The sequence below is a fragment of the Phoxinus phoxinus genome (genome assembly GCF_949152265.1).
Source record: "Phoxinus phoxinus genome assembly, chromosome: 8".
NCBI classification, from domain to species: domain Eukaryota; kingdom Metazoa; phylum Chordata; class Actinopteri; order Cypriniformes; family Leuciscidae; genus Phoxinus; species Phoxinus phoxinus.
In genome coordinates, this window is record NC_136883.1 from 19541959 (window position 1) to 19830316 (window position 288358).

Sequence of the window (288358 nt, forward strand, 5' to 3'; positions counted from 1 at the left end):
TCATAAAATGTATTGTGGGTAACTTTAGGCCCCGTTTACACGATGGGAAAACGCAGATATTTCTCTGCGTTTTGGCCTGTCATTTACACGAAAACGCCGTTTTTATCCCAGAAAACGATCATTTCTAAAAACTCCGGCCAAAGTGGAGATTTCTGAAAACGCCGGTTATATGTTGCCGTGTCAACTGGGAGAAACGGGGTTTTAGGTTCTCTCTTGTCGATTCTGAGGATTCTGATTGGCTTGCATTGCTTTATCCTTCTCCCTACACTGCCGCCCATAGGTTTAGCATAGTTATAAAGGCGCTCGACGGCGTATTTATGCGGGTTGTGTGCACGATGTTATTATTGAAAACGGAGGGGGAGAAATATTCGTTTCTCTAAATACCCGGCTATGTGTAAATGTGGCCTTAAACAGGCTGACTGTGAGCATGTGACAGTGAAGGCATTAAGATTATTTTAACTGAATTAAAATGGAAAAACAATGAGTAATTAACAAGCTTTCAGAATGAACATGCTACAGTTTATTGTGCTGTCAATAAGTCAACAGGCTTATCATGCAACAGTTCCGTTAAATGAACATGCTAACACTTCATTTTACAGCATTAGAGGCTAATATGGCTATATGCATTCAAGACTATTTCGCAAATCACCATCACATTGGCTACGTTAACTTTCCAATGAAATGCATCACAAATGCATCACAATTTTTAAGTTAAACAAATAAAAATTGATTCACATTTGATACTCACACTCTGATTGTTATCCATTTTCGCTGGTCCTCTAATTCGGTAGGTCACTAAAAACCTATGGTCCTAGAAATGCGGTCCTAAAACTGCGGTCCTGAAAATGCAGCCTCCGGTTTTGCAAGCAGATGCTACTCTGTCCACCGCATGATGCAGCGAGAGCCTTCTCTGGAATTTCTGGAGATTTGAACTAATTTGCGGGCAATGGGGAGCCGCTGTCAATATGCGGGAGATTCCCGGAACTGGTTGATCTATAGATAAACTCATCTTTCATTAGACCGACCGGGGTGCGTTTCCCAAAACCATAGTTGCTAACTAAGTTAAATTAATTTCAAGGGTTTTTAAGCTAAGAATGTAATAAATAATAGCTAATAATCCATAACAAATTTCATGTGCATATGTTTTCCTCACATTGGAATATGAAGTAATAAAAATAGGATCCGGTCCGAAATGTAAAATGTAGGCGTATTTAAGTTATGGTAGGCATATTGGATAATTTCACAGAAGATTTGGCTTTTATTTAAATTTTTTTACTGAATCAGCGATCAGGTAAGCTTCCATGTACTTCGGTAACGTTAGTTTGTTTTTAATTTGTCTGCATTGTTACTAGAGCACATGCTATATCTAGCTGAAGTGTATGCTAACCGATTTCGTCTCAAAGAAATGGAGCATTGTTTGCGACTTAAGTTTTAAAAAGCTGCAGAAACGACGTCTCTCTGCTGCGCCAATTGTAGCGAACTCTAGAAACCACAAAAGTGATGAAGAGTGTGAGGAGCATGGGCGTAGGTTTAGGGGGGGACGCTAGGTACTAGTCCGAATCAATATTTTAAAATGACAAAATTGTCCCCACCAATATTTGTGAGAGAATTACGAGGCAGCCGCCTCCGTCAAATTAGGTGCCGCCTTCTGCTCTCGACAAAACTTGGATAGACAGTCACATGCTCAGATACACTTTTTCCACCGTGACGGTTCTGTTGGGTTCCTCCTGTGTCCATCAAACATATTACATGTGCTTCTTGAGGCACACGCGCGCGGACTCTTGCTCTCTCTGCCGTGAGTGCACTACTCGGTTTGGAACACAGTCTCTGTCTCGCGGGCACGCTCGCGATTCCAGGAGACAAAACAGTAGACAGTTAAAAAAATACCTAAATATTGTCTTATCTTAGTAGCTCAGACCAATTCTTACACTTTTCCAGACAGCATGAACGGCAACCATGGTCCAACTATGCCTCAGAAGCATGGCAGGAAGAGCTTTGCATTTCAGTCAAAGTACTCGCTAAACCAAGGTAGAAGCATTCAGGGGGAAAAGATATAGAAAAAATATTTTGTCAGATCATTACACTTAAAACAATAACAGCACTCAATGATAATATTGTGTATGATACAAAATAAAAAATAAAAAGCCAGTATGCACCGGTTGCATTGCCAGGCAACATTGGAGCACTATTTTCACAACACAAAATATGTTTGCTTCTGCAAGTATGAGCTACCGAAGCAATACAATTTTCTTGGTTTTGCATTTTATTTATTAATGGTTAATCGATTATTATTCAATTCAATTCAAGTTTATTTGTATAGCGCTTTTCACAATACATATTGTTTCAAAGCAGCTTTACAGAAAATGCATTTCAAAAATATACATACAAAAATACAGTTAGTTAATCATAAAATTTAGGGCATAACATATCGCCGGCGTTGGGTCGTCTCTTCACAGGCGTCGAGTCGTCTCATCACAGGCGTTGGGGCATCTGAAGTCTCCATGAGAGGCTGGATACATAACTGGAGCTGACGAACTCTATTTGAGTTATCAACAACAACAACAACAAAAAAAGAAAAAAAAAAGGCAGATGGGAAATAATTAGCGTAGCTGCTGTTCATAATATGAATGCATTTGATCTGATTTAACTGTAGTATAAAAGGTATGAGATGCATCATGTGAATGCTTGGCTAAAGAGATGCGTCTTTAATCTAGTTTTAAACTGGGAGAGCGAGTCTGAACCTCGGACAATATCAGGAAGGCTATTCCAGAGTTTAGGAGCTAGATGTGAAAATGCCCTCCCTCCTTTAGTGGACTTAGTTATCCTAGGTACGACCAGAAGCCTCGAATTTAGCGATCTTAAAGAGCGCGATGGATTATATGGCGATAGAAGATCTCTTAAATACACAGGAGCTAAACCATTTAGGGCTTTATAAGTCAGTAACAATACTTTGTAATTGATACGGAACTTAATAGGTAACCAGTGTAGAGATGATAAAATTGGTGTTATATGATCATATTTTCTTGACCTAGTAAGAACTCTAGCGGCTGCATTTTGGACTAACTGTAGCTTGTTTACGGAGGATGCAGGACAACCAGCTAATAAAGCATTACAGTAATCTAGTCTCGAGGTCATGAATGCATGAACTAACTTTTCTGCATCAGAAACTGATAGCATATTACGTAGCTTAGCAATGTTTCTAAGGTGGAAAAAGGCTGTTCTTGTGACATTTGAAATATGATTTTCAAAAGACAAGTTGCGGTCTAGTATAACACCCAGGTCTTTTACTGTAGAGGATAAAGTAACAGGACGTCCATCTAGATTAAGGTTGTATTGTAAGAGGTTTTGTGGGCAGTTTTTTGGACCAATCAGTAATACCTCCGTTTTATCTGAATTTAATAGAAGAAAATTACACGTCATCCAATATTTTATATCTTTAACACACTCTGTCATTTTAGATAATTTAGTGTTATCATCTGGTCTTGATGAAATATATAATTGAGTGTCATCAGCATAACAGTGGAAACTTATTCCATGTTTTTTTATAATATTACCAAGTGGCAGCATATAAATTGAGAATAGCAGGGGGCCTAATACAGATCCCTGCGGCACTCCATAATTTACTGACGTTATCTTTGATTTTTCCCCATTTAAGTGAACAAAATGGTAACGGTCTGATAGGTACGATCTAAACCAGCTTAATGCCTGTCCCTGAACACCAGTGTAATTTTGAAGTCGATCTAAGAGTATTTTATGATCTATAGTGTCAAACGCAGCACTAAGATCGAGTAAAACTAGTATTGAGATACAGCCTTGGTCAGAAGCTAAAAGTAAATCATTTATAATTTTAACCAGCGCAGTTTCTGTGCTATGATGTGGCCTGAATCCAGACTGAAACTTTTCATAGATATCGTTTTCTTGCAAGAAAGAGCACAGTTGAGCGGACACAACTTTTTCTAGTATTTTAGACATAAATGGAAGATTTGAAATGGGTCTGTAATTTTCTAGGTTATTTGGATCTAATTGTGGTTTTGTCACATTGTTAATGTGTTTTCTGTTGTTTCCATGGACTTTTAGGTTGTTTTTCTCATTCAGTGTTTTTCTTCATCTCTGTCGTCATTTTCATTAGTTCATTTTCGTCACCTGTTTAGTTAATTAGTCATTGTTAATCATCATCATCATCACCTGTCGTCACTCGTTGTCATCTGTGTATTTAAGTTCCTGTCTTTCACCCTTCAGTTGTCGGTCAATGCTTATGCTTATGTTTGTGTTTGTTTATGTTACGTTGTATGGAGAGTGTTACCCTTGCCTGTACCAGTTTTGTTTAAGTTTTATTATAGTAAAAGTTTGATTTGGAGAATTCTGCCTTTGCCATTCTTCACCCGCACCTGACCCGTGACAGATTGACCGACCAAAAAGTAATGGAGGAGGACGGTATGGAGGCATTTCTGTTTAATCAGAATGGGAGTTCTTTGGAGGAGTTTGTGGAAGTTTACCTTCATCTTCATCAGGATGTTTACTGGGAGGAGGAGTTTTTGAAGCAACGGTTCTGGAGAGGACTTGATGATCCACTAGCCCAGATATTGCTGCTCAGGGACTTAGATAGACCTTTTATTGAGTTTATGGACAGAGCACTTTGGGTGTGTGGTTCCTCACTCACTGTGGGAGACATCCAGCCAGATCTTCGCGTCCAGCCAGATCTTCGCGTCCAGCCAGATCTTGAGCCCGCTGACCCTGCGCCAGAGCCCTCGTCGCTGCCCAGCACAGAGCCCTCATCGCTGCCCAGCACAGAGCCCTCATCGCTGCCCAGCACAGAGCTTCCTGCACCGCTGGTCCCGTCCAGCCCAGAGCTTCCTGCACCGCTGGTCCCGTCCAGCCCAGAGCTTCCTGCACCGCTGGTCCCGTCCAGCCCAGAGCTTCCTGCACCGCTGGTCCCGTCCAGCCCAGAGCTTCCTGCACCGCTGGTCCCGTCCAGCCCAGAGCTTCCTGCACCGCTGGTCCCGTCCAGCCCAGAGCTTCCTGCACCGCTGGTCCCGTCCAGCCCAGAGCTTCCTGCACCGCTGGTCCCGTCCAGCCCTGAGCTTCCTGCACCGCTGGTCCCGTCCAGCCCAGAGCTTCCTGCACCGCTGGTCCCGTCCAGCCCAGAGCTTCCTGCACCGCTGGTCCCGTCCAGTCCAGAGCTTCCTGCACCGCTGGTTCCGTCCAGTCCAGAGCTTCCTGTACCGCTGGTCCCGTCCAGCCCAGAGCTTCCTGCACCGCTGGTCCCGTCCAGCCCAGAGCTTCCTGCACCGCTGGTCCCGTCCAGCCCTGAGCTTCCTGCACCGCTGGTCCCGTCCAGCCCAGAGCTTCCTGCACCACTGGTCCCGTCCAGCCCAGAGCTTCCTGCACCGCTGGTCCCGTCCAGCCCAGAGCTTCCTGCACCGCTGGTCCCGTCCAGCCCAGGGCCTTCGCCACTGGTCCCGTTCAGCCCAGAGCCTTCGCCGCTGGTCCCGTCCAGCCCAGGACCGCCTTCGCCGCTGGTCCCGGTCAGCTCAGAGTCCTCTTCGCCGCGGGTCCAGTCCAGTGCTGATCTCCCCAAGAAAATTTTGGGGGGGGGCAATAAGTCCTCTGAGGGGATCGTGGAGGCCCTGCCGACACGGTCGCCATGGCCGCCCGAAGGGTCCTCACCGCCATGGCCGCCCGAAGGGTCCTCACCGCCATGGCCGCCCGAAGGGTCCTCACCGCCATGGCCGCCCGAAGGGTCCTCACCGCCATGGCCGCCCGAAGGGTCCTCACCGCCATGGCCGCCCGAAGGGTCCTCACCGCCATGGCCGCCCGAAGGGTCCTCACCGCCATGGCCGCCCGAAGGGTCCTCACCGCCATGGCCGCCCGAAGGGTCCTCACCGCCGTGGCCGCCCGAAGGGTCCTCACCACCATGGACGCCTGAGGGTCCGTCTGCTCCGCCATGGCCACGCCCTCATCCTGCTCCGCCCTGGCCACCTGCACGTCCTGCTCCGCCCTGGAGGCTTCCTGCTCCAGATCGGCCACCTGTTCATCAGCCTCCAGGGCGCCCACCCTCCCACCCCTTTGGATGTTTTACGGCGCGAGGACACGCCTGGGGGGAGGGGGGGGTTCTGTCACATTGTTAATGTGTTTTCTGTTGTTTCCATGGACTTTTAGGTTGTTTTTCTCATTCAGTGTTTTTCTTCATCTCTGTCGTCATTTTCATTAGTTCATTTTCGTCACCTGTTTAGTTAATTAGTCATTGTTAATCATCATCATCATCACCTGTCGTCACTCGTTGTCATCTGTGTATTTAAGTTCCTGTCTTTCACCCTTCAGTTGTCGGTCAATGCTTATGCTTATGTTTGTGTTTGTTTATGTTACGTTGTATGGAGAGTGTTACCCTTGCCTGTACCAGTTTTGTTTAAGTTTTATTATAGTAAAAGTTTGATTTGGAGAATTCTGCCTTTGCCATTCTTCACCCGCACCTGACCCGTGACAGGTTTCTTAATAAGAGGTTTTATAACTGCCAGCTTGAATGTTTTTGGAACATGTCCTAAAGATAGAGACGAGTTAATAATATTGAGAAGAGGCTCTTCCACTACAGGTAACACTTCTTTCAGTAGTTTAGTGGGTATTGGATCTAATAAACATGTTGTTGGTTTAGATGCAGTGATAAGTTTATTTAGCTCTTCCTGTCCTATAGTTGTAAAGCGCTGTAGTTGTTCTTGAGGGGCGATAATTGAGGCTGAATCATAAGACGCTGTCAAAGATTGTACATTTACAATTGTGTTTCTGATGCTTTCTATTTTCTCAGTGAAGAAATTCATGAAATCATTACTATTAAAATGTAACGGAATATTTTTTTCAGGTGATGTCTGTTTATTTGTTAATCTAGCCACAGTGTTAAATAAAAACCTTGGATTGTTTTGGTTATTTTCTATTAGTTTGCGGAGATGCTCAGCCCTGGCTGCTTTTAGAGCCTTTTTATAACGTGACATACTGTCTTTCCACGCAATTCTAAAGACCTCTAAATTTGTTTGTTTCCATTTGCGCTCTAAGTTACGAGTTTCTCTCTTGATAACATGCGTAGCACTGTTGTACCATGGTGCTTTAGTTTTCTCTCTAAACTTTTTTAATCTAATTGGTGCAACAATTTCTAATGTACTAGAGAAAATGGTGCTCATACTGCTAGTCATTTCCTCTAGCTCATCTGTTCTCAGTTTGTTTGGGTTCACTGAGAAGCTGAGATAGATCAGGTAAGCTATTCAAGAATCTATCTATAGTAGTTTATCAGTTAATGGCATTGGCTGCTGAGTTTAAATATCAACTAGCCTACATTTCCATAGGTTTGATGACTGGACAATGACATCCTGTGAGAATTGCAGCAGAAGCTGCACATTTCAGTTTGCAGAATGAACACATTTAGTTAATAGGACAGTTTACAGGTAATTAGTGACAAATGTGTAATATGCTGTAGTGGACATTACCATATTCTGAGATGGCTTTCCAAGTCACAGATGGGAATGTCCTTCTCACACCTCAAACATCTCTCCATTACAGCTGATTTCTGACATTCAAGATATGACATTGAATATATCATAGTAATTAATAATATTTAAAACAAATAAATGGAACATTGGCTTACCTCCTCCACAGGCAGACAAAGACTAAGTGCCCGCTGTAATGGGATTATATACAGAGGTGCCCTCTTGATGTCCACAAATCGTCGTAGGTACTCTATACTGTATCCTGATGCCGGAATAGGGACCTTATTGAGCCTCTTGGCTCGGTCACTCTTTGCAAGTGTGTAACCACCAGCTTCACTGAGTGGTGGGTAAGTTTTGTATAAATGTTCTGTGAGATAGGCGTGATCACCCATGTTGCTCAGAAAGATTATTATCTTCTTTCCTATACCACACTGTTCAAAAACACGAGCCTCCTCAGGATTTGGCACATTATCAGGCTCTGGAAGGCACACAAATACATGTGTCCAGGGTACCTCCCTTTTTGTCTTACGGGATATGCCTCTCCATCCTCCAAAAGGTAAATTGTTTGGTCTGAAAAGGCGAGTAAGTTTGGGTTGAATCTCATCATCTCTGTTGGTGTTTAGCGAAAGCCAAGCAGAGGAGGATGGCCTGGATGCAGAGGGCGGGCCAGAGGACGATGAGTGGTATGGAAGCAATGGCACAGAGGAGGATGGCCTGGATGTAGAGGGCGGGCCAGAGGATGATGAGTGGTATGGGAGCAATGGCACAGAGGAGGATGGCCTGGATGCAGAGGGCGGGCCAGAGGACGATGAGTGGTATGGGAGCAATGGCACAGAGGAGGATGGCCTGGATGCAGAGGGCGGGCCAGAGGATGGTGAGTGGTATGGAAGCAATGGCCATGTAAACTGAAATGCCTACAGGCATAGCAAAAGGTAGAGTCTTCACTTATGGAGTATTCTAACCAGGGGTGGACTGCATATCACTGCATGCACTCTGCATACCAAGCTCCTGTTTCGGTCTCCTTGGAGTGTCTTGGGGAAATTGAGTTGAGGTTACGCTGGAGCTTCACCCCTGGACATGGAAATGTCTGTAAAACACCAAAGAATTCCATTAGTATCAGCTTTTAACATAAATGCTACCCACTTCCAACGACATTTTGTTCTTTTGCTGTTAATGACAGTCTAAACATGCTGTCATTAACATTTTACAGATTTAATAATAATCTAAAAAATCTATAAAAAAATTATAAAATAAAAAAATAATATATATATATATATATATATATTTTTTATATGACCAGCCTTAAAATTATTTTTGTTTGCCATAACCTGACCAACCCTGTCCCATTCTTCAGCTACTGATAACCACATACCTGGAGGCAGTGTTGCCAGATTGGGCGGTTTTGAATTTGATTGTGCGGGTAAAAAAGGGTTTGGGCGGGTGGACAAAATTTGGGCTGGTTTGGGGTCAGTTCGGCGGTTTTCAAACATCTACATTTTAAAGTATAATTGGTTAAAAAACTAAACTAAAATGTGCATGTAGTGCATAAAATCGGTCATCATGACATTACAACACACACACACGCTGCGCAGAGTCAGCTGGCGTTGGTGTTGACGTCACCGGCGAGCACGCACTTTCAGCCAATCAACGAGGGATCAGCAGGAAGACGCGATTTAGCGCGATAACTTGTAGCTGAGCTGTATATTCAAGTGATCGCTAATGCCAAAGTGACATGCAGTAAATTGCATCTACAGTAAAAATTTAGATAGTGAGCAAGTCTATAAACGTACACATGTGGGGGTTGATGACTTGATGGTGAATAACTGAGAGGAGAGCAGTTTAATTACTTGAATTGAAACTGAATATGGGACGACTCAAGAGTCATTTCCATGGTCATGTCATGTGCACACTAGCCTAACCAGTCATCTGACATTTTTACACCGTCCAGACTGCATGCACTCTTGTCCCTGAAAGCTGCTGAAAAAGGTTTGAATCAACGATGAATCAGTTTTGACTGCTAAATTCTGCGTTATGTTCTGCAATGTGTTCTTCCGAGGGCTAAAGTCATTGTTCATTTCTTGATTGCCATTTTGACAGTGTCCACCTGGACATTTAAAGTCATATTTGCTTATTCTCCTTAATTATTGCCCTGGTTTGATGCGTTTTCCTTGGAAATTTGTTTATTTTTAATTTTTAATTTAATTTACCATCGTTATTTTGTTTTAAGGAGATACAAATTGTGCTTATCAACCTTGAATGACATGGCCATACAATTATATCACATTATTTTGGTAGTAAAATTTTGGGCGGTTTTTTCTTGGAGTGGGCGGGTTTTGGTGAGCTGTTGGGCTGGAAATCACCGTCCCAATCTGGCAACACTGCCTGGAGGGCAGACTTGTTTATCATGCTTGCCTGCTGCTTCATTCAGTTTTATTTGTTCTCTTCTCCCAGAATCACTCTCCTTCTCCTGCTCTGTCTCCGACAACTCATCATCTGCTGAACATTCACTGGCTCCTTCCCTTTCTGCACCTGCTCTGCTTTCTCCACTAGCTCCTTCTGTTTCCCTGACATCTCTTTCTAGGACATTCTCTGTCATGCTTGTTGCTGCTTGCGGATCTCTGGTGCATGTGCTGGCAAAAAAGCATGGATTTTCCTGTCTCCCCCTGAGGCACTTATCCTTTTCATTGTCATCTTTAAAGAAAAGTTTTACATAACATTAACTATAGACTGCTTTTATTTCAATTTTAAGTGTAAACTAACAACAGTCTGTTATCTATGACTTAGGGCTAAGCTACACCAGGCACGTAACTGAAGTGTCCTGTTCGCTTTGCGTCTGCTGCAACAATTAGCTTCCACTATAATCAATGGAAGTAGCTAGGATACACCAGATGTGATAGCGGTGCGTACATTCGGAAAAAATAGACCATTCGTCTAAAATGGATTTCACGCGTCGCGAACGGAACACTTCAGTTACGTGCCTGGTGTAGCTTACCCCTAAGTGACACATTGGAATTGACTTAAGCTAACTAGCTAGCGCTAGCTCTCTAGCCAGAGATAATCATACAAGTTTGCAAAAATAACATCAGTAGGCCCAATAATGATCTTATCATTTCAATTATGCTTTCAGTTTCAAGTATCACCAACTTACGCACCTGTTAGTTACAGTGGCATCCATGGTTAGCTGCTAGTCTCCATTAAGAGCTGTCAGAATGCAGCCACGTTATGCAGGCACGTAATGTCTTGCACTGTTGATGGGGGCGTGACCCAACATGTTGCTAATATGGGGCTTGTAGCGTAAGTGACAAATGACTTGATAAAAAAATAATAATGCATACATTTCAGCTTCCTTTAGAACGTTTCTGTTCAGGAGTTTTTTTTTTATTAAATTTATTTTCCCCTCAGACTGGGGGGGCGGCAGAGGGGCCGAGCCTTGACCAGTGGTGGCAGTGGCCCCCCCTGGCCACCACATAGCTCCGCCCCTGCATGTAACGCAAAACCAGCAACAACAAAGACCAATAACCTATGCCATACATATAATTCAAAACCAGCAACAACACACAAAGACCAATAAGCCATACATATAACGCAAAACCCGCAACAACAAAGACCAATAGCCTATGTCATACATATAACGCAAAACCAGCAACAACACACAAAGACCAATAAGCCATAAGCCTACATATAACGCAAATAGTGTGCAACGCGAGTGTGCCCAAAATGTCAACAATATTAAAGTTTATGCAGGAAGCATTAAGCATTCATGACAGCACTTTTCCAAATAATCACATTTCAGCTCCTCAAATTACCACTTTCTTATGTGCGTAAAACACAAACAAATGAAATATCCGCAAGCACATTATATCATCAGCAGGTTTAAACAACGACTAAAGAGCAAATAAAGCTTAACTTACCTTTCAGAAGCTCGCACGGCGGACCTTCATCGCAGCAAAGGTCTTAAATCGTCTCGGTTACTAACGTAACCTCGGTTCCCTGAGATGAGGGAACGAGTGTTGCGTAAGCCAGCTTACGCAACACGAGAGTACTCTCGAAAGGGAACGTCTCGGTTACTAACGTAACCTCGGTTCCCTGAGATGAGGGAACGAGTGTTAGGTAAGCCAGCTTACGCAACACGAGAGTATTCTCGAAAGGGAACTGCATCCTTTATTTCGATTCTCTGTGCCAGTTCATGTTCTATGGAGATTGTCGCCAGTCCATTAAGTCTGTCGTGTTTCATTGTACTACGAAGGTATTTTTTATTAGTTTCAACTTTGAGAAACTGCGTTCTCCTGAAGCCACTGTAACAGGAAGGGTGAGAAGCACTCGTAATGCCACAAAAGCATTGGAAAAAACTGATTCCATCCTGTTATCACATGTGAACTTGAGGGCGTCTAAGGGTTTAGTTCCAGTTGGTAGACGTCTGCTCAAAGCAGTCAACTCCGCAAAAAGCTCTTGTCCATCAACATCTCTGGAGTCGCCGTGTGTCAGGGCTTTTTTCAGCGCTGTACATTAAACCAAAAGTTATAAACCTCCTGGATAGTTGAAAAGAAGTCGACTGCCTGCAGAACGTCAGTAGCGTTTTTCTCCTTGATGGATGCAATGTCATACAACACCCCAAATATGTTCCCGTGCTGCTGGAGTAGAGAAAAACGCTCTTCAAAATTGAAGAAAAACACTTTGTAATCCTGTTGTGGATCCATCACTGCCTTATCCTCTCCTTCATAGGGAAAAAATGTTTCCTCTTTCGTGGACGCACTGCACTTTGTGGAGGAAAGCAGGCCTCTTTTTCCAAATCCTCCGCCAATACTCTTGCATTGGACAGCACTCTCTCAAAACTGCTGTCTGTGCGATAGGAAGCACCAGGAATCGTTTTGTCAAGTTCAGCTGTGCCACTGCACAAGGTACATCAAGACTCTTTGTCTGTAGTATTTGGCTGGTCACATTTATCTCATATAAAATGACATGTGCCGGTTAGACTTTCATCTTCTGCCACTGACAGCAGCGCATCATATACATCCCCCAACTGGTGTCGGATGGGTTTGAGTCCATCAACCTGTCTTTCCCATCTCGTGTCACTTAAAGGCTTGACTGTGAGGCCACGCTCACCTATGTGCTGTTTTAACACGTCCCAGCGAGAGGTGGAAGCAGAGAAAAAGTTATAAACCTCCTGGATAGTTGAAAAGAAGTCAATTGCCTGCAGACAACATGCGGCTGCATCATTAACTACCAAGTTAAGAGAGTAGGCGCTGCAAGGCACATAAAATTCCCTTGGGTTTATGTCTAGCACTCTTTTTTGCACACCACTATGCTTACCTCTCATGTTTGATCCATTATCGTAGCCTTGACCTCTCATGTCCATAATAAGTCCAATATGTCCAATATCCGGCTAAGTTTCTTAATAAGGACCTCAGTCATGCCGGCTCCTGTACAATCAGTTATCGCCGTGAATTCCAAGAAATGTTCTCTGATATCCACACTTCCTCCTTGTGTTGTAACAAAACGTACAATCACGGTCATCTGTTCTCTTCAGCTTACATCGGGAGTACAGTCTAAAATGATAGAAAAGTATTTAGCTTACCTCAGCATCGTGATAATTGCCAGCTGAATCTGGGATGCTAGCATTGCTATGATTTCATTTTGAATATCTTTGCCTAAATAGTGAACGTGTGTTTCTTTTGAAGTCTCTCCTAATGTGTTCAGCCATAACGCTGTCAAAAAGACCTACGTATCTTCTCCACTAGTTTCAGGAAAGTGCCATTGTTATGCTTAAATAATCTATCTGTGCTACCACAGAATGGTAGGTTTTGCATAGCCATTACTCTGATGAGACTAATAAACCGCTTTAACACATTTTGCCAGTGTATTGTCTCGGCAGCACGTTTCTGCTGATTTTGTGCATCTATGGTGTTTTGTGAGACCAATCTTATGTCCAACTCTTTCCATTTATGAAACCTTTCAATATTTTCAGTTGATTTTTCATGGTTGCTAAGGATGCTTGACAAATTCTTCCAGTCTTTAACACCATCTCTTCCAAGAGCTGATTCTCTTACGAGAGTACTCTCGTGTTGCGTAAGATAGCTTACCCTACGGGAAAATCCCTTTTCTCGAGAATACTAAAGCCAAAAATTATCCTTAATTTTGTATTATTTTAAAATGCATATTGCTGCAGCGAGCAGACCTAGGCGAGGCAGCTCGCACGCCTATTGGCTGCTCTGCAGCAACTTACTGCAACCTATCGGCACTGGTGCCCTCAGTTGTCACGGCCCGCCAGAATGGGCGTGGCTTATGCTTTTATAAGCCAGATCACGATAGGATGCACTTTGATTTTTCATCTCTTCAGCGAAGTGTTCACTTCACATTGCTGGATCTCTGGAATAAGCCTGCGCCGTTGAAAAGGCACTGCAGCGGGACGAGCCATCTACATCGCAGAGCCAAGTGTCTGAGAAAGCCGGGCGTCTTCTCGCCCGCCTTTAGTCGCCATTCCTGCTGCGCTATCTGGTGCCCATAACCTTTAAACTCTGGTGACAGACTGGTTTCAGTCTGGCATGAGTTTGGGGAGTGGTATCGAGGAGGAAAGTGATCTCGACAACTTGGGTTGGGGGGCCCTTTACGAGGGCAGGCCCGTCTCTGGCCTTTGGTCAAGCCCAGAGAGGTGCCTACACATAAACTGTCTGGAGATGAGAGCTGTCGCCCTAGCTCTTAGAGCTTTTCTCCCATACCTAAAGGGCCACCATGTCCTGGTCCGTACGGACAACATGGCAGTGGTGTCCTACATAAAAAGTCCTACAAGGCGGCCTCAGGTCTTACAACCTACACGCCATGGCCAGGAGCCTCATTCTGTGGGCTCAGCACAACCTGCGCTCGCTGAGAGCGGTACACGTGCCAGGCATCCTGAACCGGGTGCAGACATGCTGTCCAGAGACAATGTTCCCCCAAGGGAATGGTCTCTTCACCCACACACGATTCAGTTGATATGGAGTACCTTCGGCAGAGGTCGACCTCTTCGCCTCTTCTGATTGGTTCCTGCGCCTGAGCCGCCTTGCCATAGGTTTGGACAGTTGCCGCAGCACAGCCAATGACCGCGCCCGCGCTCATATGTGTCTGCTGTGCAGCTACACTGCGTTTTGAAAAAATTGCTTCAGTATTCTTGAGAAAAGGAGTTTTCCCATAGCGTATGCTACGCAATACTAGTAACCGAGTAGTTTCTTTTTCTTGAACCTTAATTAGCAGATAATTAATAGTAGTTCTTCAGGAGGTATGGCAGAATTAATTAGTTATCAATTAACTAACTGTTACTTAACACAATCATAAAATTATATTACATACTGATTAGTTAACACATCTTCCTTAGTAGTTAACAGTGGTGAAGAAGTAGTTAATGAAGAATTACCTAATAGATCTTCAATAATTCCTTATTAGTTATGCAGTAAGTAAGATACAGTATTCTAAAGTGTTACTATAAATTCTTTATACCTTAGCATTAGCATTTGTCACTGAATGATTTTGTTGAGGCAGTCTTCTTTTTTCTTTTTCACTTTTTTTGCTCAGCAAAAGTCAAATGCAAGACTGACATCTAGAGGACATTCTAAGGAAACACACGGTCAAGGAAACATGGACAAGTAGATATAATATCATGTATATTATATTCCTAAGCTATAAAACACTTTTTGTCACCTCAGCATATCTAAATAATCATTCACAACCTTCCTGGGTAGCAAATCACTGTGAATGCATAAAGTATTCACTATTCCATAAGTACTGTTTTATTGTCCCCTGCCCCACCCCTGTTAAAGAACTGGTTCTATCATAAAAAAGTCCCAAAGTTGTAATTACTTCATATAGATTAGGAAAAAACAGTGATAGGAGGGTAATATCATGATTTCCAGAGACACCCACTTAACATCGCCTGATCTTTTAAAGCAACACCCACACAAGCTTCATCATAAATTAGTGAGCTGAGTGGTTGAATGGCTCAGAAATTGAGATGAGTTTCACTCTGTACATCTGCCTGTATCTGTCCTTTAACTTTACTTTGTCAGCTTCAATATTTAAATCAGGCACATGTCAGCTTCAAGGGCACTTCAGGTTGAATGGAATGTTCAAGGATGGAGATGTTATATTTGGAGGCCTGTTCGAGGTTGACTTCCTCACAGTGTTCCCGGAGCTGAGCTTCAGAACAGAGCCAGAACCACCTTACTGTGAGCAGTGAGTCTAGAGTGGATAAGGACAGCAATACAAGGCTGGAAAAAAAGAGAACAATTTATTAAAACAAGAAAAATATACTTCAATGTTTATTTATTTATTTTTGCAAAACATCTTGAATACAATGTTAATTTCCATTGTGAATTTGATAATTGATTTATTGTTATTTGTACTGCTAATACCCTTCCAGGATAGTTAAATATCAACATTCTCTTGCTTTTCATAGATTTGATATGGAAAGCTTCCAGCAGGCACAGACCATGGCTTTTGCAATAGATGAGGTCAATAAAAATCCAAACTTGCTTCCTAACATCACTCTTGGTTACCATGTTTATGACAACTGTGTGATGCTAGGAATGGCGTTCCGGGCTGCCATATCCCTGGCTAGTGGGACAGAGGAGTCCTTCTCAAATCTAAACTGCACTGGCCCACCACCAGTGATTGGAATCGTGGGGGATTCAAGTTCAACTGCTTCCATTGCAATTTCCAGTATCCTTGGGCTGTTTCGAGTACCTATAGTAAGATTGAATTAAAAAAAAAAAATCTTGTCTGTTTTTGTATGAGACATTTTTTTTTTTCGTAAGTACTGATAATTTTTTGTTAATTGTCACTATTTTTCTGTTTTATCTTCTTCTGTCTTTCTCTCTAATTAGGTTAGTCACTACGCCACCTGCTCCTGTTTGAGTGACAGGAAAAAGTACCCCTCTTTCTTCAGAACTATTCCCAGTGATGCCTTCCAGGTGCGGGCTATGGTTCAGATTTTAAAATATTTTGGATGGACCTGGGTTGGTCTCGTCTACAGTGATGATGACTATGGCATATATGCTGCTCAGTTCTTCCAGCAGGAAATGCAGCGGTTTGGTGGCTGTATTGCTTTTTCTGAAATCCTTCCCCATGATAACAACCTCAGAGATATTCAGCATATAACAACAGTGATTCAGGCATCTACAGCTAGAGTGGTGGTAGTTTTTTCCACTCCATCCTTTTTGATACCTTTGTTGGATGATGTGGTGTCGCAGAACATAACAGGCAGACAGTGGATTGCAAGTGAAGCTTGGGCCACCTCTCTTGTACACCACTCTCCACGTTTACTACCCTTTCTAAGAGGAACTCTGGGGATCGCCATCAGGCGTGGAGAGATCCAGGGACTTCATGAATTTCTGCTACGTCTCCATCCCAGCAATGATCCAAAAAATAATATGTTGAGGATCTTCTGGGAGAAAATGTTCAGGTGTACTTTTGAAACTGGGAGTAAAGAGAGAGATGGAGAGCAGGTGAAAAAGGTCTGTACAGGACAGGAGGATCTAAGCACCACAAACACACCATACACAGATGTTTCAGAGCTGAGGGCCACTTATAATGTTTATAAGGCAGTTTATGCCCTGGCACATGCGCTTCATGACCTGATGCAGTGTGAGGAGGGTAGAGGACCATTCAGTGGGAACAGATGTGCTGACAAAACAAACCTGAAACCCTGGCAGGTACGACGTACATGTATAGTGCAGATTATCTCCAGGAATATACAAGAGCTGATGTGGAAAAGCAAAATATATGTGCTAAATTAATAATAAATTCAAATAAACATATAACACCTGTTCTGTCTACAAACTGTACAGCTGGTTCACTACCTACAGAAAGTGAATTACACTACAGGCTTTGGGGATCATGTGTCATTTGAGAAGAATGGAGATGCTCTGGCTATCTATGATGTGTTGAACTGGCAGCCAAGCTTTGATGGGTCAATAAGGGTAAAAGCTGTTGGTGTGGTAAATGAAGGGGCAGCAACAGGGATGGTGCTCAAACTGGATGAAGATGCATTATATTGGAACTTTGAGCCAAAAAAGGTAACTAACATTGCAATGTTAATGTCACCCCTTTTGCAGATACAGTATATAACCTATAAATAGTCTAAGGTTTTAAAAGACAAATAAGAATGAAGTAATGGAAAGGTCAAGCTTGTCATTATGTAAAAGAGATGCCAGACAAACACATGACTAACAACAGATGATGTCTCTTTCAGACCCCAAGGTCTGTGTGCAGTGAGAGCTGCCCCCCAGGAACCAGACGAGCCACGAGGAAGGGCTTTCCTGTTTGCTGTTTTGATTGCCTTCCATGCAGAGATGGAGAGATTTCTAATACAACAGGTGAGGTGATTATATTTGGCAATTTTTTTAATAATTTAAAAGTTACTCTAAAATCCCTCACCTTCTGTCTTTTTCTTAAATCACAGATGCAAATGAGTGCACAGTATGTCCAGATGAGTTCTGGTCCAATACAGATAAGGATCAGTGTGTCCCCAAAGAAGTTGAGTTTCTGTCTTACGAGGAACCTCTGGGCATCTCTCTGACCACTGCTTCCCTGATTGGAACCTGCTTCTGCGCTCTTGTGATGGTCATCTTTGCTAATCACCGTAACACTCCAATAGTACGCGCCAACAATTCAGAGCTCAGCTTCCTGCTGCTGTTGTCACTCAAACTGTGTTTCCTGTGCGCACTACTGTTCATTGGTCAGCCGCAGTTATGGACATGTCTGTTAAGACATGCTGTGTTTGGCATAAGCTTTGTCCTGTGCATCTCCAGCATCCTGGTCAAGACTATGGTGGTCATAGCTGTGTTTAATTCCTCTCGACCAGAGGGCCAAGACACGTTAAAATGGTTTGGAGTAGCTCAACAAAGATGCACAGTTCTGGTCTTAACTGCCATCCAGGTTGTGATATGTGCAGTCTGGCTATCAACTGCCTCTCCAACACCCCATAAAAACAACCAGTATATCCACTCTAAAATAGTATATGAATGTGCTATAGGCTCCGTGGCTGGTTTTTCTATGTTGTTGGCATATATTGGACTGTTGGCAGCGGTAAGCTTTCTTCTAGCCTTCCTGGCGAGAAATCTTCCCGATAATTTTAATGAAGCAAAGTTCATCACTTTCAGCATGTTGATCTTCTGTGCTGTGTGGGTTGCATTTGTTCCAGCATATGTGAGCTCACCAGGGAAATATGCAGTAGCTGTGGAGATATTTGCCATTTTAGCTTCTAGTTTTGGACTACTGGTGGCCATATTTGCCCCAAAGTGCTACATCATCCTTTTACATCCAGAGAGAAACACTAAAAAAGCCATCATGGGAAGAGATTTACAAAAGAATTAATTTTTTATTAACCCCCAAGCCGTATTCTTACAGCCCTTAATTCCGTGTTCGTGGACAAATCTGGGCACAGAGGTCTCAGGTGTGATCCAAAAAATGTTTTTTAATACATGTTATATCACCGTCTTCGATAAAATAAAATCTATCAATTTATGGTGGGGGTTTTTTAGGAGTATTTTTGAATTAATTTACCTCTAAAAGTACCACCTTTCTATGTAAAGTATGCTTATTTTTATTATGTATTTAATATTTCTTTAACTTCAGTAAAATAAATCATTCCAGTAAGTTCAGACAGCCAAAACCTAAAAATGTGGCGATATCTGGTGTCTAATTTTGGTATTAAATTAACAAAAAAAGCCATAATATCAATAGCCACTAGATGGCTGTACTACTCCATGGCTGCATATAGGCTGAATCAGAGCCATAGAGAGAAAGAGTTGCGACACTCCCATAGACCTCCGTTGTAAAAAATGGCGGCGCTTTTAACTGCCTACTTCCGGGATTTGAAGATCGGATTAGTTCCAAACACTGTCATTTGGGCGTTGAACCCCATTCACTTACATTGCTGCGCTAAGTTGTTCCAGAGGTAACTTGCTGAAATATCGACCTCTTTTGAATTGTCAACTGTCTATATTGTTTCAGAGGCCCTTTGCGATGCTTATACTGGTCTTCATTTGTACATGCACAGTCTAATATTTTATATTTTATCTTGGTTGTTTCAACCTATTTTCTAGCATTGCCTGCTTGCTAGTTAGCGCGACTTCGCCAGCTGTGAAGGTAGCATCTAATTAGTTCGGTAATCAATCGCTACCACCTTTATAGCAACTATTATTTAATTGAATTTTTGGGATATACTAACTTTTCATTTGTTGTCTTGAGTGAAGCGGCTTGTGAGAACAATGCTGGACCTCTAGGATTGTTATGGCCATCACCAGTCATGTCTGTTTCATGGATCACCTGCCCCTGGTTTTTGTTTTTCCTGTTCACACACACTCACACAAGCACACATTTTTGTTGTCTGTCATTGTTTAATAAAAAATATTTTATTTGAAAATCTTCATTTGTATCAGCCATGCTTAATTGATGTCTCAATAGCTGTAACAGAAGTTACAAGTGTTTTGTTAGTTAAGGTAGGCTAATGGCTGAATCGGAATTTATAAGCAAAATCACGGGAATCAATAGCCTAATACAGCCCAGTTGTGCTAAAATAAATATCATGAGACGTCCATCATCAGATGAATGATATGGAAAAGTTAAGTTAGAGCCGCTAAAGCCAGTGCTACTACTACCCATGCGAACATGAACACCAAGCTTTTCCCTCCAAAAATATAGCCTAAAACTTAACTAAGTAATATACAGTACCTCGTTGCCTCTCCAAATGCAAAACTGACATTAACAAAATGCAATAACAGCTGAAAAAGTACTTGGGTGTGTGTTTTATTTTATATTTTCCGTTCAATAATGCAATCGCTGCTGTCTGTCCCATAGAAGAACATGACAGCCAGCGTATGTTTTGGAACTATTGGGGCTTACATGAACCATGTGACAGCCATAGCGGCGACATCAAAGAGTGTCGCAACTCTTTCTCTCTATGGCTCTGGGCTGAACTGTATAAACAACTGTTAAAATGAATTTAACCTCTTAAGTTTTTGAAATGTATATAAAGAAACATCTGTGTTAGGTGAGACTATACAAAGATGCCAAAATATGTATTATATTAATATATATATAATTAATCAGTAGTAGGCCTAGATGATTTATTATTTATTTCAAACAAAAAGCATCAAATTTCAATAACTCAAAAAAAACGAATGGGTATCAAACAGGTAAGAATAAACAACAATAAAGTAAAAAATAAAAAAGTAAGTGTTAGGTAAGAATAAACCGGTAAGAACAAACAATAATCATAGTTATAATGTGTACATGCACTTGTGTGTCTGTGTGTGCGCGTGCACAGGTGGTTGATTGGAACATTAAAAAAAAAGGTCAGTCATTGGCTCATTCAGTTATTTGTTTTTGTATGTGTGAGTGACTTTTTTTTTTTTTTAAGCATGTGTTTGTGTGTGTGTGTGTGTGTGTGTGTGTGTGAGTGAGTGAGAGAGAGAGAGAGAGAGAGAGAGAGAGAGAGAGAGAGAGAGAGAGAGAGAGAGAGGGAGGAGGTAGATCCATGTTAAGCCGCGTTTCCACCGAAATTACCCGGAACAATTTGTCCCAGGAACTTTTTTCCCAGGAACTTTTTTTGCCCCAGACCGGTTGCTTTCTGCGTTTACACTGCGGTCTAAAGTACCGGGAAGATTATAAACTGCGCGCGTCTGCTCCTCCCAGTCTGCGACGGACAGTAATCAGTTTTGAGCGCCACAGACATTTTTAATAAGTATGGAGGAGATTCAAACTGTGCTGCAGTTGTGTGTGATGTATTGCGGACATTGAATGAGATGGCTAGGACGAACGCGCAGAAAATTTCCTGTTACAATACGCTTAATAAAGCCTGAACCTCGTTGTCGGTCCAGTCCAGCTGTGTTTTTTTTTTATTATTATTAAATTCCATATTTGCAGACAGACAACTCTTAATGCATGAAGCCACGAACCGCAATAGATTTTTTACAATCCCGGTTAAAATAGAATGCTGCGTGGAGTCCTCCAGTCAAAATGCGGCGTAAACACAACCAATCAGCATGTTCAGCACACAAGTCCCACCCCCGAAAGTTCCTGAACTTTTAAAAAGTACTACCTCGCCAGCAGGGACTTTCGGAGGGGGAAATATTTACCCGGAACTTCATTTAGACCCTGGTTCCTGCGGTGTAAACACACCGACTACCACCCCAAAGTTCCTAGTTCCTGGGGAAAGTTCCCGTGGTGGAAACGCGGCTATAGTCATTTTACATAATTGTCTTTTTGTTTGTTTGCTTATTTGTTATTCTTGAGAAATATCTGAGAGTGTCAGTGTGAGCAGTTGAGAGCAGATATGTCTAAATGTCAATAAATAACAAGATTTCTAAATAGAACAGACATGTAATAACATTGCAATACTCATGTCCCAAAATAAACTCTACAGTAGGTAGGCCAGAAAAACAAGATAAAAAAGAGTGTTTGGCACATTTAGAAAGTTGTACAGGATCACCCCTTCATTTGTGTGTATCCATGATATGCATTGTGTTGGATCTATTTATTTTTATTTAAAAACAAACAAAAACAAAACAGCTGTTATAGGCTCTCTCTCTCTCTCTCTCTCTCTCTCTCTCTCTCTCTCTCTCTCTCTCTCTCTCTCTGTGTGTGTGTGTGTGTGTGTTTGCCACATTGAGAATGTTGTACAGAGGCCTGTACCATGAAGGCGGTTTAGGTGGCTAGCCAGCTATGTTTCAGCTTAGTTTCCGCCAACCCTGGGTTTTAGGTACTATGAAAGTAGCTCGGCTTTAATCGGTGTTCGTTGCCATGGTATCTTACGCTGCACGGCTAACCTGCTCCGGGGCAGGTTAAGTTCTGGATTCGCGATCTCAGACTGAAGTTTGACCAATCAGCTGTGAGCAAAGAAACATATAGGTGACGTAACTAATTCCCAGTGTTTGTTATAATGGCTTTACATTTTCTTCCAAATCCTGTGGACATCTCAGTGCAAATCTAGTGTTGGGTCCGAGTCCACCTTTGTCGAGTCCGAGTCGAGTCCAAGTCCTTAACAACCGAGTACAAGTCCAAGTCCGAGTCCAAAGAGGGTCGAGTCGGACTTGAGTCCGAGTCCTTAACATCCGAGTCCGAGTCGAGTCCGGCCGAGTCCACAAAGATTTAAATGATTTGAAATTGACCTTTCACAAAGACCCGCCCCTCTTGGTTACTGTTGCTACGTCCGACAAGCCATTCCTCTCTCACTCCACATGTTCTCGGTCGGAGCAAAGAGGACACTAACAATGTGCCAACAGACAAGACAGAGCAGGGTACTTTTGGTTTGAAATAAAGTCTCAGCTTTCAATTCTTTTAATTTTTATGAAATTCAAAGATAAATACTGTTTTGTGGTGCTTTAATGTGTAGGCCTCAGTTCAAGCAGCACGTGAACTGATAATCTCTTCTAGTTATATCACAAATTAAACATAAATGAACATCAGAACTGCAAAAAGAAATCAATACACACTATTTTTCAAGTTCAAGTCCACTGCCTTTAATCTACTAACTGATTTGGTTTGTTTGTCGAACAAAAATGGCGTGTATCTGCATTATAATTGGTCAGATCACCTGTCAATCAAATCCCGGCGAAAGGTCTCAACACTGAGCTCTTAAATTAATATTTTAAACCTTACAAAATGATTGCAATGTATAGTTACAGTCATACGTTTACCTATTGTACATCTTTTAGAATCTGCAAGGTAATGCTTAATAATGCAACACGATGCATTAAGAGCCAGGGGTAAACTTTTGAGCAAGATGATGATGTTTACATTTTTCTTATTGTGTTGTACATGCTAATATCTTATTTAGCCTCTGAAGGGTTGGACTAAATTAATGAATGCATTTTTAAACAAATAAGACCAATTTACACCAATGATCCAGTTCAAAAGTTTACACCTCTTGGCTCTTAACGGATGCTTCCTTCTTGTGCATCACTAAATGTTTGCAGGGTTTGTAATAGTTGTGTATGAGTCCCTCAGTTGTCACCAGTGTGGAAATATGGATCTTACAATCATAGTCACTGCTAGTAAGGAGTCAAATATGCAGAAGATGCTGGAAAAGCAAAGAATGTGCAGGAGCTGGATGATTTTTCCTCAACCATTAAAAAAAAAGAAGAAAAAGTTCTGGATCATTCAGGTAATGACACAATATTAAAATCGAGCCTATGTAATTTGTCTTTATTTTGTGTTTGTATTTTATTTAGGCTATTAAACATCTGTTATGTGAAAAAGCTTTTTCAGGGCAGTACTAAATAGAAACAATGTGTATGATCCGTCTTATTAAAAAACATATAAAAATAACATTTTGGAGATTCTGCAAGGTGTAAACTTATGACTAAAGTATAAATGCAACAAAAATGATAACATTATTAGACGCCAAAATGTTGCTATGGTTATCACGTTCTTATGTTGCTATGTGTCAAATCATCGCAATTTCATGACTCAAAGGACAAAAATTAAGTGGATTCAATCCCACATTTAAATGCAGTTATAACTCTTTATAATTTACAGTGTGAACGTAACCACTGGTCCTCTAGAAGTATGAAAAACAAAACTATTTAGATTGTCAACAGCGCTCCCTTTAAGCCATCACTTACCGCGTTCGGCACTCTCCCTAAAACTCTCGTCATAAACACTGACTGAAGTTGTCCGCACTGCACAGTGAATATCTTATTTATATTGCGTCTAGAGAGACTTTGTTGTTTATGAGGGGATTTGCGAAAGGATAAAGCTTGTGCTGATTCTAAACATACATTTTGAGCGAATTATTCGCATGCGGACTCTAAAACGCCTCTGATTTGCCACTGTGTTTATGCACTTAACTGTGATTGGCTACAATGCTCAACGCTGAAACAACGTTGTTTCGTTTCGTTTTTGAATAAAAAAAATTCACAAAATTTCGTTTTGTGTCATCCAGTGCCCGGACTCGACTGGACTCGGACATTTTTCCGAGTCTAAAATGTCCCGAGTCCGTGTCAAGTCCGAGTACAAATTCATTCGAGTGCGTGACAAGTCCGAGTCCATTCAAAATTGGACTCGAGACCGGACTCGAGTCCGAGTCCGAGTTCGAGTACCCCAACTCAGCACACCGTAGAGAAAGTTTTTTTAGCCGGACAAAATCCCTTTGCCTTTCCTGATAGTTACTTGTATGAAAGATGCAAATTTTCTGTGGAAGGAATATCTTATCTTTGCAAACTTCTTGAGCCGCACATAAAGATTTTAACACGTCGAATTAATTACTGTACCGCAAATGGTATTGTGTTTTTTGTAAGTGGTACATACTTGCACGATCGGTGATGCACAGAATCTAGGGGTTTGTCGAACTATTCGCAAGGTGGTCCTCGCTCTGCAGGAGTAATAGTTTCATTAATAATGTTCCCGGGACATATATCGACCATGTCCATAAAAGAGAGCTTTTATAAAATTGCCGCTACGATATATTGATAGGGTGACATCATAGGGTGACAAAGAGAGCAAGATAAAGTTGCATTAATAAATATTCATGCTAAAGTGTTACTTGGTTAAATAAGTTCACATACTGAGATCAGTTTAATCCAGCTGTTTGATCTCCAATTAAAAATTGTTTTAATTTGGAGCCTCCTCAGCTCACAGTCCTGCTCTTTTAGTGTGCAGTCTAGCTCTATAGGCTCCTTTAGTGTGCAGTACAGTAGCTCTATAGGCTCATTTAGTGTGTAGTCTAGCTCTATGGGCTCCTTTAGTGTGCAGTACAGTAGCTCTATAGGCTCATTTAGTGTGTAGTCTAGCTCTATGGGCTCCTTTAGTGTGCAGTACAGTAGCTCTATAGGCTCATTTAGTGTGTAGTCTAGCTCTATGGGCTCCTTTAGTGTGCAGTACAGTAGCTCTATAGGCTCCTTTTGTAAAGGGCCCTGACTGAGTCTGTTTCCACTTGAAACATATTTCCACCACAAACATGATCATTACTAGTTTTCTGGAGGCTAATCAACTCACTAAAAGTTCCTTGACAAACACCTGTAATTTATGTAAAGGGTTTTAAATCCTTACCTTGTTCACATTTCTTCTGAAGCCTGTTGAGGTAGAGGCTTCAGTTTCTGGGGCAGGTTGTGAAAAATCCTACAATAAAAGAGATGTGTCTTCATCATTTCCTCCACCCTAATAACTAAAATAGGCCAATATAAAGCATAACTGTTATAAAGCAGGTTATGTTTCTGGTGTTCTGTCTGCTGCATACTGACCTCTGTGTGGGAGACTGTGTGTGTGTGTGTGTGCTGGCTTCAACAGGGACACTGCATTTCCCTCGACTGCAGAACATACAGTCAGCCATATTTAAAAATTAAAATAGTAATGTATCGCACACGTACCCAGTGTTACTTGCTTAGAGGAGCCAGCACCAGGGTCAGATTGTACAGCACCTGTAATCCCATCCATAATCGGCCGTCACTTATTCCTATCAGAGCCAACTCAGTGTATTCTGGAGGAGTGGCCTCCACCGGTTTTCTGAATTTCACTCTTTTTTTCTAGAACTAGAAGTGTTTGTGATCAAATGTTTACAAAAATAATAATAGGTTGTGTGTAATACTACTTTGAATTATATTTTTATATTTTGTCTTTATCTGCTGCCAAGAACGATTGGAGTTGCATCTAAAAATCAATGAATATTAATCTTTATTAGTAGCTATATAGCCTACATGCACATTTTTATATATTATAAAAATATAGGCTATATTTCACACACACGCACGCACGCACGCACACACACACACACACACACACACACACACACACACACACACACACACACACACACACACACACACACACACACACACACATTCATAGCCTACATATATACATAATTAAAAATCAATTAATATTAAAGTCCCTGTAAAGGCAATTCTAAAAAAAATCCTAAACACATTATAAATGTTAGAAATGTATTGCTAAAACATATTCAGAGGTGTCAAAAGTATTCACATTCATTACTCAAGTAGAAGTACAGATACTAGGGTTTAAAATGACTTCTGTAGAAGTTAAAGTATCAACTCAAGCTTTTTACTCAAGTAAAAGTGTAAAAGTACATGGTTTCAAAACTACTTAAAGTATAAAAGTAAAAGTAATGCAAGGCAAAAAATGCCATTAAGGACATAAGCTTAGACCGCGCCAAAGGGGCCTATAGTGCACCCCACCTCCTCAAAAAAAAAAAAAAAAAAAAACCTCTAAGGCCATAATGACTATAATGTTATATATATATTAAAATGTAAATGTTGAAAAACTTGTGAGGCACTAGGCTATAGCTGTATAACTGTCACGGTTCCCCGGGTTTCCCCTGTTCCTCACCTGCACACACTCTCACTAATTATGATTAATTCACAGCACCTGCATCTCATCACCTTACTCTACACACCAGCACAGGATATAAGCCTCACTCTGTCTGTACTCTGTGTCCGGTCTCGTCTTTCGACGTCTGTGACTCCGTGGCTATACACATCTAATCTGGTTCCAAGTTATCTCGGATCGCGCAGCAAGTATCCAGTGATTGTTTCTGTTCCTTCGTTGATTCAAAGACTCTAATTACCCTAATTTCAACAAGAGCTGTTCCTGAAGCCTCCCAGTATCCCGGTGTTGCATCAGTGTATAAATAAAGCCTGTTAAACGTTCTCTTTGTGTCCTCGTCCATCAGTGTCTGTGACAGACGTCCATCAGTGGATGTGACAGAAGACCGGACCACACACGATGCAAGCACCCACGGCTTCTGAGATCTCTTCATTGCCTATCGCCGCACTGCCACCTGCATAATCTGCTTCCCTTCACCCACGGACGGGTATTTTCACGCCATCACTGAATCCCTTCCAAGTACTCAGTGAGTATCGTTTCTAAGGATAGTCAGGATCTTCCCGCCATTCCAGTAAACTCATCTATGTCATTACAAGCGGAGTGTATCTCCACGTCGACAGAGTGCCTACTGTTCTATTGTGGATTATATTCTGAACCTCTGGATTATCTTTCTACGGAACCCCTGTGTTTTACTAAAGGACTTCAAGTGTTTTATTATTGTTGTTCAGAGTTCCCCGCTGCACAAACATCTCACTTCTGATCCTACAGGATGTGCTGGGAACAAATTGCTAAGATGGCCCAGGAGAGCCGCGATCTTTATGATTTCAGTCTCCGGTTCTGTTTCCTGGCCAAAGACTTAAATCTAGGAGACGAAACCCTTAAAGCCTGCTATCGCATCGGAGCGGAGTACATCGACCCTCGACCGTTACCGAACTGCACAGGTCTGAGCTGGAGAGCTGCAGTCGCCGCATGCGTGGATAGTTTAGTCCCCAAAGAGACGGTTCCCAAACAGGAACCCTGTGTTCGCCCCAGACCAACCCCTGAGATCTCCTTCCCCAGAGCACGCAAGCTGATTTCGATGAGTGCCGATCTGACTGCCAAACTGATGGATCCTCCACTTATGACCGTCCGAGGGGCTTTGGAAAAAACCTTTCCTCATCAGGCTTCATCCCGCAAGTCTGCTCTTCAGATCGTCTGCCCAGCCGAGCCAGCGCGCATCGTCTGCCCAGCCGAGCCAGCGCGCATCGTCTGCCCAGCCGAGCCAGCGCGCATCGTCTGCCCAGCCGAGCCAGCGCGCATCGTCTGCCCAGCCGAGCCAGCGCGCATCGTCTGCCCAGCCGAGCCAGCGCGCATCGTCTGCCCAGCCGAGCCAGCGCGCATCGTCTGCCCAGCCGAGCCAGCGCGCATCGTCTGCCCAGCCGAGCCAGCGCGCATCGTCTGCCCTGCCGAGCCAGCGCGCATCGTCTGCCCTGCCGAGCCAGCGCGCATCGTCTGCCGAGCCAGCGCGCATCGTCTGCCGAGCCAGCGCGCATCGTCTGCCCTGCCGAGCCAGCGCGCATCGTCTGCCGAGCCAGCGCGCGTCACGCCAGTCCAGCCGAGCCTGCACGTCACGCCAGTCCAGCCGAGCCTGCACGTCACGCCAGTCCAGCCGAGCCTGCACGTCACGCCAGTCCAGCCGAGCCTGCACGTCACGCCAGTCCAGCCGAGCCTGCACGTCACGCCAGTCCAGCCGAGCCTGCACGTCACGCCAGTCCAGCCGAGCCTGAGATTGAGAGCGTCATGCCCGCCGAGCCTGAGATTGAGAGCGTCATGCCCGCCGAGCCTGAGACGGAGAGCGTCATGCCCGCCGAGCCTGAGACTGAGAGTGTCTGGTCTGCCGAGCCAGAGCTTCACGTCAGTACTGTCCAGACCGTGACTCGCACCAGACCCAACATGCCCGCACGTATTGCTAATCCTGTCAAGGCCGCAACCCACGTGAGAATAGATGAGCCTGTGCTTAACTTAGCACCCGTCGAAGCAGAAACCGTGGTGTTAATGGCCGCCTTGCCAGCGACCGTGAAGGTTTTGCCCGCGGTCTCAGGAACTGAGATTATAGTGACCACTCAGTCAGGGGCTGTGAGCACCGAGTCCGTCAAGTCAAGCACTATACGTCCTGAGTTCACCAAACCGCAGGTTCTGCTCAGCCCAGAGTCTTCCCAGCTGCTGGTCCAGTCCAGTTCAGAGTCTTCCAAGCCGCTGGTCCAGCCCAGCTTAGAGTCTTCTCAGTCGCTGGCCCTGCCCAGCACAGAGTTTCCCAAGCCGCTGGTCCAATCCAGCTCAGAGTCGCCCAAGTCGCTGGTTAGGTCCAGTTCAGAGTTTCCCAGACCACTAGCTCATTCCAGTGCAGAGCTTCCCAGAACGCTGGCTCCGCCCAGCCTCAAATTCCCCAGGACGCTGACTCCGTTCAGTCCAGAACATCCCAGTCCTTTAGCTTCTGCCAGCCCTAAGTACCCCAGACCACCAGCTCCATCCAACCCAGAGCGTGTCTCGTCGCTTGTCTTGTCCAGCCCTGAACTCCAATCACTACTGGCCCTGCTTGGTCGAGAGACAGCTCCGTGGACGATCATCCAACCTGTACCACCATGGTCAACCACCCAGCCTGCTCCCCCGTGGTCGACCATTCGGCCGGCACCGCCCTGGTATCCTCTGGTCCTTCAGCATCCTAGAGTCCCTGGTCCATGGTCCCTGGTTCCCTATCCCCCCGGGTAGGACTTCAGGACTCCCACCATCCCTCCCCTCGGATGTTATCAGGCGCGAGGACGCGCCTTTCGGGAGGGAAGAGTAATGTCACGGTTCCCCGGGTTTCCCCTGTTCCTCACCTGCACACACTCTCACTAATTATGATTAATTCACAGCACCTGCATCTCATCACCTTACTCTACACACCAGCACAGGATATAAGCCTCACTCTGTCTGTACTCTGTGTCCGGTCTCGTCTTTCGACGTCTGTGACTCCGTGGCTATACACATCTAATCTGGTTCCAAGTTATCTCGGATCGCGCAGCAAGTATCCAGTGATTGTTTCTGTTCCTTCGTTGATTCAAAGACTCTAATTACCCTAATTTCAACAAGAGCTGTTCCTGAAGCCTCCCAGTATCCCGGTGTTGCATCAGTGTATAAATAAAGCCTGTTAAATGTTCTCTTTGTGTCCTCGTCCATCAGTGTCTGTGACAGACGTCCATCAGTGGATGTGACAATAACAGGTATACCTGTTTCAGCCGTATATAAGGATTTTGGATATTGCCATCTTTGTGGGGATATTTTGACACTATAATGGTTGCGCGCACACACACTCTCTCTCTCTCCCACACACACGCACGCACTCTCTCTCTCTCTCTCTCTCTCTCTCTCTCTCTCTCTCACACACACACAGTGGCGCCTCCAGGATTTTTTTCATGGGGTGGCCGAAAGGGGCCAGCAAAAATGTTAGGGTGGCACAATACTGTTGCATGCCTAAATCTAATGACAGACAAAAAGTTTGGCGTTTTCATTACTTTTGAAGCATATAACATTATAGGCTTCAAAACTTCAGTAGCCTACTACTATTCATAGAGCAAGAAAAAAAAAAATGTTGCTGTGCAATTTACCTGGAGGTAGCCTGTTTATTTCGAGTACTCATTCATTTCAACAGAGAATAAAAGTAAACAAGAAAGCGTAGATTAACTCATCACTTTATTAAAACAATTGTTACACTGCTGCAAATGTAATGCAATGTAAAAAGTTGAAAGAATCGCTAACCGTAGACATTTTACAGTTAACAAAGAAACTTTAAGAAAGTTATATTGCATATTATTCTTAGTCACATATTTATACTACAATTACTAATTACAAAATAATATTTTAGAATATTATTTAAGAATATAAAAGCAGAGTAAGAAGATATACTAATTCATATTGAGTTGTGTGCATAGGGTGTAAGAAGGCATAGGTTATGTCAATGCATTTTATATATGCAACAACCTAATAAAATAATAAAGCCCTAACAGCCCTAACCATAACAGCACATTAGCTACTTTGTCTATTAATCATTTCCTTTGTCTGTAGTCACAGTTGTCTTTGCCTGTAGTCGCTCAAAATCAAAACAGCTTTATTCTCCTGTTTCCATGTCTTCTTGCAAATAGATCAACAAAATCTTCCAGGTTAATGGCCCGAGCTCTTTCTGATTCTACACTCAGAATTCCTAAATTACTCAGTCTTTCATCACTCATGGTGCTTCTTAGGTAGGTCTTAGTTCGCTTAAGTACAGAAAAACTACGCTCACAAGCTGCTGTGCTGACAGGCAATGCAAGTGCAATTTTACAGAGTTTGAAAAACTCATTAAACACCTCTTTAAAAGGCTCAATAAACACTGTCATTTCCTGTAGATTTTCTGGTGTTTTTAATCCATTTTTCTTCTTTCTCATAATTAGTCTTTTTATCTGAGGAACTTCATATTTCAGGTCATCAACGCTGCAGTTGTATTTCGAAGCAAACACAGAAATAGCATCTTGATCACAGAATGTTGGGCTGGAAGGGTTTACAGCCTCTATTCCAATCAGCGTGTCACAGTTGTCTTTAGAAAATCTTCTCTTTAATTCACAGAGCAGAACATCAAGGACAGGTATAAATGTGGATGTATGAAAGGTGTCTTTGTCCATTTCCATTTGTCTTTTTACTATTGGAGAGGTAACCCAATGTCCATCTAGTCTGGAGCTGACTTTTACTTCACGCTTTGGAGTTAAAGGTGAAATGTTGCACTGTTGGGCAAGATTCATACTATTGTCCCAGATCTGCTCAAAGTGTGATCTCTCTCTGTAGTCAGTAAAAGTCTCCATAAGAGAACCAACAAGGGCAATGGCAGTGCTAAGGTTAAGTTGTGGGGACTGTAAAACATCAGACAAGTGTTTTGCATCTCCAAAAACTTGAGTGAAGATTACGAGCAGTCCAACAAATTTCAAATCAATTTGAGCTAATATACCACGTGCCTCAACAGCCCTCTCTCCATTGGATTCCTGTGAAATTTCTTCAAGGACTTTGATGATAGCCGGTAGTCTGTCTTTCACAGTTTTACAGGCTAAATATCTACAAGCCCATCGAGTGTCTGATAGTCGTTGCATTTCACGAGGTGGCCCCTCATACATTTGCTTCTGAACATCTAACCACTTTTGGTGGACGTAAGACCCTGATATAAAGACATACAGCTTTTGAAGCAGTGAAAAGAAACAATGCGCATCAGGGACTGTTTTAACAGTGTCCACAAGTACAAGATTTAGGCAGTGCGCATTGCAGTGCACATAGAATGCCAAAGGAGCTTCCTTTTTAATCCGTGCTTGTACCCCAGAGTTTTTCCCACTCATTACTGAGGCACCGTCGTATGCTTGGCCTACTAAATTATGTTTGTAATCAAGGCCATAAAGCTGAAGCTTTTGAATGATTTTGTCTGTTAGAGCCGCAGCATCCAAGTGTTGCGCAGCCTCAAAATGTAGTAAGCTTTCATGTACTGTGCCGCTGTAAGTAATATCTTAAGACCATCGACATTTGCTCTTTCTTACTCACGTCTTTTGTCTCATCAACCATTACACTAAAGCATTCACTCTCTTTAACCTCCCTTATTATAGATGAACGGACCATTTCAGCAAGACAATCCAAAATTTCATTTTGTGTCCCGTGACCTGTGTAAGTTGCATTGTGTTGTTTTGACATCTTTCTTTTAACCGTTTCATCATGTTTAGCGATCATTTCCATTATAGCAAGGAAATTACCCTTATTACCATCCGTATCTCTGTGGCCTCGCTGAGCTATATTCTGTGTTGCTGTAAGTAGCAATACCTCAGCAACTGTCTTTATATATTCACGATTTGCCTTGACCAGTTTATCGTATTCATTACTTAAAGAGTTCAGCAGAGAAGAGCTGGTTGTAGCTGATCTTTTATACTCTGTCCATGCTAGCATTGCATTGACATGAGATTCAGATTTTGTGTGCGCTGCAAACCCTCCGTCTTTGTAAGTGGCCTTTTTCCAGTTTCGAAAACCCTCAACAGATGTGAAGACTGAATCACCAGATTTTGGAAGACAGAAGTGTCTGCAGGCGTAGCAGTAAGCAGAGTCCTTACTTTGAGAGTATTCAAGCCATGTGTGAGTCTTAAACCATTCTGCTTTAAAACAGCGTCTTCTATCCCCCTGGGCAGTTCTTGGAAAGAGCTTTAGATGGGGCTGTTTAGGATCCTCATCTCTTGATTTTGATATATCTATAATGAAGCAAAAAGCAGCATTAATATTGCAATTCGTTAAGTATATGATCATTCATTATATGATTTATTTAATGCTTATGTTAGACAGATACATCTCCCCAGTTTACTTAAAGGCCATGTTGCAGGTTTTTTTAAATATTATTATTAATATATAACCTTGTATGAAAATACCATATGAAAAGTTAATGCAGGATTTTAAATTGTTTTTCAAAACATACAGGCACAAATTTAGTAGAAATCTTGACCGTGTTGAAAAAGCACCATCGCGTCATATTACGTCACGTGAGGGAGTCGTTTTCTATATATTGGCTCACTGGGTACTCTAACTGGGTACTCTAACCTGCAACATGGCCTTTACAATATTTACAAATGATATGAACAATTTTAAAGTCTAAATAAAGTAGTGCTTACCAATCTTTTTAAATTCAAGGCCCAATTACAATTTCTACTCAAAATGTCATAAAAAGCCAAATGCTAACAAATATCCTTATTTTTACTTGTTTTAATTCATTTGAAAAAAATATATGAAAAAAATGTTTAAGACCCCCTTGGACATTTGTTAAGGTCCCCTGAGAAAGCCTAAACACCTTCAGGAATATTTGCTAAGTGTGCTGTTAGTGAGTGCAGCACAGCAGTCCATACCTGATGGGTCACAGTCCGTCTCTTCCTGCTGCTGTCTGTCCGTCTCTTGTCTGTCCGTCTCTTCCAGCTGCTGTCTGTCCGTCTCTTCCTGCTGCTGTCTGTCCGTCTCTTCCTGCTGCTGTCTGTCCATCTCTTGTCTGTCCGTCTCTTCCAGCTGCTGTCTGTCCGTCTCTTGTCTGTCCATCTCTTCCAGCTGCTGTCTGTTGCATTCTGTACTCTCTTGGACTTGGTCCTTCATCCTAACTGCCTCATTACCTTTCTCAGAATGCACAGACCTTTTGCTGAAGAAGGTGGATATGTTGACTGCCTTCCTCTTCATTTTTATTAATCTTCATAAACCCTATATTTGTGTGAAAATATCCAGTCAGAGTTTAAATTGCATATTTTCTGTTTCTGTTGTTTAGACATACATTAATAAAATAGTACTTGTCACAATAGTCTAATAAATTAATGGGAAACACTGACTAACTGTTCTACATTTGTAACTTTAGAGCAAATGACAGTGCATTACATGTTACCCAAATCTGCAATAATTTATAGACAAATTGATGCAGTAATATTAAGGGTTAATTAACCCAAAAATGAAAAATCAGTCAATAAATATTCATCCTCATGTTGTTCCAAACCCTTAAGACTTTCGTTTATCATTGGAACACAAATTACGATATTTTTTATGAAATCCGAGGGCCATAGACAGCAATTGATCATTAAAACTGACATCTTGTTTGGTTTAGCTACTTACATCTGACCATTAACTGAAGCGTCGCGCTGGAATTCGCGCTCGACTCGCACCTTCTGTGAACAGTTTTTCCGTAAGCGGGAATGGAAAACCCGGAGTGGATTCCGGCGGCGTGATAACAGAACGCAGTGAGTGCAGAGAGGAACGTGCTTTCGCTCCACTCCAGGTTTTGATCACATTCCCCTCAGAAGGGTGAATACACCTCGTCCTTCCTTAATTTAAGACCCATTCAAACTAAAATGAAGACATTTATTACACTATTTGATAAATGTGAGCAAATTTACGGCCTTAAAATTATGAAAAGTGGATTTAAGACACAAGGACAGGGGGGAACTCTGATATTGACGGAAATCCGTCATGGACTCTCTGCAATTAACGAGTCGGTCACCACACATGCAAGTCACGCAGACAGAGATGAAAATGTGGAATAAAGCTGTCATTTTTGTTTTATTTGAGCAAGTACTCGTAGCTTCGTAAAATTACAGTTTAACCACTGATGACACACTACTTTTTCGATCATCGGATCTAGGAACTTACTGGGCCTTGAACGTCATACTCCGCTGTATTAATTTGCATTCTGAAGATGAACGGAGGTCTTACACGTTTAGAAATGACACGAGTGTGAGCAATTAATGACATAATTTTTATATGACATACGAAAACCAAGTTTTACTTACATTATAAGTTTCCTCTCCTGCGTTGCTTGATCCTCCTGAACTTGAACGAACCAAACGCTGCTGCTGCATGCTTCGAGTTCGCGGTATTGCGGCTGCACGTGTTTGCGCGAAGTTGCCGCAATGCACGTAAAGAGGGGGAGGGGTTGAGAGCGTATTATACAGTTCATACAAGTTTATTATTTTATTTTTTAAATATAGTGTTTCATTAATGTCTATGTTAATTTATAAAATAAAATCACTATACTAAAAACTCCACTCTTTCTGGTTGGGGGGGCCAATGGGGTGGCCAGTGTCATTTTGGGGGTGGCCGTGGCCGTGGCCCCCCCTGGCCCCCCCCTGGAGGCGCCACTGCACACACACACACACACGCACGCACTCTCTCTCTCTCTCTCTCACACACACACACTCTCTCTCTTCTCTCTCACACACACTCTCTCTCTCTCACACACACTCTCTCTCTTCTCTCTCACACACACACTCTCTCCCCTCTCTCTCTCTCTCTCTCTCTCACACACACACACACACACACTCACTCTCTCTCTCTCTCTCTCCCTCTCACACACACTCGCTCTCTCACACACAGGCACACACTCTCTCTCACCTCTCTCTCACACACACACGCGCGCACGCACACACACACACTAACGATTATGTTTGCCACTTATCCCGCGATTGTCATACAGTAGGCAATATTGTAAAAACGGCTGTCCCCAAAGCAATATTTGACGCGATTTGCCCCGTATTCTTGAGCACAAAACTGTTGATTTCTCCCTCGCTTACCGCATCTACAGTAGGTTTCCTTCGGAGGAGTTTTGCCGCTTCGCACAAACCAAATGTAACTACAGTGCGCCGCGCGGACAGCCTCTCACAAGTTAGAAAGAAAACACAAAGCCAATCAGTTTAGCGATGTGTGTTCAGGAGGCGGGACTCAGATCTATTGTAGTATAATTGGCCATTTTTTGAACGACGACAAGCCAGAATGAAAACAAGCGGGAATGAAAACAAGCAGAAATGAAATAGGAGTAACGAGGCTATTTTTAAAATGTAAGGAGTAGAAAGTACAGATAATTGCGTGAAAATGTAAGGAGTAGAAGTAAAAAGTCGGCTGAAAAATAATTACTCAAGTAAAGTATAGATACCCAAAATTTCTACTTAAGTAATGTAACGAAGTATTTGTACTTCGTTACTTGACACCTCTGAACATATTACAAAGACTCTGAACTGTGAAGTACTGAATTGTGGAGTTAGACCGTTAAACAGTTTTTCACCATTGCAATTTTCCGGATTTTTTTGGCGGGGCTAAAACGGGGGCTCGATGACGCACTGGAGCCCCTGAGCTCCTGGACACGCCCCTACTTGATGACGCACTGGAGCCCCTGAGCTCCTGGACACGCCCCTACTTGATGACGCACTGGAGCCCCTGAGCTCCTGGACACGCCCCTACTTGATGACGCGCTTTTTTATCATTCAAATTTGGCTGGGTGGCTAATAACACATTTTTCTGTGATATGACAAACTCAGAACACATACTTAATTTTGACTTTACAGGGACTTTAATCTTTATTAGTAGCTATATACATGCACATTTTTATATATTATAAAGGCTATATTTATATAGGCTATATTTCACACACACATACATTCATAGCCTACTTATACATAATTTTACATTAATATAAAACGTATTTGTTTAGCGTACACATTAACGCAATCAGCAATCTTTCTCCAACAGTCTTCTCTTGCTTTGGCAGCAGAGACCGTATTGTTTCGAGCTTATAATACATATTTAAATTCATCGAAATTCTGAATGATTATCTCTTGTTTCTCTGCGGAAAAAAAATATCGCTCTCGCTCTATCCATATCGAACGCGATTGGTTGCTCGGTGCCAACATCACTTTGGTATGTGCACGCGCTCGTGGATTAATCATAACTTAAGATCAAAGCCTGAGTTGACAGAGAAAGTTGATGAGCTGCGTCATGGTACCAATAAAGCCTGATTGCATCGGTTTGGTTTTGTCAACTCAAAACTAATCCTGTAACCCCGAGTTTGTTCAGCTACCTTCATGGTACAGGCCCCAGGTTCACCCCTTCATTTGTGTGTACGTATGATATGCATTGTGTTGGATCTATTTTTCACCCACTTACCATTGTAGAATCTAGTCAATTTTATTTATTTTTATGTGTGTGTGTGTTCAGGTGGAAAACTTAAAAAAGTAGCCAAGTCTTGTATTGCTCAGATTAAGGAAAGATAAAAAAAAAAGATAAAAAAAAAAAAAAGATTTTGCCCACATTTGTCCTGAATACGGTTTGAGGGTATCAAGGTTTATCACTTTCAGCATGTTGATCTTCTGTGCTGTGTGGGTTGCATTTGTTCCAGCATATGTGAGCTCACCAGGGAAATATGCAGTAGCTGTGGAGACATTTGCCATTTTAGCTTCCAGTTTTGGACTACTGGTGGCCATATTTGCCCCAAAGTGCTACATCATCCTTTTACACCCAGAGAGAAACACTAAAAAAAGCCATCATGGGAAGAGATTCACAAAATAAATAATGTTTTATTAACAAAGTTCAGGAGGAGCACGTTCAGATAATCTACCCAATCAAAGCGAGAAGAGGCATGTATACAGAGCCGACTTACCTCTGTTCTACAACAGTTTTCCCAGCATCCATCCTCCACCCCAACTCCTCACTCTAAATAGCCCCTTTTACACGGAGATTCCGGAAAATACACGGATAATGTGACCCGGGTTTTTTTCCCGGGAACGTTTGATTTTGGTTCATTCACACTGCCAGTGATTTTCCGGGATCTGTGAGTGCGTTCACACACATCCTGGTAAGATCACGTAAAAACACGTGACGTCAGGATGAGACGTGTAACGTACGCGTCGAAAACATGTACACTAACGCATCGCCTACCGTTCTACAAAGCTGGCGAACGATCTCAGCTTCAGTGCGGATAGTAAGGCGCTCCCTGGTCTCTGCTTCGTTCCAGTTTGTAGACATTTTTTCATTCTTGATGAAACTTTCAACTTGTTTTTCCATTATTTATTTCCTGAACTAAAATGAAAAAACGAATAATGACGGGTTTTCTGATTTTCTGATTGTGTGCTCAGATCAAAAATAGAAAAAATTAATTACTGGATTAGACTTTCACAAACTTTCACGCGATGGCACGTGCATCATCACGTGCAGTTACTAGGTCCCTAACGTGTTTGCGTTCACACAAAAGGCACTCTGACAAATTTCCCGGCAATTTCCTGGGATCAACGCGCTGTGTGAAAGGGGCTAATTATTCCTATCCGTTATCACAGTAAAGTGTATTAAATATTCAACCAAAGTCTGGTCATTTCAAACACCAAACGAGGACATCACATTGGCGACGAGGATAAACAACAAAGGCTATTGCGCTAGACAAAATCTGAAGAGAACGAGTTGTAAAAAAAAAAAAAATGTCACTTGGAAATACCGTCGCTCTGCCAGCTTTTGATACCGAAACGGATCCGAGCTCAGTAGGACCACGCTGGACAAAATGGATACAAAGGTTTAAGAACTATATTACAGCATTGGATATTACCGGAGATGCTAGGCAGAAAGCATTACTACTGCATTTGGCAGGAGAGCGTGTGCACGATATCTATGACACGTTAACAGCGGAGCAAGATAAGTTTGCAGACATTAAGCAGAAGCTAGGCACGTATTTTGCACCTAAAAAGAACGTCCAGTATGAAATATATATGTTCCGAAAGGCAGTGCGACAGCCGGGCGAAAACCTAGACACATACTGTACCCGACTACGCATGTTAGCAAAGAACTGTGAATTTACAGATGTAAGCCACAAAATTAAAGCACAGCTGATTCAAAGCTGCAGTTCAACCAGGCTGCATAGAAGAGCGCTCAGAGAGCCCGACAACAGCCTGGATGACTTTCTCGAATACGGGAGAACGTTAGAACTGTCCGAGCAACAAGCAGCCGGAATGGAACTGGGTGTGGCTGCATCAGTAAATGCGGTGCATCAGAACGGGCGAACAGCTACCAGCCGACGCGCCGGGGGAGCCAAGCCCAACATTCAGTGCAGGAATTGCGGAGGAAAGTATCCACACGACGGAGACTGCCCAGCAAAAGGAAAAGACTGTAAAGCATGCGGGAAGCTAAACCACTTCGCCAGGCAGTGCAGGTCAAAGCAAAGAACACCTGGAAAGGACTATGAAGTAAAACACAGAGACAACAGTAAGCCAGTCCCTCCAGGATTTCGCGGGCCTTTTTTGTGATTGTTGCGGCCTAAAATGCCTGATGTTGCGGCCGCTTTTCTTAAAAGTTACTTTCCTTTATTGTGTTATATATCTTTTTGTGTGTGTGGCATAATGATCTGAAAGCTCATTTGTCCGCATTCTTTGTTGCGTGACGTCATTCACCGGCGCTTGCATTTAGGCTCGAGGCGCGCGTCTTCTGAACGCTCGCCTGTTTGTTTCATGCTGCACGCTGCTGTTACCGCTCCCTGCGCGTCTCTTTTTGGGAACTCTCGCCTGCTGGCTTCATGTTGCTGTCTTGGTGAACTCTCGCCTTATTTGCTGCACGCGGCTGTGACCGTTCCGGACGGACAACCACTTTGCATTTTGTGCTTCATTATCAACGTGGTTATTGCTTCACTTGGATGGCTGTTGTGCGGGCGTCTGTGGACTTCAGGTGCGGGTACGACAGGTTTTAATCTATTGTTGTCTCCGTATTAACGTGTAGAAACTGTTTAGGTGGCAACTCTCCTGCATTTGTTTTGTTAGTTCGGTTGTTGGTGCGTGAATGACGACTGCATTACAAATTGAGGGGATATCCTTTTGAGTGCCTGGTCCCGCGGCTACGGTAGGCAGGGCCGGATTAAGAGTTCAGAGGCCCCTGGGCACAATGACTTGTAGGACCCCCTCCCCTTACCCTTATTATACAAATGAAATAAACAGTGCTTTATTTTTTCAGCTACAGTATGTATTTAACAGCATTGAAGAAAGTCATTAATTGATATGAAATATTTTGTTGTTGTATTAACAGGGATAGTTCTCCAAAAATGTTTTAATTGTCATCATTTAGCCTACTCCCTCAAGCTGTTTCAAACCCGAATAAGTCTCCCTCTTCTGTTGAAAATAAAAGTTATTTGGAAGAATGTGGGTAACCAAACAGTTGATGTACCCCAGAGACTTCCATAATAGTTTTTTCCTACTATAGTCAATGGGGACCAGCAACTGCCCGGTTAGCCACACTCCTCAAGTGTGTTCAGCACAAGAAAGAAATGAATACATGTATGGAACAACATTAGAGTGAGTGTGTAAATAATGACATCATTTTTATTTTTGGGTAACTATCCCTTTAAAGGGATAGTTCACTTTAAAATAAAAATTCTGTCATCATTTACTCACCCTCAAGTTGTTTCAACCCTGTATTAATTTATTTCTTCTGCTGAACACAAAGAAAGATATTTTGAAGAATGTCAGTAACCAAACAGTAGTCTGTACCCATTGACTTCCATAGTATTTTTTTTTCCTACTATGGAAGTCAATGGGTACAGACTACTGTTTGGTTACTGACATTCTTCAAAATATCTTTCTTTGTGTTCAGCAGAAGAAATAAATTAATACAGGTTTGAAACAACTTGAGGGTGAGTAAATGATGACAGAATTTTAATTTTAAAGTGAACTATCCCTTTAAGGACAAGCGGCTGCATGTTTACTATTAGGGCTACTGTCCCTTTAAGATCTGCCCGCGACGAGTCTTATACACACATTTGACAATCAGATTGTTTTCTTAATTTGTTCTACTGTTCTTTCACTTTAGACATAACCAACTTTGTTTATGTAAACCTTGTGTGTATTTGACAGTATTAGAGCAATAAGACTCGAAAGATAACTTAGTCCAGTAACAGGCGCTGTTAGACAGGCTTTAGTGCATGTGCGCGTAACGTTATTGCGCTCAGAAAAGCGCCCGTTAGAACAGCGCATCAGCAGCGAATGACATGTTTAAGGCTTTAAAGCACATGCAAATAATTATTTTTTATAAACTACAGTGTCCCGTTCCTCTGCATTTGATGTGAATATACGTCGCGCTGTACAGTATGTTGAGACGGAGGCGCCAGAACTGCAAACTGATAGAATGCACGATACTACGATATTTCTTCAAAAGCAGATCGAGACATTTTACTCGTCCACGATCAAAAATCGTGATATCGCACACCCCTAATCTAACATAATATTTGACGGTGCCCTGGGCCCCTTAGATGTCCTGGGCCCCTGGGCAACTGCCCAGTTGCCCTAATGGTTAATCCGGCCCTGACGGTAGGTCACATCCAAATTATTTTTTAAAATGTATAGGTGCATATATAGTCTTAATCAATGGTGTGAATTTCAGATGAACTACAATTCCTGCAGCGTCACCGCTGTTTTGTCACAGGCCAGTTTTATACTGCTGCTGCAATGAACTGATACTGTATTGAGTTTCATCATAGTCTCATATCCTCTGCTTACATGTGTCTTAAATGAAGATTTTGCCCATCTTATTATAATACATCTACTTATTGTTATTTTGTTTTTTTGCTTTGCTATTTTGCTTTGCAGAAAGAGTCATTGGTGGTTTTCATTTTGTTTATTTTCTTTTGTATATTTTTTTATGTTTTGATTTGTTTTCTTGGTGAATATTAATATTTGTGAATTGATTTATATTTTTCATTATATTGATTTTGAAGTGTTGATTTATGTGAAAAAAACATAAATATTACTTTGGGTTTTGTTGATTTTGGTAAAAGACTATTGAAATTGTTTTCTTTAAAATTGTTTTCGTTATTGGATTAGGCTTGAGGATGGATGACTGTTTGCCATCCACCTTCTAGCTTGTAACCTTGTCTTCAATCTCTTCTCTTAAGTTCTGTGTGTGTATGTGTGGCGTGGAGAGTGTTTTCTTTGTAGGAGCTGTGGCCCTTTGCCTTTGGGAAATTGTTTCCCCCTTCTCTTTGGTGGTGGTAACCATAACGTGTGCCGTGACTAATCATTTCACTGGGGTTCTTAGTGTTTTGAGTGTGCAGTGGTGTGTGTGTAAGTGTGGGAGGAGAAACGTATATCCTTTTTGCAAGGCCGCAGCTTTCTCCCTTGTGAACATTGTAGTTGTATTTTTGACTGATGAGGCTTTTCCCATATTTCTGTGTATGTGCTTTTATTATAAATTATAATAAAACCCTTTTGTAATTTTCTATAAATACCTGTGTCTCCATACTTCTTTTCTGTCATTAGTGGGGAACCTGTGCGGTTAACATTCTCTGGGTGAGAATGGTTGCCACATATTTGGCGTATAGTCGGCAGGACTTACTTATTATTTTGACAGGGTTTTGGAGACATAGGTATTCGTTTGTTTGTGTTTTTGTGTGATTGTTTGCATTTTGACAAAACAGCGGTGTCATTAACTGTTTCTATCTAACATCCCTACATTTTTGTTGGGTTTATGCAGTTGATTCTTAATCCTTTTTTTCAATTGAGAATTGTTAAAAATGGATGTTGAGTTGCAGGAGCTGCGGGACCTGGTGGCCTTATTGAGGGCCGAGAACGAAAGGCTACAGGGACAGCAACCTTCAGTAAGTACCATAAGTGATGCACACGGTAGTAATGTAGCGACACCTAGGCCTTCAGAGGCCGGTGCTGGCACTGAAGCTGTTGATAGGTTTGTTTTTGTCCCCAGGGACAGGAAGTGCCCAAAGTTTAGCGGTAAATCAGGAGTAAGTATTAATGAGTGGGTTGAGGAAGCACAGGCCTGTATGCGGGTTCGTTGTCTGTCCACGGCCGACAAAGCTTTTTTTCTCTTTGATCATTTAGAGGGGGAAGCTCGAGAGGAGATTAGGCATCGTCCTGATGCAGAAAAGGGAGACCCTGATAAAATTATTGCGGCACTTCGTGACCTGTATGGTTGTTCTTTATCATATGTTGCACTACAGGAAGCGTTCTTCTCTCGTAGGCAACAGGAGGGGGAGACCTTGTTGGAGTTCTCCCTCGCCTTAATGGGCCTCCAGGAGAAGGTAAAACGACAGTCACCGGCCGCGATGCCAAATGCAGGGGTTTTGCTACGTGACCAGTTTGTCGAATTTGTTTTAGATCCAGCATTACGCCGTGAGCTTAAACAATTGGTTCGTCGTGAGCCGTCCTGTAACTTTTTATATGTGCGTAGGGAAGCAATAAGGTGGGAGAGGGAGGGGATCTTGGGAGCTGCAAGAGCTCGGAGTCAGTCCCTCCCGTTAACATATGGTGTCCAATATGGAATGCAAGGGCGTCCAGGGTTGGAGAGTGGTGGCTTGGTGGCCAGATCGGAATTTGATGAGTTAAAAGAAATGTTAAAACTTCAACAGGAACAGTTGGGCCAGCTTACTCAAGGCCTTGCCCAGTTACAGGGTTCATCCTTTCAAAAGCCCTCCCCTCGCAGGGGTCCTGTAATATGTAGACTTTGTCAACGTGCTGGTCACTTTGCTAGAGAATGTGATAATGACCGAGTTTCTCCTCGCCCTTGGCCTCCCTCTGCAGTAGTACCCGTATCTGAGGGAAGACAGCCTCGCCCAGCACAACAGTCGGAAAACTAGTTCGGTTGGGGTGTCAATGGGCTCTGTTTTGAATCACGTTGAAAACATGCCTCTACTGATTTCGTCCTGTCCACATCTTGTTGTCGTCTTTGGTGGGGTTTCAGTTCCCTGTCTGGTGGACACTGGTTCGATGGTGTCCACCATTACAGAGAGCTGTTTCCGTAGAGATATTGCACCAAGAGAACGGGACGAGCTTAAAATGTGTCATTGGTTGCAGCTGCGTGTGGCAAATGGGCTTGAGATTCCATATATTGGCTATGTAGAGTTAGATATCGAGCTTTGTGGGAGTTTGGTGCCTAAGTGTGGTGTTCTCGTGGTCCGAGATCCTCCTGGTGGCATGGGTGACAAGGTTCCCGGTGTATTGGGGATGAATGTCTTGCGCCGATGTTACCAGGAACTTTTTGGTCAGCATGGCCCTGCAATGTTTAGTGTGCCGTTTGTTACTCAGGCCCCGAGCGTTATGCTTCAGGCACTTCAGTATTGCTGTAGCGTTAATACTGAACCAGTTGAGGGTCGTGCTGGTAAGCTCAGAGTTCGTGGCCACCGGGCTTGCTGTATACCCGGTGGCACCGTGAAATTTGTTGCTGCCACATGCTCTGAGCATTACTCTGACTCTCCTGTGCTTTTTGAGCCACTCGAGCAGGGGTTACCTGCTGGATTATTGGCGTCTCCTGCATTAATTCAGGTCATTCGGGGCACTGCATATGTGCCCATTGTGAACGTCGGGACTTCCGATGTCATGCTTTATCCCCGTAGCCCTTTGGGCACGTTGGATCAGATACTTGTGGTCAGCTTGCCTCCAGATGTGGCCGAAACTCCATCTGTTGTCGCCACTGTCCAGACTCAGGTTTCCCAGGTCGTTCTCACTGTGGAGGAACAGATTGATGTTCTAGAGTTGCCAGGATTATCGGTGAAGGAGGTAAGTCAAGTTGCTTCATAGATACCAGTCGGTAGTTTCGACCCATGAGGGAGATTTGGGATGCACTGGTTTGTTAGCTCATGATATTCCCCTCATGGACGACATTCCAGTTCGGCAGCGTTATCGCCGGATCCCGCCCTCTGAGTATGAGGTGGTTAAAGCACATATCAATCAATTGCTTGAGGCACGAGTGATTAGAGAGAGCTGTAGTCCTTACGCTTCGCCGATAGTCCTGGTAAAGAAAAAGGACGTTACTTTACGCATGTGCGTAGATTACCGTCAACTAAATGCCAAAACCCGGAAAGACGCATTTCCGTTACCTCGCATAGAGGAATCTTTAGATGCCCTATCAGGGGCCTGCTGGTTCTCAACCATGGACTTGGCTAATGGATACAACCAAGTCCCGGTGGCTGAGGGGGATCGGCCGAAGACCGCCTTTTGCACCCCATTTGGCCTATTTGAGTATAAACATTGTAGTGTTTTCATCACCAGTGGCACAACACTTGATGCGTCTAGAGGTGGTCTTACATCGTTTGGAGATTGAAAGGTTAAAGGCTAGGTTAAGTGTTCCTTTTTCCAGAAGGAGGTAAAATATCTAGGACATGTCATTTCGGCCGAGGGAGTGTCCACCGACCCCAGTAAAGTTGAGGCAGTGGCCCAGTGGCACCGCCCAGAGACGGTCAAGGATTTGCGCTCATTTTTGGGTTTTGCAAGTTATTATCGTCGCTTTGTCGAGGGCTTTGCTCAATTGGCTGCCCCTCTACATCGGTTAGTGGCAGAATTTGCAGGGTCCAAATCAAGGAAGTCTACAGTTGAACGCTTTGGAATGGCATGGTCTGAGGAGTGTCAAAAAAGCTTTGATGGTTTGCGAGGTAAGCTTACGTCATCTCCGGTCCTAGCCTATGCTGATTTCTCTCGACCTTTCATTCTCGAAGTAGATGCCAGCCATAGAGGATTGGGAGCGGGACTCTCTCAGGAGCAGGGAGGCAGGGTGCGACCCATTGCTTATGCGAGTCGTAGTCTACGGCCCACTGAGCGCAACATGTCAAATTACAGCTCCATGAAGCTGGAGTTTGTAGCGCTCAAGTGGGCCATGACAGAAAAATTCAGAGAATATTTGTTGGGACAGAAATGTGTAGTTTACACTGACAACAATCCCCTGAGCCATCTGAATACTGCAAAGCTTGGTGCTACGGAGCAACGGTGGGCCGCACAACTTGCCTCCTTTGACTTTGAGATAAAGTATAGGTCCGGCCGAAGTAATCGTAATGCTGATGCTCTCTCGAGACAGGGTCCGCCTGGCTGTCATGGGTTAGAATATGCGCTTCCTGGGACTAGTGTACCAGGGGAGATGCGTTTTGTGAGGCAGGGAGAAGTAGGTCCCCATGTTTTCCAAGCAGCAATGTCCGCCCTACCCAGCCACTCTACCGAAGAAGTTAGAGCCCAGCAGCGTGCTGACAGAGTCCTTAGTGAGGTCTTACAGTTTTGGGATGGTAAGATCTTTCCCACTGGGGAGGAGCGCAGAGGGCTCTCTAACTCGGCACGAATCTGACTCCATCAGTGGAATAGGTTGGTAGATCGGGAAGGTATAGTGTACCGCCGGCTTTTCCGTTCTGATGGAGGAGAGGAGATTCTTCAAATCCTTCTCCCTTCTTCTTTGCGCAGTGAAGTGTTGACACTGTTGCACCAGGAACATGGGCATCAGGGGATAGAGCGCACTCTCGAACTGGTGAGGCAGCGCTGCTATTGGCCGAATATGGCAGCAGAAGTGGCCCAGTGGTGTCGAGAGTGTGAGCGGTGCCAGGTTGCTAAAGATACGCAACCAGCTGCTCGTAGTCACATGGGCCATCTGTTGGAATCTCGACCTAATGAGATTCTAGCAATTGATTTCACTGTTTTGGAAGCATCTCAGACAGGGATAGAGAATGTTTTGGTGATGACCGATGTTTTTACTAAATATACATTGGCTGTCCCAACTCGAGACCAGCGTGCTAAAACGGTTGCTAGGGTGTTAGTGGGGGAATGGTTTTATCGGTTGGGAGTCCCCGGTCGAATTCATTCCGACCAGGGGCGCAACTTTGAGTCCATCCTGGTGCAACAGTTATGCAGATTGTACAACATCACAAAGTCCCGCACGACTCCATATCATCCGGCGGGTAACGGCCAATGCGAGCGATTTAATCGCACATTGCACAATCTGTTGCGCACGCTTCCCCCCTCACGAAAGAGGGATTGGGCATCTTGTCTCCCTCAAGGGGTGTATTACTATAACACCACTCCCCACCAGGCCACCGGTGAGTCTCCATATTTCCTTATGTTTGGGCAGGAGCCACGGCTCCCAGTGGATTTCCTGTTGGGAGGGGTCCAGGATGTCGCTCCTGGCAACGTGCACGAGTGGATTACAGAACATCAAGCAAGGCTACAGGCTGCTTTTGAGGGGGCCAGTGCACGGTTAAAGCTTGCAGCGGATCGTCGAAAGGCGAACCATGACCAGCATGTTCGGGATGTCCCATTGGCTGTTGGCCAGCTGGTGTATTTGAAGGAGTGCGGTAGACGAGGACGCCATAAAATCCAGGATTTCTGGAGTCCCGTAGCCTATTATGTAGTGAAAGCACCAGAGGGTAACGGTGCTGTGTATTCTATTGCATCACGGGAAGAACCCAATCAGGTTAAACATGTCCATCGTTCCCTGTTGAAGGGACGAGGTCAGGTGGTCACTTTGGAGTTGAGTCCTAGTGATGTGCCTTCAACACTGTTGGAGACAGTGTATGAGGAGGTAGATGAGGTGGATTGCTGGCATGTGGTCCCAAGGGAGCATCAGGGGGCCGGGGTGCCGGTCTTAGACGGTCATGTTTTGGTTGAGGCATCCATCACTGACGCAATGCCTTTAGTGGCCCCAGGCGAGCTGGATTCTCTTCATGTAGATGGGGTGACAGTTTGGTCTCCATCTCGTCAGGGGTTATACCCCCCCCCTGAGTCAGACAATGGTCAGGTGAGGCCAAGACGAATGACTGCAGGACAACACTCTAACCCTCATCATCTTCCTAGGGCATTGGGAGGTTATGGGTCTACTATACGATCAGTGGCCAACTCTAGTTCAGTTTCTGTCTTTAGACCCTGGAGTTGAGTTCATCGTCGGGGCGACGTCGCAAAAAGGTGGGGTAGATTGTGGCATAATGATCTGAAAGCTCATTTGTCCGCATTCTGCGTTGCGTGACGTCATTCACCGGCGCTTGCATTTAGGCTCGAGGCGCGCGTCTTCTGAACGCTCGCCTGTTTGTTTCATGCTGCACGCTGCTGTTACCGCTCCCAGCGCGTCTCTTTTGGGAACTCTCGCCTGCTGGCTTCATGTTGCTGTCTTGGTGAACTCTCGCCTTATTTGCTGCACGCGGCTGTGACCGTTCCGGACGGACAACCACTTTGCATTTTGTGCTTCATTATCAACGTGGTTATTGCTTCACTTGGATGGCTGTTGTGCGGGTGTCTGTGGACTTCAGGTGCGGGTACAACAGGTTTTAATCTATTGTTGTCTCCGTATTAACGTGTAGAAACTGTTTAGGTGGCAACTCTCCTGCATTTGTTTTGTTAGTTCGGTTGTTGGTGCGTGAATGACGACTGCATTAAAAATTGAGGGGATATCCTTTTAAGTGCCTGGTCCCGCGGCTACGGTAGGTCACATCCAAATTATTTTTTAAAATGTATAGGTGCATATATAGTCTTAATCAATGGTGTGAATTTCAGATGAACTACAATTCCTGCAGCGTCACCGCTGTTTTGTCACAGGCCAGTTTGATACTGCTGCTGCAATGAACTGATACTGTATTGAGTTTCATCATAGTCTCATATCCTCTGCTTACATGTGTCTTAAATGAAGATTTTGCCCATCTTATTATAATACATCTACTTATTGTTATTTTGTTTTTTTGCTTTGCTATTTTGCTTTGCAGAAAGAGTCATTGGTGGTTTTCATTTTGTTTATTTTCTTTTGTATATTTTTTTATGTTTTGATTTGTTTTCTTGGTGAATATTAATATTTGTGAATTGATTTATATTTTTCATTATATTGATTTTGAAGTGTTGATTTATGTGAAAAAACATAAATATTACTTTGGGTTTTGTTGATTTTGGTAAAAGACCATTGAAATTGTTTTCTTTAAAATTGTTTTCGTTATTGGATTAGGCTTGAGGATGGATGACTGTTTGCCATCCACCTTCTAGCTTGTAACCTTGTCTTCAATCTCTTCTCTTAAGTTCTGTGTGTGTATGTGTGGCGTGGAGAGTGTTTTCTTTGTAGGAGCTGTGGCCCTTTGCCTTTGGGAAATTGTTTCCCCCTTCTCTTTGGTGGTGGTAACCATAACGTGTGCCGTGACTAATCATTTCACTGGGGTTCTTAGTGTTGAGAGTGTGCAGTGGTGTGTGTGTAAGTGTGGGAGGAGAAACGTATATCCTTTTTGCAAGGCCGCAGCTTTCTCCCTTGTGAACATTGTAGTTGTATTTTTGACTAATGAGGCTTTTCCCATATTTCTATGTATGTGCTTTTATTATAAATTATAATAAAACCCTTTTGTAATTTTCTATAAATACCTGTGTCTCCATACTTCTTTTCTGTCATTAGTGGGGAACCTGTGCGGTTAACATTCTCTGGGTGAAACTCCCAGGGTGGCGTAGTCGAAATTCTAACATATGACATAATCCTTTTCCCCCGTGGTTGCCACATGTGCATGTTATAGGTTTACAAAGCGAAAAAGCCCAAAGTGCACCCCAAAGGGACTTACCATGTCCCGCAGAAAACACTGTTCACCATCTGCTCTATTGTAGTCCAGGCTTTACTTCAGAGACAAACGTGCTCACTTTGTAACACACGTTATAATGCTCGCCTAGCTGCTAGTGAGTTGACTTGACTTGACTTGACTCATTAGTTGAATCATTAAATCATTACAAATTAAAAAGGATATTGATCTAATGTGAATAAAACTAACCTTTAGTAACCTTATAAAAAGGCAAAACAAACGATTTAAAGACACAGCAAAATAGAACAAACTAAGCTTTATTTTTAAACAAGATCTGCACCTGCAAAAATGTACAGTAAATGTGCAGAACCTCACAAACATTGAGCAGCATTTATGTTTAAAGGTGCCAATACTTATAAAGTGCAACATGCAGTTTTCTTAGGAATACCCACAAAAGTTAAATAGTGGAAAGATAAAAAGTTTAAGTGCAAAGCCCTTTACAGTAAACACAGTACAGGCCATTTCATAACTTTGATACTTTCATCCAACTAATCAAAAATAATCTTTGCTTTAATGAAACATAATAATTTAATTTATTTCTGCAGATATGGATAACAAAATAATGCTGAAGCCTGCATTCTTCTGAGTAACATAACACTGATACCACTATGGATCAACAAATATGCAGGGCAAAACTGTATTTGTATCAGTATGCAGTAAATGTAAAGAAAACAAAAAACTGGCCCTGTTCAAAAACTAAAGTACATAGATAACTTCACAGCATTTATGTTTCAATATGCCAATACCAAAACAATACAAAACCAAGTTTTGTAACCACACAGTACCTGAATGCATAACATTTCAAGTTAAATGCTATACATATATAAATACAAATAAAGTAATACACAAGCCTGTGTAATGAATCCACTTTGCTTGATCTTAAGCTAGACTTATCAAAATACTCTGAATCAAGGGTAAAGTGCATCTGTCTAGTCTGACATCTAGTTTTCTGAGAGCTGACTAATCCTCAATATCCTCCATGTCCTCCTCAAAATCTTCCTACACTTCAACCATTTCAAAAGCTCCACTGGTTTCAAAAGTCTCTGGTTGTGGTATAAGAAGACCAAGGCTTTTAAGTTGTTGTTTCACACTGATCTACTTCGGCTGCACAAAACCAGCTTGTAGATGCTGTTGCTGCGTTCAGCATCTGCTGAGTTTACAATGACATCTTTGTATCGTTTGGCCAGGACACTCAGTACGGGCATCCTTTCCTGCAACCCATCCCAGAAAACATCCAAATACACCACTCCACGCGCTGAAGCTCTGAGTGCAGCTGGACCTAGGTGGATGAAGTAGGCATCCAATTCATCTGTAGGAACAGCACTGAAGCAAGGAATGTATTTGTAGCTGACCACACTCTCATCCATAAATGCAGTGTGACGAGGATCAAAGACCCTGACTTCTTTCAGGAAATTAATGGCAGGTTGTCCATCTGACATGTACGTACTGAGTTTGTCCTCTGCATTGTTGTAAGCCTGTTCCACTTTGTTGAGGATGTGGTTCTTGATAGCCAAAGTCAGGTCAAGTTCCTCAAAGTACTGGGTACCTGCTTCATACTGTAGTTGTGCATTTGCCACAATGTGCGTGTGCAGATCCTCAAGGTAGTCAAAAACCTTGGTGGTTACGGGACGTCTGCTCTGGAAGATGTCCAGAAGTTGAATTACTCTTCTGCACTTCTTTGAAATGATGCTGGTCTCAACCTGCAGACTTTGAGCCATATCTGGATTTTGTAGCATTTCATGGAGTCTCTCCACACTCTGAGGTGCGCTTCTGCCACAAGTCTATGAAAAAGAAAAGTAAAAAAAAAAATGTGTTAATGCAATCAACCACAAAAGTTGATTTTGTGTGTGTGTGTTTGTTTGTTTGTTTGTTTGTTTGTTTGTGTGTGTGTGTGTGTGTGTGTGTGTGAAATACAAAGTGAAATGTGTTTTTAACTAAGACTTTCAACAATAAGCAAGTAGCTTACTTACATCCACTTCCATCTCAATGAACTCCTTGTAGACTCCGAAATGTTCTGAATGGTACTGGACTGCAGTGAACCACGAGTTCCAGCGCGTAGCACATGGATTTGGAGCCATCTTTGCTTTCCTTCCTGTTGGTAGTTTTTTTGTCATGTATTGAAGATATCTTCTTTTCCGGGAGCCAGCTTGATAGAACATTTGTGAGAAACACAGCATGAATGCATTCAGTTGGTCAAAAGGTCTCCGGAAGGCACCACCTATCAGGTTTATTATATGAGCCAAGCATGTCACATGTATCGAGTTTGGGAATAAGGACTGCAACGCAGCTTTGTAGGCCTTTTTCATATAGGCTGCGTTGTCAGTGTTGAACACCACACGAGCTCCACGTCAGCCCTGCCGAGCCTGAGCTCCACGTCAGCCCTGCCGAGCCTGAGCTCCACGTCAGCCCTGCCGAGCCTGAGCTTCACGTCAGTCCTGCCGAGCCAGAGCCAGAGCTTCACGTCAGTCCTGCCGAGCCAGAGCCAGAGCTTCACGTCAGTCCTGCCGAGCCAGAGCCAGACCTTCACGCCACGTCCGCCGAGCCTGAGAGCGTCATGCCCGCCGAGCCTGAGACTGAGAACGCCAGTCCAGCCGAGCCTGCACTTCACGTCAGTCCTGCCGAGCCAGAGCCAGAGCTTCACGTCAGTCCTGCCGAGCCAGAGCCAGAGCTTCACGTCAGTCCTGCAGAGCCAGAGCTTCACGTCAGTCCTGCAGAGCCAGAGCTTCACGCCACGTCCGCCCAGCCAGAGACGGTGCACGCCACGTCCGCCCCTGTTCCTGAGCTGGTGTCTGTCGCTTTTCCTGAGGCGGTTGCTGTCGCTGAGCCGGGTTCTGTTCCTGTGCCGTGGTCACCCGAGTGGTCGTCTCCGCCATGGCCGCCCGAAGGACCTGCCCCGTTCCGCCCGCCTGCACGGTCTTCACCGCCGTGGCCGCCCGAGGGGTCTTCACCGCCGTGGCCGCCCGAGGGGTCTTCACCGCCGTGGCCGCCCGAGGGTCCTGCTCCGCCCTGGCCTCAAGCTCCGCCCTGGCCACTTGCACAGCCTGCTCCGCTCTGGCCGTCTGTCCAGCCTCAATCTCTAGGTCCTCTTCCGCTCCACGGGCCTGGCCCTCCATCCCTCCCCCGAGTCCGCCTCCGCTTCACCGCCCACCTGAACGTTCATGTTTTGTTTTTTGTCTTTGTTTTTTGTCCCTTATGGGCTTCAGGAGCCGCCCATAGGGGAGGGGCTATGTCACGATGTGGGTTTTGTTCCTTGTTGTGTGTCATGTGATTCCCTGTTTGCCATGTGTCTTGTTAATTGTCTGATCATTGTTCCCATGTGTTTCTGATTTGCCACACCCCCTTGTTATCTTGTTTAGCTTGTTTGTCTGTGTATTTATACCTCTGTGTTTCAGTTGTTGGTTGTCGGTCGTTGTTTGCTGTAGCTGTTTCTTGTTCCTGTCCTGTTCTGTTCTGAGTTAAATAAAGTAGTGCGTGCATGTGGATTCGCTCTCCGCTTCGTCCTTGCCGAATCGTAACAATAGTACACATCTGCCCTCTATGTCTGGCGTTTCATCGAATATGACGGCAACAGGCTTTTTGGCTAAATGTGTCTTAAGTTGTTCCTTTTCTTTCAGGTACACTGCCCCCAGCTAATGTTCCTGAAGCTGGTTAAATCCACAGTACAGAAAACCTCCCAAAACAAGAAACTGTATAATTTATTTTTAGTTCACTTTTGTATCTCCGTGTCCTATGCCTCACCAGAGGCATCGCAATACCCAGGTAATTGCCTGGGGCCCTGCATTTTAAGGGGGCCCCCGAGGGCTGATAATTTAAACCATCAGAAATGTTCATATAAAATACACAGCAACCTCTCGGCATCGCCCTCAGTGGGGCCCCTCTCTCGTTGCGCTGGCTTTACCGTCTTGCCTCAGCAGCCTTTTTCAAACTGGCGTAGTGCTTACTCTCGATATAAAAAACCCCAGAAAAGGCATGATTTGATTTGTTAAACAAAACACGAAAAAGACGTATCTTATTGCTCTAACTCAGGGGTCGGCAAGTAACTTTGGTCGCGGGCCAATATTTTTTTTAGCCATTATATGGCGGGCCACCTACACGGAGTAGGCCTATGGATACAAATTAAATACACATAATTAACTCTGGGTCAGTGTATCATTTGTTCAATAGTTTTTTCAAATTAAAACCAAAAATGAAAAACAACTTGTTTTTCCATTATTTATTTCCTGAACTAAAATGAAAAAAACTAATAACAACGGGTTTTCTGATTTTCTGATTGTGTGCTCAGATCAAAAATAGAAAAAAATTAATTACTGGATTAGACAAATTTTAATTTTGATTTTTAATTTAACACCTTTAGGCATATATCAATGAAATCATTTTAAACAGATCAAGTACTATTGTGGTAACAGATTACAGCCATTTTAAGTCAGAGTCTAACTTTAACCTAGATAAATGTTCGCTATTATTAGGAGCGCGCTCACTGCATGACATGGAGGCGCCGACGCGATTAGCCTGGCATTTTCCTATCAACAGTCTGTAGTGAAGTACCGTTGGTTGGTTGTGTCCTTTCTGCGTTTGTTGACTCCGCCCTAGATACACGCAGTTAATCAGCATCTCATTCCCACGACGGTATATGAAGGTGGCTGTTTTGCCACCGGGCATGGCATCAATGTGCGACCGCCTTTCTAGCGCGTCATTTTGCCGTCTGTCTGGTGCTCTGGCTGGAGGTGAGTGTGGCGGCCGTTTGTGATTGTGCTCAAGCCGATCGGATTTTAAACTTTTAACCGTGTTATTTTCGTCAGGTGTTGAGCTGGTTGCGGAGGAGCACACGATGTGCTGAGGGTTTGTAGCCATTGGCAATACGCGCCGTTTGCTGGATACCAACGCCCGTTATCTATATTGCACTAAGCGTCACCGGTGTATTGCTGCTTGACTTCCTGGTAGGTCTCTTTCTGGCTCTTGTAGCCTTTATTTATTTTATGGCGCTTTTCCACTGCATGGTACGGCTCGGTTCGGCTCGGTACGGTTCGACTCGGCGCGGAACGGTTCGGCTCGCTTCGCTTTTACACTGCGTGGTACGACTCTACTCGGTACGGCACGGTTCGGTTCGCTTTAGCTCGGTTGCTTTTCCACTGCAGTTAGTACCGCTTCAAAGTGGGTGGGACTGATCGTTAATAGTTGCCGCCTCTACTGGCTCGGTAGTCACTTTTTAGTTTTTTTTATTTTCTCTACACTGTAGGTCCGGTCAGAGGTGTAGTGGTAAAAAAAGAGGTGGGTAAACTATAAATTCTGGTGGTAAGGTGGGCCACTGCCTACGGTGTATTTATATCCTGATGACATCGCTATATAGGCTATCATTTGATGGTACTAAGGTTATCACTGGTTGTTCCCTCATCAATAGTCACACAATCACTATTCAATTCATACATTAATCTAAGTTCTTGTTAAAAAGACTCAAGAAGGAATAATATGGTTGAAATCTATAAAGTTTACAAAATGACAAAACAGAGAGAACAAAAATATTTTTAACCCGTAATTACAAAACGAAAACGGTTGTTGTATTTTTAAAAGGCAAAGTTGAACACCAAAATTTTAATTTGAACTGTAGCCTAGGCTACACCAAATGCTGCACAAAAAAATAAATATTGACAAATTTTTGTTTATTACTTTTTGCAACTTAATTAAACATTTAAAATATTCACAAATTAATATGGATTTTGTTGTTGTTGATTTATTTTTCTAAAACAAAATTAGAACCTGGAAATTATATTATTCCCGCAGTGCTGAATGAGAAGAGCCATATGTCTCTGGAACCACAGCCTACAGAAAGGTGATTTATAGGCTAATGATAATAAATGTGTCTGAAAAAAATAACGAGGCATTTTAATTGTTTATTAATAAACTATTGTTTTCTAAATCAGTGTCGGTTAAAAACATATCTCCATCTCCGCTGTTAAGCGGATGCGCCTTTAGAGAGAAATGCACCTTTCATACGCATTACATAATCAGAAGGTATTAGCTTTCGATTCTAATTTGTTAGTTTTAAAGTGGACATTTCGAGCTTTAGTTTAGTTTTACTTTAATTAGGGTAAATTTAGTTTCAGTTCTCGCGCTCCAGTTCACGGAGATCATGAAAGCGCGGCTGATTGTTTTATTTGATTTGACAGCACAACGTTTTCTTGTTATTGCGACTTTACACAAATAAAAGTAGTTGTGAATAATGTATTATTAGTTTCTGTATGACCAGAAATGATAGAGTATTTTTAATTGTTTCACTGTTGATAGGGAAATGCAAGTGTTCGCGTCCGTGCCATGCAGTGCGCGCTCACACTCCGCTCCACAAACGCTTGGATATGCGTCAAAATCTTGTGTTTATTTGTGATAATCTTAGGCTAGCCCTGTATTATTATGGTCTAACCCGTGCGACTACTGACAGTAATGCAGAGCAATAGGCTATAAGACTTCGTCTTAGGTTTAACAACCTCTGAAACTAATAATGAACAATATGAAACGTCTCCGGTTACTTTCGTAACCTCGGTTCCCTGAAAGGCAAGGAACGAGACATTACGGATGTCGTATATGGGAACTCCTCTCCTCCTTCACTTCCGCTGAAATCTTATAGGCTGACGCCAGCAAGCTGGCCAATTGACGCAAATATGCAAATACTGAAACACCGTTGCAGATATAATGCAAGTGCAGCGTCAATTACATCAGAATCGAACAAATGCTAAAATCAATAGCGAACACGGCGGCGAGCGTAATGTCTCGTTCCTTGCCTTTCAGGGAACCGAGGTTACGAAAGTAACCGGAGACGTTCCCTATCAAGGCTACGGAACTTCGACATTATGGATGTCGTACATGGGAACTGTATAAAATCCCGCCGTGGTAGCACAGCGACCACTACAACAGAACAACAGAACCCAATACAAAGACCGCCCCCCAGTATGCGAGCATCTGATAGGCCGAGATTGACCAATAGCGAATCTCAAACCTCTGATTGGTCCAAAGAGACCAATCACAAGCTCACAAAACACTGCCGGAATTTGCATATCCCGAGCAATTTAAACTAGGGGAAGTTTGCACTGTCGAGCAACAGGGCAACAACAGTAATAGAGATCAACGCATAGCGGTGACAACTGCAAAACATACACAATAGCACATAGAACAACTCATGAGCAAAAACGCAGAGCAGCTCATCCAATGCTATAAAAAATCAACTCACTGAAAGCACCCGAGACGCTATGGAGGGCAAATCCAACTTGTAAAACCTGGCAAACGTGTTCTGAGAAGACCAGCCAGCTGCAAGGCATAAATCCTGGATAGACATACCCTTAGTCCATGCCCATGAGGAAAGTCCACGCCCTGGTAGAATGGGCTTTCACGTTAAGGGGGCATTCCTGCCCCAGGCAATCATAAGCCAAAATAATAGCGTCCACAATCCAGTGAGCAAGCCTCTGCTTAGAGACCCCCTGTCCTTTGTTGCACCCACCAAAGCACACAAACAGCTGGTCGGATTGTCGAAAAGCGGCCGAGCGAGAAATGTATTCCCGGAGCGCTCTGACTGGGCAAATGGAACCTTGAGCATCCGATCCCTGAGAGGATGAAGGCTCCGCGGACAGGGCAGGCAGTGAAACGATCTGCGCTCTGAACGGGGTATTGAGCGACTTAGGAACGTAACCCGGCCTCGGTCTGAGAGTTACATTACAGTTTCCCGGTCCAAAGCGAATACAATCTTCACTTACAGAGAAAGCCTGTAAATCCCCAACCGAAGCGAGAGCGAGAAGCAGTGCCGTTTTTACCGATAGCTCTTTAATGGCAATCGAAGCTAAGGGCTCGAAAGGCGGTCGTGACAAAGCCTCCAAGACCAAAGCTAAATCCCACGGCGGCACCGAAGGCGGCCGTGCAGGGCATAATCTCCTAGCTCCCTTGAGGAACCGTGTCACCGACGTATGTCTACCGATAGACTGTCCGTCAACAGGGGGGTGAAACGCGGCAATAGCGGCCACATATACCTTCAGAGTGGATGGTAGGCTCCCTTCATCCATCCTGTACTGAAGGAAGCGTAGAATATCCGACACAGAACAGTTCGCTGGGTCTATTCCGATATCCTGACACCATTTTGAGAACACACCCCACTTCAGAGCATACAGGCGCCTGGTGGACGGAGCTCGTGCCTCCGCGATGGTATTCAAAACTCGCGAGTGCAGCGCGTCCCGCCCGCTCAGCGACCCTGCAGCGGCCACACATGGAGGCTCCACAGCCCGGGGCTGGGATGCCAGATCGTTCCGCTCGCCTGAGACAGAAGGTCCTTCCTGAGCGGGATCTCCCATGGCTGTCCTGCTAGTAACTCTACCAAATCCGCGAACCAGGGCTGATTCGGCCAGTTCGGGGCTACCAGAGTCACCGCCGCCTTCTCCTCCCTGATTTTGCACAACACCCTGGGCAAAATTTCTACTGGAGGAAAAGCATAGAGACAGAGTCTCGGCCATCGTGCAGTCAGCGCGTCCATCTCCCGGGGTGAACGGGACAGCGAGAAGAACAACAGACAATGTGCGTTCTCGCTCGTCGCAAAGAGGTCTACCTCCGCTCTGCCGAAATGTTTCCATATCAGCTGAACCGTCCCGGGGTGAAGTCTCCATTCCCCCTGAGGAATCCCGCTCCTCGAGAGCATATCCGCTCCACGATTTAGAACACCGGGGATGTGAGCTGCTCTCACCGAGAGGAAAAACCGGTCCGCCCACAGCAGAAGGGATTCCGCCTGCTTGAATAGGGCTCTAGAATGTACACCGCCTTGGCGATTTATGTACGAAACTACGGAAGTGTTGTCCGATTTATGTGCCACTCCATCTGCTTCTCTGACCACTGGCCCGAGGCGGGCTTGCCCAAGCAGACCGCTCCCCATCCGGTGGACGACGCGTCTGTCAGGACCTCCACTCGCCGCGTCACTATGCCCATAGGGACACCTGAGCTGAAGAGATTCAGGTTCTTCCACGGGGCCAGGGCGCGGGCGCATCCGTGGGTGACCATAATGCGCTTGTGGCCGGAATACCACGCACTCGGGGGGACGCGCACTTTCAGCCAGTGTTGAAGCGGTCTCATGTGTAGCAGCCCCAGATGACACACTGAAGAAGCCGCTGCCATCCGTCCCAACAGCCTCTGAAACTCTTTCAGTGGGACGAGACTGCCAGGTCTGAAGAGACCGAGAGAAGAACTCAGAGCCTCCGCTCGCTCGGGGGAGAGGCGCGCTCTCATTCTCACCGAATCCAAACACACTCCCAGGAATGTGGTAGTCTGGCTCGGTGTGAGCACACTTTTCTGAACGTTCACCCTCAAACCGAGCATCTCTAAGTGTCGCAGGAGGGTTTCCACATGGCTGACTAGCGTTTCTCTCGACTGAGCGAGAATCAGCCAGTCGTCCAGATAGTTCAAGACGCGCATCCCGTTCGACCTGAGGGGTGAAAGTGCCGCGTCTACACATTTTTAAAATGTCCGGGGAGCGAGAGCTAGTCCAAACGGAAGCACCGTGTATTGGTACACCGAGTTCTCGAACGCAAACCTCAGGAATCGCCTGTGACGCTTTACTATCTGGATGTGAAAGTACGCGTCCTTTAAATCCACTGAAGCAAACCAATCCCCGGGGCGAATTTGCGCCAGGATTTGCTTCAGAGTAGTCATCCTGAAGGCGCGCTTGTGAAGCGCTCTGTTGACAGGTCTCAGATCCAGTATGGGGCGGATACCTCCTCCCTTCTTCGGCACTACAAAATAGCGACTGTAGAAACCGCTCTCCCGCTCGCTCGGAGGAACCGGTTCTATCGCCCTCTTCTCGAGCAAGTTGCACACTTCCTGCCTTAGCACATGAACATTCTGAGGCAAAGTTAAAGACTGGATTACGCCGCGGAAGCGGGGTGTTCTGCGTTTGAACTGAAGTGTGTACCCGTGCCGAATTATATTTAACACCCACGGCGAAATGCCCGGAATAGCTTCCCACGCTGCCTGAAAAGGACTCAGTGTGGGCTGATCTAAACCTGCGGTCATCGCCGCTGTATGAGGGCTGGGAAAAGACACCTCACACTCCCCACGAGGTGCCTTTATAGTTATTGACTGTGACTCTGCGCTGCCCGAAGGCGGGGCGGGTAACACAGTGTGTGGTGCAAGAGGGGAAAAAAAGCACTGTTTGTGAAGTGGTAGTTTGTTTTATTGAACAAATTTCTGGCCGTCAAACAAATCTCTCATCCCTGGCCGTCCGGTGGTAGCCGTGTGCGGCTAAGAGCTGTGCTACTTCTTGGAACACTTTTTCATTCCGTATTGCCGCGTTGGCTGTTGTCTGGCTATTTAAATCTAGAGGATTTAGTCGTGTCTCGCAAATACAATGACGCTGAAGTGACGATTCTGTCTGACCAATCAGTGATCTGCAAGGTTTTCACGTCACATTTAGTATCGGTACGGTACGCTTGGAACCTCAACAGAAGTGGTACCATTTAAAGCGAGCCGAAGCGAGCCGTGCCGTACCGTACCATGCAGTGGAAATGCGCCATAAGTGAGCCGTACCGAACCGAGCCGTACCGTACCATGCAGTGGAAGAAAACGCGCCAAAGCGTGGCGTGCCGTACCGAACCGTACCATGCAGTGGAAAAGCGCCATTATGTTGTGGTATAGAGTGACGGGGTTTATCTGTGCATTCCAGCTCGTCTTTGTGAACCTTGTTTATCTGTGGGCTGCCGGACGAATGACGCGATCTCCGTATGTGGGTATGTGCAATCATTTTACAACTATGAGGAATTAATACGTATTATCTTAGCTTACTGTTGGGTTTTTGCAGGTAAATTAATCTGCCTCTAGAAGGGCATTTGAAGACTGTGCTGCTTTGCTTTGGACTTTCATCGCTGCTGTTTTGTTCCTACTATTTTAACATTTTGTTTTTTTATTGTTTGTTAAGTTACATCAACATGCTTTGGTGCAGTTGCTCCTATGTGAGCACACTTCAGCATTATTGATGTTTGTTTTTGTTTAATTTCTTATTTTTCTTCATTTTTGCTTGCTCCGCGTGCTTTAATTTATTTGTTCTTTTTTTGGGTGCTGTCTTTGCATTTTGTGTTATGAATAATATTTTCTTTTGTTACTTATTACTGTGAGTGATACTCTGCCTTTCCAGGGAAAGAGGGGTTGTGAGTAGCAACCGGCTTGGCCCGGTGGGTGGCAGTGGTCTATTCACAATTACTGGAATCAATGAGGGCAGGTTTGAGTGGATTGTCTTTCTTCCTGTTGGTTATTTTGTCTTTTTTTGTATAGCTATTGTGTTTTGTAAACTGAGTACCCATAGGTACTAACAATTATTTTCTTTTGTAATTTGTATTTCTTATGTTTCAGGCACTGTGAGTCCGGAGCAGGAGAGCTAGTTGTCCTATTTTGGTGGTGGGTCTTGATGAGGCACAGTGTGTCTGTGGTCTACAACCCCTAGAGAGTGATCTTGGTTGACGTGAGTGTGCGTGTGAAGTGTAGTGCACGTGTGGGTGCTCCTTGACCAACGCTGACATTAGCGAAGTCCGGCACTAGCTCGTCCTGCTTCCGGTAATCACGAGCCCGGGGCTCTGTTTATTTTTTATTGTGTTGTGGTTATGATTGAGCCTAATTGACTTGCACTCCAATATTTTATCTGTCCAATAAAGAATATTTTTGTACTTTGTCATATCCGTCTCAGAGTCTCTGTGTAGAGGGAAAAATCGAACCTGTGTCCTTACTAGGATACTTCCCTGGCTTAGTGACCAGGGTGGCGTAGTCGACTCTCTTCCTCCTTTGCTCTTTCTCTCTTCTTGCTTTGTTTTTCTCTCATTTCCAAGTTCTTTCTATTACCATCAAAACGTACCGCTCGCCACAAGTGGAAACAACTTAAAATAGGCAGCTTTCGAAAACAGTTTAGACATTACTTCCACACACACACTCACACACACACAGTTCAATGTCATGCAAACAAGACAGTAATGTTAACTTCGGCGATGCTAGTCACTCGGTGAAAAACTACAGTACATTAACGTTACCTCTAAGTCACCATGCATTGTATTCAAACAAACTTACCTCGATTTTTTCAGAGCTTGCAATTGATCGGGAGGCAACATCCTGTGTCACGGTGATTTGTCTCATCTTACTACAGCCTCCATGCGTTTCTGTCATTCTCCGCACGTTTAGCGGTGGCAAAGTGTTTGTCAATTGTCTATTTCCTTTTATGTTCGACAACAATATTGTACATCTTGCAAAACAGTTTACCGCTTTCGTAAAGAACAACAATATAATGCCGGACCTGAAGGAATCTATAAAAATCGTCCTTATCTAAGGCAAATTTCCTCTTCAGATTTTGAAAGTTATTCATGGTTCCCTTTTGCAGAAATGTGCAGTATGCTGTTAAACCTTGCGAAGTCCATCTCTTAAATCTTGCGTCCCATCTATTAGACAAAAAATTGGTATCAAATGCACACCATCTCAGGACCTTTACCCCCTCCTTCAGGTTACTTTGAGCTATTACCTTGCTCCATATCTTAAGTGACAAACCTATCCATGGGTTTCCTAATTCTTTTAAATTGTACAACAAGTCCTTATCCCCAATTGCAGCCTGAATTGGAAATTCATCTGACATAGCACTTTCAATCTCCTTCCATCTAGCACAGTAATCTGGGTTGCACCAGCATACTAATGGCCTCAATTGAGCAGCGGTATAGTAGTCTTTTAAGCATGGGAGAGCGACTCCGCCCTTGATTTTTGTCAATTGTAAACTCTGATATCTAATTCTTGGCCTTCGTCCCTGCCAAATGAACCTTGAAATATGTTTGTCCCACTCTTGAAATTGTTGATCAGGTATATCTAGTGGAAGAGATTGAAAGAGATACAGCAATTTCGGCAAAATAACCATTTTGACAGATTCCACGCGTGATCCGAAGTTAAGAAAAGGTAAAAGATCCCATCTCCTTATGTCTTCCCTAATCTTTTTGTTCAGGGGGTGGTAGTTAAGTGAGAACAAATTTGTCAAGTCTATTGGAATGTTTACCCCCAAATATTTAATTGAAACCGAGTCCCATTTCAAATTATGCTTATTTTTCATATTTACCGAAGGGCTGTAGTTAAAACAGAGAATTTGTGTTTTTGGAACATTCAGCTTGTATCCAGAGAAGGATCCATATTGCTCCAATAATTCCAATAGACGTGCCAAAGATCGCTCAGGGTCAGTTAAATACACCAGTACATCATCAGCGAACAACGAAATAATTTGTTCTCTCCCATACATAGCGATTCCTTTAATATTATTGTCCTGAATGATCCATTGGCTCAGGGGCTCAATAAAGATTGCAAACAGGAGGGGGCTAATTGGGCAGCCCTGTCTTGTTCCTCTTTCTAATGAAAAGGGGCTAGAGACCGCCCCGTTTATTTTAATTCTTGCCCTTGGGCTATCGTAGAGAGCTCGTAATGTTTTAATAAAGGAACTATGAAAACCAAATTTGTCCAAAACTTTATATAAAAAAGACCAATTTACACAGTCAAAAGCTTTTTCTGCGTCCAGCCCCACTAGTACTGCATCTAAATTATATTCTGTTATATGATTAATTACATGTAAAGTCCTTCTGATACTATCTTGAGTTTGTCTTCCGCGAATAAAGCCCGTCTGGTCAAGACTAATAATTAATGGTAGCAGTCCCTCTATTCGTTTGGTTAGTATATGGGTAAATATTTTATAATCCTGGTTCAACACGCTGACTGGTCTAAAATTGCCGCATTCAGACTTGTCCTTCCCCTCCTTCGGAATTAAAGATATTACCGCCTCCCTCCAGGAGGGAGGTATACTGTTCTCTTTAAGAACCCAGTTAAAGGTAGACTGCAGCATATAGATCAAAGAACCCTCCATGACTCTGTACCATTCAGAAGGGAACCCATCCGGACCTGGAGCCTTATTTCGTTTAAGATGCGATATGGCTGAGCGAATTTCTTTCTCTGTTATTTCTGCTACCAGATTCCTACTTTGTTCACTATTCAATTTAGGCAGATTAATTTTCTGAAAGAAATCTTCCATTTTCTCTCCATCTATTTGAGGCTGTGAATATAGTTTTTTATAATGATTTTCAAAACAATCTTGTATTTCGTTTAATTTGTAATGTATAGAATTAGTAATAGGATTTTTTATTTTATGAATTGAATTCTCTGCTTGTTGTTTTTTCAGCCTATAAGCTAATAATTTGCTGGCTTTCCCGCCCCCTTCATAATATTTCTGTTTTGTAAAAATTAACTTTTTTTGTATATCCTTTGTATAAATCTCATTTATTTCGTTCTTTTTTTTCCTAATTAGCTCTCTATTTTTATTATCATTTGTGTCTTTGTGGCGTTGTTCCAATTGTTTCAATTCTACTTCCAACTGAATTAGCTCTTTTTGTCTTACTCTCTTTAGGCGAGCACTGTATCCAATTATCTTGCCTCGAAGCACAGCTTTACACGCATCCCATAATATTGGGGGGGGAAACTTCCCCATTGTCATTCTGTTCTAAGTATTCAGCAATATCCTTCTTAATTTGTTCCTTCATCTGAATCAGTACCAATGTGTTTAACCTCCATAAAGTGTCTTTCCGGTATTGTTCAAGATTTAATTTTAAATAAATGGGGCTATGGTCTGAAAGGTCCATGCTCCCCACATCGCAGCCAACTACCCTGTTTAGATCTTGAGCAAAAGTAAGAAAATAATCAATTCTCGAATACGCCAAATGTGGATTTGAAAAAAAAGTGTAATCTCTCTTTGAAGGGTTTAATTCTCTCCAGATGTCAATTAACCCAATTTCTTTCATAGCCAGATTGATCTTTTTACTTATCAAATTGGGCTGGACTGGGTGTATATTTGAGGTGTCCAATTTGGGATTTAGTCTAATATTGAGATCCCCCCCACAGATTAGGACCCCCTGGGTCTCTGCTGCTATTAAATCGAATATCTGTTTGAAAAACTTCCAGTCAGAGTTAGGAGGAGCATAGATGTTAAATAGAGTAACCAATGAGCCCCCTAAATTTCCCCTCACGAGTATAAATCTTCCCTCTGTGTCCTTTTTTTCAAAAATGGGTTCGAAACTAGTCTTGTTGGATATCAATACTGCCACCCCCCTCCTGTGTCCCGCCTTATACGATGATGAGTACTGATGTTTAAAGCCCAATCGTTTTAATTTAGCGTGTTCTGTATCCGAAAGATGTGTTTCCTGTAAAAACGCCACCTCAACTCTTTCTCTTTTTAGTTTAGTTAATATCTTACTTCTCTTGATGGGATTAACAAGGCCATTCACATTATAAGTTGCTATTTTAACTGGTTGCATTCAGTGTATACTAAGAGAAAAAATCAGAAATGAAATAAACAATATTAAATATATAGGTTATACCCCACAAACTACAAAGAACAGCAGCAATAACTGCTGCAACACACAGAACACAATAAGAACAATAAAGACAGAAAAAAAAAAGACTTCCAACTGTGGGGTCTTAGTAATGACCCTGATGCAGCCCTGATGGAAAAAGGGCTCTGAGGTAACGCCTCCCCCCTCACAGGTGGGGGAGGGCCTTCATGCAGATATCGTCTCTGTCTTGGCAACATATAAAAGAAATCTCACCGACGTTTACATTATACTTAGTTATGCAGCCCGTTCCATGCTTCGTTAATAAGCAGAACGTGTTAAAATACTTAATTCCTCTCTCTACTGGGAGTCCCGAGTGAAAAAAACTAAAAAGCGAAACTATCGACTTAACGGACTCACCCGTTATAATTCCAGCAAACTCGCACACAGCAGTTTTCCGTTCACTAACAGTCATCCTGAATCCTGATGTCTAAAGGCCTGTAATTTTTCCTTATAGTCCAAAGCCCTGCTAGCTCTGTGCCGGATCCCTGGTCTCTTGACGGTATGCCACGTGAACCGCTGGATCCGCTCCAAAAGCGAGTCCGGGTGTTTGATTACCGTGACCGGGAACCCCCTCTTCGCCATATCCTCCGTAGCATCCTCCGCCGAATCGTACATCACAACTCCCTCCTGGTAGAAAACTCTGAACCTGGCGGGAAACGGCGTCTGAAATCGGATTTTCTTCTCCTTTAATACCGCTTTTGCTTCGGCATATTCCCTTCGTTTTTTCAAGACATCCGGCGCATAATCGTGGTCGAGATTGACTCTTTTCCCAAGATGTTGAAATCCTCGCTTTTGCCAGGCCATTCTCAATAGCTCGTCTTTCATCCTGTAGCTTGACATCTTGACAACGATGGACCTCGGCGAGGCTTCCCCAGGTGGCCTCAGCATCAAGGTGCGATGAGCTCTTTCCACTCGAAGTTCAAATGTAGCCGGAAGCTCCAATCCCTCCCGCAGCAATCGCTCCACATACACCACCATCGATGGGGAATTTTCCTCCGCTCCCTCTTTAACGCCGTGAATTCTGATATTTTCTCGTCTGGAGCGGCCCTCTAAATCCGTCAGCTTAGCGTCTAGATGTATCTGAAGATGTAGCAGCTCCTGCACGGTATCCTCCGCCACTTGTAACCGTGTTTCAGTCGCGTCAATCCTCCTCTCCGCCTCTTCGATCCTAGTATTGGATTTATTGATTTCTTCCCGAATCGCATTCAGCTGCTGACTGCTGTCTTTTCTGAACTCTCTCAGCTCTTTGAGTATGAGGCCAAAGTCCCCAGTCTCGCTTTGACCCGCTCTGAGTTGCGTATGTGTATCATCATCGTCCTCCATTACGCTGCTAAGCGATGAAGTTTGGCTAGCTCTGTCGACGTCGAGTAACTCCGTCTGCTTTGACTTTTTATTTTTCCCTCTGGGCATTCTCGAGACCCACTGTCTTAAATCACACTGAAAACTAAGTTTGTTTTAAAATATTCGGGTTGTAGTGGGTAACTATGTCCGAAATTGTCGGGAGCACGTTCACTAAGCTGCCATCTCCTGGTTCGACAAACCGGAAGTCCCCAGGTCTATAATTTTCTAAGAGTGATGTGTTTAATGTCGGTTTCTTAAGCAGTGGAGTTACCCGAGCCTGCTTGAATGCTGTAGGAAAAGTGGCAGTGTGGAGGGATGAGTTGATGATGTGTGTGAGTGCTGGTAGAAGTGTGGGAGATATGGCTTGTAGAAGGTTTGAAGGGATGGGATCTAGAGGGCAGGTGGTAGGGTGACTGGAGAGGAGAAGTTTAGATACTTCTTCCTCGGTTAGTGGAGAGAAGGAGGAGAGAAGGTTTTTGGGAGTGGGAGGGGTTGGACTGGGTTCATGTGTGTGTGGAGCTGAGAACTGACTGCTGATAGTTGTTGTTTTGTTGGTAAAGAAGTTAGCAAAATCATCAGCAGTTAAAGAGGAGGTGGGTGGTGGTGGAGGTGGACAGAGGAGAGAGTTGAAAGTCTTGAAAAGTGTTTGTGTGTTAGCGGTGCTGTTGATCTTGTTGTGGAAATAAGAAGATTTTGCAGCATGAACATCAACAAGGAAGAGAGCAGAGATTGATACATACTAAGGTCAGTTGTGTCTTTTGATTTGTGCCATTTCCTCTCTGTTGCCCTGAGTTTGGTCCGGTGTTCACGAAGAACCTCAGATAACCAGGGGTTAGAGGGAGTAGTGCGTGCTGGCCTGGAGGAAATAGGGCAGATATTGTCTAAAGAAGAAGTTAAAGTGGAGCATAATGTTTCTGTTGCGGTATTAACATCCAGAGATGAGAATTGTGAGGGTGAGGGGAGAGAAGATGATACAGCAGAGGAAAGATGGGAGGGAGAGAGTGAGCGCAGGTTTCGTCTGAAAGTAACTGGTAGGGGGGTTGGTGGAGCATGGGTAGAGAGTTGTAGATTGAAAGTAATGAGGAAATGATCAGAAACATGGAGAGGTTTCACCAAAATGTTATCCGTGATGCAGTTGCGTGTGTATACCAGGTCCAGTTGGTTGCCTAATTTGTGAGTACCTATGGTGATGAGCCGTTTGAGATCGAATGATGCTAGGAGAGAGATGAAGTCTGTTGCATTCGGCTTCTCTAGATGAATGTTGAAATCACCAAAGACTACAAGTGGGGTGCCATCCTCAGGGAAGGAAGACAGCAGCACATCCAGCTCTTCTATAAAGCTTCCCAGTTGACCTGGGGGGCGATATATGACTACAATATGGATCTTAATGGGAGTTGTAAGTGTAATAGCATGATATTCAAACGAGTAGTTATTGCATAGAGAGGAGAGGGTTGAGTATTTCAAATTGTTAGAAATGAGAAGACCTGTACCTCCCAGACTGGCGAGGAGTGTGAGAGAAAGATAAGTTGTTATAGAGAGCAGCAGGGGTTGCCGAGTCTTCTGGACGAATCCAGGTCTCAGTCAAGCCTAAAATATTAAGAGTAGAATGAGATGCAAAGGCTGGAATGAAGTCAGTTTTGTTGACTGCTGACTGACAATTCCATAGACCCACAGAAATAGAGAGAGGTGTGTGTGAGGATGAGAGAATGTGACGCAGATTAGCAGTATTGCGCTGCCTTCTGTGCGTGATGGGAGATCGTCGTCGAGAGACAACAGAAATGTATTGAAAGCACATATTGAGTAAGGGAAATACTATACCAGTGTGAAAGGAAGAGGGAGAAGAGGATACTTAAGTGCCTTTTAGGTGTCCTTTTAGGTGTCCTTGCGCAGGTAGAGTCGATGGTCTTTACCCGAGTCGGTCTTCACACGAGAAGAGCTGAACGCTACCACTACAGAAATATAGTGCTTTCAAACACCTGAGTGAGGACAGCTGTCTCTCCAAGCAATTAACACAGGCAAAGCAAATAATCCGAAAATGGGAGAAATAGATATGTGATATAGATGTAAACACAAAACCAGCGAACGGGAAGTTAGTCGGTTATATCAGTATTCTACGGCTGTACATGCAAGACCTGCCTGAACCTGTTATCACAGTAAAGTGTATTAAATATTCAACCAACGTCTGGTAATTTCAAACACCAAACGAGGACATCACAGGGCTAAAGGTGCATTTGACTTTATTCTCATTTAAAAGTGCTCTGTTGTGCACAGCTGGCACAAAAATTCAGCTCAGCACTTTTCTTAACATCCGTTTTTGATGATGCAACGTGCAGTGGCTGATCCATGACGCGATCGCAATGCAAAGTTGATTCTGCCCTCTTTTGATCTAGCTAAAGCTACAGGGATGCTAATTAACGGTTAACCATTAACCATTGTAAGAATTGTAACCAATTAATAGCATAATATTGTTTGCTGTATGCTTAAAAAATACACTAAAAATATTCCACAACAAATCCTTTACATTTAAAAAGTGAAAGTAAGCGGCGTTGGGCTCACGTAACTTTCTCATTGGAATAATTGTTTTTCCATATTTGCGATTTATGGACATGTCCCCCCTGTCCCCATAGGAAATTACGCCCGTGGGCTTCTTTGTTCACGTTCCAATATCGATCCCTCTTCAAAAAATCACCCTCTTCACATGCGCAAAAATGTGCTTGGAAATATCACAGTGGACCGGTGCTTACGCTGAATGGCAAGAGTTGTAGGCTACTACTGACTATTTAAACAGAGCAGTGTGATTTTGATATGTTAGGTTGACTATTTTATTTTGATAATGAACCGGCTGCGATGTCAAGATTGCAATGCTGGAATATGTTGTGTGTGTATGTGGGGTGCCGACGGGATGGAATCATAAAAATATACTCCGTTATTTTGTTCATACAGGACACAAATCTAAACTGCAAAGTATTTATATATATTTGTGAACACTACCAATAAAACACAACATTGTGCTTTTGTAAAATAAAGAAAACAAACAAACTGCCGTCTCGGTTTCCTTTCCGCCAATTTGTTTGTGAGGCGCCGTGCCTCACAGAAATGAAACAAACTCAGCAGCTGTCAGTTTTATTAATCTAATAATGGTTTAAATAGCCATATTTCACGTGTTTCTTTTTTATATGCCTATAGACTATGATTTTATGAAAAATAAAATGTTTTTTAATTTCATTATATTTTCCTTAAATCATCCTGGCGACCCATTTTTTTAAGTCTTGCGACCCACCCGAGGGTTCGGACCCAGGGTTTGAAAACCGCTGCTCTATGGGATTAAGATCCGGGGAGTTGCCTGGCCACAAATCCAAAATTTCAATGTAATGATCTCCAAGCCACTTCATTATCACTCTTGCCTTGTCACATGGGTGAATGTGATTTTACCAAGTACAACATGTTCCTGGATCCACATCTTTCTTGACCAATCACATTTGAGGGGACAAGTTTATTTTATGTCAAGTTTACATTTTGATGTAAATTGTTTGTTGCTTTTTTTATAGACACTATAACATATGCATGGTTTGATGTACAGTATAGTATACTTACCTTAGTATTCTGTTTTTATTACTTAGCAAAAGTTAAATGCATGCCTGACATCTAGAGGACATTCGGAGAAAAATCTGTGTAAGGTAGAAGGCAATAAATCCAGCTCAGCTCAACAGCTCTAAATAAACTGAGAAGTAATTCTCTTATAAAGTCAATTCCTTCTTTCCTGGGGGCTGTTCCATAAACCAAGATTAGAGTATAAGCCAGACTTATTTTGGTTAGTCAGACTTATTGTTGGTTGATTCTGTTTCATAAAGCAAACTTAAAATAGTTCAAACTCAGTTACCCTGGCAACTTATGCTGGGAAACTAGCCTGGTCCAGGGCAGGCTAACTGTCAGGCTAAGCCTCAGTTGTTGCACAGATCCTCTAACACTGACCAATAGGAACACAATTACTGACAATCTCTCATTCCATTATTTGACTTTATTAACCACTATAAGTCCAAAAATAAATATACAGTAAAGAAAATCAACTTAAGGCTACAATGATAAATTAGACAATATAGACCTAAAAACATATATATGTCGGGGTTTATACATATATATATCCTACAGGTTTTCTTTTCTTCCTGGCTGAATGTTTTGTGATTTAATTAGATAGTTTAAAAAATTTATGAAACACAACATTTAAAAGAAATAATTACAAAAGCACAGTATACATTTAAACTGGTAAGATGAATCTGAGCTTAGTAATTGTATTAACATACACTTGATTTACCCCATTACAACAGTCCCTTTACAGTTATTATCCTAAAAATACACTAAATTGTAGGTTTAAAATTCTAAATAAGGCACATCTAATGTCCAACAACCAATATTTTAGCATATATATATATATTTTTTTTTATGTACTTTATTATGTATTTCAATTCAAATACATTTAACACAATTATACAAATGGACAGTTCCTTTAAAGACATAATATTTTCCCCCAATAAATCTTATTTTTCCTTCTACTTTTTTCTTTTGTGATAATACAACACAAAAACAATTAGAACAACAACCATTAAGTACATAGTTAGACACTTTTACATTTGAAAAAAATGGAAAAAATCAAACATTCACATATTTATATCAAACTCTTATAATGACACATAATTCATAATAAGTTATTAAAGTAATATTATTTAAATATCAAATATTAAATAAGTAAATAAATAAAATAACAAATAACTAGAATTAAGGGAGGGAAGGTTATTTAGTTATAGGCTAATGTATTCCTTTATTTTATGGAATATTCTTTGATTGCACATATCTTTTCAAAATGTATACTTTTGCTCTTAATTTCATGTTATCCTCTCCATAATGCACTGTATAAACTAAATCTAACCAAACATTCTTGCTTTCTCCAAAAAAAAAAAGATTGCTTTAAAAGCTGTAATTCTCAGCATTCTAATTAAATAAGTATACAGTAAGTCATCTTTTTTAAGTAGCTTAGGTCCTAAACTCAAAACTATATTTTGTATCTTTATTATATTTGGTTTCTTAAAAATTTCTTCCCTGAATTAGGCCTAGGCCTACTTCTGTTCAATTGTTTTATTATAAGTATAAAATATATGAGTTTAATGAGATATAAGTTCACTGCAACTGATCCAACATCCTAAAGATAAATTATTATAATCAGAAGATATTTCTGGTGTTATAAAATATCGCATAGCCTATTCATTTTCCAAGCAAAATGTATATTAGTCATAATTATTGCGCTCCGATTTGGCGCGCATGCGCGCATCAGCGCTCGTTCAATGTGAAGTTTACAGCAAAATGGAACTATTTGCACGACTTTCTAAGATTTTCAGATGGAGAATATTCCTGTGAAATGTAAGTTTAGCAAAAACCATGTCTCAAACGCATAAAACAGCACAAAATATATGCAGTTTGATGGTGGATCGATTTGATCTATGATCGACCTCCAGGGCTGCTTAAGAAACGCGTGCACACGCAGTTATCTAGACTAGATAAACCTGGATCAAATTAGTGGGATTGCGTGAACTTGAATTACCTTTTATGAAACCGCTTTAGCCCCAACTTATTTGTTAGGTTTATTCAAGTCGGGTTTTGGACTTTAATCCCCGCTTTTCTAAGCGGCGTTTATGGAACAGCCCCCTGGTTTTCTCTCCCAGTTTAAGGATTGATTTAACAAATAAGCACATCAATTCTATTCTGGCAGCGAAGTAAATAGCAAAGAAAATGCCATAGATCATCTGAACTTGGATTTTCGGCCATTCCTAGATTTCGGTTGTCCACTGTAGGTTGAAGGTAATTTTGTGTTACTGCTCCTAAACTTTGTAACTTACTACACCTTACTCTCTGTAACATTTCTTTACTGTCTACTTTCAAGATCCAGCTAAAAATGTATCTGTTTGAAATGTATTTTCGGTAATGTGGCTTCATGTGGCCTCATGTGTTTCCAGTGTGTGTGTTCAAATGTATTTGAAATGTACTATGTAAAGCGACCTTGGGCTATGGAAAGGCACTATATAAATAAAAGATCTTCTTTTTTTCTTTACAGTTGTAGTTTCATAACCTTGTTTAGAAAAGGAAATCCATGATGAGATCAGATGGTGACGTCGTGATTTCCATGGATGGTACCACCCGCTCTTTTAAAGTAACACCCCTTCAACCACAACCTTCATCATAAATCAGTTAGCTGAGTGGGTGAAGAAGGGTAAGCGATGTGGATCACACTGTGTATTTCTTTATACCTGTCATTTAACTATATCTCTGTAGCATCAATCGTCAGATCAGGTACATGTCAGCTCCAGGGACGCTTCAAATTGAATGGAATGTACCAGGATGGAGATGTTATACTTGGAGGCCTGTTTCAGGTTCATTTTTTCACAGTGTTCCCAGATCTTAACTTCAAAACGGAACCAGAACCACCACACTGTGAAAAGTGAGTCTGGAGCTAGACTGATTGCATAACTATAAAAGAGGAGAGAGACATATTTTTTAAATAAATAAATTATAAGAACAAATATGAATGTTTCTCTTGCCCTCTTGTATCATATTTTTTCGACAGCAGTAATGCTGCCTTGACAAAAAAAAAAAAAAAAAAATTTGAATTGAAACTACGTGTGTTTGACAAGTCTGTAAGTGATGTTTGAACTCAGGTGTATTTGAAATGTATTAATGGTTCTATTAATTTGAATTATTATTTTCTTTTAGTAACACTAAATGTCATCATTTAACATTTATTTTTTCCAAGATTTGATATGGAAAGCTTCCAGCAGGCACAGACCATGGCGTTTGCAATAAATGAGATCAATAAGAATCCCAATCTGTTGCCTAATGTCACTCTTGGTTACCATCTTTATGACAACTGTGTGAGGCTTGGAATGGCGTTCCGGGCTGCCTTATCCCTGGCTAGTGGAACGGAGGAGTCCTTCTCCAGCCTAAACTGCACTGGCCCTCCTCCGGTGATTGGGATTGTGGGGGATCCAAGTTCAACTCCTTCCATTGCGATTTCCAACGTTCTGGGACTGTTTCGAGTACCTATAGTAAGATGGAATGAAAAAAAGTCAAAATACACTGTATGCATATGTTTGCACTATTAAGTTAAATTTGATGTCCTTTTCAGCCGTATGTATATATTATGTTTCTTCTCATCTAAGAACTTATCATCTGTTTGTGTATTTAAAAAATTATAAAAGCACTAATAATTTTTTGTTGTTTGTCAAACTATTTTTCTGGCTCATGTCTTCTCTTCTCCCTCCACCTCCACTAATTAGGTTAGTCACTATGCCACCTGCTCTTGTTTGAGTGACAGGAAAAAGTACCCTTCTTTCTTCAGAACAATCCCCAGTGATGCCTTCCAGGTGCGGGCTATGGTTCAGATCTTGAGGCATTTTGGATGGACCTGGGTTGGTCTTGTCTACAGTGATGACGACTATGGCATCTACGCTGCTCAGTCCTTTCAGCAGGAAATGCAGCGGTTTGGACATTGTGTTGCTTTTTATGAAATCCTGCCCCATGATAACAACCACAGAGATATTCAGCGTATAACGGGAGTGATTCAGGCCTCTACAGCTAGAGTGGTGGTAGTTTTTTCCACGTCATCCTTTCTGTTGCCTTTAATGGATGAGGTTGTGTTGCAGAACTTAACAGGAAGGCAGTGGATTGCAAGTGAAGCTTGGGCCACCTCTCCTGTATACCACACTCCACGTTTCATGCCCTTCCTCAGGGGCACACTGGGCATTGCTGTTAGGCGTGGAAAAATTCAGGGGCTTCATGACTTTCTGCTACGTCTTTGTCCCAGCAATGATCCAAGAAATAATATGTTGAGGATCTTCTGGGAGAACATGTTTGGCTGCAGTTTTGAAACAGGGGATAAAGATGGAGAGCAAGTGAAAAAGGCCTGTACAGGACAGGAGGATCTGAACACCACGGACACACCATACACTGATGTTTCAGGTTTGAGGGCAGCGTATAATGTCTATAAGGCAGTTTATGCCCTGGCACATGCGCTTCATGATCTGATGCAGTGTGAAGAGGGGAGAGGACCATTTAGTGGGAACAGATGTGCCAACATAATCAACCTAAAACCCTGGCAGGTAAGACCCACGGGTATAGTGCAGATTCCATCCAGGCATATACTGTAGACCAGCTAAATGTGGAAAAGCAAAATATGTGCTCTACATTAATTCAAATTTCAGATAAACACATAATACCTGTCCTGTCTACAAACTGTACAGCTGGTTCACTATCTACAGAAAGTGAACTTCACCACAGGCTTTGGGGATCATGTGTCATTTGATAAGAATGGAGATGCTCTGGCTATCTATGATGTGTTGAACTGGCAGCCGACCTCTGATGGGTCAATAAGTATCTATACGGTTGGTGTAGTAAATGAAGGGGCGGCAACAGGGATGGTGTTCACACTGGATGAAGAAGCAATTTACTGGAACTTTGAGACAAAAAAGGTAACTAACATTTCATGTTAATGACATAATTTTTGTATATATATAGTCTAAATAGTCAATTCTGTGATAAAAAAACAAACAAATAAATGAATAGAGAGGCCATGCTTATCATTATGTAAAAGAGATAAACACATGAATGATGATGATGTCTGTTTTAGCCCCCACGGTCTGTGTGCAGCGAGAGCTGCCCTCCAGGAACCAGACAAGCCACAAAGAAGGGCCTTCCTGTCTGCTGTTTTGACTGCCTGCCATGCGGAGATGGAGAAATTTCTAATACATCAAGTGTTTATTCCATTGAGTAGTTTACTGTTGGCAAACAGTATTTGACTATAATTTGAAAATTATCCCAGTTTCCTCCTAAATTCTTGCCTTCTCTCTTTTTCTTAATCACAGATGCTATTGAGTGCACAATGTGTCCAGATGAGTTCTGGTCTAATACAGATAAAGATCAGTGTGTCCCTAAAGATGTAGAGTTTCTATCCTATAAAGAACCTCTGGGCATCTCTCTGACCACTGCATCTCTGCTTGGCACCTGCTTCTGCGCTCTTGTGATGGTCATCTTTGCTCTTCACCATAACACTCCCATAGTACGCGCCAACAATTCAGAGCTCAGCTTCCTGCTGCTGTTGTCACTTAAACTGTGTTTTCTATGTGTGCTTCTGTTCATTGGTCAGCCGCAGTTGTGGACATGTCAGTTAAGACATGCTGTGTTTGGCATAAGCTTTGTCCTGTGTATCTCCAGCATCCTGGTCAAGACTATGGTGGTCATAGCTGTGTTCAAGTCATCTCGGCCAGAGGGCAAAGGAGCGATGAAATGGTTTGGAGTAGTTCAACAAAGATGCACAGTTCTAGTACTAACAGCCCTTCAGGTTGTGATATGTACAGTCTGGCTATCAACTGCCTCTCCAACACCCCATAAAAACAACCAGTATATTCGCTCTAAAATAGTATTTGAATGTGCTATTGGCTCAGTGGCTGGTTTTTCTATTCTGCTGGCATACATTGGACTATTGGCAGCAGTAAGTTTCTTGTTAGCCTTCCTGGCGAGAAATCTTCCAGATAATTTTAATGAAGCAAAGTTCATCACTTTCAGCATGTTGATCTTCTGTGCTGTGTGGATTGCGTTTGTTCCAGCATATGTGAGCTCACCTGGGAAATATGCAGTGGCTGTTGAGATATTTGCCATTTTAGCTTCCAGTTTTGGATTACTGGTGGCCATATTTGCCCCAAAGTGCTACATTATCCTTTTACATCCAGAGAGAAACACTAGACATGCCATAATGGGAAGAGAAACACAAATGAAATAGTTTTACATGCTGTCTGCATATCTCTGGTGTATGCATTTTTGACCAATCAATATCCTGCTTGTAGACATACAGTATGTAATAAATGTTCCTAATGCATGTAATTTAAAAACGTATAGTACATGCAGATGACTCGGATACAATGCCTATTTTGCATATTTTATTGAAACATGATAAAATCACTAAAGTTGTTGATTTACAAAAAAAAAAAAAAAAAATACGCTAAAATAACAATAAACGGGGGAAAAATATGCATTTATGCTTTTTCTAGTTTTTAATTGCTGGGTATTTCTGATGAAGGCCTATTGTGTGTTCCATATTTTTAGTCAGCCCTATTAACACTAAAAAGTAAATATGTATCGGATATGAATATGGAAAAGATATGGATTTTTCTAAAACAGCCCAGAAGATCAGCATATCTCTGGTGAAATATGCAGGACTTGGCCATTTCTGGCCAAACAATGCCCACCACTTCTTCCAATTGATACATTTCTTTTCTTTTTTTCTTTTAACTTCTATGAAATCTCTTCAAATAACAAACAGGCATTATCACTGTTAAACACAGCTTCAATAAATCCAAGCAGCAAATTAAAAATAAATATATTAGAAAATAAATTCAAAAATATATAAGCAAATTATATCAAATTAAATTAAACTTTAAGTTAAGGGGTTTAATTAAAATCTTTTTCAATTGCTTTAAGGATTGAACTTACATTTTTAAATGCCACAAAACTTGGAGAAACCTTAACAAATCTACATTTGTATAAATAAAACTTATCCATAATTAAAATATTATTACACAAAAACCAATATCTTTGTTTTGTATAAAAACACCAAACACCAACAATGTGATATTCAAAAGTTACATCACTTCAAAATCAATTACATTCTTTGTAATTTATGTCTCGGTTTACATATGTAACCCTGGTTTCCTGATAAGGGAACGAAACGCTGCATCAGTTGCTAATGCTATTGGGGCGCGTCCCACGGAACAGGTGTCTCAAGCTCGTGTGAAATCACACTAATCTTATAGACAGATGGCAGTCTGATGACGTCACATGGAGTGCCCTAGTGTATAAAATGGTGCCCCATTACACATCATCAGATTTGGATTGTCTGAAGGAAGATTCGCAGACATGCCCGAAGCATGTCAATGTGACACAGCATCTCATTCTCTTCAAAGAGAACCGGGTTACATACATAATTTTAGTCATTCCCTTTGGTAGGGAACTCAATGCTGCATTAGTTGCTGACGCTATGGGGTTGTTAATGCCCATCACGCCATGCTGACCAATGCCTGCTTGTGTGCTGTGAAGGTCAAGCTTAATCACACAAGGACTCGATGAGAATCAGCCCAGAGTAAATGTGTTAGCAGCAACCAAATAGGATGCATCCTGTGACACTGCAATCTTGCTAGTGTTATAGGCACTAGAAAAAGAGCCCCGAAGCTTCCATGCTCAACCATTCCTGACACAGATACTTTTGTACCAGTCTGAGCCAGAGCTACAGGACAACCCAGAGCCCCAAAGAACAGAGCTATCAGGGGAGTATACAGACATACACTCGGCTTAGGTTCATAGCACTACATCCAGTTGTCGAACCAGGCGCTCGCAGCAACTCTACTAGGGCTGCAACTAATGATTATTTTGATTAATAGAATGAAAAATCTATTATTATACATTTAAAGTATAAAATGTAGTTTTAAAAGTATTTTATTAGCTGAAATCAATGTTTTTATTCATAAATATGTCCTCAATGGTGTACAATTACCTCTCCCAATGATCCGACTTATCCTCGTACGCAAAGAATTTCTTATCTTTATTTACATGGGACAGGTAAGTCCACGGAGGCTTCCATGTCGTTCCCTATCTTGAAAAACTATAATAGCAGAGAGGGACAAAAAGTAGTAGTCAACCTCAACGCGTTTCCACAACGCGTTTTTGTTCAGAGCCAGCGTAACATGACTGAAACCAGCTGAGACGGACAAGGAGAGAGGCGTAATGCGTGTCACTGCCCCGGTACATTTGAAAGGCTGCACTGCACGGTACTTCATAATTCAGGATTATACTTTGTGCAAGCCACAGGAGAAATGCCTAAATTTTACTTAAAGGAAACGTGACCGGCGAACAGTGGTGGTTCTACATTGAATTACACCCTGGGGGAGACCCACTTCGAGCGCCCCCCAACACAAAACAAACCCACAATAAAAACACAGTTAACCCTCTGGGGTCGGCAATCACTTAAATATCACTTAAAAAATATTTTTTTTTCACATAGCAGCTGAATATGGTCATACAGACTTAATAAATATGAAAAAAGAATCTGAGATGTCTACTTTTGTATGTGTCCACTTACAATCAAAACAAAACGTGCTTTTGTAAAATAAAGAAATTAAACAGGGTGTACTTTCTGCCTCTCCGTCTCGTGAACTTTTTTTTCTTGAGCAGGTCTCTAAACATAAACAAAACTCAGCTAATACTTGTCACACATTTATGAGTTCTATATCTTTATAAACATTTAAGTGTGTAGTTTTAAATTATCTGATTCAAAACGAAAAAACAAATATTCTCTGTTTAAGTAATTTGTATAAAACCAACAAGATATCCAGTTTCTCTAACGCTTGCTCATTAGTTTTAATGTAACCACACCCACACGCGCAAAAGATATTGACATGCAAATCATTCACGCGCCACGCAAACACGCTCATTACCTCAAAAACAAAGCGGCAAACTTCATCAGTCCTCTGCTGTCGTCGAGTTTGGAAGACACACTGTGAGCTTACATTGGATTTACATCAGAAGAAGAAGAACGCGATTTGAAGACAAGAAAGATTTTAAGGTAAGAAATAATTCTGAATTATATTAGTTAGTGTTATTGTTGCATAAACTTCACATTGCAGTCGAACTGTTGCTCGATGCTTCAGTGAATGTTCTCTGCACGCGTTGTGAGTTTGAGTCAGTTGCGCGATGTGTGTTTGAAAAGCAAAACGCACCAAACATTATCAAGTTTTTTACTCCAATCTCATTTCATAACGTCATATCGATTGTAAACATTTGAAGTAACATATGATAATCAATATATTTTTCTCTAGTGTTGTGTTACTGAAGTGTTTCTTTTTTAACGATGCCTGCTATACTGTTGTTATTATTATTTTATTCAGCCCTGCACGTATATGCCTACAAGGCACAACAAACCTGGTGTTCATTATATATATATATATATATATATATACGTATATATATATGTATGGTGTGTGTGTGTGTGTGTGCGTATTTTGTAATTTTTAAAAAGCAATTTTAACCAGAACAAATCAGAAAACCCCTCAGACCCCAGAGGGTTAAGAGAATACAGTTATTTAACTATTGCTATATTAATCTAACTTTCAGGGAGGAACCATTAGCTCATTGGTTACTGCTTCAAATTCTATGCATGTGTCACAGGTCGAGGTGGGCCAAGCCAGACTGCACCCACCCCTAGACCAGGATCACCCTGAGGAGCGTGTCAAAGGAGGAGGCAGGAGACAGGAATAAAAAGAATGACAGGCTTTATTAAATATAAAAACAATTTGAAAATCCTAATCTAAAATTCCTCTTCCTTCCTCTTCCGAGGAATCCAAGGCAAGTGGGGGGTCAGGCTCACTTCCTTCTGGCGCTGGTGCCAACTCGCAGTGGTAGGTACTGCATGGGTGGGTATCGCAGATAAGTAAAGGAGTCAGGCTTACTTCCTTCTGGCGCTGGTGCCAACTCACTGAACAGGTGAGTATCACAGGTGAGTATCGCAGGTGAGTAGGTGGATCAGGGCTCACAGGAGTTGTAAAGGGCGGGCACTTCGCACCATACAGGTGGGTTTCAGGGCTACAGCAGACTCAAGTCGCAAGCGGAGCGGGGCTTTGGCTGGCCCAGACAGAATCAACGCTTCAAATAGAGGTGAATAGCTCTCACATGGGTGGCAGGAGACAGAGTCAATAGCTGAACAGGGCTTTCGCTGGGACAGACAGCATTCAAACTTCAAGCAGAGGTAAACAGTTCTCACGTGTGTTGCAGGGGACAAAGTCACAAGCTGAGCGGGCGTTCACTGGAACAGACGGAGTCAACACTTCAAATAGAGGTGAACAGCTCTCACGTTGGTGGCAGGAGACAGAGTCATAAGCTGAGCAGGGCTTTCACTGGGGCAGACAGCACACAGACTTCAAGCAGAGGTAAACAGTTCTCACAAGGGTGGCAGGAGACAGAGTCATAAGCTGAGCCGGGCTCTCACTGGGACAGGCAGCATAAACTTCAAACAGAGGTAAGCAGTTCTCACGTGTGTGGCAGGGGACAAAGTCACAAGCTGAGCGACATTCGCTGGAACAGACGGAATCAACACTTCAAATAGAGGTGAACAGCTCTCACATGGGTGGCAGGAGACAAAGTCATAAGCGGAGCAGGGTTCTCACTGGGACAGACAGCATAAACTTCAAGCAGAGGAAAACAGTTCTCACGTGTAGTGTGCGCACGGGGGCTTTTCCTTCTGACATCCAACAGGTGACTGCAATCGATCTTACTAGACTCTTATGATGGACGGTAGACCAGCATAACACATGGGGAGTGCACGGCGATAAAAGGTAAATCTTCCACACACACACGACAGTCCAATTCCAAACATGCAACGTGATGGGAAACGTCAATTTCAGCACTACAAATTATTATTATTATATTATTATACATTTTATTTATAGGCGCCTTTCTTGACACTCAAGGTCACCTTACATCATCATCAACAACAATAACAAAATTTAAAAAACAATGAGATACAATACAATTAAAATATAGTGCAGTTGTGGTCAAAGGGAATAAGCTATTCTAAACAGATGAGTTTTGAGTTTGGATTTGAAAAGTGAGAGAGAATCAATATTACGGAGGTCCGGTGGAAGCGAATTCCAGAGCTGAGGAGCAGAGAAACTGAAAGCTCTACTCCCCATAGTAACAAGGCGGACACGGGGAACGGTGAAATGAATAAAAGAAGAGGATCTAAGAGTACGCGTGTGTGTGGGTATATGGAGGAGATCAAAAAGATATGAAGGGGCCAGATTATGAATGACTTTAAAAGTAAGGATAAGTATTTTGTAGTTGATACGATAAATAATAGGGAGCCAATGCAGCTGTTGTAAGATAGGAGTGATGTGATGAATAGAAGGGGTGCGAGTAATGATACGAGCAGCTGAGTTTTGGACCAGTTGAAGTTTATGAAGAGTTTTGTGTGGGAGGCCAAACAAAAGGGAATTACAATAATCTAAACGGGAGGTGACTAAGCTGTGAACAAGAATGGCAGTGGAGTGAGGCGTGAGGCAAGGACGCAAACGGTTGATATTACGAAGATGGTAGTAAGCAGACCGGGTAACATTGTTAACATGAGATGTAAAAGACAGGGTGCTATCAAAGATGACACCCAAACTCTTAACCTGAGGGGAGGGGGAAATGAAGGAGTTATCAATGAAAATGGAAAAATTATGGAGTTTGTTTAATGTTGATTTTGTACCTAAAAGAAGCAATTCCGTTTTATTGCTATTTAATTTAAGGAAATTTGATGTGAACCAGGATTTTATGTCAAGAAGGCAGTTAGTAAGGGAAGATGGTGGAAGTGTGGAATTAGGTTTAGTTGAAAGATAGAGCTGGGTGTCATCTGCGTAGCAATGAAAATTTATCTGATGTTTACGGAAGATGTAACCAAGGGGAAGAAGATAAATAATAAACAGTAAGGGCCCCAGAACAGAGCCCTGGGGCACACCTGTTGTGACAGGGACAGAATGAGATGTGAATGATTTTAACTGAATAAACTGAGTGCGGCCTGAAAGATATGAATGAAACCAGTTAAGAGGTGTGCTAGTAATTCCAATAGAGGAGAGTCTGTCCAAAAGGATGGTGTGTGAAATAGTATCGAAGGCCGCACTCAAATCAAGCAGAAGAAGAATGGATAGTAAGCCAGAGTCAGACGCTCAAGAAGGTTGTTAGTGATTTCAAGTAATGCTGTTTCCGTGCTATGATAAGGACGGAAACCAGACTGGAATTGTTCATATAGATTATTGCAAGAAAGATGAGTATGGAGTTGAGCAGCAACTATTTTTTCCAAAATTTTGGAGATGAATGGAAGATTTGAAATAGGCCGGAAATTATTGTAGTCGTTGGGATCTAAACCAGGTTTTTTAAGAATGGGAGTTACAGAAGCTGTTTTAAGAGAAGAAGGAACAATTCCAGTGGTAAGTGAAGAGTGAATAATGTTAGTAATTAGGGGGGACAGAAAAGAAACAGTAGCTTTCACAAGCACAGTTGGAAGGGGATCTAATCTGCAGGTTGAAATTTTGGATTTTAGAATGAGTTCATTAATTTCATTTACTGAAGGTAGGGTAAATGCTGAGAGTAAACAGGTGGGAGCAAAGGAAACTGGGGCAAATGAGTTCGGACCAGAAGTAGACATAAGGTGCTGGTGAATATGTTCAATTTTGAAAGAAAAAAATGATAATATGGAATTACAAAAATCAGACGAATACAAATGAGGAGGAAGTGGATCCCGAGGTTTTATGAAGTTGGAAATGAGTGAAAAAAGTGCCTTTGAATTTCCTTCGCTTGAACTGATTAAACCAGAATAATAGGTGGTTTTAGCTTTAGAAATCGAATCTTTGTAAAAAAGAATGTGATTTAAATACATGTCCTTGTGCACAGTGAGATTCGTTTTCCTGTAGAGTCTTTCAAGTTGTCTTCCTTTTGTTTTTAACTTTCTAAGAGTAGGATTAAACCAAGGTGCAGAGAGAGTAAATGAAACAGTCCTGGTTTTGAGTGGAGCAAGGTTATTAAAGAGGTTATGAAGATTGTAGTTGTAGTGAGAGAGCAGTTCATCCGGAGTAGAAAAACTGTCAATACTGGGAAAACTGGTGATGCTAGATGATAAAATGTCCAAGTTGATATCCTTAATATTTCGGAATGATATAGTACGTGGGAGAACAGATTTGGAGAGTGAGAGATCAACAGTGAACGAGAGCAACATGTGATCAGAAAAAGGGAAAGAATCAGCTTTACAGTTGACAGGTGTAACACCTGAACAGCAGATTAAATCCAAAATATGTCCTTTGTTATGTGTGGGAAAGTTTATGTATTGCTGAAGTCCAAAACTATCCAAACAGGATGTAAAGTCTTTGGTAAGCGTATTGTCAACATTATCCATATGTATATTAAAATCCCCCAGGAGTAGTATATTTGATGAAAGTGTGGATAGATGAGTCAGAAAGGCAGCAAGGTCATCAGTAAAATCCTTATTAGGCTTTGGTGGGCGGTACAAAATAGCAATAATGGTGGGAATAGGTCCAGAAAGCTGACAAACAGTAGCCTCAAATGAGTGACAGATAGGAGCATTGACAGGCGCTATCCTCCACTTCTCACGATAGATTATCGCGAGACCTCCCCCACGGCCAGAATCACGCGATTGAGAGATGTAAACAAATCCCGGAGGAGAGGCATCGTTGAGTGAAATAAAGTCATTTGGCTGCTGCCACGTTTCTGTTAAACACAAAAAGTCAAACTTACAGTCAACGAGGAGATCCTTCACAAGATGCTCCTTACTCGTAAGTGAGCGGATGTTAAGAAGACCAAAGTTGACAGAAGTGTTACTGATTTTGACAGCCGTGTTAGCCGACCTAGCTAGGCGGGCCAACACACTATGGTCAGCACGGCGACCAGTATTCCTCGATGGACGTCGAGTAGTGGACCAGAAGGATGTTATGGAGTTGGATTTATCATACTGAAAGTTCCGACGAGAGCCACGGTGGATGTATTTCCGACGAGGCAGGTATATAATGTCCGGGTGTGAAGACAGAGCTGGTGGTATTGGATCGTCATGTAGATAAAAGCGGAACCTCAGAAGCTCAGCAGTAGAATACTGGAACAGTGCAGTCGATGAATGAGAGACCAAGGACAGAACAGTCCAGGCGAGCACAAGCCACACATAGTTAATCCACATAGTTGAAGGAGAACCGGAGAGCAGCGGCAGCAGAGACGCGCCAGCGTTCACTCAACCTGTCACTATGAATTGGTCACTCAACCAAATCCACTCTTCAAGTGCAAAGTAAGGCCAACACTCACCCAGAGGTCTCGATCTGAAGAGCCGATAATAGTCAGAGTTGGGACAGATGCGGTGAATAATTTCCTCACCACTACAAGCGGCTTCACTTCGCTGGTTTCAATGGCCGAGGGGGAGGCTAGAGATCGACAAGGAATCAGTATATTTCACTGTATACAGTGCGATGTATACAACGTGATCCAAGCACTTCAAACCAGTATCCAATTTAGTGTAGAAAACATGCGTTTATGAGATTCAATTTGTCAATCACTCATCTCACTCTTTCCCAGTCCAGACGACGAATTCCACTCTTCACAACTGCCCTCGGATCCCACAAGCAACACTCCTCTTCTTTCACGATGGTCCTTCAGCTGCAACGCTCCACAAACATTTCCCAACGGGAGAGAACCACACCAGATCGCCGGGGGAAGACAAAGAAACAACCACACAACGCGGAGAGAGAACACACAGCCTTCTCTTTCTCTTGTGTTTTATCCTCTCCAAACACTGGTGCCACCTCAATCAGGTAATCAAAGTGAAGTCCCTGCACCTGTTGTCAATCTGCCGTTTAGTTGTCATGACAACAGACACACACACCGGCCCGGGGACAGTGTTACACTAAAAGTGTCACGGCGGGAACACTTCTCTGATGGGATTAGTTCCGGGGATTATTTGTCACCCCGTGACACATGCACACTTTTAGTTATGACTTGTTAAAATATACTTTGTCACGAAATAGAGTTTTTAAAAGTGAAAGTGGCCGAGAGCTACTCATGAGTCATGTAACACAATAGGCTACTTAAATTTTTTAAATAATGTCTCATAACTCTCATATTAACAACTATCCTAAAATAGTTTTTGTAGGCCTATGTCACCCTTAAATGTCAGAGAAAAGAACAGAATCAGAGATTTTCTTTGCATATTATAGGCTACTGTAAAAACACATAATTGATGGTGATTTTAGTTGATCATAACTAGAGATAAAATGGCATGAAATTTTAATTTCAGGATTATAGTGACCAAAATGATCACGGTTATCACAGAATCTTGTTCAAAAAGTTATAATACTACACAATGAAATCAATTCAAGTTTTATGTAGAAAACCAGCAAATAACATATAAAATTAGCATCAATATGCACTTTTTGTTTACATAAACATTCAAATAATAACATTAAAGATGATGGCCAGATTTTAAAGGAGTGTATTTTATGTTATCTACTAACATGTAGGCTAAGTTACACGTTCAAATAAAGACAAAAAAGGTTTTATACAAATATAAACCTCACATATTTCAGCGTTTAAATACTTTTTATAAAAAGAATGAGTCCAAAAAGATTAATTACTGACATTTACAATGCACATTAGCTTATCTTTTATTATTAATAGTAAAATTCGGTCCGAATCTTCCCATCGGGAAATGTGACATTAAAAAATGCCGCCCCGGGCGACTGCCCGGTTCGCCCGTGCCAAAAACCGAGGGTAAATAACGGGATAGCTTTACCCAGATGGAAAGAGCTAATGAAGGAGAAAGACTTTGAAAGGGACGCTGAAGTTGCCTGCTTTCTTCTCGACGGGTAATGCCTAGTTCACACTACAGGATTTTGAGCCCGATTTAAGCCCGATTTGCACATCGTTGAGCTCGCCGACAGGTCGGGGTGTTATCGCGTGCAAATCGGGGGGGATTAGCGGCCGATGAACGCTCGCCAATCTGTTAGTATGAAAGAGCCAACAACGCATCAAAGACACTCGCAGACGCCTCGCAGACACGTCGCCGAGCCCAGAAAAATATCTAGCATGCTAGATATCCAGAGCTGTCGCACGACTCAACCACATGTGATGTCATGAGCTACAGCCAATCAGAGCAAGGCATGGGTTGAGGTCACCGGGAAAATACACGTTTTTTTTTTTCCAGAGCAAATCATCGCGCAAACAGTTTGCAGCACTAATTTCTGTCTGACGTCCATATTCAAGACTCGTGTGTTGTGTACTTGTGTTCTTCTTCGCTGGGTAGTGGCGCGCGTGCTGTATTGCGTCATTTCCGGTTTGTTTTATCGCGTGATGTTTCGTGACAAAACGTGGTTTGTAGACAAGATATAATCGTTGGGTGACAGAGTTGTTGTCAACTCGTGTAGTGAGTTACCTCCTGTTGCGGATCAATCACGTTGTGTCGTGTGGTGTGAACAGCTCAACAACTTGAACACTCCTGATTTCACAGAGAGCAAGTCATGTAGTGTGAACTGCACAGTTCAGCCCGACGTTTTAAAATCCTGTAATGTGAACTTGCCTTTAGTCAATGTTACGGTCTAAATTACAAGCTTTTTTCCATTGCTTGGTTGTGTAATTCCTTATATAGCCAGCATAACAGGAGAACATGTATAGTTAAACTCAACGAAGGGCTATTGTTGTCATAGCTTCTTGGTACTTAACGGCTACTATAATTGCAACACGCATTTGAAAAAGCGAGGAGCTAGAGAGCACTATTCGTTTGAATGCAAAATACAATTTCACCGCTAGATAAGAAAACAAAAATAGCGAATGTATCTATGTCGGCTATTATAAGCAAAAAAGGGTTCAAATACAAAAATGACATTCTAAACGTAAAAAAAAAAATTATTGCTTACTATTTTAATCCAGCAACAACTAAATTAAAAATAATAATAAACAAAAAACAAAAGGACAAAATGTGAACTTGAACGAGGTATGAAGAACACGATCACTCATCTGAACTTAGTAATTATATTCCATTAATGGGCTATTCCAACAAAAGTGCCTTTACTGTTACTGCTCTCATGATTACTTGTCTTACATGTAACATTTTAAAGGGGTCATGACATGGGTTTTTTTATTTTATTATTATGTTCCCTTAGGTGCAAATATAGTATTACTATAGTTTTTTTTTACAAAAAACTTTTAAAATGTAGTGATTTATGACCCTTTCCCACCCTGTTTCTCATCCTCTGATTCAAACAGTCTGTTTTGGGGGTGTTTCCCCTTTAAGAGTTCAGTGTTAACGCCCACTGTTATGATTGGCTAACGTCAGTGCCTATGCATCAATTATTAACGCCCCCAGCCAGAACCTGTGCGGATTCAGCGTATTTAAAAAGTAGTTTAAAGTTTTAAACACATTACTTACAGTTTGCGTAGTCGTTGTTGAGCCCAGAATAGTCGGCAAGGACTTATCTTTGAGCAACAGTTTTCTGGCAAAGCCAGCATCATTTTGGGATTTGTTCTCAAAACAGTCATCCTTCAAATGAACAAACGCTTAAACTAACACTGCCGTGACTGAGACGTCCGCAAAAAATAAAGTGCATCCATTTTCCCCTGACGACTGGATCTTTCGCAGCGTATTCAAAGATGTTGTTTGTCCACAGCCAGGAACAGCACATCTGCGTGGCATCGTAATTTCCCTGTACACAGACCCACTCGCTGTCCGTCGACTGAACACTTGTGAGGCACGCAGCGCGCGGGCGCGACAACGATACGAAATGAGCGTAGTTGTCTTGCGCTTTAAGCGTAGTTGTCTTGTGCCTGGAGGCGGTCATATGCAAAAGCTGGTACGTCACTTCGTACCGTGACGTCACTTCTTACCATGAATCCAGAACGAGCTGTATTTAGAGCTTGATTAAATAAATGATTCGTTTATAATGGGGAGGAAGTCTTAAGCTATGAAACTTGCAGGACGTTTTAATGGTACAAAGACCTCTTATATACTAAAAGATCAAGGCAAATTTGGTTTCTCATGTCATGACCCCTTTAAAACTACACTTAATTTCTAATAAAACATTTTTATAATGTATTTTAGTCAGAACTATTGCGCTTTATTCTACTGCGCTTCGTCTGTTTGACGCGCATGCATGCACCGGCGCTCGTTTATTGAAATCATTGAAGTTTAGCAAGACGTTTGTTGTCAGAATGAGCTAAATGGAAATACCTGTGGGACTTTCTAACATGTACAGATAAGGATATAACCATATAATGTAAGTTATGTGCTGAGGAAAACACGTGTCATTGTGTCAGTGGCTTTAAATTGCACACATGTCAAGGCACGACATGGCAAGACACAGTAAAGCTTATGCTTTAGTTTGAAGCGCTTATAAATATATATTCTCATGTCTTGGATCATGTGGATCATAACTTGGATCATGTACCTTTCCTGCAGCAGCTCACTCTGTAGCCTCCTCTGTTTTCCACATGTGTTTTTTCCATAGAAATGGGTTATTCACCATAGTTAATGACTGGCTGATGTTTCCGAGCATAGCGTGCATATGCTGTTATAATATAATAAAATAATAATTATAATTATATATAATAATTAGTGCTGGGCAAGTTAACGCGTTATTATCGCGTTAACGCATTAATTAATTAACGCCGACAAATATTTTATCGCGCATTAACGTAGTTATTTATTATTATAGCCTACTGAAAGCCCGTTGCTCACTGCCTCTGAATACACATACAGACAAACCATGTCGTCACAGGAGTGGGATGTTGATCAGTACTGGCTTGGGATGGGCGTCATCACGCGTCTCAACCAATCAGAGCATTTGCGGTGAGCCGCAGCGCGAAACAGAAAATATCTGGTGCGGACAGAAAAATGGAAAAAGGTACCGAACTCTTAAATGGACATTTTCATTTTAAATCTCTTCCACACGGCGGAGATGATAGAACTAAAGTTATTTGTAACCACTGCAAAGGCGAATTTTCTTATCACCGGAGTACTTCGAGTCTGAAGTATCACTTAAATGCAATGCACACCGTCGATGCCAGCAAATCACTCACCCAAACAAACAGTGGAGGGAGGCTTCGGCAGACTACGTTGGATGCAGCGTGTGGGAGAACTATAGATAAGCAAAAGAAAGACAAGCTAACAAATGCCATAGCGAAGTGGGTAGCTACAAACTGCAGGCCAATTAGTATTGTGGAAGATGTCGGTCTGAAGAACGTTCTCAGGATCGCCACGAATGACGGCACGTATGAGCCTCCTCCAAGACGCACCATCACAAGAAGAATACATGAATTGTATGAAAAGGAGAGGACTATAAAGGCGACGGCGTTACAACGTGCACCAACTGTTGCCCTCACCGGAGACTACTGGACATCGCTGGGCAACCATAATTACCTCGGAGTTACAGTGCATTATATTGATGAACAGTGGGAACTGCATTCACATGCTCTGACTGTAATGAAAACACAATAGAGACATTTTGCTGAAACGTGCGCTGAACATTTTATTCATGTTGCACAGCAGTGGAACGTTTCAAATAAAGTCAGCACACTTAGCACAGATAGTGCAAGAAATATGATCGCTGCTGCGAGACATCTGCCTTTTGAACACGTCCCCTGCGTCGCGCACAGTCTCCAGCGTTCTGTCACAGTATCTCTGCACAACAGTGCGTTTGACAATGTCCTGGCCAAATGCAGAAAAGTAGTGGGCCATTTTAAACACAGTCCAGCGAGTGCTGCAGAATTAGAACAAAAACAAATTGAACATGGACAAAAGAAGGAGTCGCTTATACAAGACATTCCAACCAGATGGAATTCGACTCTGGACATGATAAAAAGTGTCCGCAGAAACGAACAGCCACTGAGCGATGTCCTCACCACACATAACACCAAGATCACCATGCCAACTACAGCTGAAATGGACAAACTGCAGCGGTTGGAAGTGCTACTGGAGCCCTGCAGGTATGTTTTGCGTCATATATTTATTTTGTCTGAGTGCACGTGAGAGAGAAATAGTGTGTCTGTATGTGTGTGTGTAAATATAGCCTTAACATTTTTTTTGTGTGTGTATAAGTGAATGCAAAACATTTGAGTGAAATGGGTTTGATTTTTTTTTTTGCAGGTATGTGACTGAACTTCTGGGAGGAGAAAAGTATGTTTCATGCTCTGTGGTTCTGCCTGCTTTATGCCATCTCTTTCGGGTGATGGAGAGCTCAGATGATGACCCTGCTTATGTGGTCAAATTCAAGTCTACATTCAGAACAGACCTGGAGACACGCCAGGAAAATGCCAACATTGCATATCTGAAGATTGCTACCGCATTGGACCCGAGATTCAAGGACCTCAAGTGCATACCCAGAGCTGAGAGAGTTGAGGTGTGGGCCTCAGTATCTAACTTACTCAAGGAACAGAGGGTTGTTGCAGAAAAACCTGTGGAAGCAACAACATCAAAGCCACCAAAGAGAAAGTTTGCCCTATTGGCTGCTTCATCAGAGTCTGATTCTGAACATGAGGAAGACGAGGAAGAAGTTGAGAACAGTGTGCGTCGATACAGAGCAGAGCCCACCATCAGTACAGAGGCCTGTCCGTTACAATGGTGGTCCAAACACACAGGCTCACACAGCAAGCTGGCCTCCATTGCACAGAAGTACTTGGCCATACCTGCAACATCCGTACCCTGTGAAAGGTTGTTTTCTCTTGCTGGTCATATTGTACAGAAGAAGAGAGTTTCTTTATCATCTGAAAATGTGAATAACCTTGTGTGTCTTAGCAACTGGCTTGGTGCCGATGAGTAAGTAAATATAAAGTTGGAGGAATCGATAAATGCAGTAAATTTTGTCATTGTATAACTACTCAATCTGTATCACTGAAAGGGTTTACATTTTTTTTTTTTGACAGATTCTCCAAAGGAGAAAGCTGCTCCCTGATAAAAGAAAAATGTTTCTGCTGGTACCGGTTCAGAAAAAAAAAAGAAAAAAAAAGATTTATGCTGTTGCTTGGAAGGGGCCTGTTTTAATGTTATGATTGAGGCTCTAGACATAACTTGTTTTTTGATACCAAACCAAACAAAACGTTAATGCAGTGGCAAATAGTTTTGGTTTTATATTAATTTAATTTGATTACATTAATGTTTAAGTTGATTTTTACAAGAAATATTGTAACTGTTACTGTTTTAACTGCTGTAAAAAAGCACCTTATTTGTTTAAAGTGTTTGCAAAGCATATGTTATTGCACTTTTGTTCATATAGCAGCACTTTTCAAATAAAAGTATGTAATACACTACTTTTGTATTCATTATTGAATTTTGCGCATTCTGCGATTAATCACAGAAAATCATGCGATTAATCGCGATTAAATATTTTAATCGTTGCCCAGCACTAATAATAATAATATAGCTGTAATTATAATGAAAATAATTTGATTATCGATTAGCAGCCATAAATTCTACATTATCATACCACCAAACACAAGCCTAAAGGGAGCAGCATACCAAAGGAAGCATGCAAAGGAAGAATTTCTTACCTTCCATTAATTATTTCCAATCTACAAGTAAAACAGAACAAATTCAGCAGCACACACAGCTCTACTATCAAAGGATATATGTCAGGGAGAACCATTTTGCTTTAAGCCCCAGTCAATTAACTTGGGGAGGGCGACAGGTGAGAGGGTGGACTACTACAATTCCACCAATCTGGAAACGTGACCGCTCTACAACCTTAAGTTGTAAAGCCCATCCAACGGGGAGTGTATATACGAACCCAAAGAAACGGCACATATTCGCCCCCCTCGCCACAACGCCTAACTCAGGCATGGGAGCCATCCGGCCTGCACCCTGCCTCCCTCCCCCCTCCTGGAGAGGAAGTCAGCGGTGGAGCCACTGCAGTGGTGCTTGGTCCGGACTGAGGGTGAATTCCCGCCCCAGGAGGAAATGGCAGTGAGTGCTTCCACCTGAGGTCAGTGGGGTAGGCAGTGGGGTATTTTGGGCAGGCCAGTGAAAAAGTGAGTGGGCCTATAGTTTATCCTAGAAAAAATGACTTAAATAATATTTAAACCTTAGAGAGTAGAAAAAAAGAATAGACAAACTGAAAAACAGTTACACCTTTATTTTGCAATATTCGCGGCAAAGGCAGTAACAAAACACTGTCTAATCATCATGTTCAACTAAGAGCTCAATAAAGGCTGGACAAACCAGCATAGACAATAACCTGTCTATTTTATTCAGGCTATTCAGCAGTGCAAAGACAGTTCACCTGAAAATAAAGTAGGCTAAAAGTAAAAGAAATTCAAATAATGAAAACTCTCAGCAGAGCACGGTTTGAAATAAACAACACACTCCCTAATTTCTGTTAAATCAACCATATGTAACCGTTCGAGGGTATCACTTCACTAATAAGACTAGAAATGTTCAAGCCCCCTCCATAACAAGCTTTCAAATAAATGAACAGGACAAGCAGAGACAATACCACAGTCTACAATTTTATTTATCAATTAATCACTAAAACAGCTGAGCTCAACATTAATAATAAGACACTTTAATAAGTCAGCCCAAAGGGGGGCCCCCGTTCTGATCAATTTGTATGGGGGGGGGGGGGGGGGGGCATACACTGGTCAAGCACTCAAAACAAGAAAACACATTGGATAAGGTTGTTTCTTTCCTTGCTAAAACATTTTGTTGCTCAAATCAACCAAAATAAATCACAAGCACTTCAAACCAACCAAACCAAAAATCAAATAATTAGTTAACCCCACTCAGCACCAATCAAATAAACCAAGTCAATCAGCTCTGTATTAGAGCAGCATTAATGTAGAGCAAGACAAAGAAATAATGCAACCAACCAAAAGAAACCAAATTTAACAGATCTGCATTCAAGCAGTATCAATATAGAACAAAATAAAACTGATACATACAACCAAAATAAACAAATTAAATATGTGGGGTAATAACCAAAACCTAACACAAAAATCATAACAATAATACAATAAAGAAATGAAGCACACCAAAAGGAACAACAATTTCAACGAAACATTGCACACATTTACACAGAATACACAGACAATACATTAATACAACTCACTGTACTTTCACCAGCGGAAACCAGGTGGCGCCAGAAACAAGGCCACGGAGTTACAGCGTGTTACAACGTGAGCGTTGTGCAGACGAGGATCTTCAATGCGATCGCGAGAGTTTTAAGAGTTTGGGACCAAACTGGACACGCTATTTAAGCAGCAGCAAAGCAGCAGCTGGAAACTTCTGCAAGACAAATAGACATTTTTGTTTGGGCTTTCTCTCTCCCCACTCCTCACATTTAAATCACACAAATAGGGTAAGGGAAAAATAAAATTACCTTTCCTGTGTATGACACTCACATGCTCACTAGCCATGCCTGGACACACCCGGCTAATCTACAAGTATACCGAACAAGCAAATTAATCAAAGTGAACTAAATTAAATCCCCACAAACACCCATATTCTAATTTCATGATTCCCTCCCATCTTTGATCCTTCAAGTTAACAAAACATACCTTTCCTGAGGAGTGAAGGAGATACAAGACCTACACCGGCAAGCCACATCATCACATGGTCATGAAGGACCCAGATCTCACCTGTGTTTATATAGCCACCTGATTACCTAACCTAATCTGGGCACTATTTTTAAAGGGGCCACGCAATTATCCTTAGAGGGGCAATCCCACTACAATCTACCCCAGGACTTTCAATCATTGTCCCAATGATTCAACCTACAGCCAAGGGCGGAAAGGACAATCCCTTTCTTGACCCAAGAAAGAGTTTTCCGTCGGTAGTAACACACTAGAAGATACATCACCAATTAGGGTCCTAGGCAAATGATAACGATTCAGATGTTTCCCAGCGGTTGTCCTAGTTGATCTCCGCATGCCCTGTGCCTCCACAACAGAAGCCTCACTTGACGGTGCCCTTAAAACAGAGACTAAATGGAGGGTACATTCAGATGTCACACTTGGATCAATTTCTGCAGAGGTGTCATTTACAGGGGTAGGTGGTAAAGGCTCAATAACCACCATCACAGAGTCGCCATCACTCAAACATTCCTGCCTATCATGTCCCGGTAAGCCCAAATCAACATGATAAGCATGTTGTACCGTTTCATGAGCCAGCTTCAACAAATACCTATGCACATGTTTTACCCGAGAGGGCCCATCCAATAAACTTAACTATACACCTGACCACCTTCCCGAGGAGCTCTTACTATTTTCAGTGCAGTTGATCAATGATTCTGAATCTTATTCCGGCCTCAAACACCACAGTTACGCAGATGTACTAACTGACCCTCGATTAGTGGTTGACCTCTTACTGTCTGATCATACAAGTTCTTCCTATGTTCTGCAGCTGCTTCAAGACGGGCCTTTACTCGTCCATAGGTTATTCTTAACCCCTCCTGGTGCCTAGCCACCCAATCTTCCACCCTACCCCCGACTGGATCCTCCACTCCTGCCAGCAGAAAATCCACGGGCAACCGCGGAGATTGTCCAAACATCAGGAAATGAGGAGACTCGCCGGTAGTATGATGGCAAGTTGTGTTATACGTAAAGACCACATGTGCCAAGTGCAGAGTCCAGGAACGTTTCTGTTCGGGTGGAAGGGAACGAAGAAGATCGTGCAGTGTACGATTGAACCTCTCACACTGCCCGTTCCCCTGAGGATGGTACGGGTCGTGTGAGTTTTCTGAATCCCATAAAGATGACACAATTGGGCGATCACTGCACTCAAAGTTCCGACCCTGATCGGAATGAATTCTAGCCGGCACACCCAACTTATAGAACCATTCCTGGACCAGAATGTTGGCTACAGTAGTTGCCCTCTAATCTCTAGTTGGGACTGCCAAGGTGTATTTGGAAAATACGTCTGTCATAATTAAGACACTTTCACGTCCATCACTTGCTGGTTCTAAGGAGGTGAAATCAACGGCCAATATTTGGTTGGGCTTAGATGCCAACAGATGGCCCATGGGAGCACGAGCTACTTGATGACTAGACTTTGAAATAGTACACTCCCTGCAGTTCTGACAATGCTCTTGAACATAGGCACTCATGTTTGGCCAATCGCATCTCCTACGAATTAACTCATAGGTCCGTTCTCTGCCTTGATGGCCATGCCCATTGTGCAACTGCCTAAATACCTCATCCCATAGAACCTCTGGTAATACCAATTGGTCTACCTCCTCCCCACCATCAGGAAATTGGAGGTGGCGGTACAGCAATCCCTCCTTAACAAACAATCGGCCCCATTGTCGCAAGAGTTCAAGCGCAGATTTAGACATTGACTGCCGCTCTACCTTAGATGGATACTTATTATTGGAAAAAAATGCCAAAAATTGCCTCAATGTTGGGTCCTCCAACTGCATCTGCTGGAGCTCTTCCTTAGAACGGAATGGGAAGGCGACAATAGCATGCTGCTCTGCGCCTACCAACTCACCTTCCACCCCCTGGTGGATGTCCACTCTGCAGAGTGTCTTGGGCAATGATGTACCAAGGGACTGTGGCGGCATGCGAGAGGAATACTGCCTTGACAATGAGTCGGCATTACCATTAACCCGACCGGGGCGATACTTGATTTCAAAATGAAAAATTGCCAACTGAGACACCCACCTCTGCTCAGTTGCGCCAAGCTTAGCTGAGTTCAGGTTGCTCAGTGGGTTGTTATCTGTGTAGAAAGTACACTGATGGCCCAGGAGATAATCTTTAAACTTTTCCGCCATCGCCCATTTAAGGGCGAGGAGTTCCAACTTCATGGAACTGTAATTCTCCATATTCGTCTCTGTAGGCCTAAGCCCTCGACTGGCATAGGCCACTGGACGTAACCTCCCATCTTGCTCCTGACTTAGCACCGCCCCTAGTCCCAAATGGCTAGCATCAATGTCAAGAACAAAAGGCTTAGCAAAATCAGCGTAGGCCAACACAGGAGCTCCCACCAATTTCTCCTTGAGAGACTGGAACCCTTGCTCACACTCTGGGGTCCAGCAACTCTCTATGGGTCTTCCTGAGCCCCTCTTTTTCTTTGTGCCGACCAACTCTGCTACCAGGCGATGCAGAGGGGCAGCCAGCTTGGCAAACCCCTCTACGAAACGCCGATAGTAACTCACAAAGCCCAAAAAAGATCGTAACTCTGCAGCATTAATAGGTCGCCTCCATTCTGCCACCGTGCTAATCTTACCGGGATCGGTAGAAACTCCTCCTTTTGAAACAATATGCCCCAAGTAATGAACCTCCTGACGGAAAAAACAGCATTTCTCCAGTTTGGCCTTTAAGCCCTCCTGCTGTAAACGGCTAAAAACCAACTCCAATCGCACAAGATGTTGAGCTACGTTAGTCGAGAAGACAATGATGTCATCCAAATACAACAACAAGGTTTGGAATCGTTGATCCCCAAACATGCGTTCCATCAACCGCTGGAATGTACTTGGGGCATTGCACAACCCAAAGGGCATCCGATTAAATTCGAATAGCCCAAAGGGTGTGAAAAAAGCGGTCTTACCCTTGTCTTGCTCTGCCACCGGAACCTGGTTATAGCCACTTACTAGATCAACAGTTGAAAACCACTGAGCCCCAGAAAGGGCATCCAAGGTCTCCTCGATGCGGGGCAATGGGAAAGCATCCTTCCTAGTCCTCTGATTTAATTGTCGGTAATCGACACACAATCGTATTTTGCCATCTTTTTTCTTAACAACGACTATGGGGGAAGTAAAGGGACTACTACTTTCCCTAATCACCTGACTTGCAAGCAATTGTTGCACATGTTCTTTAACCGCAACATAGTCAGAAGGAGGGATACGACGATACCTCTGTCGTATAGGAGCAGAATCCAATCGTGGGATCTCATGTGTAATCAGGTTGGTACACCCCAAATCAGAATCATCTGTTGAAAATACAGATCTATATTTACCCAACAGACCCTTTACCTGACTCTGCTCCTTTACAGAGAGGTGTGAGAGATCCAGGTGCTGGATAACCTCTTCTACCCCATCAACACTTCCCACTTGTGAAGAAACTACGGCCTGTTGGTCATTGGCAGCACTTGGACGAGTAGCAATAACCTCTCCTGGCCAGCTCATGGGCTGGACCTGGCACAATGTTCCCACCACTTGCCGTGGTTGCAAAAAGACATCAAGTTCACCTATGTTAACCATAGGGACTTTAGTGATACCACCTCTCACCGGAACCAGGGATACAGACGCCAACAAGCCAGAAGGAAGTGGATTCCCATTATCTAAGGGCTCATAAAGAGCCATAGACAAGAACCCACACTGCGCATCACACGTGACTGGGACAAACTGCAAAGAATTGGCCGGAATGCGGACTACATGTCTACCCCTAACACGTACAGGCCCTCCACTAAATTCCGACCTACGAGAGCGACCAGTCTGGCAATACTGCATTGCCAATGTCCATGCTGGGATTTCTTTAACTATAGGGAGATCGAACAACTCTGGCCCATGTTGATTAAAAAGCTCCTGAAAACACTCATCTATAACATTCATCCCCAATAGACCAGGCAACCCTGATGTTGAAAGGATCTGGGGAGGGTCCTTTACAATAAGGACACCCTTATTGTGAATGTGTCTACCCAATATGACAAAATCCAACTTCAGGTATCCTACAAAAGGAATGGATAGACCATTAGCAGCCCGAAGCTGCAACCATCCACAGTCATTCAACCGTTCCTTACCCCAGGGTTCAAAATGTGCCAGGAAGAAGCTCTCTGTGACAGTGGTTACCATGGAGCCTGTATCCAATAAACATGGAACATTAACCCCACCCATATTAACTATGACAGAGGGGCAGTTACCCAACAAAGTAGAAGGTCCCTTGAGGGCACTAGTGGGGGCATGAGCCACTGAGCCAGGCCCTATCCCTTCCGAACTGTGGCTCATCAGTTCAGAGGGTTGCAGTTTTCCGCCTGCACATTAGGAGGCAATACATTCACATGTGACGAACGAGCATGTTGATCTCTAAACCGAGTCTGTCCTAATGTACAATTCCGAGCAATATGCCCAGGCTGATTGCATCGCCTACAAATGATAGGGCTAAGCCTAGGGTGGTTTCCTACACTCTGAGACTGTAGCTGCCGTAAACTCTGAGTGAGTTCATTAAGTTACTCCTGCTTGGCCCTCATCATTCTCTTCAGTTCTGAGAGTTCTGAAACCTTAACGTCAGATGGGCCAGAGGGATCTATCTGTCCCTGTACTCTATACTGAAGAGCAGCTGGGACTGAATTACTCCTTTCCCTCATCTCATAATGAAACCCCTCATCCACCCATCTAATGGCTTCTTTACGAACATCCAAAAGGGTAGAGCTAGGGTTCAATCGGACAAAACGTTTGAGCTCCCGACGCAAGCCACTATCCAGCATGTGCTCTACAAACTGGTCTCTAAGCAAAACCACTGAATTAGTCACACCCCCTGGGGCCTGATGTATCACCTTATCCATTAGTGCAAAGAGGGCATGCGAATACTCTTGTAAAGACTCCCCCTCAAGTTGTTTACGGGAAGATAAGTTTTGCTGTAGGGCAATATAGGACTGTGAACACCCATACAGTTCCTTCAGAATGTTGGTGTTTCCCTATCTTCCCTTGCCCTAAACTTAATCTCATTTTTAGCAGGACCCTCTAGATCAGGGGTAGGGAACGTCGGTCCTGGAGAGCCATAGCCCTGCAGAGTTTAGCTCCAACCCTGAAAAAAACTCACCTGATTGTAGCCTTAATGATCCTAAAGACATTGATTAGCTGGTTCAGGTGTGTTTGATTAGGGTTGGAACTAAACTCTGCAGGGCTATGGCTCTCCAGGACCGACGTTCCCTACCCCTGCTCTAGATGGTCAAAAATAAATAAGGTCTGTTCAACCATAGGCAGATGTCGGACCCGCAAGCAAGCCTGTATCTCCTCCACCCACTCAAATACATTGTCTTCCCCTCTACCGCTAAACATACGGCCCCTCCGTTCTCTAGGGACATAGACCACTCGTTCAACTATGGGGCTAGGGGCAGGTAGGGCATTCGCAGTTGAGGGTCCTGCAGGTCCCACCGCCTGGCCTGCTTGTTGTTGCAACCGCTCATTTTCTAATTTTCTGCACCTGACTTCGCAACTCCTCTAATTCAGCCTCCATGTCTACAAGCTCCCCCCGCTAAAAAAAAAAGGCAAAAAAAGGAAGCTGAAAACCTTACCACTTAACCCAAGTTTTCTCCACTACCAGACTCCTGTCTGCGTCTTACCAGCTGCTGCTTTGCTGTAAAGGAAACACACCATAACAGATAAAAGACAATTCTTAAATATAATTTATTTTTTTTAACTGTGGAAGTCCCTGCTTGTCACTTCAACCCTGCCGACTATGCCACTTGTAACCGTTCGAGGGTATCACTTCACTAATAAGACTAGAAATGTTCAAGCCCCCTCCATAACAAGCTTTCAAATAAATGAAAAGGACAAGCAGAGACAATACCACAGTCTACAATTTTATTTATCAATTAATCACTAAAACAGCTGAGCTCAACATTAATAATAAAAGACACTTTAATAAGTCAGCCCAAAGGGGGGGCCCCGTTCTGATCAATTTGTAGGGGGGGCGCATTGGATAAGGTTGTTTCTTTCCTTGTAAAACATTTTGTTGCTCAAATCAACCAAAATAAATCACAAGCACTTCAAACCAACCAAACCAAAAATCAAATAATTAGTTAACCCCACTCAGCACCAATCAAATAAACCAAGTCAATCAGCTCTGTATTAGAGCAGCATTAATGTAGAGCAAGACAAAGAAATAATGCAACCAACCAAAAGAAACCAAATTTAACAGATCTGCATTCAAGCAGTATCAATATAGAACAAAATAAAACTGATACATACAACCAAAATAAACTAATTAAATATGTGGGGTAATAACCAAAACCTAATAACAAAAATCATAACAATAAAGAAATGAAGCACACCGAAAGGAACAACAATTTCAACGAAACATTGCACACAGAATACACAGACAATACATTAATACAACTCACTGTACTTTCACCAGCAGAAACCAGGTGGCGCCGGAAACAAGGCCACGGAGTTACAGCGTGTTACAACGTGAGCGTTGTGCAGACGAGGATCTTCAATGCGATCGCGAGAGTTTTAATGGGAATAACGGCTGAAGACGTTCAATAAAACCACGTGGACGCGGTAAAGGCAATAATGAACTGACGATGCTCAATCATGTGTTCAATGCAACCGCGTGAGCTTGGTATTATTAGGCAATAGCAACTGACGATGCTCGATCCTGTGTTCAATGCAACAGCGTGAGCGCTGCACAGGCACAAGCAACTGAAGACATTCCGTGCAATCACCTGCACACATACAAATCACGCGTCCCAAACTGGACACGCTATTTAAGCAGCAGCAAAGCAGCAGCTGGAAACTTCTGCAAGACAAATAGACATTTTTGTTTGGGCTTTTCTCTCTCCCCACTCCTCACATTTAAATCACACAAATAGGGTAAGGGAAAAATAAAATTACCTTTCCTGTGTATGACACTCACATGCTCACTAGCCATGCCTGGACACACCCGACTAATCTACAATTATACCGAACAAGCAAATTAATCAAAGTGAACTAAATTAAATCCCCACAAACACCCATATTCTAATTTCATAATTCCCTCCCATCTTTGATCCTTCAAGTTAACAAAACATACCTTTCCTGAGGAGTGAAGGAGATACAAGACCTACACCAGCAGGCCACATCATCACATGGTCATGAAGGACCCAGATCTCACCTGTGTTTATATAGCCACCTGATTACCTAACCTAATCTGGGCACTATTTTTAAAGGGGCCACGCAATTATCCTTAGAGGGGCAATCCCACTACACATATACAATGCAATCAGCCTGGTGGAAATTAAGCTTTTGTGCCAAAAAAATAGCAACTCATTTAAACTAAACAATGTAGCATATAAGGCATACAGCTATACACAACACACCACTAAGTTAAATCACTTCACTGGCAAAAATGAAGGAAATTAGTTAAACAACAGGCCTACTTTTGTTGTAGGAAAACAAGACGTAAGCGCCTGGGTTTAGTGTTGAAAACAGAAATGATCTCATCATAGTCCAAAGAGTCACAGAGTTCTTTTTCAAAGGACAAAAGGCACAGGTTGTTGAGGCGGGTATAGTACTCATGGATGCTCTGAGGTCCGTGTTTTATCCTACCTGCAGTGGAGAACAGTCTCTCAACACTACAAGAAGTCATGGGAAGGGTGATGATGACTTGAAGTAGTTTGTTGAGGTTTGGAAATATGTCAGGAGCACAAATGTCCAATACTTCCATGAGGGATGGAAATTCCAGGCTATTGGCTACCTTCCGACGCAGTTGCTCAATGAATACTGTTAGTCCAGCATCCTCAACCAATATATGAAAGTGATCACACGGGGCCCGCAGAGAATCCTTCTCTGCAAAAGTCTTACGGTACGTTCACACGGGGCGTCAGCGTCAACGCTTCCCATTGACTTTGAATGGGTGACGTCAAGCGTTGCCGAAAAGAATTGTGGATCCGTCGGCGGCGCTTCACTGGCGTTGCTCGCGGCAGAAGTTGAGAATTTTTCAACTTCTGCCGTGAGCAACGCCAGTGAATCGCCGCAGACGGAAGCGTCAGCCAATCAGGATCGCTCTATGCAAATACAGTAGCCAGGCGGCAGCCAATCACGTTCATCACGTTCATCCTGTCATTCCTGTCTAATTTCATTGGCTGACGCTGCTATGACCATGGCGTCGTGCCAAACTTCCGCCACGCCTTCCGCCAAGCGCTGACGCCCCGTGTGAACGTACCGTTAGACTGTGGGAGAAAAGTTGCTGCTGCCCTCATTATTCCATACTGATCCTGTTACGGTTTGTGTCTTGTGTTTTCCTCTCCTTATGATGACATCATGACTCTGTTTCTTTTCTTTGTGTCTGAGTTGATTAGGTCCGCACCTGTGTGTCGATATACACCTGCGCCTTGTTGGAGTCGATTTTGATCCACTATAAAGGACACTGAAGCGGAGTATGGCAGGAGAGAGGAGAATTAGCAAACAAGTTTTTAGTTTTCTTTTGATTTAGTTAAATTACTTTGCTGTTCGGTTTGTTAATGTCTGTTACCTTCATATTATTTGAAATTTAGTATGTCATTATCTGTGATACGTGTTTCGTGAGTTTTTATATGTTTTGTGAGTATAATAAATGTTAACGCAGCGTACTCGTGTTTCACGTGTCCTTCTTTATGTTGTGAAACCCTTACGTAGCCACTTTTAACAAAAGGGTTCGTAACATAAATTGGGGGCTCGTTTGAGATTTCGGATTACTGTAATTTTGTTTGATGAGCAGATAAAGTTAGTAGTGCTGGGCGATCTCCGGGTAGTTAGAGTAAACCAGGGGGGCCGTGCTTAGCGCCGGTTCTCACTACGGTTTGCTATTTATTGTTTTCTTTATTATAATTTTTTATTTTTTTTGGAGGTACTCCAGGGGAGAGGCTTGCCTCTTAACTGGTACCCTCTAAAGACTAGAGAGGTCTTAGTTAGGTCTCGGTTAGGTAGGTTTAGGTCCGGAGTCGGTCGTAGTCTACTAATTTATAGACTACTAGTTTGTTTTTTGCTCATCAATTTCTTATGGCGACGTTTGATTTAAATGAGTTTGTAAGTCAACCTAGCATTGCAGTGTTGGAAACATGTAGGAAGGACGATTTGTTCCTTATTGCTCGACATTTTGACATGCCTGTTTCTAAAAAATTGCTTAAAAAGGACTTGAAAGCTTGTTTGTTAACTGGTTTAATTAATGTTGGGGTGTTGTCTTTAGTGGAGGATGTTCCTGAAGCAGCAGAATCAGTTGCAGCTGTTATGGATGAGGAGCAACTCCCACTGCATTCTTCTACCTAACTGCGTCCTCTTGCTGGCAATCCAGTTACGCCGGGTCCCAGTGAGGGAGCGAAGGTAGGATTACCACCTTTTTCTTTGCCTAAATTTGAGGCTTTGTCCCTCTCTACCGATGAATCACCTGTACATCAGGGAGATTTGCGTTTAAAAGTATGTTTAGCTCGTTTACAGCTTGAGACGCAAGACTGAGCTCAAGCACGGAAGGATGAGTTGCAGCATCAGCTTGAATTGTATCGTATTGATGCGGAGATGCAAATTAAAATGCGGCAGTTAGAGTCTGGTCGAGATGACGCAGAAAGATCTAAAAAATTTTACTTACCATCGGGTGCTTCAGCATTTCTTTTAGCCTGGGTTGAAAGCTGATGTGTCTCGATATTTTAAGTCTTGTCATGTGTGTCAAGTAGTAGGAAAGCCCAATCAGATTGTGCCATCTGCTCCACTTCATCCTATTCCGGCTGTAGGTGAACCGTTTGAACGCTGCCGTGAACTAAATCCGGTTCTCAGTACATTTTGACAATTATGTGCGCTGTCACACGGTTTCCAGAAGCAATTCCTTTACGGAATATAACTGCCAAAAGCGTCACTAAGGCTCTAATAAAATCTTTCACGACATCTGGATTGCCGAGAACTGTTCAAACCGACCAAGGAACTAATTTCGTCAAAAATGTTCCAAAGTGTGTTGAAGGGTTTGAGCGTGTCACATGTCACATCCAGTGCCTACCATCCTGAATCGCAGGGCGCACTGGAGAGATGGCATCAGACGCTGAAGTCCAGTTTGCGAAAATATTGCCTGGAAGCAGTGAATGAGTGGGATGAGGGAGTCCCTTTGGTTTTATTTGCACTGCGTGAAGCGCGACAAGAGTCACTTGGTTTTAGTCCGTCGGAGTTGGTGTTTGGACATAATGTACGGGGTCCTTTAAAAGTATTGAAGGATGAATTCTTTTCCACTGGTGTGACTGAGAAACATAATGTGCTTGATTTCGTTTCTCGTACAATCAGTATCATAAGCAGCTTGAGCTTATCATCCGTTTTCTCATCACAGCATGTCTCAGTTCAGTGTAGGCTACTGTTCTGTTGGAGTACTCGGGAAATTGGTCTATTTCGAGTTGGAGTGACTGTCTAGCACGTCCGAAATTGAGAAACATTAGTAGTTTGTGGATCAGCTCTGACTCGAGACGCAAACTGTTTTGACATATTCAGTCCGATTTGGTGAACCGGTTCGACCAGTACACTAAAAAGTAGTGTAACTTTCACGAACCGGACAACACTACTTTCAGGACTGAAAAAGCTTTCTGAAGCTTAGAATGAATAAGTCATCGTGATTTCGTCCAGATGCTACAATAGTATTTAAATAGGACAACACTCAATGTCCAATATTATAAATGCAGGAATTATGCATTGTAAACAAGGGGCACCACTAGTATTTCTTACCTCTGTTATTGAGGTGGTGTGTTAGTCTTCCTGACAGAGGAACAATATATTTTATGTCTTCTAAGGTAACAAACTGGAGATAACTGCCTGTCTGCACACCAATACCAGTCAAATGTGTCATGATGAGATTGTTAAAGTTATTCTCCCGAAGCATGAGTAGCACCTTCCTTCAAAGTGTAGCGAATCAGCTCAAATGAGGGGAATATATTAATAATTAATCATGGTTATGCTCAGATATTGCATACATATTTTAAATTCCCCAAAAGCGGAATACGTAGCCAACGTACTTGTATATGGATAATTAACTACAACGAATTATAATCAATTATTAATATACAGATAGGCTAGAATAGATACATTTTCAGAATAACCCTTAAAGGAATTAATTTATTTAACATCGAATAATCTGTTCGTCCACCGAACTGACCGTACGATCTTCTTATCAACTCTCAAGCAGGGTTATCCTTATAGACTCTCAAGAAAGGCTATTATTCTGGCCATGAAAAATAACTTTCCTGTTCTATAAGATTACTACCTAACGTAGCTTACTCGACAAATATAAAGCTTGTAGCTTCAGATCGAACATTTAAGGGACTTTGTTAGGTGAGCAGCAGACAGAGACAATAAAGCATATAATGGATTTTAATAAATGAAACTATAAAAACATACGATTACATTTAAACAAAGGATATAACAGAATGACAGTAACGAAAGAGAATAAAGAGAAAGAATAAAGAAAGACAGAGAGAGATCACAGAATGGCAAATATCACAAACAGTTAACCTTTGAGAGCCAGCAAAGAATCAAATCACCAGGGGCAAACAATCTTAAGCGCATTTAAATCTCGATAGACATAAAACTTGCATGGGTCTTTGCTGAGAAAGAATGCGTGTGTGTGAGTGTCGGTCCTCGGTGTGTCCGTGAGTTTAAAGCGTTCTCTCGTTTCTTCCGGAGCGCGTGTCGTTCGCGGGAAGTTTAAAACGTCCATTTGAAAATAAAGTTGCCAGAAAATTCAGGCTAAGTCCATTTCACCCAGAGGATAGGACTTATCAGAAACACGAAAAAGCAAGTGAGCTAGAACAAAGAGCAAAGACTAAGATTTGTCCAAAGACTAAGCTAAGAACTAAGATGTAAGAACTAAGAGAAAAGTACAAGAGACTAAGCGCAGCAAACGAAAGACTAAGCACTAGAGACTAAGCTCAGAAAAACTAAAGACTAAGCACCGATGAGCCATGGTCATTGTCCTTTAAGGTAAACTGAGTCCACACCTATTTTGGGTGAACTGACCAATAAAACACAGAAACTTTGAGCGGGAAGAGATTATCTTGCAGGGACTTCAATGGGCAACCTGGCTGAAGGTGGATGAATGATGAGTCCAGTTCCAGAGAGTGAAGACGATGAACGGAGACGAAGACACGACGAACAATTCAACAGGAACGGAGACCAAGAGAGAATGCCAAACGGGAACAGGAACACACGCCGGAAACACCACAACGATCTGACATCGTTGGTTTGAGAGGGTCTGATTATAATTTAACCAACAGTAATTCTGGATTGCGTCCACCAACAAGTAAATAGGAAATAAGCGAATCAGAACACTGCGCGCCAAACCAGCAGTATGTGCGCAAGCGTAAACCACTAGTGTTTCTGTCTCACTCTGGATCTGCCACTGCATCACATTTCTCTCTGCGTGGCGTGGAGTGTCCGTTTTTATGTCGGCTCTCATGTTAACTGGTTAGAGCACAATGCCTGCGTGACACACACACTCCTCGAGCCGCGCCGAAACCGCGTGCTAGAAATAGAACCGCAACCGACGCCTATTTTTCACGCGACACGCAAGAGTGTTGGAAGTTTTCAGACAAAATAGAAGGTGCAAATACATATTAATAAATTACATTTTGATGCTTGAAAGTCTCTCGGTTTTGACAAATGCATATATAATTGTAATTTAAAAAATAGGCCTAATTATCGATTTTCAAATATTGCCCGTCAGGCCTACAGAACGAAATATTCTGTAGCCTATTTTGCCGTCAATACTGCCGGCGTTGTCTTTGCTGTATCAGGCTATATATATTATGTTTAACATCCAAATGTAGATGGTCTGTCGGCGCACAGAGCCACGCAGTCGCAGACAGCACGTGAAGTTCGTGAACACCGAATTCCCTTTTCTATCTTATCTATTTGTGTTTGAACAGACATGTGCACGAAAAAATAAGCCAGTGTCCGTCTCAACGAGTTTCCCCGTAAACGCAGTCAAAACGGATGCGTGTCATTACCAGTATTAGATACGTGCATTCGTTTTAAAGGGACAGCACCCAAGATCTCTAATGTTAGCCCGCTAGCATTGCACGCGTGGTCTCGCCTATCGACCGTCTTATTTACACTCGAATCACTAAAATCGCTTTGTTTGTGTTTGGAATTTGTGTCTGTGTTTCGAACCGCTTTGTTTGTGTTGGAGTTTGTGTTTCGAATCGCTTTGTTTGGAGTTTGTGTTGTGTTTCGAATCGCTTTGTTTGTGTTTGGAGTTTGTGTTTGTGTTCGAATCGCTTTGTTTGTGTTTGGAGTTTGTGTTGTTTCGAATCGCTTTGTTTGTGTTTGGAGTTTGTGTTGTGTTTCGAATCGCTTTGTTTGTGTTTGGAGCTCCGTCGAATTGATTGATTCTCTATCCTAGATTTCAGTCCTAAATTAGTAGTGATATTGGTAGCATCACTGCTAATTTAGTATCCTGTCCACCAGGATACGGTTATAAGCATGAGCCCCGTCTGATTGGTCGTGGCGGCGGTGTTGCAACAATCTATAGAGATATTCTTAATGTTACTCAGAAAACAGGCCACAGGTTTAATTCGTTTGAAGTACTTGTGCTAAATGTTACGCTCCTAGATGTAAGAAAGAAATCCCTATTATCTCTAGCCTTGGCTACTGTATATAGACCACCAGGGCCTTACGCTGATTTCCTAAAAGAGTTTGCAGATTTTCTCTCAGATCTATTGGTCAATGTCGATAAGGCAATAATTGTTGGAGATTTCAACATACACGTTGATAACACAAATGATGCGTTAGGGGCTGCGTTTACAGATTTATTAAACTCCTTTGGGGTCAAGCAAAACGTTAGTGGTCCCACTCATCGTCTTAATCATACTCTAGATTTAATTATATCATATGGAACCGATCCAACCGATATAGATATTATACCGCAAAGTGATGATGTCACTGATCATTACATGGTAACTTGCATACTACGTACGGCTGAAATGCGTCATGTTGCGCCGCATGTTGCAGTGCTACGCATTGTTATCAAGAGAGAAACTCGTAACTTAGAGCGCAAATGGAAACAAACAAATTTAGAGGTCTTTAGAATCGCGTGGAAAGACAGTATGTCACGTTATAAAAAGGCTCTAAAAGCAGCCAGGGCTGAGCATCTCCGCAAACTAATAGAAAATAACCAAAACAATCCAAGGTTTTTATTTAACACTGTGGCTAGATTAACAAATAAACAGACATCACCTGAACAAAATATTCCGTTACATTTTAATAGTAATGATTTCATGAATTTCTTCACTGAGAAAATAGAAAGCATCAGAAACACAATTGTAAATGTACAATCTTTGACAGCGTCTTATGATTCAGCCTCAATTATCGCCCCTCAAGAACAACTACAGCGCTTTACAACTATAGGACAGGAAGAGCTAAATAAACTTATCACTGCATCTAAAACAACAACATGTTTATTAGATCCAATACCCACTAAACTACTGAAAGAAGTGTTACCTGTAGTGGAAGAGCCTCTTCTCAATATTATTAACTCGTCTCTATCTTTAGGACATGTTCCAAAAACATTCAAGCTGGCAGTTATAAAACCTCTTATTAAGAAACCACAATTAGATCCAAATAACCTAGCAAATTACAGACCCATTTCAAATCTTCCATTTATGTCTAAAATACTAGAAAAAGTTGTGTCCGCTCAACTGTGCTCTTTCTTGCAAGAAAACAATATCTATGAAAAGTTTCAGTCTGGATTCAGGCCACATCATAGCACAGAAACTGCGCTGGTTAAAATTACAAATGATTTACTTTTAGCTTCTGGCCAAGGCTGTATCTCAATACTAGTTTTACTCGATCTTAGTGCTGCGTTTGACACTATAGATCATAAAATACTCTTAGATCGACTTCAAAATTACACTGGTGTTCAGGGACAGGCATTAAGCTGGTTTAGATCGTACCTATCAGACCGTTACCATTTTGTCCATTTAAATGGGGAAAAATCAAAGATAACGTCAGTAAATTATGGAGTGCCGCAGGGATCTGTATTAGGCCCCCTGCTATTCTCAATTTATATGCTGCCAATTGGTAATATTATAAGAAAACATGGAATAAGTTTCCACTGTTATGCTGATGACACTCAATTATATATTTCATCAAGACCAGATGATAACACTAAATTATCTAAAATGACAGAGTGTGTTAAAGATATAAAATATTGGATGACGTGTAATTTTCTTCTATTAAATTCAGATAAAACGGAGGTATTACTGATTGGTCCAAAAAACTGCCCACAAAACCTCTTACAATACAACCTTAATCTAGATGGACGTCCTGTTACTTTATCCTCTACAGTAAAAGACCTGGGTGTTATACTAGACCGCAACTTGTCTTTTGAAAATCATATTTCAAATGTCACAAGAACAGCCTTTTTCCACCTTAGAAACATTGCTAAGCTACGTAATATGCTATCAGTTTCTGATGCAGAAAAGTTAGTTCATGCATTCATGACCTCGAGACAAGATTACTGTAATGCTTTATTAGCTGGTTGTTCTGCATCCTCCGTAAACAAGCTACAGTTAGTCCAAAATGCAGCTGCTAGAGTTCTTACTAGGTCAAGAAAATATGATCATATAACACCAATTTTATCATCTCTACACTGGTTACCTATTAAGTTCCGTATCAATTACAAAGTATTGTTACTGACCTATAAAGCCCTAAATGGTTTAGCTCCTGTGTATTTAAGAGATCTTCTATCGCCATATAATCCATCGCGCTCTTTAAGATCGCTAAATTCGAGGCTTCTGGTCTTACCTAGGATAACTAAGTCCACTAAACGAGGGAGGGCGTTTTCACATCTAGCTCCTAAACTCTGGAATAGCCTTCCTGATATTGTCCGAGGCTCAGACTCGCTCTCCCAGTTTAAAACTAGACTAAAGACGCATCTCTTTAGCTAAGCATTCACATGATGCATCTCATACCTTTTATACTACAGTTAAATCAGATCAAATGCATTCATATTATGAACAGCAGCTACGCTAATTATTTCCCATCTGCCTTTTTTGTTGTTATCTCGGGACCCCTGTCCCGAGATAACTCAAATAGAGTTCGTCAGCTCCAGTTATGTATCCAGCCTCTCATGGAGACTTCAGATGCCCCAACGCCTGTAATGAGACGACTCGACGCCTGTGAAGAGACGACCCAACGCCGGCGATATGTTATGCCCTAAATTTTATGATTAACTAACTGTATTTTTGTATGTATATTTTTGAAATGCATTTTCTGTAAAGCTGCTTTGAAACAATATGTATTGTGAAAAGCGCTATACAAATAAACTTGAATTGAATTGAATTGAATACCTGCAGCTGTTTGTGTCACCAAAGTTAATCAAACAACAAAAGAGAAAGAGAAAAATCACGTTTTGTCAAAAGATAAACTGTATTAATACTTAATACAGTTAATTTACCTGAAAAACATAAAGCACTTCTTTATTTCTTGTGTATTTGTGTTTTATTGTATTTATATTTGTATTTTGTTTATTAGTTTCTATGGAGATGCACTAGGCCTACCCTACACAATTACCCCAATCATCCTAGAATTATTAATTCTTTACAAAAAGAGCTATTCAAATCATCAGGTGAAATTGTTTTCATGAAATAGCAGTAATATATACAGGATATTTGCCGCGGGACGAGGGCTTCGATTACCTCTCTCTTTTTTGACCATACATGTGTTAGCACCCCTGAGGGTTGTAACGGTATGAGATTTTCACAGTATGGTAATGTCTCAGAAAATATTACTGTTTATGGTATTAAAGGGATAGTTAACCCAAAAATGAAAATTAGCCCATGATTTATTCACCCTCAAGTCATCCCAGCAAACACAGAACGTTGGCACAACGTAGGGGAGCGCGGGGCACAACCTAACTCTGGGCTAAATGTAACACGGACCTTTTACGTAGTTACTCAGGGTCACGCGGGTTGTGTATACGCTCTTTTTCTCTCGCAGCAAGAAGACGGTCTCCCGTGGATTTGTGAAAAGTTTTGGTAATATTTTGTGAAGATACGGGACAAAGAGTGTTTTGACACCATGTAAGTATTTTTTTTCATCATAAGTATTTTTCTGTTTCTGAGTTGTGTGTGTACGTCACCAAATCGAACTTTATATTGCCTTAATCACTGTCTTGTTGGCTAAAACATGGCACCATTTTGAAACATGTCAGCAACTCCTAGCAACTGTTAGCTAGGTTTAAAATATATTTTACACAGCTGGGTTAGTTGTAGCACAATGTTACAACTAAGCCGCCAAGTGTTCACGATATTGAAATTAAAACAGGGAGCCTAATTCTTTCAGTTTTTTTTTACAGAATGAGACATCCAAAGCGGAAAACAGATAGAGTGAGTAGGGACCTTCTGTGTATTGCTGCCAGGCATGTGGATAGTGGCAGGTCTATCAGAGGAGTGGCAAAGTTGTATGGTATTTGCCATGTGACTCTCCATCGTTTGGTCATGCAGAAGAGAAAGCTTCAGGAGGCTGGTAGCAGCAAGCTACCCACTGTCGGTTATTCTCGCCACAAGCAGGTCTTTAGAGCAGAGCAGGAAAAGAAGCTCAGGGACTATTTAAGAATAGCATCTGCCATGTACTATGGGCTAAGCTAACACTTCACAATAAGGTTGTTTGGTAAAAGCTTATTAACTTGTTAAAAACCAAAACATTTAAAAAATCAGTGGTTGTATTAGTTTCCAGCATAATAAATTAAGTTTTATTATTATTTTTTATTTTATTTATTTTTACTAAAAACAGAAAGTAATAGGCCTATAGATTGCTTGGACATTGGAATTGTTAGGCCATGTTGGTTAATTTATAATATAGAGCCTAATTGTAAATTGTTACTAAATAACAAATATATAAATAAAAAGGTTAATTCTAGAGAGCATCCACAAAAAAAATCTATACAATTTATTTAGTTGGCTAACCTTACATTTCATTGAAGTTAACAAATTAGCTTGTTTAATAAAAAATAGTAATAGTATTAATTTTAAACAAGGTCAGTTGGAAATAAACATTACATATAAATAATATAAACAATTCATACAATTTGCATGTTGTTGTTTTTCAGGTCCGAAAACTTGCCTTCCAGTGTGCAGTGCAATTTAATTGCACATATCCAGAGTCCTGGAAGACAAATGAGATGGCAGGAAAGGACTGGATGATCTTTCCTTAAGCGTAACCCCACACTGTCCATCAGGAAGCCACAAGCAACCAGGGCCTCAAGCTTCAACAAACACAATGTGGGCACTTTTTTTAAGAACCTGAAAAGCGTGTATGACAAGCATGGTTTGCAGCCACAAAATATCTGGAATATGGATGAAACCGGAGTTTCCACCGTGCAAGTACCAGAAAAAATCATTGCGTCCAAAGGGTTGCGGCAGATTGGGGCCATGACATCTGGTGAGAGAGGTAAACTAGTTACTGTTGCTGTTGTGGTCAATGCACAGGGAAATTATATTCCCCCTTTCTTTATCTTCCCTCGGAAGAAATTTCATGCACACTTTATCCGTGACGGACCCACTGGATGTGTTGGTGCAGCAAATGGTTCAGGATGGATGCAGGACGATGAGTTTTTAGTTTTCCTACGCCATTTTGCCAACCACACAAAGCCATCGCAGGAGTCAAAGGTCCTCCTTTTGTTAGATAACCATGCTTCCCATGTGTCAGTGTCTGCACTGAATTTTTGCAAGGAGCATGGGATTGTACATTTGACGTTCCCTCCTCACTGCACCCACAAGCTCCAGCCCGAAGTATTTTAAGTTGTTTCCACTGTTGATAGGAAAATGCAAGTGTTCGCGTCCGCGGCTCCGTGCCAAGTTGTGCGCGCTCCACACTCCACACCACAAACCGTTGGATATGCGTCAAAATCTTGTGTTTATTTGTGATAATCTTAGCCCTGTATTATTATTGTCTAACCCGTATTATGAATGACATTTAACAAATTGCTTTGTTCATTTTTTGGATAAAAGCGTCTCTAAATATGTAGCCTAATAAATGTTATAATAATGATGATAATTATTATTATTATTTGCATACACGGACCCCAAACACACCGCGTCTTCTAAGTCAGGTGACTGTAAATGTGCAAAAACTGTTTCTATTGCAGTTTTGCGAAATATTCCTTTTTGCACAGTTGGTCGCAAGATCTGTGTGCTTTGTAAAAGGACAGCTTGGTAAAAGGCAGGACACACCTTGTGGGAAATGCCAGGCATGCAATGTTCACTTGTGTCTTCAGTTGAACATTTAGTTCCTCCACAGAGGAATTACAATAAAACAGATTGAAAAACAAAACCTCTCTTAGGCTTGCCTCATGATGGGCCATTGGGGGAGTGTCTGTCACACCCCTGGTCTGAATCTCATTCATATTGATGGGCCATTACCACTCCTGCATAAAACTCTTCTGAAAAAAAAACTGTCTTACAAAGTTTAAATCAATGTATTGTTTTATGTGACCGATTAGGCAGGATGTTTTTCACATCATTTTGAAGCCAGAACTCGAAGGGACAATATCCATTAGTCAAAAGTCTTCGGAACACATATTTAGTATGCGTTTTGTGGTCTCATTTCAGCAACTTTCATTTTTATTTTTTTCAATAACCACGCATAAACATTATTCTCTTAAAAATACAAACATGTACATACATGTTGCTCACATATTATGGTAGCCCCGTTTGTGCTATATAGAGTGAATTTACACCTTTGCCATTAACATGTTTATAAATAACTGAAAAAAGCACAAATGTCAGGGCATTTCAAAACATCCCAAGGGCCCCAAAAACACCTTGGTCCCCAGAGGGTTAAAGTGTACACTTGCAGGTGTTGATTATAATTAGGCTAAATTACTGATAGCCCCATTCAATATTAATAGGACCTAAGGATAAACAATATTTAATAAGTAGGCCTATATAATTATCTAAAATGCTAAATGGGGGATATCTTTAGGCATATCTATCAGCATATAAAAAAATTGTAAGAACGTCGTCTCAGTTGCTGAATGTCGCGTAACAACGTTGCTACAGCCCTGTCGCGTCTTACAATTATATGTTGCTACAATGTTGTGAGGACGAATACAGCGATGTTGCCGTAGCAGAAATGCGACGTGCCAGAGACGTTGCCACAACGTAAATGTGTTTGCTGGGATCCTAGATGTATATGACGTTCTTCTTTAAGAGTTATATTTAAAAAGTCCATTAAAGTGCCTCTATTCATCATAAAAGTGCTCCATACGGCTCCGGAGGGTTAATAAAGGCACATTATCTAAAGCAATGAGTTTAAGAAAAAAATCCATATTTAACATGTTACAAAGTAAAATTCTAGCTTCCGGCCAAACGCAGTCTTCTTGCGTCTAAAGCACAACTTGCGCAATTTATGACGTTGAAGTAGAGTAGTGCGTTATGGCGTAGCGTAAATATCAGCAGTACGTCGCATATATTGCGCTTTAGACTTAAGTGTAATCTGTATGTTCGTGTGGACGGAAGCTAGTTATTTTACTTTGTAAAGTTTTAAATATGGATATTTTTCTAACACAAACTCATCGCTTCGCTTCAGAAGGCCTTTATTAACCCCCCCAGAGCTGTGAGGAGCACTTTAATGATGGATAGATGCACTTTTACGGCCATTCACTGCCATTATAAAGCTTGGAAGAGCCAGGAAATGTTTTAATATAACTCCGATATTCGTCTGAAAGAAGAATGTCACATACACCTAGGATGACTTGAGGATGAATAAATCATGGGCTAATTTTCATTTTTGGGTGAACTATCCCTTTAAAGGATAATTCCGGTATTTAACACCTTGAGTCTATATTGTAGTTTGTTTTGGATGAACAAGAGTGGTGGACAAAATTTTTTTGACAATGGTTCCTCTCTCGAGTTTTTGACTATAAAAGAATTGGCCATGGACCCATTTAACATTGGAGTCAATGGCCATGTCCGAAAATGTCATTGGCCCTGTCCCAATATCCACACTATGCCTTAAGGTCTTCCTCGAAGTGGACACTTGTTGAAAGTGCACTTAGCAGAGTATGTGCGCAAGAGGCCGAAGCTGTAAAGAGCAGAATTGGGACAGTTTTGCACATGTCACTTCTGTTGTGATCAGGAGAGCAAACATATGGTGAAGTTGATTAGGTTTGGTGTTTGTCTGGAAAACCAAGATTGTGATTTAATTATTAATTTCTTGTTATGTTTTGGAAAGTTTTTCATTTATAAATGCAGATGGTTTAAATCTAAACCTAACTTTATTCAGTGGATAAATGAGGTTAAACTCTTGTGCAAATCTTTACAATTTGTAAAAAATCAGAAAGCCTTTAAATGTATGTCTCTTTTGGTTTCGTTTAAATTAATTTAAATTTTAATTTATATTTATTTTTGTATTTCTTTTATTTAATTATTTGATTGTTTTATTGTGAGTTTTCTGTTCTTTGTAAATAGCTATGCTCAACCTATGCTCAACCAACTGCTGTTATATTCAGAGATTTGTTAATGTACCTTGTTTGTTTGTGTTGAAGCTTAATAAAAAAAAAAGAAAAAAAAGAAAAGGAGAGCAAACATGGCGCTGGCCACCTAAAAGGTTTTAGAACCTATACAAGTCAAGAAATAAAGTTAAAGCTGCCGTCGGCAAGTCTGGCAGATTGAGTGGACTGAAGGATTACAAATTTATTAAATGTTTAATTTAGTTTTTCCACTGCAATAGTATATAAACTGATAAAGTTTAGTAGACTGATTTCAGATGATTATTGAGATTCCTACAATGCCAGCAAGAGATTCCTGCCAGAATGAGAGATTCTTTGGAGCCCAAATGGCTCTTGGAGCCCCTGGCCCAGTCGTTGATTAGTCCGGCTGATTGGATTAGCATTAGCTCTGAATCACTGTTATGCTGATGAGATCAGGAAATCTCTGTAAGAGATTTGACTCAGGTAGGCTACATTTACATGCTTTGTTTAGAATCTCCGCCTCTATGTAATCCCTCCCCCTTGGAATCTATAGGCCCGTCGCGACAAGGCAAGCAAACCAAGCAATTGCTTGGGGCCCCGAGCTGGCCTGGGGCCCCAAGACAACGACTGGTTAAGAATAAAATGCAACGACAAACTGCGTGAGCACCCCTTTGATAGTCAATGCAGTAAAGTGCAATGACACTGTTATCGGGATACCCCTCAAGAGGGCCCCTCTCGCTGACAGCAGCCAGCCAACCACGCGATCTCTGCGGCCGGCAAAATACAAAACCTCCTCGGTAGTCATAATAAAGCAGAATTATGCTTCAGGAAGCCAAAAAAGAAAAACAAGATAGTGGTAAGTGATAAATTACACTGGATAAAATAGCTCTACTTGTCTTGTACAAATGGTGTAATTTTGCAGCAGGTAGGCTAGCAAAAATATGTTTATGTTAGCTACCTGCCTGACGGCAAACGCTGCTGGTAACGAACAGTTAGTGCAACTTTTCTTTTGCTGTAATATGTTTTTTTAATGGGATAAGGAAGACGCAGATCTGTTCCAGAATCACTGTTTATCGTATTTAATGACATGACATTGCTATAGCTTGTAATAGGTTTTGATGAAAGTGGCATAGCATATAACTTAGCCTTCTAACTATTCCACCGTGATAATCTATTTATGGGGGTTAGGAAAACCACACAATACATTCTGTGCATCAAACATTAGCTTGGGATGATTTTAAGCATTGGTAGTTGTGAAAGCAGCTGCATCCCTTCCCTTCTAATATCAAAATATGGAAATGCTAACATATCTTTTCGGTAACACTTTATAATAACCATCATTAATAGATGGTAAATGGTTAGTTATTTAATCTTTAGTTAATTGTCATTTAACAGTTAGCAAACAGTCTTTTTACCCATCTATAAACAGTATTTAACCAGAAAGAGGCAGAGGAACATGATTTTTTCATAGCTTATCTTAATGTGCTAGTGTCGTGTGATATACGGTAGTAACAGTTTACGCAAATATGACATTATTTTTATAAGTTACCAATGGACCTTGAACAGTTACTTTATTCTGTGTGGCAATTTTTACACTGTTACATTTTGAAGTACAGTATCAGGACAACCCACGTGTTTTGCTGGTACTCTTTATTAACTATTTAACAAGGTATTATAGTCATCTGTCGCAACTTTATAATAACCTTCCAGATAATGTTTATAGACAGTTTACAAACCAACTAGTAACCCTTAACAAAGTGTTAGGAATATCTGGTTCGTCTATCTATGTAATGTTTATAGATGTTTAAAAAAATGGTTCCTTAAAGGTTTACAAACATTTTTTAATCATTACCCAATACCCAATATATTATATGATAGACATAATGTGTGTTACAATAAACTGATAATTTACAGCACTATTAATAATTATTAAACATTATATAATAATGGGATGGGGGGGGGGGAGGGGGGGGCCTCCATGTCCATTTTGCTTGGGGCCCCCAAATTCCTTCAAACGGCCCTGGGAATGTATATAACTACAATGCAATACTGTATTAGAGTCAGACTGATTTTGGACGAACCCGCAGCCGTGTTACAATAAATAACAACTTCTGAACGCGATCCCAACTGTCTCACTGGTTCTTGCTTCGATGAAAGAAAAACTTTACATCAGATGGTGCCGTGACCCGGATATAGTTCCAGCTTCCTCATTGAAAACTTCAAGCAACAAAGAATGAACTTTTCCAGACTGAATCTCAACAAAGATCTCAACTGACTGAGTTCCAGACTGAATCTTGAAACCTCTCAACTAAGGTTTGGTGAGTGCTGCTCTATACAAAAGAACCTTTGCAGACCAGTACAAATGTGATCCTCTGTGCCGTTCAGAGAAGAGTTAACAGACAGCTGCAGGGTTTGGTTAACTAAGTTATCCTCTAAAGTTTTTCTTTTAGAGATGAAAGTTATCCTCTGTTTTTAGGCAGGGAAGTTTAACATTACGCTAATATTTTGGTATCCTCTGTTCTCAGGCAGGGAAGATTAGCATTACGTGCTAGTTAGTTTGTTTATCCTTTGTTTCACAGAGAAGGTTAGCATTACATGTTAAGATTTGTGTGTATCCTCTTGCTAGAGAAGGCCTGTCCTTTAAGCTAGAGAAGATTAGCGTCATGTGCTTATAAGATTGTACCCTCTGTTTGTAAGACAGTAGAGAGAAGTTTAGTGTTTGTTTGTGTGGTAACATAGAAATTCACAATGTTTAGGAAAAGTACTAGACTGACTACCCCTTTATGGACTGATAGTGAATTCAAGTCTTGGTTATCAGAGCACATGGACTCCATCGTGACTGAACCAGTCAGATTGAATTTAACAAAGAAATTTGGCATTGATGCAGACAAAGTATGGTCAATTGAAGATTGCAAGAAAGTGTTGGGTGCATGTATCAGGAAGAAAAATGTGAAAGGTATTATCTTATGTCACAGAGAATTTAGCTTATCCATTGCCCAAGAACAAGCTCGGTGTATTGCTAAATTAACTGAACAGAACAAACAATTGCACACTCGAATGTCCTGTCTCACAGACAAGGTGGGCCATAACAAGGCCTCAACCAAATGTGACTCAGAAGACCAACAGTTAGATCAAAGCTATCCTGATTTACAGTATTTTGATAGAATAGAGGACAATGTAAATGCAGATGTAAATGCAGCTGAAGTGTGCGTAGCTAGACAAAAGCCTCAGGGAAAAGGTGTCGATACAGTTTCATTTGCAACCCCCATATTGCAGCCACAAGCAGTCAAAACCTCTTTAGGTCCTAAAGATATTGAGAGAATTGCTGAAAGTTTGCCATCAGTGCAAAGAAATTTTTCTGAGTTTAGGAGAGAGTTGTCTAAAAAGATGCGGCTCTATGATATGACTCTAGCTGAAGTCACCCAGCTAATATCACAGATCTTGACTGAGTCAGAATTCAATGATTTTGAAAGTGCTATAAACAATTCTGAACTGCAACAGGCCAGTAAAGATGATTTGAGAGAAGGTGTCTTGAAAATTCTAAAGAACATTGTTGGACCACACATGGACTGGTCAAAGCTCACTAGTTGTTTACAGAAGAAGGATGAAACTGTTTGTGAGTACACAGAAAGATTCTGTCAGACCGCTGCAGCTTACAGCGGAATTGCTGACACGTCAGAGAAGGTGCTAGGTGATAATGGTCCCCTAGTTCGCACATGGTTTCAGGGTCTTCTGTCAGAACATAAAAATGCATTGTCTTACTTAGAATTAACATGGTCCAGTAGAACCCTGGAAGACAACCTGGACAGTTTAGTCACGTGGGAACGAGATTCTGATGTCCAGGCAAGAATACAAGTTGCAGCAGCATCTTTTAAGGTCAACTCAGAGAAGCCAAAGAAACGCAAAAGTCCTAGAGAAGCCAGTTGTTCTTACTGTGGCAAGCACGGACATTTTTGAAAAGAATGTAGAAAAAACAAGCATAACTTAAGACAAGTTAACAATGTTATACAGCTTTTACTCCATTTGTTTGCTACTTTGAAGCAACCCCTCCCCTCGTCATTGGACTCGTGGTTGTTTCCCCCTTAAACAGGGACAGGATAGGACACACGGACAAGTGAGGTGCCCTGGGAAGGACTGAACGCAACAGGCGTTCGGGGGTTAACCCAGGGTGAAGATTTCCCTCTTAGGCCTTCCCCATCCTCTAGTCCATCCTTACCTCACGGGTTCATAGGTGTCTCATGAATTAAGTATTAGGGAAAGAATGAACAACAAATAGCAGACTCGGATGGAACAGAGGATACAACCAGTCTTTACAACGAACGAATACTGCTCTGTTGCCGTTTTCTCTTTTGTTTTCTTTCTTCCTCTGTGCAGATACCACATGGCTGTCCCGAGACCCATATGCACCGACCTCCTCACCGGCATATAATGCCACAAACCTTCCAGAAAACGACTCGATCCACTGCTGAGCCAACTATCACAAAGAAAAAGAAAAAAATACACAACGCAGAGACTCACATACGTTCCGTATGTAAACAGTGGAATCTTCAGTCATCCATGGAACATGATCAAGATTGTCGTACTACTAACTTTTGGAGCTTTAATCCCGTCTCACAGGTTTAATGGATCCAACAGAGAACTTGAACAAAATCCAACAAGACATTTTTGATTTTTCAGCAAAATTCCAATGGATGACTGAAAGGTTCACGAACCCTAATTGCATGTTTGTTTCTGTGTCCGCATGTTATTACAGAAGAACTACACAGAATAAGTTATACGTGCCTGTAATGATCACAAGTTACAAGAATGAACTTTTAAGTGTTAAATTTGTATTTTGTGAGGTTTTTAAGAACTCTCAAACGGGGGACTGAAGGATTACAAATTTATTAAATGTTTAATTTAGTTTTTCCACTGCAATAGTATATAAACTGATAAAGTTTAGTAGACTGATTTCTAGGGGTGTGACGAGATCTCGTGCCACGAGATTTCGCGAGACTAAAATGTGACGAGATTTCTCGTCGAGTGAAAAGCTGTGTCGCGATATCGCCATGATTAGCAAAGAATTTGCCACGTTCACATTACATTACGGTGTACACCGCGGCACCGCCTCCACTGTCGTTTTGCTATTGTATTGTAAACATCTACTCTGCTCATCCAGCACGAGTTGCAGTCGCACACAGACTGTGACAGTGCTGCAGGAATCACAGTTCACTGATCGCGTTACGATGGCGGAGGATTTGTTGCGCAACAGAGAGTCGATCTGAGATGTCTTCTGAGAATGAGATGTCTTGATATGTCTGAGATGGCGGTTCACACAGAACGTGTTTTTCCATTGCAGTGCGGTACTTTTCCATTGTTTTTCTATGTAAACACGCTAGACGGATGTGTAACCTTGCGCTCGCGTCTTGCATCTTTTGCAGCGTCTCGCGCATGACACAGCATTCTAAAAACGCGGCGCTCAAGTTAAAATCAGTTCCCCCATTCTACTGCCAGCGTATCGCATTTTACACAGCAAAAACGCATTCTGTGTGAATGGCCCCCTTATCTTGTAGAACGCGCGTTCAGCACCGCCACTACGGAGTGAAAATGAAAGTAAAACACGATGCGCGCAAATTAGACTGCATACAATAGCCCGTCTCCCAATATCAAACCTATCTCTGGATGTTATAGTTGTGGCTCTGGTCTCTGCTTTGGTCTCTGCTTGCACTTTGAATACAGAGAGAGTTGGCCTACTTTGATTATGGTTGCACTTGCACTTAATTATCGTTTGCACTAATAAGACTAAGAAAAACTGTTGTTTTATACAGTTTTTATTTCTATTTTCAATTTGTGAAAAGTAGTTTTATTTGGAGGTCACACACAGCCTCAGAAGTTCTGGAAGCTCATAATGTACAGTAAGGTCTGAAGAGACTCGTGTGAAATCATACTTGAGAGAAGCTAGTCAGTTGAGTTTGTGGTAAAACCTTTACAGTGCTTCTATATTGTTGTATTTTAATGTATTTGATAATTCATACTCAAAGTAGAACTGAAATGACATTCATTACAAGATGATTTAGTTACAACAATTCAAAATGCACCTGCAGACTATTTTTCCAGTCATGAATTTTGTCATTGAGGAGTTCTATCAAATATTGTGCAAAAATCTCGTCTCGTCTCATTCTCGTGAACCCAATCTCGTCTTTGTCTTGTCTCGTGAGATAAGGGTCTCGTCACACCCCTACTGATTTCAGATGATTATTGAGATTCCTGCAATGCCAGCAAGAGATTCCTGCCAGACCTGTTTTCTCTATTGTAAGTTAAATGAACAGAATCACTGAGACTCTCACCTTTTGTTTTCCTAATGGCCTTTGGAGCCCAAATGGCTCTTGGAGCCCCTGGCCCAGTCGTTGATTAGTCCGGCTGATTGGATTAGCATTAGCTCTGAATCACTGTTATGCTGATGAGATCAGGAAATCTCTGTAAGAGATTTGACTCAGGTAGGCTACATTTACATGCTTTGTTTAGAATCTCCGCCTCTATGTAATCCCTCCCCCTTGGAATGTATATAACTACAATGCAATACTGTATTAGAGTCAGACTGATTTTGGACGAACCCGCAGCCGTGTTACAATAAATAACAACTTCTGAACGCGATCCCAACTGTCTCACTGGTCCTTGCTTCGATGAAAGAAAAACTTTACAACAGGACTTAGACAAAATGTTTAATATTTACAACTCTCATGCCCCTCCCCCACTACCAACGAGCACCCGCCCATCGTCAGTGCATGTGTACCTGATTTTCTGTGAACGCGTCCGTCTCTTCAACATCGATCAACACCATAGACTCGGAGGTAGGCTGCCCTGGCTAATCTATCCATAGATAGCAATAACCGAGGAATTGGAAGCTTGCTATTAGATTTTCTCTCTGCCATCACGCTTCGTGCAATCTTCAGGCGAACTTCAGGCGTGTCGTGTGCATGTGATATTGTAACGTCCGCGTCTGCGCGAGGAAGGGGGATCTGTGATTTGTGCACGACCTGTGATTGACAGTCAGATCTCACACCCCCTTGCACTGATTAGACCCGATGATCCGGGACGGTGGATCTTTGCAAAAGAAAATAACACGCTCCAGGTGGAGTTAGAAGCTCTGAACTCGAACTCGAACATTATGTTGGCATTAGTGGAATTGCACTAGCATGGTTTAAATCATACTTATCTGACCGTTATCAGTTTGTAGCAGTAAATGAAGAGATGTCTTATCAATCACAAGTTCAGTATGGCGTACCACAAGGCTCAGTACTAGGACCGCTGCTGTTCACTCTGTATATGCTACCATTAGGAGATATCATTAGGAAACATGGAATTAGCTTTCACTGTTATGCCGACGATACTCAGCTGTATATTTCTTCAAAACCTAACGAAACCTACCAATTCACAAAATTAACGGAATGCATAGCTGATATAAAAAATTGGATGACTAGTAATTTCCTACTACTAAATTCAGAAAAAACAGAGATTCTAATTATTGGACAAAAAACTTCCACACGTAATAACCTAGAGTACTGTCTAAAACTTGATGGCTGCTCTGTTAAGTCTTCGTCGTCGGTTAGGAACCTGGGTGTGCTCTTTGATACCAATCTTTCATTTGAAAGTCATGTGTCTAGTATCTGTAAAACCGCTTTCTTCCATCTTAAAAATATATCTAAATTACGTCATATGCTCTCAATGAATAATGCAGAACAATTAGTTCATGCGTTTATGACCTCAAGGCTAGATTATTGTAATGCTCTACTGGGTGGTTGCCCTGCACGCTTAATAAACAAACTACAGCTAGTTCAAAACGCAGCAGCTCGAGTTCTTACTAGAACCAGGAAGTATGACCATATTAGCCCTGTTCTGTCAACACTGCATTGGCTGCCTATTAAACATCGTATAAATTTTAAAATATTGCTGATCACTTACAAAGCACTAAATGGTTTAGCTCCGCAGTACTTGAGCGAGCTCTTAACGCATTATAGTCCTTCACGTCTACTGCGATCTCAAAATTCCGGCCAGTTAATAATACCTAGAATATCAAAATCGACTGCTGGCGGTAGATCCTTTTCCTATTTAGCACCAAAACTTTGGAACAGTCTTCCTACCATTGTCCGGGAAGCAGACACACTCTGTCAGTTCAAATCTAGACTAAAAACACATCTCTTCGGCCTAGCATACACATAACACATTATAGACTTATATAATTAGGCTGCATAGTTTAGAACAGCCGGGACCGGGAACACTTCCCGTAAATCCTGATGTACTTGGTACATCATAAGAAGGGTGGCGTCTACGCTAATATTAGTCTCTCTGTCTATCCCGAGGTTTTACTGCTGTCCACCGGAACCAGGCCGTATCCAGATCTGATGAAGGACCAGCGCCTGGACACGACGACGACGCCGCTGACCTGAAGTGTCAACCAGTCTCTCCTCCTCTCCACTCCGACTTCAACCAACCGGAACTGGACAAATACTCTGATTCATTCTGAACTTCATACACTGTTCACTCATTGGCCAGAGGAGAACTGGCCCCCGACTGAGCCTGGGTTCTCCCAAGGTTTTTTTCCTCCATTCTGTCACCTGATGGAGTTTTGGTTCCTTGCCGCTGTTGCCTTACCTTCTGGCTTGCTTAGTTGGGGACATTTAATATTCAACAATATTATAGATCTGCCTTAAAGGTGGATGATGATGAAATTGTTTTTTTTGTATTATTTTCATGTTATCACTGTGAAGCTGCTTTGATACAATCTGTATTGTAAAAAGCGCTATATAAATAAAGATGACTTGACTTGACTTGACTCTGTTTTTTTTCTAAAACCACCTTATTTATGTTTTTCTGTCGGATTATACATGGGTTTCTGTGCAACGTCATCACGTAGATGCGCGCGCATCTAAGAGGCAGAAAGCAACAGTCTTTACGGCTATATCTAGCAGAAGCAGCGATAACGCGGAGCTGTTGTGCTGTAAACTAACCTAAATGCATAGGGTATGTCATGTTTTTATGATTCGCAAACTTAGTTGGACAATTTCATACTAGTCAACTAACTAACTTTTTACATAATGTTATATTAATATGCAAATGAAACACAAGCAAACAGATTCAACTCTGAAATTGCAGTTTATTATTGAGTCAACAAGAATTTACAAACAATGCGAAATCTACGTTAATTACAATGTTCTTTTACAGAACTCGGCATAACATATAGCGGTCTTGCCTCTTGGATGCGCGCGCATCCGGTATTGTTTGTATACAAGAAACCTGTGTATAGTATCAATTTCACTGAATTTTATCAAAAAAATGTTGCCGACGGCAGCTTTAAACGATTCAGACAAACATAAGTCTGCAGGCTACAACGTTAAAGATAAATAGCCTAACTAATTTATATAAAGTTATGAAACTAAACTTTGCCCTCAGCCAAAAAACGTTTTGCCAGGGAACAAATTATAGATTAATGAGATCAAAGATCGCCCGTTAGATATAGCCTACACAAGAAAAATTATATCTCATGTTTAACAATTAGACTAGAGACATCGGCCAGCGGCAAACGTCAGAAAAACTAACCGAGGTAAAGGCTTCCAGGCGGGATACATGAGCGCTGAGCACCTGGTGATTGCCTGATCTCACAACTCTGAAAACGTCAGATCAAAATTTTAAATAGGAGCTATCTGTATAAATAAATAACATATTTGAGCTTTAAACAACTACATTCTCAACTGAAAAACTATTAAAACTACATTTCGTGACACAATAACAGTAGTAATTTCGCAGACTTTCTCCTCTGCTATTGACGCAGCTTGAGATTTTAGGTTAGTTAGCAACCGTTTTGCTCCCCCATTGGTTAGCTGTTCGAAACGTCACGACACTACAAGGATTCTGGGTAATACCCTAAAGCAAAGTGAGTTCTGATGCGCACTTGCGAAAGGGGTGCATTAAGTGCGCTGATGAGCACCCCTGGAGAACATCATTAGATAATCGGGACACCCTACGGTCTTGCACCCCTTAGCGAGAACACGCATGGAGGGGCACAAGGGCGCAAGTCCGGGTATTGGGACAGGGCCAGTGAATTCATTAACCGTGACAGGCGTCTCTGAGAGGTCCATCCATGCCACCTGGCCTTCTTGAGTTGATTAAGATCTTTTTGAAGCTCACAAGTTTGAGCTGGGAGTTTTTGGGGGTGTTTCTGCTTACACTCTCACATGCCCCTAAAGGTGTCAATGGAGCAATTTGATGCAGACTCTTTGGCGCTGGACCTGTGATTTACATGAAATGAGTCAATAGGTTAAAAGCTTTCTGAATCTTAGAATGAAATGAGTCATCCTGATTTCATCCAGATGCTACAAAAGGCACAATATTAACATCAAATATGTTGTACAAAGATTGGGTAATAATCAGCCAGGTCCTCTACACTGACACAGACAGGAACGAGTCAACGAGACTAAAGGCACTGATTGGTATTTATTTATTTTTTTAATTCTTTATTTTCAGTCAGCAAAATATAATTACAGTATAAAAGTAGTAATAGTATCGGTCCTTTTTTTTTTTTACAGAACATACAGATGGTACTCAACCAGAATACGACTTTTACCGCCGCCGTTCCCGCGGTGGTAAAATTGCGGGTGTGTATTTGCTGCCTTTGACCGCTAAGATGCGTTACATTCGTAGACTTTGAAAAGTGTCAGTTTATTCTCTCTATTGCGTAATCTGCCGCCGCGCCGCGGCTCATTGAGAGTGGTTGAAATGTGGTAACAGATCAATTCAAGTGAAAGATGTAGTTAAACGAATTCATAATCACAAGACTGAAATTAAATGTAATACATTTAATAAATAATGAAAACATTTCAGCACAAAACATTGCAATAGAAAAATATTAGGCTACATCAATGAGGCTTTGTAAGAGCATAAAACGTGATGTTAACAGCGGTCCGACGATAGCTCAGTGGACAACGCAACAGCACGAGCTTCACGGAGTTTCAAGCGATGCGAGATCGAATCTCAGCCTTGACTGACAGCGTTAAATGTTTTACCATTCTTGATGCTTAGATATGTAACTGTTTATTGAAGTCAAGCGTTTTGTTTAATTATCAATGGCACATTTCAACATAAATTTGCTACATTTCAGTAGAGGACAGACGAGAAAACTGATGAAGGAAGATTATCAGCCGATCGCGTCAGAAAATGAAAATGACGAAGCTTTAATCTGCTAAATTATTGTTTTGTGAATCATTCACGAAATTGAGATGAATGACATTGATACCCGCCATAGCAAAGGAAGACATTTTTAAAAACAGATCCTGGGCATTTCAAGGTTTAAATAAAGTGTCGGGGGCAGTTTATTTATTTAAAACAGGGTTGCATCGAGTTAAGAGTTTATTTTCTAAGTAAGAAACAGAATCTTATTCTTGCGACATTTTAAATCTGTAGGCTATTGCCAAAGAAATTGCAGCTAAATAAACAAACAGTAGGCTTGTCTACAAAACGAAAATAGTTCAAACAAGCAACATAAAATAAGATCATGCGTTTTTCTTTGCTTCTCTCTCGCGCTGGATCTCTTTTATTTTATTTTATTTAGTCTCCCTGCACTGCGCGCGCCAGGTCTCTCTCGAAATTAAACATTTCAGGGTAAAAACCCATCATACAGCTGATAATACTTATGTCGCTGTGTGTCATCCATACAAATCACGAAAAAAAACTGTAACAAATGATTTAGCCTTTGTTGCTTCAAAGACACAGCATGACTTGTTGAATTCACCGTACAATAAAACTAGGTGGATCGCGAATAAAAGAGCTCTGTATCTGCTGCTCACTTGCATTCGTTTAGTTGGCAAGAACGCGTTTCGTCGATAGTTCATGTTTAGATAATGCCAGATTATTGACACACACACTGCTCAAACATGTTAAAATTCTACAAAACAAATGGTTTTTTTTGTTGAAACAAATGGATTGAACACTTCAACTGAAAGTGTGTGTGAAACCCCTTTAAATACAATACATAAAACTACAATATTTATAATTTAAGGGCCTACATTTGGACACATCGAGAGATTTATCTTTAAAAGTATGTTGCCTTTGCCTGGTCATCAGGCTCACCCTGCATATGAAAGACAGAACATTTAACACCTCCTGAACCCCCAACCCCCCACAGGCTATCCGAGTTTAAGACCGACTTAAAACAAAGAGAATTCGCAATTCACACTTAATTCTAGACATTAGCATTAGGCTACTAAAGTGTTGATAAGGAAATCATTTAATTATTTAGGCTACATGTAGGCAAGTAAGCTAATATTTCTGTCATAAAAGTGTATTACTAAACATTTAATTATTTCAATAATTGAAGAAATAAAACGCTACCTCGGTTTGGGCCAGCTTTTTCCAAGCAAACCTAAAGACAAACGCATGTTCATTTGTTCAAACGCATGTTCATTTGTTGTCATGAATACAATGTTCAACTCAATGTTAAATTCCACGGGGATCTTTGGATCCTTACAACCAGGGTGCGCAATTTGTGAATTAGCTATTATTATTATTTTATATATAAATCTCGAACCACAGTGCTTGCTGCTGCTTAACTAAATAACATTTATAGAATAATTATAATTATTATAATTATTATAATTATTATAATTGGTTATCTAATGAATTCAAATCTAATTAAAATTACTAAATGGCAGATCATAATGTTCAATTTTGATAAAACCAGAATAACAATTTATTAGACCAAATTCTCAGGTTGTCCTAAAGGAAACATCCCAACATATATAGCAGGTTTTGAATAAGCTGTTTTATTATTATACATATATGATGTATAATAGGTATACGATGATGTATATGATGTATATCAGGTATAACGTACCTGAGACCCTGGGTAAAAGATTTGGGTTTTGTTTTGGACGATAATTTAAAATTTGATCGCCAAATAAACTCTGTGGTAAAATCGTGTTTTTATCAGCTATGTCTGCTCGTTAAAGCAAAACCGTTTCTCTCATTTAAAGATCTTGAGAAATTAATTCACGTTTTTATTTCATAGAGATTGGACTATTGTAACTCATTATATCTGGGAATTAGTCAGCAAACACTATCTCGTTTACAATTTGTCCAAAATGCTACGGCCCGTTTTCTGTGCGGAAAAAAGAGAGAGAGCATATCACCCCGATTCTAAGATCATTGCACTGGTTACAGAGTAGAATTTAAAGTATTACTTTTAGTTTATAAATCTTTAAATGGATTAGCACCAACGTATCAAGTAGAATTATTAATGGAACAAAAGCCTGCAAGGTCTCTACGCTCTTCAAATCAAGCCTTACTGTCTACCCCAAAATCGCGGCTAAAGCGCAGAGGAGATCGAGCGTTTTGCATCGCTGCACCAAGACTTTGGAATACTCTCCCAATGGAATAATAGCTTAAGACAGGCTCCATCTCTTATTATTTTTAAATCCAAACTTAAAACATTTTTATTTTCAAAAGCTTTTGATTAAAGACTGTCTTTTTGTATGTGCTTACATGTTTTTTTAAATATTAAGTTTCTTATTGATTTGTGAGTCTATGTGGAAAGCACATTGGTCAACAGCTGTTGTTTTTAATAGTGCTATACAAATAAATTGTCATTGTCATTGTCATGATCACTTTTGTGCGTTTTAAAAATGTACTTGTGAAAAAAAATCTCCTGGACAGATTTGAGAAGCACTGAATGAATGACATAAAGAAACATGGCTGTGACTCAGAACAACTTTATTATAGGGAAACAGAATCACAAAACAGATATCAAATACATAATTATGGTTTTCCCATAAGAAAACTTTTAGTGTTGTTTTCTGGCTTGAGTAAAATAATATAACATTTTGGGACAAAGATACAAAACAAGAGTCCAAAACTAGAGGCCAAGATGGCAAAAATTTCCACAGCTACGCTATACTTCCCTGGTGAGCTCACATATGCTGGCACAAAAGTAATCCACACAGCACAAAAGATCAGCATGCTGAAAGTAATGAATTTCGCCTCATTAAAATTATCTGGAAGTTTGCGGGCAAAGAAGGCCAACAGGATGCAGATAGCAGCCAGAAAGCTAATGTAGCCCAGTACACAGGCAAATCCCACAACTGACCCAACTGTGCACTCAAGGATGACCTTTGAACCCTGGATTCCAAAGTTACGGCGAGGTGAAGGCGGGCTGACAGAGAGCCAAATGGCACAGATAACCACCTGAATGCAGGTAAAGACCAGAATGCTTTTTCTCTGCTGGCCCGGTCCAAACCATTTGATAAGAGCTGAGGATCCAGGTCTAGCGGAGTGGAATGCAGCTAGAACCACAATAGTCTTGACCAGAATACAGGAGATGCACATGACAAAACTGATCCCAAACACAGCCTGTTGAATCCTACATGACCAGAGTGATGGCTGGCCTACAAATACTAGCGAACACAAGAAGCAGAGTTTGAGAGACAGCAGGAGCAGGAAGCTGAGCTCTGAGTTGTTAGCTTTAACTATCGGAGTGTTTCTATGGTACAGGAAAATAACAGCCACTGTAGCTGTAATGACAGCACCCGAAACAGCAACACCCATCAGCGTAATGCCCATTGTTTCTCTAACAGAGAGAAACTCAGTCTCACGGGGCACACATTCATTTCTGAAACTATTTGACCAGAACTCTTGGGGACAGCGATAACATTTTATTGAGCCTAGGGGGGGAAAAATCAAAAGAGGAACATTAAAGCTCTATGGTGTTTAGTGACTTAATAAATTAGTATAAAATATAGTGTTAGAGAACATTAATGACCTGTACTATTGCTGATTTCCCCCTCTGTACATGGCAGGCAGTCAAAACAGCACACTGGAAGACCCTTCTTAATAGCTTTACGTGTCCCAGGGGGACACTCAGAAGTGCACTTGGATACAGGCATCTGGTAACATGACATAAGGAAGGCATTTAAAGGCAATAGACAATGATTATTTATACAACTTACATACATTGTATGTCTGGCATTTAGCAAGACCCATAACCAATACATACAAACACTAGGCCTATTTAACCCCCTGGGGTCGGCAAACGCGCGGGCGCGTTTTGCTCGTTTTTTTTTACATAGCAGCAAAATAGACCTAAAATACTCAGTCAGTTTTGGTCATACAGCCTTAAGAAATATGAGAAAATAAGCTGTTAAATGTCTACTTTTTTATGTGTCCACTTACAATCGAAATAAAACATTGTGCTTTTGTAAAATAAAGAAAGTAAACAGGGAGTGCTTTATGCCTCTCCGTCTCCGTGAACTTTTTTTCTGAAGCACGTTTCTAAAATTAAACAAATCTCAGCGAATACTATTCACTCAGACATGAGCTATATATCTCTATAATCATTTAAGTGTGTAGTTTTAAATTATCTAATTCAAAACTAAAACAAATATTCTCTGTTTATGTAATCTATATAAAAAGAGCGAGAGATCAGCTGTGCTCATTATCCTTCTGGCACCTCATTACTCCGCTAATGTGACACGCCCATCGAGAGCGCGCGCTATTCAAACGCAGATAATCTGAAGCAACACATGCAAACCAGTCAACGCCCACAACAGCTGGACAACACGCTCGCTGTGAGGAATAATAATATCGTGATAATTCTGGAAATTTTACCTCAAACGTGCTGGAGTAGCCGAACAACGGATCCAGCTGCAGATCATCAGTAAGTGCTTTGTTCTAATCGCGATATGAAATGGTGTCTGTAAACCGCAAAAGACTGTTTAAATTTGAATCGCGTTTCTGTGTTTGAATGAATGCACGGCACATATGCATGTTGTTTACTACAGCTCGCGCGAGTTTCGCTTTTAGCAAACTATCTTGCCTACTGAGATGAGTAAAAATCGACTGAATACGTTGAAATAAAATGTATTTGTATAAGCAACATATTAAACTGCAAATTAACATTTATGCCCTAATATAGGCTATATTATAAAAGACCATATGTTACAGACGAAATATGAAAGACAAAATTTCGTTTTGGATAGATTATTTATAAAGCTTTTACTGCCACATCAAAACCTAATTTACAAGGTGCAAACAAAATCTTAAAAGGTCATAAGCCTTCTCTATAAATTATTTTTGTGTTTTATTAGTGACAAATTTGGGGAGAGGATAGCCTACATAATCCAAAACTTTCTGAAAATACGAATGAGAATTAACTGCACAATTACTAGAAATGTTTACCTTGGATATTATACAATTTGCAAGCATACAGTTTGTGGAAAAATACACTTTTTTTCAAGATGTTTCCAACTCTGAACCAATTCTGTAGTAATATATATGTATATATATATATATATATATATATATATATATATATATATATATATATATATATATATACCGGTATATATATGTATGTATATATGTATGTATATATGTGTGTGTGTTGTCTTTGCATTTTTTCTTGTAGCCACAGTGACACCTAAGGCTCATTAGTATGCACTGCAGCATTAGCAGGTCTTTGTCTCCTCAGGTGTGAATGAGGACATTATTCATGACCTTGTTGGATCATTCACGCCCACCTGCATATTGCCTTTCCAAACAAAAAGTGTCTTACAAAATTTAAATCAATCTATTGTTTAATGTGAACGATTAGCCCGGATGATTTTCAGATCATTTTGAAGTAAATACTCTAGCCGACAAGATCCATTAGTCAAAAGTATTGTGGGAATATGTGAAGTTGGTCGTTTGTGGTCTTATATCAGACAATTTAAGTTTGAGTTTTTTGAATAACCACGCATAAATAATATTCTCTCAAAAATGCAAACATGTACATATATGTTGCTCACATATTATGATAGCCATGTTCGTGCTAAATAGAGTGTAATTACACCTTTGCCATTAATATGTTTATAAGCAACTGAAAAAAATACAAATATCAGGGCATTTCAAAACATCCCAAGGGCCCCAAAAACACCTTAGACTCCAGAGGGTTAAAAAAAAAAATATATATATATATATATATATATATATACATATTCTCACCTTCCCAGAGTCTCCAGGCCATGTAATGGCTGACTCATTAATAATGAGCTGGTTTCCCTCTACTCGCCCAATGGAAACATAGTGGAGTGAACCATCAGGAGCTCTCTGCCAGTTCACGAGGTCATAGACAGGTGGAATGCTGCCATCCTGGAAATAAAACTCCTCTCCTAACAGAGTGGTGAAATTAACTTGTCTAACGTGCTGTAAAAGCTGAACAAGTCAGGAAAAGAGAGACAATTTAAATGTTTGGAACAACCACAAAGTTGATGTGACATTTAACCCATACTTAAAATTAAACATTTCATTGCAGATTCTTACAATTATTAAATACTTAATATTTACATTATGTATTGTTTAAAAAAGGTTTGAAAAGTTAGCTTACTTTGAAATATAAATCAGACATATTCAAATTGTGTTCATTTGATGAAGTACATATTAAGTTTTAGAATGAATATATGCAATTTTATGAGTTACATACAGGTAATGTATTAACAACCCTATTAACTTTAAACTAAATCTAAATAAGCTAAAACAGAACGAGATAATACATTATGTAAATAAAATTGCATTGAAAGAGTATAATTTTCAATTGATTCAAATAAAATAAAGTAAATATTTTAGTGTAAAACATTCCACACAACAAATTAAACACTTCTTATTGTGAAATGTCTTGTTTGAAAAGTGCTTTTTTTTTTAAATGAATGACAGTCGGGTAGCTGGATTAATATTCTGTTGTCTGAATGCAATGACATTCATACATTTTGAAATGTGTAATTTTTTGGACCACTATATAAATAAATATTTAAAAATTCACATGAGGTGCATACCTGTGCTGGAGTGATGTTGTCTGGAGAGGAGCACTTTGGCTTTATTTTAGGATCAGAGTTTTTTTGCGGGGTGCACGCCAGCAAAGAATGAAGTGCATGAGCAGCAGCATATACAGCCAAGTAAATATTATATGTCACTGTCAGTTGAGAAGTATCTGTAAATTGACTGTGAACCCCTTCCAGACTCTCTCTGCCACTGCATGGAGGCAGGGCATTCTGAATTAACATAGAAGAGCTTTCCGTAAGGCTACAGCCAAATGTATTTTCCCACAAGATCCTCAAGAATTCATCATCAGGGTAACGGGCAGGATGTAGCTGCCGGATATGTGCATCAAAACCAGGTATAGGCACGCTTCTTAATGCCACACCTAGTGTTCCCTTAGAGATGGTGTAGAGCTTGGGATTGGCCAAGAGGTCACTGGTGCTCCAGATCTCACTTGCCAGGAACAGCCTGTCTGTCACATTCCTTCGGATCAATTCCAAGAGAAAAACCTCAACATCTGCATACCAAGCAAACACCAAAATCACACGGGCAGAAGAGGCTTGGACTGTTGTGGCAGCACGGGCCACATCCTTTGTTAATTGCTCCCTGAAGAGTGTGTGAAAAAAGGCCAAGCAGATCCCTGAGCCCTTGATTTCCTCTTCAAATATCTGCACAGCCCCACGTCCATAGTCATTATCGGCAACCACAGCTCCAACCCAGGTCCAACCAAAGAGTTTGGCCATCTGTGCCATGGTGCGTGCCTGAAAGGCATCACTGGGGACAGTGCGGAAGAAATTAGGGTACTTTTGTCTGTCACTGAGACATTGGCAGCTAGCCAGGTAACTGATCTGGAAGCACATTTAAAACAATATTTGTACAAAGCTTGCATTTAAATGTCATATTGCATATTTACAAATGGACAAACATCAATTCAATCACAATTCGACTTTCTTATTCAGTGTGTGATATAACCTCACCACTGCGATTTGCAGGGGACTCAGGGTCATGGATAGAAGAATGGTCTGAGTAGAAGAAGAATCTCCAATGAGGAGTTTGGCTGGTTTAATGGTACCACAAGTTTCATTTCCTCCACTGATCATTGAGATAGCTGCCATCAGGCCGTTGGGGTATCGGGTACAGCTATCCATTATGTGATAACCCAGTCGGACCCCCGGCAACAGAGTGGGGCTCTGGTTAATTTCTTCAACTGCAAACACAACCGCCTGAAGCCAGCGAACAGAACGTTCCTGAAAACTAACCACAGATTAACAATTTCCAGTATTATGATTTTTTTTTGTCTTGGGTGCCACAAAGCATATACAATATTGAATATGTGTAACATTTTTCATAAAAATATAAAATAATGTTTTTTTTTTTTCATTAGTGAGCAAGAATCAAAATGATCACTGTAAGCACTAAAAGTTAGGAACATTCTGCAGGCAAAACAGCAATAGGGTTAGTGTATTGCATGATAATTCTGTAGACTAAATCTACTATATGTTCACCTATATTTCACCTCGTTAGCATTTTTTATGATTAAAAACATGTTATGAAATCAAAACATTTTTTTAAATAAAAAGTGATTGCAAGATTAAGATATTGTAAAATGATATTCACTTGATAAAATACATGTGTGTAAATGATTGAACACACTTTCTGTGCAAGCATTCTGTATACTGTAAACAGAATATGGAATACATATTCCATGTATCACAATGTTATCAAAAAACTGTCACAATTAGTTATCAAAAAACTAAAACATGCTGCTGTTTAGAAATAATATTAATAATAACAGATAATCAAATAAAACTAATAACTAACAAAAACAGGTATTTTGATGGACCCTTTAACACTTTCTGTTGACTATAAGTAACGTTGCACTTACATGTCAACTAACTGTCATTAGAGTATTAGAGTATTAGTAGACTGGTAGGGTTAGGGTTAGAACAAGTTGACATGTAGTTGCAAAGTTTCTTACAGTCAATAGAATGTCTGTTGGGGGACAATCACAATAAAGAGTTAGCAGATATTAAGCAGACAGTTTAGTAATACTCTAATGAGAGTTAGTTGACATGTAGTTGCAAAGTTACTTATAGTCAACAGAATGTTAAAAGGGACCATTGAAATAAAGTGTTACCCAAAAACATATAAAACATGATTCTGTGTTTAAATTATATTATATGTTTGTGCATGTACAAAAAATAAACCAAAGAAAAGACATTGTGCAAATAAAACCAGATTTGGCAGTAAACCAGAAAACAAAACTAAAATCAGAGTTTCTTTCTATTGAAAATCCACCTGCAGGGAAAATCTTACAGAACAAATTTAGTACATCAAATATCGTTCTACAGAACACATCAATACACAGGTGTGAGGAGTTATAGGAAAGATAATTAGAAATGGCATATAACTTACTTTAAGCATGGCCCTAATTCAGCTTTTCTGGTGAAGCTCAGGTCAGGGGTTGCTGCCAGGTTGTGAACATTAATGAGAGTACCGATAATCACATCACCATCCTGATAGAAACCATTAACATCTAAGTTCTGAGAAGCATCCAAGTTCACGCACTTTTTCTGCAGAGTCCCTTCTACCAGAGAAGCCCCACACACTACCCACAGTAGCGGAAGCCATAATAGAACATGTACAGACATTGGGCACAGTTTGGTGTTACCAGCTTCTCTGGCAGTCTTTCTGCACCCTTGTGCGTCAGTGCAAGGCAAGAAGGGGTATTTGTTTTGACCACAGTCCCAAGAGAGCAGTATGAAAACAAGGGGCAGAAAAAACAACATGAGGCCAAATTGCATATCCTCCGAGTCATATAATTAAAGACAATTAAATAATTTTTGATGAGTTCACGCTAAGATAGATATCTGAGACACTGTTACCTTCAGACTTGAAACAACAAAGCCCCGTCTGCAAGAAAGCATCTGACAAACTGACTTTTAATTGCAGGTTTCCTGACATAAAACAAAACAGCTCTGGAAAAATCCAGCATAAACTAGCATGAATTCCAAGCCGGACCAGGCTGGTTTATGTTGGCTAGTTAGTTGGCTATTCATGATAAAACACGGCTATGACCGCTTCACCCAACGGTGCTATGTATCTCTACACAACACCCCTAGCAACCACACAAAACAACTTAAACACGTTTGATCTCATTGATGTTGTTCATTGAAGCTATAGTAGAGTATTGTGATTGATCGAGTAAGCTACGGTTACTCCGCTTTGCGTCGTGCCATGGCAGGTACCGTATTTTCCGGACCATAAGTCGCTCCGGAGTATAAGTCGCATCAGTCAAAAAATGCGTCATGAAGAGGAAAAAAACATATGTTGCACTGGACTATAAGTCACATTATTAAGAAAATTATTTCACAAAATCTAAGACCAAGAACAGACATTTAATCTGGAAAGGCAAGTTATTTAACTACACAATAGCACACAGAACAACTGGCTGACGTAACACATTAACAGTTATTCAGCTACACAATAGCATAAAGAACATATACCTGGGAGGCTGAATAGGCTAAATTAACATAAGCCAGCGAGTCCAACAAGCAAGTTACCGGTAAGCAAGTTCAGCAAGCTCCCGCGATCTCATTCCACAACACTGGATCCATTGAATTCTTCCTAGGTGTCGCTTCTGTACAACTCCGCCAACTAGAACGCCCTCTCCTGGCTGTAGACGGTAATGTTTTCTCTTGGTTCATCTCAGTCAGTATGAAGTAATTTTGATATACAAGTCGCAGGACCAGCCAAGCTATAAAAAAAATAAGGTAAATAAAAGTAGCATGCTGTTTCACCCGGACACTTTTAGAGGAGGTACACCTTAAAAAAAAGCTACAATTGGAAGCCATAAAAGGACAAGAATCATCCAAATGCCACATCCAGGTAAAAAAGATAGCACAGGGAAAAGCAGCCCCGGAGAATACGGCTGCCATGAAGGGGGAAGCTTTTTTTGAACATAAAATTCCTTGTTGAAAAGTTGCGTCATCATAAAGTGATTGACAGCACCAACTTGGAATCAATTGTGGAGGCAACCTGCTGTAGCATTGAGAAAAAAAGAATGCATGTATGGAGATTGTGATGCCTGTAAAAATAAGGAGGTCCAAGCAATGGCTGACTATGACCCTGAGGCTTTGGTGTCATACCCACAGTGGACAACTGAAATGGTAGAAAGGAGAAGGAAATCAAAAGATCAAATGCCAGAAAAACTGCCTGTTAGGGTCACTATAAAAAAGGTGTGTGAAACTACATTGGAAGTGTTGCTTGACTTGTTTCCTAACCAGCTCACATTCTTTAAAAAGCACCTTTTTACAATGAGGAGTCAGTCCCGGCACTTTAATGAGCTAAGGCAAGGGATGAAGTCACACGAGTGCCTAATTCATGTAGATTTCTCCGAGAATTACGCCTGCAAATATGCAGCTGAGATCCAATCAGTGCATTTTGCTTCCTCCCAGGTGCAGGCAACACTCCACATGGGAGTGCTTTACTTTGGAGGGGTTGAAGACCATATGTGCTTCTGCACCATTTCACCCTCAAAGGAGAAGGGTCCCGCTGCTATATGGGCCCACCTCTCTCCCATCTTAGATCACCTGAAGCAACACCATCCCACAGTGTCGGTGCTCCATTTTTTCAGTGATGGGCCTTGCACCCAGTACCGCCCAAAGGGTAATTTCTTTCTTTTGAGCCAAAAAATAGCTGGAATAGTTCCATAGCTGGAACATGGAGTTTTTTTTGAGGGGAGGCCAGTCATGGCAAGGGGGCACCAGATGGAGTTGGTGGATCACTGAAACGTAGAGCGGACGCATTAGCTAACAGTGGGAAAGATGTGCCAAATGCACAGAAACTTTTTCAAGCATTGGTGGATGCACCATCATCAGTGAAGCTGTTCTACATGGAAGAACATGCCATTAACATCGCAATGGAGGTGATGCCAAAGTCACTTCCTGTCGTACCCTTCACCATGAAAATCCACCAAGTGGTCACGGTCTTCCCATATCAGCTAATTTACCGGGATGTGAGTTGCTCCTGTTCCACTCAGCAAAAGTTGGTGTGCCAGTGCCACCAAACAAAGACATTCAAGTTCCCTGCTGATCCTCTCACATTAAATGGAAAGCAGAGAGTTGGAGAAGAGAGAGCTGTTGGAGAAGAGAGAGCCGTTGGAGAAGAGAGAGCTGTTGAAGAGAGAGATGAAGACCAACAGACAGACATACACTGGGAGAGCCAGGATGTGGTTGGAAAATGGTGTGTCCTCACATATGACCATGATATCTATCCTGGTACCATCCTGGAGGTCAATGAGACTCATGTGAGGGTTAAGTGCATGCACCAAATAGGAAAAAATAGATAATAGATAGCGCGCTCTGATTTGAACACACACACAAGTTGTTTCCCACACACGCACGCAGCTGAAATCTTTACGCACACGAGTCAGGTTTGACACTCAGGGGCGGGACCCAAACCCTCCTGTTAACAAATGCTATTGGCTGGTGGCCAAATCCTGTATTGATTTGCTGCATCTCTTCGAATCTCTTGTGATTAATTGTTGTTGTGCGAAGACAGACAGAAAGCGGAAAGATTGGGAATCGGATGATGGCAGACAGTAAAGATAACGTTGTGGGTTATATCTAAATTCATATTTAATTTATTGTAGCTGTAAGATGTTTTGTGCATTTATATCTATAAATCTGTCTTTGATAATAACTGAAAATAGGTGGAAATACAGAACGCAGCAAGGCATTTAGTGAACCTGTTGAGAGATACCGTGAATACAGGCCCATCTAACGTTAATGTTAGTGTTTCACAAAATGGTAAGTATATAAACATCTATAGATGTCAGATAGTTATACAGCTTAGTGGCCATCCACTACTCAACAGTCTCCATATGAATTCATTATGTAGATGAAATGCAGACCCAGAGAGGACGCCAGTCAGGCCCTGGGACTCTTGCGGCTGGGAAAGCACAGCGGGTAGAGCAGAATATGGCCAGGTTAGGAAATTAAAGGGTTAGTTCAGTTTTTGTGTAAAAGATCTCTTCTTATTTCATGTCTTGTGCATTTTCCACAGAGCATTTCCTGGGCTTTTTTAATTTAAAGTGGCAGGAAAACTGGCCAGAAAAAGAGGTCCAAAGTCAACTCCAGTGCAGTTCTTCCTTCTGGATAAAAACCAGGATCGAACACCAAAAGCAAATGAAGATGCTACCCTCCTTCAGGCAAGATTGGGCCGAAGGACCATAAGTGTGCCTGAAGAAGCTGACCTCTCAGAGGCAGGCTAATTTAAAGGGATATTCCACCCAAAAATGAATTTCTAAGTCTAACCATCTTGCTAACCCATCCACTTTCTTGCTTCACAACTGATAGGTGTAAGAAATTTTTTTTTATAAACTATTAATATTTTTAATGTGCAATAAGTGTTGGTCTTCTGTGCTGTTGTGTCGTGTTTCACAAGTTTCACACCGTACACTTCAACCATTGCATTGATTGCACTTAACAATGTGCTTACATTTACGTGTACTCATATGACAGTTAGTCAGAAGTAATGTTTTTTAGTTTAACAAGTTTAAACTAGTTTATTAGTATTTTTCTTACACACACCTATCGTTTTGCTTCAGAAGACATTGATTCATCCACTGGGGTTGTATGAATTACCGTCATGTTAGTTTTGCATGGTTTTCAGAATTTTAACAAGCGGGTTTACTGGAAGCGGAAGAAGGACATAATTGAGGATGTAATTGAACTTTAATGCATGCAGTGGTTCAAATTTTCACTTATTAATTTCTGTAAAAAATGTTTTGTCCTTTCTATATAGTGCTATCGTTCTACACTCAGCAGTGAGGATAATTCCAATGTTGCAGCAGGTCTGTGATGGGCTGAAGTTGTTTGGTTTCCAGGACTTGCTGGCACAACACAGTGAGACTTGCACGCAGTTATTTGTACCAGGACACTTGAAAAAGGTTTTTAAATGTACAACCATTGTATAAGATAGCCCTTTGATGTATCACTTGTTGATAAAATACAAGTTTCTCTCCTCAACTCTTTAGGTTGATGCAGAATTCCTAGAGCTTGCCCTGGCTCCCATATTCAGCGAGGAAGGATTTCTCCGGCGCCACAGAGAGTGCCACGCCCGCATTATTAACTTTTTACAGGACTTTATACAAAAGTTGGAGGATGATGATGGGTGGAGTAACATTTCTCAACAAATCAAGTAATTTCTCATTTCTATTACTGAAAGTATGGTTGAATATATGTTTTTAAATAATTTTTTTAGAAGAACTGCACTGCCACTGCAGAGAAAGAGTAGGGCGTTGGAAACATCAGTCAAATTCCACTACCGTAAGCAGCTTCTTACAGTGGCTCACGGGACAAGCACACATCCCACTAATTGTTGCACAAAGAGAAGCCTTGAAAATTCGCATCGAGTTTGACCATGGTTGTGACGTCCGTTATCGTCATCATAGCACCATAGCATCATAGCACATAGCTGTCTGCATTACTTTCCTGACAAAACACCTTGGCACATGAGTTTCAAGATATCCTTTCAGAAGCAATAAATAATAGCCAAGAGTTTGGTCGCCACTAGGTTCAAACAACAAGAATATAAGATCACACATTTCATTACCTTTTTATATTAAAGGGTTGTTATAGATAATTTAGATACATAGTAGTAAAAGCTGAAACAGGTTTTAAGATTGTTATGACAGTATTTAACATTTAATGAGCTCATTAATTTAATTTACTATTAATATAAAGATATAATTCCTTTTTTTAAAGGTCCCATGACATGAAATTTTCACTTTCTGAGGTTTTTTAACATTAATATGAGTTCCCCTAGCCTGTATATTGTCCCCAAGTTTCTAGAAATTTCAATCAGTGTAAATCGAGCTTTTGCTATCTTTCTCTGCCTTTGAGAAAATGGAAGCTTAATCGGGCTGATCTTGAATCTCCTCCTTGTGACGTTATAAGAAGAAATGTTATCTACCCTTTCTCTGCTTTGCCCGCCCAGAGAATATTTCCCATCCATGAGAAAATGAGCTAGGAAGTAGGAACGTGTGCGCACAATTTTAGTTTGTCCATGAGAGATTTCATGGCTTTTGAGCGAGCGAAGCATAATAATTGCTCAAAAATTGGATGTACAAATGAACACCTACGCCTTTTTTTAGTTCCTTCATCCAAGCCCCAGAAGAACCAGTGGATTAATTTAATTTTCTTTGGAAATGCGCCGATACAACTCCCCAAAGTTTTGCATGTCTGCGGCAAACATTTCCCCAACGACTGTTTCCTCAACTTGGGCCAATACAGAGCTGGCCTCGATGAACGTCTGAAAATAAATAAATCGAGCTACCAAGCAACAATTTCTGATGTGCAATTGTTAAAGTTCAGACAGGTAATCTTTCTCTTAAAAGCGTTCAATACTGCGCATCAGTAAGTCAAGCCAGTGACTAAAATATAAACTTCACATCTTTCTATTAGTAGGATGAAAAGAATCGTATTTAAGTTGTGATTAAATGATATACAGAAAGTGATCAAAGAACAATCTTTCCACACAGCGCGAGTTTATCTGGACACTTGCCAAACTCGTTATGAAATCAATGACGCACGTTACACTGCACATGATCGCTCTTACTGTATTTACATCATCGTGTTTGCATTGGTGAAAGCAGAGAGAGTGCAGAAACTGCGTTGCAATGATAAGATCTTCATTCTCGCGATCAACAACAAACTGTCATCTGCTTGCTCAATGCTCACGGCAACATTTTATATGATGGGAATAGATCAAAATACTTTAAAAACTTCTGACTTTTTAAAGCAAATAAGTGACTCTAAAAAAATCTAACACCCAGCAATGTGTAATTTCTTTGCATCTCCTTTCGAAAACAACATTCTAATTACTAGACAAGAAATTATATCCTGAGAAAAGTGGGTTTTGAGGGGTATAGCTCCATAGACCTCCATTCATTCTGCACTCGCCTGCGAGCGCCCCCGCATGGACAGAGACGTGTTACTGCAGCCAGTCCAGAAACCGGAAGTAACGAGAGAGTGCCAATTCTCTTCCTATTTGACATTCTCTGGTTTCACATGTAATATGTAGCTATTTCATATGCAAGCATGTCAGCCAATCACAGCAGTGGCCGGTTACACGGAATCTCACAACAGACACGCCCCTTCAAAAAGAGCGTTCAAATCAGAGGCTAAAATCAGGCTAGGAAAAATCAAATGCCTTTTATTTCTAAATTATGACTATTTTTGATCTACAAAACATACTAACATTAAAAGGGCAACCCAGGAAACATTATAAAATAACCCCATGTCATGGGACCTTTAATGTCTGCCAACTGGAGGCAAAAAAAATTAAAAGTAGCAAAGATTTAAAAAAATGTATAACTAAATACAAATTTCTTTAACTAACTGAATTGTTTTGATGCCATTTATGAAATAAACTATTTGAAAGTACAATTTTGAAAAGTTAGATTTATTGATAGACATCTCATTTTGTGTCATTTAATGTACAATACGAGATTAGCACCAGTTCAGCATATTATGTTGAAATACCACTGCATAAAATAATTACCCAGCCTGTTCTCACGTTAATGCGTCTCTATAGCACGCAGTGTTTATCGTGCATACGCGAAAAATTTGTTTTTACGTGCATTTGATACGCACTTCATTGCTTGTAATACACACGCAACCCACACCACTAATTCTACCCAAACGTATAATACACACCGTATAAATTACACGATAAACACACTGCGTGCTATAGAGACGCATTTAGTGTGATCGGGTTGAATTACCATACTTTATGCTCTATCAAACTTAGTCAGATCAGTGTTATTGAAGAATTGTCATCACAGTTTAGAACTGTAATAGTAATACTCTTAACAGAGTCCAAACTGAAATGAAAACTGTTACATTAAAGCCAAGGATTCTACTAAAATTACGAGGTTGCATCTGCCAACCACATACTCGTGGCAGATTACATAAAGGTCTGTAATTGTCACGGGTATGGTGCGGGTGAACAAAGGCAAAGGCGCAAAGCTCCAATTCAAACTTTTACTATAATAAAGCTTACACAAAACGGTAACACTCACGATACACGGTAACATATTCAAGGACCGACAAGGACAGACTGAACAGAAGCAAACTAAATACTGACACTGATGAACAGGTGACACAGATGAAGGTAATTAACAAGACACAGGTGATGAAGATGATGAGGACGATGAACAGGTGGATGATTGAGGGAGTGAGTTCAGGTGTGAAGACACAAGAGATTCTGGGAAGTGTAGTGCAGACTAAGACAGACAGGTGCAGACGAAGACTGTGACATAACGCCCCCCTTCAACAAGGCGCGACCTCGCGCCGTAGAACATCAAAGGGGTGGGTGGGTGGGCACCCTGGAGGCTGATGAAGGGGTGGCCTGGAGGCTGATGAAGGGGTGGCCGATCTGGAGCAGGAAGCCTCCAGGGCGGAGCAGGACGTGCAGGCGGCCAGGGTGGAGCAGGACGTGCAGGCGGCCAGGGCGGAGCAGGACGTGCAGGCGGCCAGGGCGGAGCAGGACGTGCAGGCGGCCAGGGCGGAGCAGGACGTGCAGGCGGCCAGGGCGGAGCAGGACGTGCAGGCGGCCATGGCGGTGTGGACCCTTCGGGCGGCCATGGCGGTGTGGACCCCTCGGGCGGCCATGGCGGTGTGGACCCCTCGGGCGGCCATGGCGGTGTGGACCCCTCGGGCGGCCATGGCGATGTGGACCCCTCGGGCGGCCATGGCGGTGTGGACCCCTCGGGCGGCCACGGCAGAGACCTCCCTTCGGGCGGTCCAGGCGGAGGCCTATAGCCCCCCCCAAAAAAAAATACTTGGGGAGAGTGACAGGATTCGGAACCGGCTCAGGAACAAACACCGGCTCAGGAACAGACACCGGCTCAGGAACAGACACCGGCTCAGGAACAGACACCGGCTCAGGAACAGACACCGGCTCAGGAACAGACACCGGCTCAGGAACAGACACCGGCTCAGGAACAGACACCGGCTCAGGAACAGACACCGGCTCAGGAACAGACTCCACATGGCTGTGGCCATAATGGCCAGTGTTGCGGTCACTGAGGGCTCAGGCGGCACATACAAGGCGTGAACAGTCCCTGTGCTGGACGGGACCAGCGGTGAAGGAAGCTCTGGGCTGGATGGGACCAGCGGCGCAGGAAGCTCCGGGCTGGACGGGACCAGCGGCGAAGGAAGCTCTGGGCTGGAAGGGACCAGCGGCGAAGGAAGCTCTGGGCTGGACGGGACCAGCGGCGAAGGAAGCTCTGGGCTGGACGGGACCAGCGGCGAAGGAAGCTCTGGGCTGGACGGGACCAGAGGCGAAGGAAGCTCTGGGCTGGACGGGACCAGCGGCGAAGGAAGCTCTGGGCTGGACGGGACCAGAGGTGGAGGGAGATCCAAGCCAGACGGGATAAATGAAAAAAGCTCAGCAGGCGTGATGCTCTCAGTCACAGGCGTGGCGGGCATGACGTATACTGCCTTGGGCTCAGCAGATCTAGCGTGAAGTGCGGGCTCGGCTGGACTGGCGTGAAGTGCAGGCTTGGCTGGACAGGCGTGAATCGTCTCAGGCTGGGCAGGCCGGACGCGAAGCGCAGGCGCGGCAGGCATGACGTGCGGCTCAGGCTCTGGAACGTCGTGATGATCAGGCTGAGGAACGGCGTACTGTGGGATGAAGCTCTCCAGACAAATGGAGAGCGCCTCTCTCCAGTCCAGACCGGAGAGATCTGGGAGCTCCCTCGGATCAACGACGTTAGCCCCTATACAATAACAGGCCTTGAGCGTTTCATCATTCAAGATGCTGGTGACGGCGAGAAGATAAAACTGCGCTGTATATTCAAACAGATCGCGGCTACCCTGAGCCACCGCCACAATCTGTCCAGCGAGTTCCCAACTCATCTTATGGTCCGTTCTTCCTCCTTTCCTTTTTTGGTCGGTCCTTCTGTCACGGGTATGGTGCGGGTGAACAAAGGCAAAGGCACAAAGCTCCAATTCAAACTTACACAAAACGGTAACACTCACGATACACGGTAACATATTCAAGGACAGACAAGGACAGACTGAACAGAAGCAAACTAAATACTGACACTGATGAACAAAAACCAGGTGACACAGATGAAGGTAATTAACAAGACACAGGTGATGAAGATGATGAGGACGATGAACAGGTGGATGATTGAGGGAGTGAGTTCAGGTGTGAAGACACAAGGGATTCTGGGAAGTGTAGTGCAGACTAAGACAGACAGGTGCAGACGAAGACTGTGACAAGTGCCACTTTTCCACTGCACAGTACCAGTTCGCCTTGGCTCGCCTCGACTCGACTCGTCTTTGTTTGGTTTTCCACTGTGTAAAAGTTGTACCGGTACCTGCTTCCAGGTACTTTTTTTCGTATCACCTTCAGCGAGGTTCTAAGCCAGCCGAGGCGAGCTGAGGCGATACTAAAACGTGACGTGACACACGGCAGACTGCTGATTGGTCAGAGAGAATCGTCACTATTCACTGTATCATCATTGCACGCGCCAGACGGAGTATCCTGAATAACCCCGGCATTTTAAAATAGTTTTGCCAGAGATTGCGTGATATACCCATTACTATCTTATGTAAAACAGCATACACTCGATTTCCTCCATTGTCCTGTGTGTGTGTGTGGGTAGCGGGTGTGTGTCGCGTCGCTATGACGACCAGGTCCTATTGTGGAGGTACTATCTGCAATGGAAAACGGAGCGAAAAGCGAGCCGAGCCGAGCCAAGACGAGGCGAGTCGAGTCGAGCTGGTACTGGTAATGGAAAAGCGCCATAAGTGGAGTGTTGGAATCACTCTGGTGTATAAGAGAGTTACGTTCTGCCAGTTCCTCCTCATTCAAGAAACACTCAAACTCTGGGACCAATACTGCACCATCCACATTTTCTCTGTCATGATGAAAATAGAGTAAGAGAACAAATAAATTAGGAGACACATGTCATTGCACTTAATTTATAAATGAAAAAGATTTATGTCAAAGAACAGGAGAACAACCTCAAGATTTTCAGGCTGATCAATTTGTGTCTGCATCAATCCAATGTGCCACTTCTGTTCTGGGCTCAAATTTCCCTTTGTGGGGAGTGGATGGTGGTTCCAGCCAGCAGCAACAATCTTCAAGTCTGCCTTTAGGTTAGGTAGAAATATGAAGTGGACACATAAAAGGTCCGTGGCAGAGGACGGATCAAGTTGGTGATCTCTTTCCAGGCTTTGTAGTGTATCACAGTACTTAGAGGTGACACAGACCCTTACATCACGCGGCGCCATAGACGTTCAATCCTATGAATGTGAGAACAGTGCTAAAATAACTAAAGAGAAGCGGTCAAATGAAAAAAATGAATTTCTGTTCATCATTACATTTATATTTAAAAGTGATATGGTGCACCTCTGATTATGAACACTTTTTCCTTACATAAAGCTCCCATGGTCAGTTCCACGGACTGAAAACAGAGAAAAATACAATCTACCTCTATATCAGAAAAGTAGAGAAGAACAAATAGAGTGAGAGCCTTAAGTGGGATAATAGATTAAATTAGAGGTTAAAACTTAAGACAGATGTAATGTAGCAGCTACTTAACTGAAAGATGTGACTTATATTATGTAGATGAGAGTTCTTTTGGATTTATCATCATTAAATCATATATTATCAATATTAATCAATATTATCATCCACTCATCCTCATGTTGTTTTTTTATTTTTATTTTTTATTTTTTTTATTAAAACCCAAGAACCCTTTTCTTATTTGGAAAATTATGAACTATGCATTCAATTACTGCTATAAGTTCACTGAATTCACTCAATTTTAACCCTTTATTCCCTAATTTAGGATTAGGGCCAAATTTGACCCATTGGGCTTTAGGCGTATCATTTCAAAGAATCACAATAACAAACACTGTCAATGCAAACTATTTTAAATTTAGGAAAATAATCAGTCGACCACACAGCTAACAATGTTTTTTGTTTTTTTTTGCTTTATTTGTTTAAATCCTTTAAATTTTTTAATTCACATCTTCATCACTGGACAAATCATTGGACGAGTCATTGTCTTGGGCAGAAGTTTCACCTCCATCACTTTCATGCGGTTGAAACAATTCATCAGAATCGCTATCGCTGTCCAATTCAGGGCCAAAGTCACTATCATCAGCTTCAAGTTGCTCCAAAACTTGTCTTACAGTGATCTTTCTCTGTTGCTTTCCCTGTCCTGAAAAGGGAGCGGCCATACTCCCTGAAAAGATATACTACTTTATTAGTCTCTGGCCCTGTACTACTGAGGTAACTTAGTAAAATATATTATACAAATGAATTTATTTCAAGGCTTTAGCCAAGTACAGGACTGTCACCATTCTCCATCAAAATCACTCAAAGAACCAGAGGGTCATTTTTGACCCGACATTTTTTTAACCCATACACCCAGAGGGTCATGTTTGACCCATCGTTTTTTTAACTAGCTCAGAATCACTAATTTATCCAAAAATAATATAAAACATACTTCTAGGCATTCTGCAAGCTAATACTAAATAGATTAACCAAAAATACACAATTTTACCAACCGCTGGTTTGCTGAGAAGACGATTTTGTTTGGGTAGGTTTCCAGCTCAACAAAACAGCATGTGGTCAGCCATCTTCTTACTACCACTCTGGCACTTGTGAGTTCAATATTCATCCACTAGGTGTCTCTATGCAGGGGTCAGAAGTGGCACTCTGGGCTTTTGAAGTTAAATTTGGCAATTTTTTTTATTTATTTTTATTTTGGGTAGCAGCAATTAACAGCGGCCAAATTTGACCCCGTGGGTTCTCCAGGGTAAACAAAACAGTAACATATACAAGGTAAGAAATCAGTGACACATACATACAGAAGAGAGAGAGAGAAGAACAAAAAGAAAAAAAGAACAAGAAAAAAAAGAAAAAAGGGCTTAGTATTGTTGTCGATATTTATAATCAATAACAAAACATCAATATTAGTAGTGTTATTATTGATGATAATGATAATCATGACAACAATAGTAGTGTTAGTTTTAGTGTTTTATAATAGTGATGATAGTATCAGTAATGGTAACAACAATAACAATACATTAAGATTAGTCCATAAGCCATTGTGTATTAATTCTAAACTCTAGGTCAGGGGCTGTTCCACAACTGCCAGTGAGCACAACCAGCCGACATAGACACCTCTCCTTGTTCCGACAATCCAATTCCCCCCCGCCGCCACCAGCGACATCCAGCCACAGCAGTTAAGCCTCTATGCTCCATTGAGTCTTCCTCCAAGGAGTACGCCATAACATAACCGGTAAACCATAACAGGCACCTCCATACCAAGCTCCCTTAGTCTGGTTGTGACCTGACATAACCAAATGTTATTGGTGGTTGGCCCTCTTGTCCCTTTATTCCCCTTCCCTTCCCTTTTTTTTTTCTTTCTCCCTTTTTTTTTTTTTTTTGATTACAGACCTGTCTTTTAGAAATGAAATTGTTTTATGGTCCGTGGTAAAATTGTTTTTATTATTTACAAGAGCTTTGTGTACAAAATATGAAACTCATTTTCAAAGTATTATTTCAACAACATTTACAAAACATTTGACACAAACTCATAAGAACTGTTCAAGTGAAACATACCGGAATAGATACATACCTGTTTCTTCGTCCTCTGAGTCTACTAGGCCTAATTCTGCCTGCCTCTCATACTCCTTGTCACTGATCCCTAGCTCATCCTCACTTTCATGAGATGGCATAACCACTTGTACCCTGTACGAGCCCTCCTCTAAGCCTTGCCATAGAAAACTGACGGCTTCATTTTCGAAACAAAATAAGCGTATATATTTTACTTATATACTTTACTTTTACTTTACTTTATAAATATATACAAGTATATATAAATATATGAGTAGAATACAACCATCCAACTATATCAGTGCTTCCATACATTGTCATTCATACAAAGCTACTCCCCAGCTAACACAGTTACGTTGTGAATACGTAACCGGACCATATTCGTCGTAGCGACGTACCACATAACGTTCCAGCGACGTAACTTTGTGATTCCCATAATCGTCGTGGCGACGTTATAGTGGTACGTCGCTGGAACGTGATGAGGACGTCTCAATGACCAAACTGGCATGTAGCAAGGACGTAACATCAAAGGACCATTTTAGTCGTAGCGACGTACCACATAACGTTCCAGCAACGTAACTTTGTGATGCCCATGATCGTCGTGGCGACGTTATAGGAGTACGTCGCTGGAACGTGGCTGGTACTTCCTAACGACCAAAATACTACGTCCACATTTATGTTTAATATACTTCTCACCTTTAGTCCTGGGAATTAAGATGTGCTTGATCCATAACCTCGAAATCCACATAGAACTGATAAACTCAAACATTTCATTCTCTGCAGTAAAACCTTATATATTCTAATTATAGGGAATTGTGTAGGCTACTATCGTTTTCAGTTAATACATTTAGGGATCAATATAATGGAAACCAATACAAACCCCTATTAAATTCTAAATAGAAAATGGCCCAAAACCCACACTGTATTAATTTATTAATCAGCATTTATTCAGTGTTACTTTGTACAATTACTAAACCAATACATTTTTAACATTAACAATTTTTAACCATGTAAAGTGTTAAAGTTACGAGTACAGAAATGAAACATCAATTAATTAATCAAAAAACATAATCAATGAATAATGTAACCAACTATTAAAACGTATTCTTTTTATTGAAAAAAGTGTCTTATCATTAAGGATGGGTGTAGTTAAATAATAATTTTACCACTGATACTTATCAATACTCTTATTGATACTAGGCCTACTCTTCATACTACTCTTTATAATTTGGCGGAAAAACAAAGACCTTAAAAAAATGAAAAGATTCAGCAGTTTCTTTATTATTCATTTATTATTCATTTTATTTGCAGACATTTTTGCATGGCTTCCTACTTCCTCCTCCTCCTCTTGTTCCTCTTCTTCTTTTTCTATCATTCCACTGATTAGCCTAATCTTAAGAATGAGTCTTTTGCTATTCTGTATTATGTATTAAAAGAAAATACAGTAGGCCTACACCCAGAAATGTTCTCGTAATTTACTCATCTTTTCGCTACCGACCAACTGTCACCAGCGTCCAGCGAGTGCATGAGAGTCGGCGTAACGCGTCTTTGCATTGTCTTAACATTGAAATCACTCGCGCCTGACGCGCTATTCGCGTCCGGTGTGAACGCACCATTAGGTGAAGCTTCACGCGTTCATTACGTTCTCGCGGGAGTTAGATGTGAAACTCGCGCGAGAACTGCCATCTCTGTTCTTCTGTATTGTTTGTTTTTCATTATTATTATGTGTTATTGTTTGTATTTTGTTGTGAGCATTAATAAAAAATAAAAAAATAGACATTCGGTTTCTCGGCGCGCTTACGTCACGCGTGTCAAGCGTGAACTCAACCCTCTCATGCACGCGCAAGTGACAGTTGGTCGGAACGGAAGCGATAGTCTTTAAAATGTTTAAATATTTGGTATTTTTCTTACAAACACTTATCGTCTCACTTCAGAAGACATTGATTCATCCATTGGGGTCGTATGGATTACTTTAGTTATTGCTGTATGTGCTGTTTGATGTCAACTTTTAGGAACACATGGGCTTGCATTATGCATTCACAGAGATTATATATTTTTCTAAAAAAAAAAATTGTGTTAATCTGAAGAAGGAAATTCATATAGCCTACATCTCGGATGACATGAGGGTAAAAGATGAGTAAATGGTGAGGACATTTCTGTACTGTATTTTCTTTTAACACATAATACAGAATAGCAAGAGACATGGGATTCCTTCTTAAGATTTATCAGTGGAAAGATAAGTTTTTTAACTTATTTCACTATGAAAAATAAGTTGTTTTTCAAATAAAGTTTTCCAAGTGATATCAGATTGTGTGTTTACATGTGTTTTTATTGTACTTACCCTGTAACTACATGAAACAAGAGGGTAAGAAGCACCACTTTAATTTACGGCCCGCAATGTCATACTTACCCTGTAACTACAAGAAACAAGAGGGTAAGAAGCACCACTTTAATTTACGGCCCGCAATGTCATACTTACCCTGTAACTACATGAAACAAGAGTATATTTCCCCAGCATTTAAAAAAAAAAAAAAAGTTGCAATAGTTTTACTTGCCTTGAAACAACTTAATCAGTGCACCTTTGCAATAAAAACAAATTAGCCTACTTTATAAATGCACTGATATATAGGCTACCCCGTAATTTGAAAAAAGCCTTTATGTATTTGTATACACTATTATTACAAAAAGGTGCAGTGTATGTAGCCTACTCGCTAAATTGCTCCCAAAAGTAAGATTGTATTATAGTATAAGTACCCCGTAGTTCTAAAATACTTAATAATTTGCCTAAATAATTTTTTTTTTTTCCTGGTTGTTACCCCTTTATTCCAAAACTTTAAATTGTTTCCCTATATACTTACACGTACGTACTTTATAGGTACACTGTAATTACCGAAAGTTACACTGTAATTTAGTTTTAATTACGCAGTATTTTCCTGGTTGTTACCCCTTTATTCCAAAACTTTACATTATGTCCCCCTATACTTACACGTACATACTTTATAGGTACACTGTAATTACCGAAAGTTACACTGTAATTTAGTTTTAATTACGCAGTATTTTCCTGGTTGTTACCCCTTTATTCCCAAGACTTTACATATTGTTCCCCTATACTTACACATAAGTACTTTATAGGTACACTGTAATTACCGAAAGTTACACTGTAATTTCATTGTAATTACGCAGTACTTTCCGGGCTGTAATCTAAAGCGTTACCTAAAAATCCACCTCTATCAAAAACAACTTAAATGATGGTGAAGAATTCTGGAATTTACATTTATGGATATGAAACTTGCCTAACAAAATGTAAAGGTTTATTATAGTACATAGTTTCTTTTCTTTGAGTTTAAAATAAGTGATAATGTTCTTCCCTCAATGTTGATTTTGTGTTTTGTTTTATATAATATATAATTCTCAAGTTCTTTCCAAAATGCATTACTGTATGAACAACCATAAAACAAGTGGGTTACATTTTCAAGTTAATTTTTACAAAAAGTACATTTGTTATCAATATCAAGAAATCTTGAAATGTAGATCTTAGATGGGTATATGTTAGGCTATGTAGTATTTTTAGATGTAATTCTCTAATTTTATTTGTGACACAAAATTTAAAAGGAACAAGCCATGCCTTCTGCCAATTAATATTCATAAGAATAGCATTCCAGAAAAATTTCCCTCTAGGTATTATTTTTTTGCCATTGTAGAAACATTCTCTGATATGTTTATTAGTACATTTTTTGCTTAGAATGTCAATACCATTTATGTAAAGAATGTGTGTTGTACATTTTGCTCTACATAGCTTTTCATTCATTCTAATATTCCACTGGGAATAGAGTTAATTACTGAGCTAAATTCTTTAAATTTTACAGGGAAAGTTTTCTGTGTAAGAAAGTCTTCATAGCTAAGAAGTTGACCATTAGGGCTAAATAAGTCTTTTAAGTAGATGATATTTTTATCTATCAAGTTTTGTAAATACAATGATTTGTTCCTTTTAATAATACACTCATTGTTCCAAATGATAGATTTATGTGGTGAAAAGTTGTGTGAAAAACATAGCTTCCAGGCTAACAGAGCTTGTTGATGAAATTCCGACATCTTAACTGGTAATTTAGAAATACTGTAATTACAAGACAGTAAGAACTTGAGACCTCCAACCTTCTTGAATATATTATGAGGAATAAAATTCCATAATGAATCTGGGTATTTTAAGCATTCCTTTAACCATTTAACTTTAAAAGTATAATTTAAATCCACAAAATCTAATAGATCAAAAACCCCTTTAGCTTTAGGACCAGAAAGCAAAGCTTTTTTTCAAATGATGGTGCTTATTCTTCCAAACAAATTTTACAAACATATCATTGATTTCTTTACATGTAGAATCACAGACATTAAGGGAGAGTGCTGGATACAGAAATCTAGAAACTCCTTCAGCCTTAGTCAAAAGGACCCTACCTAAGATTGATAAGTCTCCTTGAAGCCATAGGTTCAATATAGTTTTAGATTTTTTCATTTTGGGGGAGAAGTTAAGTCGTTGGCACTCTATAACATTCTTACAAACAAAAACACTGAGATATCTAATACAATTTTTAACAGGCATATTATATATGGTTTTAACGTTTGTTTCAAACAGACATAAAATTACGCATTTAGATTTATTCAATTTTAGTCCAGAAGCAGCTGAGAATTCGTCTATTAATGCTACAGCTTTTCCAATCTGATGTATGTCCTTTAAGAATAATGCTGTATCATCAGCTAGTTGGGTCAGTTTAATTTCCTTTCCAAAAATAGACAAACCTTCAATTATTGGGTTCTTTAAAATATGTAATGAGAGCAATTCGACAACAATCAAAAATAAAAAGGGAGAAATCTGACAGCCTTGACGGATAATTTTGATAATCTATATTTAGGAGCGTAATAGGTCTCCAATTTTCTATCATAAGGTGATCTTTTTCCGGTTTAGGAATTAGTGTTATAATACCCTGTTTTATACTTGTTGACATTTCTTTCCTATCTTGACATTCCTTAAATAATTCCAATAAAGGATCCACAATAATATTCCAAAAATGTAAATAGAATTCAACCGAGAGGCCGTCGTTGCCTGGAGATTTTCCTTTTTTCATTGATTGGATTGCTTCTGATATTTCTGATTTTGTGATGAGTCGTTCACAATTAGTTTTGAAGGACTCTGAAATGGTTGGTGTATATATTTTAATTGATTCAATAAACTTATCACAATCATTGATTTGGGAATTTGATTTGTATATGTTACTGTAGAATGAATAAACATATTTTGAAATGTTGTAACAAACACCTGTCACTTACTTAGTTTTAAACTGCAATTACACTCCTCACCACTAGGGGTATTAGTGAGACCTTTATGCCTAGATAAAGAGACAGGTGAGCAGTAGAAGAAATTAGCATGGCTGACCTCCTTGGTCACCTGTCAAACAAAGTCCTGGTTGAGAAACGCTCTGTTTCATGCTCAACTGTAAGTAAAATGTATATGTTCAGGTTGCTGTTTTATTTACTGATGAAAGATTATCTTTGTACTTATTGAATGTAGTGAATGGATTGCACATAATTAACAGGAGGCATTTTGTGTCTTGTAGAAGGACTTTTCTGTTTGTGCTGAACAAATATTTGTGCCAGTTTTGTGGTCCTGGCTGAGGTTCTGCTACACTGAGTCCAGCAACAAGGTTTCTGGTTGGATGTAGCCACCTTGGACAGTTGGACTACTGCTATGGACTTACTTTGGTGGGAGTTCTGTATGTTTTGATGACGGTCAGCAACCGACGTTCATTTACCATCAAACCTCCATACCATTCGACTCCCTAAAGAGAATTAAGACTGGTATCTGACTCTCATAAACCATCCTCTACTACTACAGTGAAAGACTGGTTCTTATATTGCTGGAATTTCAATTCCTATACTGAACTATTTGTATCTCTTTGTGTACGGGGTGTTGTGGCAATACGATTTGAATATAGTTTCTTTGTTTTGAATATATTTTGGTGGATATATATAAAATCACATATTTCATTGCTGTTTTTGTTTACTCTTTGGTTTAAACATATGTTAATGCTTATGAACCTCCCTACAAACAGACTATTAATTAGCAGTTACCCAAAGTGGTAACTGATGGTTATAATGTCCAAATGATTAGTGGTTATGACATCATCAATCTTGAGTGCAGAGATATTGTTTTTTTTTATTTAGTTTCTCTAGGGCTAAAAAGTAGTTAGAGTTCTTTTCGCCTAATTCCAACCATTTTGCTCTTGACCTTATGAAGGCTCCTTTAGCCATATTAATATATGTATGATCTATTTCTTCTTTTAGTCTCTTCAATTTAATTTCTTCTTCCTCTAATAGATTATCTTTCTTCAATAATGTATTTAGTTTGGTCAAGATACTAATTTCTTTTGAGGCGTTATTATTTTTAATTTCTTTACTCCGTCTCATTGCTGTTTCTCTTATCTTGAATTTAAAGTATTCCCATTTTTGTGTATGATTCATTTTAGGATCCCTAAATATCTGTTTCGCTGTTCTTTTAACATCACCACAAAATATTTCATAATTTAATAAGTCATTATTTAGCTTCCAGAAACCACGAAGATTGTTTTGATTTTGTTTAGTGCCTATTAAATCAATTTTAATCAATTTATGATCAGATAAGGGAGCAAAATCGTGAGATGCTTCTGAAACAAATTGTGTGCAAGAAGGTGATATAAGCCACAAGTCAATTCTGGATTGTAGAGATCTATTCGCATTACTCCAAGTAAATTCTTTTGTATCAGAATTTAAGTATCGCCATACATCGACAACCGAAAGTTGTTCACAAATATATGCAATGCTTTTAAATCTTGAATGTTGAACTATTCTCATCGGTAATCGATCTAAGAGATCATCTGGAGCATCATTATAATCTCCCCCAAGAATCAATTGTGCTTCTTTGTACTTCAGTTTAAGAGCTTCAAGTTTCTTACATAATTGCATACACATTGTTTTGGCTAGAGCTGTGTTGTTATGATTATATAAGTTACAAACTATAAAAATGGTTTTTGTCCAGTTTGAAAACTAAAATAATCCATCTACCCTCATCTGAAAATAATGATTCAATAATAATACCTTTAAATTTGTTGAGGAGAATTGCTACACCAGCAGATTGTTGAGAGGCATGACAGAAATAACACTGATCACCCCATTGTGCTTTCCAAAATTTCACGTCATTTTCCCTTGAGTGAGTCTCTTGTAAAAGGATAAAATTTGCATTTTTTCATCTGCAAAAAAATAAACATAGATTTTCTTTTGGTGCTGTCACGGATCCCTCTAACATTAAGGGATATTATTTTTAAGGAACTGAAATGGAAGTCTGTCATAGAAAAATAAAATAAAGTGAACTAGAAGTCTGTAAATAAACAGGAACTTGTAAAGTGTTAAGATACACAAGTAGGTATACTCTCAAATGAGAACTCTAAATATTAAGTACCTTATGAAATTGAAGACTCATTTCTTTCTCTTTTTTAATATAAAGAAGTGAACAAATTGCTTAATTAAGCAAGTAACTGTGCCACTGTAGAAGTAGGTTATTTAACTACTAGTACTCATAGTGCAGTATGCTAATTTCGAACATAGGTAACCATCACATCAATGTCATTTAATAGTCAAGGGTATAATCTACGTTCAAGTAGATATATTATTTTAAATGTTCCTTTAATGAAGACAGAGTTTGGAAAAACTGCTTTTATTTATAGCGCATCAGCTGCCTGGAATGAGATCCAAAGTTCATTGAAACTTGATGTACTTATTTCAATTAATAAGTTCAAGTTACATCTAAACAAATTATTCAAATCTGTCTGCACTTGCTCTTAACGTTTAATCTTGTTTTATTGTTGTATATGTGTGTGTTGTGTAATTTGTTTTATGTAGTTATGTATATTGTGTGCTGCTACCTTGGCCAGGGCTCACTTGTAAATGAGATATTTATCTCAATGTGATTATTTCCCTGGTTAAATAAAGGTTTAATCAAAAAAAAAAATGTGATTGTGCTATACAAAAGAAAATAAGTGCCTTAGTAGGATAATTTAACTTAAGATATGAACATTTTCCCGGTAAATCAATACATCTAATCAAACATGTAAACTTAAATTAGCCATTGTTCCTAGTGAACAATAACCTGAGTTAGCTTGAGGTAGTTTAGGGATCTTATTAATATTACTTAGCATTCAACTTAACTTAAGATCACCTTATTATTCAACTAAATGACTCTTAAACTGTATGTCTTACACCATCAATGATGGCCACCGGGCCGATCCATTTGGTCTTCTTCCCTTCGTCTCGGGCTTGTTTAACCATTGGCCAGAGTTTGTTCCTGCACTGTCTCTCCATGTAAGTGAGGTCTTCTGCCATCCGTAGATTTTTTCTTTTCAACACATCGGAATTGAGGGAGGCTCTCCATACTTTGTGTCGAAAAGTGCGCATGGTGAATTGCATGATAATGGGACGTGGTTTGTTGTCATCTTTATTTCTCCCCACTCTGTGTACAGTGTCTACCAGGAACCCAAGTCTGGACTTTTCTTCTGGAATGAACCGGGGCGATTATTTCCAGCACCTCCTTTCTCACGTCTTCGTTGCTGTATTCCGGGAGATTAAGGAGACGGAGATTCCATCGTCGGCTATATCTCTCAGCCTCCTCCTGCCGCTCCTGAATTGCAGTCGCTCGCTCATCTAGCTTCTTCACGATGTCATCTGTCGCCTTACAATGCATCCCAAGGTCTTTCATATGCTCCTGCATGACAACAATCTCCGCCGTGTTCTTGTTCACCATTTCTTCAAACTTGGAGAATCTGTCATTCAGTCCGTGAATAGCTTTCAGGATATCAGCATTGGACACATTTTCCGCTCCTTTCTTCGAAATTTGAATTTCAGTGCGGACCTTCTTTGGACTGGGGCTATTCAGAGGGGTTTCAGGAAGAGGTGAACATAAGTTTGGGAAAGCATCAGACTCCAGGTCCATTATCAGTCCTCCCTTGCATCTTGCTTCTTTTTTGGCCATATTTTCAGTGCTAATCTGTCACGTTGCTAACTTTTCTTTTATAAGCTAGCCGATTCACTGTTTCATAACACGACGACGGAAGAACTTCACTTTTTTCTCTTTTTTTTAGGTTAAATAGTCCTACTGTCCGTGCATAAAATACAAAGGCAACAAGTCACTTCTCAGAAAACAATCTTTGAGTCCATTAGGATAATTCTAAAAGTTTGGTACTTTGAAAAATGCACAAGCTCACAGGAAAGCGTCTACCCAGGTCGCCATCTTGGCTCCGTGTTTCGGAAGACACTGAAGCATCCCCGGGCGCCGCCATTGGCTAGCGGACCCCCACCTGCTGTTAGCATTCTATTGACTCCCATTCATTTTGGCGTCACTTTGACAGCGAATAACTTTACATCTTAGGCGTTTAAAGACACCGTTTGTCCATTGTTTATTTCTAAAGAAACACGAAAATGTATAAAAGGCTCCATTACCTTGTATCTTACGTTATGGCCCCGTAGAAGCGTTTTTGTAAAAATAGGCTAACGATTGCGCCATAACCGCGCGACTCTGTCGCACAAGTCGAGAAATTACCGTATGGACAAGGAGAGAAGCTCGCAAGCAATCGGGAGGACGTGGAGGCATAAAGTCAAGGGAGAAGCCCATAGAGAGTGATAAAGTTGCTCCCACTGCTAGCTCATGGACAGCTAATGCTCACGCTCTCCGTCTCTGCGAGATTCGGAAGGGAATGATTCAGATTTCTCTCGGCACAGCTACTAGAAGACCTACAGGTTGCTCACGTCACATCTACGTCGTCAAGCTCAGTTTGAGCCTGCGCAGTTCGCCTGGCGATCAGGAAGTGAGTGCTTCTAATTGACTTCACTTCTCTCCGTTGAAACCTATGGGGTCGCTGTGTCCAGTTTATATACTGTCTATGTTCTAGATCAGTGACTCTGTGTAAGTGACGCCATCGATAAACAGCAAATACTAATTTATATATTGGATAATTTATCAGTTGGTTAAATTAGCCAATTTCCACTCACCCATTCAACTGCCAGCAAATCCTTTACAAAACAAACAAAAAAATCTCACCTACACATAAAGTTGTGATTAAAAGCCTAAACTTTTATAAACAAGAGCTTAGGTTAGCTTAACAGAGCTAAGAGCTCTTCTGAAAACGGTTGAGATGCTAACGGACTTTTTCGAAGACACTAAACTATTTCTATGAAGTAAATATTCAACAGATACGTGTGTCAATAACACGTAAGAAAAATGTCAGGAACAGTTGTGTGTATTATTTGTGTGATTTTAGACTTAAAGGAACACTCAGACTTTTTGGGACTTTAGCCTATTCAACTTATCCCCCAGAGTTATATAACTTTTTCATCTCCATGCGTGCTATAAGTCTGTTTGACGCACCCACCGCTAGCCTAGCTTAGCACAAAGACTGGATGTAAATGGTTGCAGCTAGCATACTAATCCAAATAAGTGACAAAATAACACAAACATTTTCCTATTTACATGTTGTGATTTGTATAGTCACAGTGTGTACAAAAAACAAAGTCACATGAGACACAGACATATTTTAACCGTAAATACTGGGAACTATATTCTCTGAAGGCGAAGCACAGCTACTTGGGCGGAGTGATAACCGCAGCACCTGAGACGCGCCGTGGTGAGGAGCAGAGAGTTCGTTCAGAGCGCGTCTCAGGTGCTGCGGTTATCACTTCGCCCAAGTAGCTGTGCATCCTCGTTTCCTTTCCTCGCTTCCTTTCTTCGTGTCTCAGCTCCACCCCCTGTAGGACGCGAGGGAAGGGTGCAAGGAAAGGAAATGAGGATGGAGGAATCGAATGAAAGCTTTTTTATATATTGGAATACTTGATCACTCGAGCGTCACTTTACAGCGTCATCAGCAGCGCTCAAAAGATCTGCCCTTATGTTGTTAAAGTTTGGTTATTTAAGAAATTCATAATAAATAATAATAAAGCAAGATACCCTGTTGAAATATGTGACGTGTGGTTTATATAAACGGCAATAAAATTATATAGCTATAAAACTATTGTGACCGATGTGAAGGGGGAGGAGAATTTACATGTTAAGTCAATAAAACACTTCCGCATAGGATACACCTGTGTATGCTCGCTCATAGCTCCTCTGGAAGCCTCCTCGCCTCCTCACGGTGCAATTAGAGAATTGAGATGTCCTTCAAGATGGCTGAGCTCGATCGGTTTCCGGGTCATAGGATGGAGGACGGAGGAGCGAGGAGATGAGGAGGGATATTGAGAAGCACCCACGTTGCTCTAACGTTAATATTCGTCAACAGCCGCTTGCCCCACCTGCTGGTGAGGAAGACGCAGATGGAGATTGTGAATCGGGAGTCTATTTATATTCCTGCAGCTGCCGGATGTACAGTAAAATGTGGCATTTTATGAGGAATTTGGGAACCACTGAATTTGTAGAAGCGAATTTGTAAAGCTAAATAAAATGGGCCGACAATTACCTGTTTTTAATTGAAATGTTCACAGCTTAGATATTCAACCATGTTGAATTTCAGCCCATAAAAAAGCAAGCCCTAAAAATACAATGCAAAATGCAAGCATTCAACAAGCTTTTTGTTTCAATAACATTTGGCTTGTTTCCTTCTTCCCATATTCACTGCAGCAACTAGCAAAACTAATTTGTTTTTCGTAAAATAGAATGTGTGCACATGCAGTGAAGCATTTAAGGTGTAACTGGTGTGGTGTGTTTGTAAGAGAGAGAAAAAATCTAACGTTACAAGTTTGCAAAACCTAAAAGAGTTTTCTCTGAGTTCAAATTTATTGATACACATGTGTGGCAATTCTCTACTACAACCACAAATGCCATTGTACATGTGCTCAGTCGTTTAGCTCCAAAAAATACCTTCATATTTTTTAGCGAGAGTGGACGACTGTGTTGTAGATTCGTCTCCATGGCAATGACCGTTTACGTCAACGGCGCGTGCGCATAAATAAAAAGGCGTAAAACTAAAAACTAAAATTTCATCCCACGATTAACTAGATTTGTCCTGAAATTAAATTTAAACTCCGGAATCAATTTAAATCGGATTAAGCTAATCAGCAACCACGCAAACAGAAACGCTTCAAAAATGCACTCACATGACGTTAGCCCTGTGCTGCCGCCTCTAGAGGGAGTCATATCATGGGAAATGTTGTTTTTAGAGATCTAGAATGCTAGGACACCACTGAGGGGATGGTTATGTAAAACTACATCTCCCATCCATCTTCCTCTCGACAGCCGCCACAGTGTTGTTGTTCATATGGTCTGATGTTGATGCTTTGGCTCGGTTGGAGAGGCGTGACGTTTAATGCTAGATTTGCACAGACGACATTTGCCTTCTTCTCTTCTCCCGCTGCAATTTATCTTTAAAACCGGTAAGGACAGCTAATAAGACACCTAATGCAATTTAAAGTCACCATAAAGCAGGACTGACAGATTAAAGAGACTCATTCATTTTTTGTATATTTGAGCCAGTGTTTGTCATTTTATCTGTAAAACGTTACAGCAGTTCAATTCACGTAACGTTAGTGAGACAAATCGGTCGTTTTGGTCGTTGTTTAGATGCAAATATGTTACAAGTCTAACTTTAGATTATATCAGTCTCCTGCCTCGATTTTATTTACCTGAATTGTTCTGAAATAAGATGCACTCTGACATAATCCTCTCACTGTTGTCATATTTATTTATTTTGTACGGGTTTAACAATATTGTCATAACGTTACTTCACAGAATCAAACAACAGTTCTCTGCTTCATACACCACTCATTTACTTCTTATGAATCTAGAACAGGGGAAGGGGGTTTCGGACCCCAAGTATGAGGGACTCCATCCTAAAACTTAAAAGGCAGCTATATTTCTTGCAAATAATAGTTCTCTATATAATTTCTTAAAGACCCCGTTAATACTTTGAAAAATGTATATTCTAAATTTGTAAATATTATTGGAAAAATATTAATTTATTTTACGTAACTGTTATTGTTCTACTCACTATATCATTGTACTGTTAGATTTATTATTTATTTAAATCACATTTTATTCATTTTAATCAAATTGTTCAATTTTATTTAAATATTTATTTATTTATTTATTTATTTATTTATTTTAATCAAAATTTGGCTAGATAAATAATGTAACCTTATGTTTATTAATCTTGTTCTGCTTTTTTTGGATGGTTAACAAACCAGACTGTGCTATTTTTGTTAGCTCTTTCTGAAAAACAAACCAGTGAAACAACCAGATGATAGTTTTGACTCAGATCTGTGGTTTTTAAAGACAAAGTTCAACCCAAAATGAATTCTCACATGATTTACACACCCTCAACCTGCATGCTGTTTTCATTCAAAAACATTTTGCATTAAGTTAAACCAGAATGCATCAGATTTCAGTTTACTGTCAGATATATAATGAAAAAAGCTTCTTTATTTGTGTCTACAATTTTCTTGTTTATGTAGATCTCTATTTGTATGGCTTCTGCAAATGCAGAATAATCATTTACCAGTGGCAGGGTCAACCTGACATTTCTATCCCGTAAATGAGCGTTCAGGTAGACGTCATTACAGAGGACAACGACATAAATTATGTGTTTACATTTGTTTTCTAGCTGGTTGAGAGATGTCTGAAAGCTCCAGTGACACGGAGTCGTCCTGTGGATGGACAGTCATTAGTAATGAGGTGATTCATGTTTTATTGCTATTAGCTACCCATCAGGTTTACCTCTAATGTGAGTATACAGTGCTGGTCAGTATTATTTGCCCCCTTGGTAAATATGATCAAAGATGGCTGTAAAAAAATAAATCTGCATTGTTTATCCTTTTTGATTATTTAATTTTTTTAATGCAAACAACAATTATTTGCCCTCCTTTATTAAATACTTTTTGCAACCTCCTTTTTCCAAGATAACAGCTCTGAGTCTTCCCCTATAATGCGGATTTGGTCAAATACCAACAGATCTAAACCTGACATCCTGTGCTAGAATTCTTATAACGGGTCATGATTGGATCTTCCAACAGGACGAGGACAGTGATCCAAAAAACAAACAACAAAATCAAAACAAAAATGGGTCACTGAGCACAAAACCATGCATATGCAGTGGCCATCCCAGTCCCCAGACATGAACCCTATAGAAAATGACTGAGCTGAACTGAAGAGAAGAAGCGCCAACATGGATCTGGAGAGATTCTGTGTGGAGGAATGGTCTCTGATCTCTTGTCAGTTGCTCTCCAAACTCATCAGGCATTATAGGAGATTGAGAAGACTTAGAGCTGTTATCTTGGAAAAAGGAGGTTGCAAAAAGTATTTAAAGGTCCCCTATTATGATATTTTAAAGTTTCCTAATGTTGTTTTTGAGTCTCCTACAACAGGTTTACATGCATCAAAGGTAAAAAAACTTTAATTTTTTCATAATATACATTTGCACATCACCACATTTTCAATGATTCTCAAACGACTCGCTAAATAAATAAATCTCTCTAAATCCCTCACAAGCTACTCTGCTCATATTGGCCAGACAGCTCAGGCTGTTGTGATTGGTTTACCGTGTAGGCCTACAGCACGCGTCGAAAACAAAAACTCCCATTGCCAAAACAACGACAGCTCTGCATGCATGAGGCGTCCTACACCGTAAACTAAACACAGTAACAAACAATGACGATTTGACCATATCAATCCGAGCGCGAGTCCGATGATGAAACACTAGAAGAACTAGTTATTAAACCCGAACCTCCATTGCAAGGACGACCCGAGCAGGACGTTTCAGTGATACGCTAGTCAGTTTGAGGTACATTATGAGATGTTGCCATTCCTCACCATCAGCTTTAACAAGTGCATGTCCATCAACCGATTATTTTACTTGTACTAATTTATTTACCGAGTATGTTTCTAATATATTGCGGTGAACACGTGGAAACTGTATCAATAACAGTGCATGTATGCAACATTAGCCGAGCTCTAGCGTGAATGACTGATGTAACATAAACATTGGTAAAACAAATCTTGCTCCATGCTTAATCTTTCCTCAAAGTAGTGAGAACGACAGACAATCTGCATTAATAGACAGTACTTGTACTAGGTACTAGGCCTACCTGTTAGACAGTAAGGGCACAAGTAAATATGACATTTATTTTTTACTATTGAGACAAATAACAAGTCTGCAGTAATGCAAAGATGTCAATATTTAATTTTGTACAAAATATTATTTTAATTTGAAAACAGTGCATTTAGTTGTTATTTCTAGTTTGAGTTCAGTAATACACATTTGATCATTATCATCTGTGTGGGCATTTTACTTGAGAACCAAGCAAGTTGACTCATGAAACCATTTGTTTATTATATCGCAATACTGACCTCAATAATCGCAATATGACATTTTCCCCAAATCGTGCAGCTCTAATGCAGAGCAAGTGAAACAGCGCTGCGTTACCTCACAAGTTTAATTTGTCTAATAAACTGATCTGTGTGAGTAGTAATTCAGCACTTGCGGGTAGTTCGGTAGAATGAAATGTCCTCATTCCTTTATATCCGCGGGAATCGTGTGTGGGGCGCTGATATCTGTCTCTCATTAGCAATCGTGCCATGCTTCATACCACAGTCATGATAAAAACATCAATGTTTTCACTCATCCATAAGCATTATTAGATCCATCAGCATGACGACAAGTTCCATAATTCCGCTTATGCTTCATCAACCTACGCCTTTGTTATTGTAATACGTAGGTTAGCGACCCCTAACCCCTAATTACATATTGTAGCTTTAGCAATGCAGATTTATTTTTTTACAGCCATCTTTGATCATATTTACCAAGAGGGAAAATAATTCTGACCAGCACAGTAAATGCTTTTGGGGAGTTATACTTTTATGATCCTCTACTAGGTAAATTAAACAAAGCCTGTCAGGAACACATACAGGTCAAATTTTGAAATTTGACAGTATTCAAAAATGAATACTGTTACGTTTCACTCTATTATATATATATATATATATATATATATAATTATTTTTTGTAATTATGCAATTATTACGCAATTATTATTTGCATAATATAAATACCGGTATGCAAATTATTTATATACATGTCATGTATACAGATTACATTTTATGTGTAATTATTTTATGTAAATGACAAATGATATACAAAACAATACAAACATTGTGTTTTTCAGTTGTGTCTTTCACTAATATCGCTGCTGCTGTCTTTTATTTTCCTCTTTTAGAAGCCAGTACAGCTGCTTTTTATTTTGATTACTAAATACTCAACTATTTTATTTTTAAAAGTTTTCCCCTTTTAACTTTAAGCCATAGTGATAACGTGTGTGTGTGTGTGTGTGTGTGTGTGTGTGTGTGTGTTACAGGGTTCGGACATTGAGACGCTGGGGCCGGATAACGCTGGAGAGTGTGAGGATAGAGCAGTTAGCCGTGCTCCGGACATACCTGACGGTGAGGATGTCACCCTTTGTGTCATTCAAAATGAATAAACACAAAACTATTTATTAGGGATGTCCTGATCAAGTTTTTGGTGCCTCGATCCGAGTCATTGAATATTTGAGTATCTGCCGATACCGAGTACCGATCCGATTGCAGTTTCCTAGTGCTTGGTGCAATTTTCAAGTACATTAAAATTATTAAAAACAATCCAATGCACACAGGGCCATGCAGAGGGTTTCTTAGGGGCAGGGGTTCAAATTTAAAAAAATAAGGATCTATCAGTAATTATATTTACAGGCCTATATGTATGTAAATTATAATAATATTGTGTGTGGTCACAATTATAAATATAGGACTACTGATATAAACTTCTTGTATTTTATATGTACAATAAGCAGAATAATTGCAACAAAATAAAAATAAAGTATTTAAAGTTAGAAAGCATGACCCCTACAGTGTCAGAATGTCCAAAGCAAGACGCAACCCACAGCAACGCGTTATGGCAACAACGTCAGATAAAAGTCAACAGTAAATAAATTACTTTCGATGTTGGGTTTTCAGACGAGCGGGTTGAGGAGAGTTTGGGAGAGACTTCTTTAGACCTCACACTGAGAGAGGAGACAACAACGGAGGAGACACCTGCTCAAAAGGTGTGATTCAATCCAAAATTTACCTCTTGGCATGTGTTATTGTTCTGCAGAGAGGAATTCTCCAGTAAGCCAGCTTAAAGAAGGGGCATTTATGTTTTCTTGCAGGCCGGAGATGATGTGGGTGGGGAAGAACATGTGATTCTTTGCTCCTCCAGTGAGAACTCTGACATCCTAACCCTGCCAGACTCTTGTGAGGCGGAGATTGATGCATGGAAAGAGCCTGTTGCCAAGGAGACAAAGGAAGCAGGAAGTGACGAGTTCTATCTCGGAAGCTCATCGAGCAGCCAGTATACTTTTAGAGAGTCTGAGACAAGTGAGTGGAAAATGTTGCGTTCAATTCATGTTGGAATACTCGTTTTTACATGCATATCAATGCCACTGCAATGCCGTAATTAGCAGTGGAATTATCTTTAAGACTGACTTTACAAATGAAAGAAAAAAATCATGATGCAAATACATTTTTTATTGTTTATTGATAAAGGGTGCTGATGGGGCCGATCACTGATTACCAATCACTGAAAGCAATACCGCCTGATACAGATCACCGAAATAAATAATACTACATGATAAAGGCTTCAAATATTCAAATAGACCCATGGGGGTTATTTAGCTATTCTAAACAACAATGTATGTTTACATGTTTGTTTACAATGTATGTTTAAAGGTGCAGTATGTAATATTGACAGCTAGCGGTTGAAATGGGTAGTGCAGTCTAAATTCAAAATATTGGAGAGAGTTGTTCCTCCCAGTCTTCCTCAGACGCTCGCCAGTTTGAGGACGTGCAACAAGAACGAGCGCAATTGACAATGGAAGGCGATGAGCCTTAAGCTGCGTTCACACTACAAGCGACTTTGTCGCTGCAGGTCGCCAGTGGCTGGCGGTTAGGACGCTAGTGGGCGTAACCACTACTGGTTGCCTAGTAATGTTTGTGAGTGACATTCACGGATGTTACTCCATGTTGTAGACAACAAATCCGTTTTCATGCTGTTACAAACAAATGAATGCATAATATTAAAGATGAACGAGAAACAGCGAGTGCTCTTTGCCATCTTGCTATTTAAACGGTTAAATACCAGTCTATCTGGGCTCACGAAACCATTCAGGCTCAGAGTCAGCACGGCGAATACCACTGTATGTACACGGATATATATCATAAATTATAGGACAGTTTCTGACTGCTAAAATGAGCTTCTCGTTCAACTTGCCTTGGTCAGACTCAGCACTGAAGAGTGACGGATCATGCGCGCTCCACTGACTTCACTTCTATTGGTTGTCGCTCCCAAAAGTCGCTCTTCATTTGCATAAAGTTAAACAGATCTCAACTTTGTCGCGTCGCCAGACACGCCCCATCCAGTCGGAAATCGCCCGCTCCCCATTGAAATGAATGGTATCGTGTCGCTTTGTCGCTTATAGTGTGAACGCACCTTTACACTGTAAGTAGAGCTCCGCGATTCTGGATAAATTGAGAATCACAATTTTTTTGTTTCAAATAGAGATCACGATTCTCCCATGATTCTGAACAGACAATTAAACATTATATCATGTAATGTACTAGAAGTTCTGACAAAATTTAAATTTTTGCTGTCTATTTAAATTTTTTTATTAATTTGAAAGAATTATTTAAAAAAATCGGTTTGAATAAATGATTCAATGACTCACTCATAAACACTTGTTTCATTAATAGACGAATCAGCATTTTTGAACGAATCTCTCGAATGAATGTTTCAATGGCAAATACATTATTTAACAGTCACGTGTCGCCACCTAATGGCGTAACAATGTAATCGATACAATTGTTATTTAAAGTTGCAGGATATTTCCAAAAGGGGATTTGCTCTATTTTGATAGCTACTATAGACATCAGTGTTTATATATGATCTATAAACTTTTACCTCTGGTCATAGAGCTTTTTAGATGGATGACAAGGCTTTTTAGTTGGTATAAACTGCGATCTCTGACCCAGTTCGTTTGTTGACTTCCATGGCTATGATATTCTGTTTTCAGCCAACTGGCAATCCAGGGTCTGTTGGAATACTAGTAAATTGGCAGTGGGCAGGATAACACAGACCAAACTAATCACAAACGCATACAAAAACAGACATTCCGACAGGGAACGTACATGTCAAAGTAGAATAACTGGCTGTAGCATTGTTTTTCTTAAAAAGAAGTATGTGAACAGCATTGTTTCCAAACATCTGCAAATATGTTATTTTTTATGCTTTAGCACAGTCAAAACAATTACATATAGCACCTTTAAGAGAGAAGTATAAATCATGTATTGACAACTCTTTATTTATTGGCAAGCAACATAAATGCACTGTGAAGTAACATGAACAAACAATGAACAACTGTATTTTAATTAGCTAACTTTAACAAAGATTAACAAATACAGCAATTAATGTATTGCACATGGTTAGTTAATGTTGGTTAATACATTAACTGTGTTAACAAATACAACTTTTTGTTTTAATAATGTATTAGTAAATGTGGAAATTAACATTAACAAATATTAATAAGTCCTGTAGAAGTGCAGTTCATGTTAACTAAAGTAGTTTCCGGTAACTAATGTTAACTAATAAAACCTTATTGTAATGTGTTACTGAACAATCCTGCTAAATCTACTAAAGAGCAATTACTTTTGTTGTTTGATTAACATTAAGGACACTGAGAGAAGCTGTATATTAGGCTGCTGTCACATTAAGACAGAATGCACAGATCCAATATAAGATCCACTGTTAAACATGCAATTTATTTCCCAACTGTTTCTGTTAACTTAAGACATAAGCTACCGGTATATACTTCCCATCATTCTCTTTGGTAGTGTGAGAAAGATCTAATGTGCATAATTTTCTCTTAATTTTGTTGCACTAAACATCCTGTATTTGTCAATAAGTGAAAAAGAGAGAACGAAAAATTAATGCATCTAATTTTCCCCCCAACCAAAAATCACTTAAGAACAATGCATTGTAATTACGATTTCCGATTGTGCGAAGTTGGAAAGAGGAACCTCTAACATCTGTCACCCATCTGTCATTTGCAGTTAGAACTGAAAAAACTGGGTGAATTCCTAAGCAGTTTGGGAAGGGTGTTGGAAAATCTTCAGAATTTCCTAGAGTCCCGGGAATTCCTAGTGTGTAGATCTTCCCATTGTGTCTATGGTATTTATTTTATGAATGCATCTCACAAAGAAATGTCCAGGTCGAATTTCATAATTAGAAATGATATTTCGTAATGCATAAATGTAAATGTTAAAATTCGACATATAATTCTTAATAATAAAAGTAATGTAATGCTTAATTTCTTGATTGTAAATAATATAATTAATTATAATTCCTAATTTTAATTAAAATAATGTCACAATGCAAAATTCCGTAATGATCCTAAAATAGGCTTTTTTTATATACTGTATATAAATATTTTCTGATTAAATTTGACCCACAATTTTTTTTTAAAACTGTTTTCATGACATTCGCCCTTGTTGAAATGTTCCTCTTTCTCCTGAGTGGCAGCAGACTGGTGTTGGAGTGGATGGGGATTTTCCAGGACACTGTGGGAATATGGCAGCCAGCTTCACAGCTCTCTCTCTCTCTCAGGTGCTCTGCCATGGGAGTGTGAGCATGTTGTGATCAGCATGCTGATAAAGCTCTGAGGACAGCGAGTGTGTTTGTGAGTGAGTTAAGTGATGTGGCAAAAATAGGTTCAGCCACATTAACCTGGCTGATGAAACGCACAGCCAATAGCTGCGAGAAGAGAGAACGGGTGTAAAGTGTGTGGAAAAAGCCACAGTAATGTGTTTGTTTGACCTACATTGCTGTGTGCTGTTATATGTCCCTTTTCCATGTCTTGAGTTGACTAGACTGAGCTAACTAGTTGTCAGAATTTGTCAACTAAAGTCATCTTTATTTAACGCTTTTACAATACAGATTATTTCAAAGCAGCTTTACAGTGATAACAGGAAAATTATGCATTTCAGCTGTTGTTCAGCTGAAGTCAGTTCAGTGTTGATTCAGTTCCGTTGTAAAGATCATCAATTATTTAAGTGATTTAGCAACAATGTGTTTTGGGCTGTGTGTTGGTTGTGTGTAGGTGCAGGTCCACAATCTGATTTACATATGGACCTCGGGATAAGGGTAAGACAGACTAATATTAGTGTAGATGCCATTCCTCTTACGATGTATCAAGTACATCGGGTGTTATAGGAAGTGTTCCGGTTGACTGGAAGTTGATTTTGATACTCTAGGTATTATCAACTGGCCATAATTTTGAGATTGCAATAGATGTGAAGGATTATAATGTGTTAAAAGCTCGCTCAAATACTGGGGAGTTAAACCATTTAGTGCTTTGTAAGTAATTAGAAAGATTTTAAAATGTATGCAATGTTTAATAGGCAGCCAATGCAGTGCTGACAGAACCGGGCTAATATGGTCATACTTCCTGGTTCTGGTAAGAACTCGAGCTGCTGCATATTGAACCATTTGGGGTTTGTTTGTTAAGCATGCAGGGCAACCACCCAGTAGAGCATTACAATAATCTAGCCTTGAGGTCCTGAATGCATGAAGTAACTTTTCTGCAGTTGTCATTGGGAGCATGTGTCGTAATTTAGATGCATTTTTAAGATGGAAAAAATACCGTTTTACAGATGCTTGAAACGTGGCTTTCAAATGAGAGATTGGTATCAAAGAGCACACCCAGGTTCCTAACTGACGATGAACACTTGACAGAGCAGCCATCAAGTGTTAGACAGTATTCTAGGTTATTTGTGCTCCAGACATGGATGATTCCTCAAATTGTGTGTTGTTGTGGAGAGATGTTGTTAATATGCATTAGTATTTATAGAATTTTGTTCCTTCAGGTGTGTTTCCAGTATGCTTAAATCATTTCCCTCTTCTGTAGGAATTATTTCTCTTAATATTGATGCAATAGCTGTTTAAGCATTACGACAAATACAAAGGAGACATTCACAACAGCTTTAGGCCTGCAGCTGTATTTTTGTAGCACAAGTCATGTGCTGGTTTAGTCGATTAACTTGTTCCTGTAGCGTAAACAGGTCTGTTAACTTTTCCTGCACTGCATCATGTCATGCGAGATGTGTTCTGCAAGCATGTGTTCTGCAAGCATGTGTTTGTCGTGTGTGTGCAAAAATTAGTGACAGGATTCACTGTTCTGCACTTTGCATTATTTTCAAAACAAATTTCATTGACATTTGTCAGAAATCATGTGTGTGTTGGTCAGGTTTAGTTATTTGGTCCCTAAAAAGTAGGTAAAACCTCACCACACAACCTACATTAAACGTAGTTTAGTGAGTCATTATGATGAATTTGGCTTTATAAAAGGACAAGAAAAATCTAAGCCCGAGATGGCACAATGTCTATAGTCTGTTTACTGACCATCAAATTTTATGTTTGAAAGGTATTTAGAGTTTTGATTGAGTAACAAGTATACACATTTCTACTACTTTGAGTGTTTTCATTACAGCCAGTGTTGGACCAATTCTATCTATCCATCTATCTAACCATCCATATATGACATGTTAATTGCTGCAGTGTATTTAAAATGTTTAATGAATCAGTATAAATGAATGATTTAATGACTCACTCATATATACTTCACTTGTTTCATTACTGTTCGAACCCGAATGAAGACGACGTATTAAAGAATGTCCCGTCTGCTTTGATTTCGTTAATCTACTAGCCTCTGGTATCTGAGAGTCGCCAACAAGTTTTTCGACAGTGTTGTCAAATATCAATTCCGCTGCTGTAGGGGGAGCTCTATAGAGAAACCTGCAAGCAAAAAGCGAGAATACAGTGAAGAAATTCCCGAAACTGCATAGCCCTGCTTTAAAGTCGATTCCCCTAAATCTTGAATGATCCAAAAGGGTCAATAAGGCGTCTATCGAGGGGTCTAATCAAAAGCAAAGTCTTCTGAAGGAGACGATGGCTTTATATGATGAACAGATTTACAATGTGCATACTGTAGTAAACACGGACATTCAAATGGAGACCATGGTATCAGCGAGCGTTTTTGATGCAACGTTTAGTATTTTTACACATAAAGATTGGCGAACACGGATCACCCGTAGATTTGCATGCGATTACAGCCCGACCTGTCGGCGAGCTCGTTAACCTGCAAATCGGGCTTAAATCGGCTTAAAATCCTGTAGTGTGAACTAGGCTTAACTTGTAAGACTAGTCTAAGCAGTTGGCAACTAGAGTGAAAGCACAAACATCATTTAAATCATCATATCACATTTAGTTTTAGTAGTATTATTACCGTATTGTTCCAAATATAAGACGGCCCTGATTATAAGACGAACCCCACCTTTTCAAAATGTACCTTTTGGGGACCCGATCTTGTCCTTTATAAGGAAATTTTCAAATTGAATATTTTTCACAATTTAATTTTTATATTGAAAGTATGGTAAATACTGGTTAAATATACCAACTATATCACTTTTTAAAATAAACACTTTATGGCATACCATAAAAATAACCTGTAGGTCTCATTTCCAGTAGATTTCACAATGTCAAAAACAAAGGTGTTTGGGTATGTGTTCAGCCAGTGCCTTCAGTTGGATGACAGCTCTGGTTATGGGCAACCCCTTATTTCTTTATTCGGTTATGTACTGGCGACTGTTTTTAGGACTGTGGTAAGCTTTTCTTTGACTGTTAGTATTTTTAAGACTGTCTTTTTGGGCTCGCCATCTTCTATCATTACACTCTGACACACCGTATTTCTTGGCTGCTTAATGAGTTGTTTGATGACTCCACTGTTGTTTATCAGTTCTGGGGGACACACTCATTTTACACGTATTTGGCGCTCCCTATTGTTGCGAGTGTATTATTGACGTAAATATCTAGACCCTGAATATAAGACAACCCTATTTTTTCAGATGTATTTCCAAGAAAAAAAAAACATCTTGCATTCGGAACAGTGCGGTATTCAAAGTGTTTTAGATGGTTTATTTTTATAATTTTAGTGCATTTATAGTGGGAGAGGGGGAGCAGTCTGTGTGCCCAAGCCAGTGATTCCTGTGAATGCCTGCATTGTAAACGTTAAATTTTTTTTTATTTAGTTTTGTTTTTGTAAACGCTATTTTAAAATGTGTTTTTTTTTTAAATGTATTGTTTTTTTATGTATTGCTACTTGTATTTTTTTTATTTATTCATTCCATTATGTCACACCACTCAATGGTAATTATAATTGGCTTCATTTAAGAACACTAGATATTAATTCCTCTGGGTTGTGTGTTTTTATCTGTACACAGTTTTCCCAGCGGATCAGCCTGTGCAGCGAGACGGTGGTACCAGCAGCAGTGAGGATGAGGAGGATGAGATGAAGGCCAGCCCTGTGGTGAGGAGACGCAGAGTGAGGAGGAGCACCACCGGATCAGAGCCTGGAGATCAGCAGGAGCCCCACAGGAGACAGGAGGTACTGATCACAACAACAACAACTCGTTACTCCATAATGCTGTATAATACTTTATACTATAAATTATACTAGTTTTACTTTTTATATTTTTATATACAACAAATACTTTTTAGTTAGCTGGAAATTCATCTATATTTATCATTTTTGAAATATGGTCAGACACATTTCTTTGTGAGCTGAATCCATAAACTACATGACGGATATAAATGTATAAACATGCTTTTGCTGGAAAACGATAAAGCAAAACGTCTCTGGTAACAAGTGTATCCTTGGTTCCCTGAGAAAGGAGAACGCCTCAGCATGACCGGTGTCTGAAGCACGTGTCTAAACGCGACAATTGTATTGGCCGGCGACTAGGGTTGGTACCGAAACGACCTATATGACTGGAATGTACCTGACCAAATGAGAACACAGATTTCGGTGCCTCATTTCGGTGCCACTTGACCCTTTGACTCATACGATCACACCTGTGTGATTAGAACGTTCATTGCATCACCTGATCAACTGCTAAATTCAATTTCAAAGAAACTGCTAATTTCTTTGGGTCATTGTATTTCTCACAGATTTATGCTCGTTCTAAATCAGATACAGATAAAGTAGCACAGTAAAGATTACATTTATATGAATGCATTGTGGCCACGTCTCAGTAGTAAAGCTGTGGGTTTTAGTTAGAACTTTTCAGTTTCTAAGCTATTGTGTTGATAAATAACAGAACAGTGTTGATAATACATTTCTGCGCTACTGAATGATTCTGTGTGCGCGCGATCTGCACGAGATGAGAGAGCTCCTGTCTGTATGTGTGTGCCTTACAATGCAGCAGCGCAGAAGGGCAATTAACGTGCACAATAAGCTATTTAAAACGTGCATTCATCTGATCAATTTTGAGTATCCAGATGGTATAATCATACATTTCTTGTGGAGTGTTCTCTAAGTATGCATCTATTTGTCATTTTAACCCTTTAGAACCGAATGTGTCGTCGCCGACACAGATCAGCAAGCTGTATTCATTGTACCGTAACTCTTCAACCGTTTGTACTATCAAAACCATTCAAATTGCCCCTGACAGTAGACAACATGCGCTTTTCGGTAATATACGGCTTATTACGGTAATTCCATGCTTTCCATCAGCAAATGACAGCGGGCTTTCTGGCAGAGCGGGAAGGAAGGATTTGAACCGAGAGATACGAAGCGCGGCAGGTTAGTGTTTTGGATTGCATAAAATAATAACGAACAAATACGTGGTGAAAGACGTGGTAGACAGCAGAAGAGGGGATTGGGATGATTTTTAATGAAACTTGGGAGGCGGATGGCCGTTACTTTTTCACGTATCTTTACATGTGGTGTATGCATGTGTATGTGTGCGTGCCTAATAAGAATGGATGGATTTGTATGTGTGTGCGTGTATGAAAAAAAGTGTCCTGAATTTAAACTGTGCAACCCAATGTCACAAAAAAGACTTGTATAGTTGTATTATACATTTTTCAACTTTAAAGTGTTTGTTTCTTTCGTTCGTGATTTTTCTGTTGTTGTTTTTTAAATAAAAATCGGAAAATGTATTCTCGTTTTTTTTTTTGTCTATTTAAATTCTATTTACAAACTCACCACACACAATAATGGTCAGTAAATGTAATTTGTTGAAAGCTAATCTTTTTCTGAAAAAGATGACACCTTGCACATGAAGATAGAACATTGTTTTAGAATTTTACAGTCAAAAAATCAAAATATGTGAAAAACACCCATTTTAGCTTCAGGTTCTAAAGGGTTAACTGTTTGTAAACAGAGCATTCTTATTCTGTTGCGCCCTCTATAGGCCATGATTACCAGCGACTAGTCGACGTCAAGCTTAAAGTCCCTCTGTGGTGAAAATCAAGTTTTTAATGTTGTTTATATGTCTATGTGGTGTTTTTTTATATGTTTTAAGACAAACCATGTGCAAATTTATGTCAACACCATTGCTGAGTATTTTCTCTTTAAAACTGCAGTGAACCAAAGAGTCTAAAAAACACTGTTTGAAATCGCTGTTTTTTTCTGACGTCACAAACTACCTTATAACCAATCACGTCAACGTTCCGGCTGGCATTAGCATATAATTAACAGTGAACTAGCAGGGGAGTTGGAAGAGAAGCCAGGTTATCCTGGTATAGTTTTCTGTTGATATGAAAAATCGGGTAGATTGAGCAAAATAGCGTCTGTATGATGTATATTAGAGGATGGATACCCGACCCGAGCCCGACGGGACCCGTGATAGCGCGATAAGGCATTGAACATTTTACATTTAAAACAGCTTATTATGTAGGTAGCCAATGTGCCCAATGCTTTCACTTGATGCAAACGATAGTTTTTGTGATTTAAAATACATGTAAAATATTACCATAACACCTGTCTTCCTGTGTGCGGACATTTGTTTATGTAGCCGTGACAACGAAACACGTGCATAATGTGCGCACACCTATTGATCCAGAGGAGGAATGGGAGAAGGTCATGTGGTCTGATGAGACAAAAATAGAGCTTTTTGGTCTAAACTCCACTCGCCGTGTTTGGAGGAAGAAGAAGGATGAGTACAACCCCAAGAACACCATCCCAATGGGGATGCTTTTCTGCAAAGGGGACAGGACGACTGCACCGTATTGAGGGGAGGATGGATGGGGCCATGTATCGCGAGATCTTGGCCAACAACCTCCTTCCTTCAGTAGGAGCATTGAAGATGGGTCGTGGCTGGGTCTTCCAGCATGACAACGACCCGAAACACACACCCAGGGCAACTAAGGAGTGGTAAGAAGCATCTTAAGGTCCTGGAGTGGTCTAGCCAGTCTCCAGACCTGGGGCCTCATTTATAACCGCTGCGTACGCACAAAACAGGCCCTGAAAGAGGCGTACGCCATTTCCGACGCATAAGTTGTGATTTATAAAAACAAACTTGACGGGAAAATGTGCGCACCTGCACGCAAACTATGACCCATGCGTACGAACGTTTTGGAGACGGAGCAGTTTGGCGACACCGATGGTGAGCTGGAGTTAAATGTCTTTTTGGTCATTTTTAGACAGAAAATCGAAATCAAATTATACGTATACAGAAATATAATACAAATATAATTTCACTCACCAAGCCTATCACTTGAAGCAAATATCCACATCTTAAATGTCCACGCCAGCGAGCGCGTTGGGCCGTTTAATGAAACTGACTCATATCTAACGGCAGATGAAGTAAAACTGTAAATCTTCATCATGAGTCCTAATCATAAATAGGCTACAGTGCATGTTCACAATAACAGTTTAAATAAAAGAATGATTTAAACTATGTTTTACTTCCGATATAAACATTTAGATTAAATATGCCATTCTAATTTTCTAATTAATAGAGTTAAACACTTAAACTACATGACATTTACTGAAAAAAAAAAAAATATATATATATATATATATATATTCAATAAATAGCCTATACATATTTGTTCTGGATGCAATGCTTTTGAACACTTTTCCTTTGGCATGCTGTTTCAATGTTTTAACTACAGAGATAATTGCTTATCATGATAATAGCAGATTGTGCAAATATAATACAAGGTCTATCTGTTTCCATTAACAAAATATAAATCAATTAAAAAGACTATTTGGCCAGTGGAAAAGATTGAGAAAAACTTTCTCTGAAATGTATTTTACACTATTTGATTTATTTATTCAAAAACAAGGCAAGGATAGGCTAGCCTACTAAATTATTTGTATTAATGTAATGTGACGGCACATCCGTATTTCATATTTTCCTAATGTCTTGTACCGTTACACATGTTATCACGTGGATGAATAATCATATGCAAATGATATGCAGATGAGGATATGCATAGTAAAACTAGGCGTTGTAAGCTCCATATATGGTTATTTCGGGGAGGAGACGCATGTGCGCACAATCTTCCGCTGAGTGGGATTTATAAAGTGAATTCTGCGCAGATTCTGGCGTACGCAAGGTTTTATAAGTCTGAATATTTTTTTGCGCACGCCATTTTTGGCTTTTGGGCGCACGTACACTTTTAGTAAGGATCCTATGCACAGTTTTATAAATGAGGCCCCTGAACCCAATAGAAAATCTTTGGAGGGAGCTGAAAGTCCGTATTGCCCAGCGACAGCCCCGAAACCTGAAGGATCTGGAGAAGGTCTGTATGGAGGAGTGGGCCAAAATCCCTGCTGCAGTGTGTGCAAACCTGGTCAAGAACCGTATGATCTCTGTAATTGCAAATAAAGGTTTCTGTACCAAATATTACGTTCTGCTTTTCTGATGTATCAAATACTTATGGCATGCAATAAAATGCTAATTAATTACTTAAAAAGATTCATGTAAAAATCATACAATGTGATTTTCTGGATTTTTGTTTTAGATTCCGTCTCTCACAGTTGAAGTGTACCTATGATACAAATTACAGACTTCTACATGCTTTCTAAGTGGGGAAAACATTTTTGTCCCTAGTCCAGCTGCTTCTTTGATGACATTCACCATGTCCTGTGCATTATCGGTGGTGACTGAAATGGTGATGTTAGGTCTCCATCTTCCACTCTGTCACTGCACTCATCAGTGCATCAACCAAATGATTACTTGTGTGGCTTTCAAAAAGGGGGCATGTTTGTAACACAGAGCTTTCCATTTCCCAATCCAAAATGTAAAGTACTATCACTGTCAAGTAGCTTTCAGTTGCCCTGGAGGTCCAATTATCAGTTGTCAGAGCTACGTATTGTGTGTTTGCCAATTCTTTCTCAATTTTGCCCAGTGTTTCATCACACAGTTCAGGAATAAACTTGCTGCTGAAGTGAGCATGCAAAGGGATTTCGTAACGCAGCTCAAGCATCTTAATCATATATTGAAATCCCACATCGTCAATAACGGACGGCTGCATGTCTTTGGAAACAAAACCCCCCAGCGCTTTAGTTGTTGTTTTGTTATTATTAGCACTGAGTGCCTGTTTAAACACCAATGGAAATGTGTGCTGTGCTGTTTCGGTCTCACCTACGCTCACGCGCTATCAACACCCAGGTGATGACAGCGGAAATAACTGGTCATAATAGATTTATTGCCTTGAGCATACAGCACTTGCATTGAACAAAGTTTACAAACAGTGACTGTTTTGTCCACGTTTTTTTGACCATCGCTGCTGTAACGTATTGGACACCCAAGATGTTTCCAGATAGCAGATTTATATGGCAGGCGGTGGCTCTATTAGCTTGTCTCTTCGTGAGGAACTGTGATGTCAGCAGAAGATTTACATACTAACAATTGATTGGACAGATACTCTCACATGAAACACACGAGGAGCATATCCATCGGAACCATATATTAGCTGAACTCTGTTTTATGCGTGGTTGTTTTTTGACCAAACCATATGATAGATGTGTTGACAGATTGAGACTAAAGGGCCGTACACACCGGGACGAATATCGGCGCGCATTATTCGTCAGCTTTTTTCAATGCGTTTTTTGTGTTCACACCCAAGCGATTTTCGCTGACGATGAGCCGAGTGAACATGCAAATTTATTCCTTGACATTAGATGCCGCTTAATGTAAAACAGAAATACCCCGCTTAGTCGCTGGCACGTTTGTCATATAGTTCTTTATGTTCCGACACCAACGAGACCAACAGCTCTACATTCATCTTGTCTTGCATCTTCCTCGTCTTATTTCTTCCCGGCAGTGTAGACCATGGTGTAGACGCTATACTTGGCGTATATCTTCTTCGCCTTTCGCTCGGCAAGACCGTTTTGTGTTTGAGCGCCCCCAACTTGTGTTTTTCTGTAACTTCTGAAGCTCCAGACACATGAGCAAAAGCGTCAATCTCATTGGCCAGATAGTTTTTAATGCAGCGCGTCAAACCAAAAAAAACGAACCCGAGGCGTTTTTTTTTAAATTACGCTTTTACGCGTGGCGTTTTACGCGTCGGTGTGCAGACTCACATTGGCGCCCTTTGTTTAGTCACGAGGCGTTAAACGTCGGCGAATATCGCGCGCGAAATTCATCCCGGTGTGAACAGGCCTTAACTGCATTGCAAATGCGTGCCGAATTGTACGGTTGGATTTTTTTACCGAGAACCGTTACACCCATAATTATAACTAATTAAAACTTTGACTTCCTTTAATCGTTGTTGCTTTGTTCACAAAACCTCATTTATGTTAGCCAGCTATCTCAACAACAAAACATTGTGCATGCCATGTTCTGAAATTATGCATGTTTGATTCTACATCAGGTTGTTGAGGACATACAAGCCCATCCGGATGCCCGCGCTGCTCCGCAAGATCAAGGTCATGTCAGCGGCACTCTGAACAAATGCATCCTGTTAGCGTTGCTCATCGCCATCAGCATGGGCTTCGGCCACTTCTACGGTGAGCAGGGACCTGATTTCTGTTTTATTAACATGCTCTTCTTATTAAATAATTTAAAGTGGAACTTTTAGGATGAGTATCCTTACAAAAATTACTGTGTAAGTAAAGCTTAATTTATATAGAACAAAGAGACATGCTGTGTATGTTCATAATTGTTTACATACGTGCATATGAAAGTTTGGCAGTATGGTGATGATATCAGATGGTAATACCTTTTAATGTCAATGTAACTGCTACCAGTTTATTGATAAACCATGATAAAATTCTCGACGGGTTGGTATTACCATTTTATATTTTAATTATCATTAAAACCTCATTTGATTTGAAAGACTGTTGGTGGTAAATTCTCTCCAGCATTAAGTGAAGTTAGCAGCAGTCTCGTACAGGTGCAGCAAGGTTTTGTTTTGTGTGAAAACATGGTGGAATGCAGTGAGGTTTTACAGCAGGGATGGGCAAACTGAGTCCTGGTGGGCCACTGTCCTGCAGAGTTTAGTTCCAACCCTAATCAAACACACCTGAGCCAGCTAATCAATGTCTTCAGGATTACTAGAAGCAGAGATGGTTTTGTTATTGGGAGATACAAGTGTCCATGGCTCTACCATTGGAGAAAGCATAATGGCCAACTTGGATCACTTGTACCTTGATAACCAATCACATTACAGCCTTGACGTCATTGAATTTCGTTTGGAGTTGTCTAACAGTCAATCACTATTTGCGGATACCATAGAAATGAATGAAGTGAATAGAAGTGCTGTAAACTAAATCCTACCTGTCGCGCAATTGTCCATGACTTCTCTTATAAAACATAATTTTAAATAGGTCTAAAAATAGGTCAATCCAAAATTAATGTTTTAAGAGCAAACATGTTGATTAGTTGAGAGGCTGTCGATTCATTAAATAAGCCATCTATTACGGTGACCGGGAAGGGACAGGTTTGGTTTACTTAGTTTTGTCATGACCATGACAAAACCTATAGGTGGATCCACAACGCACGTACACTTTGTCCCGTAGATCCGTTTCCTCGCTAGAGAAGCATTCACCAATAGCAAATTCACAATGGCGCGAGCACAACTGGCTTTTTAAGGGAATGTGAGATGAGACACTGATTGGTTTATTGAACGTTACGCCCAAAACACACCCATTACTCATTAAGAGAATAGGGACAACCCTTATAGACCATGCGCCGGGCGCGCCGACCATTTTTCCAGTCGTTAAATTAGCAAAAGTGGATTCGGACACGCCCTAAGTGTGCTTGCGCCGTGAGCTTTGGACCATGCGCTTAGATTGTTAAAATAGGGCCCTTGCTTTATGTATATACATTACATTAACAAACACAAAATAAATAAATAAAAGTGTAAATATAGCTATCCAAAACCGATAAAGTTGTTCAAAGCACTCATTATTACCAATTTCGTAATAGTTGAAATAGAAAAAATAAGTATTGATTTTCAGTCATTTTTTTAATTATTCCAGTCTGCAGGGGCAGCAAAATGAAAAGCAGAACAACCATAATAGCTTTTTCTTCTAGTAACATTGCAAAGAATACTTTTAGGGTTTCTAGTGTGAAACATTACAAGGTTGGTTTTGCTAAATATTTTGAAGATGAACTGGTGTCAGTCCTAACAGTGTTCTATAAATCAACATATAGCAATGAAGTTTGCATGAGATTATACAGATTATATTATACAAAACAGCATGTCCAGATTGTAATTTAGGTAATTCCTAAATTAATTAATTAATTAGGAATTAATTGTAATTCCTACTGAACCTGAACCCTGGTTGTGGGATAAAGGTTGTCACCAGTTAAATGGTATACGTACATTATAGTCAGTATTAATATCAGATTGTGTGTTTGTGTGTGTGTGTGTGTGTGTGTTCTAGGCACAATGCAGGTTCAGGAGAGGCAGAGGATTGTGGAAAAGAGCCGCGTGAATGAGCTAGAAGTGCCGTCCAAGAGAGAACTGGCCATTGTAAGGAAGTCCTGTCTGTCACAGTCCGCTCACTGAGCCTGAGGAAAAACTGCAGATTTGAAAGCTGTTACTTAGATTCAAAGACTCGTTTTATCCTAGAGATCATCATGGAAGTAAAATAACGACAAATGTCTTTGAAAGAAAACATGTTGAATTGCACTAATTTAAAAAAATGCATTGATTTAACAATGCTTGCAATTTAATGCATTGTATTTTCAGGGCTTGTATTTTTGGGGGCTGAAATTCAACATGGTTTCATCAGTTTAATTTCCCAAAAAATTATGTCTGTTTTTGTCTGCATACATGCTTAACTCAAAGTCTTCATAACTTTTCCCTGTGTACATTTAAGCTGCAATCTACACCACAAAGGATGTGAATATAATGTTATTCCCCCTGATGTGCAGAACAAACATTACATCTGAAAAAGACCTCCTTTGCATTGTTTCCTGACCTTTTATCATGCTTGTATGGCACTGTGTTGAAGTACTGGGGTTGCCCTCATATCATACACTCCAGGATTCCCCCCGTTGCAGGACATTTTAAAAACTTAACGTTAAAACACTGGCTTACTGGACTACTAGTGATATAAAAAGACCAAACTCAGTCAGTGTACACCTTATTGATGAAGTACTATATACAGGCAAGCAGTTTGTCGTTATTTTACTTCCATCAGAGAGTAAAAGTAGCCAAAACCCTTTCAAAGAAGAAAATAACATCACACATGGCCAGACTTAAGCTGACATTCATGGCTTCTGCATAGAGATGGGCAGAATTTATTTACTAGTTTGGATACAATTTTCTGATCGATTACACCTCTCTGTGTTTTCTGTTTTCTCCTATTTGTCTCATTGGTGAACTTTGTTTCAGCTTTCATCATCCTGTAGCTTTTCTGCTGATCATTTCTTTTCAGATTCAGCTTTGTATGCTGAGATATAGTGTCCTTTATATTAATTTTGTACTCGTTTATTCTTCCACTTCTACATTTATACCACTTTGGCTGCATTGTTGTTATTGGTCTTTTATACTCCCCCAATCAACTACAGAGATTTATATCTTGCATGTAAAATCCCAAAGACACACTCTTTAAATTCCCGAGGCCCGGTTTAAATTTTTATTGTTTTTTCTAATTATTAAGGATCTTTTCTAAATCAGACCTGTTTTTTTTTTCCTTCTCTAGACAAGCAGTATATACGATATTAACACTTTTAATCAACAAGGATGAAAGTAAAGACATTTGTAAAGTTACAAAGATTTCCATTTCAAATAAATCCTGTTCTATTTAACTTTCTATTCATCAAATAATCCTGAAAAACAATATATCCGTCTCCACAAAAATATGAAGCAGCACAGCTGTTTTTAACATTGATAATAATAATGAATATTTCTTGAGCAGAAATTAGCATATTAGAATGATTTCTGAAGGATCATGTGACACTGAAGACTGTAGTAATGATGCTGAAAATTTTGCATCACAGTAATTAATTAAATTTGAAAATATATTACAATAGAAAACGTTATTTTAAATGTCAATAATATTTCACAATATTTCTGTTTTTACTGTATTTTTGATCAAATAATGCAGCCTTGGTGAGCATAAGAGACCTTAAAACATGTTCAATCATACCGACCCCAAACTTTTGAACAGAAGAGTAGAATTGAATGGATGTCCATTCTCACGGCCCTGTCTCTATGCATTTAGGAAGTGGTTGAACATCTAAGAGAAATCATGGATAAGATAACTAAAGAAAACCAGCATCTCAGAGTCAAACAGGAAGAGCTACAGGTAACATGTCTCCATTAACGGTTGCTTTAACTAAAAACAAAGTAAAGCTGCTACAAACTTCACCAATTTGTACTTGTTTTTAGTATTATTTCAGTATGATTGAGATACTATAGTTATTGTTTTTTTATGTCTATAATTTTTATTAACTTTATTTTAGATTTAGTTATTTTAGTACATCAATGTAAACTTAATTTAAATGAGAAATGTTGTTTTGATAACTAGCTGAAAAAAAAATATTTTGTGTATTTAATTTAATTTAAAGTAACAAAAATGTTACTTATGGTTTTAGTTTTAGTTAACTTGGTTGTATAGTGGACTTGCCACATTAACGGTTTGACTTCCTGTTTGAAAACACAGGCCCAAAGACAAGATTTATATGAGCAACTGACGCAAACCAAGAGTGAGATGGAGTCTCGGCAAAAAGACCTGACCATGGAGAACCAGGACCTTAAAATCAGTCTGGAACGAGAAGAGGCATCTCTCTCGGCGCTGCAGGAGGAACTGAGGTACATGCAGGGACAGATCCAAGAGCTGGAGGAGAGAGGAGCCGGGACAGACTCAATCCTGTCCGAGAACCAGCGACTGAAGGGCTACTTGCAGGAGGAGAAACAGAAATTACACAACTTCATGAGCCAAAGGGAAGCACTGATGACCGAGTCTCAGGTGTTGCAGAAAGAGCTCGATAAAGAGCGGAAGGCAACGGACAAGCTGAAGGAGGAACTGGAGGAAGTGAGTCAGAAGGAGGAGGATGTTGAGGGCAAGACGGATCCCAAGACCGAAGAACTGCAGGCTCAACTTCAGGAGCTCGAAAACAAGTTGAAGTTTGAGCAGCAGCGCTCTGATCTTTGGGAGAGACTGTACGTGGAGTCGAAGGAGGAGAGAGCCAAGGGTGACAGGGACGTAAAGACCAAGATTCCCAAGGACGGGATGCTAGGAAAGGTGAAAGAAACGTTTGATGCTGTGAAGAATTCCACCAAAGAGTTTGTGCACCATCAAAAGGAGCAGATCAAGAAGGCCAAAGAGGCGGTCAAGGAAAATCTCCGGAAGTTTTCCGACTCCGTTAAATCCACGTTCAGGCATTTTAAAGACTCTGCCTCGAACGTGTTCAACGATGAAAAGAGGTTTCAAGCCAGGAAACCCGAGCAGCAAACGTTTCAGCAAGAGCAAGGAAACAAACGTGCCGAAGATTGGCAGCCTCAGAAACCTTTACACCGACATCCTCGTAAATCAACCGTTGACTCTTTCTTTCATGCTGATCGCAACACACGCAAACCTGGTAATCAGAAAGCCTACACCACTATGGGTCAGAAAATGCCACTCAAAGGCTGTTCGGGTGTTTTTGACTGTGCGTATCAGGAGTCGATGAGTCTGTTCAATAAGGCAATGGACCCCATTCGTGCGGATGAGTTTAATGAACTTCTGCGCAGTTATTTGCATAAAGAAGTCAGCCATTTCCACCACTGGAGAGAGCTGGAGAGCTTCATCAATAATTTCTTCCATAACGGCGTCTTCATCCACGACCAGATGCTGTTTACGGACTTTGTTGGTGGCGTTGAGGATTACCTTGAGGAAATGGACGAATATCACAGTCTCAGCGATGATGTGTTTGAGGATCTGGACGACTACATATACCGGCACATATTTGGAGATACCTACTTAAAATACTTTGGGCCAAGGTAAGCCATTTTGTGGTGTTGAAATAATATTCTTTGTTACTCAATTTTGGAGATATAGCTAGTGGAGTTATAAACATGAGCCTGCTTTACTTTCATAATTTGCATATTACTTTGCACATGACATTTTATCCATCAGGAATGGATTCTTCATTATGCTCTGTTTCTAATGTTTTTACAACACATTAACTATGGCAATTTTTTTGTAAATATCAACACTTAAAAATGATCTAAAATGATAAGTACATTAAATTATGTCATACAAAACTACTATAGATTGGCAAATATAGGTGTTCTTATACTGATGTTATAATTGTTTATTTGGGAATGAAGGCAATAGAGTTAAATCCACAGGCCAGTGTTATTTATTTGTATGACCTCTTTATGTATTTCGTATAGGCTATAACATATTATTTATTCATATTTTGAGTGAGCTTTTATTTAATATTTTCTGTTTTCATTTTAATTTAAAAAAACAAAACAAAAAACACAATGTCCTCTATGCATTGTGTCACTATAAAAGAGCAACATTTATTGTATTTTTTTAAATAATTTCTGTACAATTCTGTTTTAAACTACCAAAACACACAGATTGTCCATATAGACTTGTATTAGAGAAATTAAAAAGCCTGTCTGATAACATGGTGGATAGCAACAGTTGCTAAGGGAGAATTGGCCACTGGCCAGTAATGTTTATAAGGAGGAGTTTAGCAAAGGATTGGATTGTGAAAAGTGAACATTTGAAACCGGAATAGAGCCAGTGATGGGAGATTTCTTGTCTGTGATCATTTTTAGTACATAGCCTACAGGTTGCATGTTCATAACCATGTTTGTCTCTGTTGCTTCTCTGTCTGTAGGTCTGAGAAACAGTAGAGTCTGCATGTTGACACGCATGAGGCTTTGTGGCAAACCCTAAACAATTTCCTGTTTGTAAATTTGCAGTCGTCCCTTCAAAGCGCCAGGGTCGAAGGATAAAGCAAGGGGTCATTGTCAGCGGCAACAGAGGAAGCACCAGCAGCCACGACCTCGGCCTCAGAGAACGAAGAAATGGAGCCAATCAGAGCGCGACCCCAATCGGCAGTTCACAGATGTCAAAATAGAGCTGGGTCCCATGCCCTTCGATCCCAAATATTAAAAGAAACATTTTAGTTCTTTGTAATATTGCTCCTTTTGCCATTTGTTTTATCTTGGATGAGATTTAAGAATGCTTTTGGATTTTTGCACATGTAAAATACTGTTCTAAAGCTGGTTGAATGATTCTACTGTGTTTCTCTTTCTGCACTACGGTGATGGCAGTCTCAAAGTTAGATAATACAAACTGCATTTTTTTAGCAGTTTAGAATTAATTATAGGTATTTTTGGGGCAGATTTATGTTCCCCAATTCCCTGAACTTGTGTGAAAAGTGTTTAAATTATTGAAAATCGTTTTGAACGCATAACAAGTGGGTAAATTATTTTGATTCGGGCTAGCAACCAAAAAGCACTTTGTATTGTATAATTTTAAATAATTCATGACTATGGTTTTCTAAACAAAAAAATACTTATGTTCCAGTTTACTTAGGACCAAATATCAAAATAAATGATATTGAAAAAAAAGCTCAGATGTTCAGATTTAAAATAATAATTAAAAGATTACGCATAATTTTAAAGGTAACTTTGAAGTGGTCTGGTTTGACTGGTTGTCACTTGGCTGTTTTATTTGAGCATAATCAGTTGTTAGTTCCCTATTTCCCCCTCTTTGTGTGTGTGGTTATCAGCTAAGTAACATTCCTTGTTTTGAAACAGCTGTAAGATGCACTAGTCATCTGCTCTAATGTAATTGAACACAAATGCACTTACCGGTAACTGCTTAATGTTGCACTTAAACTGTAGAATAAAAGTCTTTCTATGCTTCATTGGTAATTGTTTTCCTGCTTTGACATATTAAGCTAAAAACAGATCTGGATTTTGCACTGGAAAAAAGAGTTTGTGATTCTAGTGTGAAATTAGAGACAATTTAACAAAACAAAAGTAAGTCTTTATATAAGTTTGCAATAGGTTGTACACATCTTCAAACTATAAAAATGAATCAATGTTCAGTCCAGATCCTCTGGTGTATATTAGTATGTTCTTTCCCACTCGACCTTCAGGAAAGTGAGTGTGGAATATTTCAGCTTGTTTGGTAAATCTGTTTTCCTCCAGAAATGCTGCAATCTCCTAAAGGATAAAGAAACAAAATTAGTCTCAAGAAAATAAGTGAAGTATTTAATCAAACCTTTCAAAAAGAAAGTCCTGCAGCATTTGCGCTCCAAACAAAAATGATTCCTCAAATCACATGAGCAATTGGATTTACGACTTGCAGGGAAGTACCACCTCAGGTTTCTTCAGTAAGTGTAAACATCAAGTGATTTCATTTGATTACATTTAATTGCTTTCGATCTTTTACCTTCTCCAGGAAGTCAAACAGCACTATATGTGATGGTAACGTCGACTGAGATGGAAAGGATGTTCTGAGCCAGTGAAGAGGGTTGGAGAAGAACACGGCTGCTTCATCCACATACTCCTCATTTCCTGTAAAATCAGGTGGACACTCCAAGAAACGCAGTTTGAGGGGACAATGCAGGTGACTAGAAAACACAAGGGGAACCATGATGTCACATCATCTTATTGCTTTAACCCTATGAAGCCTACTGTATCGTATTTGATATGTCATTTCTAAGGCCTCTAAATGCTGAAAAAAGTGTTTTGCACAAAATCTACTACATGCCTTCTGTCATGTGATTGATTGTTTTTTTAGCAAGTAAAATGCCTTTTAGTATAATAGCAAAACCATATACATTTAGAACGTGGTTCACGTGTTGTTGTTTTTTGCTGTGAAATCTTTACTGATTCTTATAAACTAAAGATAAAAACGTTTGTATTGCTAGTAATATTTCAAGATGAACACTTACAGGACTGAAACAACTTAGGTTTACTTGATTATTCATACACTTTTTTTTTCTTTTCTTTTTGTTAATTATGTTGAAAAGTGAGTATCAAACATCAGGGCTTTAGGAATGTTTATTTGTTCACCGCTTAAACATTATATTTATTTGCATTATACTGTAAAACTACAGAGATTTGATCATAAAACTAAACATTTCAATTTCATTACGTATTTTTGACAGATATTGAGCGACAGATGATATTTAAATGCATTTTTCATATTACTTTTTGCTCATGTAAATATCAGCACCAAATTGCAAATGCTTGCTCAGTTTGGACCTGAATAAATGTAGTGTTATTTCCTCCATATTCATACTATATGAACCATAAAAGCTTGAAACATTGTTTTCTAACATGTTTGTATTCTGAATATGCAGATGCTCACCTGTACAGTGGTGTGGAGTGACAGGGCATGAGGAACAGCAGGTCAGTTGAGTTGTGCGAGTCGCTGATGTCACACAGTCGTTGCAGGTCATGCATGACATCCAGAGTTCCACGCTGGTGAATTAAACCAGTATATAAGGCAGGAAACAGATTGAGCACCAGCAGTGCACCAGCAGCAGTTTTCCTCCACGCTCGTAGCTTCGCTAAAGATATACCTGTCAGTAAGAGCACACAAAGACCTTCAGAGCAGTTTCAAATCTTCACAAACTGCTAAATACTTGAGAAAAAAAATACTTACCGCAAAATATCATACAGAATGGCAACACTGGATAAATAAACCGGAACTCCTTGTGTGCGAGCAAACTGCAAAAAGCATATTTCATGAGCTAAATACGTTCTCTGAAGCTAAATGTAAATGGTTGTCCATGCAGTTGCTGACACAATGCTATGGCATCTTGGCCTGACTATATGATATGTTGTTTCTAGATAAGCGTTACAGATTTTCTCAGTGCACCTGTAAATGGCTGTAGTCCAGAAGATGGTTATTAGCAGGATTCTGTGCTTTTTGGTGGCCAGTGAACATCCGTGCATGAAGAACGGTAAGTGAGGTCCGATCACGACCAGCAGACCCTGAGTGAAGTACCAGTGCCACGCATGAGCTCCATAAAACTCCGCCACATTGTGCAGCACATTAAACTTCAGGAAGTTCCACTGGACAAAGATCCACTTCAGAAATACAAACACATGATGGTCATTCTGATTATACATGCAATTCATACTTCAATCTATGCCTAAAAGCTTCAAGGTTTCAGTTTCGGTCATTTATTGAAAAGACTGTCAAGAACATGTCCGGGTCATATTTCATCCAAAAATAAACTAATTATTATTTTTCATAAAGATTGATAATTGAGCACATTTCCCTTCCTAATTCTTATGTCCAAATGTTTTACTTTTGATTTTGTTAGTGATTCTCATTATTCCTTACTTTTTTTTTTTTTTTTTGCAATAGCATTATATTCAGTGCAAGAAATAGATATAAATAGATCAGATTTTTTTATTATAAAATAATCTATTTTATATATATATATATAGATGTATATATATACTTATATCAGACTTAATTTTTATGCAAAATGCAGTTCCTTATCAGTTCCTATGTCATATAGTTATTCTTAAACTATTTTAAAAACATTTTTGTTAATTGAAAAAAATTAAGCTGAAATAAGATCTAATACAAAATATATGATGACATTTTTTTACGTAAATTAGAAATTTATTATAAAAATTATAAAATTTTTGTTGAAGTGATAAAATTACTAAAACTGAAATGAAAAAAATTAAAGTTAAATAGAAATAGTGATTAAAAAAATTACAGAAGCACATAACAGGGTAAATTGAAAATGAAAATCACATATATTAATAAATAATAAAATAGTATTTTTTATTTAGATTATAATATTCAAATTACACTGATTCACGTCTTTTGACTGGGGTTTGAAATATGACATCAGCGTGATATTTACGGACTTTGTGAGCAACACTATCTATTCCTCCAAAACCGGTAGTGTTTGAAATAAAAATCTATATATTTGGTGTCTAGGGATTTTTGTTCAGTAGAGAAATACACATCATTTTTTCAATCAGAAAGTCTATAAAAGCAGTAAAAAATACCTTTCCATAGAACACAGAGTCTATCAGTGTCGAGACGGCCAGTGCAAGAGCCCTGCACAAATGATGGAAACATTCATGAACTAACAAAGATTATTGCTGGTATCCAAACTACAACTGAAAACAAATGCAACTTGTACGCAATGGGAATGCATCGCTGTGTGATGAACTTCAGCTTGTTCTGTTCCCCACAGAAATGATAGAGCAGCAGAGGAAGCCAGACGATCAGAGCCGTGGGACGGATGACTACGGCCAAGGACACCAGACACAAATACTTCCAGCTAAAAAGGAGAGAAACAAAAAAGTTTCATCTATGAGTCTCTGAAAGGTTTGTGCAATCACTAGTGTGTAGTAGAGCTGCACGATTAATTGTTAAAAGATCACAATCTTATTCCTAAATGACATGATTTGCTGTCTATTAAAGGTAGGGTAGGCAATGTTTTTCATAAACACTTTTTTGATATACTGGTTGAAACTCTTCACATTTTGATAGCAAACAATAGAAGTGATCTAAATATTATAAAATGTACATACAGACTTCTGTGGAAGTCTCAGGACCAAACAATGTTCGTCCAATCATTGCATTCGAACCGAACGCCAAAACTACAGTAATTAGGAGATGGCAACCCGTGACGTTCTAGCCGGAGCTATTCGCATCCTCAGACTCGGATTTATGCATTTCTATCAACTCTGAAATTAATCTGCAGCAGTCAGGTGGTACAAGTCAGCACTCTTCAAGTTGTTTACGTTCTTTGAGACACGAGAGTTTAACGCTGTCTCGTAGCACTTTGTGCTGTGTGTGTTCATGTGTTTTGGAGATCCTCTGAAGGGATGGTGGGATCTCATACTTTCAAAGCTAGCTTGCTAGCCTCTCCAAAATTGCCTACCCTACCTTTAAACCTTTGACAGGTACAATCACAGCGAATCAAATTTGCGTTGGTGCTGCTGGTGAGACAGAGAAGAGCAGTTGTCATATTAGGTATGAAAGTGACTTAAAAATGTGTTTGTCATTAAATCATCCATTCAAGAGATTTGTTCAAAAACGCTGATTGAGTGACTCATTGAATCATTCATTCAAAAAATATATATATATATTTTATGAATTATTAATTTAAATATTTTTTTAAATAGACTGCAGCAATTAACATTTTATCGAAACCTCTAGAAAATGATATGTTATTTTGTTTTGGGAGAATCGTGATCTCTATAAAACATATTCATCATGATTCTCAATTTATCCAGAATCGTGCAGCTCTAGTGTGTAGATAGGACACTAAATGATGCACCTGCTGTGCATTTTGGAGCCGGGTAATGGGTAAAAGCAAAGCGCCAGGGTGGTCAGAACCGTTTCCATGGTGTTGGTCAGAGTCCGACTGCAGCAGTACCAGGTGAACCATGAACACAGCTGACAGAAACACTAAGAAAACACAGCAGAACTGAGTGGAACGAACACAAAGCATTCAGGCTTAATGCACTGTTTGTGTATCTGCCTGATGAGTATCAAGGGAACATCATCTTACTGTCCATTTGGCCACATCTGGGGTTTCCCACTGCAGGACGAGGTGGTACAGCTTCACGTCGGCATATGCAGCCAGCAGTGCCTGGAAAACACGTGGCAAAAACACCTGCAAAAACGGGTATACATGTTAAGGAAACATTACACTTGCTGTCAATATAATACACTGAAGTCTTACCAATAGATACGCTGTGTCAAAATTAATCAGATCCAGGAGTTTATACATCAGAGCGAACAGGAGAGGATAAGTGTATCCTCGGATGCCTTCCTTCCATTCCCAGGTCTCGTAGCCATAAGTGAGAAACAGGTTAAGTATTTAATTTACAGTGAATGTTTCAAAAGTATTGTATTCAAACTAAACAACTTTTTTGCGGTTCAGGTCATAAGCAAGGATATCTGAAGACCATTCGATGGGAAATCTCAAGGGACTGCCAGTACTCATCTGGGACGAAGCTGGTCTGAACAAGGAGGCAGTTGAGCAGGCGGAATATGACAGTGAAAACTGAGACGCTGATGCCAAAGAATTCTGCAGAAATGACAGTTAGCAGGTGCAGATAGTAGAAGCAGGGTCACTGATGGCCAATATAATGGATGTTTTACTTTACTTTAGTTTAGTTGTAGCACTATTTCTAAATCATTCTTAATGTGGGTTTCATTGGATATTCATTACAGGTTTTGTTTATTTATTTTTTTTGTAATAAAATTAGCAATACTATCATCGATAAATAGACCACTTTTTAGTAATATTATATTATTTTCTTCCCATTAAAACATATGGCTGTAAAGTGAGTCTAAACCCCAGGTTCAGGACTCTCACCAAGTGTTTGAGGTCTCCTGTCATCTGTGCTGTACAGAATGGAGCTCCTCTTCCTCAGTCTCACTGATTCACATGAGGATTTGTTCGGTTTGAAGCGTTCTCGAATCTTTTCCATGTCTCCACATTAACCTCAAATGGGCTTCAATGTTCAGCATTTTAACTCCGAGTGTAAATGTTCATTTTCTGGCGCTTTTACGGGGTGTTTTCTGCCTTAAATATGGAAACTAGATTCATTTCCGTGTTTGGATCACGGTCTCATAACTACGTATACATAGATGCCTCATTAGCGGCCGTTTCATCAATACTCGCCGTCAGCCATATTGGAGCAGGTCGTGGTTAGACGCATGTATGGATATCTATGAAATAGACGCCAGCATGATGATTTTGCTAAACTAACAGTGTTGCCTACAACAAGACGAAGACATCAGCTGACACGATATTAATAAGTTACCATAGTTAAATTAAAAACATTAAAAGTACCTCAGCATACAATATGTTATATTGTTTTAATACTTATAAAAACACAAGACATTCTCACATGTGAAAGGTTATCCTATTTCTTCGGAAGTTTGCAACTTCCGGTTCATTTCGACCGTTTCAAAACCAGAATGTTGTGTCATCATTGACTCTTACTGTGAGTGACGAGACGCTGACCGTTGCAAGATGGCGGGCGCACCTACGTGTCTTGAGCGGTCCAATATGACTTCTACGTATAGATTCCTATGATGGCGACCTTCCCACATTACCTCATGAATATGTAATAAGGACATGAATGCAGGTTTTGTAACACTTAAAATGTAATGTTTATAATAATATTTATAATAATTTTAGGTTAATTTACATACATTTCGTAGCTCATAAAATAGCCTCTGAAACATTAGTATAAATGTATGTTGTAAAAAAAAAAAAAAAGCGGAAATCTACACGTCCCATTTGGCCTGCTTGAGTTGCCGTAGTCGCTCGTTCGTCCCATAGGTTCGTCCTTGTCGCTTGTCTTACATGTGTTTTAACCTCTTTTTACAGTTTATGGTTTTAACTGTTCACGTCTGTCAAAACTCAGTTAAAACATGGAAAATATTTAAAACATCAGGGTGAGTAAGAAAAACAGTAATTAGACATTAGAAAATTAGACGTGGTAGAATGTTATCGTATGTTCCTGCGCAAGCTTCATATTAAGTGAATACCGTATGTGCTGATGCACTGTAATGTACAGATTGTGCAATTATACATCATTAATGCATACGCAAAATACTATAAACAGCAGCTATAAAACAGACGATCTGATAAACAATATAGTGACTACTGAATTTCCTTTTTTTCTTTTCAGGAGTGGGATGTTTTGTGTCTCTAATGGGTTGTGTTCCTTCATAACATAAGATCATGTTTGGAAGACGGATTCCCTTTAATCAGATAGCAGTTGCTACTCTGGCTGGAGTGATGGGAGGTGTGTATATATACAGGCCTATATTTGAGGCACCCAGAAAACCTCCAACTGCACCAGATCAAGACCTCAAACCAGACTCGGAGGAGGTGCAGAGAGCGGAAACTACCCAACAAGAAGTACAAGAAGCAAATTCATCTGTAACCAAAGACTGATGTTGATCAAGAGTTTGTGTGAGAATGTTAAATGCTTGTTATTTTCATATACTTTGTAAATGACCACTAAAATGTTCTAAATAAAAGGCCTTATTGTCACTGCAAATAAGCAACAAAAAAATCTACACCATTCTGTTAATTTATGGATGCACTGTCTGTATACTGTATTGACAGTACATTTGTTTAGATGAATTACTTTTTTTCCATTTACAATAAAACTAGCAAAGTACCAAATACAATAGTGTAGTAATATATAATTAGGCTTAAAGCGATAGTTTACCCAAAAATAAATATTCTGTCATATACTTTTACATTTACATTTGTTTACAGGGGCAGTTCACATTAATAAACTTTTAATAATTAATAAATTAATAAACATAGATGTAAATGTTTCCAAATTAGCCAAAAGGGCTATTTTCCATCTATAGACCCTTGACAGAATGTTTAAGAGTCACCCTAAAAACAAAGCATCTTATATGAATACACACACAAGGGGGAAAAAAAATATTCACATTATTAAATAAAAAAATACATGATTTTCCACAGGGGAATCATGGTAAAATACAGATTTTTTTTTTGTCTAAACATAAACTGGGTTACATAAGAGGTAAGAAAAATGTACTCACTCACAATTTGTTCCAAACATGTATGAATTTCTTTGTTTTGTGGAACATAAAAGAGATTTTGAAGAATGTTGTGTGGCACCTCTGACTTCCATAGGGTTTTTTTTTCTTCATACTGGAGTCAATGGTGCCCCAACTGTTTGGTTGCCGACATTCTTCAAAATATCTTACTTTGTGCTCAGCAGAAGAAAGAAATTCATACATGTTTGGACCAACTCAGTCTCAGACTCTATTGTACAGTTGAGAGCATACGCTTGCATCCTGGCAGAATTTGCAAAATGTTCATTTAAAAAATAAAGATGATTTTTATTTATAAAATAATGATAACAAAATGAACAAATAAAGAGGAATCTTCTATTACAAAATGTGTAAACATTCATTGATGGCAAACATTCATTGACCACCAGATGTCGCTACATACACACTTACGGCTCTGAAAGAGTACCTCTCCTTTTGCACTAATTTGTGAGTATTTTAAACATTATTTAAACTAGTTAAATCAATTTAAGGCTCAGAAAGTGTTTGCTGTGTTTTTACCAGAATTAGTGGCGCAAACGAAACGAACCCATCCTATTATGGCGAAGGCTTGGCTTATGAATATTTAGAACGCAAGTGACGTTCGTCCGATAGTACTTCATGATTGGCTGATTTTATGGTAGAGGCTGGGCTCATAATAATAATAATGACTTTATTTGATGGGGTGGTCGCTCAAGGCTCCAGGAAGGTCTCTAAGCAACGTCAGCCCTTACCTAATTAATAATTATGAGCTAAACGGATTGGCGCTGCTGCACGGGAAGTATTGCGTCACTGAACGGCCGCGTACACACGCACTGGTGCTTCATGTAGGTGTGGGAGCAACTTTTGGAAACAAAGTGTCCATCGCTTCAAAAGTATCACACGTTTTGTACTTGTTCTCCGTTGGTTTAATATTTTCGAAAGAGCTTTTTAAAATCCAACGAGATCAACAGGCGTTCGGGTCACTGTCCTGGTAAGTAGCCTACATGTATTAGTTTTTAACTCTTCAAAGGATGATAATAACAGTTTGATAATGTTTTGTCAACACACGTTTATTTTAAAGCCTTACAATTTGGCCTTTTGATAATGTATTTTTTTATGGACTAAACAGAGTAATATAATGATGATTACACTTATAAACATCTTACATATGGTATGTCCTGGGATTAGTTGCGTTAGTCATAATAATGAGTGTAGTGATAGACAGCTGCCGTTCATGGGTTTGAGTTATCTGTACACACATGTGGCTCTATCCTGGATCAGATGCAGTCATCTCAAACACACATGATGCATATGATTATGACCTAAAATTATAATCTGGTCAGAGAGGAACAATTGTCCTGGGAATTTACCTGCCTCACTTGGGGAAATACACTGCTTCACTCCCATATCAGGTTACCAGTCAGGAATGTTTGGTTTAGGGATCATTTTTCATTTGGAATGATCGATTTTCCTTTTTTCCTTGCTTAACTTTGGAAATACTCTTAAGTAACTGTAAGACATGTTTGTGACTCAGAATTGATCTATTCTGTGTGGATTGATTTACCATGATCACAGTGGTATTCTGAACTTGACACCCTTTATTTGTAACACAGAGTAAAAGTTGAAGTTTGAGACTTCAAGGAATATTTCACCCTCCAAAATGAACATTTCTCACCCTGATGTCATTCCAAATCTGCTATTTTCTTTCTTCCTTTTTTTTTTCGTGCAAAATTTCCAGTTTTTAGTTTAATGTTAGGCTATGTAGTAAAAGTTAATGGTAAGTTCAATAATGTTTGGTCATCACCACCAGACATAGCCTATTGAAGAACCAATTACTTTGATTTCACTTACATAAGACTTGAGATATCTTAATGCACTATATTTGAATGTTTGCAATTTTGAGAAATACAGCAGAAGTTTTCAATAAAAATTTAATATATACTTAAATATCAGTCAGTTCCACACACAAATCTCTCATATAACTTACAAAAACTTGGAATACAGTACACAAGTCGTATGGACTACTGTATTTTTAGAGCTTGACCGCCCCGTTCAGTTTTATCGCATGTTGTCAGAATATTCTGCTAAACATTTTTGTTTTGTGTAGCATGGAAAAACATTTGGAATGTGGAACATGAAAGTGAGATTTCTGGTTAATGTATTCCTTTAAGTATCTCAAAAGAGCAATCTATCCTCCCACGAAGCTCAAATCATTTAAACTGGCTTATCGGTTTTCCCTCTGTTTTTTCCCTCCTTTTCCCTTTTCTAGAGAAAGCAAATGAAATGAACATTGGCTTGTGTGTATGCGTGTGTGTTTTTAAGCGGGGTCTTGGCAGGGCTGGGAATTGAGGGTCACATGACAGGATGCCAAGAGCACATGAGCACCAGCTGATGGTTATTAGATAAGCCTGATGTTAAAACTTACGGTTCACAAAACACCAAACCAGAGCCTTTATATAAGGCATGGCAAAAATCACTCGGGACACTTCTATCCAATAGCAAAATTGATACATTTCCTTATTTAGTTAATGAAGATGTTTTCAGCCAATTGGACACATATTAAAGCCTGTAATGTCATTTCAGATAGCTCTATTGGTATTAGTACGATCATCACTATTGCTTGTCTAAGTATTAGAGTTGAGCTTGCGTGCGTGTCGTCCTGCAGCACTTGTGTTTCAGACATGAATGATTTCTCAAATCATGTGTGTTGTTGAGGAGAGTGTACTGCTTTTACTTCACTAAGTGATCCGATTCACCATTTTCACCCACTGGACTATAAAACAGGTGAAAAAACCCCACAGACACACTTTGAAGGAGGGACCCGAGCCATATGGTGCATTTAAGTCCTCCTGGGAAGGTTGTGTTTACAAATTGGGAAGTAGAAATTATGACATGAGTTTTCAAATAACTGTGGTCGGAGCAAGTTGGTGGCGGTTAACGTTAACTAACATTAACGTTAAAGATAATAAATACTCATTATTAGTTAGTCAACAATACAAGGCCCATTAAATAATATTAACAGATACGCCTTTTGATTTGAATATTGTATTTAATAAATGCTTAAATTAATATTTAACTAAGATGAATAAATGCTTTAGAAGTACTTTTCATTGTTAGTTCATGTTAACTAATGCCTTCAACTTGGAAACTTCAGAAGTTTCCTCGTAATTCCGACTTTGTGGTGTTGTCCGTGTGCTTTAGACTTGTAAATACGATATTTCTTACATGACTTCAACGCAGACCAGAAGGTCACAAACACCTTTTTCTTGCCAGACAGAAAGAAACCTTCCAGAACATCATATAGATTTAACTTCAAATAGTTCACAAGATTCATCTTCTAAAACTGAAAGGTTATAGTTAAAATGGGTTGTAGTTGTTTTGTAATTTCTACCAGGCCAAAGAAAATGCCGCCTTGTTATATTTCTGGCGTCAGGTCAAAGGTTATGAGCTTCTGTAGGTCTGCATGGTTATTTTGTCTTTCACACATACAGCTTGAAAAGAGGGAAGTGGACAAAAAAAAAGCCAACTTGTCAGAGCTTGACTGTCGGTGAAGAAACTCTGGTGTGAAATGCAGAAGAGTTTTCTGTTCCTGGATCGGCGGCTCTCTCCGCTAGCGCTGGCGTGCCGCCCAGAGTGGTACTCTGCTGGGAATGTTTGATAAAAGCCTCCGTCTCTGTTTCTCCTGTTCTTTATCCTGGCTTTCATCAGGGCTGTTTTGGTTGGACGGGAAGCACAACTCAAACTCAGGCATTTAGCTGAGCTGTTGCACAAGGCCAGATTGTTTAAGCACTTGTGTTGTGTAGATGTGTCTAACTGAAATGAAAGCGTCTGTCGGTCTTCAGAAGTTACTGTAGTGTCAAGTGAACTTCACAAACGTGTCAGATGATGCAGCCGAACACTCACCATTTGTGTCTAGAACTGATTCTAGAGGGTACATGAGTATATAGCACATAAAGATAAGGTTGTTTTTGCAAATCGGTGCACTTTCCAGACAGTGAAAACTTTTTCTAACCATCTAATTTGTCAGTTTTTCTGTAACCTACAGTATGTAAAAACACTGTTACAGATTTGAGTATGATCCTTCTAAGAGTCTTAAAGTTGAGCAGATTTGTCCCTAATAGTGATTCTGTGCTTGTTTACAAGCACTGTGGAACTAAGAAGATCATGTAGAATCAAGTGACTAACCCTATCCATCAGCTTCCAATGTTAACAGTAGTGATTATTAAACCGTAGTACTCATTAAAACATGGTCTCATTTTTGTGTAAATCATTTGTAAAACCATTCTTAACATTTTTTTATTTTTTTATGTTGGTTGGTACAAAATAAATGTAGACCTTCTCCTTGCAAAATGGTGCATAAAACATCTGAACGCTTTGTTCTTTTAGGCAAAAATAATTTCACTGCATTTTGATAACACCGTTTTTTTGTTTTTTTTTGCAAGATCGTTTGCCCTTATATGTAATCTTAAAGGGGTGGTTTACTGCTTTTTTTTCTTTGCACGATTGTGTTTATGGGGTGCAATATAACATGTGTTCGTCTTTTTTTAATTTTTTTAAGTCTTATTTTTCATAAATCTCACCTTTATTGTAAAACGCTTTCTCCTCTGTCATTTGAACGACCGGTTGACTTCCTGATTCTATGAAACCACTCCCTCAGAAACAGGCATGGGCTCAGATTGGTTAGTTGGGCCGGTGTGTTGTAATTGGCTAAACTGCATAGTGCACGTTGTCCAGAAACTTCACGACCATCACCTTTACGGGCGAAAGTTGCATGTGCTCCGGTCAAATGTAAATAATGGTGTCAATACGCCATTATCAGTTTGAGCCAGAATCAGACCCAGAAAGCGGCAATGAAGAGAGTCAAGCAGAACCTCCCCAAACACGGCTCTTACAAAACGTTTCTGAATGGTAAATTTTTTTTTTTTTAATTATTATTATTCTATTCTACTATTATTATATAATAATTTCGATACGCTGTTACTTGAAAATGCCACTGCTGCTTGTTAGCGTCTGAGATATGGTTTTCTCCTGATTAAACATTTAATATAGGCTAACTGAATAAATGACTGAGTAATACCGCAGCTGAAGTTTGCTTTTGCGATTACATATCATTTTTTTTTACTTTATACACGTTTGTCTTATACACACAAAATAGCATCGAACTAACTGGCTACTATAAACAAACAGAGTTGGCATTGGTTTACGTTCTTGATCAAATCGAAAAATTACGCCATATAGTATACATGGAAAATACATTTACAAAATTAGTACATAATTACAAATTCAGGTTCAAAATGTTTGTACGCGTTTTTCATAGACACACGAAATAGCATAACCAAGTGGCTATAACGCCAGCGCTGGCATTTGTTTACGTCCTTGATAAAACTAAAACATTACGTCTGAAATTATACATGCAAACATTTAAAATGATTAAGTCAACAACTGCTGCCTCTGGTTTTAAAGTTGGAACTGCTTCATGTTTTAGTAACAGTTTCTTGTTTAATCCGGCATTGAATTCGTGGAGATTCTGGAAGCTGTCTTCCGTAAAATACGCAGCACAGAGAGCTAAATTACGATTGTAATTTTCAGGAACATAATCAAACAGAAATTTTAGCCATTGTTGATGAACTACAGTGTCCGTAGGAAGCCGAACACAGAAGACCTGACAGCTGGGGGAAAATAACACACTTTCGACGCCATGGCTACAGCTCTCCACTATAACTCTTGCTCTTCGACAAAGCCGCAGAAATATGGCCATGCCCCTTTTTTTGCATATTTTGGAGGGAGGGTTGATGTAAATGTATGGGTTAGTTACGTATAAAACCCGGGAAGTATCTCGCTGTAGTCCCATTCGAGTCGTTTTTGTAGGCATTAAACTTCCTGATTTTTAAAAGACGATATCTCTGCTTACGTTGAACTTTCAGCGCAGCAACTTTGCAGATACTGTTCAACAGCAACATTACACACTATTTAAAATGAAAAAAGTGAAATCGCAATCAACCATCCCTTTAAACTCATAAGCCCATAGGTTAAACAGAGGTGCTTTAGGAAGCGGTTTTAACTTGAACTCTGATGAACCCCCAGAGAATAGCCTACTAGTGCTTGTTGTGATAAGTTTGGATGGGTGCTTATAATTTTTTTTTCTTGTTCTGTTTTTTTTTTTGGTCGCTGAGTTTACAAAAGTTTAGGGTTGTTAAAAATGTCTTCTAAAGTTTCTGAAAATAAGTCTCTATTGCTCACCAGGGCTGCATTTATTTGATAAAAAATGGTAAAAGCAGTAATATGATGAAATATTAAAGTAACTCTTTTCTATAATAATATTGTCTAAAATGTAATTTAATCCTGTGATGCACAGCTGAATTTTCAGCATCATTACTCCAGTCTTCTTTAGTGTCACACGATCCTTCAAAAATGATTATAATATGCTGATTTGCTAAATCATCATATTAGAATGATTTCATGATTCTTGAATGATTTCATAAATTAAGGCTATGTTTACATGGAAACGATCTGAAGAGAAAACGAAAAAGTGGCGTTGCGTTATCACTTTTTAGTCTGCGTTTAGACGAGCGCTATGAGGTGGAAATCTGCGTGCATATGGTGACGCAAAAGTGTGTGAAATTCGATGTAATATGCACTCCAGGCGGCTAGGTGGCAACGTGAGGCACTGAAAGTGAAAGAGCCGCTGACACTGTTTTTCATGTTTAATACGGTTAAAGCTCATACTTGCCAGTTTATTAGGTACTGTACACCTTGCTAGTACTGGGTTGGACCCTCTTTTGCATTTAGAATAGCCTTAATTATTCGTGTCATAGATTCAACAAGGTGCTGGAAAGATTCCCCAGAGATTTTGGTCCATATTGACCTGATAACATTGCACAGTTGCTGCAGATTTGTCGGCTGCTTATCCATGAAGAGAATCTCCTTTTCCACCACATCCACAGGTGCTTGGATTGAGATCTGGTGACTGTGGGGGCTATTTGAGTATTGTCATGTTCAAGAAACCAAACCCGTTCGAGATGATTTGAGTTTGTGACATGGCATGTTATATATAGACAATAGATCTTATTCAGTGCAGCGCCATGACGGGTATGAAAGCAAGGCTATGAGAGATAGATTTACCGTGTTTTCAATAGCATTTTCTAAAAAAAAAAAAAAAAACTCCATAAACAGATCCTAGATCACTTATAATTTTTCACAGCTCTTTTTTTATTTTTTGTCTCCTGAAATTTCCTGAAAATATTTTTTTATAGTCTTTCGTTAGCAGAGCAATCCAAAAACCCACTGAAGAGATGTATGTCTCACAACCTCGCTGTCATTTCTGTCAAAAATCAAAGATGGTGCTGCTGTGAATGAGGTCTATGGGGCCTGAATTTAGCCACTGGATTGCGGGTATTGCACATAATTTTACACATTTGTGCAGATTTCATGACTATAAAGGGGGTATTCCTGAAAACATGCACTATAGCATACGAAATGCCTAAATTAATGCACACATATAATCAGAGCAAATCAGTTAAAAACCTTTCTGGGACGACACATTTCTCAAACAGTGTGAGTGATTCAGCAGTAGGCTATTCCACATTGCACGTTGCACGCTGCGATTTAAGACTTTCGTTTCAGGACAGTTGACCGAATTGTCACTTGCCCAGCCAGTCGGGCCAGTGTTGCATCGTCACTAAAGTTGTTTTTTTGTAATTTAAAGTTGTCATTTATTTGTTAAATTATTAACAAATAACTTTTGTTAAATTATTATTATTTGTTTATTTGGGTATTCCCCCATATTTATTGAAATGAAATTCAGGCAATGATTAGGGCTGTAATGTACATGTATTCATCCAGAACCGTATGGTACGGATGTCACAGTTCGGGACATGCAGTCACACTATGAATACAGTCAGTCACAGGCGATCCAGATGGAACTCCAATCCAGAAGGTGCATGTGCAGTAATGCAATACTGTTTGCATACCTTTCTACCAGTAAAAAGCACAGAAGAAGATGATGAGATGATCAATGTTTACATCTCTCAACCAGTGTTTTAACTGTGGAAAGATATCAATAAAAAAGCTTGAGAATAATATCTCACATAACATTTATCTCAGGCATTTAGTGTTGACAGCTGGTTAGTTCGCTAGAGAAATTAACTTTAGAGAGAAGCGTTTCGTATGCACTATATTAGCCTATTCATTACTTAACCTGTTAATAATGTCTTGATTAAATGAATTGGAGTTGGAAATTAACTTTATAATTAGATTTAGAAGTTAATGCAAAACCTGCTTTATACAATTTACATGTATTTTTGATTTGAGTGTTGATTAATATATCTACAAGTAAATAGCAACTGAATATAATCATTTGGGCTCTTGTTAATTGTAACCTTTAATATTATAGTAATGTGCAAGAATGGGTTCCTTATAGTTTACAGCATTATCTAACATATATTTGTTTATCCTTAAGAAAATGTTAATTATAATTGAATGCATTTAAACAAATTTAGTTTAAAAAAAAGAAGCAATTTTATGTTTAGTTTTCTCCCCCCCTTCTCTACCGAAATGTGACTTCAAAACCGAGGTACGTACCGAACCGTCATGTTTTGTACCTTTACACTTCTAATATACAGTTGTAATCGAAATTATTCAACTTCCATTCCAAATCAGGTTTATTGGCAAAATGTACAGACTTTAAGCTGTTTGCAATGAACAAATCAAACAAAAGTAATTGAAATAGCTCAACACAACAAATGTTCAAGTGATTTCCCCAAATCCAACTGAAAATGGAAGTTTTAATGACTTCTGCGGTCTCTAAATGATTCAATCCCCTGAATAGAATCCCCCCCAACAGCAAAAATCTGCAAAACTGTTGTGGTCTCAAGCACACCTGATGTAACTAATCAAGGGCTTCATTAGTTGCTCCAGGTGTGCTTGAGCTAGAACACATGAAATACCTGAACAGGGGTGCGTTTTCCAAAAGCATCGTTAGCCAACATCCGTCGTTATCAGCATAGTTCAACGAGTCGGTGTTTCCCGAAATTATAGTTCTAACTATCATTTGCAAAGTTGTGTGGTTGGAACGACAGATCTCAACTTGTGGTAATTTAGAAGCATACAGTAGTTTCTTGTTTGCGTGACATGTGGACTCAATTAATCCTTATCTTGAGCCAAACAAGCAAGCTAACATTTAGAATACATAAAAATGTAATTTACGTCTTTTAGTTTGTCAAGAGATTTAAAGCACCTTTTTTTGAAGTGTGTATGTTCTTTAGTACGTAAGAACGAGCCTATGATTGAATCTGCAAAAATAACTAAGAAAAATGAGAAATGTCCGTAATTTATAGCAAAACATCTGGCATTAATTCGATCTCAAACAGAAGTAGTTTTTACTCCACCACTTGCGTGACATCATTGACCACGTGGTTGAACAACCAATTTGCAACAATATGGTTTTGGGAAACAGTCGTGACTAGCTAGTTGATTTCTTCAACAATGCATCATACTATGGTAGTAAAGTAGCGAGTTACGTCGTTGTATGGGAAACGCACCCCTGGCGAGGTTTATTGAGTGTCACGTTTGACTGCACGTTAGAAATAAGTCCAAAATAATGGTCCAAAAAGTTAGCAAGTCTAAGAAACACCTGCACAATTCTCTGATCAGTCAGAAAGATGAACCCAAGAAAAGTCTTCTGTGGTCTCGCTGGATGGATCCGATTGCTTGGGTCAGCCCCAGACGTTAAGCAGCTTATGGTCAGGATGCCTGCCTCGTGAAATAATGTGGTCATTTGTTCAAGTTTTTATGTTCTTTCTGCAGTCATATGATCCGCTTTAATGCAGTCTGAAGAACCCCCATTGAACATTCCCACAGCTACAGCTGAGCCATTCTCTGGATGCTTTTCTCTCCTCAGTTCTGTTTGCGGACATGACAAGACAAGATGCGCATCAGGACATTGGGAAATCATAGGGCTGTTGAAACAGGAACAGGTTTTACGCACTCAATTGTGTCTCATTTTGTCCTTAGGTCGCATTTGTCGACCTACATCATAAAGAACAGAGCAGTAACTATTATAAAATTGGCTGTTATTCCTTTAGTGAGGCGTAAATTGTTGTAATTTTTTCATGACTTGTTTGGAATGTAGTGGTTAGTTCACTGAAATGAAGCAGCCTCAATGATGTATGCGGCCAGCAAAGGGACCTGACAAAGAGGACGCAGTCTTCAAAATGAGACACAGCTTCATTATTTTAATTTAAGCTTACACATGACATCATCTCACAAAGGAAGAATGTTCATTGATCTTGTGAGAAAATATATTGATGTGCTGTAAAATCTTATTGTCATTTTCAAAGCTTTTTGTTTTTTTTTGCAAAATGTTGAGGTTATATGAAACTCAAAGTAAATGAAGTGAGTGACCAGATCACAATTCTGCAGTTTATGTCGACTTCTTCACATTATGAGAGCATATGATGAGACTTAACAAGCTCACAGAAGGTCTTGTGATTCCAATGTCACATTAAACCTACATTGCCAAGCATTGAAATATTTTACTGTCAGATAAAAATAGACCATGACAATTGTGAAGACTAAAGTGACGGATAATGATTGTCTCTAGTGTTAAATACCACCATGGGTTATGAAACACAATGATGTCTCTGTATTGTAGTTCTAAGGCACTCGATTAACAGTGAAAAGAAACTTGAGTTGACAAATGTGAGTGGATATAAAAGCTGTTGTGTAGATGCATTCAAGTGTGAGAAGGTGCTTTTTCAAAGTGTTTCCTCATTTAATCTCCAGGATTTCAGCATTTATGGACTCCTGACCAATAACAAATAAAACAGGTTTAAGAAGCATATTCACTATTCTAAAACAGATATGCACACTTGTCTCAAATTCTTTTTTTAGTTTACTGTTACTAAATCAACACCATTGCATCAATAAAAAAACGCTCGCTTTTTAACGAATTGCTTGAAAAAGAATGTACTTTGTCGACTAATGGTTTCATTTGGGGTTCGCTGAATTCAGCAATAATTTGGCAGTAATGCAATAAGTATCAGCTGTGTGCAAACAAAGTAACCCTCATTTGGTTTTCAATCACAGAAAATGGGTAGAATTCAACAATTTGAACATTGAGCTGTATTGAGATCCCCAATCTATGGGACTGAACTATCTATGGCCTTGAAAAGGAAGATTTCAGAAACAAAGTTTATTAATAACTATAATCTAGAAGGATATTAAGATATATTGAATACTTTTAGGGTTACAGTACTTGCATGCAAACTTTGGAAAAATAATGTTATGGTATGTTCTATGCAATTGTGTTGATAGAAAAACACTTAGATATTTCTCTTTAAAAGAAAAAAAAAAGTATTAGCTGTATAGAAAGTGACCCACATTTGGTTTTTGACCACTGAAAATGTGTATAATTTACCTATTTACTTGTGGAGCCACATTGAGATCACCATATCTCTGGGACTGAACCATCGAGGGCCTTTAAAAGGAAGATACCTAAAGGAAAGTTTGTTAAGAACCAGAATCTAAAAGAATATTTATATATCTTTAATACTTTGAGTTCCAGGCATGCAAACATGGAATGACCCCTAACCATAACCAAGGCTGCATTTATCTGATCAACAATACAGTAAAAACAGTTATGTTCTGAAATATTATTTGCAATTTAAAATGACTGTTGTCTACTGTAATATATTTTGAAATTTAACTTATTCCTGTGATGCAAAGCTGAATTTTCAGCATCATTAGTCTTTAGTGTCACATGATCTTTCGGAAATCATTATAATATGCTGATTTGCTGCTCAATAAACATGTCTTATTATTATGAATGTTGAAAAGAGTTGTTGCTTCATATTTTTGGGGAAACTGTGGTGCATTTTTTTTTCAAGATTCTTTGAATAGGAAGTTCAAAAGAACAGCATTTTTTTTTTTTTTTTTATAGAAACTTTTGTAACATTAGAAATGTCTTACTGTCACTTTTAATAAATGTAATGCTCCTTGCTGAATAAAAGTATTAATTTATTTCGAAACAAACCTTACTGACCCCAAACCTTTCAATGGCATTGTATATCAATGATACTACAATAACACTGCTCTGTGTTTGTCCATCGCAGGTCCTCACTCAGCTCTCAGTATGTCCGATGGGGACTATGATTACCTCATCAAGTTCCTCGCACTGGGGGACTCTGGGGTGGGAAAGACCAGCTTCCTATACCAGTACACAGACAGCAAATTCAACTCCAAATTCATCACCACAGTGGGAATAGACTTCAGAGAAAAACGTGTGGTGAGTATTTTTATTACTGGAACTCATAGTTGTATTGATGTTTCTTATACTCCCTTTGATGTGTATATTCATGCATTGCTACCGTATTTATATGTTGACATTTTAACTTATTTAGCTTTGAGTATTCGGCTATGTGGTATATGCAAATTAGATGCCTTTATCAGGTCTCATTGGTTTAGATGTTTCCTGATTTGTAATGGAGGTATAGTGGAGTCCCGGCCGGGGTTAACTGGACTGTGAAATCCCATCGTCCTGTTCAGCTCTGCACAGCACATGGAATCTTGCCCGGAGGTTAAAAACAGCAATTCATGTGTAAATCGCAGCCTCAGGTGCAGGCAGATATACACTGGTTCGTCTGAACACGGTCATGAATACTAGATGCAGAAAAAACACATACAAAACACTGCACGCCTGCGAAAGCAAACAGACTTTCTCGGAGTAATTATGCTTTTCCTGAATGCATTACGATGCCCAAGGCTGCTTAATCTGTTGGGAACACGCTACGACAAGAGGCAGTCCACATAATTCACATGATACACAACTTAAAATATGTCAGATAGATGGATGGATGGATGGGTAGATACATAGTATACAGGATACAATAATATGCACATTATTAATATTTATTATGTTATATAATATGTGCAATCAACTGATTGTTGTAGGAAAATGAACTCCACTGCAAGTGGTTTATTCTCTTAAAGGGCTTTATTTTATGATAATGACTAAACTATATTATCCCAATCCCATCTATTACATGCCTCTCCAAAATTGCCTAAACTATCTTTAAAGAGACCTTTCTACTGACTCTGAAAAACACCAGGAGAAAGATGCCCAGGGTCCCTGAGGGTTGTGTGAACATGATAGTACTGCTGCAGGAGATGGAGACAGAGCTATAAACTGCAATGTTTGTAATGTGAGACAGTGCTACAGGAAAACACATACTGACTTCTACTGTTGATATTGACCACACTTTCATCAGGGACTCTTTATTATTTCAATTATTTTCGTCAGATGTCTGTAAATTAGTTCAGTTTACGTCTCAGTTGTTGGATCTTTTTTTGTTCATACAATGTTTGTTGTGACTATCACGTCATGTCTTTCACCAGGAATTCCACTGTTAAACATGATTGATTAAATAATTGTATTTTTCAAAATATTATTTTAAATCTATAGAATATTTAAAATATTATTTTAAAGCAGTGCTTAAGATTACATGAATTTGAATTAATAAATTATAGCATTTATTTTAATTAATTATCGAGAGAGAGAATGAGATGAGAGATTCGTACCTGCGTCTGGTCAGCGCCTGCCTTTCCATTAAAGGAACACGGCGACTTTTTGGGACTTGAGCTTATTCCCCGTATCCCCCAGAGTTAGATAAGTCCATACATACCCTTTTCATCTCCGTGAGTGCCGTAACTCTGTCTGACGCCCCCACCACTAGCCTAGCTTAGCACAAAGACTGGAGGTAAACGGCTCCAGCTAGCATACTGCTCCCAATAAGTGACAAAATAACGCCAACATTTTCCTATTTACATGTTGTGATTTGAATTGTCACAGCGTGTACAAATAACAAGGTCACATGAGAGACAGCCATCTTCTAACCGTATACATCCTGGAAACTATATTCTCAGAAGGCGAAGCACTGCTACTTCTGCGGAGAAGCCCCTTGGTGAGGAGCAAAGAGTTTGCTCAGTGTTGCTCTAATCACTCCGCCCAAGTAGCAGTTGCTTCGCCTTCTGAGAACATACAGTGCTATGCTTAAGTTTAGACACCCATGCTAAAGTTGACTAAAAAGAGGAATAAAAAATCATCTTTTGGAAATTGAACTTAATGCCTTAATTAAAAAAAATAGGAAAAATCCAACCTTTAAGGACACCAATTTTCTTTGTGAATGAATAATGTATCGTAAATAAATAAATGTTCTTCCTTTAAATACATGGTGCATAAGTTTGGACACCCCTATGTTAAATTCCCATAGAGGCAGGCAGATTTTTATTTTTAAAGGCCAGTTACTTCATGGATCCAGGATACTCTGCATCCTGATAAAGTTCCCTTGGCCTTTGGAATTAAAATATCCACACATCATCACATACCCTTCACCATACCTAGAGATTGGCATGGAGTACTTTCCATAAGATCATCTCTCAATGCAAATCAAACCAGCTGTTAGGCTAACTGAAATAAAACCATGCCGATCTCTAGGTATGGTGAAGGGTGTGTGATGATGTGGGGCTATTTTAATTCCAGAGGCCAAGGGAACTTTATCAGGATGCAGAGTATCCTGGATCCATGAAGTAACTGGCCTTTAAAAATAAAAATCTGCCTGCCTCTATGGGAATTTAACATAGGGGTGTCCAAACTTATGCACCCTGTATTTTAAGGAAGAACATTTATTTATTTACGATACATTATTCATTCACAAAGAAAATTGGTGTCCTTAAAGGTTGGATTTTTCCTATTTTTTTTAAATTAAGGCATTAAGTTCAATTTCCAAAAGATGATTTTTTATTCCTCTTTTTAGTCAACTTTAGCATGGGTGTCTAAACTTATGCATAGCACTGTAGTTCCCAGTACTGTATGTATACTGTTAGAAGATGGCTGTGTTGATGGCATTATTTTGTCACTTATTGGGAGCAGTATGCTAGCTGGAGCGGTTCACCTCCAGTCTTTGTGCTAAGCTAGGCTAGCGGTGGGTGCGTCAGACAGAGTTACGGCACGCACGGAGATGAAAAGGGTATGTATGGTATGGACTTAGCTAACTCTGGGGGATACTGTGAAATAATAAGCTAAAGTCCCAAAAAGTCGCCGTGTTCCTTTAACAACGATGCGGATGCTGTGAGTTTAATTACTTCAGTATAGCGTTGTAACCCCTTGTTGCTAAGATAATGTAGCGATTTAGTGTAGCAAAACTATTTTATTAATAAAAGTCGTTGATGAGTTTATGTGCGCAGCGCGATCTCCACTTTATGTGCGAATGACGTATGTGTGTGCTTCAACGGTGATTGAACTGACTTGGAACTACCTGTGCATTAAACGGTTTTATTACACACCTGCCAGCCAATCAGAATCGAGTATTCAGACAGACCATGGTATAAATATATATATATTTATTTAATTTTATTTATTCAAAATATTATTTTGAAAAGCTTCAACAAAAGCATATACCATTGATTAAAGGGATAGTTCACCAAAAAAGGAACATTTTGTCATTACTTATTACTTGTTTTTTTCTTCTTCTGCTGAACACAAAATAAGATATTTTGAGGAATGTTGGTAACCAGACAGTTGACGGTAGCCATTGACTTCCATAGTATTTTTTTCCTACAATGGAAGTCAATGGCTACTGTCTGTCAACTGTCTGGTTACCAACATTCTTCGCTACTTCAAAATATCTTCTTTTGTGTTCAGCAGAAGAAGAAAAAAACAAGTAACAAGTAATGACAAAATGTTCCTTTTTTGGTGAACTATCCCTTTAATCAATGGTATAAAAACATGATGACAAAGTTTTCAATTGTGGGTGAACTATCCCTTTAACAACCTCATAGCTTACAGTAGGTCTGTCTTTAATGGTTTATAAGTTATTGTGAAAAATCAGTTTCTCTTTGAAAAAATTTATGGGATTTTTACATGCAGACTCAACCATCCCATTGTGAAAAGAACTGACTGAACATTTGCTTTGAGAAAACTGAATCGGGATGGCTGGTATAGATACGGAAATGTGAATTCAGTTGAGCAGATTGTGCGTGTGTTTTAGGAGAAAGATCCCACCTTCAAACGGCATAATAGGCAGGGATGGGATCCCTCCTTAAGAACAAACACTTGAGAACTTGAGACATCAAACAAATGCTAATCGTTTAGGGCCACACGATCAAGAGTCATACTACTAATGAGACACTTCCAGCAATGAATCATCAAGTGTGCATTTCGTGGTTGTGTTTGACTAAGTCAAAAGTAAATTCAAGTTTCCTGGAACTGCATACCAGTGTACTAAAAACAAAACACACGGCAACCACATAGTAACACCCTGGCAACCACCACAACAACTGTAGCAATGTGGTAGCACATTTTGCATCAGGCAAACCTCACATTTTCTGCAGAGAATATAGTTTATTTGTCGAAGTGGCAATATAGCCGATATTTAAGCATTATGCAGTAATATAGTCTCTTACTGATCTCTAAATAAGGTGTACAAATCCAACGGTCCTGATGGCACAGCCGGGAGAGGTCAGAGGATCCACATTCAGCTGTGGGATACAGCCGGACAGGAGAGGTGAGATGCAGATATGTACTTGTGCTAACATGCACACACTCAATGCAAGAAATTGTCAAAGAGGTTTTATTTAACGTTATGGTCGGTTTTTCACTGTTGTGTGACCCGTCTACTCTCAACACTCTTGCAGATTTCGGAGTTTGACCACAGCTTTCTTCAGGGATGCCATGGGTTTCCTGTTGCTCTTTGACCTCACGAGCGAGCAGAGCTTCCTTAATGTGCGGAACTGGATGAGTAAGTCCTTCATACCGAGTCCAGACTCACTGAAACGAACACATGAGACTCATACATATACACACCGTAGACCTTATTTTGTTTTAATCTTATTTTCTTCATATATTGGTTATTTAACTAATTATTTGCATCAAATTTACAAATTATCCTCCCAAAAATTTTATTTTTATCCAGCAGCTTAGAATGGTTGTAAGAATTGTAGCAGCTTATAATCTAATTGTAAGAATAATAAATGGTATTTAAAATAACAATTTAATAGAATTTGATGAACTGTATTAACTAGCAGCTTAGAGTGGTTGCATATTTTCTTATAATAATAAAAATAACAAATTGTTTAAATATTTGTATAAATATTTTTGTGTACAATTTTGTAAAAAGTATTTTTAACTAGCAGCTTGTAGTGATTGGCAATAATAATAATAATAATTATTATTATTATTAGATGGGTAACCACTCTAAGCTGCTAGTTATTATTATGATTATAAATAATTGTTCAAATAATAATGACTAATGAACTTCTGTGATGTCTTGTGCAGGTCAGCTGCAGACGCATGCGTACTGCGAGAATCCCGACATTGTCTTGTGTGGAAACAAATCCGACCTGGGGGACCAGCGCGCAGTGAAAGCGGACAATGCACGAGAACTGGCGGAAAAATATGGGTGAGATGCCACATTCATCTGATCCATCAGACCTGAAGAAACTTGCCCTGTATCTGTGTCTGAACGTGATGTCACACATGACCTCGTCTGCTTCGAAAAGCAATCGTTTTTTTATTATAGACTTTAGGACAGAATGCTTTACTACTCGCCTGTGGAATGATCTGTTGATTGAGAGTATTTAGGTTTCGTAGTATTCAGATTCAGTGGTGCCGGATCAAGTTATGAAGCTGGGGGCTCCTGGCAAGTTAGTTACAAGGTCATCACATACTAATTTGAGTGGTGATAAAATGACATGAAATGCTAGGGAAGTTGTACGGGTTTGCCTGATGAAGGAGAATTCCCAGGCGTGCGGTAACGTGACATGGGAAATGATTTGCTGGTGTGTGCGAGTCGTATCTCAACGTAGGTCTTCATACGTGTTCACAGGGTGCGGGCGACTCTAAGGATGTTTGTTTTCAGGGCCGTGTCTGTACCGTGTTTGCCTAAGATGAGGGCAGCTCTCGATAAATGTGTCACTTTAAGATGGCGGTATACCGAAAAGCTAATATTTACTGTGTTAGTGTGAGTAGTCTTCTGTTTAGAAAAGCACTTGCATGCTCGGTAATAGTAATGCTTGGTATAACTTCAGAAGTCTTCTATGGCATCTAAGAATGTTTTGTTCTCAAGAACAGATTTGAGGTATCTGGGAAATCTAAGCTCTTAATTATGTTCAGTACAATTTTTATATAAAGTTACATTTAATCCTTAAGAGTCACTTGTTAAACTTGTCGTTCTTCTGGCATATTTGGATGTATTGACTTCATTGAGGCTGTTATGTCAAAAAAACGTATCTATTCAAAAAAGTGTCCATCCTGTTTTTTCCTTTGGGTTTACGGTAAGGCTAATAACTATTTTGATTACGGTCTAATCTTACTATTATTGCGGCAGTTAATCTACTATTTAGATGAATAATGCAAGAATTTAAATCATCAACTCTTAATGGACAGCTTTTACCTTTTTAGAGTTGGGGTTATAGGCATTTGCTAGATGATAATGAAGACAAGAAGATGAAATCATTTTCATAAGAATGAATTATGCCCACTTATTGTGCTGCTTTTTTATACATACTTTTTGTTTTAGTAGCCGATTCACTAAAGAAATAATGATAGTGGTGAAAACATGGCCTAAAAATTTGTGTGAATGCAATTTGCACAACACATTTCTTCCATCCTGCAGGCAGTGCGGTGTACTACTACTGCAATATACCATGTATAAAAATCCTGTGCTTGTCTACACTGCACATTTAGATATTTACTGAGTTATAATGTCTCACAGTGTTAATTGCGACAGGCTATAGTGGTTATATCATGAGTGTAAATTTGTTAATGTCAATAATGCTGACGCAAACACGCTGCTCATGTGGTCAGTCGTATGATTGTCTACTGTAAATAAATGTCATATGCTTGGAATAATACAAATAAATCCATATTTAATTTCATAATAGGAAAATAATGTTCTGTTTATTATTTAAATCTAATTCTTATGGTTCTTATATACTTGCATTTTATCCCAAAAGGATATAATTTAAAAAAAATATGGAAATTAGCGGAAACAAGTTAATGCAGCCTCTTATTTACTTGAGGTAACAATAAAGCTGCTTGATTTGTATTTTTAATTGTGTATATTAGCCTACATATTTTAAAATTGTATACTATATTGCTGCCACAATAACGGCCCATTTCAAATGTTTACATGCTTTTTTCTCTTTCTCCTTTTTGTTCGCTGAGGTGGAGCTGTGATGAAGTATTGTTCTTGTAAATATTTTCCAGCATTTCAGTAATAGAAGTGTACGTACGTACGGTGCTCGGGAGTGATCAAAAAGGATTTAAACAGTGAATTTTTAAGTGATCTTTTCTTGTAAACTCAGAGATATGGATTCGGACCACAATTAAATCAGCACACGACCTTGGTGTCAGTAGGTAAACAGAAGGTCATTTGGCCGGGGATTTTTACGCGGGTGGTGGGAGAAAAACACTGACATTCTGGATTCGAACGGCAATAAAATCACCCACTATCCCCTGTAAATGTTGAAAATACCTTACAACCCCATGAGAAACAATTACCATCCGAATAGGGCTTTATTCTAAAGACCCTTAACGTATATTATAATACGTTAAGGGTAACGTATTATAATATAATATGTTTGTAAGGGGTCAGTCAGGTCAATTTAGCTCAAAAGGAATTATGAATTAATTTATAGGGAATCTTAAAATAATTATTTATACGGCCGAGCAAATGACTCGTCCAGCGTTCATTTGAACGGGCCGTAGTTATCAGCTCTGCTGCGGATATAAATATCCAAACTAGAGTGAAAACACTTATTAGCAAGGTAACTTAGATCAGCAGTTTAAGACATTCAATTCGTAAGCACATAAGACAAGAACAATTATCTTTAAAATAAAAGCAAGAATTTATCTAACACAATCACACACGCATTCAGACGAGTTGCAGAAAGAAAGAGAGTGAGAAAATAATGAGTTTTAAGAGTGAGATAATGAAATCCCAATTTTCTATATGCACTTAGACATGACCTGAAGGAACCATCAATCAATTGAACCCTTCTATCGTTTCTTAGACGGGTTATTAAATGTATATCAATGCACCAGTTCAGTTAAGAGTCTGGAGGCTACTTGCTTGTCTTTGCGTTCCTTTGGGAATTCCTTTTGTCGGTGTAAAAGGGGGTTTCCCGGTTCGTTGATTGGCTGGCGGTCTCGTGCCTGGATAGATGTCTTGGCCGGCCAATCACGTGGTGTGTTGGCAGATGGATGGAAAGTCTTTGAAGTTGGAAGTGAAAACTTAACTTAGAACCGAGACTCTCAATGAAAAAAAAAAAATGAGACGAGTAGTTAGATGGCTTGACTGAAGCTGTAACCCATGTTCTTCTGATCTTTATTTGGGTTCTTTCGTCTGCTCGTCTATATGGTTACTCCATCCCTGTAAATCTACTCTTCTTCTAAAAACGGTCTTCTTCTCCGAACCTTTGTTGGGGTCCTAAGATTTTAAACTCAAATGTTTGTCCAGCCTCCTGGATGAGTTCTGACCAATTAAACGCTGTCTTTATTTGAGAGGTGGCATTTTCTTCACCACTCATCGTAAATCATGCGTTATCTGTGATCTCATTACTCTCGAGCAGAGTACAGAGGGTACAATTTAGACATGATTCCTAAGAACACGAAACATTTTACACAGATTTCAATCAAGCCATCTTCTGAATTAAAGGAGAACTCCGGCGCAAAATGAACCTTTGGTCTAATTACACATTGTTACCTAGTCAACCGTTATCTGAGATTTGTTTTCATGATTATCGAATGTAAATAGTTTTATCTCTAAAAACAGTTTAGCCTATAACGCTAGTATAACGCTAGTATATTGGGCATAGAGTAATGACAAATAAAAATCGCTTGTTAATACCACTAACAAGGCTCAAAATAGCCCCACACTAACACGGTAGCATAATGAGGGTCCCTACCTTCAAACCGAAGCATTGAGAACTTTGACAGTGTCCAGACTCGAAAAACAGACTCGATCAGTCGATCAATGAAACGCCGATCTAAATGCGCTTGACCATATGAGATTCTACACAGTTCAGCGCATTTAGATCGGCGTTTCGTTGATCGACTGATCGAGTCTGTTTTTCAAAGATGGCTTCTGCTTGTATATGTGAAGTTGACTGTATGTATAAAATATCTTCTTATTAAACTGTCTGGACACTGTCAAAGTTCTCAATGCTTCGGTTTGAAGGTAGGGACCCTCATTATGCTACCGTGTTAGTGTGGGGCTATTTTGAGCCTTGTTAGTGGTATTAACAAGCGATTTTTATTTGTCATTACTCTATGCCCAATATACTAGCGTTATACTAGCGTTATAGGCTAAACTGTTTTTAGAGATAAAACTATTTACATTCTATACTCATGAAAACAAATCTCAGATAACGGTTGACTAGGTAACAATGTGTAATTAGACCAAAGGTTAATTTTGCGCTGGAGTTCTCCTTTAAGAACATATGATCGTACTGATAGGAAACAAGACACACTTTCATTCAAACATCTAATAGTTATAACAATTACATGACTTATATGTGATCTAAGCATAATAGACACACAAATAGAGGTTGTAGGCCCAATATATAATTATGCGGTTGAATGATGTTTGATTACAAGTTTGTCAAGAATTGTTTTGGGATGATTTTATGTATTTTTATATGTAGTCTCAGTCTCTGTGGTTTTGAGAGATCTCAACCCTGGGGTCGTTCAAAGGTCCTCAAGAAAAATTAGGTCTGTTTTAAATCCTTTGTCTTGGGATCAAACAACCTCTGCCGTTCTCTTGGTGGGTCCCGAGCCGTGCCATCTCTGAACCAATCAGTCTTTCCCAAACTATCTAACTTGACAACGTTCTTCCTTTAGTTGGGCTCATCTCTTTGAAGCTTGCATGGCTATAAAGTTCTTACTGGGGTTTTCGTTGGCTATGGTAGACTGGCTGGAGCCTGGGTTTTATGGTTCTGGATTAGTGATTTGAGGTCTGGAGTGTTGAGTTCTGTGTGGAATTATGTTTGAACGAATCACCTGGAAGATTCATTTGTGTTTGGTTCGCCCTAAAATCCTATACTTATAATTTTTTTGAACAAAAAAAGTTACATAGTGTCCCTTTGAATAAATGAGGCAATACATAATTAATCCTTCTCCCAAAACATGTTTTGTCTTACCCTGATTCACTCTGTTAAGCCTATTATAAGCGCTTATTTTTTAGACCAGACGGATGGTTTTCGCGGGAAATTGCATACTAGGGTCACTCGCCTATGCGTGTCCCGTCATATCCATAATTAGAGAAATCCATAATTGCTCCAGCTACTTTGTGTTTATGTTGTGGGAGTGACATAGGTTAGTTGTCCCAATGGGTGAGAAAGGTTTACATGGTTTACAGTGGTCTGCTGTCTGCTGGCAAAAAGAGAACGCGACAGAGCTCGTAATAAAACAAGAATGCGTTTTCAGGTATGCGAGAACTGAGGGATTTGAAATGTTGTACAGGCGAGTAAAGTATTTTATTGAACAGATAAATTGTCATATGTAGCTCTCTAACAGAGTTTATTTTAAAGCATTATCGATTGTGAGGGTCATTTTGTTATGGTTGTTGTAGCACTGTGCTGGAATTTCGGAAGTACTGTGTATTAATGGGTTTGGCTACAGTCATCTCCTCAGCTAGTCAACTTTATATCATATCCAAATAATTATATCTTTTAAGCCTCCAGTTCACATTAAGCTGGGACCATTAAATTAATTTTTAAATATATTCCTATAGAAAATGTTTTCTAAAAGAAGTTATTTTAAATTATAAGAACATTTCACAATATTACTGTTTTCATTGTATTTTTGATCAAATAAATGCAGCCGGGTAAGCAAAAGAGACTTCTATCAAAAGCATTTAAAAAAAATTGTGTTATACGATAATATTTAAAACAATATATAAAATGTATTCTATCATGTTTATATTAATATTATTTTTAACTAGTAGCTCAGAGTGGATGCCCATCTAATAATAATACTAATAATGTTTGGAAAAAGAAAAATCCACAATCCTACAATGCATTTAAAACAAAACTATCTAAGTCTATTCCGTTATAGACCTTCACCAAGGACAATTGCTATTCTTGTACATTTAGATTTTTTTTTTTTAAACTATATCTTTATCATTATAGTTAGAGTCCACAACTATAACGATGATGGCACATTGGAAAACATGGTTCTGAAAGTGATTTCAGCAATATCATTTCTGTTTATGACCGATAATAACATTGACAGCCAATAAGAATCCACCCTGCCTTAAAAACCCCAAGCATTTAAAGTGGCAAACTATAAAACTAGTATGTGCTTATAATAAATTAAGTTATCATGTGGATGCTAATATAGTCATAGTTAGTTATTTTTATAGTATCGTATGTGTAGCCCATTGAATGAACTATATATATCAATGAAAGCAACTACTGAAAAATGACTGTTTTATCCATTATCTATTTTTATGCTTTGAGAACTATATCAGTAGCTTAGCAACATCCTAGTTCCAAACTCCGTTGGAATCCATTTCATTTTCCCATTTCTTCTTGCAGTGTCCCGTACTTTGAGACAAGCGCTGCGAACGGTGAAAACGTGAGCCATGCTGTTGAGGTTCTGCTGGATTTGATCATGAAGCGCATGGAGAGATGTGTGGACAAATCCTGGATACCTGACGGAACGGTTCGCACCAACGGTCACAGCACCAGCGACCTGGCAGAGCCGCGGGACACAGACCACAGCAAGTGTGCCTGCTAATGTAATGATCCTCCCTGTGGGCCTCTGCTTCCAGATGCAGCAATGGCTCTCTGATCTTTCTCATCAGTAATAGTAGTATACATTCCAGTTTAATTCAGTGGGTGTAGAGGAGAAGAGAGCCTGCCCTGCATTAAACCAGGGGTCGCCATCCTCACTTAGCTTTTCTCAGAATGGACTAAAGCCACCTACATTATCAAGCTTTCGGCTGGTTACCAGTCTCCACGTTTTGAGAGCACTTTACACCAAATCCTTCACTCAGAACCCTTAATACATCAGACTAGATGTGCATCAAGGGCTTGATTTCTCTCACTGTGTGTGTTTCACTGTTATTGCACATTTACTGTTAAAACAGTTGTTAGAAAATGAGGTATGTGTTGATTTCGAAATGAAAACCTCACCTCACAAAATTATATAAATACATTTTAAAAATATACTTAAAATGATTGTCAATATTATCTCACCCCGTCATCTGAAACCCATTTAACTTTAAAAAACAATCAAATAAGAGAAATAAGAAAAATATTATATGAACTTAAAACGATGAGTGTGAATAAATTGTGACAATTGTCATTTATTGGTAAACCGTTCCTTTAATAACTTGTTCTGGTTGTCCCCCTCTAGTGGACGGATGGTGAATCCCACGTCCTTCAAATTTGTAGAACACTTTTAAATGTGTTACTATGTTATCTCTAGTCTTGTAGATGTGTCAGACAAATAGAATAATTATTTAGATGTTATCATATTCATATTTAGATTAGTGTTTGATTTATGTTGTATATTTGTTTTGACATTCACCAGGTGTTGGTTGTCTTTTTTTTTTATTATCATTTCTGGACTGGTTCGCTTTACTGCCACTTACTTTAATCATGGGATTTGATTTGGAATGTTTAGATCAAATATCCACATCTATACTGTAAATTATGGTTAAAGTTCATACTTTATTTCTCAAAAAGGGGTTGCAAAGTGCCAGTAGATTCTGCTAATCTCATCTCTTCAGTCCCTCAATTTCACAAAAGTAAAACAAAGGAATTCTGAGTGAATTTGTTTTTAATCTTCTGTGGACATTTTGGTTTAGTTAACAGAATAAATTCCAAAGTGCTTTATTTTACTGTAGTGCCTGTAATACTGCATCATTGCCAAACACTGTCTTTTGTGCCAAATACTGAAACTCTATTTGAGAAAATAAATATATTTTATTTATTATTATGATGTTGTCATATGCACCTTTTGAAATGCATTACTTCTCAGCTGACTCGTGTTGAAATAGCGATAATCTACATGCTTGACTGATGAAATCTGAAATTGTTTTGTTTTGCGCTTTTACTTAAGACATTGGTTGCCTCACAAAGAGTTTCTGTTTTTAGTTTGCCAATGCGCTTACAATCTTTATCCAACTGCTTCCTCCATCAAAGAAAACTGGAAGTACTTGGAAAGAAGTAGAATAAATGAACAGAATGTGTTTTCCCCTTTTTGCTTATTACAATATCTATTCTCTGTTTACTTACTTAATAATAATAATAATGATGATGTATATAGCACCTTCTGAACTGATACATGTAAATAAAGAATATTAATCTTGTTACTGATGATGGTAATGATGAACTAATAACAGCCTTGGAATGTGATGGATAAGGCACATTTAAACACTTTTACAGATTATTTGGGTCGGTTTCCATTTTTGCAATCAATATTTAAGCGATTATAAATGGGGTATAAAAATATCCTGAGAATAGAATTCGGTTCTGAAGCGGGTTTATCATATGAGCCGCAATCCTGACGGAAACATTCCAATCAGAAAGCGCACCGAGAGAACACAGCCAATCCAAAGCTGCTTCCAACATCACAACCAATCAGAATGCTGTGATTGCAATCACTTTGATCAGCTAACAACTAAAGGGTGAGTTCAGAGCCATCCAGATTTTTTTTTAACAAACTTAAGATACAAAACAGACTTTCATACAAAAAACAAGTATAGTTCAAAAGTTAACAAGAAAAATATAAAGAAGCCTTTATTATTAAGAATATTTATCTATTGAAAATCATTTGCCAAAGAAAAGAAAAGTGGGTTCACAAAAAAAGAAAAGCATATTATGAAAGAATATTAAACATGGTACAAATTCTAGACGTTTTATAGCTTTTTTATTTGCAGAGGTTGAAATTGCATTTAAGTACAATTTCAATTCTTGTTTGAAGATGGCAAAGCGGGGTTTACTTTTTGTATATTTACATTTATGGATATAAAACTTTCCAATAAATAAAAGGAGGTTAATACAAAAACCTACTTTGATTAGATTATTGTCATTAATGTAAAACCGAAAAAGAATGTGTCTATAAGATAAGGAAAATTCACAAAACACTTTTTGGACAATCAAGGCATTAACATTATTCCAGAAAGACTGAGCAAAAGGACACTTCGAGATTGTTTTTCCTCAGACAGCAAAATCGTTGCCAAAATCAGGTGGTGCGTTCACTTTGTTCTTCTAAATTTCTGATCACCATTATTTGAATTATGTCATTTTTTATTCTTCTTACCGGTCTAATATTGTGGCTCTATCTCTTTCAGATAAAGCCATCCCTAAATTGCACATAACAGCCACTTCACATTCCTTTTCCTGTTTGTGAAACGGTTCATGGCCAAAAAGTAATTCGGCTTGTCACACCAAATTGGTGTGGTTAAATATTCCATCATCATCTCTCACCGGACATCTTTGTATCCAAAGGACTGTGTGAACCAGGTCCAGGAAGTATGACCATATTAGCCCGGGTTCTGTCAACACTGCATTGCCTGCCTATTAAATATTGTATACATTTTAAAATATTGCTGATCACTTACAAAGCACTAAATGGTTTAGCTCTGCAGTACTTGAGCGAGCTCTTAACGCATTATAGTCCTTCACGTCTACTGCGATCTCTAAATTCCGTCCAGTTAATAATACCTAGAATATCAAAATCGACTGCTGGCGGTAGATCCTTTTCCTATTTAGCACCAAAACTTTGGAACAGTCTTCCTACCATTGTCCGAGAAGCAGACACACTCTGTCAGTTCAAATCTAGACTAAAAACACATCTCTTCAGCCTAGCATACACATAACACATTATAGACTTCTATAATTCAATGTTAGGCTGCATAGATTAGGTCAGCCGGAATTCCCATAAATCCTGATGTACTTGTTACATCATAAGAAAGATGGCGTCTACGCTAATATTAGACTCTCTGTTTATCCCGAGGTTCACCGCAGTCTGCCGGATCCAGGCCGTTTCCAGAACTGATGAAGGACCTTCGCCTAGACACGACGACAACGCAGTCCTGAAGTGTCAAGTCTCTCCCCTGTGAAGGCCTCCCTCCCTTCCCTTTATCTCTGTACAGATAAAACATTGTCAGGATAATTCCGGCTTACGTGGCTACGCGGAACGGAAGCGATACAAAATTCTGTATTATACATTTTTCAAGGCTTGTCCCTTGGAAACTAATTCATGGTTTGCGTTCTCGAGCCACCAGGCACTGTTTTGTGCAAATGAGTGTCCGGATCGCATTAAGGGTTTGTAGCAATACTGACTTTGAGTATAAATTGGGGAAATTAGCACTCAAATGGGAAATTAAATAATCATGGTTTTGATGAATATTATTTGCATACGCTCTAAAATGGTTCCCAAATATGGGCTTATACCGTTTTGACCATATGAATATGTATCAGGATTACTCCGGACAATATACATACAGAGAAAAGGAATGATCTTAATCAGTCGTACTTGGAAATACAACTTTTAAGCACTAATGCGTATACATATAATATTTACCTCAACACTTCGATCCGTCTAGCTCTTGGCAAGCAAAATTACATCCATATGGCCATTAATGGAGATAACTTGCCCTCCAAGAGATTAGATAGGGAATATTTAAACTATGCAATGTTTAAAAGTGTGGTAGAGCGTTTTTAAAAGGTAGCATAGAAAAATCTAATCTTCATTTGACTTCAGATTATGGATTCAATACACATGAACTCAGGCAAAGATTAAATGAAGTTTAATAAAGACACATTAAAGTACGTATACGATCAATCTTAACAATATGCATAAACAAACAAATGATTATAAAACGATTACGTAGCGTGTATATATAGTAACACGATATTAACCAAGAGATGGAGAGAGAGAGAGAGAGAGAGAGAGAGAGAGAGAGAGAGAGAGAGAGAGTGAGGTATGAGAGAGATGAGAGAGAGAGAGAGTACACAGTTTAAGGAATACTTTCAATAATCAAGAGACCGGAGGATCCTCAGACAATCTTCACTAGCTTTGTTTCAAAGACCAGATTTGGAATTAGCCTACTGTGTTTGTCGTTGAAAAGTCGTCTGGTGCTAGCGCTGTTTCTTTTGGAGCCTCGCGGGTTTCCGGGTTGCGTCACGTGGTTGGTTTTACGCAGAGTGGAGACGCTAAGCTTTCGCTCGTTAAAACGCTGGATCAAGGAAGTAGCTTTAAACTTGTATAAAAATAAAGACTTAGTCTTAGAAACGGAAAGTAAACGGAGAGCAAGGCTCTCTTGAAGCAAAGTTAAAGCTATGAGTTAGAGAGACTAGCCGTTTAGACTAGAACTCGAGACTAGAGTGGGAATGCTGGAATTTCAGCGCAGAAGATGAAGAAGAGAATGAACTGAGCTTCTTGGCTCGTCTCCAAAATATGAATGAAACCGGAGCACGCCCATTCTGAGTCTGGGAGCCAATCACGAGTGGGGATTCTGAGGCGCCAAGAATCCCTTTGTCTGTATGGCACGCCTATTCAGCGCGTGGGAAGAGGCCAGAGTTTATTCTGACATTATTCTACACATCGGTAAATGTTTAATAATGCATAATAGGGTGTTTCTCAAAACAGATTCGGATTAGTCTAATTTTCTGGTTCACAATCATACCAAATTTGCTAGACTTTAGACCAGGCTAAAGAGAACTATATTGAATTTTAGGTATTAAGCGTTTCTACTGGTTGTTTTAATCCGGTGAACGCGCATTCTACGTCAGATTCTGCATGCTTGTTAATCGCCGTTTCAAACAGAATGTTGCATTCTCACAAAACAACGTTTTTCTCACTTTTAGAATTCTGTGCGTGTGTTTCTGTTCTTCACCCCCCACCGCGTGTGTGTGCGTGTGGGACGAAGGGGCGCGCAGTTGGCCTGTTGACCTACAGGGGTGTAAACATATGTCTGTGTGTGTGTGCGTGCGGCTTATAACAATACATGAAGGGAACTTTCACTACGGGGAGTCCCTGAGAAAGAACCCAGACGCGGTGTGTGCGTCTTCACCTGACGATAAATTAAATTAAAACTCCGGGGTATCTCACCTTATCTTTCAGCGAATCAACTAAAAGCTTTCAGCACGCACTTAATGTCTCTGACAAAAAGGGAGAAGGCACTTTGGAATGCATTAAATCACAAAGTCTGTGTTTTGTCTAAGTTTTAGCAAAATGTCAAGAAACCTCTTAGCCATGCAATAAGTCAACAAAATAGAAACATGTATGCTTTATCTATCAACATCTGGCGATGGTGCTACAGGTTTTCTGTTAGAACGGTGTCGTGTTAGCGGCCCCTAACTAATGATCGCTGCGACAGAAGTGAATTAATCAAAACTAACTTTAGCTAGACAATAACTTTATTCTAAAGCTGATGTAAAGCCAAAACAATCTCTGTTACTTAATTTCCTTTTATCACTGTAAAGCTGCTTTGATACAATCTATATTGTTAAAAGGTGAATTTACTTGAATATAATAAGAGATCCCAAAAGCACACAGTAAATGTCGTTTAATGATACAGAAAATACAGGTACAGAACAAATGAGAGGATGTAACTTTATCCATATACAGTACTTGTATTGAATTTATTTATTTTGTCAAGCTAAATTAAAAGTTTATGTTAAAAACATAAGTTTAAAATTATATAAATACAGCACCATCAATATCTAAAACTATAAACACAGTTTAAATATTATTAAAAAATAAATAAATTATGAAACAATAAAATAAATGTATTCGACAAATATTAAATGATAAACAAAAACACTAGCTGTGTCCCAATGTGAAGGCTCCATCACTCGAAGGCCGCAGACTTCAAATTATGCAGCCTATGCGTCCTTTGAGTAGGCTAGCCTTCGTGGCCTTCATCGCGCCGAGGTGACGCAATCGGCCTACAAATGCGACCTCCAGGTGTGCAGCCTTTGAATTGGGACATCCTTCGTCGCGCCGCTGTGACGTTTCGTCGCGGCGCTGTGACGCAATCGGCCTTCAAATACGGCCAATCGGCCTTCAAATACGGCCTTCGGAGCATGCAGCCTTCACATTGGGACACAGCTACTGAGTGCTGGTCTGTCTTCTCACACACTGCTTGTTGTTGCTGTAACTTAGAGACACAGCTCATTACCTTTAATAAACAAACAAGTCTTAAAATCATTATGACATCAAAATGTTCTAGATTTGCTTCAGTAATCTGTATGCCTGATCTTCTTGTGAAAGATTCATCAGTGCGTGTTATTAGTCTTCGTGATTTCGTCACATCCTACTTTTTCTCTATGAAATAAATTTCACTCTATTGCACTAGGAAATATGTAACATTATAGAAGTCAAGATTCTATCACGTACATCAAAGCTACGGTGACCGGGAGGGGACATGTTAGGTTCACATATTGTCACGATACACACACCGGGAAGTCAGATCCAAGTGCAGTTATTTATTAGGTTAATCCATACTCACAACAGTCCAGGCAAAGATCAAAAATCCAACAAGGCAATCCAAGGTACAAGAAACGCCTCTGGTTACTTACGTAACCTATGTTCTCTGAATAGGGAACGAGACGCTGCGGATAGCGCAGTGGGATATTCTCTGAATGTGCCGATTGTCTGAAGCCTTATAGAATCACGCCAATTCATTGGCTGATGGCGTCCGCGCGACATGGCTCCGCTCCGACGCACTCACGTCGCGTCATCACATTCGCGCGCTCGCCATCTGCTCCTCAGATTTCTCTGCCGAAAAGAAACTGTCAGCAGCGCGAGGAGCTTGGCCGCTAACGCAGCGCCTCGTTCCCTATTCAGAGAACATAGGTTACGTAAGTAACCAGAGACGTTCTCTTTCATAGGTTCACTCAACGCTGCGGATAGCGCAGTGGGAACGGACTACCAAACTCGCCAAGCTAGAACGCTTTATATGACTGGTAAACAAAAGAGACAACGACCAAGATGAGTTCAATCAGAAAGAACCTGGGAACCCGGGGTCATGTCAAGATCCAAACTATAGAATCTTACAAAAGTGTGCGGAGAGGACCAGCCTGCCGCAACACAAATGTCCTCCAAAAGTGCTCCTCTAAAAAGAGCTTGAGAAGATGCCACACTTCTGGTGGAATGTGCTCTTATGCTAAGGGGTGAAGGTAAGCCACGCACCCCGTAAGCCAACGAGATAGCCTCTGTAACCCAGTGAGAAATCCTCTGCTTTGATGCAGCAAGCCCACGGCAGCTAGCACCGAAGCAAACCAAAAGCTGGTTAGATTTCCTCCAACCGCCTGAGCGGTCTACATAAATCTTGAGAGAACGAACTGGGCAGAGCAAGTTAAGCTTCCTATCTTCCTCAGAAGAAAATGGAGGAGGGTGGAAAGCGTTAAGGTTAACTACCTGTGAGCGGAAAGTTGTGGAGAGAACCTTGGGGACATACCCTGGTCTGGGCCTCAAGGAAACTTTGACCAGGCCAGGGGCAAAGTCCAAGCAAGACTCGCTAACAGACAGGGCTTGTAAGTCTCCCATCCGCTTTAATGAGGACAACGCTAGCAAAAGAGAAACCTTGAGAGTCAGGATCCTCTCCGGAGCTGACTTGATGCAGAGCCAGAAAAACAGCTCTTAACTCCAGGCAGTTTATGTGCCAAGAGAGAGCCTCTCCAGTCCAGACCCCACACGCTGGTCTGCCCTCGAAAACTGCTCCCCAGCCGGTGAGAGAGGCATCCGTCGTAACCCGGAGGGTCGAACCCCTGAGAGCTTTACCCACCACATGAAGGGTCTCATGTGGAGTAGGCCCAGCGGTAGTACGGAGGAGGCCGCGGCCATAAGACCCAGCATCCTGCGGCAGGTGCCCACAGACACATGATGGCCTAGTGAAAAACGAGCCAAGCATGTCGTCAGGCTGGAAATCCGTGCAGGGGCCAAGCGGGCCTGCATGAGAACGGAATCCATGTTCACCCCCAAGAAAACTTTGAGTTTGAGCCGGAGCAAGAACACTCTTCTCCGAGTTCAACCTCAAACCGAGAGACTGGATGTGACTCAGAACGATGTCTCTGTGGCGGGCCACTAGCTCCCTGGACTGGGCTAAAATAAGCCAATCGTCCAGGTAATTTAGAACACGGATGCCCTGGAGCCGCAATGGGGCCAGAGCTGCATCCATGCACTTCGTGAATGTCCTCGGGGCCAAAGAGAGGCCGAAGGGAAGGACCCTGTACTGGAACACCCTTTCTCCAACGGCGAACCTGAGGAACTACCTGTGTCGCCGAACAACCTGGATGTGAAAATAGGCATCCTTTAGGTCTATCATCACGAACCAATCCCCTGGTCGAATCTGAGATATGATCGCTTTCAGTGTCAACATCTTGAATTTCCCTTTGTAAAGGGCGAAGTTCAGTCGGCGGAGGTCCAGTATGGGACGCAAACCGCCGCCCTTCTTTGGGACCAGGAAATAACGGCTGTAAAAGCCCCTCTCGGATTCCTCTGGAGGGATCTCCTCTATTGCTCCTTTGAGAAGGAGGGAAGAGATTTCCTGCTGAAGTACAGAAGCCTGAGTGGCGCTGTCTACTACAGTTGGAAAGACCCCGTTGAAACAGGGGGGATTGCGGCAAAACTGAAGAGTGTAGCCGAACCGAATTGTGCGAAGAACCCAAGACGATACCCCTGGTAAGCGCTCCCATTCTGGAAGGAAATGAGATAGAGGAAGAGGAATGTTGTAATGCAGACGACATACCTGAGTGAGGGTGCCGTGTTGACGTTCCTGGGGTAAAGAGGTTGACTGTGCAGGAAGGCCCTTGGCGTCCTGGCACGTGATGGGAGGCATCGATGCTGGGGTCATGGTGACCCGGTCCGCCTGCTCCGGAGGAAAAAGGAAAGTGCCTCCGAGGGTGCGGCCGGCAGTTATAGAGAGTGTGCGGGGTGAGGGGAGAAAGCAGAAAGCGTCTCCTTCCTCCCGCACCGGACTGAGTCGATATGGTGAAATATGGCCTGCACTTCGAGACACTCTGAGTGGCGAAGGTGACAGGGCAAGGAAAGGAGAGCTGGGAGGTGGGCAGAAACGCTTGCGCGGTCTGACCCAACCCTGAGGAAGTAGAGGAGCTCTCCTTTTTCTGACCGGAAGGTCAGGAACGGCTCTGGGCCGCCGGAGCGGTCGGTTTGTCGGACCGCTTCAATTGGAGGCGTTTGTGAGGCCGTTGACGGGGAAACGGGCGACCGCGGGCTCCCCAAACCGTGGTAGGTGGGGGATGCCCCTGCTCGCTCCTTCTGGAAGAGAACTCCGGTCTATGAGAGGGACGTTCTCTGGGTCGCACCGGGGGTGGAGCAGAAGGTTCCCTAGCCCTCCTGGGCATGAACTGTCTGAACGCGGCCGACTGGGATTTGGAGGAGCGGAATTTCTCAACCACTGTGTTGACCGTAGTGTTGGGTCCGAGTCCACCTTTGTCGAGTCCGAGTCGAGTCCAAGTCCTTAACAACCGAGTACAAGTCCAAGTCCGAGTCCAAAAAGGGCCGAGTCGGACTTGAGTCCGAGTCCTTAACATCCGAGTCCGAGTCGAGTCCGGCCGAGTCCACAAAGATTTAAATTATTTGAAATTGACCTTTCACAAAGACCCGCCCCTCTTGGTTACTGTTGCTACGTCCGACAAGCCATTCCTCTCTCACTCCACATGTTCTCGGTCGGAGAAAAGAGGACACTGACAATGTGCCAACAGACAAGACAGAGCAGGGTACTTTTGGTATGAAATAAAGTCTCAGCTTTCAATTTTTGTATGATTTTATGAAATTCAAACAATAAATACTGTTTTGTGGTGCTTTAATGTGTAGGCCTCAGTTCAAGCAGCACGTGAACTGATAATCTCTTCTAGTTATAGCACAAACTAAACATAAATGAACATCAGAACTGCAAAAAGAAATCAATACACAGCATTTTTCAAGTTCAAGTCCACTGACTTTAATCTACTAACTGGTTTGGTTTGTCTGTCGAACAAAAATGGCGTGTATCTGCATTATAATTGGTCAGATCACCTGTCAATCAAATTCCGGCGAAAGGTCTCAACACTGAGCTCTTAAATTAATATTTTAAACCTTACAAAATGATTGCAATGTGTATTTACAGTTTGTTTATTGTACATTACCTATTGTACATATTTTAGAATCTGCAAGGTAATGCTTAATAATGCAACACGATAAGAGTCAGGGGCAAGACTTTTGAGCAAGATGATGTTTACATTTTTCTTATTTTGTTTTACATGCTAATATCTTATTTATCCTCTGAAGGGTTGGACTAAATTAATGAATGCATTTTTAAACAAATAAGAACAATTTACACCAATGATCCAGTTCAAAAGTTTACAACCCTTGGCTCTTAACGGATGCTTCCTTCTTGTGCATCACTAAATGTTTGCAGGGTTTGTAATAGTTGTGTATGAGTCCCTCAGTTGTCACCAGTGTGGAAATATGGATCTTACAATCATAGTCACTGCTAGTAAGGAGTCAAATATGCAGAAGATGCTGGAAAAGCAAAGAATGTGCAGGAGCTGGAGGATTTTTCCTCATGAACAACCATTAAAAAAAAAAAAAAAGTTGTGGATCATTCAGGTAATGACACAATATTAATATGTAATATGTAATCTGTCTTTATTTTGTGTTTGTATTTTATTTAGGCTATTAAACATCTGTTGTGTGAAAAAGATTTTTCAGGGCAGTAGGCTACTAAATAGAAACAATGTGTGTATGATCCGTCTTATTAAAACAATTATAAAAATAACATTTAGGAGATTCTGCAAGGTGTAAACTTATGACTAAAGTGAAAATGTAAAAAAAATTACAACATTATTAGACGCCAAAATGTTGCTATGGTTATCAAGTTTCTTATGTTGCTATGTGTCAAATCATCGCAATTTCGTGACTCAAACGACACAAATTAAGTGGATTAAATCCCACATTTAAATGCAGTTATCACTCTTTATAATTTACAGTGTGAACGTACAGTAACCAGTGGTCCTCTAGAAGTGTGAAAAAAAAAACTATTTAGATTGTCAATAGCGCTCCCTTTAAGCCATCACTTACCGCGTTCTGCACTCTCCCTAAAACTCTCGTCATAAACACTGACTGAAGTTGTCCGCACTGCACAGTGAATATCTTATATTGCGTCTAGAGAGACTTTGTCTTTTATGAGGGGATTTGCAAAAGGATAAAGCTCGTGCTGATTCTGAACATACATTTTGAGCGAATTCTTCGCATGCTGACTCTAAAACGCCTCTGATTTGCCACTGTGTTTATGCACTTAACTGTGATTGGCTACAATATGCTCAACGCTGAAACAACGTCGTTTCGTTTCGTTTTTGAATAATATTGTGTCATCCAGTGCCCGGACTCGACTGGACTCGGACATTTTTCCGAGTCTAAAATGTCTCGAGTCCGTGTCAAGTCCGAGTACAAATTCATCCGAGTGCGTGACAAGTCCGAGTTCATTCAAAATTGGACTCGAGACCGGACTCGAGTCCGAGTCCGAATTCGAGTACCCCAACTCTAGTTGACCGCCTCACCAAACAAACCCGTCGGAGAGATGAGGGCGTCCAAGAGGAAAACCTTCTCTTTGTCACGTATTTCCGTGAGATTAAGCCACAAGTTGCGCTCTACCGCAACGGAGCCAGCCATAGAGCGACCTAAAGCATGTGCGGTATGCTTGGTGGCTCTTAAGGCTAGATCAGTAGCCTTACGAAGCTCCTTGACCGCTTCAGGGGTCACGCCGTCGCCCTCGTCCATCTCTTTCAGGACGTCCACCTGGTAGGCCTGGAGAATGGCCATAGTGTGCAGGGTCATGCCTGCCTGCCCAGCCGCCATATAGGATTTCCCAATGAGAGAGGAAGTAGTCATACATGCTTTAAAAGGGAGTAGGGGGCGCGACTTCCAGGACGGCGCAGACGACGGAGCAAGATGGTCGGCTAAAGTCTCCTCAATCGCCGGAATAGCCCTGTTCCACAGAACCTACTAGGTTGGTGAAATCAGCAGCTGCCGCATTAGTGAGGCGCGAAGAGAAAGGCTGCTTCCAGGATCTGGAGATCTCATGATGCAGATCACTGAAAAATGGCAGCTTCCTCCGTTGAGGCCTAGAATTAGGGCCACTGAGTAGCCTCTCGTCGAGTTTCGAAGATTGAGACTCAATAGTGAGCTTCTCCGTAGCGCGCGAAAGCACGTCAACGAGCTCCGCGTAGGCCGCGCTTCCTGGCCGCTCGGCGGGATAACCTCGTCGGCGAGAGTAGGCCCGAAATCCTCTGAGTCGGAAGCCTCGGTAAAAAGTATATCCTCCAGCCCGAAAGAAACCGCGTCGCGTGCTCCCGGGCTGGGGCGCAAATAATCATGTGAAAATTCGACTGGCATGCCTCGTGCGTGCCGAGGGGAGGGAGGGAGATAAAGAGCGGGGCTCGTTTGCTCGAACTCCACGTCCTCAAGCTCTACATCCGAACCCCAAGCCGCGGATCCTCGAGAGGCCTTGGGAGCGCGGCAGGGGGAGACGAATGATTCTCTCTCAAAGACCGCGAGCCGCGATTTGAGGGTTTTGAGCAACAAATTTTCACAGAATTTGCATTTAGACGAACCTATAACTGCCTCACGCGCATGTGAAAAAGCCAAACATTTAACGCACTTACTGTGTGGGTCGTCGTTTGCGATGTAACGAGCACATGGCGGAGTACAGCGTCTGCAATCCATGGCAGCTTCACCGTAAGGAGAAACAGAGTTCCGCTTGAACAGTCGCAGAACCGCCGAGAATAATCCTTTATAATAGCTTTAGCTTTCAGAAAAATCACGAGCGAAGGGCAAACGTGATCGCTTCGTTCTGAAGTTAGAGAAATCTGAGGAGCAGATGGCGCGCGTGCGAATGTGATGACGCGACGTGAGTGCGTCGGGGTGGAGCCATGTCGCGCGGACGCCATCAGCCAATGAATTGGCGTGATTCTATAAGGCTTCAGACAATCGGCACATTCAGAGAATATCCCACTGCGCTATCCGCAGCGTTGAGTGAACCTATGAAAGAGAACAAACCAGACCTGGACAAACACAGACATCAAGTGTGGTGACATATAACAAGGACACCGTGACAGACACTAAACAGGCAGGGTATTTAAACACAGAAACTAACGATCATGATGGGGAACAGCTGGGTGCAATGAACAGTGATGAGAGCAGACAAGGATTGTGGGGAATGCAGTTCCTAATGTGACAGACACCGTGGGGGAAGAGGACCTCTAGTGGACACAAGGGAACATGAACCAGACACTGTGACACATATGGTGCTTTTGCTTTTCCACTGCGTAGTTCAACTTGGCTAGCTTTACTTTGGCACGGCTTGCTTTTTCCAGTCTGCAGTTTAATACCGCTTCAATGTGGGTGGGATTATAGACTGATTGTTATAGTTGCGTGACATCATCGCAAACTGGACACAAATAAACACAAGAAGCAATGGAGCATATCGATTCTCGACATGTGGATGTTTTTCACTGCAAGACGAAGAAGGTTGGCTGGGTCCCAATTCGCCTACTTATACTACGACCTAAAAGTATGCACTCTTTTTGTGAAGAAAAAGTATATACTTTTGAGTGTGTAGCAAAAAAGTAGGCAAGCTTTGAGACATACTACTTCGTCATCTTTAACGGACAGATCTGTCGCATGCATCCTGTCACTGTAAACTGCCCTGTCAATCATCTTGTCACAGTTAAAATCCTCCATTCAATCTCATTTAATTTCCTACCGTTTCGGAGAGAAATGTAGTAGCACGTTCATCTGCCAGTCGCGGGTCTTTCATGCGGAGACTCTCCTCATGTGTTTGGAATTTGAATATAATGATGCATTTAAAAGTTAATGGCTAAACGTGTCTTTACAAAAGTTCAAAAGCTGCTGCAGATGCAAAATAATGTGGGCAACATTGAATAAATACATTTTCGTCAGGTTAGATACTGATAATTAATCACTCAAACCCCTTTATCTAAACCTCTCTACATAACGCCGGCCTCCATGTCTGTAGTTTTTTTTAACACTTTTCACTCGTGTTTGTAGTTCTAACCGAATCCTCGTCCAACGCGCGATGGGTTATGGGCAATATTAGCCGTTAAAGTGTGCATCGATCTGCACTTCGGATTCTGCCTGGAAATAGTAGACCAGGTATCTTTGGAACACTTATTTCAACATACCGTACTACGATTTGGGACGTACTAATTCTACTTTCGAATACTATTTAGGACGGATAGTATGCGAATTGGGAAGTTTCTAGAGGGTATGGTGTCTGGTGTCGCAAATCCAATGACGCTGGTAGAGACGATTCTCTCTGACCCATCAGTGTTTTACACGTCACACTTTAGTATCGGTACGGCTCACTTGGATCCTCAACCGGCGTGGTACTAATTAAGCGAACCGTACCAAGCTGCACCATGCAATGGAAAAGCGCCATTAGTTATGTCAGGGCCACGAGATATTAATTTCAACTCCACAAAATAATTTTGTCGAGTTAACGACATCCTTATATCGTGACCTCGAGATCCTATGTTGAGAGAACAAAATTTTTCTCATGACCATGAGTTAAATGCGTAAACAACCTGTGCAACCATAATAATAAATAAATAAAGACATGATCAGTGAATGGATTTAAGAGGCTGTGAGATGGGATAGATAAAAAAAATTTGGCCCATATTATTTTATGTTACAATTATTTCATAATTTATTGATAATAAACTTAATTCGAATGTTGTCTAAAAAGGCAACATTACGTGCAATATAATAGGCTATAATATAGGTTAATATAATAATTTCTTAATCCCGCCCTTATTTTGTCATTCTTAATTCAAAATCAATATTATTATAGGCCTATCCATTTCTGATAATTCCAGGTTGCTATGGTCACACAGGTTGTTTGCGCATTTAACTTGAGATATAAAATAATAATAATAATACATTTTATTTATTTGGCGCCTTTCTGGGCACTCAAGGTCGCCTTACAAGAAGGTACATTAAAACGAATTAAAAACTAACTATGTTAAAACTAGGATAAAACATGTATACATCATACATCAGTTAAATACATACATCAGTTAAAATAATAATAATACATTTTATTTAAATATAAAATATATAAAAAATATATCGTTCCCTCAACATAGGATCTGGAGGCCACAACATAAGGATGCATTTATGCGACAAAACTTGTGGCCACAACTTATTATATCCTTTCCCACAAGTTAATGCGTCATGGCCACAACAAAACTAAGTGAACCGAACATGTCCCCTCCCGATGACCGTACAAAGCAAATCATAACAAACAGTCATTGAAACTATGTTAAATCAACATTCCGTTGTCAACGTTAAGTCATTGAATCAACGTCGAACTCTGATGTTGATTCTACATAATTTTGCACCCTTTTTTAATATTGAAACAACATTGAAATCCCGTCCATAGATCAACGTAATTTCAATGGTATTTCAATTATCAGAAATATTGAAACAATGTTAAAATTTCAACTGAACTAAGGATCAACGTGATTTCAATTGAATTTCAATCGTTATTAAGCCATAGAAAATGATTGCTAGGCATACGAAAATAATGCCCTAAATTAAATAGCCTATAGGCCTAATGAATATCCTGCTTTATCTACAACCAGGATGTTAAAAAGTGATGAAACATTTGAAAGCTGCCTAAAGCCTAGGCCCTAGCCTAAAACACTGACCACACCACAACATTTAAGGTAAAAACAAATTCATTTTATTAGCCTTATTTCATTATTTGTCCTCTTTAGCCAATTTACAGTTCATGGTCCTCTGACGTCTGAATGGTGCTGTGCTGCAGTCGTCCAGTCCCTCCTGCTCGGTCTTGCGCAGCACAGCCACTTTTGCACAGCTAACGTTAGTAAATTGGCGCCGGCCGGGGGCTGTCCCCATCTGCCGTAAGAGCGTCTAAAACAGAAAATACAAGCACAATGCAAAAAAATTTGCCTTTAGTTAAACAGAGAACACCCACATATTTGCACACTTGGAAACAAATTCAGTAGCATAGGCCTACGCTCTCAGAAAAAGTGCATGTCAGATAAGGCCAATGAAATGTATAACCAGCGGCAAAGCTTTAAAGCACGAGCAAATAATAAACGTTTGTGATTGCGAATAAGTGCAGTGTTCTGTGAGTGTAACTGTACCGCTGCGTTAACGTGTGATGTGAATGTACGTTACGTAGAGTGTGTTAGGACGGAGGCGACAGAACTGAATGTGCGCGCTGTAACACGATATTTCTTCAAAAGTAGATTGTGGAGACATTTTAATCAAATCTATTTCAATGTCTGCAGCACTGCGTCATGTTAACGAGTAAATAACCATGTTAACGAGTAGCCTAACAGTATTTGATTTGTTACAATATCGAACATTAAGCAAGCTTACCTGATCGTATCGGTCCGGGTCCAGAAATGAGCGCTGTCCAGAGCAGTACGTTGGTCTACTATCCGTTGATCTCCCGGTCATCCACAAATCGATGGATTTTCAATCATATTTCCCAGTCAACGATATGTCGATGACTTTTCAATCACATGTCGTTTCCCGGTCAACTCTAAATCAACGACTTTTCAACACATTGGCAATCGCCCGGTAAACCAAATATCAATGCTTAATCAATCATAAAGATAACTATAGCCTAGATCAATGTTGTTCCAATGTTGTTGCCATCAACATAAAATAACGTCAGGTTTCATCGATATATTAATGGTGATTCAACATTTATTTTGCATTGAAATTTCAATATCAACCATAATGATGATTCAGATGCTAAATCAATATTTATTCAATGTTGGCTTGCTGTCTGTTAATGCAAGACTTACTTCTTAGATGATTTTTAAGCTGTTGAGCTGCTCCCCTCAGTTCGTTCACAACATATGGGAACTCTTCCTCAATCTCCTGAAAGTCATTAATGACAGGGTGAAAAGGCTGCAGGTGGTCAGAGCAGAAACTGTGGCCAACTGCCTTGCACCAAAGAGGAAGCTGATCTCTGCAGAAACACAAAACTTCTTAAAATGGTGAGTATGAGGCTGGTTGTTTAAAACAATGGAGTTTCACAGCAAAGATTGTCTGACTGACTGACCATCTGATCAATACTGCACACAAAACTGTGAAAACATCTGTAATCTAATTCTGAGCATTTTTGAGTGTGAAACTCATGTAATTGACACTGTTCTCACGCTCTCCCACCACACGTCTGTTTTCTCATGCAGTGAAAAACATTGCAGAGTACAGAGGACACTGACAACGTGGCGACAGACAAGAGGTTCCTTTTGATATGAAACAAAAGCAGCTTTTCCACCGTCGAGCCGAACAGTTCTAAGAACGGTAAGGAATGCTTCCAGTTATGTTTCCACGACATGGCGTGATTACAAACCGTTCTCGGGTAGAATACGTGTAGTGACGTCGCCACAGGGTAGGGTGACCACCTGTCCCGTAATTTGAAGCTTTGTCCCGCGTCCCGCAAGTCATAAGCAGTGTCCCGCATTTTAATTTTGTCTGCATTTTATTTAATCGTCTTTTAAATGACAATTCTACAATAAAAAAAATTGTTAATAAGAAAACAAGGGGGGGGGCCTTAAAACGTGTTTAAGAAAAAATATACATGGTTAAAACCAGTTACAGGTGACCATAAAAGAGGAGATTGCAGTGTATATATTTATCGTATAGGTCAGGCGACTGTACTACTAAACTAGCCCCAGTCATTTTCCCCGATTCAGAAATAGCAAAGAAGCTGGCTTGTGGAAGAACGAAGAGTGCATCCATCGTTACAGGTGTGCTTGCACCAGCATCTTTAGAAACATGCTTGAAACAGTTAAATATGCCAATGATTGCAGATAGACCGGATTCTCTTCCACATTTCTCAATTGCGTCTGATGCATCAAACCATGGAACAACCAAGTTATTCCCGTTAGCATTAAGATATTACACACCCGACCTAGGAGTGTAGAACAAACTGTTGGACTTTTATGATGATTGCAACGAAAACTCTGATGCGATTTTCAACCAGGTCGTTTCAAGGCTGGAGGAGAGAAACCTGGGGTTAGAACGAATCTCTGCATACTCGGCTGATAACGCCAGTGTCAATTATGGTGTGCATAACTCGGTGTATAAAAAAACTGACAGACAAGAATGCATCAATTATCAAGGCCAACTGCGTGGCCCATATTCTGCACAACTGTGGGAGGCATGCAGGCGATAAGCTGAGAATTGACATTGAGAACATAGTCACAAAAGTTTGCAACCACTTTTCGTCTTCACTAAACGTGTGCAAGAATTAAAGGAAGTATTTGAGTTTGTGGACGAGGAGTACATGGCTCTTTACAAGAATGTGCCGACACGGTGGCTAAGCTTGTGGCCTGCTGTCAAACGTCTGCACAACGTATTTTTTATCTCTTGGAGAAGAGCGCTGTCCATCAGCACTTTGGAAATTGCTCGCAAATTGTGAGGATGGAGAAGATGTGCCCTGTGAACTCCAGGCATACTTGTTGTTTTTGCAAAATAGCCTCAAAATTTTTTCCGACGCAGTGCTTAAAGTTGAGGGAGACGAGACAACTGTGTGTGAACTTTTCGAGTTGATGACCAATCTCAAATTGAAACTAGCGCAAAGGGAAAAGGATCGATTCTTTGGATTCGAGACCAGCACTCTTCTGCAACAGTTTCCCACCGCACAGGTTGCTGTTATAGAGCAGGACTTTCTTATGTTCTATCAAAGAGCGCTTGCTTACCTACACAAGTGGTTTGATTTCACTGATGGTCGAGTGCATCCATAGGCGGAGTTTGACAGTCGAGCCAGGGGGGGCAAAAACAAAAACAAAAATCATTGTAGCAGCTGGGACCTGCATGGCCTATCAATTGGGGAACTCAGCACTAGCACATATGGACAAAACAAACATGCTAAATAAACACATATTTATTTATATATTTCACATTTTGTTGTATTTCATGAAACCTTTAAAACATTTTGAGACACGGGAAAAATGAACAGTCACACAATAATACTCTCCACTTTTGAAACGCAATGTGGCAATGAGAACGATTTAAAAAAAAAATTTTTTTTGCATTTTGTTTTAGCCTACTTCATGAAACATTTAAAACATTTTGAGACGCAGGTCAAATTAACAGTCACACAATAATACTCACCACATTTGAAACATATTGAACAGCATATTGAAAGCAGTGTGTTGAGTTTCGCCAGCTTAAGCAGTTATTTGGCAGAGAAATAAAACTTACAGACCTAGACATTGTCCAGACTAGTGCAACAGTAATTTTCGTTTTTTTGCGTCCTGCATATGCGTCGATAAGGGTCTCAGGTGAGAGCTTGGCCGTAATGTCGCTTTCGATGTGAAGGATCGCAATAGAAGAAAACCTGGCTGCTCCCATCGTCAACCGCAGCCAGTTCCTTATCCTCCTCATCGCAGAGAAGCTTCTCTCAGAGGTACAGTAGATGATCCAATCGGCAGAGTGAGCGATAACTGTAAAAGTTTATAGAGATTTGGGTAGGTTGTTTTTTTTACAGCTTTTTTAAGATGCTCAATTGAAATTGGTGCGTTAGCAGAGGCTTTGACAAGCTTCATCTCGGCTGCAACAAGAAGGGGGTTAACTTTTAGTGCCTGAGGAGTGTATTTTTGTAATAGTGTATCAATTCCATTTTCATGTCAAAACTGCGGCACACGCGCGTGCAAGCTGCATGGACTCTCCGGAGAACCTCCTTTCCAGCTCATTGATGAGAGTGTCCAGCACGGGGAAATATACTTTCTGCTGATAGCCAGAACTCTCTGCTGTTTCTTCGTGGGTTGTTTCCCTTTGCCCTAAAGTACTGGTAATCAAGAAACCATCAAGGGAGGTGGGCGGATTTGAAACACGTTTCATTTTGGGTGCGGCGGGGCCTGCGGAGACGTGAATCTGACGATCAGTGTTTTCTTCGGGCACGGCAATGTTGTTGTCCAGGCAGAACTGTTTGACTGACTTCCACACATCGCTCCATGAGTCTGCCTGCCTTTTAGACACGAAGTGTGCTTTCAGGCTGTCAGTAAGGGCTGCAGCTTCGGACAGTGTGCAGTTGGATGACTGTAGTGCCTTGTGCGTAACGTGGATCACACGCAGTAGCTCCTCAAACACAACAAGGCTTGTAATGAATTAAATTTTCGACATGAAGTCATGGATACCACTGGCTTGCGCTGACCACTTCTCTCCCTCTTCACTAATTTCTCTCAAACACTCCGTAATTGCAGAGTAGTGACACACATCTCCACTTGCATGCCCATCTCGTGTCACTGGGCTGAACTACTTCAGTTACTTTCACATTCAAGGGCTTTTGGAGTTCAATAAATCTCTGGTGGTTTGACGGTTCCAAAAACAGTGAATACACATTGTCAATAATGCTCAGGAGTGATTTCACACATCAGTTCACGGAACAGCACTCCACAAGCACTAAATTTAATTTGTGCGCTAAGCAGTGTACTGTATGTAGACTGCGTATGGGTGAGTCTCTTTGATGCGCTGCTGCACACCAGACACATGACCTGACATGACAGACGCACCATCATAACTCTGTACCATAATTGGGATGTTTTTAACACCACACATATCAAGCTCTTCGTAGATGGCCTCCACAATCCCAGCCGCGTTGCGAGATGCAGAACAGTCCAAGAAACACAAAAAACGCTCCTTGATTTCCAATTCCTCGGCATATCGTATGCACACTGACAGCTGCTCAGTTTTGGAGGACCTGGCCTCGTCCGCAATTATGGAGAAAAATCCAGTTTCCTGCACCTTTTCAGCAATGTTGTTGTAAAGCGTGTGTGCACAGATGTCAATTATTTCGTTTTGAAAATCTGGGCTTGTGGCATTAAAATAATTCGATTGAATGTTTTCAAAATCAGCATCATATTTCGATAAAAAACGGCAAATCTCGAGGAAATTGCCACGCGATTCTGACTCTTCTCCCTCCTTGTGTCCACGAAAGGGCAATACAAGTTTAGACAGTAGCCTTACAACATCAACTACTTTGCATATATAACCTCTGATCTTTTCTACTGTAGTTTTATGGCTTTTAGAAAGTTTAGCTGCAATAGATCCATTTGAGGATGAGCTGGCTGCTTGGAAGTTATTCCACTTAATCATACAGTTCAGATGGGCCTGGCTTTTCCCATGTTTCTCTAGTTTACTGCTCAGTTTTTTCCAGTCACTCATGCCCTTTCTAAGGCCACATTTACACATAGCCGGGTATTTAGAGAAACGAATATTTCCCCCCCTCCGTTTTCAATAATAACATCGTGCACACAACCCGCATAAATACGCCGTCGAGCGCCATCATAACTATGCCAAACCTATGGGCGGCAGTGTAGGGAGAAGGATAAAGCCATGCAAGCCAATCAGAATCCTCAGAATCGACAAGAGAGAACCTAAAACCCCGTTTCTGCCAGTTGACACGGCAACATATAGCCGGCGTTTTCAGAAATCTCCACTTTGGCCGGAGTTTTTAGAAATAATCGTTTTCTGGGATAAAAACGGCGTTTTCGTGTAAATGACAGGCCAAAACGCAGGGAAATATCTGCGTTTTCCCATCGTGTAAACGGGGCCTAAATGTGTCCTCAATGCAGCTTTCAGTCTGTAAATGGCGACAAGCAAAACAGTAGACTGAATAATTTCTTACGAAATACTCAAGCCAAGGGTAATTCTTGTAGAAGTAAGTGGAAAACGATCGTTTTCTACTTCCAAAATATTTTGAGGGGAATTGGGGCAGAGCAGGTTGCTTGGGACAGGCGTGTTTTTCTCCAAGATCATCTTTGTTGGTGTTACCTGCAGCTAGCCCATCTGTGGCCGTGGAGTGAACGTCAGGACTGCTAACGGTTGCTGCTGCTGATCCAGAGCTGCTCGGAGTCATCATCGGTTACTGTTGTTTGTGTTGTATCCTTAGATCCCGATGACTGACTATTTGTGTCATTTGGAGCTCGACGTTTTAAAAATCTCCTTATGTCCATATTTTGGTGTAACGAGTCCGACCAGGTAACTACAACGCTATTACATGCTAGCTAAGAATCGCTGAACTTACTTCACTTGCCTGTCACTTGTCACATGACCCAGAGCTGATTTTTTTTTTTACTAAAGCAGTATATGAAATCAGATGTATTACCTACCACCATTTAGTTGTTTTGTGTTATTTAAAATATTTATATATCTTTTTTTTAAACAATGCAATTTTTAAAAAAAATGCAATTACCCGTTTCAGTCACCAGGGGGGGGGGGGGCAATGCTCCCCCTGCCAACCCCCCTCTTGGATGTTGTGACAGTCCAGTCATATAGTGACAATAAAGAATATAACGCAATATTTTTGAAGGTCTGTACCATCCATCTGACAGCAAGCCACCATCTGGTTGCAATTTTCATATTGTTTGAATTCTTCAGAACTAACTCATTAATTTTGATGGTGTAAGTGAATGTGCTAATATGGGTAGCGTGATGGCCAGGGTTGCTAACTTTGATTTTTAGGTTAGAGGGAGACTTTCTTGATGGCTAAAAATATCACACACGTGTATATGACACTAGTATTCTCTTTAAATGGTTTAAATTGCAACTTTCAAGGCCCAACGGTAAAGACATAATAGTCCATGTGACGACAGTGGTTCAATCAAAATGTTATGAAGCGACGAGAATACATTTTGTGTGCAAAAAACCCCCAAAATAACGACTTTATTCAACAATTTCTTCTAATCTGTGTCAGTCTCCTACACTGCTGATGTAGTAAATACACTGCAGCGCTTCCAGGTTCCACGTCAGAACTCCACCTCATTATTGGCTAGCTCCTTCGTCAGAATCACACACAGGCGCCGTGGTGCTCACGGGAACAGCATCAGCCAATGGTGAGCCGGCCTTCTGCTGTAGAACCTGGAACCGCTGCAGTGTATTTACTACTTACCTTAACTCTCCCCGCCAGCGTTTTTCAATAAAGTTGCCAGCCAGTGTTTTTAATCATTTTCACAAAACTTGAATGGTCTCTAGAATATTTTGTTGTATGCATTTCTGAATAAAATATTTATTAAAAGAAAGAGTCTCTGCTTTTAAACAAACCAAACCATTTTAGCGTCTTTTGCACATTTACTGTAACTTCAGGGCATCCCAGGCTTCTCAATCTGCTCCTGTAGTTTGCAAGTTTATACTTTAAACTCATCTTCCATCCACTGTAGCCGCTGAAAGGAACCTTGCTATTTTAGGCATGGATGTTTGGCTACCAACGCTTCTGCCACAGCACTGAACTCGGTGTCAGATGGATATGACTTGTAGTTAATTATTTCCTCTGCCAAAGCATCTAGGATACCTGATTTGAGTTTGGGGACAAGAATGCAAAATTTGCCATCAGTCCTGAATTCTGAGTTGCCCTGATCCAGTTTCAATTGCACATCATAAGGGAAACGAGTATCGGCTTTTTTACCGATAAAAAAGTATCGGCATTTTTTGCGGCTGCTGCGTTCGCCGATAGTTTTTTCTCGGCATTATTTACAGACAGGCGTCCACAGGCAGCTCTGTGTTGCTGGAGACGCTGGGCCCGGGTCTGCTCGTTGTACCAGTCACATGACAGGCAGACCCCAAATGGTTTAAACTTTAAACTATTAAAACATTACACATTAAAACAGATAAGAGGAATAAAATGGACCAAAATGATTAAGACACCATGTAAACCCATTAAAACTCTAATATAAATAAAATAAAATTTAAGCTAATTTAAGTTCTCATGTTTGAGTTTCTAAAGTGTTCATGAATATGATCAATGATGCTGCTTCTTTTCCTCTACGCTGTTCAAGCTGAACGAATAACGACAATCTGTTGTAGTTGGATCGTGTAACTGTGCCACAGGGATCATTTGTCAATGTCAGTTTAAGGCATCAGGAGTCATAGCGTAAAACGGTCAGGACGGGATTCTCCCGCTCATAAGTTCAACATCAATAATCAATCACGAGTGTGTAATGGTCTGTGATGATGGATAAATGAGAGCAGCCTGTGCATGTAATGATATCATCAGAATGATTTAATCCAACTGTTAGGCCCCTGATCACGTGTGCAAAATCAAATAAAACTTAAAACTGATTTTGGATCATGCTTGAAATGCAACTATTTCATGAGATTAATTGCATTTTATATTGGACACTCAAACTATATTTTTCCATTTTTGGAAGGTGTTCTGTGTGTGTTTTTTAGCATGCTGTATCATCCTTGGGTGAACATTTTAAGAATGATCTTAATATCAATCAATTGGTGGTGGTTGAGGAGATTCCCCCCCTTCTATGTAAAGCGTTTTGAGTACCCAGAAAAGTGCTATATAATGTAACAAATTATTATTATTATTATTAATCATCATGCATGTCTGTAAAACTGTCATTGCAGGATGAGTTTGATGCTGAAGTGTATAGTAGTACTCTTGTTTATGGGGTTATTCAAATAATATATCCATATTCTTTCCTTGGCAAACACCACTAACAAATATTTTGTGTATTAGAAGCCAGTAGATGGTGCCATTGAGCTATTTTGCTGTGGTGATGAGCATCTTTCTATTTATTCCAAGGACAGAAATACCAAATTGGGAAGGATGATGCAAAGTGAATATACAATGTATCAAACAAAGCACCTTCTTAATGAATAAAAGTACATGTGCAAGGTGAAGATGATTTTTTTGTCTTTCTTCGTGCAAACAAATATAGATACAACAACAAACCTGTGATAATGCTTATATACTGTAGGCCTCACTCATGCTGGACAAGACTGAGGACAGAAGCAATAGTGAGCACAGTTTATATATGGAGTGACGGATGGTCTGAAAATGTGATATGGGATTCAAGATTTTTTTTTTATATCAGAGAACATTAAGTCACTGATCTGATCTTAAAGTCAGCAGGTTCATGCGACTGCCTTCACGCTCTTAGGAGATAAAACACAACCTGTATCCACAAGAAAAGATAGAAAATGCTTGTTTCACTGTTAAAATTTAGTAAGAAGTCCATTATCAGCCAGAGATGAGCGTATCAAAGTAATGTCTATATGTATTACAATATTAGGATTATTTTTGAAAGTTTTGCATGTCAATCAAAAGTCGCCATCATCTGAAACCTTTGCAATTGTCTGTGTCGCCTGAAAACATTGGAAAGGCTGGATCCGGGTACACAGAAATTTCATCATATTATATTAGCTGCTTCTCTAGTGCCTAATAAAGAATCATACGATGCATAGGCCTATAAAATGCATAAGCTGTTTCACGGAAATACTTAGGAAGTAAAATGGGTCGCAAATGCCTTTTCGTGGTAACTTTAAGTTGAAACTTTCTGATTATGGAGTTTGAAGCATGGAGAATGGACATATAGGCTATAGTTCAATGCTTGAATTTTGTTCTTTCCTGAAACGATCTTTGTGAAGTCAGGCATCTCTAATACCTTAAACTCTGTGTGTACAGCAGCGTGTGATTGTGTTTGTAGCCCGTATCGCGTGTTCGGGATTAGATGACCCTGTCGAGAACATTGTGAACTGTCTGCTCAGAATCTACTTGTCAAATCATCGACATCTGCCCGGCTGAACTCTCAACTGATTACACAGTCACTGTTTCATTTGTGATACGAACATTACAAAAATATGAGTGGTGCTTTCAGTGTAAGTCTGAGAATTTTACTCTCAGTGTTCCAATCTTGCATCTTAAATTTATGGATATCTTGAGAGATCTCTTGTTTCCTAGCAGCCTCCACGTACATACAGGTGTGAGATGGGCATAGGTTCCTGTCCAGACTGTGAGATTGTATTCTGCTGCTCTTCTAAATCAACAGCTCGCATTCAATTCCTTCATCCAATCAGAGTCTCTAAAGCATCAGGGGACAACATTTCCTCTCTTAAAATGTCAATTCCAGTATCCTCAGATGTGTCTGGTTCCCGTGTGCCGGCGTACTCTGTTTGACCTTCAGGGATGCTGCTGATTTTTTACATTTTTAAAGATCTGCTCTGACATTTTCCTCGAGCATTGCGCCCCTTCTGACACTGGTGTGGTTTACTGATCTCTCTTCCAGTGTACACAGACAAAGCAATGGAAGAAAGTTTTCATAATGTTAAACTAAAAAAAAAAAAAAAAAAGATCTGTAAATATGTACATGAGTTTTCCAGAACTGACAAAAGTATCTTGATTCTGTTGTGCAGCTGACAACAATAGTTGTTTCACAGACAAGGCTTGAACCTGAATGCTTCAGTACATGTGAGGACATGTCCAGAGCAAAGGCAGGAGACACTGCTTGCAGTCAATTCAAATTGACCAGAAAAAGAATAACAAACCAAAAATAACATAAACAAAGACACTAAAGGTGACCCTCCTCACGGAGGTCACTCACCAGAACTGACTCGAACCAACAAAATAAATTATTTTACACTGAAAGGTTCAACCATTTCATATTAATAGGGAATTTAAATAATGTCTACACATACTGTACATAATACATAAATAAACTTAAATTAAAATAATATTCAAAATACATTGACATCAATTTGAAAGGAAAGCAAATAATAAACAATACATTTCTACATAATATAAAAATAAACACAATAAAACAATGACACAATGACCCCCCTGCTCATTTATGGAAATGGACTACACTACCCAGAATTCCTTGAGATGGCATAAAATGAGGAACAGGAAGGCCGCACTTCCTTTTAAACCCACCCCTGGAACCAGGCTGCAGATATGAACCCAGCTGGTAAGTTTTGAAAATGGGGATATAAACTAATATAGTTGATGTAAGTTTTAAATAAAGAAATAAAACTCTTGGTACTGAGATTTCTTTCAGTGGAAATATATTTTTGCAGTGTTTCAACAGCAGAACAATCCAAACCAGCACAGCCCACTGAAGAGATGTATGTCTATCCCTTTAGCCTTGATTACATTCCCATTAAAAGTCAAAGATGGGGCTGCTGTGAATAAGGTCTATAGAATTGTCTTCCCTAATGAGACATATAACCAAGTGAAACTGCTTCTGGAACAAGAACACGTGTAGGGTGGGACATGATTTTGTCCATGTGGAATCGATTGGATGTTTGGATGGATCTCATTTGAGTGACAGGTTGTCCCGCTCGTGCCATGAAACACATCATCAGAGAAGAGAAGATTTTACTGCAAGAGGGAGGGGAGTTATTTTGATTAGATATTACGAGGCACATGAATTAAAAAAAAATATTGTGCATGAATAAATCATTTATAATAAATACTTCAATATTCCATAAAAGAATTTTCCATTATGATTTCATGATGACTTTAAAAGGGAATAGTTTGTCATCTTTTGTGTTTCATTAGCGTTATGTCCTATACTGATTTTTCAGATTGAAGAGTCTAGTACAGTCTCGTAATTTGAGCATAAGCCAGTAGATGAACAATAGAATCTAAGTCTCTCAGGACGGGGATACATTTGTGCCACTGAGGCTTGAAGCTCTTGTATGGAGCTTTAAGGGGACTCATGGGTAAAGATGTCATGTGACCGGTATTAGATACAGTAATAGCAGTCCTGAAACAAGGGGGCATTAAATGAGGATGATGGAAAGACGGGAAATTGAGTGGAGAAAGGGCAGGTGGAGATTCTGCTGCTGTCAGTTCATGCTTAAACCTAAGCAGACCCCACGTCCCCAGAGAACACAGCAGAAACACTGGCCTGCAGCGATGCACACCCTCACAAAATGACCTGAAATACTACAGCCATAAACTCACACACACAATGTTTTAGTATTTGAACTGAGACCTGCTGCAGGAAAAGGTGTGATTAAGTTGGGAGATTGAATAAATTCAGTGTATTTGAATAGCATTGAATGGCATTGCAATAATATTAGAGTCAGGGGTCAGGGAAACAAGTGGCAATAATATACATTTTTAATGTGGGTTTTGAAATCATGTAGTGATGAAAGGTCGCGGATATGTTGTGGAATAGAATTCCAGAGAGTTGGGGCAGCGGTACAAAATGCCCTTCCACCAAACGATGATAGTTTGTGCCGTGGGAACATCAACAGACCGGTATCGGAAGATCTAAGTGTGCGGACAGGGGAGTACGCATGGATGAGATCAGAAATATAGTTTGTGTATGTGAGGACCCTAGCGGCTGAGTTCTGGATATATTGGATTTTATTTAATGATGAATTGGGTAAGCCATAGAAAAGAGAATTGCAGTAGTCAAGCCGTGAAGTGATGAAAGCGTGAACTAGGGTCTCCGCATCGCTGATATTTAGAAATGGACGTAAGCGTGCAATATTACGAAGGTGAAAGAAGGCAGACTTAGTGAGCGAGGAGATGTGTGGAAGGAAGGAAAAAGAGGAATCAAAGATTATACCCAGGTTTTTGACAGTGGTGGAAGATTGAACCAGTACTCCAGCAATATTAACATTGTCAATACAGACACGGGATGTAGTTTGAGGTGAACCAATAAAAAGTAGATTTGTTTTATCAGTGTTGAGTTTGGGAAAATTATGATGAACAGAAGAGGCCTAAGAACAGAACCCTGGGGAACACAGTGTGGGACAGAGGCAGTAGTGGACTTAGCCTGGCGGATGGAGATGTAATGCTGTCGATCAGACAGTAAGGAGGTGAACCAGGATAGGGCAGTTCCAGAGATACCAAGAGCAGAGAGTCGTGAGATGAGAATACTGTGAGAGATTGTGTCGAATGCAGAGGAAATGTCTAGAAGAATTAGAATACTGGTGGAGCTGAAGTTAGTGGCCATAAGGAGATCATTGACAAGCCTAAGAAGTGCTGTCTCAGTGCTGTGGAGGGTGCGAAAGCCGGATTGAAAACATTCATAGAGGTTGTTGGATGACAAATGAGTTTGAAGTTGAGCAGCGACCACTTTCAGCAGTATAGAAATAAATGGTAGATTAGAGATTGGTCTGTAGTTGGCCATGTCAGAGGGGCCAAGGCCAGGTTTCTTTAGGACAGGAGTGACAGCAGCAGTTTTTAGTTCCAGAGGAACAGCACCAGTGCTTAGAAGATGGGAGATGAGAAGTGAAATCGGTAGGGAAATAACAGGTGCACATTTTTTAAGTAAAGCAGTAGGAGCGGGATCAAGATTACTGGAAGATGCGTTTGCTTTGTTGATTAGCTCAGAGATATAAGCAGGGGTTGGAGGGGCAAAATTAGTGAGAGTTCTAAGTGTAAAAGCAGTGGGAAAGTCGTGTATGGGAAAAGATTATAAATGCTATCAATTTTATTTTCAAAGAAGTGCAGGAATGACTCACAGAGGACTGCTGAGTTACTCATGACAGGTGCAGGAGGGTTGGTGAGTTTATTGACTATAGAAAACAGTATTTTAGGTTGAGAGGGAATGACAGGGGTAACCTGATAATTCAAAAGAATGTCCACGATAGATAGGCGAGGGAGTGGAGACTCACCCGCCACCTATGTAGAAGGTACAGTGGATTAGCGCGAAGATCGGCAGACAGCAGCTGAGTAGTGTGAGCAGGGAAGGAGATGACACGGTAGATGTGAAACACAGCACAGCGTTCAAAACAAACAAACAAACAAACAAAAGTTCCAGTGAAAAGCGGCAGCAAGGCATGCACAGCGTACTCTCAACGGAAAAAGTGGGTGTGGGCGCTTCTGGTTTATGACATCAGATCTCAGATATGTATATATATATATATATATATATATATATATATATATATATATATATATATATATATATGTATGTATGTACTGTATATATATATATATATATATATTAGCAGCAGCCATATCACCCTGTAGCCCAAGACTGGTTGCCCACTGAAGCTAAGCAGGGATGAGCCTGGTTAGTACTTGGATGGGAGACCTCCTGAGAAAACCAGGTTGCTGCTGAAAGAGGTGTTAGTGTGGCCAGCAGGGGGCGCTCACCCTGTGGTCTCTGTTGGACCTAACGCCCCAGTATAGTGACGGGGACACTATGCTGTCAAAGAGCACTGTCAGAAAGTCTGTCCCGGAGCGGAAAACATGCAGTGTTTTCTGATGGACTGATATCATAGTTGCTACTTCCATCAGACTGATGCAATAGCCAGTTCCAGCCCTGCTCTCCCTGATATCGTTCAATGTTGTGCGCGTTCATGCAACAAATGTGAGTAATTATGTGAATATTGTTTAGTCAACACTTTGTATTTGTTATTGTGAATGTCAGATGTTTAGCAAATGATGATCGCGATATGCAAATGACATGGAGAGATGTTAATCCTATGATCACATAGAGTTATCACATGCTGTTATTGTATGCTGCATTATACTGTATATTGGAGTTTATCTTATAATATAATTTTTATTTTTTATCTGACAGTTAAGTATTAATTTGTGATGACTGTTTAGTCAGTATTCCTTTAATATATTCTACAGACCACAACACAACGTGATAACATCATATAACTTTCTCTACCATCCTGAAATTGTAAATAGTTGTCACTTACTTCTCCCGTGCCTGATTCTCTTACCGGAATCACTGTCCATAATTGTCCGCCAACAGAACTGTTAATTCACAAAAGTTGCCAGAGGTGCTACTCTGCAACATATTGGTCCCATCTGCCCTCAACCTTATCCACATCCACCTGTTCCCCAAACTGGTTACTTACCTTAACCCGGAACAGAGCTTCTGATGGCAGCAGCCTACGGTATCCCGTGGCCCACAGTGTTTGAGAGTGGCACAGAAAAGTGACTATGCTTTGTCTAGCCACCGGAAGTTTGCTAGTGCTCAGCAGTTGGCTAAGGCATATATGCACCACCCACACCCATACACCGCAGCCTTGCAAGCTTTGCAGGAGAAGTATGGCCAGCCAAGGCAGCTTGTGCAATCATAATTAGGTGCTATCATGTGTACTCCACCGCTCAGAATGGGTGATACTAATGCCTTCGATTTGTTTGCCTTATCTGTGCAATCCCTGGTGGGCATGGTGAGGACGCTGGAGGGACAGTACAGATATGAGCTTCTGTGTGGTTCTCACATGGACCGTCTTCTGGGAAAGATGCCACCCGCTTACAGAGACGGCTTTGTAGAATACTGTTTAAGCTATGGTATCCTTCAAACTGGTACAGATAGAACCTACACTCTCCCCGACTTAGCGGCTTGGTTACAAATCAAGTCACAAGCAAAGCGCATCTCAAGTCGAGCTGCTGCCATGTTTTAGTTTGGTAAAACAAAGTCATCTGTAAAGAGTAAAGGCACTACATATCATCAAGAGCATTCAACACCTGCACTTCTGACATCCGAGACCGTTGCCAAGCCCTCTGAACCAGCCCAAACTAAAGCCATTTCCAAGCCAAAGCCCTACTGTCCTCATTTTGCGACAACCAAGATCACTTTCTTAACTCCTGTGATAAATTCAAGAGGCTGACCACCACCCAGATACTCACCTGGATCACAGAGGGTAAACGTTGTTGGAAATGTGGTTAAAATCATCCAGTGGACTCCTGTAATCTCAAGCGACCCTGTAAAGTCTGCAAAGAACTGCACCTGACTGTCCTGCTTGACTCTGTCAAAGATACTTCGAGAGAGATACTTATGGTGAGTTTGCCATCCACTCAAATCTATCTTGACAGACCCAACTGCTCACAGAAAGTCATGCTTAAGGTTATCAAAGTCCTCTTGCACAGTGGTGGCCAAACAATAGAAGCCCATGCTGTTCTAGATAATGGCTCAGAAAGAACAATTGTCCTTCCTCCAGTAATTCAGCAGCTTGGGCTAAATGGAGCTCCAGAGGTTCTTTCTCTCCAGACAATCCAACAAGGTCATACCAAACTTGAAGGGTCCACAGTAACCTTGGAGGTTTCTCCCATTACCAAACCCACAGAAAGGTATGTCATTCGTGATGCCTTTACTGCCTCTGCTTTAAGCCTTGCTGAACATAATTACTCAATGGCAGCACTCCTGAAATCACATCGCCACCTGAAAGGTCTACCCTTACAGTGTGTAGACAAAGTGAAACCCTTACTCCTCATAGGGTCTGATATGCCACACCTCCTGATTCCTATTCAGCCAGTGCGTAGAGTTGTGTTGTCCTGACTCTCTGTGGTCATTTAAAAATTCCAGGATGTCCTTTGAAAAAGAGTAGTGGTGTAACCCCAGCATCCTGGGGTTACACCCCAGCTGCCGTCGCATCATCCAGTTGGATGCTGCACATTGGTGGTTGTTAAGGAGATTCCCCCTTCCATGTAAAAGCACTTTGAGTACCCAGAAAAGTGCTATATAAATGTAACAAATTATTATTATTATATATATACAATCAATTCCACATTACTGTTCTTTCAGATGTTGGCTTGTGAAACAGGAGCAGTGCAGTATGGGTAATCACCAAACACGGTCAGGACACACACTCAGGTTCCTCATGTTTTGGTTGCTTGTTCATCAAATTCAGTCAAGTTGACAGCCTCAGTGACACAACTAATAGATGAATTCATTTTTCAAATGCAGTTGATGCATCACCTTAAAGGACAAGTTCGGTATTTTACACTTAAAGCCCTGATTACAGATCGTATCTGATGAAATATAACGGTTAAGATTAAAATTTGGACACATGCTCCTGTCCCGAGAATTTTAGTTTTATTTAGCTTTCCCCCCTCACCCCCACAATGGTTGTCTATGTTCACTGGCAGATTCCTTCCTAAAACACATTAAACTTTCGTTTACAAAGACGTGAAACTCACCGAGTGGTCAGGGGTGTTCACTGATACGGTCCCAAAAAAAAAACGCTGAAAAAGATGCTTTCCAACAGGTTTTATCGTAGTGTTTGTCCAACTCCATTGATTGTATTGAATGTGCTGTGTGAGGTACGTTATTCCTCCGCCGCTTCTTCTTCTGCTTCTTCTGTGTATTCAATGAAATGCCAGCGGTTTGCTTGCAATCGGCAAAGGTGCATTATCGCCACCAACTGGTGTCTATTATTCAAGCTCTCAACGGAAGAATCTGGGTGTGACGCGTTTGGCAAAATAGGTCCACAAACGCTAAATAAAACTAAAATTCTCGGGACAGGAGCATGTGTCCAAAGTTTAATCTTAACCGTTCTATTTCATCAGATACGATCTGTAAACAGGGCTTTAAGTGTAAAATACCGAACTTGTCCTTTAAATCGATGGTCCAGATCAAGCCATTTTTACTGCACCAGTGTGTCTTTTTGAGGAGAGATAGCGTTATGGTTGTTTTCCCCTGTTGGTAGATTTCGTATACACCTTTTGGTTGTTAAAAAGCATTTTTTCCAAGCAACATTATAAAAATGAAATTTAAAAAATGTATTAAAGAGGACCTATTATGCAAAATTCACTTTAGCATGCTGTTTGGGCATAAATGTGTGTTGGCAGTGTGTGTACACAACCACCCGATAGTGATAAAAATCCACTCACTCCTTTTTTATTAATTCCCATAAATCATAAGCAGTGTCAGTGTGCTTAAATGAATAGCACTTCAAAATTTAAGAATTGATAATTCTATCATCATTTACTATTGAGTATTTTGTTTTCCTATGGAAGTCAATAGGGGTACATCAACTGTTACCAACATTCTTCAAAATATCTTCCTTTGGGTTCAGCAGGAGAAGTTTTCTTTTGAAGTTAACTTTTTTTGTCTCTAGATATGGCTCAGGTCTCTTCTTCAGTGTAAGTCTAGTGGATATTTTTTAAATTTCATTGCCATTTTAAAAACGGGTCACTTAGTGAAGTAATTACTGTCATAATTAGAGTTAGGGGTTAGCTCAAGTCACAACAGTAATAGTGATCCTTGACCTACCAAACAGCACCAATTATTTCAGGAAAACATGACGGGTTGTATGTAAGAGTGTGTGTTCTGCTCTGTCACAGGATGGATGAACAGTATGTTTCAGATCTTAGGAGACAGGTGCACCCGCCAGTAAATGTCCAGTCCTGTGTTTCAGTCAGAGCAATAATTGAGCCTCTAGAGACCCAATGTTACTCCGCTACAGATCGTTTCATGTACAGAAACAGAGTGACCCTCGTGCTTCTTTGGATATTTTGCACATGGCGTGTTTTGATGATTTTGATCCGTTTCATGTGCACAGATTGAATTCTTTACTTGATGTTTCTCTGAAGCTTTTCTGCTCTCCAATGTCAGCGTGCAAGAGTCACTGCTGCAATAATCCTGTCAGTAATCCTGAATCCACATACACATGATGCATGAACACAAAAGCTTAAAGTAATCTTATACGTGTGTGTGTGTGTGTGTGTGTGTGTGTGTGTGTGTGTGTGTGATAGTTTAAGAGAGCACATGCTTCTCGTCACATACAGTCTGAGAGCACTAGTGAAAATGTTTCTGTTTTGCATTTTTCTGATTACAAAAGCTTTCACCATAACAATGAGTGAAAAAAAATAAGATGTCTTTTAAACTTCCTAACATGTATGACTGACGTTGATATTCACAATTTTTTTTTAATCCTTTTTTGTATTAAAAACACCATGAACAGTCTGCCTGATATCTGCTTTTTTGGTTCCAAAAGGGGACAAAATTTCATGCAGGTTGGCAGAGGATGAGGGGGAGTAATTTTTTTTAATGTTATTCAAAAAAAAAAAGAAAAGAAAAAAAAGAAAAGAAAAGTTAATTAACCTTACCACATTGTCACTCTAAATGGTTGCAAATGCAAATGCAGAAGGCTTGTTTTGATTTCTAGGAAAATAATCTGCTTTTGTGTTGGTCACCAGGTGGCAGTAAAGTACTTGTGTACACTAAACATGCAGCATCCTCAAATACTGAATGTTTCACCTATAGACACACAGAGCCACTCCCTTCCGATTCATGTTATTTGGCAGATGCATATTCAGAGCAGTTTGCAGTGCTCTTTCCAAGCATAGTTTTCATAGAGTAAGAACAAGCAGCTCTGACCTCAGCAACGCTCTTGGGTCATTTCAAACTACGAATGAATCTGCAAGCTTCATTACATTTCATTAGTAATTCATAAGCATTTGGGTTCTGTGGTTACCTTCTTCAATCAAACATAATGCAGTCTCACTGTATCATTTTTTGAGAGGGAATTCAGATATAAATTTATCTTTGCATTTCATAATGTGAGTCCTAAATAAAAATGCTTTTACATGAATGAGCAGTAAATGTGTCACTAATGAAGGGTTGAGCCATGGTGTGGTCAGGTTTTGCCTGTATTGAATGATCAAATATTCCCACAAAGGACATTGCAACCTAAAATCAGCTGCATTGTGGAGAGCATACTACGGTCCCCATTAATGAGGAATTCAACTGCCTACTAACTAGTAAATTAGGTCACATTTAAAGTCTAAACATGCATAAATGTTTTTGTGCAAGCCTGATTTTGAAGATACAACATAGTATTAGCTAGCTTAGAGTTAAAACAGAGATGATTTTTGGGAAAACTAATTTAAAGTCACCATGAAATCAAAATGGATAATTCAAACTTTTTAATGGAATATTGCAGTGTTTATTATAAATGATTCATCTTTACATGCATTTTTTTTAATCCATTTTCCCTTGAAATCTTTAATCAAAATAACTTCCCCATCCGGCTTGCAGTGACATCTCTTCTCTGATGATGTGTTTACTGGTACAAGAGCGGGACAACCTGTCACTCACATGAGATCGACCAATAGCAAACCACAATCATCCAACCATCCAATCAATTCCCCATGGACAAAACCAAATCCCGCCCAACTTAAGGCCACATTAACACAATCAGAGGCCCTGTGGCTTTAACTCTCAGGACCCTATGCTACATGCACACTCATTACCCTAAAATGCATACTATTTCCTATTGACAATCATTTTTTATTTATTGACAATGGTAAACAGGGTTTAAATTAACAGTGACTTCTTGCATGTTTTTTTTCATAGCAAAACAAAAGGTCATCACATTATGCATCACAAACCAAACGTGTCTAGCTACTCAATATTAAATATGCTACTTAAATATTTATAGCTTTTAAGTTATGTATCCTTGAACATATGTGTCCCTATTTTTTTCTTACATAATTGTGAAAAATAACAAAGAACATAAGTCTTTCAAGATGAGCAAGTCTCTGTCTAAACTGGCATTACATCATGAATTTTCTTTTTGGCTTAATCCTTCGAGGCCTAATTTCACATACTGTATGTGATACTTCATGGAGTTCTAGACCGATGAAAAACCTGAGTAAGTTTGTTTTATTCAATCCATCCATCCATCTTCTTCCGCTTATCTGGGGCTGGGTCACGGGGGCAGCAGTCTAAGCAGAGATACCCAGACTTCCCTCTCCATAGGCACTTCCTCCAGCTCTTCCGGGGGGACTCCGAGGCGTTCCCAGGCCAGCCGGGAGACATAGTCCTTCCCAGGAAGGCGTCCAGGAGGCATCCGGAAGAGATGCACGAGCCACCTCAGCTGACCCCTCTCGATGTGGAGGAGCAGCGCCTCTACTCTGTATCCGGGATGTTGTCCTTTTGGTCATGACCCAAAGCTCATGACCATGGGTGAGAGTAGGAACGTAGATTGACCTGTAAATCGAGAGCTTCACCTTGCGGCTCAGCTCTTTCTTCACCACGACAGACCGGTACATCGACTGCATTACTGCAGAAGCTACACCGATCCGTCTGTCAATCTCCCGTTCCATCCTTCCCTCACTCATGAACAAGACCCCAAGATACTTGAACTCCTCCACTTGAGGCAGGAACTCTCCACCAACCTGAAGTGGGCGAGCCACCCTTTTCCGACTGAAGACCATGACCTCGGATTTGGAGGCGCTGATTCTCATCCCAGCCGCTTCACACTCGACTGCAAACCGTCCCAGTGCATGCTGAAGGTCCTGGTCTGAAGGGTTAGTAGCTTGCTTCATTAGTAGCTTGTAGTTTGACAGTAGTCAAGTTTCTCTTTTGAAAAGTAGGGTTTAAGTGAACTGAATGATTGGAGAAGTCCTGCGTGAAGTCATCTTAGAAAGGTCTGTCGTTTCACTGGAAAATCAATTTGACATTTTAATTAAAAAAAATGATTAGGTCAAAACCATTTTTTTTAATTAAATGTACTGTATGCATGCACAACCGATTGCATGAATTTAGAAAATAGAGTTTTCATTTCTTGCCATCTTGAAAAATCAGTTTTTGTGTGTGTTTTTAGTAATTGTTGGTTTCGTGTGTTAGAGTGCTCATTGTTACAATTACACAGCAAAAGTTCAGTGACATTTTTATTTGTGCATGTTAAAAAGCAAATACTGATACTGACATAATGACATACAATAATTATGGTAAATTGAACTACACGATTCAGGGAGCAGGCTACACAGTGAACTCCGAGAAAACGCTACACTTGAGCAGATAGTTTGTGAATAGGCTACAACAAATGATGGCCGTGAAAGAGACTGTGAACGCATTGAATAGGATATGTTTAGTTGGTGAATAACATAGGCTACTATTACACAGTAGCGATAACGTTAAGCACACCAGAATAAAATATAAAATTCAGAAGTAAACAGTGTAGCTGACTTACAGATTCGGTTAACATCCACAAATGAATAAGCGCGACGATTCAGGGAGCAGGCTACACTGTGAACTCTGAGAAAACGCTACTTACAGTAAGCTGCTGCTTTCTTCAAGAAAACTCTACTTAAGCTCCACTGCTTTCTTCGACCCTCTCTGTCTTCTGGTGTGCTTTTGCTGCTCGTCACTGTCAGCTCCTTTAGATTTACATGGAAAAGGCTTTTATCACATGTTGCCTGGTAAGGGATGTTCACACTGACTGCGATAAAGCCAAGCGGCCATAACTCATGACCTCATAAAACAGACAGGTCACTTACTCTTTAGAGGTCACAAAGCTTTACGCTAATGCATGATAATGCAGCGATGACCAATGGGAGCAGCTATTTGTGTAAAAAAATTAATTAATATATACAATTAGTATTTATTACAACTCAGCTTTATTTTAGTTAATAAAGATTAGTTAATAAAAACAACATGAACATTGGCTCATTTATTTTGTTTATTTGTTTTCCAAAAAACATGGTTATTGTTCATATACTCATCAGTGGTGTTGTCGATGACCTGAAAGGTGTTTTTTTTGTTTTGTTTATTTAACATCCTGATCATATTTGTTGTGAGTATTTGCAGCACATGTGTTGTCAAACTGAATATATGTTTTCTTAATTTTCTGGAGGGGTTTCTATTTGCATGTGTTTTCTTCAGTTGCAGTGCACTGAGCTCTCCGGCCACCGTACAAAGGTATTTAAGACTGATTTTGGTGGGTAGATACCATCATCAGGCGGAGTATTTATTAATGAGCTGAGCTCTCATATTGCAACGCTGGGTTCAAGGAAGACAATACTGAAGGTGATACCCAACATGCAACAAACAATACCGGACAAATAACTGAACACAGGGGTGGACTGGCCATCGGGAGCACCGGGACATTTCCCGGTGGCCTGACGGTCGTTCTGGCCTGCCGGCTGCCAAAAAAAAAAAAAAAAGGCCTGCCGGCTGCCGCTGTGCAGACGATCAGCCCGATCTCATCCCGAGGCGTCATATACTGACGCTTTGACAAATCGTTTACATCCAACGCACATGGCACCCTTTAGCGTCAATATGAGACGCAGATATTTGTCAAAAGTGTCAGTATATGACGCCCTAGGATGAGAATGCGTTGGATAGGCTGGTGTGTAACTACGAATTAATTGACGGATCTCTCAATCGACGAATCATAATGGCGGAGTGAAAATGACAATCCCACCCAACGTCACGAAGCACTGCCTAATATCTGACTAAATAGTTAAAAAAATGGAGCGTAAACGCAAAGGAGGAGCAGAGAGGGAGCGTTTAAAAAAGGAAAAAAGCCCTGGCCACAGACGCAGCAAGCTTCTGCAAAATCTCAGCCATGTTCGCCAGTAAGGGAACAGGTCGGTCAAGATTACATTTACATTATATTTGTAATAATTTGGCAGACGAACGCTTTCATCCAAATAGTGTTAATTTCGTCAGACGAGACGAGACTAAAAATGTTCGTCAACGACCTTTTTTTCCATGACTAAGACGAGACGATGACGAGACTGCACCAATGTCCAAAAACGCTGACTAAGACTAAATTAACATGCATTATTGTTGACGAAAAAAGACGAGAATGTTTTGCATAAAATAAAAACTAAGATAAAATCTCTCTTCATTTTCGTCTCCAATCATCTCTACTTGCCATCATCAGGAGATAGAATATTCATCTGTTATGAACAGATTAATGTTAAAAACTAGTTGCATTAAAAAAATCTATTACATTTTTTTCAGGTAATTATGACATTTAACCAATATTTGAGATGTGTGAAACACTATTTGACTGAAATGTTTATCAGAAATAATCTCAGAAATAATTTGTTATTTAAAAAAAAGACTAAAATGTTTTAACTAAAACTTAGAAATATTGAGGGTTTTTTTACTAAAATTAGACGACTAATTAAAATTTGACTAAAATAACGAGACTTTTAGTCGACTAAAACTTGACTAAGATACCTTGAGTTTCTTTTGACTAAAACTAGACTAAAATGACGAGACTTTTAGTTGACTAAAACTAAGTTGACTAACTAAGACATTTGGCACAAGACTAAGACTAAATTAAAAATAGGTGACAAAATTAACACTACATACAAATCACTTAGATAATCACAATAGATAAAATTAAACCAACAAACGAGCAACAATATGTAAGTGGTGCTGTGTCAAGTCTCGTTTCGTCTACATGTAGCATATTTTTAATATAATAAATAAAAATGTATAAAAAGTAGACGGAATAGTGTTAGTGGGTCAAATTGTTTAAATAATAAATAAATCAAGTAGATGGTATGGAAAAGAATACAGTGTTAGTTATTTAGATTTTTCATTTCTAGTCTACAATATGTAGCCTACAATGTTTGTTTGTTTATTTATTTATTTTGCCAATTTAAGCCAATTTTCTATTTGTCATTGGTTTGGTAGTATAAATGGTGTATTCCGTGAGTTTTTAAGGGTTATTTTTTCATATATTATTGCATCTGGTAGTCTACCTGTTACATTAATAGGGTTAGCCTACAAGTTTATCAGTCCAGTAGATTACATGAATAGGGTGGTGGTGACTGCAGCAGCAGAGGTGGCCTGGCAGTGGAGTCAAATTCCCGGCCTGAATTATTGTCCCAGTCCGCCACTGACTGAACACAAGCAGGAACTTAAATACACAGATATGATTAACTAAAAGATTGTGATGATGAGTGTTAATGTCCATGGTGACTGATGAGTGGCGGGAAACTAGAGCAAAGGAAGACGTGACGAGTGAAAACCGAAACAAACTGAACATGACAGTGACACATAGCCCTATCAGGAAGAAGAAGATTAAAATAATTGATATGAAAGAGAGGTGGAAGGTGCATCTGGTATAGGCTAGCACCTGATTTTGGGATTTCAAAGCTCTTTCTCTACATAAACTCTACGTGACTCCAGACATTGACAAACATCATCACATTCAATGCCTGTATTTCTCTGGGTCTTCCTTTAGTGTGGCACACAGCAGAAACCTCTGATGGTTCAGTCACTTATGATTCATGAGATTGTGGTTTAATGTGACATGTGCTGTGTGCTTTGATGGAGCTGCTGCATGTGATTTTAGCATCTTTAGAGTTAAAAGGTCTGGAAAGAAAGCCAGTTGTGCTGTGACTCAGTCTGTGTTTGTTTGAGCATCTCAACCAATGTGAGTTTAGGACTGTTTGGATCAGTTTACACTATCTGTCTTAACTTTTGTTTGTTTACAAAAGTGGTGCAAAAAGTGACAAGACTTATTTTCTTGTAAAGAGTTTTCCTGTTAGATTAAAGTTCTTGCTGCTCATCTTCCTGTGATAGTGAAACTACATTTGATTGATTCTCTTGACAGCTGAGTCTGTGAAGCTGTCAAAACAATTATCTGTCGTTTGGTTAAAGAGGGTGGCGGGACAGTTAGTTCAGGTTCTGGAGGGGATTGAATGTCAGAAGGGTAAAAAAAGATCTACACCATTTCATTAGTGATATGTAAACCCGAATAAGTTGGCAAAACTCAAAACATTTAAGGCAATCAATTGCCTCAAATTTTGTAAGTTTTGAAATTCAAAGTTTAAGTAAGCAGAACTAGCTGATTTTTATTTTGTACTCATACATTTTAATTGTTCTTAACTTGAAATGTTTGAGTACACTAATTCAGTGTTCCCCAACCCTGCTCCTGAATGACCCCGAACACTGCACTGTTTCTTTGTCTCCCTAATTAAACACAATTATCACATGGGTTAATGAGCTGATGAGTTGAATCAGGTGTGTTTGATTAGGGAGACAAAGAAAATGTGCAGTGTTGGGGGTCTTCATGAGCAGGGTTGAGTAACACTGCACTAATTTATACAATTAACTTAAAACTCTCATGTAATCTCAATGTGAACACTTTTATTAGCATAAACTTAGCTAGCTTTAACAAGATAAGCTGCTAACATACTAATTTATTAACATATTAGCAATAGTATGTTATACAGAAACACTTGCTGTATGAGTACAACAATATAAAAGTATTATTTGCTCTCAAATCAAGCTGCATGCACCACTTGTCACCATGATGGTAACTATCCTAAAACCAACATTAACAGAAATTCTTCTAAATTAGCATAATAAAACATTAACCACTACTAAATCTTCCACTTAACAGTAATTTTGCACAAAAAAACAACATTATAATTACACTTAATTTTAGCATTTACTCTCCCTTTCGAGTGCCATCGACAAAGCATGCTGGGAAATAGACATCCCAGCCATTTCAGTTAAAATTAAGTTTGTCTAAATTAAAATAAATAATTTCATAAAACAATGAACAGTTCAGTTTACTTAAAATATATCAGTTCTGTGAACTTGAAAGAAAAATAAAGTGCTAAATTGATTGATTGATTGATTGATTGATTGATTGAAAGTGCTAAATACTCATAAAAGTTAATTTGACTGAACTAATTAGTTTAATTTAAGTTTGTCCTACTCAAACTAATTAACTATTTTGAGCGTTAGGGTTTACACGATTTAGAGATTAAGTTATTAATATACAGGTTGCTATACAGAGATATAGTAGCATAGCCTTCACAAAAAAAGAGTAATTCCCAGGAAACGTCTGTTTATGGTAAGACTATTATATAATTTGAAAACGAATGTTTTAATTTCAATAATTCATTCAATTCCCATGTTTGTATATGACATTCTTCTTTCAGACGAATACAATTAGAGTTATATTAAAACATGTCCTGGCTCTTCCAAGCTTTACAATGGCAGGGAATTGCTGTCCATAAAAGTACATCTATTGATCATAAAATTGCTCCACACGGCTCTGGAGGGTTAATAAAGGCCTTCTGAAGTGAAGCGATGCGTTTGTGTAAGAAAAATATCCATATTTAAAACTTTATAAAGTAAAATAACTAGCTTCCGGCCAAACGAAGATATGGATTCCACTTAAGTGTAAAGTGCAACTTATGCGAGTAATGCAGCGTACTGCTGATATTTACGCTACGACTTCAGAAGTTGCGTAAGTGGCACTTTAGGTGTAAGTGAAATGCATTTGTTCGTTTTACCGGAAGCTAGTTATTTTAATTTATAAAGTTTTAAATATGGATATTTTTCTGACACAAACGTATCGCTTCGCTTCAGAAGGCCTTTATTAACCCCGCGGAGCCATGTGGATTACTTTTATGATGGATAGATGCACTTTTATGGACTTTCAGAAATGGCCATTCACTGCCATTATTAAGCTTGGAAGAGCCAGGACATTTTTTAATATAACTCTGATTGTATGCGTCTGAAAAAAAGAATGTCATATACACCTAGGATGGCTTGAGGGTGAGTAATTCATGGTCTTATTTTCATTTTTGGGTGAACTATCCCTTTAAACTATATCACTCCCAATAATAAATGTGTGGTTACAATCTTGAAATGTTTTAATCTAGTTATTTATCAGTACAAAAACTAAGCCAAGCCTTAATGCATACGTTATTTCAGCCCCACATTATTTATTTTATATTATTTTCACTTTAATTTAATTTAATTAAATTTCTTTCTTTTTTTTATTACTGTTTAGGTTTAATTTATTTTCATTCATTTTGGTTAAGTTGTAGTTTTTCTTTCATCATCATCATCATCATCATCATCATCATCATCATCAGCAGCAGCAGCAGCAGCATCATGTCCCATAACCACCCCTATGAGGTTGTTGGCCACCACAGACAATCTATTGACAGCTCTCTCCACTTCTCACTATCCTCTGCGGTTCTCATGGCTTGGCTAAGCTTCAATTCAGTTCACTTCATTCACTCTTTTTCTGTCTTACTCACTTCCTACTATAGTGCCTTTTTATTATTTCCATTTAATAAATTTAGTAATCCAGTAAACCAACTTAATCTTATTCCAGTTTGTTACTAAGGCATCATTTTAACTTAATTTCATCTCATTTTAAGCATTTATTAAACATTTCTCACATCAAACCCAGTTATGGTGCTTTTCCATTACCAGTACCAGCTTTTCACTCCGTTTTCCATTGTAGATAGTACCTCCTTAATAGTACCTGGTCGTCATAGCGATGCCGCAGGAAACTGCCGTGACATAATCTTCTACGTGACACACACCCGCTACCCACACACACAGGACAATGGAGGAAATTCAGTGTATGCTGTTTTATGTAATATTAGTAATGGGTATATCACGCAATCTCTGGCCAAACTACCGGTATTTAAAAATGCCGGGGTTATTCAGGATACTCCGTCTGGCGCGTGCAATGATGACGCAGTGAATAGTGACGATTCTCTCTAACCAATCAGCAGTCTGCCGTGTTTTCACGTCACATTTTAGTATCGCCTCAGCTCGCTCAGAACCTCGCCGGAGGTGATACGAAAAAAAGTATCTGGAAGCAGGTACAGGTACAACTTTTACACAGTGGAAAACCAAACAAAGGTGAGTCGAGTCGAGGCAAGCTGGTACTGTGTAGTGGAAAAGCGCCTTTATAGTCTAAGTATTTTGGGGTTGAATGTCTAATATGAAACTAATATTTGATATCTAATGCAGTTATCACATGCATATCGCTTGATATTTCTAAGAAAAATAAGCATTTATAAATTAATGATCTAAGCCCAAGTCATAGAAACACACATGTTTCTGAGAACGTTGCAGCTCATCTCAGCAGTATATAGAGAAAGTTCAGCTATCAGTATCTCACTCTGAATCCTTTTGGGTTTTTCAGAATCACATTCCGCCTGTCAGATAGCGGAAGTCACTGGTAATTAAAGCTCAGATCCACTCACTGACCCCATGCACGATTCATTCCAGAATACAGATAAACTCAGCTTATGAAATCTCCCATGACTGCTGGTTTCTTTGAGCAAATACATTCCAAGCCGACCAAGCGCAATATAGATGTTGGGTTTCTTCTGGATGTTTGTTTCTTTGTGGTAATTACGGCCCATCAGGGGCATGTGCCCATTCAAACGCTCACGTCAGCATTTCTCTGGACCGCTTAACAAGCCCCTGATAAATGGAAGCAAACCCTGTCAAAGTCGTTCAGATGTAAATGTCCCTGCCTGAGGCTCATACGGGTCATGGAATTTAGACTTAAAAACCAGCTTTGAATAAATGGCATCACTTATAAGTGAGTGAAACGCTTGAAGGTGTTTGTCTTTGAATAGGAAATTTCTTTCCCTGGACAGAATCAGTATTGACAGTGCAGATCAATCATTCCTTAAGGTGAAGAGTGAAGTCAAACAGAAAAGCAGCTGAAGCAGCTGAAATGATGTTACAGTAAAGTACCTTCATTATATCACATCGTAGATTTAAAACCTTGAATTGCTGATCCATAAATAAGAGTTTGTGTTTGTGCCTTTAAGTGACAGTTCACCCAAAATGACAATTCATCATTTACACCCCCTCATCTCATTACAAAACCTGTATGGTTTGCTTTCTTCTGTGGAACATCTTTTTTTCATACAACAAAAGCACGAAGTGATCAGGTGTTGTTAAGCTGCATAAAAGCACAATAAAAAAGTATGACCCATGCATTATTTTCATTGTTTTCTGACTTCGTATAAGCTTTGTGCGAGAAACAAACTGCAGAATACATGTGTCAAGTATGAATATCTGCAAATTATATTTGAATTAGCTTTTAATTATTTTTTTTGTAAGTTTGTTGCAATTTTTAATTTTTTTATTCGTTTTTTAAATTACTATTTTGGATTAATTTATTTTAATTTATGTTTAAGTTCAAGTATGGTGCCAATATTAGTAGAGGACACTGCAATACATAAATTAATTACATATTTAATTTAGGCTTTTATTTGCATTTAAACATTCATCACTGCACACATCAGTTATGGTAAAAGGAAGCTCAAGCATTCTTGCTTGACGAGAACCAATGAGTGTGTTAGGCAGATGTGAGTGTGAGCTTCTACTGGAAAAATTAGGTTTGTTCTCACGTGTCAAGCAAGTACGGTTGAGCATCTGTTTATGTTCTGATCAATGTCACGTTTTGAGTTTGTCTTTTGATCTGTTTCTCTGTTCTGTTTATGTTTAAGTTTTTTTTAATCTTCTAGTCTGTTAATTAGTTCAGTTCTCCTTCATTCTCTTGCTGTTTGTCTCCATGGTTTCTAATGGATTGGATTTCATGTTTTTAAGTGCCTTCTGCAAAACATCTTGACATGACCAAAATTATTACATGAAATCATAACTGAGAAGTTACAAATAAAAGTATATTCAATAAATATAAATATTTGTAGTGGATGCAATGCTTTTGAACACTTTTCCTGTGGCATGATGTGTTTTAATGTTTTAACTATAGAGAGAATTACTTATCGTCACTGTCTGAGAAAATATTTTCGTGCAAATAATGCACAACAAGGCCTATATCTGGTTCCATTAAAAATATAAATCGATTAAAAATACTATTTGGCCTGTGGAAAAGATTGAGAAAAGCTTTCTCTGAAATGTAGGCTATTTTATATTATTTGATTTGTTTATTCAAAAACAAGGCAAGGATAAGCTAAATGATTTTTTAGCAATGTAATGTGACGGCACATCATATTTTCCTAATGTCTTGTACCATTAAATATGGCATCACGTGGAGGAAAATGCATATGCAAATGATATGCAGATGAGGATATGCATAAGGCCCTTTCACACAGAGATTCCGGAAAATACACGGATAATGTGACCCGGGATTTGTCCCGGGATCGTTTGATTTTGGTTCATTCACACTGCCAGTGATTTTCCGGGATCTGTGAGTGCGTTCACACACATCCCGGTAAGATACCGTAAAGACATGTGACGTCAGGATGAGACGTGTAACGTACGCGTCGAAAACATGTACACTAACGCATCGCGTACCATTCCACAAAGCTGGCGACCGATCTCAGCTTCAGCGCGGATAGTAAGGAGCTCCTGGTCTCTGCTTCGTTCCAGTTTGCAGACATTTTTTTCGTTCTTTCTTTGTTGATGACGAACACAAACTTTCTAGAGTCGCGTGATGGCACGTGCGTCATCACTACGACACCCCTTACGGCATTGATCCTGGCTTTTGTTCCAACGCATTCTCATCCTTGGGCGTCATATACTGACGCTTTTGACAAATTGTCTACATCCAACGCACATGGCACCCTTTAGCGTCAATATGACACGCACAGAGCTTTGTTCGGTTATGGTTGGGTTTAGGTCTGGGGTAGGGTTAGGGTTAGACCACTAGGAGGCGCCTTCTGGCCCATATCTATCTGCGTCTCATATTGACGCTAAAGGGTGCCATGTGCGTTGGATGTAGACGATTTGTCAAAAGCGTCAGTATATGACGCCTTGGGATGAGATCGGGCTGTTTGTTCACACAGGACGCATTCCGGGACTGATCCCGGCAATGTTACTAGGTCCCCAACCTGGGATCGATGCCAGCATCGTGTTTGCGTTCACACAGAAGGCACTCTGGCAATTTCCCGGGACCAACGCGTTGTGTGAAAGGGGCTATAGTAAAACGAGGCGTTGTGAGCATGGTTGTTTCGGGGAGGAGACGCATGTGCGCACAATCTTCTGCTGACTGGGATTTATAAAGGGAATTTTGCGCAGGTTCTGGCATACTTTTATAAGTCTGAATATGTTTGGCGTACACCATTTTTTCCTTTCGGGCGCACATACACTTTTAGTATGGATCCTATGCTCAGTTTTATCAATAAGACCTCAGGTTTCCCCTGGATTTATTCCATCTGTTACGAGGATTCAGAAAAGTCCAATAGTGTTTGACTTTCTCTTTAACATGCTGCTCAAGTATAAACTACAGTGCTCTAATGCTGAATCTCCTGAGTGCTTGTGTTTGTGTGTGTGAGCGTACACGCATGGCTACCTGTGTGTGTAAAGTTAGATGGTAAAATTAAGTCTTAGTCTTTAATTCTCGTCTCAGACTGGAAGTGTAATGAAAGGCCTGTCAGTCGGGTATCCTGTCGTTGTGCAGCCGTCAGTAAAGAAAGCAGTGGTAGTAGTAGTAGAAGAACTTTATTGTCCCTGTGGGGCAATTGGGTTTGCGGCGCAGTCGCAAGGCACTACATGACAAACATATGACACCAGTGGTGGTGGAGAGAAGAGAGATTAGAGGATCAATGCTTTCAAATGAAAGGATAAACAGCGCTGCTGGTTTAGCAGCCTCTAGTGTCCTGATCCCATGCAGGAAATACAGCTGAGAGATGCTGACAAAGAAATACACATGTGAAAAGCATGAATCGATTAGCCTGTTAGCCTTCAGCGCCACTTTTGAAAAATCCCCAGAAATAGCATACCCAACCTAAAAAAGATTCAATTAATTGACCCTTTGTCCTAAAAGCTCAAGTATGATCTCATTTGAAAGCTGACACCTGGCACTTTATTGGAAATGTAGAATGAATTATTGTCATAATGAAAAAAAAATTATGAATAGCTTCAAAGTTGTGTAAGTTATTAGAAATTTATTTTTATGAAACATCTTCATGAAAATTAAATTGAAGTTGGCCCGTCAGCACTCTAGAAATGCACTCCAGCTAAAGACACATGTCTGACCATGTTATATTTAAAATTTGAAGGTGATAAGTCTAAAACTCTGTATTTTGTTAAATGTTTTTCAAGATCATCTCAAATGACTTTATTTTGAATTGACTCTAAAATGCAAACTTGTGTTTATTGTCATCTATTAGCATCTATTCAGTCTATTGTCTCTATTGTTTTGTGGTGCAAACGAGCCCCATTCAGTGTCACTCTCTCCTGCACACATTTACACCTTTCCAGCCTGCTTATGGCCATAAATATTATTTTCCTTTGTCTCCATTATAATCGCTAACGACTGGCTAATCACGGTGTTTCACCCCCTAATTTCTTTCATAATCTTCACTTCACATTTGAAACTGTATCAAATGCCTTTCTTAAATAAAGAAATATTTCAGTAAGCATTCCGATTTAGAAAAAAAATCATAAAAAATAACAGCTAGATGGCAGGTGCAACTAGAGAGCTAGCTAGCATGTTAGCTTAGCACACCATCAATACACGACAATTTATGAGATTAAAACCCTGTTTGTGCTACAAACTTACTTTATAGTGCAAGTCGAGTGTTTTAAATAATCTTCTATGAGCTTATTTGGCTTCAGAAAAGAAAATCAGACAGAAAATATATGATTTGATATTATTCTGCACTATTGTAAAGTCTATACCGATTAGCATTACATTATACATATAATCTATTATTATAAAAATACCTGACATGGCTCGAAGAACACAGGTAAATCAAATATCATTGCAATCATGTTTATTGTCTTCAAAACATCTTTATCTGCATGTTATAGCGATCTCTGAAAGCTAACGTTAGCTGTGTTTGTCAGTGACGTCCTGGAAGGTCACAGGTTATTGTTCTTCTTCGTGAGCTTTCATATTTGGAAAAAACTGTGCATAGAGCGCCCTCATTCTGCTGTATGGATTGAAAACACAGTACATCAGAGTATCCAGCGCTCTTTATGTATACATCGACGCATTTGGATATAAATTCAATAAATATTATTCCTGTCTATAGAAATATGATGTAAACCTATGATAATATATCAATATTTCTCCAAATCTGCACATTTTTGAGCCAAAAGCCCTGAGGAACGTTGTTTTGTCACGCGTTCTCAAGACAACAGCACCGGAGTTTTTTTCTGAATGGAGCAGCTGACGCTCATAATTCATATTAAAGGTATCGACTCATTTTTTCATTACATAAATCCTGACACAAATTAAGACATAACTGTCACTATAAGTTTCTCAGAATACAATAGTGGTCAAATACTGAAACGTGAGACTTATATATTTTTAATGATGTATAGTTTGTCAAGGTAATAACATTAAATCTGATAGTAACTTTGAACTATTTAAAAAAAAAAACGCTTCAGAGCGTCCTCGCTCTGGTGAAGGTTAACAGGTTAGCTCACATCTTCTATTTTGCTTCCAGCCATCAAAAGGAGTTAAAAAGACAAATGCTGTTGTTTTCATTTGAGACATGAAGCTTGTGTAAAGTTGTGATTGTTAAGCATCTACTCTCATGCATGCTGCAGACAGCTCAATGTATTTTGTACTGTAGATACTAGGGTTTCTAAACACTGAGGAGTTGACACGATTGCCAGGTTAGTGGCTTCAGTTCTTTGAAAGGTACTCAGACTTCTACTTTTTTTGGTTGTCTGTGAAATAATCGACACATGTTATTTAAAAATGGTAAGACATTACAGTTTAAAAGTATAGCCGCTAACCCCGCTATTAGGGAAATAACTTGACGAATAACAAAGTGTAGTAAATAACAAACAAACCAGTGTGTTGAAAAATATGAGGGACTGGTCATTTTAGAGGGACTACTCAGTACTCATTAAGAGTTGTTTGAAATGGTTAGATGCGTTTAAAAAAGCTGACTAAGGGACGAGGGAGCCCAGTGGGGCCACAAGGATGATTTTATCTGGTGGAGCCAAGGAGGAGCCGACAGGTCGACAGACCAAGGTGGAGTGATGGGATCAACAGCTGGAGACGAAGCTGGGGGATCCTCATCGGAGCTAGAGACCGGAAGACCAGAGGCACAATATTAGAGGAGAAGTCGAGGAGCTGAAGGGAACCAGTGGAGACGGGGCTGGAGAGGAAAGCTGGGCAGGAACTTTGGAGACACCGGAGACTTTGAGCTGGGCGGAACCAGTAGGAAGAAACCAGTTCAAGATGATTTGAGCTTTGTGAAATTATCCTGCTGGAAGTAGTCATCAGAAGATGGTACACTATGGTCATAAAGGGATGGACATGGTCAATAGCAATACTCAGGTAGGCTGTGGCCTTTAAATGGTGCTCAATTGGTACTAAGGAGCCAGTTGCGTAAAGTATGCAAAGAAAATATCCCCCTCACCATTACACCACCACTAGCATGAACCGTTGATACAAGGCAGGATGGATCCAAGCATTCATGTTGTTTACGCCAAATTCTGACCCTATGGTTAGATGAAACTAAAAAAAAATAGCTTTTTGGTGCAAACAGGGTTAAAAGTACCCCATGACCATGGTTAAATATACTGTATCTATTGTACTATATCTTTATTGTTATGGAACTATGTTATTGTTGGAGGTCCTTGACATCTTGTTCAGATACATGGTATCATGAATTCTAGAAAATACCAACATATAAAAAATCAAAACCTGACCACTTCTGCTACAAATCTTATAATGGGCCGTGGTCAGATCTTCCATCAGGACAATGATCCAAGACAAACATCAATATCAACACAAAAATGTGTTGATTACACCACCACCGGCCTGAACCATTGATACAAGGCAGGATGGATCAAAGCTTTTATGTTGTTTACGCCAAAATCTGACCCTACTATCAGCAAAAAAATCGAGACTCATCATCATTCAACTAAATTCCAATCTTCTATTGTCCAATTTTGGTGAGCCTGTGCAAGTTTTTGTCGCCCACATAACTGCATCTTACTGGATGTTTTCTCTTTTTCAGACCATCCTCAGAAAAGGTTGTGCGTGAAAATCCCAGTGATCCACAGTTTCTGAAAAACCCATGCCATGTTCAGTCACTTAAATCACATTTCAAACATATCTCTCCAACATTATTTTCCTAAACATTAAACATTGGAATCTTGCTTGTAATCCTATTGTTTATATATTTAAATTAAATGAATTTCACATTTATTTGTATAACGCTTTCCACAATACATATTGTTTGAAAGCAGCTTTACAGAAAAGGCATGTTTACATTACAAAGTAGAGTAATCTGTTATCAGATGTGACTGTGTCCAAAGTAATGTTCATATGTCAGAAATGTACGCAATGAAATATATAACTGAGTATAATCAGCATAAAAGTGGAAACTAATTCCATGTTTTCTAATAATATTACCAAGAGGCAGCATATATATTGAAAATAGCAGAGGCCTAAAACAGACCCTTGCGGCACCCCATAATTTCCTGATATTGACGTGGATAATTCCCAGTTTATATAAACAAAATGGTAACAATCAGATAGGTATCACCTTAATGCCTGTCCCTGAATATCAGTTTAATTTTGTAATCAATCTAAGAATATGTCATGATCAATCCAACACAGCACTAAATGATGTTTTATTAACAAGGTTCGGGAGGAGCATGTTCAGATAATTAACACAAGTGGAGAGCACTCAGCAATCAATGGTAAGAGGTATATATACTCAGCAGTCTCACCTCATTCCATTGACAGTTTTTGCAGCATCCCTCCACCACCCCTTCTCCACGCTTCTAGTCCTAAACACTTACATACGGGGGGAGTATTCTGGGTTCGGGCCGAACTCCGAGCTCGGAGCCCTCCCTCCGGACAGCACGCCAAATACGCATTAAACTTTACCCCTTCAAATTACAAATTATATGTAAGTGTGAACTCGTGAATAAAACTAGTATTGAGATGCAGCCTTGGTCAGATTCTAGAAGTAAGTAATTTGTCATTTTAACGAGCACAGTTTCTGTGCTATGATGGGGCCTGAATGCTGACTGAATCTTTTTCATAAATATATATGAAATGGTAGTAAAATTGAGCAGACAACTTTTAGTATTTTAGACATAAATGGAAGATTTGAAATGGGTCTGTAATTTGCCAATACATTTGGATCTATTTGTGGTTTCCTTAATTAGAGGCTTAATAACGGCCAGCTTAAAGGGTCTTTGGACATGACTCAGAGTTAGAGACGAGTTAATAATGTTGAGAAAGGGCTCTTCTGCTACAGGTAACAACTGTCCTTTCACATGATTCTAAAGTGTTACACATCCTCTAAATGTGTTTGTTTCCATTTGCGATCTAGGTTATGAGTTATGAGCAGCATGGTGCAGTACTTTTCTCTCTAACCTTTTTTAATCTGATGGGTGCAACAGTTTCTAATGTACTAGAGAAGATAGTGCCCATAATGGTTGTCATTTCATCAAATTGATTTGTGTGTTTGGGTACACTGAGCAACTGAGACAGATTAGGCAGATTATTTGTGAATCTATATTTAGTGTTTGGGAGAATTGTTCTACCTGGTTGATAACGTGGCGAGGAATGGCAATTGTCAACAGTATGCATGTTACAAGTAATCAGTGACATCATAGCTTTGTGGTAGAATATCTAACTATACCGTTAGATTCAATCTAGTGTATGATAGTAATCATATGATAGTAATTAAATAGTGGCGATATTTTGCTTTTATTTATTATTGTTTTAATCAGTCATTATTTTACCTGTGATAATTATCATGAACAGTGAAGCATGAAAATCTTTCATTCATAAGTCAATGGACACATGTATGATAAACGCAAACATGCTACACCTTGAGAGTGATACTGAAGAAAAAGTTTTTTCCCCCATCAGAAGATCAGAGTTTTTATTGTGTGCAGGTTTCTGTGTTCAATTTTGAGGTCTACATATGCGAGTATATTTATGTGTTTGTGCAATCAAACAGATTGAGCCTGTTGGATTTTGTAGCCGTTTATTCAGATGTTTCCAGCTCATGTCTCAGTACCAGTCTGTGGTGGAGAGGGATCCTGTCTGATAATAGAAGCAGATTGCATGAATCAGATAGGAGCTGGAGATTATTGTGTGTGTGCATTATGTGTCAGACAGTGAATGGACTGTGGGCCATGCCGTATGAGTAATCTGAACACTTTTAGAGTCAGTGTGCTCTGACCACTTTGACTCACTGCAGCTCAAATATGGATTCATCATGGGTCAGTCTCTCTGTCTATCTTAAAGTGTGCGTGATTATAGGTCTTTACTGACATCACACACACAAACTTTCTGAAAGTGTTTCACCTTTAACTGATTATATGATACAAGCTCAAGCTCTTTCTGAATTAAACAGATGGCAGCATGACTGAGAGTCACAACTGAACTAAAACAAAAGTGGGTGCTGAAAGGAATAGTGAAATGAAGATTTTGTCATTTACTCACCCTCATGTTGTTTCAACCAGTACGCTTATTTCTGTGAAACACATAAAACAAAAAAAACGTTTGTGTTTCAGGCCTGTCAAGTTTAAAAAAAGATCCAAACACACCACAGAAGCAAATAAAAATGATTCATTATGACTTGTGCACTTTACCCCAAGTCTCAGGATTGGTCACTTGTCTGGCTGCCAGTTTCTCTTTAGCTGGCCAAGTGCGCTATCTGAGCAAAGTTAACGCAAGTTAATAATACAATTAAAATAAAAATCTGATCATTCTCTGTACACAGTCGCTATTTACATCTCATATCGTCGGTAAACTCTTGCTGGTCCAAGACAACGACAGACGCATTTGTATTACATTCCAAAGAACTCGGTTATCAGCTCCACAGTGGTAAATGAAACCACATCCATACTTTTGGTAGTCCAATTAGTGTTATTTTAGTATTATTTATTTATATATATATATATATATATATATATATATATAAAAAACATAGCATATATTTTTAAATGATAGTATTTTTACAAATATTTTAACTTTTAATATTTAAAATTTATTGTAGTTACATTTTTAGTAATTATAAGTGCTTTTGTCATTTCTATTATTTTTAGATTTTGTTAAATATATTTATATCACTTTTTTTTTATTAAAAAAAATTTGTTTCCTGATAGTATTTTTAGTGTGTTTCACTATTTGAACTTGGAAATACACTATTTTCAACATTTCTAATTCTCGTTTAGTTATTATACACATTATTTGATTGGACTGGTCGGTGCAGGTAGATAGCAGGAAATGGATTTAAATGATAAAAATAAGAACACATACATGTATACATACATACATATTCATACATACATATACATACATATATACATATATATATACACATATATTACATTGCGGTAATGAGAATTTGGGGAGAAATGTGTGTGCGGATTGTGCTGCTATAATGAACACGAAGATGAAGATAATTAGACAGTCTGTATAATAAATCCACAGGGTAATCCACCGAGTAAGAGTAGCAAAACACACGTCCAACTTACGAGACTCGACAATAATAAACAGAAACAAGGGAACTTAAAGCTACACTGTGTAACTTTTTTACTTTATTCTTAGCTAAAAACACTTAGTTCTTTCAAAAATATATGTGCTCATTAATATTTACTTCGTTCAAGTAATAAAGTATTCTCGTGAGTGTATAATATGCCATTGAAAATACATACGGGTGGGGGGTTCGAATGCCGGTCGCCATGTTGCCCCTCCATCTTGAAAGTACATTAGCCAAATAGGGACATACCCGTTAATTCAAGCTTCGCCTTTCGCGTTTTAACACTCGATGGCACGGCACCGTGTCGGCACATGTGAAGAGGGGGATTGCTTGAGACTGCTATATAAAAACCTGAAAGCCTTTTTGAAAGTCTGTTGCTGATGGAGGATCACTTTTATTCTCGAGGATATGTATCAGAGTCGCCAAGGAAGCGAAAAAGAGAATTAAGACGGCAACGCAACAGGCAAATCAACAAGACAAATAAGACGCGAGCACACACACACACACACACACACACACACAAATTCTCCGCGCACATATTCATATGAGACGCGAGCACACTGACATAATACCTTAAAGATGTGGAAAAGTCGATCAAAAGTGTGGGTACATTTCTCCAACAGCGCGCGATGCAGTATTGCTGCAAAGACCGGTACCACGACAAACATGATGAAGACCTTGACAGTGCACGGAGTAAACATAAGAGCAGAAAGTTGCTCCATCTTCGACTGGTAAATGAAGAGATACCTTGTTGATCACTCTGCAGTGTTTATATTGCAATAAATAATAACCTACTGAATGTACACTGCCGTTCAAAAATGTGTTGGTTAGTCAGAATTTTTTTCAGTAAGGATGCATTAAAGATACATTTAAACGTGTGTAATGTTACAAAATATTTCGTTTGTAAATAAATGCTTTCTTTTTAATTTTTTATTCATCAAAGAATCATGAAAAATTGTATCATAGTTTCCAATAGTTACCTGATAGCTGATGTTAGCAATGAAATGGTAAAAAAAAAAACGAAAACATAAAACTATTATTCATTTTACATAGATGTCATAACCTATATGTTAACTGACAAATTAAATTACTGCAAATTATAATAGTTTTCTAAAGTAACCTCATCACTTTAAGGAACACTCATGGACGAGGTCGAACTGGAAGCCATGTTAATCTTGGACTACATTGGCCACCGTAGGAGTTAAAACGAAATCGGAATTGAGAGGAACAGAAAATAATATTCACTGGATGGTCATATACCTTTTCACCGCTAGATGGGGGTAAAAATCACACACTGTTAAATACAGGTGCAAATAAAGGTGATATACTGTACGACATACAGCTGACAGTATTTAACACTCAAATCATAAACCATGACACCAAACAAGGCAGGGAAAAAAGGCGCAAATGTAAACAAAGTCCAAACTGAGTGACTGTGACAATGTGGTTGTCCTCAAAATAATGTCTTAATAAAAAATATGAATGTTCCTAAAAATAGGCATAATTTCCATTTTCTTTTTTTATGACTCTGACATTTTCTTTGTGAGATTCATCCCGTTATTTACTGCTAATCATTTTTTGGAGCAGCAGTTGTATTCAAATGTACATTTATTGACCTGTGATTAACAATCACTCATTAATTTGTCCCTCATTAACTAAGATGTTGTAGAGTTTCTCGCTAGCATTAGTGAAGGTTTCAGAAGTGCAGGCTATATGTGCTTCTTTGTCCTGGTTTGGATCCTCTGTTTCCCTGCGGGTCATTAATCATCATAAAGACAGCAGAGCGCTGTTAGCTGTATGAGCCTCTGTCGCAGGCTGGAGTCTGCCGGAGCTCGGAGGCCTCTCACACCTCATAAATCTACACCGAACAGAATTTCAGGAAGGTTTCTGCTGAGCAAGAATCATTACTGTTCGGATGGAAAGTTTGGACCCGTCTGCTGAGTTGCAGGTGGTTCATTTGTTACTATTTGAGATTATTGAATGTTGTCAGTGTTATATGAGTATTAAGAAAACGGATTTTGCTCCGCCGTTGTTTTGCATGCATTTATATTCTGGCTCTCAGACCCACACATGGCAGTTTCTAGTGAAGATAAGTTGGAACAGAATCAGGAACAACTAACTAATGGGATATAATAGGAAAAGTTGTGTGGTGTTTTTGGGGAATGTTACTTATAACACTAAGGTTTCTGAAGAACTTGTGATGCAGTGGTTGCTAGGGAGTTAGCAAGTAGTTGCATCCTAGCCCAAGTGAAAATCAAATGTTAAAATGTAGATGTAAATGTATTTCTGGCTGTTACCAGTTGGGGGCAGTATGTGCACAGAGGGTTTTTGAACAGGTGTTTCTTACGGCCTGGTGGAGGGAACACATGCAGTTTGTTACCACACAAACAATAGAAGCCACAAGTTGGATGTCCAACATCACATCAAAGGATGTAACTAAGTTTTTGCATTATGTTCAAAAAAGTAATAAAAGAGTTGAGATCGACTACAAGGCTGGACATTGGTGTGCGCAAAGCATGTGTTGTTGATGATTGTTCTGTTTGCTGCTTATTGCTTAATTTGTCCTTTGCTAATGCACTGCATGCGACTCACGTCTGCTTACGTGTCCTGCGCATTTCCTACGGAGACTCTGGGGGTAGTTTGAGTTGAGGGAATGACTCTTCTTGACAATTAAAAGTGAGTGTTATTACAGCGAGATGTCTCCTCTGCTTGCTGAACAAAACTTTGCTCTTTTTAGAAGGATCTGAAGGAGTAGGAGGTATTTGAGTCGAGAGAAAGGTTAGACTGACAGCCATGTTTTGATATCTCACCGTCTTTCTCTCTGTGACTCCGTGTATTTGCTCCTGGAGGAGATTCCCTGCTGTGAATAAAACATGAGGGCACATGCACTCCTCCTGATGCTTTAAAGGGACTTGTAATAAAAAGGCAGAGAGAGAGAGTCTTCGAATTGATTAGCTGCAGAACCCTTCATTTTCATTGGACATCAAATGGCAAGTCTCAAAATTGTTTGTTGATCCTAAGTAAACAAACACTTAAGATGAAACAATAAAATGTATTAATTTGTTTATAAGCTTTCTAAAAATTGATTTAATTTCCAATTCTCTGTGCAGTGAATAATTAGCAATCGCATACATATTTGTTGCGTTTATTGCAAGCACATTTGTATTCAAAAGTGAAATGTGTCATTTCTGCATCACTCTTTACACCAAATGCAATTGCAAAAATAACACTTTCCAGACAGGTTTCCACAAACATGCACTAAAACACTTCACTATCCATCTAATTTTGAAATGTGAGCTTTTTTATTTGAATGTGTGAGACTCATGATTTATTAGTCACTACAGGTAAAGAAGAAGAATAAGTGTAGTAAATGGTTAAACTATTTGCACAACAAACCAGTGTACATGATAATGATAAAAAATGACATAAATTTGTAATGATTACAAATAGGCATTATAAAGCAGCATAACAGACTGTTTTTGTACAGCTAAAATAACTGGAAGCGAATGACACTGAAGTTCTCTTTCGAGGAAACTCGCGCTGCATCGATGACGCTTTGGGAAATCCCCTAAGTGATTGCGTCTGAAGCACGTATGTCAACTAGTCCAATGGCAAGAGTGAGCATCACGACCAGGAAAGGATAAAAGCTCATCTGGTCTGACCGGCGTTAGACATCATAGAACAGACGGGTGTTTGTACATAACTTTCGATATTTATTGCACGTCGTCAGACAGCAAGAGGTTTATCCTGCACTTCAAGTATTATCTTTGTAAGAAAATTTAACAGTTACACCATATAAAGTGCATTTAACTCTAGCAAATTAAATCAAACTCTCTCAAACAGAGACAACTGGTCAAGAAAACAACCTAGCGAACTAGCATCTGTGGTGGAGGTATCGGTGTTTTTTGCCACTAGCTTTGTAGATGCGCGTGTCAATGTGAGATGCTTCATTAAATTAGAGTTGCTTACAACGGATGTTGACAAAGTGTTCGCTCCTGGACATAATGTACACATTACATGCACGTTCTTGCCTTTGACCACAATGAATTTGAAGTAGTGCTTATATCTCCACCAACTTTTCATCGGATTGCTCCTGACTCGCCATCTCTGCTGCTCCGTCAAATCTGTTTAGCGGTTATGTGTGTGTGTGTGTGTGTGTGGCGCCTGGCGCGTGTGCTGGCATGTGTGTAAAAACTAGAGGTCGACCGATTCATCGGTTTTGCCGATTAATCGGCACCGATTGTTGACTGGTGGAACTATCGTTATCGGCAAAAAGATATACCGATAGTTTTTCCTGGTTGCGTCCATTGCTGGAGCGGCTGAGAAGCGCGCGCTGTCATTCATTACACAGTGTAAGAGCTGAGAAGGCTCTGCTGGCATGATGCAGTACAAGAGCGGCCTCTAGAGGTGTAATAAAAACTCGTGCCTCGTGTTGTTTATTTCGACACGTGATGCTGCGTGCTGCACTGAGCACATGCTGCGCGGAGAGCGCTGACATCAGATGCGCGTTTAAAGCACCGACAGCTCAAATGTATGTATACAGTACATTTTGTCATATCATTATAAAGTGATTAATTTGTTGACTAAATGCTGCATTAGTAGAGACAGTACAGGCGTTTGTTTGCCTTCGAGGCTGAGAGGACGCTAACATTACTAGTACCTCAAGCGGTTAAAACACTGACAAACATAAACGTAAGTCCGACCCGAATGTTTAATGTCACAATTGTTACCCTCTATTTGCATTAGTTCATATCCAGCTGGTCACTTTTATGCATTAAATATGCAGAGAAGTTGCATATTTAAAGCTAGAGACGTAAGCAAACTGATATGTTCATACAGCTGACAGAAACATAAACGAATCAGAAAAGCATTCCATTTCGGTTATTTATTTTTTTTCATCTTCACTTTAATACAAATTTTGTTACTTTTTTATTAATTAAGTTGGCTTGAAAAGAACAGTTAAATAGTTACATTTTGAATGGAACTGGTTTTATTTGTTATTTAGAGTATTACTTTTTGTTTCAGTTTGAATGAATGTCTTTTATTGACTTAAATATTTATTCACATTTATATCATTTCATTTAGCATGTTTTCATGGTTCAATACAGTTTTATTATTTTTATAATAAAGTTCAGCACTGTTTTACTTGGAGTGTTATGTTTGTTTTTATCCAGTATCAATTTTAAAAACTATTGGTTCATTAATCGGTTATCGGCAAGTATGGCCCAACCTAGCTATCGTTATCGGTAAAATCCACTATCGGTCGACCTCTAGTAAAAACATTGGCTCTGATTGGCTACCATGAAACATGACTCTGCCTTAGCCAATCATAATCGCTTGCATCGTTATTCACCCACCTCCTCACTAGCTGTGAACCAGGGGTGCGTTCGGAATCGGATTACAGTTTATTCAATCAATGCATATAACGCACTGCATTTAACGTCCAGTAACGTTAACGGCGTTGTAGCGACGGGAAAAGTAATTAGTTAGATTACCACGTTACTGAAAAAATAACGTCGTTACCTAACGCCGTTATTTTAAACACCATTATTCCAAACACTGCTCAGGAGCGAATTACCCATCCCCAGCTCCACCTCTCATCCAGTCAAGATTTGGCATTCTGATTCCCTTTGAATCAGAATAAATTCTTGAATTAATGCTATCTGCAATACATTCATGTGGGTTCTGTTCTGTTTACCCTAAGGGGGGTTATTGCTGCTCTCCCGCCTCTTATCCATGCTAGGATTCATGGATGCGCAGGAAGTTCTCGACCAGAATGGAAACATACTGCCAATCCAAACTATTGTCAATCATATTTGACGTTCACGAGTTTACATGTTAATGAAATCTGATGTAATATTATAATGCGTATTTGGCTTGCTGTCCGGGGGGAGGGCTCCGAGCTCAGAATTCGGCCCGACCCCAGAGTACTCCCCCCATAACTTTAGAGATCATAGGTATCTATGAGCGGACCCAGCCGAATGTGGGGTGAAGGGGTGGAGGTGGGATGCTGAGAAATTAGTCATGAGACAGGAGGTAAGGAAAGGCTTTATTTATACTGGCTCCTTCTTGTGCTGATTGGATGATTACCTGAACATGCTCCTCCCGAACTTTGTTACATAAAACTTCATTTCACGAGTTTACATGTTAATGAAATCTGATGTAATATTATAATGCGTATTTGGCTTGCTGTCCGGGGGGAGGGCTCCGAGCTCAGAATTCGGCCCGACCCCAGAGTACTCCCCCAAATGCCAGATAAAAGAAGGACAGCGAGTGTAGAATTTAGCCCCCCAAAAAGTGAAGAATATGTATTTACCAAGGAACGAGCTTGCCTGTTCGACTGGGAAGGCTCTCGCAACGTCCGACGGGAACTTGGATGCTCACGGCATCGGACGGATAAGCCCATTCTGCAGTTGAACTGACAGCTCGCTGACGCAAGAATTATGCGAGCGTGAATTTGTGGACGAGTTTAACCGTTCACCTAGGAGGGCTCTCGCGGCGACCGATGGGAACTGCATCACGGCATCGGACGGGTAAGCCTCGCCAGGTTGGACGGAGGGCGCCCGCTGGACTCGGTCGGGAAGGCTCGACCGGCGCTTCGAAGGGGGGGCTGGGGCACGGGAAAGACCCCTCACGTCCCGACGAATGGGGAGCCCACCTGGCGACACGAGCGCAGACGTCCGGCGACGACTAAGACGGGCAGACTCTCACTGCAATTCGAACGGGAGGGCTCAACCGGCGTTTTGGAAGGGGGACGGAACCCGGCCTTCGAACGGGTGAGTCATCGCTGCGTGCGAACGGGGGAGTCTGCATATGATTGAAAACGTTCCCTGTGAATATTAAGCGAGCGTGCAAGCGGCGAGCCCAGATGAACGGAAGGTTTGGTGTAACGGATGGAACTGAATGAGGCGCAGCTGGTGATAATTATAAAATAACTAATTAGTTAGGGCTTGGTGAGCATTTCTGATGTAGAAACGGCTTGATCTAATATAGGTTTTGAAGGCATTCGATGACCAGCGACCGAGGGTTTTGATTTGTTGTTGGGAGAGACCTTTTTGTGCGGCTGTGGTAGCTGCTCCGATGCGGAAGGAGTGGCTAGAGAAATGCTCTGCTGAGACACCGGATTTGATGAGGACTGCTTTAAGATGCTTTTGGAACCAGAATCTCGTAGCTGGATGGTTGGAGTCGTTAGTAAAAAGTGGGTCGAGTGGGGATTTGGACGTGGAACGTTTGTACTGCAGGTAATTAAAAAGCGCATGGAACGGTTGGATGGGAGTTTGAAGATTGAAAATATATACGAAGTGACCTCTTTTATCTTTGTCCGTTTTGCTTTGTTTAATGAAAAAAGATATGGTTTCATTATCTACGACCTGAAGGTCTGACATAGTGGGATGGATATTTGGGTCGAATAAGGAAGTGATGGTCAGTTCGGAACAGCGAAGGAAACCGAAGAATGCTAGGATGAACATAGCTTCCAACGTATAGGCGGTGTTGGTGGAGTGGTATCCAAGACGGAGTGATGAGATGCCTCTGGTGAGTATATCGATTGTGATTGGTTGTCTGGTATCTGGACGCGTGGGGCGGGATCTTTGGATTCCCTTAACTAGAAGGGACGTTTGGGAGTTATTTATTGCAGGTGTAGGTTTACCGTAGATTAATTTATGGAAAAATTGAATGCCGCTTAGGTAGCTTTTAATGGATCCGGCTTGGAGACCTTTGATACTATGAAGATGAGATATGAATGAAGTAACTGTTAAAAGAGAAAATTCGGGAAACGACAGGTTGTGAGAGAGGTGGAATGATTTGAACGATTTCCATGCGGTGTAATATGTTTGCAGGGTTCTGGGAGAAACGGCTTGGAGGATGGATTCGATGGACGTGTCCAGGAGGGATTTTAGCGGATGGTTTATGGGAAGATCAGCTGAGAATAAGGAGGTACTGGGGTTGGAGTGGGGTCTGCTTCTGGCGCCAGCATCCTGAATTTCTGAAAAGAGAAACGGGAGAGAGAGTCAGCGATTTGATTTTGAGCCCCTGGGATGTGTTTTGCAGTTATTAAGAACTGGTCGCATGCGGAGATCCATATGAGGCGTCTGAGGAGTGGCATGAGCGCAGGTGAGCAAGAACGACCTTTGTTGATGCAGTGTACGGTTGCTTCGTTGTCGCAATGGATTTGGATGCTTTTGGTTGACCATTCTTTCCCCCATAGGGAAGCTGCGAAGACGATTGGGTAGAGCTCGAAAAGGGCAGAGGAGGCTGAAGACTGGGGTGTGTCTAGGAGCTGAGGGGGCCAGGGAGACGCGAACCAGCGTCCTTGGTAATAGCCACCGAAGCCGATCGAGGGTGCTGCGTCTGTGAACAGTTTGATATCAAGGGGGAGAGAGATAAAGTCGTCGTAAAAAAAAGTTAAGCCGTTCCACTGATTGAGGAAATTAATCCATAATTTTAGCTCGTTTTTTGACTCTCCAGAAAGGATGATCCGATCTTTCAGCGCATGAACGGATGACGTGAGGGCTAGGAGATGCGTGATAAAGGGTCGGCCCTGTGGAATAATGCGCATCGCATAATTTAGGTGGCCCAGCAGCGAGAGAAGTTCGCGTTTTGAACAATCTGTGCTGACTGTAAAATTGGAAGCGATTAGGATGATGCGATCGATTTTTTCCTTAGGCAGCGAGGACTGGAATTTTACTGAGTCCAGATTGATGCCTAGGAACTCGATGGATGTAGTTGGACCCGATGTTTTCTCCTGGGCTAACGGAATCCCTAGCTCGGCGAAAACTTTTTCCACTATGCGGAGGTGAGCCTCGGGGATGGTGTCGTGAGGTGAAATTATTAGGAAATCGTCGAGCAGGTGGAGAAGATGAGGAATTGCATAATTATTGGAAAGGATCCAACATATGGCTTCAGAGAGAGTGTCAAAGATTTTTGGGCTGCTTTTGCAGCCGAAAGTTAAGCGCACGGCGAAATAGTACTTTTTCTGCCAGTTTACACCGAATAGGTGCCATGAATCGGGGTGGATAGGCATTACTTTAAAAGCAGAGGAGATATCTACTTTTGCAAGCCATGCACCTCGTCCAGCTATTTTAATCATGGTTATGGCTTGTTCGATGTCATGATAGTTGAGAGAATACTCTTCGAGTGGGATGAGACTATTGATGCTCGGATATGGAGAATTATGGGGGGCTGAAAGGTCGATTATCAACCGCTTTTTTCCAGAGAATTTCCTGGTAGCCACGCCTATGGGGCTGATGCGAAATTTGTCGAACGGGGGGGCCTCGAATGGACCCATCATGAAACCGGATTCAATTTCTTTTTTAATTAGCTTATTTACTACTTCAGGCTCGGCTACGGCGGACTGAAGGTTAGCGCAGATGACATTTTGTGTGGGATGGCTTTCTACACCGGGTTTAAAGCCTTGATTGAGACCTGTCAGTAAATAATTTGTGAAGTTGGTATCTGGGTGATGTGATAATTCTTCGGCCAGGCGGAAAACATTCACAGGAGTCGAGAGATAGTTTTTAGCGTTTTAATTGGCAGATTTTTTGACTGGGCATATCACGCGGGCGTGTGCGCCGCAACAGTAATCGCAGACGTGGAGAAAACGACAGCGTTGTCTTGGGCATCTCCCTTTGTTGAAGTTCCTACAGACTTGTCTATCGGGTGCCGAGTATGGTGCTCTGATTGAAAAATCTTCTCTTGCGTGACGCGGAACGTAACTTGTGGATTTTGTGGCAATCTGCTCTGGGCAGGGAGGTATCGATGGATTGATTTGGGGACATGCCGTGGTGGCATGGATTGTGGATCTGCAGATTGCGCAAGAGATATTTCTGCACCCGAGGAAGACTCGGTTATGGAGATCCGTGTCCAACGCTCCCCAATAGGGACACTGATTCCATTGGGAAACGCGGACAGCGTATAAAAATGACTACCCCCGTAAGACAGTGCGAGCTCCGCTATGATGGAAAGATAATCATTCAGCTCGCGCCGTCTATGGGGGAAAGATGAGCATATGACTTCTGTATAGCGGCTGAAGGCAATACAGAATTCGGCCAGTGACAGAGAACGTGATGTAACCTGTGTGTTATTTTTTAGAGTGACTGAAATGTCGCCGCAGTCTACTTGGCGATTGGACTCAGCTGGGGGAAACAAGGACAGGAGAGAACCCAAATCAACATCTGCACCTGTGAGGATTTGGGCTCTGATGTTGTTCGTCACTGGAGGAGGTTCTGTGGCTACTGCATTCGGAAGGGGCTGGTTGAGGAGTGGCTGAGAAAAGAGAGAAAGGAGAACGCACTTGGAGAGGGTTAAAGGGAGGAAAAAACGGGGCTGTGGCCGTTTGCGGAGGCATCCTCGCGCGGAGATCGGCCCCCGGGTTAGGTGGAGGAGGGATAGGAAGAGCATAGTGAGGAAGGGGAAGGGGAAGGAAATGCGCCGGCGATTGACCGGCTAACGGAGGCATCCTCACGTTAGGGTAAGCACCTGACGCTTGGGAAGGAGGAAAATTGAAAGAAGTAGAAGGGAAGAAAAACGATTGGGGATCGTGTAAGAAAGTGGAACTGCCGGGATCTAGAGTTTGAGGTAATGCGATGGGAGGGGCTGAGGAGGGGAGTTGACCTGGAGCAGGTTGGCGCCCTTCCATGACTGGTTCCGGGGCGCGGCCCAGGCTAGCGGAAGGTCTGTGACGACGTGGCGCGGGGGCGGGGCCCGGCGCTGCAAGCGAGGAAGGAGATACTGCGGGACGAGCGATCGGGGCCCGACGAGCCGTGCTCGTTCGATCCGATGGGATTGGAGCTGAAACAGAAAGGGGAGAGGATTGTAAGGTGACATATAAATTAAATAATTCTGCTTTTTTCATCCTGCGGGAGAAATGTGCATCAGAATTAATTAGGGCTTGTCTTAGCCCCTTAACTGTCCACTTCCCTATGGGAGGGATGTTTGGGGGAGCTGAAAGGTGGGAAGACGCGGAGGAAGACGATGAAGATGATGAGTTCCTCGCTGGCAGTGGTGAGGGGAGTCTTCGGCGTCTTGGAGTATGCTGAGAGGATCTGGAAGGCCGACGTCCCCTGCCTAAGGATGGAGGCTCCAAGTTGTCGTTGGCTGCCAGAGAAGAAAGGGTCGCTGGAACTGCGTTTTGCGGTTGATGAAAGATTCATCGTCGGAGGGGAAGAGCTCTAACTCGGACATGACTGCACGAAGGCGGAGTCTAATGCTGAGAAATTAGTCATGAGACAGGAGGTAAGGAAAGGCTTTATTTATACTGGCTCCTTCTTGTGCTTATTGGATGATTACCTGAACATGCTCCTCCCGAACTTTGTTACATAAAACTTCATATAGTGCTCCTGACAGAACTGAATACAAATCTTTTTTTTTTTTTTACTCATTTGTATGCTTTTTATTTACTGTAGAACATAGGCTAGCTCATAGTGACCATGCTCAAAAAAATCACTCCATGAATGAAATACCCAAACTTGTTATCCATTTCATTTTGACTTGGTTCGGGTAAATTAAATGAATGAAATGACTAAAATGATCACACATAACACCCTATCAACCATATTACAGTGCCCTGGTGACCACCCACAACCCCTAGTAACCGCATTGAAATGCCTTGGTAACCACTCACCTTGTGGCGCTGGCTTCTGCATGATTAAGTATCGTTTGCATTTTCTTCAGGAGAACGTAGTAACGTATTTTCCGGACTATAAGTCGCTCCAGGGTATAAAAGTCGTATCAGTCAAAAAATGCGTCATGAACAGGAAAAAAAACATAAGTCGCACTGGACTATAAGTCACATTTATTAAGAAATTTATTTCACAAAATCCAAGACCAAGAACAGACATTTATTCTGGAAAGGCAAGTTATTCAACTACACAATAGCACATAGGCTGAATAGGTGTCCGGTATGTTAACGTAACACATTAACAGTTACTCAGCTACACAATAGCATAAAGAAAATATACCAGGAAGGCTGAATAGGCTAAATTAACATTAGCCAGCGAGTCCAACAAGCAATTTACCGGTAAGCAAGTTCACCAAGCTCCCACGATCTCATTCCACAACACTGAATCCATTGAATTTTTCCTCTGTGTCGCTTCTGAACAACTCCGCCAACTAGAGCGCCCTCTCGCGGCTGTAGACGGTAATGTTTTCTCTTGGTTCATCTCAGTCAGTATGAATTAATTTTGACATATAAGTCACACCTGACTATAAGTCACAGGACCAGTCAAACAATGGAAAAAAAACAACTTATACGAAAAATACGGTAATCTAGTTTTTTCATTCCATCTGTCAATAATGTGAAATGAATTGCAGACATGCTCTGCTGTTGCATAAATTTCCACTCGTCCCTCATCCTTTCCTTTGTGTTATTTGACAGCCAGAGTTTTTTTTTGGAGCCTCGCAGAGAGAAAGTGTTTCAGAATCTCTAAGCTCTGGAGGAGAATATGCTGCTTGTGTCCTCGTGTCAGTCTCCCACTTTACTGTAATAGGGTTATTTGTCCTGCTCCTGCTAGACTTATCCAGGGATACTGTTAACCTTGATGCTGATGTGAAGTGCAGTAGGCTCCCCAGGGCCTCAGGGAGGTTCTGGTGATTCCACTCTGTCCTTGTGTTTAATCTGAGCAGTGTAGGTCCATATAGAATAGAGGCAATCCATGTTTATTGTGAGCTTCTATCCACTGTTTGCTTTAAAAAAAAAAAACTCATGTCTTCTGTTAAGCGAATGATGTGGAGGTTCAAGAACAATCTTATATTTTAATAAAATGTCATTCCCTGCGGTTACTGCTGAAGGCTTCTAGAAAGTCTTTATGCATGCTCTACTTTAAGGCAGCCTATTTATCTGACAAAATTATTTGGCAAAAAAAAATCAAAATACAGCTACTGGCTTTAGTTTACTATGCAAAAAATAAATAAAAATGCATAGGAAAACCAAAAAGCTCATAGGAAAATGCATACATTTACTGAAACATAAACAGTTATTATTATTTCTTAGGTTCTCTCTTGTTTCTTGGTTCTTGCATGGGTAACAAGCCTTCAAAATAGCCCTGACCCAAATAGCACACTTCATAAGCACTTATGTCTTTTGGACTTACAATGGACACCATATGCTTGTGATCATAAAGTCCACGAGAATGGCTGGATCCCAAATGGCACACTTCATGTGGACTCGCGGTCTAGTGGCCTTAAATTGCACGTGCTCGCCAAGTGTACGAGTCCGTAGGATGTCCTATTAAGCCTGGAACACACCAAGCCACACTAGCGTTGATGAAAGCCGACTGTGTTGGCGCCTCCTGCGCCTGCGTGTAAATGTGACAACTGTCTATTTCTGCAGATATATTCGTCTATATTCGTCATTCAAAAAGGAAAACCGACGCTGCAGATACACAAATCGTAAACAAAGCAGTGCGTGATTACCGTTTTGAATATCAATCCTGCTAAACACTTTCTTTAGTCCACTCCGCTCATGTTGATATTGAAATATTCACCAAGGAACACAGGTAAGATGATGTAACATTAGAACAGCCTTCTATCTGTACCGTTTTGACTTCTTTGCTCACTGTTTTGCTATTATTCTCGTGCACTGACTCGTTCAGTAAGCTGAACAGTCCATCAGAGTTCCCTCTTCCACAGATTGCCCGACGCCGATTCAACATGTCAAATTGGCCGGAATAAAGCCGACGAGGACCAATTTCACGGAACACTGAGAAAACTTAGTAGGCCAACGTACAAAAACTGCCCGATGTTCCGACCGTCGACTTGGTGTGTTCCAGGCTTTAGACATTTTTGCTTGGTGTGTTACTGTAGGTCTGCATTTCCTGATGTCCCAAATGTGAACTCAAAGGAGGTCCACAAAGCCGGAGTGTGCTATTTGGGATCCAGCCAATGTAGGGTGTGTCATTTGTCAATTTAGCGAGCACCCCCTTTTGCGACCGATATGCACCCTTGATGCACAATTTAGCTGAGCCCTCAATGGTGCGAGGTCTGCAGCAGCAGACTTCTTCTCGACAGCCAAAGTGGCATTACATCATGAAAGTGCACACTCAGAGGAAGACTGCGAGTGTTTAGGGTGCCATTTGTGACAGGGCCTATCTTTCCTTCTTGGGGTTGCCAGATGTCAGAAGCTTAAATCCCCTCAGTGGAGCTGTTTTCTTAACAGGATAGGCTACATTTTCCACCCACTGTTTTACCCACTATTATCAATCTGGCAAACAGTTTTAAAGATGAAAATGTATATTTGAGTATTATATATATATATATATATATATATATATATATATATATATATATATATATGAGTATATGTTTTGCAGTGTGTCTGTACGAGCATTGAGAAAGTACCAACTTTTGAGTACCAACAATTTTGGGGAGACGGACTCGTTTACTTACTAGAGTAGGATTTTTCTCCATCTCTGGTAAGATGCAATCATGATTAGGGCAGCACGATATAACGTTTTAGCATCGATATCGCGTGCATATCCGCAAAATAGTCATATTGCAGGATGTGCAATGTCATGCACGTACAGTATAGGGATCTTAGTTGATCGGTTTCGTTTCGGAATGCATGTGATTCGCGGATTAATTGCAAAGTTTACCCAATATAGAGTGAAAGTTTATCAGTTGCATGTGTTTTTAAGTCCTGTCAGTTTAAACATCAAGCTCAATAACAAGACTGGAACTGGTTTTGTGCGCGCACACAGAGCCTTAAAATGTCTCAAAATAATATCAGCCTAATATACAGCGGTTTGTTAATCCAATGTTAGTCAAACAACAAAAGAGAAAGAGAAAATTACTTCTATAGCTTTAACATAGATAAATTGTATTAATTACATTAATTATATTTAATTTATACAGTGAAGACTGTAGCCTTATTTTACATTTGATTATTTCATGTCTGTACCTGAATACAGTTACAGTAGACTTAACTGAAAAACATAAAGCATTACTTATTTAATTTGTGATGACGACAGCTTTTAGGAAGTGTGCCGTTTAAAGTGTGAATATCAAGCAGCATCTCCAGGTGCTCCCTTGAGAACCCGACCAAAAATGTTATGTGCACCCCTGTATATAACGTTAACTTTAATGTAAATTTTCATGAGCCGGACATCACTTTTGGCCACTACTGTATTTAACTATATATCTACCCAACTTTGTATTGAGAAGACAATTTGGTTACACTTTATTTCGATAGTCCACTTTAAACATTCTACTAACTCTTAGTAATTTTTCAACTACATGTCAACTAACTGTCATTAGAGTATTAGTAGACTGTCAGTAGACTGGTAGGTTATGGTTAGGTATTAGGGTTCAGGTTAGGAGAATAAGTTGACTTGTAGTTGCCATGTTACATATAGTCAGTAGAATGTATGTTAGGGGACCAAAATAAAGTATTAGCAAATATTAAGCAGACAGTCTAGTAATACTCTAATGGCAGTTAGTTGACATGTAGTCGCAAAGTTACTTATAGTTAGTAGAATGTCTAAAGTGGACTATCGAAATAAAGTGTTACCGACAACTTGTGTTGATTCTCAGACACAAGAGTGTTACTTTAGCATTTTGTACACTATTACAGAATTCAATCATATTTTGAAATGTGATGTGTGTCACAGTTATCTTCAGGTCATT

At 40.3% G+C, this 288358-nt stretch overlaps 7 protein-coding genes across 14 annotated transcripts; 5 read left to right on the forward strand and 2 right to left on the reverse strand.

Moving 5' to 3' along the window:
- The first annotated feature begins 14949 nt into the window (after positions 1-14949).
- Positions 14950-19877, forward strand: LOC307002811 (extracellular calcium-sensing receptor-like). The gene is made up of 6 exons (XM_079620742.1): positions 14950-15674; positions 15898-16189; positions 16325-17152; positions 17288-17515; positions 17692-17815; positions 17902-19877. Exons 1-6 carry the CDS (start codon positions 15454-15456, stop codon positions 18813-18815), a joined length of 2607 nt encoding a protein of 868 aa, XP_079476868.1. The 5' UTR covers positions 14950-15453; the 3' UTR covers positions 18816-19877.
- Positions 19878-72424: 52547 nt separating this feature from the next.
- On the forward strand, positions 72425-75978 carry LOC307002752 (extracellular calcium-sensing receptor-like; the record flags this gene model as incomplete). The annotated part of the gene is made up of 6 exons (XM_079620664.1): positions 72425-72645; positions 72958-73249; positions 73481-74302; positions 74444-74671; positions 74830-74953; positions 75065-75978. The coding sequence occupies 6 exons, from the start codon at positions 72425-72427 to the stop codon at positions 75976-75978; spliced, it is 2601 nt and encodes an 866-aa protein (XP_079476790.1).
- A 12522-nt stretch (positions 75979-88500) lies between these two features.
- On the forward strand, positions 88501-90583 carry LOC307002399 (E3 SUMO-protein ligase ZBED1-like; the record flags this gene model as incomplete). Its single annotated transcript, XM_079619980.1, has 2 exons — positions 88501-89750; positions 89911-90583. Exons 1-2 carry the CDS (start codon positions 89365-89367, stop codon positions 90581-90583), a joined length of 1059 nt encoding a protein of 352 aa, XP_079476106.1. The 5' UTR covers positions 88501-89364.
- A 38068-nt stretch (positions 90584-128651) lies between these two features.
- On the reverse strand, positions 128652-144607 carry olfcr1 (olfactory receptor C family, r1; the record flags this gene model as incomplete). Its single annotated transcript, XM_079619981.1, has 7 exons — positions 128652-129553; positions 129652-129775; positions 131871-132080; positions 132698-133528; positions 133658-133934; positions 135096-135223; positions 144164-144607. The coding sequence occupies 7 exons, from the start codon at positions 144605-144607 to the stop codon at positions 128652-128654; spliced, it is 2916 nt and encodes a 971-aa protein (XP_079476107.1).
- Positions 144608-160375: 15768 nt separating this feature from the next.
- Positions 160376-186575, forward strand: ccpg1 (cell cycle progression 1). 8 transcript variants are annotated; one of them, XM_079620778.1, is made up of 12 exons: positions 160629-160766; positions 161993-162063; positions 164739-164823; positions 165373-165461; positions 165567-165774; positions 168971-169054; positions 172726-172889; positions 179114-179249; positions 181131-181219; positions 182919-183002; positions 183360-184678; positions 185533-186575. In XM_079620778.1, exons 2-12 carry the CDS (start codon positions 162004-162006, stop codon positions 185546-185548), a joined length of 2334 nt encoding a protein of 777 aa, XP_079476904.1. In that variant the 5' UTR covers positions 160629-160766; positions 161993-162003; the 3' UTR covers positions 185549-186575. The 8 variants fall into 8 exon arrangements, with proteins under 8 accessions (XP_079476905.1, XP_079476901.1, XP_079476903.1 ...); XM_079620774.1 differs by having other exon boundaries at positions 185618-186575; XM_079620779.1 differs by lacking the exon at positions 168971-169054 and having other exon boundaries at positions 160376-160766.
- On the reverse strand, positions 186491-192708 carry pigb (phosphatidylinositol glycan anchor biosynthesis, class B). The gene is made up of 13 exons (XM_079620782.1): positions 192563-192708; positions 192025-192380; positions 191604-191733; positions 191386-191503; positions 191212-191316; positions 190978-191108; positions 189832-189972; positions 189695-189746; positions 188538-188749; positions 188322-188386; positions 188025-188238; positions 187101-187281; positions 186491-186871 (listed from the first exon to the last, which is right to left on the reverse strand). Exons 2-13 carry the CDS (start codon positions 192137-192139, stop codon positions 186731-186733), a joined length of 1605 nt encoding a protein of 534 aa, XP_079476908.1. The 5' UTR covers positions 192140-192380; positions 192563-192708; the 3' UTR covers positions 186491-186730.
- A 2210-nt stretch (positions 192709-194918) lies between these two features.
- rab27a (RAB27A, member RAS oncogene family) lies at positions 194919-219240 on the forward strand. The gene is made up of 6 exons (XM_079620467.1): positions 194919-195231; positions 206351-206523; positions 210714-210799; positions 210930-211033; positions 211570-211693; positions 217833-219240. Exons 2-6 carry the CDS (start codon positions 206371-206373, stop codon positions 218032-218034), a joined length of 669 nt encoding a protein of 222 aa, XP_079476593.1. The 5' UTR covers positions 194919-195231; positions 206351-206370; the 3' UTR covers positions 218035-219240.
- The last annotated feature ends 69118 nt before the right edge of the window (positions 219241-288358 follow it).

Bases quoted from the DNA above. Each gene is read 5' to 3' on its own strand.
- LOC307002811 (XM_079620742.1), top strand. From the start codon at position 15,454: ATGAGTTTCACTCTGTACATCTGCCTGTATCTGTCCTTTAACTTTACT. The intron at 15,675-15,897 runs GTGAGTCTAGAG...TGCTTTTCATAG, and splicing joins GAACCACCTTACTGTGAGCA to ATTTGATATGGAAAGCTTCC. The intron at 17,516-17,691 runs GTAACTAACATT...TGTCTCTTTCAG, and splicing joins GGAACTTTGAGCCAAAAAAG to ACCCCAAGGTCTGTGTGCAG.
- pigb (XM_079620782.1), bottom strand. From the start codon at position 192,139: ATGGAAAAGATTCGAGAACGCTTCAAACCGAACAAATCCTCATGTGAA. The intron at 189,747-189,831 runs GTACAAGTTGCA...TCATTTGTGCAG, and splicing joins CAGCGATGCATTCCCATTGC to GGCTCTTGCACTGGCCGTCT. The intron at 187,282-188,024 runs GTGAGCATCTGC...TGTGTTTTCTAG, and splicing joins CACTCCACACCACTGTACAG to TCACCTGCATTGTCCCCTCA.
- ccpg1 (XM_079620774.1), top strand. From the start codon at position 162,004: ATGTCTGAAAGCTCCAGTGACACGGAGTCGTCCTGTGGATGGACAGTC. The intron at 165,462-165,566 runs GTGTGATTCAAT...GTTTTCTTGCAG, and splicing joins AGGAGACACCTGCTCAAAAG to GCCGGAGATGATGTGGGTGG. The intron at 183,003-183,359 runs GTAACATGTCTC...TTGAAAACACAG, and splicing joins TCAAACAGGAAGAGCTACAG to GCCCAAAGACAAGATTTATA.
- rab27a (XM_079620467.1), top strand. From the start codon at position 206,371: ATGTCCGATGGGGACTATGATTACCTCATCAAGTTCCTCGCACTGGGG. The intron at 206,524-210,713 runs GTGAGTATTTTT...TCTCTAAATAAG, and splicing joins ACTTCAGAGAAAAACGTGTG to GTGTACAAATCCAACGGTCC. The intron at 211,034-211,569 runs GTAAGTCCTTCA...TGTCTTGTGCAG, and splicing joins TAATGTGCGGAACTGGATGA to GTCAGCTGCAGACGCATGCG.